Source organism: Electrona antarctica, assembly GCF_951216825.1.
Source record: "Electrona antarctica genome assembly, chromosome: 17".
NCBI classification, from domain to species: Eukaryota; Metazoa; Chordata; class Actinopteri; order Myctophiformes; family Myctophidae; genus Electrona; species Electrona antarctica.
Window position 1 is genome coordinate 16,980,864 of NC_136798.1, and position 220,000 is coordinate 17,200,863.

At 43.5% G+C, this 220,000-nt stretch overlaps 3 protein-coding genes across 8 annotated transcripts in view; 1 reads left to right on the top strand and 2 right to left on the bottom strand.

The window, feature by feature from the left end:
- The window catches only part of mfsd2b (MFSD2 lysolipid transporter B, sphingolipid), a 31,721-nt gene extending 27,617 nt beyond the window's left edge, over positions 1-4,104 (bottom strand). Inside the window, exons 1-2 of the mRNA XM_079525475.1 lie at positions 4,053-4,104; positions 2,829-3,249 (exon numbers count right to left, since the gene is read on the bottom strand). Coding sequence (XP_079381601.1) covers positions 2,829-3,194 — 366 coding nt within the window. The 5' untranslated portion in view covers positions 3,195-3,249; positions 4,053-4,104. The remainder of the gene's footprint in view (positions 1-2,828; positions 3,250-4,052) is intronic.
- A 9,030-nt stretch (positions 4,105-13,134) lies between these two features.
- Positions 13,135-32,393, bottom strand: ubxn2a (UBX domain protein 2A). 6 transcript variants are annotated; one of them, XM_079526219.1, is made up of 7 exons: positions 32,326-32,393; positions 21,391-21,451; positions 19,473-19,570; positions 18,594-18,703; positions 17,929-18,066; positions 15,917-16,078; positions 13,135-15,124 (listed from the first exon to the last, which is right to left on the bottom strand). In XM_079526219.1, the coding sequence occupies exons 2-7, from the start codon at positions 21,407-21,409 to the stop codon at positions 14,941-14,943; spliced, it is 711 nt and encodes a 236-aa protein (XP_079382345.1). In that variant the 5' UTR covers positions 21,410-21,451; positions 32,326-32,393; the 3' UTR covers positions 13,135-14,940. The 6 variants fall into 6 exon arrangements, with proteins under 6 accessions (XP_079382345.1, XP_079382344.1, XP_079382342.1 ...); XM_079526218.1 differs by having other exon boundaries at positions 19,473-19,576; positions 32,326-32,388; XM_079526216.1 differs by having other exon boundaries at positions 19,473-19,584; positions 32,326-32,373.
- On the top strand, positions 24,564-173,460 carry atad2b (ATPase family AAA domain containing 2B). The gene is made up of 28 exons (XM_079526214.1): positions 24,564-24,829; positions 32,138-32,295; positions 33,953-33,984; positions 35,098-35,248; positions 37,826-37,925; positions 38,563-38,695; positions 39,145-39,285; positions 39,441-39,516; positions 42,377-42,478; positions 43,033-43,144; positions 43,590-43,705; positions 44,386-44,560; positions 45,521-45,609; positions 47,395-47,554; positions 51,168-51,258; positions 52,568-52,882; positions 54,113-54,263; positions 56,154-56,340; positions 60,506-60,691; positions 81,282-81,417; positions 84,673-84,866; positions 86,535-86,694; positions 92,029-92,151; positions 97,653-97,784; positions 127,754-128,680; positions 130,818-130,948; positions 155,846-155,974; positions 168,806-173,460. Exons 1-28 carry the CDS (start codon positions 24,725-24,727, stop codon positions 168,845-168,847), a joined length of 4,554 nt encoding a protein of 1,517 aa, XP_079382340.1. The 5' UTR covers positions 24,564-24,724; the 3' UTR covers positions 168,848-173,460.
- The last annotated feature ends 46,540 nt before the right edge of the window (positions 173,461-220,000 follow it).

Here is a 220,000-nt window from a genome sequence, read left to right on the forward strand (position 1 = left end):
CCAAGGAGTCTCATTTATTCTGCTACTGTTCATCATCATCTATATGACAATTACAGAGGAAGAATACAACAGCAGAACCACACTCTGACGCAGCAACTGCCAGGATGTTTTTGATCAAACACACAAAAGACATCTCAAGGTTTTCTTTTCCGGCTTAATAGCATCATTTAGAGAATGGTTTGACTTTAAATTCGGTTCATCACAAAGATAAGCCCTTCATCCTTGTGATAAGCCCTTCTTATCCTCTTGAGGGAAGCTGGCTGTTGATTCATCTTAATTTGTTCCAGTTTTTAACAGCCTATAGCAGTTCCCAGAGTTGTATTCAAGTTAAATACATGCTAAACTGTTGTAGGAACTGTGGTGCAAGATATGATGCAGCACAACTCCTTCACTGCACTGTATTTGCTTGTACCATACAGTAATATATACTGTACATATTCAGTGTTCTCATGATTTATTTTTGAGGGGCGCAAGCCCCTACTATAATCAGCTATTAGTGTAGATTTTCATCTTGCACAAACTAATATTCCCATTGACAATGAATGGAGAATTTACGTCATATTTGTCTGAGCAAAACGGTATTTTTGTCTTCTTGTTCACATCTCTCTTGCTATTTGAATAAAACTGATAATGAGGATTTCCACTTTTCTTTAAAAACTCCATCGCATCAATGTTGAATTTATGTCAGTCATATTTGTCTGAGCAAAACGGTGAGCAAACGGTTTTCTTTAAAAACTCCATCGCATCCATCAAACATCTGCTCAGGATTGATACTTGTATGGTGAACAAAATTCTTTTTTTTAAGATTTGTTTTTGGCTTTTTGCTTTTTGCTTTTATTGATAGGGAACAGTATACAGACAGGAAAGGGGGAGAGAGATGGGGAGTGACACGCGGCAAAGGCCGTCGGGCTCGGGAGTCGAACCCGCGGCACGCCGTCCAGCTGGCTCGGCAGCCTGGGTTCCCAGACGGTTGAGCTTATCTTCCGGGCCGGTGAACAAAATTCTTGTAAGATTTCTTTCGTTTAAGTTTGACATCAATAAGAGTTATACCAGCTTCAGAAGGGGCCCTGGCCCTAATTAAGTGTTAATTACATCATCATCTATAGGGAATATTAATAATTTTGTCTTTCAGAGATGGCATAAATGAACCTGGAAGTCTAAATATCTTCTGAAACAATATTTTCTTGGAAATTAAATAATTGTACGTCATGATGTACGATGATAAGAGCGCCCCTCACTTCACACCCCTCACTTATATATATATATATATATATATATATATATATATATATATGTGTCTTGATAAAGGGACAATAGTACACAGCATGTACCGACAACCGTAGCATTGTCTCTTTCCTCTGCTATATATGCCCTTGAGCCATGTGTGCTCAGGAACGACATCAATAAGTAAGCATTCCATTTATTCATCTTAGCACCGGGCTTCACATTCCTCCTCGCGCACAGCTCGCTGACACACTGACACGCACAGTCACCTACTTCCACAGACCTTGCTGCTGCTACTGTACTGTACTGTATGTGCCTTATGGCACAATGGCAGTCATCCTCTATACAGCAGTGGTTTTCAATGTGGTGTTCCCAAGGACCCCCAGGGGTCCTTGAGTTAGATCCAGGGGGTCCGTGTGCAGCAAAATGGACAGTTTAACCATTAAGCCCTATTTTATAATGACTATTCAGATCATAGCATAGGGTGAGGATAAGTCTCCACAGAATTCAGTTGTAGAATAGAATTATCTAACAACAAATTACATGAAAATCTTTGCAGAACCTCTGCTTTAAAATTATACATTGATGAGGTTTTTCAGAAAACTTACTTCAGGATTTAGAAGGTATTTTTAGAATGGGCTTCAGGTCTAATTGGTTAAACCTAAATCTTCTAAAATAGTGAAAAAACTGCAGACTCATCTGTCATTCTGATTCTGCAAACATAAAGTGAGCCAGTTTCCCTTCACTGTATCTCCCCTATTACTCATGATTACAAAGGACTTTGTTTTGTTTAAAGAAACATTCAATGATGTCAGACAAAGAAAGCAATCCTCGTCATCATCAAGGAAATAATCCCATCAGTGGTTCCTCAACAGTGCAATTCACTTCCAGTCATTCAAAAAGATTATTTGGGAGTTTACACCTCCAAGGGAAACAATGAACCTGATTAATGACATCGTTAGATAAGCATCAGGTCACTTTTCCCATCTCTCAACCACCTATTCCGCCATGCCTCAAATCACTCGTAGATTGAGTTATACATCCAAACTGCTCAATGACAAACGCCAAAGGCTGGTTAGACTGATATACTGGAGGATTTCACAACGTGGGCTGATCTACGTAGAATGCCATGCATGTCCTTTAATTCAAACTCCCTGTCAAATGACTCTCCCTAGTCTAAGCAAAGCAATGGCATATAGCTCTACAGTCTACATAGAGAACTCCACACATCTATAATAAAAATGCTCTAAGAGGGGTGTAAAAAATGAAAACCACCGGTATGTGACCACATACAGCACTTGTAACAAACATCACCGGTTCAAGAGACCTGTGTCCTTCCCTCTTTTTGCCCAGAGTTTCCAATATCTATATTGTCCAATTTGTCCTAGTATCTACTGTTCTGTAACTACAGCAAAAACAGACACATAATATTAGTACTGTATATATACACATCACACACACACACACACACACACACACACACACACACACACACACACACACACACACACACACACACATTGTGTATAACTCCATTTGGTTCCGTTTGCACACTCTAGAAGTTATAATGATTATAAAATTAAATTAAATAAAAGCACACTTACCTCTTGCGGGGGTTTGGTGAACAGTGGATCGGGTGGTTTGATGAGCTGCTTGCTCGCTGAGCTGAGTGCTCCTCTCTCTCCCTTCATGGCTGACATGCTGTGTGTGAGCCGGGGCCCGGTGATGTGTTTCTGAGACGCCGTGCCGTTGAACTGAGTGTGACTGTGACTCCGCGTGGGAGCTGGAGGTCGAGGGGCGAGCCTCTGGGCGTGCGGCGGAGGCTGAAACTGGCTGTGGCTCTGGCTGCGCGGCGTGTGCGCGTGTCTGTGTGCGTGCGTGGTGGTGTGAGCGTCGACGGGCCCCAGGGCAGAGGCTGGGAAATCCGCCTGCTCGTCTGCAGTGACAGCTCTGCTGCTTTCTGATGCCATTTACACCACACTGTTCTGGAACCAGGCCAGGAGGACAGGCGGAGTCACACAGATGCTATAGAGACCCAGTATAGACAAACACACAGAAAGACAGACGTGCACACACGTGCGTGCGCACACACACACGCACACATGCGCACGTGACACACACACACACACACAGACACACAGACAGACAGACAGACAGACAGACAGACAGACAGACAGACAGACAGACAGACATCATTTGATTTAAAAATTCCCATATAGGCTAACTTAAACCTAGGATAAAATATTAAAGCGTAATAAAATACTTGTTTCCAGTGTGTACACTGTGTGTGTGTGTGTGTGTGTGTGTGTGTGTGTGTGTGTGTGTGTGTGTGTGTGTGTGTGTGTGTGTGTGTGTGTGGCTGCACACACACACACACACACACACACACACGCACACACACACACACTAACACAATAACACAAACACAAACACATGCAGACTTGATACATGCACATAGCCTATAGCCACATTATTGGACAGGCTCACACAAACACACGTAGGCTTGAGTGAGCCGCTCAAACAATTAATAGCCATCTGTAATGGCATTTAAGGTTAGGCTATCATACAATAATCACTGATTAATTTAAAGTTAGCCTTTAAAATGTAGGTGTTGGGCTTGGGCAGCGGGCTGTATACGGCTAGTGCGGTCCCTTCTGCATCGACTAGAGATACAGAGACGGGAGTCCAGATGTTTGTCCCGTATCGGAATTGTTTTGGTTGAACGCTCCGTTAAAGTGCATCAACGTGCACAATACTCTGCACGACACGTGTGTGATGTAAATAATATGCACCGAAAAGGAATGAATAGAAGCCGATCCATAGCCTACCTTACCCCGTTGTGGATGGAGAAAAAACAAACAGTCGGCGCCAGGACAGACGGTCAACCAGATTACCAGTCACTAGTCAGTCAGACGGAGAGGTTCTCATACTGTGGGATGATGATGAGGAGACTGCGGAGGATGCAGGCTGTCTGCATGTCTTCACTCAGCTGTTTGAAACTGCAGATAAGGAACTGCGCCCCTCGGCGGCGACGGTCGCACACAACACAACGGATTAGGCCTACTGACGGTAATTATGCTTGTGTGGCCTCTAATGGCATGCTCTAACATCAAAGGCTCCGTTTCTGCACTACCCAGGCCAGGACACTGGACTGGACTGGTACTGGTAGTGCATGGTAGAACAAAACCACAGAACAGAAAATACTGACAATTTAGGACTCTTCAATGGTACAGTGTCTGCTGCCTTTAATGTATTATCGGGACATAAATCAAATAATGATCAGAATGTCAGAAATTAGGACTGGATGGTTGTTCACAGTTATAGGCCTTTTGCCCTATATTCCATGTAATAAAGAAAATATGTTTTATTTAATCTATATGTTGGTCCTTATTTGAAATGTATATTATACAGTAGGACATTGAATAGGAAATTAAGGAAAATAAAGATCCAAAAGGTATGCATACAGACAGTAATGTTATTTTATGTCCAATGTATTTGTATTTTGTTCATAAAGTTAACATAACTATAACTATGCATAAAAAGGTCACTTCCAATTCCAATTCAAAAATAGCAAAAAATACGTTTTGAGCTTGTAGATCGCCTATACACAATGTGGCCCTCTGGAGTGAGTGTGGAAATATAGTGGCCCTCTCCATTGTCAAAGTTGTCCATCCCTACTGTACATGATGACTCCATGACTCCTGCCAACCACGTCTCCCCACAGGATTCCAAAGTAGCCTATATTGTTTTCGTTATGGCTATGGCACCAAACAGCTGTTTAGTACATCATGGTACATGCTGCAAACAAATCTTCATGTTGGGGACAATTGAATTCCAGGCATGCATGTCTGAGGTGGTTACCAGTACAGTACCTCCACTCATCCAGAGTGGCACAATCAATGAACTCCTTTCTCATTCCTCTACTGACCATAAACAAGTCTCAAGAATTGCTGTCAAACAAAGTGACTTATAGGTCCTTTATTAGCCTTTCAGTTTCTCCAACTTAAGTGCTTCTGAAATTTTGTGAAAGCAGTTGTTTTTCCAATTTAAACAAAAACTGCTTGTATAGTATCACAGCCAGTCACAAGGCTTTCCCCAGTTTTTCACAGATTGTATTGATTGGCACAACCTTCTCTTTCCATATACAGTATGGCCTTTGTGCATTAGGGCAGAAGCTGAGCCATGCTGCAACTTGCATAATACAAGATCAACACAAGGACGTCAGTGACACCACACTTGATGATGCCTCTTGTGTGTCTCTTGGCAAGGAGGATGGCATGTAGCACTATTCTGTGTCCGGTGTCCGCGTCTCTTCTTGATCACACATCAAATTCGCCAAGATCATCATTTGTTCCTCAATGAGACAACATGGACCTGATCTGCATGGTAATGTAATTGCAAATGACAAAAGCAGAAAACACAGCCTTGTTTCCACTGCTTGGTGTGTATCGTACCTCCTGTAATTTGGCACTTTTGTGTGCCCAGAGATCTGCCTTTTTACGTCTTTGTCTCTCTTGTTGCTTGATGGAGTTGGGGTGGTGATATTGGTCAAAAACCATGGCAACACAATTGATTTTTGCTCCTCTGCCAATAGAAACACATTTCCCCAAGGTAATTGAAAGTTTGAACCCCTGATTCCTTCAGACTGATGTAATGCCATCATTCTATTATGTATGCAGATGGTCCTGTTAGATTCTGTAACTCACTTGTGACAACTGACTAAACCTTCATCTCTGTCAGGTTTGTGTCACGGTTTGCATAAAGTTGAACCCAAAAGCAGAGCCAAACACAGGAAGCGAGTTAAAGGTATTTATTCACAATAAGTGAATTGTAGAATGTGAAGGTGGCATGAAACAACAGGGGAGCAGTCAGGGCAGGCAGCAGGCAGGCAACGCAAAGCAGGCAGTGGAACACGTGAGCTGGGTTCTGGAGGAGAAGAGAAGAGCTGGGTTCTGGAGGAGAAGAGAAGAGCTGGGTTCTGGAGGAGAAGAAGCAGGCAGTGGAACACGTGAGCTGGGTTCTGGAGGAGAAGAAGCATGCAGGCAGTGGAACACGTGAGCTGGGTTCTGGAGGAGAAGAGAAGAGCTGGGTTCTGGAGGAGAAGAGAAGAGCTGGGTTCTGGAGGAGAAGAAGCAGGCAGTGGAACACGTGAGCTGGGTTCTGGAGGAGAAGAAGCAGGCAGTGGAACACGTGAGCTGGGTTCTGGAGGAGAACACGTGAGCTGGGTTCTGGAGGAGAACACGTGAGCTGGGTTCTGGAGGAGAACACGTGAGCTGGGTTCTGGAGGAGAAGAAAAGAGCTTGAGTTGCAGGAAACACACGGGAGCAAAACAATAGGAATACTAGGAAATAACAGATAACTAAACTATAACTTCACTAGAAAGTAAACACTGGCTTAGAGTCATTAAGCTACACCATGAGAGGTTGTGCAATGATCTGGTAATGAGTGGAGAGGGTTTAAATACTGTGAGGGTTGATGAGTTCATGGCCGGCAGGTTATTGAGAGCGATGAGGTGACCTAGCCTGAGCAGCATTCCTTTTCGGGTTATAGTCAATGTGTTGTAGTCATCAGGCAGGATTCAGGAACCATCAATCTGGAACTTATTTTTTAACTCAAACCGATTTTTCTCAATAAAAGCTGCAGGCTACGAGAGCTTTTATTGTTATTCTTCCGGTTTAAGGGAAAGGAAGTTCCAGATGATGGTTCCTGCCTGATGACTACAAAACAATGGCTACAACATGACGTAACGATCCGCTACAGACCGGTCCACACGGTAACACAGACCAGGCTTTCCTCCGAGGTGGAAAGCCTGGTGACGCGAGGTTAGGTGACCACAGACAGGTGTGCCAAGGCTGGAAGCTGGGAGGCAAGCCCACGCCCACACAGATCCACCTACAGTTTGAGGGATTTTTATCATCATCATCATCATCATCATCATCATCATCATCATCATCATCATCATCATCATCATCATCATCATCATAATCTTCAACAACAACAACAACAACAACAACAACAACAACAACATCATAGAACAAAGCAAGTGGTACATCTGAGACAACAACACATTCTCCATGGAGACATGTCCATTGCTTGAAACTCCTAGCAAAGAACCGAGTCCCATCTGATGCTGTCCAGACTTGATTTTCAATGCAGGCGCTTTCATGTCTACAAAGTAACTGTTGTTTTCTCTGCTTCCAATTATTTTATTTATTATTTTTTTATTTTTTTTATTTCATGTGCTTCGCAAGGTGCTGTGAACAATATTTGTTTTATGGTGTTAAGCACCTTTAAGGAAAAAGAACAAACATTTTTTCCACCTTTTAAGTGGCAAGATGACTAGTGACAATATTTACAAGATCTTCAAGAAGACTATAGATCAAACATATGTAAAGTCAAAGAGAATGTATTGTCTCATGAGCTATCAAGCATTGGCAACAAGGCTGTGCTTTCTGCTTTTGTTTGCAATTACATAATCAGCTCAGGTCCATGTAGACTTACCGAGGAACAAATTATCATATTGGCCAGATGTTTTGAAGATGTGAAAGAAACCAAAACCATCAAAAAGGACAGCATGGAGACTAGTCTATAGTTGATTTGATGGGTGCAGGTGGGCCTTGGACACAGGATAGTGCAACATGCCATCCTTCTCGCCAAGACACACACAAGTTTCATCATCAAGTGTGGCGTCACTGACATCCTTGTATTGCTCTTGTGTTATTATGAAAGTCGCAGCATGGCTCAGCTTCCTCCATAATACACAAAGGCTACACTATACAGGTAAAGAGAGGTTTGTGCCAATCCATACAACCTGTAAAACTCTGGGGAAAGCCTTGTGATCAGCTGTGATAGCAATTGTCTTTGGCGCCCCTCCTGTGCCCAGCTTTCCGGGTTTGTGTGAACACAAACATTGGCTTGTGATTGGCTGATCACCCCATAGTGATGATTTGATTGGCTGAGCAAAGTACATATTGAAGATAAAGGTGCGGACAGAGAATTGAATAGGCCAAAAGTGATTGGCCGGAATGACTTTTGTGATGATTTGATTGGCTGAGCACGGAATGTGATGTATGATGATGTATGATGATAAGAGCGCCCCTCACTTCACACGAGTGTGATTTTGATATATAGTAAAGAACTAGGATTTCCGAACTTTGGTTTGACAAGAAATCTTAAGGAGTCATTGCTTGTAGCAGACATTATATTAGAACAATAGAGGGGTTCATTGTACCACTATGGATGAATTGAGGTATACTGTACATCTCAGACATGCCTTCCTCTCAACTGAAGATTTGTTTAGAATGTAGTAAGAGCCATGTACTTAGCTTAGCTGTTTGCTGCCACAGCCCTAAAAAAAACTATATCCATTAAATGTATAATGTGAATAGAATGTGCAGTATATCCACCCATAAGGTATACACTTGTAGACAACCAATAGATGTACATTCATACCGTATTTATATATACGTAGATTGTATTGTGACTGCCGGCCTCTGGTGTGTGTGTGCGTGTGTGCGTGTGTGCGTGCGTGCGTGCGTGCATGCGTGCGTGCGTGTGTGCTCGTAATCCTGTATTTCAGTGTGTGGAGGCAGCTCCAATCACCATAAGACCGGCATGGCTTCGTCTTCCACCTGGGCCACAACCAGTCATGGCCACACACATTGTTTTTTTGTTTGCTTTAGTATAATTCATATCAGTATGTTTGGCAGTTTAGTTTCCCTGCCAGGTTTTTGTTGGAGACATCTTCTTAAATTCATTATTTTATTTTTAATCAAATTATACATTTTTGCACTTATCCCTTAGCCTGGGTTCCAGCTGATTCGCTGTGTTCCGTGGATTTGTATTGTCACTTCGCTACTCAAGTGACAAAACAAATTCACGGAACACAGCGATTCAGGTTGGAACCCAGGCTACTTATCTCTTATATATATTTTTTCACTTTTTTCTTGTGGCCTTGTAGCCTGGCCATAATAATATGTTCACTCATTCTCTCATTCACTCATTGAGATCTACTGAAAATATTTACAGTAGGTCAGCAGCTCAGTATGTTGTTTTATCTTTATTTTTTATTTGGTTTGCTCCTTGACTTTTACTCTTGGCTGTACCTCTCTTGTTTTTCATTCTCACTTATGCTATGACACATGCATTTACAGGGATCAAGAATGCATCTAGTCTACATGTATTAAAGTTCTCAGTCGCCACGACTGATTTCAGTCATTTGGATTCCATAGAAGTCAGCAGTCTTCTAACATGCAGCCATGTATCGAAAATAGGCTTATCTACAAGTCTACTGTAGGCTTGTAGATAGCGTAATTGTTATAATATTTAGTATTTGAAGTGGTCAAACTACCAATAGAATACATGTTCAATCTTCTAGAAACCCCTAATGATCTCAGATATTTCATGAGAGCCTTGACCTTGAACTGGACCAAAACATAATTTTACATAATGTTAATTGTTTATGAAACACAGTGCTAGTGTGTGGAGGAGTCCTTTCAGCATCGCTGTTTCATTAATCACACATTAGGACTTGGCCTAGTTTGTGTCTAGTCTTTGGCTTATTCTATGATTTGTGTCCTTCACACATTTTTATACCAGTAGGGCTGCATTGTATTTGTCTGTTTGAAGTACTGGCAGCACTAGTTATCTGTTAGGGAATGGTGGATGCCCATATAGACAAATAACCTACTTTTATGATGGGATGTATTTGATACATTTTCCTGCTAATTTAATTTTACAATTTCTGCACATTGCTAAAGTGTCCAGTTCTCTTGTGTGTTAGACTTTATTAGATTACAGAAGCAACTTCACTTCAGATAATTGTTTGATACGAATGTTCACACGCACCAGTCAATGTATGATGTGGTAAGAATGGAATCTGGAAAATGCGGCTTGGTTTCAGTTGTTGATGATATGTTGAAGTAATTAGCTGTACCGATGTTTTGGAACAGGATAAAGGACAGGTATCCGCTGTGCGTGACAGTGACGGCATTATCAAACATTGGTAAATAGTTCCCAGGTGTGTATGTACTGTACAAGTGAGGCGTCAGCCTTCTTGAGATGTCTGATCACACCACCATCCCAATCATCATCATCCATTCCGTCTCATGCAATCACTGTACCTATCTCAACTATCTGTTGAGATAGCAATAGCCAAGCCACAAGTTTCAGTTATAATCTACAGTACACATATGGAAATGGCATAGTACTTGCCAATATACATTTGAAACTACAGGGTCCAGTTGTACCGAGGCCCACCACATCACATTTAGCCCAGTTCACTTGCATTACCAGCATCCCAATTCTAAACTAAAGCATCTTTTTATTGTTCTTGACAATTTTTCAGTTATTTGTTGGGGGACTTGCTGTCTCACTATTAGTAGAGATTTCCCCTCTTCAATGCATTTCTGCGCACGATAAGAGTATGCAGTGTATACTTTAGTACTGCAGATCTTAGCCCATTAAATACAGTACATGACATGTTGAAACAGTGTGGAGAAAACATTTGCAGTGAAGCTGACTATAGCTGATCAGGCAGCCTACATTTAGTAGGGTTTTTTGAAAAAGGTCAAAATATAAACAAATACAATATCTTAAATGTAAAGCAATTTGGGGGGAAATGGTCAAAGTTTATATAAACTATGTGGCTGCTGTTAACAATGGACAATAACATGTACCTGTATTAGTGACACTGGTTATACTGTAGGTATGGTCCTTTTAAAACTGGCCTTGTTTTCATTATAGTACTGGTACACCCATAAGCCGCCATGCTCGCACCCATGCACATAATCTAATTTCAGCATGCTAAAACAGAGAACTTGGTCTTTGGACGTTCAGCGCTTGTCCTCCATTCCCCACAAAAGAGTGTTATATTCTCAGCACCAGGGAGCACCCTAATTTTAAGAAAGGTTTATTATCCACAATAAATCTATGTTCCAGGGCATGGCAACAAATATTTCATGGAGAACCAGACTTCTCCACAGATTCCATCATTCCAAACATTCAAATCACTATGCCCCTCCAAAACACACACATTTATTATCAATAATAGTAAAGAGAACTCAGGCATATGACCTGCATTAGCACAAGGTATGTTTCCGATAATGCGTGAAGAGGAATGCACGAAATGAAAGGCTAGCAGAGTTATAGGTAAAATGCTTTGAGGAAAAGGAAATGTAGGGCTTTGAGGAAATGTAATTCCATGCGTGCTTACTCTAATTAAATATGCAACAGAGAGGAAATGTGTCCTCTTTTACTCTATAATCTGGAGAAAAAAATAAAAAATAACAATGCTTTTGCGTTTACTGTACCGTATGTACTATACCACACCCACGTGCGAATTGCAGAGGGCTAGAGCATAGATTTGTTTTTGTCATGTACAGTATGACAATGGTTCTCAAACATTTTCACGTCAAGGACCCCCAAATTGACACTCATTAGCCTGCGGACCCCCATTAGAAAATATATGCCAAGGATCCCCCATAAGAGAATTTTTACGGTTCTAGCAGTGATTCTCAACCATTTTCATTTCAAGGACCCCAGGTTTGACCTGAATTACGCTACGGCTCCCCATTTAATGGCATTTCTATCTCTGGGACCCCAATGTATATTGTAAAATCAAAGTTCATTTAACTCAGAGATTGTACAAATAGACCCTAACGGGAAGGACAGTCATTGTGCAGAGGTTATTAGGCAAAATACATTTGTGCTGATTCTTTCCCAGCCTGGAGTCCTCAGCTTGGAGTGTGTTCATGCTTCATCATGCTCTGTTATGTCCATGTTGCTTTAAATATTGAAGATGGGTAATGGTGTTCAACTACTTCCCCAGGCCATGGAGAGACTATGAGGAAAGATAATTGCAAGTATGCATGCACGCACACACACGCACGCACGCACGCACGCACGCACGCACACACACACACACACACACACACACACACACACACACACACACACACACACACACACACACACACACACACACACACACACACACACAATGTGGCACAAATCTAATCACAAGTATAAGGGAGAAGAAAATAAATGGCTAATTACATTGGAAATGAACACTGTAATTTCATCTTGAACTTTATTTGTCCCTAGAGGGCAATTGATGGGATTAAACTCCTTTCACTGTATCCACTCATTGTTTCCTTCTTAGATGTGACAAGTGCAACTGGCAACAAAGGAGTCCAATTCTATGTTCCATTAACAGGGAGGCACCATTAATGTCAAGTGTTGAGACACAACTATGTCAGTGTGGTGAGAACTAACATCAGCTACCAGTTCAATGGTTTTGATACCGTCCACACAGGTGTGGTAATTCTGGAAGTCCCAGTTTTGCTGCTTGCTTATTGAACTCCTGCTGTGATTTGGCTCCATCCCAAAGCAGATTCCTTCACTCTGATGATGACACCTCCCTTTAAAAATCCCTGATGACAATGCAGATGGGATGCTACGTGAAGCTGATAACATATGCAGGGATTTTCATAGGATATTTATTTTAGATTAGTGAGTAAAAGCGGGTTAAAGAAGTCAATGTGGTTTTCAAAATAAACCCTCAACCAAATGAATGAAAACATTCAAGAAACCGCTGGCAAACAACTATACATATCACAGATTCACAGCCCTAAATAGTTGGGCAAAGTTGTCATCTCGTATACAGATCATTTTGAAACATACTGTAAATATTACATAATGTGACATTTTAATAAACCCTTTGCTTTCACTGTATTTAGTGCATAAAAGTTATAAATCACAGTTTAGGAAGACTCAAAGTTTGATACGTTAGGAGGATATACAGGCACATCTGTCAAAATAAAGGAAACACCAGCAGTGTTGGTGGAATAGCTTTAGAATGCTCTAAACACCAGCAGTGTTGGTGGAATAGCTTTAGAATGCTCTAAACACCAGCAGTGTTGGTGGAATAGCTTTAGAATGCTCTACACACCTTGGTATATATTCTACAAGAACTAATGTTGTTTTGTCTGTGTATTTATACCATGCTTTATGTGACCAAAACTCCAGGACAAGTTCCTAAAATGTGTAAATTGGCTGGAACACCATTTATAATACCAGTCTTTCACTACAAATTCAGTTATTTATAGTTTTGATGGTGGTGCTGGAAAATGGTAATTTAATTTATGGTTTCCGGGACAGCTGAAGGTGTTGTCCACTGCATGCTACTGGCTCAACGTTTTTGGTTTTCCATTAGGTTAAACTACCTAGTGCTTTTTTACGGCATGGCACCTAGGGGGCGAGCCGTCTAGAAGAAATTCTGTCTGTGTGTGTCTGTCTGAGACTAATCTCGCAAACCACTCGACTGATCAGAGCCAAATGTCTTGTGTATGCTGAGGCCAAGGAAGTAAATCACCGAAATATGTTTTTATGCTGTGGCTCCTACTGGAAGAGGGTCTTTGTGTCCGTGGTCTAGTCTCGCAAATCACATGAACTGATCTTATGCATGCATCCAAGGATGTAAATCTCTGATATTGTGATTTCTTTTGTGTGCGTGTGAATATGTTTCACATTTTGATCACGTCCTGCTTTCCCTCTATATTTTGGCCATGACTGACGTAACCAATATGCTGTCAGAGATCCACAGGGGAGCAATGCCATTATTGGGCCTGTCTTGTTTTTTGTGTGAATGCAGAGGCACGCACGCGCGCACGCACGCACGCACACACACACACACACACACACACACACACACACACACACACACACACACACACACACACACACAAATGTCAGATTCACGGTCCCGCCTTCCCTCCCTATTTGGGTAAGACTAACATTAAGACATACACAGACATGTGTCCATGGCTAATCTTGCAAAAGCACTTAATTGATCAGCACCACACTTTGCATGCTGCCAGCAAGCCAAGAAAATCACTGTCCACTGTCCCACATTCCAAATGAGTTGAGTCAATCATCAAAAGGTGATGTGAAAACACTGCAGACTATTGATTGGTCAGAGAGAATTGTCACAACCATGGTGTCATTACATCATGACAGACTCCAATATACTGCATGAAAGTTCTTGAATAAATACTGTGAAATGAATTAAAATTAAGCAACTGCATGGTCTATTTTACACCTAAAATGTTATCAGAAACGTTTTTTGTTGGAAAGTAAAATGGATATCATTCCCAGACAGTACATTAACTTATTTAGCACTGTCCTAGCAAGAGGGTTGGAAAGCGTCCTACCTGCAGTGCAAAAGTAAGTACAAGTACAGTAAAGCAAGTAGTCAAGTTGAACCGGTATATTGGAGTGGAAAAGCACAATGACAAGGTGGCCATGGTTAAGCTGCTTTTCTTTGTTCCTTGGATAAAACCAATGAGTGTGGTCAGGTTTTAAAATACCTTGTGTCTAAAATGTCCTTTATTTTGGCAGTTATCTAGTACTTCTGTGCAGTAGGTTAACATCGTCCCAAGTGGAGGAATGCAAAGTCTATAAGTAACATCAGGGCATTGGTAATGTCTGTGAATATGGAGATGTGTGTTATTAACCGAGGCAGTTTCCAACTGGCTGGTGGCAGGGCAGGTAACCCAGGCCAGACGTGAACGCAGAGAGGTATTTACGATGCTACAGCCTCAACACAGCATCCATTGTTGGACGAGGCAGGCAAGGGGGAGTAGTTGCAGTTGGAAGAGGGGGACGGGTTCAGCAGGCTGAATGGGCATGCCGTGGTGTGTTATGGGGCCCTGTTGGTCATGAGTGTCCGAAGGGAGACTGTGTGTTCAGGGGTCTCTGGACGATGACTGCGTTGCCCAAGTCTGCCTCTTCCAGACTGAGTTCTACCTCGTTGAGCTCTCGGAAGGGAAGGGATGTTGTGAGGATGAAAGGCGGGCAAGTCCTCTGGCAGCGCGCCACGAAATCCTGAACATCACTGATCCTATAGACAGACAGACAGAAAATAAAGAATGAATGAATGATACATGGGGTGGTCATTTTTAATACTATGCTTAGTATGCTATGCTATATTGAGTTTCATTTTGACTCCTCAATGGCTAAGCGTTCCCAGACAAGACACGCCACTCTCCATCAGCAATACACAATTTCTCTTTAAACCACCATGTTAGCAACATCATTTATAATTAACAACAGCCCCACATATGCAAGCTGCCATATGGAGACACACGAGCCCTTGCACTAGCTTTGGGTTAAGGTCTCTGCACTAAACCCGTTATATAAACTCTGCATCTCAGTTATGCAATCCCTCTCTGGGGATTTTATAGATCCACCCCATTGCTCCCTCTCAGATTATGTTTTCTGCAGGCCCATGCACTATGGCAGATGATAACATGCACCATGCAGCACTAACATGCATGGAACTCACTACCTATAGTCTACAACGCTAGGATCAGGTATTACATCATCTCCAACGGCTGACTCCTTAACATCCCCCCTTGCACGCACGCGCACACATGCACACGCACACACACGATAATTGTGTATGCTTGTAATTTGCCAGCCTCAACCTTTTATAATCTTGCATTTATTCTTTAAATGAAAGATCCAGTTAATTATTTCCCTACTGAGTGTCTATCTATGGCCTACGGCTGTATACAGAAATACAGGGATTCACATACAAATTAAGCAACCCAGTCTTCAGTTTAGTCATTCCTACTAGCTCTTGTATCAGATGTATATTAAACAGCTTTAGCCAAGAAAGAGTTGAACGCACCGATGCGATAGGTTGAACCTCTGCACTAGCCTCCTGCCGTCGGCCAACCAAATCTGCAGGGAGGTGACAGGGAGGGCGTGGTCCAGTGTTACCATGGGGATAGGAGGAGATTCTCCATCCTCGTGCACAGATGTTGACCTGGCCACCACTCTGGGTGCAACGCTGGGGCAATGGACAGACAATTAGAGATCAGACAGTCAGAGGTCAATGATCACCCTGTACTCCAGACCTTACTTACTCAGTTGGCACGATTCAAGTTGGGAAATGCCAAGGCTCTCAATGCCACACACACACACACACACACACACACACACACACACACACACACACACACACAGTACACACACACACACACACACACACACACACACACACACACACACACACACACACACACACACACACACACACACACACACACACACAGAGTGTCTGTCTCTAACGCTCAGTTTATGAATTAGATGCCTGAAGCAAGACGGCCACCTTGTGGTGTTGAATGGTATGACATGCCATTCAACACCACTGCTGCTGTACAGTATATAATATTCTACATTATATACAGCAGCTATTGTACAGTAGAATATTACAATAATATGCAAGTTTTGCTACTACTGTATTACTATGCTTGCACTACTTGCTCCATGATGTATTTGTAAACAGATTTTTCCAACATATTGCAATAACACTGGAGGTTGTATAAAACAAATATCTTATCTCAAAATAAATACAATGTATGTGAATAATTGCTTTGAAAATACTATGTTGTAAAGAAAAATCAATAAACATATGTTTAAAATACATACATAAATGAATGACTGAATGAATGTGACGAGAGGTACTGCAAGACATTTATGCTAAAAGGATAACACATACTGTATACTGTAAGCCCTGGGGACTTATTTACATTGTGTACGTCCTATTCAATTCATCAACATAGCAAGGGCGAGGTCGCATGCATGCATCTGCCTGGGTGACGGCAGACTGCTGGGCGAGCGATGGTGCTTTGGCATGGGAGGTCAGATCAACATATGGAATGAATTCTGTAATGGCCATATATGGAGCGTGTCTTGAGTGTACAGGGTTTGATGAGGTCAGATCAACATATGGAATGTCCTAACAGGTCAGCTCCATATATGGAGATCTAAGGGTGCCAGCGGGGGCAGTGTCTTGACTGGACAGGGTTTGATAAGGTCTGGCCATATATGGAGTGTGTCTTGAGTGTACAGGGTTTGATGAGGTCAGATCAACATATGGAATGTCCTAACAGGTCAGCTCCATATATGGAGATCTAAAGGTGCCAGCGGGGGCAGTGTCTTGACTGTACAGGGTTTGATGAGGTCTGGCCATATATGGAGTGTGTCTTGAGTGTACAGGGTTTGATGAGGTCAGATCAACATATGGAATGTCAGAACAGGTCAGCTCCATTTATGGTAATGGAGATCTAAGGGTGGCAGCGGGGGCAGTGTCTTGAGTGTACAGGGTTTGATGAGGGCCCAGGTAGGGCCGGGCCTTAATTTTTGGGCCTGTTGAGAACTTGCCGGCTGCCGGCATTAATAACTTTGGGTGGGGCCATAAAAGAGCCACTAAAGAGTCATATTCTAACAGTATATGACTTAAATACCACTTTTTTTCCTATCTACTCAATAGGGCTGTTGGCAGTTCAGAAACTCGTCCACCAGTGACATCATCGTAGATTTCATCATCGCAGATTCCTTTTAAACAAGATTTGTAAAAGATATTTAAAAAGCCACCGTGATAACGATGATTTTCGCATTGCAACTTTTCAGGAATATAAAGCCTGCAGTTTCTATTAGCTTGGATTCCCCATCGATGATGTCACTGGTGGACGGAAATGCCCTATGAGACACAGACTGAGTAGGAAAAGAATTGTGCTATTTTATCATGAACATTAGTGAGGACCAATTATATGAAGATACGTTGAAACGTGGTGAAGTGGTCCTTTAAGAGAAGCAGCCTGGGTGACTTCAATCTGTAGCAGGTGTGTATTTTACCTGCCAAGCCGGTACCCTCGCCCACTGAAGGGATGGAAGACTTTCTTTCTGGGGACGTACGTTTCCTCTGTCAGATCTTCCACGTTGATCTCCAGCTCCTGCTCCTCCGCTCGGCTTTCCCATTCAGTCGGGAGCTCCCTGAATCATACCAAATCAAAGACCAGGCAAGCTGTCATGACTTTTACAGATAGATCAATATGACAAATGAGACCTTTAGTGTATGCTTTGTCTGGGGCTGTGATCTCTTGGTGTGACTTTTTCACCGTAGGGGACTGATGGGTTTAATTGATTAATTGACTCCATGGAGACAATTAATTATAATAGATTGCTGCTCAAGTATTGTGCTTAAGTCATAGTCGATACCTAGCAGCTTAGACACAAGGAGGCCCTCATGCTCTAGGCCCCATTTATTAAATCAGTTTGTTAAAGCTGGTTTGAGAACTTTAATAATATTGGGCATTTCACTCACATAGCCTACTTATTACTGACTGACTGAGACATTGATTTACTTAAATCGGTGCGTGCACAGCAAAATAGATATGTTTTGTGAAAGCACAGTTTAACTGCATGTGACATACTGTGCTGAAAAAACAAAATAGAAAGTTGGCAAACCTTTCCTTCAAGGTCAAACCTGTGCATGTGTGTGTCAAAAACAATGAACCCACCCACGTTTGATGGCCTCCAGGAAAACCTGGTTCTCTGGTACTGAGTAGCTGCGAAACTCCTCGTCGTTCACAGTGAAGCCATCCTTCCACAGCCTCACGACCAACTCTACCTGGAACACAAAGAGAGCCATAACCAGCCGGTCAGTGACTCAGTTTGCAGGCATTGCCCTGCATCACAACCGTCCAGAAATCTGATCAACACACTACAGTGGTGGATGTATGCTGCAAATCTGCTGAGGTCATCAAACTCCATACTCAAGAAAATCATGAAGATGTGAGTTATGCTGCCCTAACAGGTAGACTACATGTACATAGGCTTGACCAGGGTCCCCGATGTCCCTGGATAAATGGAACTACTGCAGTAGTTAACCACATGAAGCTAGTGTCCCTATTCTAGGAGCATCATACTAGACAAACATTCTGCATAAAGTGGCAAACATTCGTCACAAATAGGTGGACATGCAGCGAAATTAGCAAACTCACAATGAGTTAAATGTTATGACTTGTAGGTCTGTCCCTTTTGCTATTTGGCATACAACACAGTATATACGGTTTAAGTGTTTAAGACATTCCCTTGTTTACGTTCACGAGGGAAACATGAAAGAATGAAAATATATGAAAAAGGATAGAAAAATCCAAAATCCAAGGATAAACTAATTTCACTTTCTCTTTCAACATAAGAAAAGAAATGGCAAAAATGGTCGATCTACATTACAACCTCACAAAAATAGCTATACATTGCATGGATTAAAAGCTTGACTTCCTGGAAAGCTCACACATGACAAGGAATTATGTTTTTGTGTGATTGCACCAAAATGTGACATGTAAAGAAGTGAGTGGAAAGATTAAATAACGGTGGATGTTCTACTCCCCCCTGACCTTTGAACTCCCTGAGGCGTCATTGTGGATCTTCTCCACCTCTTCTAGAAGGTCCTCTACGGAGAACGTACGCCTCATCGAATCCTCCTCCTCTTCCTCTGCACCTTCAACCCTTCAGGGAAGAGCTGAAGTCATTATTCTAATTTACGTAGTCCATTATTTAATTCAGAGAGTCAATGGGAGATCAATTTGGTTGAACCACAATTTGACAATAGGCTACAGGCAGAATTGGAATGTGACATTTACCCAGGGGCGGCAGTGACTCAGGGGTAGAGTGACCGGATGGGAACCGCAAGGTTTCCAGTTCGAACCTGGGCTCCCCAAGAGTTAGTGTCGAAGTGTTCTTGAGCAAAACTCTGAACCCCTAATTGCTTCCGATGTGCAGATTGGTGCCTTGCATGGTTTCCTCCGGCATCGGTGTGTGAATGTGTGTGTGAATGGGTGAATGTAATGCACATCTCTGTAAAGCGCCTTGGATAAAGGCGCTATATAAATGCACCATTTCCCTTGACTGAATGTTCCATGTTCCAAGTTTAGAAAATAACAATAATAACAATAATGACAGTATCTCAAAATGAGAAACTCAAAATAATGTGACGCATTCTCAAAATATTGACTGGTATGACTTAGCCTAACCTATCTCAAAATTAAACACTTTAGAACTCATTATTATTATAATGAATGCGGCCAAAGGACGCAGTTAACTATGGAATCGTGCAATTCCCGTCAGCATGTCGGTCGGGTGAGAGAGCATGTGAGAGCATGTGAAATCACGTGACATCATCAGGGATGGAGCATGTGACATCACGTGACATCATCAGGGATGGAGATCCCGATGTCATCAATATTAAGCCCATATATGGAGATCCCTGATGTCATCGATATTGGCCAACAACTCTACATCTGACCTCAAACCTCAAACCCTTAGATCTCCATATGGAGCTGACCTGTTCTGACATTCCATATGTTGATCCTTCCCCATCCATCCTTCCTCTTCGATGTTTCCCTTTTGACTGATACCTGTCCATTTAAACTCTAGACGGGCCTGCCCCAAAGTTATTAGTGCAGCTGCGCCCGGCAGCCGGAGAAAACTACAGTTCTCAACAGGCTCTCAAATTAAGATCTTACCCCCCATGCCAAAGCGCCAGCGCTCGCCCAACAGTCTGCTGTGTACACGTGACCTCGCTTCTCGCCCTCAGGTGTCTTAGGCCTCATTCACACCAAAACAACACCTGTCTTGTGTCTTGTCCGTGTTTAATGGCCGCCCCAATGCATTTCCAATGGAAGTCACATGGTTTGACCAAACAATTTTGTTTGATGGCTGTTTGGTCAAACCATGTGACTGCCATTGGAAATGCATCAGCAAACATTAAACACAAACAAGACACAAGACACAGACATTTACCCTAGCCGGCTTATATAGAACTTTATGTAGACTTAGAGAGCATTTTATACAGACTTATAGCATGTTATGTAGACAGCACTAGAATAGCACATAGCACTTTATAGTAGGTATAGTATAGTATAGTATAGTATGTATAGTTTATATGTATAGTTTCATTCCACTGTTACGTTCTTAGCTTACGCATGTTTCATGAAACTACTTTTTATGTATGTGATCTATTGCCATGCTTTTTGTTTTTGCTTATTGTAAATCGCTCTGGATTAAGAGCGTCTGCTAAATGCTTAAAAGACAGGTGTATTTTAGGTGTGAATGAGGCCTTACTGGTTATTATTATTAGCCTTTTATTGTTGTTGTTATTATTTGGGGCTTATAGCATTATAGCAGAAAACAACATGGAAAATGAGTCAGAAGAAGTCCTACTGGGAAAACTAGATATTAAGGACAATTCTTATGTCCAAATGTAGCCAGAATTACAATCTAGTCGTAGTGAGTCAACCGAGCAGAAATACTCACCAGTTTTCATCTTTCTCATTGCCTATTGTGCCTACGTCTTTCATGATGTTGTGTTTCCCATCTAAAAGAGGAAACATGGGACAAATGTGCAAAGCAAACAATGTGAGAGAAGCCAATCATCTAATCAGCCCGATCATTGATGATCATGATGATGATTGATCGCTCTGTCATGCCTGATAGCGCAGAATCATTTCGCTGATGTTGTTGTTTCACATTCACATTTCACACAACGGCAGCCATATGCTATAGGCCTACTGATAAAAGCGATGCTTTCTCATCTTAAAACACCATTTTAACGCCATGCATTTTAACGCCATGCGTTAAAATCATCACCCATCGAGAAACAAGCATGTTTATTACATAAGGGGCGAGACGAGCATGCATGCAGTGGCTGCATGCTGGCGTAACGCGTTCGCGTTGCATAATATCGGCGACAGAAATGAAGGCGATCATAACGCAAACGGAAAGAAATACATATATACGAACAAACACATTCCTGTATCTAAAGTTCAATTAGCATTCTTATTTTTTTTTTTACCAGATCGTATTTTCTCATAAATCCGACCTCTGGGTTGTGGTGGGTGTACACAGATGTGCAGTACTGCAGTCGTAAGTTTAGGGCAGCAGTCTTCTGCTGAGCAATATCTGTGACGTATGCAACACGCAGTGCCGTACGTCTGCGTTCTGCAACTGTGTTGGCAACTGCCGTGATAAAGCTGCCTGAAACACTTACTGCTCAGCAAGTTTTTTCCACGAAATCTGAATATATATTTGTCTTCCTAAGCAGTAAGCACTAAGCTATTACAGCCTATAAGTAAAGTATTTGTCTGTCTGTCTGTCCCCCTTCTGGTCATTTATTTTTATTGCAGGTGAGGTAGTCATGGGATAACAGTCTGGGCTATAATGCTTGCATGGCTCAGAGATTGACTTGAGTCTAAACCTATGGTCTAAACTGAAGACTATAATGTGATTCTCATCAAGACGTCACCTTGACCAATGGGCATGAGTATAGGCTATTTGATGAGTTGGTGTGTGTGTGTGTGTGTGTGTGTGTGCGTGTGTGTGTGTGTGTGTGTGTGTGTGTGCATGCTGACTGACAGCATGCATGCTGTCAGTCAGAAGCTGCAGGCTTGAGCCCAAACGAGTGAGGTGCATGCATAGTTATTATTGATAGCAGAGCGGTAAGGAGCCGGCTCATGTTGTCTCAGCAGCACCATATAGGCTATACAGTATGACAAGCACAGAATTATGGTTGTTCTCCCTGTGTCAGCATCGGAGGTAAAGGTATCTTAACCAACCAACCCTATACTGTATGTTTGTTCCTTTATAATATATGATGATGATTTCCTGATTTATTTTTTTATATAGAAGTGTATATTTCAATACATCTCTAAATATTCTGATGAATTGAAAATGGTTGTATAAGTGTAATGCTTTATAGTGTCGTCCACAGTTTTTGTATTGAGTTGTGCTTTCGTTTGAAATGTAGCTATACCCATTCTGCATCAACACATAAAAGGGAACACCTTTGGGAAGTACAAAATAAATAAACAAATAGAAAGAAAAGCATGCCACCCTATCCTATAGCTATAGTATTAGGCTACTACAATATTAATTTGTAGGCCTATACTTGATTGGATTTTAGACTATAGTGTAAACATATTTTAGAAAAGTCTCCTGTGGACAGGTGTTGAAAACTACCACTCGTCGACGTCGTGCTGCTAATACATGCACTGCAAGCATCGCATCTACAAATTGTGCAATCTCCATGGCAAATAAACATAACATCATTTAATACATGTTTAATAGTCAACGACTTTGTCTTAAACTCCAAACAGCCCCCTAACATAGGCTACAATTTCTGCAAGCATTTTCGAATTTATAATTGTAGCCTGTTTTTTGTGTGTGGAATTATTGCAGTGTCGCTGTCTATGGTGCTGAAGGGAGCATTTTTTTCCGGACGCGCAACCCATGTCAAAAGTAGGCTACTCCACTTTGCCTCTTATGACAGCACGGCAGACGGCATTGTACTTGTCTTTAAGTTTAAACTCCACTCACAGAAAAGTGAAAACTAGGCTATATTTCGTTTGCAAAATTAAAATTTATTCCGTTTGCAGCATACACTAACAGAAGCACTTACATTCACAATGAAAAATAACCACATTTTTCAATTTGATTAGAAAGGATATATACTGTCGTTTAGCCTACTATTATGGTAGACGTGCTGCTATGCAATAATGTCCGCTTTATTTTACAAATTTAAAACTAAACGGTAATTGTAAGACTAGTAGGCGGCAGTCCTATTCTATTTTCTCATCCAAATAATCATGTATGTAGTAGCCACTGTTTTACGAACGCTGAAAAAAATAGTCTAGCCCACGTCTAGCCGGCAAAATGCACCTGCCGGGTGTTATACCGACATTGGTCATCTATTGAATTCTGTGACAGCTTAAGCCTCTGTTTTGCAATTTCAGCAAATTCATTGGTGGTCAGATGATCATACCATGACCGAGGACGAGGTCCGACATTGAAGAACGATTAACATGTGTCATACTACATCCATGTTCAAAATACATCTCAGGACAAATAATCGGTATTTCTATTTCATGGCTTCCAGTTTCTATATCTAAATTTGTAAATGCATTGCAATAATACAAGTGGCGTTTTCAACCTTTCCCCTCACTTTTACAACAAACAATTTCAAATACCGGACACCACAAATTTTCACATTGCCATTCCGTAAAGGCAGATCCGTGATAATGGTGCTCAAGGAAAGGCTGAAATGTAAAAAAGAAAAAAAGAAAGAAAAAAAAAGAAAAGAAATGTTGTTTTAAATGTTCCCTATTTAGCCAGATCCGGTCTAGACGTATCCGGTAATTTGCACATACATTATAAATAACAAAATAAGATACATAAACGTTCCCGCATCCGCTGTAGACCGGATCTGCAACCATGCAAAGCCAATCGATCGATCCAAGTCCAATTTTCACAGCAAAGAGCCGCAAAGAGCCTTTGTATTGAGTTTGTGCTTGAAATGTACTGTAATTCTGCAAACTGTTAATAAATTCTTCAATCAATCAATCAATCGTTCTGTAGTCGCAGAATTATGATAGAGTCACCAATGTTGGCATAACACCACCTCTACTGGCGAACCCTGCTGGCTGACAGCAGACAGCAGCAGAGCGACAAGAGAAAGAGAAATGGCGGCGCCCCGATGCTACTACTACTGAGCCCACTAAAGGAAAGGAAGGCAGTGTTTTGGAAGGCAGTGTTTTGGAAGAAGCGGTTTTTAGTCAGAGACTGAATAAAGGGAAAAAGGAATAAAAGACAAAACATGGTGAACACAAGAAAGAGGTCGCGACCGACCACCAGTCCCTTCATCTCATCGAGGACCCGGTCCTCTGCGAGAATAAACGAGCCAAACTCTGAGGAACATCATGTAAGATAAGAAAGAAGCAGCTTCGAATTATACTTAAGAGGCGCGCGAACGTTTCGCTCGACAAAAATAAGTGTCAGGATATTTTTCTTCCAGTTAAAATAAACACGTTGTTTAATTTATTTTTTGTCGAGCGACATGCAGACGCTCGCGCGACGAAGTATAATAATAAATGAGCCGGTGGGCTCCCTTTTCTTTTAACACCGGGGCTACAGCTAGCTGGCTGTGGCCTTCAGGTGTTTCATAGTGAAATATTAACAACAAACACTATTTTTCTGTGCGTGACACCGACTGAACCTGGTAGACGGGCGATAGATGTGTTGAATGCATTGTCATAAGCTTGGGTTTTGCATTAAAATACGTTAACACTGGTCCATTTTCGCAGACTGGTAGCCACCGTCAACTCGTGGCTACTAGCTGCAAGTTGAGCTTCCTTTGTGTGTGTTTGGGTAATTTTTGCCCCGCCTTGGTGTCTTATTTGTCTATAAAAGAATGACTGCTCCACGGGGGAGGAGGACACGGTGCGTGTTCCCTGCGGGAAGCACCTTAGAAATGGGAACGTTATTATTTTTAGCAGATATGTGCTAAAAAGGCAACGTTAAGGCAGCATTGGGAGCTAGCTGACCAAGCTAGGTTGTTGTGGGGGAAGGGAGTCCAGGTTCACACAGTTCTTGGCTGACCCACGTCATTTATGTAGCATTAGGAGGAGGTTGAACTCTGTGAACTTATATTGTGTTGTTAATGCCTTACGTCCCCCGAAGCCCACTACCGCACCGGTGTGTTATTTGACACATAGGTCGAAAGGTACAGCTACAAAAGCCTTTTAGATATTGCAGTATTTATGTTGTGATCCTCTGACCTGGGCTCAGTGACAGTCTTTGTCTGCACACTGTGTGCACACAGGGTCTGAAAATGTAAACAAACATTGAACTTGTTGAGGACAGGAAGCCGTCTTTGCTGCGAGACACAACGATGCCTGACATCTTTCATTGCCCTATTAAGATTATTTATTTTAATCGACTGTCGGAGTCTTTAGCTTTAATGGGCTGTTTGGCAAAGTTTTGTGCATTGAGGTTTGAACTGGGGTCTAGATGCTTCAGAACTTTGAGTCTTGCCATGGCTTGCGTCCAGTTGAGTGGAGCGTAAGCCAGGTTGCTGATAACAAATCAAATATAGCCTTTGTATTATATGGAAAATGTATTATTATTATTTAGACTACATACTTTCTACACAATAGATGTGATCTTTTCTCCGTATGGTTTTAAAGGTGGTTGTTTTTTGAGGTGCGCTATATACAGCTTTTGTCCCCACACGTCTCATATTTGCCATTGACGATGAAAGGAGAAATTAGGTCATATGTGCCTCAAATATGACGTAAATTTGTGGCAACACAAACATTAAATGCCATTGACAATGAAGGGAAAATTTACATCATATGTAGACGAGCAAATCGGCTAACCAATCACATTAATTCAGTTGTTCATGAGATGATGTATAATGATAAGAACACAGGTATGATTTATATATATATATATATATATATATATATATATATACACATCAATACATCAAGCAACTGGCTCATTTTTAACATGTTTTATTTTATGTTGCCACGATCACTAATTCACTATCTAGGCTAATCACATCTATAAAAGAGAAAAAAGATGGATGCAAGAATTAAATGACTAAACCGCACCTTAATAAAATTCCCCTGTGTGCTTGTCTATCGATGTGTAATGCACCTGATGTTCTTTTTGTCCTGTGTTGCATGGAAACAGACAAACCCCTCCCCAGACATTGCAGACAGGTGTCTGCGTTACAGCAGTGTGGAGAGGCTGTCATGTCAGTGGGGAAGTTAAAGAGTGTGAAGGACATGTAGCATCAAGGATAGGTTGCTCACTGTTATGATTCATCTTATCTCAGGCTTCCTCTGTTCCTACTCCCTTGTCCCTTCCTTGGAATTGTCAAAAAAACACTTGCTTCCCCCCTCCTCAACCTTGAAGTATGAGCCTCTTTATGTTTGGCTTGATATCCCCATTCACAATTTTGGTGAAGGTTGAATACCGACAAACCTGCCCTTTTAAACTCGTAGAAATGTAACTAAGTGATTGCTTTGTATGTTCTTTTGAGATGCTATGTTGTATTTGTTTCAACAGAACTAGTCTGGCCTAGTGGAAACTGGTATAGTGCTCTGAGCCTCTGATTGATTCGGACCAAATATTGTTGGACATATCTCGCCCCTTGTGCTCTGAGCCCTGCATGTTATCAAAGGCGAGTTGCATGAGAAAGGCACGATTTTCGTACATCCATCATGTAGGGTCAAGTGAGGTTGTTGCAAGGCAGAAGACTAGATGGGCTGGTACGCTGGTTGCCAATGGTTACGAAACCAGAGACATGCTGTCATCTTGCTGTCATCTTGAAGTATATAGATAGACTATGTTCATTGTAAGCTTTTCTGACTGATCACTAAATAAATACCTCCAGGTTGTGGAAACAATATGTCTCTTTTAATTTCTCACACTTGCCTAACCAAGCACAAGACCCCCATGCCATTTGCCCCGGCCTAAGACATAATTAGATAAGTCCTGCATGATTTATGCTTCTACCATGAGGTACCAATGGGATAGCGAGAGAGTGATTTATATTTCTACCTAGGTTTTACCCATTGACTCGTATAACTGCCACAGAGCTACATAACAGTGTTGTGCATCACAGTGATGAATATGCAAATATCCTGCATCCTTAGACTCACTAAATTGAGAAGGACGCAATCATGTCACCCTCTGGGGGTCCTGGGATGCAATACTGTACTCGGTACTATACTGACATTGTTGAAGTAGGATTCATAAAATGTCCCTGGGACCCTATGAGTCCTACCTACTTCAACTAAAAGACCACCCCTGGGTCCTGGGACCCATTACATTGAAAACATATTTACATCACTTTTTGTTTTTGTTTTTATGAAACCCCAAAGAGATCATGTTATGTATAAGTTTTCTCGACTCATATTCACTTTGTGGTACATACATAATCAGATTGTTATGACGCTGGTGAATTGAAGCTTTGTACAATTATTTGAACCGCCTGCAAGCAATAGTACAATACATGATGGCTCGATTTTTACCTTACAGGAATCACTAAGGGAAATAAAGTACCTTGTGCACACAGCTGTTAGCTTGAACTTTAGCTTAGGTAATCATTGGCCACACACACTCACTGTACAATATCAGGCATCTTGGTGCTGTCACAGACACATTTCCACATTGCTGCAAAAATGTTTATAAGAGTCTTGCCCTGGGTCGTTCAGTCAAACGGGGTTAAAAAAAATCACACCCATGTGAACTGAGTGGTGCAAGGTCTTATATAGCCTGATCAGCTGTGGTCTGACGTAATGTTAGTGACCATAGTAACCATGCTCATTCTTTTGGGCCCCACGTACAGGTACACACAAACACGGATACAAACAAAGCTGGTTGTTGGAGTGGTTTGCACCACTCAAAAAAAAGGTGATTCACACCGTTGTAGCTGGCTATGACTGAGTTCTGGCAGTGTCAGAAAGTTTGGGCCATCACTGGAGTGTGGCTGGTCAAGGCAAAGCTGTTGCTTTGCTTATGCTTAAAATAAAAGAATGACCATTGTTTGTGTACTGTTAACAGCAAGTAACTTTACTGGGCAAATTCTGTCAATTTAACAGGTTTCATGTTTTCAAGCACAGGAAATCAGTTGCCATCTGCTAGAGCTCAATCTGAGAATCCTATCGTCAAATATTCGGGAAAACAGCGGCCCCTGTTTTCTGTCTTGAGAGACTAGCTAGAGCTAGACTACAATATACAGACAGTTGTTTATTGATAAATGGTTGGAGAGTGGCATCCGGATGGTAAATGAGTAAAGTAGGCTACCTGCCCACCACTGTGGACACTGGGGTTCGATTACTCTGCGGTGCCTCCAACAAACATAATTTCACTATGTTCACCGACTCCTACAAGTTCGACAGGGTGCTTATTCAGCAGGGAGTGGAACTCCCTAAGTGAAAGGAGTCACTTAAAATGGCCTGTGCTCTAGGGATGTCACTGACTCAGTATTGTCATAGACAGTCGAATAGAGGGTATGCATGTGACATCATCATCATACCCGGAAGTAATGCGGGAATGCCTACTGAGTGGCAAATAACTACTTTCTGGCCTTGACAGCCCATACATCCAAACAGAAAGGTCCTATTTTATTGTATTAAATTACTTTAAACAACATTAAATTCACTTTGTCACTCACTTTGCCACTCGATCTGCCATTCACTTTATGCATGCGCACACCCTCTATTGGATTCGTCCGTTCAGTATGACAATTAAATGGTATGTCACAGTCTGACTCGCAGATAAAGCAAATTAAAAGAAAAATCCATGGCAATATGAGAGTATGACATGAATGATTTGAAGGTCCACATTTTTAGAAATGCCCAGACCACCAAAAAACAAAAGGACTCTGTATTAAAATGTCATGAATGTTTTGATAGAAGGAAATCACAGAACCCAAATGTGACAAGTCATGTTATTGACCCTTTAAATTAATTTGATGCTATTGAGAAGAAAGCTCAACTATTCCTTGAAAATAAAAAGGAATCATTTGAATTGTGCTTGAAAATAATTTGGTCATGGCTTTTGGCAGTGGTGAAAAAAGTGTATTTTTAACACTGATTGTCAGGGTGCAGTGCTACTCCATTTTTTGGTTAGTTTGAGAATGTAATGCTTCATCAGGTTTGAATAATAATTCAACTTCAAATTTCAAATGGAAAGTGACAGCCGTTTTAGCTCGCTAGTGCACTGCTTATTGCAAAAGGCTAATGCTGAGTAGGGATTTACTGATGTCAGCAATCTCTGTATTTGCCGGTCACATTCAGTAACAGAAAAGACTATTAGAATATTTGCTTCCTCCTGCTAAGTTAAGTGGGAACTTGGGAGTTTCAGACTGGAACTTACCACCAGAGTGTTTAACGAAGTCGGCTTACTTTCATAAAAATATTATTTCTATGAATGTTGCCATATTGTTCTTGTGTTTACATAGTCAGAGTAGAGCGTATATATCGGAGATATTGGAGCTCTCTTGAAGAAGTCCTAAACCTGGCTTTATGGGTTGGAGCACATTGATTGTGGATCTATATTATGATATAACCACTTAAACCTTATAAACTTTGTTTTCTTTTCCCCCTACACCAAATCTCTGCCCTAACCCTTTGTCTATTTTTGTCGAATGTTAGCCTATTATAGCATGCCCAGAATACTTAGAATAGGCATGCTAAGCTAGATTCCATGTGGTTAATACTTGAAAGTCAGGAACTTCAGTTTGTGTGAAGGCACCATTAGATGAATATATTTAATCAGGAGTGAGTGAAACCAGTTAATACTTATTATACATGTCCTTAAGACCCCAAAATCTTGTTAGGAAGGCCTGTCACAATTATTAGATAATCGCCCAATCACAATGATTTAGATAAAAACAATTGTTTCATAATCGGTCAACTCAAACATTTTCCATAAATGAGTACCACAGACGAATAACAGTCTAAGTCCACACTATTGATCCATAATATATAAATGATAGATAAGGGTTCAGGACAACAAGGCCTTTTCGTGGAGGGGTCAGTCTGAAATTTGGACTTAGACTGTTTTTCGTCTGTGGTACTCAAGCAGATATACCAGCTCACAACACATCATGATGTGACATGTTTGCGACATGTTTGTACATCTGTAAATGTTGATGAATTGAAAAAGGTGGACCCTGTTGTAAACAAGCGTAATGCTTTATCAGTGTGTCGTCCACAGTCTTTGTATTGAGTTGTGCTTTCTTGTGAAATGTACCCATTCTGCAAACTGTTAATAAATACTTCAATCAATCAATTGTGAGATTGTAGATTGGCTATTTCCCCTTTTGGTATTGCATATGCCAGTCAGTTCATTGTATTTTTTAAGTAATTTGTAATTGCCCTGCGATTCTTTTGTTTATGAAGCCTAAAAGCCAAACATAAATGTAATTTCTCTTTATATGTTCCAATGTTCAATGCCCCAAAACATATGTTAGTACATACAATCACAATTAGCTTTATGACAATTTATGACAGCCCTACAGTGAGCTTACTACACTACTTTAAAGCAGCAAGGCTGTGTCAGCAGGTGCTTAGAATAGCTAGTTAAAATTATGTGGTTTCTTATCTTCATTGTCTCTTGACTGTTACAATTTACATTCTAATAATTGAAATCAAAACAATGTATCACGTTATGAATTCTTTGAATCTTTAGGCAATTATTGCCTCGCGATTGGATAGGAGAATGTAGAGAGACAGTAACTGAGGATAGAGAGGCGGCAGTGGCTCAGGGGTAGAGTGGCCGGTAGAACAGCCGGATGAGAGCTGTGAGGTTCCCAGTTCGATCCTGGGCTCCCCCCAGAGTTTGTGTCGAAGTGTCCTTGAGCAAGACTGAACGACTCTGAACCCGAATTGCTCCCGGTGTGCATGGTTTCCTCCGCCATCAGTGTATGAATGTGTGTGACTGGGTGAATGTAATGCACAATATGTGAAGCTCTTTGGATAAAAGCGTTATATAAATGCACCATTTACCATTTTATAGAGAGAGGAAAGACGTGTAACACATGGATCCAGCCTGGAATCATTGCAGCCATATGGTTGGCCGGCGCAGGCGTACTATCCACTCACCAATGCCAAGTGTGTGTCAATAATCATATATGCTATATTTTTTTCCTAAAATGTCTATTTGGTATTTTCTGCTGATGTGTTGGATTCAACCCTCATGTTCACTAGGAGTAGATGTCTGGCTGAGCCACCAGGTGCCCCCGACAGGTGCCCCTGACAGGTGCCCCCTGTATTCAAAGGAAAACCAAAGCAATGGTCATGCTTTATCTGGATTTTAATCTCAAATAATGCATTCCCAGATGGTCTGGATTCATGGATTGTAAAAAAATAAACATTGCATAAGGCATGGCGGTTATGCCACTGGCAACTGAATTTCTAAAGTTAGTAATGTTAAGTCTGCACTCTGTAACCGAGCATGTGCTGAAATGTTTACCACTGATACAATAAAGTAGCACATCTGTTTGCGCAGGGAGACATTGAATTTGTATCCTGTGGCAGTGGTCAGACTCTACCACAGGATCTACAAGCTCTAAATGCCATCATTGGCGAGACACCAGCATGCAACTAAAGGCTTTACTGGCTCACTCAAACCGTTCCTTTTTAAAGTTGCGTCGTTCTGCTCATCTGACTCTCTTGCTCTTCTGACTTTGTGGTATCCCTCTGTTCTACAGAAGGAACCTAGCAGCGATGTGAGCAGTCCCAGCAGTCCACGGTTAACCCCAGCCACCAAGAAGACCCGTAGACAGATTTCCAGCTCTAGTGACACTTCCCCCTCTCCTCAGACCAAGGGTCAGAGGGTCAGCTGGGACCTTCCCACATACCGTACCAGGTAAGACAGCACAGCATTGCATTCACATACCTTTTGTTCCCCCCAGATAATTTGCTCCGGTGTGCTACATACAGTGGTGTCATGCTCGTAGAATGCAGTACCACACCGTGGTACCAAAAATGGTGACGTGCAGGAATGGAACGGTGCACGCATGCCCGCTAGAACGCGTCTAGAATTTAGACTCTAAATTCGGAACATACCCTGATGGCAGTCTGACAGGGCTCAGCATGAATATGAGTGCAGTCTGTTTCTATAAGTCCTGCTGTGGAAAACAACCTCTCCTTGTTTGTTTGATGCCGCTTTAGGTGCGTTACTGCCCCCTTTTGGTGGCAGTACCATGTTACTACTACTACTAACATGTTTCACTAGGCGATAGTGAAAACAAAGTGAAATATATTTTTTGAGGCAACAAAATCTTTCTTTAGATTTCTTTGATTATTAATAATTGAATGCCTTTTTGATTGACTGTGATTAGATACATGCATGCCATGTAAGCATTTTCCACCACAGTTGAGCTCAGGATTGCACGCTGCATATGTGCAAGGTTATGCATCAAATGCATGACTTTTTGAATCACTTGACAGCAATGCAGGTGTGCCAACAGCGAGGCTCGTTGTGAGGAACGCCCGAGTGAGCTACCGGGCCAGCCATTGCCCAAAATGCCCACCTATCTTGGTTTCATCTAGGGAAGACAAAATAAATATCACATACCAAATGTGGGTCACTCACTGTCACCCAAAAATCACATCCGCTTTGTCCGGTGGTGGACTGAGGATTGTCCTGCACTACTTTACCATGCATCTTGGTTGTTGTTGTATTCAACTATTTCATTTATCAGTGATGCTGTAAAATTAATACTTAACCTTATCTTGGTCTAGTCTAGTCTTCCTATTGCCTTCCTGTGGATTACACTCATTCTCTCTCATGCAGAATTACCTTGAGTTTTTTGTTAATACCTGATGTGAATTATACCTGTGAACATGTGGTTAGCATCTTCCCTTTCTGCACAAATTGGCTATAGGGTTAGGGTTGCACATGCATGATTTTCCCATCAGGACACGCCCCCCTCATCTAGACTGAGTGGCAAAACATTGAGCAGCATGGAGTGTTAGAGTTTGGAAGCGCTCGTTGAAAATCACTCAACCGTCCTGCGTACCACCTGTTTCTAAATGTCACATAATGCAGGAGGCAGCAAAATGTTATGTTATTGAAAACAAGCACTTCCAAACTCTGACACTTAGAAAAATAATCAATGCAGGGCATTTCTTGTTCATAACGTTTCTATGGTGGATTTTTATGAAACAAAGAGTTTGCAGATAGAGGATAATTCAAGCTTTTCGTACAGCTGCAATGTTGGTGAGTTTAACATTGTTTAATGCAAACAGACAGGACTTTTCTGTTTGGATGTATGGGCTGTCAAGGCCAGAAAGTAGTTATTTGCCACTCAGTGGGCGTTCCCGCATAACTTCCAGGTACGATGATGTCACGCTCATACCCTCTATTGAACTGCAACACCTGATGCTGCTTCCTTAAATTTCACACCTGTATAATATATTATGTACCTGCATATGCTAATGTTCTCGCTCTGCTAATGACTCGCACTGTGTCCACACTTGATGTTGACTGTTTACATCATGTCTGTCTGTTTTCTCTACAGGTTGTCTTCTCGCACAATGCAAAATGGCCACGGTAATGAGTGACACTTTTTCTTTACACGTTTCCATGTACTGTATTCATAAGGGCTGGGCGATATGGACAAAGTCAAATTTCACAATGCTTTGTTTTGACCAAATACCTCTATCGATATTATGACAATAATATTGAATTGTGACAATGGGGGGGGGGGGGGGGGGGGGGGGGGGAGAGACGACTCCAGACTCCATCATGGCCCGTAGCACTTACCCTACCCCCTTAGATAGCACTTTTTGTAGACTTAGATAGCATTTGATACATACTTATAGCATGTTATGTAGACAGCACTAGAATTGCATTGTATGTAATCTTACCTTAGCACTTCATAGTACATATGTATAGCATAGTATAGTATATATGTATAGTTTATATGTATAGTTTCATTATATAGATATTCCACTGTTACGTTCTCAGCTTATACATGTTTCATGATAACTACTTTGTATGTACTGTATGTGATGTATTGCCATGCTTTTTTGTTCTTGCTTAATGTAAATCGCTCTGGATTAAGAGCGTCTGCTAAATGCCGAAATTGTAAATTGTCACGCAACAGACCAACAGCAAACACACACCAAGGCCCGCCCCCGCTCGATCATGATTGGCGGAAGGCCCCTCTCCCAGCCCTAGTATTCATGCAGTGAATTCATTTGGTGACTATTTAGATACTTCTAAATTTATAGAAAATCTATTTCGTGAACGGAAATGACGAAAAGCTGACGGCTTTCTTTTTTTGGCTTTTGGGAGGTGCAGTTCTAGACTATATATAGCATTTGCAGATTGTGGAATAGTTACGCGAGACTACACGTTACCAAACCCTCCTCGTCTCTTGTCAGTGCTGTCTGGTATAGACAATTTACAATTTTGGCATTTAGCAGACGCTCTTAATCCAGAACGATTTACAGCAAACAAGAACAAAAATGTGGTAATACATCACATACATAAGAATCGTATCATGAATCATACGTAAGCTAAGAACCTAATAGCAGACATGCCTTCAAAAATAATCCTTAATAATAAAATAGTACATGGTGTGCTAAATTAGAGCAGCATTGGGAGAGATGTCTGTGCCCTGTTCTGAGATTCTGATCTGAAATTCTGTTGATGCTGCAGCCCACATGAGTCACCGGGATGAAACGTCAGGGAGAAGCGATCACTCTCACATGAATGGGCATGTGGAACCCAGGAGGAGGGGCGTCCGAGTGAGGAAGAGCCAGTTTGAACACCTCAACCAGAGCCTGCTGTTTGACCAGCTGGTCAACAGGTAGGTTGAAACGAGGGCTGCGCAACACAGGGAATCGAGGATAAAAGCAATGTTATAAATATTTGTATTATAAGCAAGCTAAAGCATCTTCTTGGAGCTGTCCTCATGGGCACAGTACTATATATTACAGCTTAGTTTGGATATTTCTTTGCAGCAGCTTCATATACAGGGATTGGTTTGCACGTTGCAGTGCACTTGTTTTGTTACTATTACGGGACTTTTGCCTTGTGCCTTGTGTGACGTGTTTTGGTCAATTTTATGTGTCCATGTCAAAGCTCAACAAGTAAGTTAGTTTGGCCTCGGGGCCAATTTCTTTTCTAAACCATTCGATGTTGGCCCAAAACACAATCAATGGCTAATTTAGGACCTGGAACTTGCAACAAACCTTATATACAATATATATTGTTTTAAATTCGACGTGCACGCAATGTGCACGTGGTATAACAATTGATAAAAATGCCTGTGGAATCAAATGTTGCAGGCACATTAAGAAATGCTTATGTATTAATTTTGTGCAGGCTTCATCCTTGAATGTGGCATTTGGGATATTTAGTTAATCAAAACATTTCATAAGAACATCTTATCTGGAGACACTCGTCTCCTTTTTGAACAAGAGCTCTTTCATGGTTCAAGGTCTTTTAGAACAGAGAGAAACAATGTGTAATTTCAGGCATGTGGAACACAGTTTTGGTTTGTTTTTTGAATGCGAGACAAGTTTTTCCACCCATACAGTAAGTCTCAAAAGGGAAGTTGACAGGGAAAAAATAACATTCAAACTATTTGTTCATCCTACCCGATTTCATCAGTGCAAAGCTGTTGCTGGCCATATCCTATTGCAAATCCTATATCTTATATTACAAATTATTTACAAAATAATTTGCCAGGACAGATGTTATCGCTGGCGGGCCAGTTCTAGCCCACGGGCCGCCTGTTGCCTACCACTGCCCTATGTTGCCGCTACAACTGCAATATTTGCATGTATAATTATTACCAAGCCATTTCTGTTATTTGTAAGAACAAATTTCTTCCCAAAAGAACCAATTTGCCCCTCTTGCTTTTGCACTCTGTCCGACTGTTACCCCTAAAGATTGGCTTTTGATTTGCCATGGTGACATCAACTCTGAGATTATTTGATTCTCTATCACTGATGCTGCTGCATAGCTTTCTCGCATCTGTGTGCCATTCATTGTTAGGAATAGGAAAGGAGAAATAAAGGATAGAATTAGAATGCATGTTCAAATCACTCAACACATCAATTTTGTAATTTCAATGCAGCCCTTAGCAGCCACAATGCTATCCCTCCAGAGGCAAAAAAAATACATTTAATCGTGTCCTCTAACAGAGAAAAACAGAAAGAGTAAGTGGAACAAAATACACCAGCTTAACTCCATGTTCACTTGATTTCTTTTGGCAGACATAAATTGCCTTAGATTTGGACACAACAAATGAGAGGAGAAAAACCAGGCGCTCGCCCTCCAGATGTATTTGTTCCCCAAAGTATTTATATTTGGCTTCTAATTCGGCACGTCCTGTTCCCTTTCTCTCTAAAACAAGGTTGTCAAACTCATTTTAGGTTTTATGCACAAACCTGCTCCCACAGCATTCAGTGCCATACAGTAGTTTCCCATCACAAAGATTGTTTCTTATTACAGGTTATGTAGCAAGCATTACTTTTAATTGTGCTCACTATTAACCACTTAAACCTTCTATAGTGAGTGACCTGAGTTGGCTCTAGTCTTTACTTGATTTTCCCCTCTACACCAATCTCTTTGCCAAAAACAGCTAATTTTCAAGCTTAGAACATGAGATGCATTGTGAGCTTGTAGACGGTGTTTTCGGCAAATGATCCACCAAGAGTAGGGATGCTAGGGTTCACGTCAAAGGCTACAAGATGATGTGAGATTTTAATTTTGCCTGATTTGTTTTGGTAGTCCAAGCAAACTGTAGTGTTGATAGAATGGGTCCACTCCCCACACTCACAATTGCAGGATATTTCAAAGCTGAGTTACACTGAACTTCTGTTGGTTTTATTTGGATCTGATGTGTGAATTCCTTCTCGAGCTGAGTATACCTATCTTATGTTGTAATTGTAATTATTCCCATGAGCGACATGCACAGACGGGAAAATTAGCAGGGTTGCTTTGGGATATTTGCATGTCCCACAGGCCCAATTTAATTTAACAGTCCAATTTCCACACGAAAGCAAACATTTGAAATCAGCCCCTCTCAACCAGCAGACATCAATGTGGTATGCTATGTTCAATTTGACTCTGACAAAAGAGTGTTAAATTGCCGATGGTTGAGTCCCATTGCTCTAGGGTGCAGGGTGCTTATGTACAGCGGGTGGTTAAATGCAGTCTATTGTTTTGTGAGTACACACAACACGCTGCACAGCCGGCGGCACAGCCATGCAACAAGGGAGAGAGAGCGGCAAAAGTCATACTACACAGATATAAATTGTAATAAATCAATCACGTGTACAAGTTAAGGAAGGTGATTATGCAGAGTAGGTGCCCTATGCTTGTCCCAGTTGTGAGACTGATTGTGTCTTGTGTTTTTTTGTTGCGTTGTGTGTAGCACGGCAGAGGCAGTCCTCCAGGAGATGGACAACATCAGCAGCATCAGACAGAACCGGGAGGTGGAGAGGCTTCGGATGTGGACTGGAGATACAGAGGAGGTGAGTGCCTTATACAGGGGCAACTGGCGGCCCGGGGGCCACATGCGGCCCCCACCTTCACTTAACGTGGCCCGCAGGTTAATTTACGAATACTGATGTATTATTCAGTTCATAAAGTTCACATAAGTATAATTAAATGCATTTGAATTAAAATTAATAAATGTTACTTTTCAGGATTCCAATTCAGAAACGGCAAAAAAGAATCCAGGACTCCAATTCATATATAGCACAAATAGCCGTTCTACAAGCTCAAAATGCGTCGCAGTGCTACACGTTTTGAGCTTGTATAGCAGCTATTTTTGCTACTTTTGTGTGACATACTGTAGAATGACGAAGTAGGGCATTAATTTATGAAAAAAGTTAAAATACTGAGATAGAGGTTTCTGCCCGACAGCATATGCAATGTGGCCCTCTGGAGTGAGTGTGGAAATGATGGTGGCCCTCTCTATCCTCAAAGTTACCCGCCCTTGTTCTACCACTATGATAGGCTGCACACCAGGCAGTACCCCCACTTTACTCTTACATAATACAAAGAACCTTGTCCCTGCAAACTGTGGGTGTTTGGTCTCAGATGGGGGAAATGGGGAAAGGTGCGAACAATGAGTGTGACCCTAAAGCTGTTCTCCTCCATTTTCAGGAAAACATGGACATGTATTCCCGGGTGAAACGCAGGAAGTCCTTGCGGCGGAACACGTTCACCATGAACGCGGCGCACCACAAAGCCATGAGCAAGCCGGAGCAGGAGCCAGAGGAAGAGGAGGGCACGGAAGGTAAAATCACCTTCCGTGTTGTGCTGCTTGGAACTGGAACAATTTGTTTAAAATAAATAAACACATTTCATATGCAGCCTGCTTATGAAATGTGTTTATTTATTTTAAACAAATTGTTCCAGTCCCAATTTCAATCCAATTATTTTCCAAATGGTCTTTTGTTACTTTGTTTGCATTTGTTCCATTCCATTGCACTTTTGTAAATGGAAAAGGGGGGGGTATAATAATCACATTTTCCCAAACTAATTTCTTTATTTGAGATTACTCAAAAAACCTTCCACCTGTATTAGAAAATGTAAACCGCAAATAGAATAGAACAGAACCATCCCAATGCTGAGCTATTCAAAATAAAGTTGAACACTAGGTTCAACTTTATTTTGAATAGCTCAGCATTGGCATGGTCCTATTCCTGCCTCATCGATGCTCTGTCTGTCGTGTCTGTTGTTCAGAATCCCACGGTGAGGAGGAGGGAGAGGAGGATGATGAGGAAGATGAAGGAGATGAAGCGGAAGAGGCAGGAGAGGAGGATGACCGTCCGTACAACCTGAGGCAACGCAAGACCGTGCAGAGATATGAGGCGCCCCCTATTGGTACAATCCCGCTTAACAGCATCCCACTCTTTAACTTGCTTTTGGGTTTGGTTGTGACTGGCCTGTGTTTATGTATTTCACCTCCTGAACCACATTTATTTAGTTTTGGAGACTTTGTGTCCGATGCTCTTCCTCCTCTGTGTTTTCCCTCTCAGAGCCTGTAAACAGAAAACAGAGCAATCCATCACTGTTTGACACCCACAGATCCCCGGCAAGGAGAAGCCATATAAGGTCAGTAGAAGGACTTTTGTGAAATTTCGTAGTCATATATTATATACTAAACAAAGTTCTGTATCCAACCATGCAACGCTTTACAACATCTACCAGGGCTTCAGACTGCAGTGCTGTTAGTGCTCACATAAGCAACCATTGTTTTAATTGTGTGAGTTCAAATACATGGGATTCACGCTTTCCAAAGTCGAGGACACAACTCATTATCTGTGCACCGCACCTTATGCATAACAACCATCAATCATCCTTTTTGTGGTCAAGATAGTTGCAGACTACCTTACTCTCACCAAGCCTACTGCCCAACCAGCAGTCTCACAATCTCACATGCACTTTATAAGTGACAGACAATAAGCAAAACATGTATGTTTTGACTGCATTTGACTGACTATGATGGCAGCTGATGATTTTTTTTTGTGCCAAATAATTTCCCTCCTAGGTAAAGACGTTTCAATGGCGACTGTGTTTTGTGCCAGTGGTGGTAGCCAGGCATTTGTGAGGCCCGGTCACTTGATGCAATATGTTTAATTGGCGGCGGGATGTGTTGAGCATTTCACTTGCATTTGCCCAGTGCAAACTGGAAAAAATAATTTGCATGGCATGCTTAGAGAGAGACAGAAAGATGTATTGAAGCACAGAAGCAGAGACTGTGTGTCACGTGTGTGAGAGGGAGAGAGAGAGAGAGAGTGAGACTTGCCAGCACTTCACGGATGCAATTATTTTATGGAAAGTACTCTTTTCTGGCAAAAGAATGTCGCAATTGATAAGATGACAGACATATTTTTATGTGTAATGGTTGATATAGCTCCTGCAGCGAGTTTTGTGCGATGGAAAGAGAGCAAGATGGTACGTTAACTGAAACACCTCCACTTTATAGTTGCAATTATTTTATGGAACATTCTCATTTCTGGCAAAAGAATGTCACATTTAATGTCAAATGTTGCAGACGAACAAAACTCACTTGTAAAACCCTGCGAGTTGCAGAAGTATGTTCTACAACTCAAAGAGCTGCATTCGTTACAGCATCAGTCACATTTTTAGGCTATAATGTTATAACGTTATTCATTCCAGTACGGCAGTTTTATTTCCTCATGCAGACGCGGAACAGTGTCACGAGCTAATGTTTCTGTGCAGTGTGTTTGGAGAAACTTTAAACATGAGACGTCACGTCACCTGACCTCACCCGATCTGAGCCAGACACTGTCAGATGTCAGGACAAGACTGCTTGGTCTATTAGAGACCTTTTAGACTCTTTAACATAATATTATCACTGAACAATGTTCAGGGTGTTTCCCTTTTCACCTGTAGTAGTATGCAACCGGAGGGTGTTTCCCTTTTCACCTGTAGTAGTATTGCAACCGGAGGCTGTCCAATGTCGGACGTGTTTACACATTACTGGAATAGTCCGTTTGAGGGGCGTGGTATCTGAGTAGACGCACGCATTGGCTGTTCCCCATTGGCTGTTCCCCTCACAGAGTGAGGGAGAGATGCGAGGTTGAAATGTGATTCAAAAATAAATAAATATGCATAGGATTTGAACTGTTTGACATGCAGACTCTTATTGATGCATTCACAACAAACCCCCATAAGGACGGTATAAGTAAATAGCACTCAAACCATTATTGAATTTGTAAGTGTATTTTATATCCTTGAATGTTACTTTATAATTAGGCTGCAGGGGGGGGAATACAGAAGAACAGGGACTGTCTGAAATGAGAATGAGGTTGTATCTCATCGTCTACATTTCTATGGTTGGTAAGAGGCGTTGTTTGTGTTTTAACAATGTTTCACTTATGAACTGGTACGGTTCATTTATATAGCACCATCATCCAAAGCAATTTACAATGTGCATTATATTCACCCATTCACACAAACATTCACACACGGGCGACAGGGAAACCATTCGAGGCACCATCCTGCTAATCGGGAGCAGTTATAGGGTTCAGTGTCTTTCTCAAGGACACTTCGACAGTAACCCTGGGGCAGCCGGGAATCAAACTGAGAACCTTCCAATTCCCAAGTGACTGCTCTAACTCCTGAGCCACTGCTCAGGAGTCTCTTCGAATCGGTTCAAATCTGTGAATATTTCCAGCTGCTTAGACCACTGTTGGTATATATATATATCGCTTCAAGCTCCTTGGGGAGGCTCCTCTCCTGACAATAACAATTTACAATTTAGGCATTTAGCAGACGCTTTTAATCCAGAGAAATTTACATTAAGCAAGAACAAAAAGCATGGCAATACATCACATACATAAAAAGTAGTTATCATGAAACATGCTAAGAACGTAACAGTGGAATACCGGTATCTATATAATGATAATGATAGAAACGTCTTCAATATGCCTATTCGCTCAATCATGTAAATTAGCCGGAAAATGACTGGGTCCATTCACACATTGAGCTGTTTTATGCCGAATCGGACATGACACTGACTTAACTCAAGGGAGCTGGAAGCATCAAGTCTGGGAGCAGCGCATGTCCCGCATGTCGGACTAATGCTGCGTCGGAATTACGTGCGGATCCCGTCTGTTGCATGTCATCATGTCCTACCTAAGTCGATCCAAGTCGGACATTTGCATTCTCAATGTATAATGTCTAGATCACAGTCTATTGTGAGACTATTTTCAGCATGCAACCAAGTGTAAAATTACTTACTGGATCTCTTGTCCTAACATTTTAGTCTAGTTTTTTATTTGTTGACGAAATTGCCAATATATTTAGTCTTCATAGCTTCATAGCTTAGTTTTCATTTAGTTTCCATTTAGTTTTCGTCAGTGAAAAAAGGTAGTCGACGAACATTTTTCGTCATAGTATTAGTCGACGAAATCAACACATTTCTCACACCTCTCCTCCTGTCCAGGGTGAAGAAACACGCCATCCACAGCAGCGACACCACCTCATCTTCTGATGAAGAGCGCTTCGAGAGGAGAAAGGGCAAGAGCATGACCCGGGCTAGGAACAGGTGACAGCATCTGTCTTCTTCTTCTCTCTACTCTCTGTTCTCTTTAGCTCACTGAAAGTGTCTGTTGCTGTTATTTAATAGCTTTATCTGGATAGGACTTGTTGGGATGTTGGGAATATGTGGTCAGCGATTCGGTCACCTAGCAACACACCACCATTATAGACAGTGAGAAACTAGCTTACTAACATGACTACATACAGCTGTACACTCAAGTCAACTAAATGATGTGCCTCTTGACTTTACGCATGTATTTGTTTAATTGTAGTAATTTAAGTTAAGTGCCTTTTAGTTTTTTGCACATCATTTAAATATCCTTTTCAGAGTGTAGAAGTAGGGGGTGACGGGGGCAAAGTAGTTGTTTATGAACAACTACTTTGTACAAGTAGTTGGTTTATGAAATTCCACTTTTTATTCATAGAAAGAAATGGAGAACAGGCACAGAGGGGGGAAGACATGCAGCAGAGGCTTCACGCTGGATTTGAACTGGGGACATTCATATGTGGTTGACTGATTATCCCCTACAGCCTGCATAACAACATTCTGTTATTGATCAGGTGTTTGCCCATGAACCTGTGTGCAGAGGACCTGGCGAGCGGCATACCGCGCGATCGAGCCAAAGTTGGCGCCAGTTTGGCCGACGTGGACCCCATGAGCCTTGATAGTTCAGTGAGTGCATGTATAAAGCAATAACAGATCACAGAGATCATGTACAGCAGCGGTCACACGGCACAGATTAATTCAATGTAGTGTAACATACAAATTCATATGATAGCTTAACAAAAAAGTTATAGTAAGTATATAAATAAATAAGCCTGTATATGGCGATATTACTGAACCTTTAAGAATTCATACAATTTACAATATAGGCAGCGATTTACAGTAAGCAAGAACAATATGGTAATACATCAAATTCATCACAATAGTCATCATGAATCATATGTTAGCTAAGAACCTAACTGTGGAATATCTATATAATGAAACTATACTTGCTATGTCTACATAAAATGCTATCTATAGCCTTTGCATACGCCTGTAAGGTCACTGAGGCTAGGGCAAGTGCTACGGCAAGCGCTATAGGATTCATGACTACTGTGTGTGTGTGTCCGTCTAGGTGCGGTTTGACAGTGTGGGAGGTCTCAGTAACCACATCCAGTCCCTGAAGGAAATGGTCGTGTTCCCTTTGCTTTACCCAGAAGTCTTTGAGAAGTTCAAGATCCAGCCTCCCAGGTGAGAAGAGTTAACATGAGACGCTAGTTGCTGTTGCTGTCAAATGTTTGACTTTAAATACCTTTTCATGTTTTCGGACAAAAGTCTACCCTTTTTGACATGGTGTCGTGATCAGAGCCTGTGTCTCAGGGTCACTTCCGTTCTGTGGTTGCTTGAATTGGAGAGTCAGAATGGAATGTTAAAGGCCAAGAACATTTAGACATAAAATGATTTTGACTTCAAAGACAAGAAACAGAACTGTAATTCCAATACAGAACTACAACATCTGGTATACAATATGCGTCAGGATTGCCGCATACATCAACCTCTGTGCTATAATGATGATGAGAGTACAGAGTTTGCTGTAGCCTCAGCTATCTTCCTCAGAGGCAGTTACAACTGCTCTGAATGCATCCCATCAACAATACCCAAGCTATTACTTTCGAGCCTGGAGCAAATTGGTTTTCCTTTGTGATGATTTAATTTCAAACTCCATTTTGGTTTGGGAACGACATCAGGCTTAATATTCGGCTATACTCAACCACGAGCCAAGTACCATGGCCATTAAACGGTCTATAATCCTAATTTAGAAGACGTTTCCTTATTTGAAGTACAGCTGGCTTTGTCATCATCCGAAAACGGACAAAGGTGAGAGGAGTGCAGACATCTCCATTTTTCCCCTCTTTCTCTCTCCCTCCCAGAGGATGCTTGTTCTTTGGCCCCCCGGGGACAGGAAAGACCCTGGTAGCGCGGGCGCTAGCCAATGAGTGCAGCCAAGGAGACAGGAAGGTGTCCTTCTTCATGAGGAAAGGAGCCGACTGTCTCAGCAAGTGGGTTGGTGAATCAGAACGCCAGCTACGCCTCCTCTTTGACCAGGTGAGTCGGTGGAGGTCAGAGCTACAATGGATACTGCAGCCTGCCCAGATTTCAGTGCACAATTATTATTTTGTCTTTAAAATATCTACTGTAACTAATTCATGGCATTCATTTTCAGTGAGAAAATCCAATAATAAATAATAATAATAATAATAATAAACTACTGGGAGCTAAACAACGGTGTGCGGACATCCAACCTTCTTTCTGAAAGCTATTTGTAACACAGTTACTCTTGGGTGGGAGTAACTTGAGATTTAAATAGCTGCCCTAGTGTAGTGGTCGTTAGAGCATATGCCTTTCATGCAGAAGGTTGTGGGTTTGAACCCTGCCTGGGGTCGACATCAGCAAGGGCATGCGGTCGGCTACATCCGAGATGGCGCCTGATTTGTCGCTAAATGTGCTCCGTTGCTGCACATCACTGGGTGCTCTGATTTAAGATATTACATGTATGCTATTGCATTGTTGTTTTTATTTGACAACCCTAACAGCTGTCCCATTTTCATCCTGGTGCTTTGAAGTCTGATACTATAATACCCAGAATGTACTGCAAAGGCCTGGTTCTCATGCAGTTCCTGAGGCCATTGCCCCTATGTAATATTAATATAATAATAATAATGATAAACTTAATTTATGTATCAATAGTCTTCTTAACAATGTTACAAAGTGCTTCACAGAAAACGAAAAAACACTAATTATTGTGGCCCCTAGTGGAAGAGAAGAGAAAGGTTGCACTTTTGAATATTCTATTGCAGTATGTCATCTTGTGGACAATCTGGGGTGTTATTGATTTTCTGACTTGGTTATACAGAGACCGTTGGCGGATTTATCAATATATATTGATCATTGCTCCCACTGATAAAGAGATGGAGAGAAGGTTGAAAAACAGAGTGAAGTGTGCTATTAACAATATGAAGTGTGGTGAGACTGGTTTGAGCTTTTTTGTTTTTTTTGTTTCATCAGGCGTATCTGATGAGGCCATCCATTATTTTCTTTGATGAGATTGATGGTTTGGCTCCGGTTCGCTCCAGCAGACAGGACCAGATACACAGGTATGGCTGATCTCACCGTAACTATTCACCCAGCCAAAACTCTCACTCTCAATTTTCTATATCTCACTTTTCCGGTAAAAAGAGGAAGCAGAAGAAAGCTTCTCATCTCTTTACTCATTACACAAACTGTTACATATTGTAACAGTATTTGCACGCACGCACGCACGCACGCACGCACGCACGCACGCACGCACGCACGCACGCACGCACGCACGCACGCACGCACGGACACACACACACACACACACGCACACGCACACACATATATATATATATATATACTGTATATATATACTGTATATATTATATATGGTGGTAAATCAGTAGTCGATTCTTTGAAAAAATCTACACTTCTTGATTGTTCGATTAATAAAACAAAATTCTATATAACACCTACTGTAATAAATTGATCGTCCTATATGGGACAGGACAGTGTAGAGCAGACAGACTATTGAGAGAGTTAGAAAAGCCATGTCTTCAGCCAGAATTGAACAGAGGACGTTGCAATTATGTGGTGGAAGCACTATCTGGTCTGTTTGCCACCAGCATGCCTGGGTATATGTCATGACTGAAGTTGGCCCTTTATTTTCTTCCAGTTCCACAAAAGTTTGTTCCAACCGTTCGGTATCTGTAGATTTACTTTTCAGGGGCCTACTAGAGTTTCCCATAGGGAGAGTCAAGTAGCAGGGAATGGAATAGTGCATATCTATGAGTCTTCATGCATATTCAGTCATTACCCAACAAACTGTACGGTGAATTTTTATAAGTTTGCAGTGGCACAGAGTAGACTGCTACTTAGAATTGGAAATTCTCACCAACAAAAAAACATAACTGGATGAAATATAACATAAATGAAAGAAAGAAATGCAGATTGTGTTTGTTGATCAAAGAGCAGCAGTTGCACGTTAACATTTAGTTTGGACTCATTCGACTGAACTACATCCAGAAGAATACCCTGTGATTGGGAAACATTGCATTGTTTACCCTACCCCCAAGGAAACCCACACAGTTGAGGAAAGGGGAGGTTTAAAGTGTAAAATATAATATTGAAACTTTTTAAACAATAGAGAGAAATATCAAATATGCATACATACATATATATATATATATATATATATATATATATATATATATATATATGGTACATACTAGATACCAGCATGCATATTTCCTGGGAGGTCCTGTACACAGTACTGTTAGTGAGTCTACCAGTATTTTTCATATACATACATACAGTATTTCATACTATTATAATCCCTTTTTTGTTCTGTCTGGTAGGATTCGTAAGTGCTGGCCAATATATCAAATTCTGAAATATGATGTAAACCTTTTAATACAACCAATATAACCAGTATTATTTTTTAATTTGGTGAAGATAACACCTCCAGTAATGGGAATAAAATGAACAATTCAAGTGCCAATGAATGCCAAATGACAACATTCAGGATGAAATCATGCCGCCAATCCAGGCCAACAGGGTGTTTTATACATCGTCGTTGCATTGGCGAATCCTGGTTGGTCAGGGTGGCCGGTTCAGCAGGGAGTGGTGCTGGGAGAGATATAGATTCCTTAGCATGTGCTACACTCTCCAGCAGCGGAGAAACTCCTCACTGTCTGTCCGGTGGAAATAAGCGGCTCGTGACACCATGTGTATCAGAGGAGATATGGCTGTTCACATCCTCCCCAGGCCAGCTGTGTCGGGTTAGCAGTTTGATCTATTTGCTGAATTGTATGTGTTCAGTCATATACATATGATCTGTTCTGTGTTTCCTCTCCCCTTTCCAGTTCTATCGTGTCCACTCTGCTGGCTTTGATGGATGGCTTGGACAGTAGAGGGGAGATAGTGGTCATCGGTGCTACGAACAGGCTTGACTCTATCGACCCGGCACTTAGGAGGCCTGGACGCTTCGACCGGGAGTTTCTGTTCAGCCTGCCCGATAAGAAGGTGGGAAATTCAGTACAATATTTTCATTCTGTATGTTCGTGACGCACGCACGCACGCACGCACGCACGCACGCACGCACGCACGCACGCACGCACGCACGCACGAACGCAGGCACACACGCGCCACATGTTCAAGGAGTGTACCAAACTGCTTTTCCCCCATGGGGATTTTTAATAAAACATGTTTGCCAATGTAATAATATTCGCTCCAACTTGCTTTGACAATGGGATGATTTCAGCATATTACAAAAAGGGAGTTCTTCCTTTGCAGATCACACAAGCACTTCAACACAGGAAGGCACCGTTGCATTGTGTGTACCGCATAGAAAAACCCACAACTCTCAGGCCTCTTCCACAGCACAGCATGCTATTTTACAAACGAACACATGCCCCACTGTGTGCACATACTCGTTCACTCAGTTGGAGATGGAATTGTGTAATGCAGAAGTAATTGGTGCGTGTCATATACTGTAGGCTTCCACCAGCATCCAGCTAAGAACACAGTAATGTACCCTGCGGTTTTCTTACTCACAGCTGGTGTTGTTTTTTTGCAGATCCTCATAAGACCTTTTTATAACTAATTTCTATAATTTCTGCTAACATTTAGAGGTAGCAGTGAGGGATATTTATCTCATCATTAGTTCTTCTGCCAGATGTGATGTCTATAGTGTACACTGAATGTACTGTATATCTGACTCGGAGCAAATCACCGTGGACTTCTGTCTAATTGGTCACCTTGTTGCATAGTTTTCCACACAGCAGGATCACAGGTAATCAAAGCTTAATCTGCAGGCTGTCACAGACTTAACCTCTCCCGCAGTGAGCTCTCACTGATAAAACACCATGATGATGTGGAAACTAGGCTACTTCAGAATCCCTGCACACCCCAACTTCAAAATCACTCCTACCTGTCTCTGATGTTTGGTATTGAAGTGCACATGTTTTTACTTTACTTTACTTTTACTCAAACTCTGCTAGGATCCATGTTGCATCATGAAACACCTCCAACCATGGAACCTGGAAAGACTGTGAAATTTGGGTTGTAATTCTACGCAATACAAATAAATACATTTTGGATGAATAATACAGCAAATTATTGTTCACACACATACCGGTAGTAACTTACAGACAAGTGCAATCGATAGCTAAAGACTGGACAGTGAGGTCACACAGTTATGACACTTCATGTCAGGGGTGTCCGACTTCTTCTCCGCAAGCCAGATCTGTGCCAAAGGGATCCAATCCGGCCCATGGAATAACTTAGGTAAAAAGAAAAATCTTAAAGGAGAATTCCATGCTAGAATGCTTTCTTACCTTTCTTACCTTTCTTTGTAGTCGTTACGTCCCCACCAAAGAGGTCCAGGTGTTTTTTTGTGCAAAAACTCCTTATTGGCTATTTCACCTACCATAAGCCCTCAATGAATTGCATTGAATTAAATGGGAATTGAATGGGGCTATGGGATGTTGTGCTAATTCACTTATTTCCATGAAATAAGTCGTAAAATGTGCCGCTTGGGATATTATTTACATTATGAAGAGAGGATATATACAAAGCAAATATAATTTTGAGCCATGGAAATAAGTGAATTAGCACAACATCCCATAGCCCCATTCAATTCCCATTCCATTCAATGCAATTCATTTAGGGCTTATGATAGGGGAAATAGCCAATAAGGAGCTTTTGCACAAAATAACACCTGGACCTCTTTGGTGGGGACGTAACGACTACAAAGAAAGGTAAGAAAGCCTTCTAGTATGGAATTCTCCTTTAAGTTGCCACTTGCCATACATTTAAAACTATGGAGATAGCAGGCAAGTACCTTCCCCAAGGGCTCCATTCTCCCCCCTGTGCACCAGCCCTGCAGATATATTGGCAGAGCATCTGTAACACTAAAGTGAACATTTACAGTCAATTGAACTAACAGACAAAGTGACATCATTTATTGCCTTCTCTTTTGAAAATTGATGAGAGCAGTGCTCTCGGTGCACTGAGGTGACTGATGTAGCTCATTTGGCAATATTTATTTGTGCTGATGCATCCTTGACCTTCAGCAAATAGTTTGTAGAGCTGGTGCCGAGGCATTTTGTATCAAAAGCCTGAAAATGTACAATTTGAGTAATTAAACGGTTACTTTTATTAGAGCCGAGGGACTCAACCTATCTGCAATTGGTCACTCCTTTGTCCAAAAATAATATAACCATATTTACTCTGAGGTTCACTATATAATACGATTTTTCATAATCTTTTAAACAAAATTATTTGTTGACGATTATTTTAAAAGTATTTCTCTTACACAAATCAAGTATTTTCTTTCTCTTTTAATGTTCTTCATTCATCCTATTTTCAATAAAGTAGCAAATGAAAACTTTTTTTTTTAATCAATTCTCTTACAATGATTTTCTTCTTTTTTTACGCGCTCTCTGCTGTTTGCATCGTGATTCAAATTGCGATTTAATCAGTATTTCAAATAAATTGTCACCAGTTTGAATAGATTGTAATCGATTTAAGATATCATTACATGCCTACGCGTAATATCATATAATGCTCATAGACAAATCCGCGGAGCGGTGCCCTGTAGGCCAGCTGCAGGCAATCATAGCTGCGGCGTCAAGCAAACAGCACCATCTAGTGGCGGCAGGCAAGGAGTAAAGCCCTAACCACACCAAAGGGTCACCATGCAACTCCTTGGGTCCAAACGGTTGCAAGGAGTTAACGCTAAAACTGCCTTGACCCTTTGGTGTGGTTTGGGCCATTGAATTCCATGCGTTGAATCACTAGGGTCAACGTGGGTCAACGTGCAACAAGACATATCACACCGCAGGGACAACGCTAAAACTGTCTTGACCCTTTGTATTGGTGTGGTTAGGGCTTTAGGCTGCCGCTGTGGCTTGTACTTGGAATGCTCATATTCTAGGTGCAAAATCAAGGGTGTAAAGAGCCAAACTTTACTGTTATATTATTAACAACAAAATGTTTCAGCACATGTGTAGACGATCAGGCTTATGATTATAACCATGCAGTCACTCGCCTCCCGTGCATACTCTACACTTTTTGGATGCTTTTGGTGGAAAGTTGTTGTTCACACCTGACAATGTATGAAATGTAAACAAAACGTAATACTATAAGTAAACATTCCCATAATCCCATTTAGTCCTATACATCAGGGGTTCTCAACGTTTTTGGCCGGGGACCCCCGAAAATGCTTTGGCAACGTCTCGGGACCCCCGCCCCGCCCCCTCCCGACCCCCAATATAAATTGACTGCTACAATAACCTTAAACCATTTTGGGCGGGAACCCCTTTTGGTGTTTTAAGCATTGTTATAATTTAACTATTGAAAAATAGCAGATCTACAAGCTCATAGCGCGCCACCGAGTGGCACGCTACGAGCTTGTAGGTCTGCTATTTTTGAAAAATCGTGATTTTTTTTTTTTTTTTTAAATAATAATTTGGGGACCCCCTAAAATATTTTGCGACCCCCCGAGGGGTCGCGACCCACGGGTTGAGAACCCCTGCTATACATGAAATAAAAACGAATGGCTTATTTTGCTGTATGATACATTTCTATTGTGCTCTCTCTCCCTCCCACTGCTTGTGTCTCTGACCCCCTGCAGGCAAGAAAGCACATCTTAGAAATCCACACACGGGACTGGAACCCAAAACTAGTTGAGCCGTTTGTGGATGAACTCGCAGAAAAATGTGTCGGTAAGAGACGAATACAGTGCAATAACTGCTTGCCAGTGTAATTTACAGTTAGCCAGTGGGGAGCGCTAAAGGAGAAATTATGATGCCGTTCGCCAACAATTTTTACATCAATAGTAACTCGGTTTCATGGAGGCTCCATTATGATTTAACACCCTGTTTGTTTGTTTCTCTGCTGCCAAGAGCTGCTCCCCGAACGCAGTCCTTAACAAACACAAACATTCAGGGGGAAAAACAAACAAATCACAGCCACATTCTTCTGGGAATTGATTTAATGTTTTACGGTATTCATCGTGTAAAAGAAAATTTAGGTCACTATAATCTAACACAACATACCTTGCACCCATCCTCCATCACTTCCATCCCATCCATCTCTAAATGCGCACCATACAAATGTTATGCAATTAGTTACATCACAGGTTGACATGGTTCATACGAAGAAGAATTTCAATGGTGAATACATGAAAATCTAGAGGATATACTGTATAATTTTATACTGTATAATAAGTATTCATAAAAGAGGGGGAATGATAATTCAGGGGAGAAATATCAAACAAAATATCTACATGGACTTCGAGGCAAGTCTGTGCTAGATCTGTCCCATTTATGGGCCTTTATTGATCCCGAGGGGGGAAATTCAGTGAAGTAGTTCGGTTGTAAATTATTCTCCAGTTTCTCAAACATCCCTGGCTGAAATCGAACCTCAACCTAATCTATAGCACTATTGAGAAGGTACTCAAGTATTGATTCCTCTGGAATCTTGTCTTGTAACCAGCAGTGTCTTATCTGGAGGTATTTAAAGTATCTTACCATTAAAGGAGAATTCCATAGTAGTAGGCTTTCTTACCTTTATTTGTAGTTGTTACATCCCCATCAAAGAGGTCCAGGTGTTATTTTGTACAAAAGCGCATTATTGGCTATTTCCCATACCATAAGCCCCCAATGAATTGCATTGAATTGAATGGGGCTATGGGGTGTTGTGCTAATTCGCGTATTCCCATCGTTCAAAAATATTTTTTTGTATATATCCTCTCATTATAATGTAAACAGTATCCCAAGCGGCACACTTTACTACTTATTTCGATGGAAATAAGCGAATTAGCACAAAAACCCAACCCCCATTGAGGGCATAGGGGAAATAGCCAATAATGCACTTTTGCACAAAATAATACCTGGACCTCTTTGGTGGGGACGTAACAACTACAAATAAAAGTAAGAAAGCCTTCTAGTATGGAATTCTCCTTTAAGTGAGGCAGTGAGCATGTATTGGGCCAGGACCCCACATTTTAACTTCTCCTCTTCCTCCTCCAAGGCTACTGTGGCGCTGACATCAAAGCACTTTGCACTGAGGCGGCCTTGGCAGCGCTGAGGCGCCGCTACCCTCAGATCTACGGCAGCAGCGTCAAACTGCAGCTCGACGTCGCTTCCATCGTCCTGGGGCCCGGAGACTTCAGCCGGGCCCTGAGCACCATCGTCCCAGCCTCCCAGAGGGCCCTGGCCCCCCCGGGGCGAGCCCTGGCCCCTGCCCTCAGACCCCTGCTATCGAACTCTTTCTCCCTGGTTCTAAAGGCCCTGCTCCGAGTCTTCCCCCACGCTCAGCAGCACACGGACAGGGACAACACACAAGGTGAGGATCGGACCAGATCAGTGGTTTTCAACCTTTTTCATAACAAGGCACATTACTTATTCGGAATTTGAGCCACGGTCCACCATTTAATGAGATTTAGCCTCTCAGACCCAAAACTAAAGAATATTTTGTTGGATAAGATTCTTTCCACAATTCCATGCTGTATTGACGACGTGGTACCATAAGAGAGATAACAGGCAAACATTGATCTAAATTACAAAACTTCTATATTCTATAATTATGTAGACGTCTTGTAAATTAAATAAATGTTTTAACAATTATTTAAAGTTAAAGATCTATAAGGATCCATTTGGTTACCAACATTTCATTTAGCTGGGGACCACCTGGAACCACCTCAAGGACCACTGGTGGTCCCCGGACCACTGGTTGAAAACAGCTGGACCAGACTTATTATAATGCTATCCGTCATGTGGTCGCCTGGTGCTCACACTCCTGTGGTGTGCAACATCTCCTGCCTGATGCGCTTGTGCGCTCTCACACTCTTATCTTTTTGCTACTGGGTAGGAACATTTGTCACAGCTTTGGGCCTTTTCTCTGTGTCTTGCGCTCTCTTTGCTCTCTCCTTCCATCCATTATCAGGGTTCTCCCATACCATTTTAAATGTACGGCAGAACACATATTCCCCCCCCAGCCAGCTGGGAATATGGAGGTGATATAACAGAGAGCTGATAACCAAGCTAGCTCCTCTGGTAGGACTTTTTGCTAACCGAATTCCCACAGCAGTCAATGGGGGAGTCGTTACGCTAAATTAGCTACAGCATGAGGGCTGACCAGAGGGAGATGTCTACCAGGAGATCTATCTCCTTGCACCCATTAATGACTTCAATTTCCTACAGAGCCTTATCTCTCTAATAACCCGTTACAGTTCTACTAATAGACCAGCTCTCCTTTGATTCCTTTTTCCAGTTTTTTTTTCTTTGGGGGGGAGGGGGCAGCTCTGTGCCAAGTGAGTTTTTCTTTTGTTAACGCAGATTCTGCTGCTTTGAGGTTTTTGTTGTTGTTTTTTATGGAAATGAGCCTTGAAATGTGTTCTGAGGATTGAATTAGAAATAATAACAGAAATAATAACAGTGATAACAACAATAAATCACATCCATTACACATGGAGGCGTTTAAGGAAATGACTTCCTTTGTACTCCTACGTGGACATCTGTGTGCACTGTGTGCATGCACATGCAGTGTTAACTCTAAGCAACTCTCCCCATCCAGGCGGTGACAATCAGCTGCTTGAGGAGGATTTGTACAGCGATGAAGACAATGAGGAAGGCTGTGCCTCCATCTACGACGTCCAGCCTGCCACATCTCCAAAGAATCAGCTATCCTCCCGTGCAACACACAAACCCTTCCTCCTCTCCTCCACGTAAGTCCACAGAACAGCCCTTTACAACTTCATACGACTCAAGAGATATTACAATACTTCCTAAACTTATTCGATTAGTGAGGGGAATTCAACAACAAAAATGCATTTATTTCCCTTTTTTTTGAGAGAGAGAGAGAGAGCTAAAGTATGGTGTGTGCCATATGAAGTGTGAGATTATCATAATGATAGTAATCCTTTATCATATTCTATCATAGGGCTTAAAGTTCTCCGTCCTGGGGATCGATTTCCATCCTGGGGATTTCATACTTAGGGACCATTAATGAGATCAGTGTAGATCCGCAAAAAATATTATGAAGGAGGGGGGGGGGGGTGCATGTGTACAGTGTAGAGATGGCTGTGGTGTGAATGACATGACCGAAGCAGTCACAACGCAGCAGACTTGCTATGCTAGTGAAGTGATATGAGGGGCTCAGGGCAATGCCAATTATGTTTATGCACTGTCAAATATGTCTACATCTATTCTAAGGTAGCATATACTTGTATAGACATATATCACCCTGTGCTCATACTGTGCACAAATGTATTTCATAAATGTTTGAACACAAAATGCATTTTGAGAACCCACACATTTCCGCACTTCGGGTGCACGCTGCGCGGCCCCCTACACACAATCATTCTACAGTTGTGCCCCCCGGCCTAATCTAGTTGAATACCTCAAAACAAACCGCAACCATCACATTGTGCATTGCCTTGTCAGACAATTTACAATTTAGGCATTTAGCAGACGCCCTTAATCCAGAGCAATTTACAGTGAGCAAGAACAAAACATGGTAATACATGAAATACATCAAAATAGTCATCAATAATCATATGTTAAGAACAGTGGAATATCTATATAATGGATCTACGCGTATACACTATAGAGTGTAATGTCTGCATAAAATGCTATCCAAGTTACATAAGTTGAGCCTTTGCATACGGCTGTATGGTCATCGAGGCTAGGGCAAGTGCTACGGCAAGTGCTACGGGCTAAGATGGAGTCTGAAGAGGTGGGTTTTCAGTCTACGGCGGAGGATTGGGAGTGAGTCGGCAGTTCTGATTGCAATGGGAAGTGCATTCCATAGTTTTGGAGCCAGAAGGGAGAAGAGTTTGGGATGTGTGGAATAGTACTGCACGATTCTTGCTCAAATGTGAAGAATTGAAATTCAAATTTTTTCCATGAAAAATATATATAAAAAACAAACAAACATAAGAGTAACAAACTAATATGAATTGGACAGCCAACTAGTGCTGCACGATCCTATACACGATACAAAATGAGATTGCATAGGTGTCTGAATCTAGATCTCGATCTTTTTCCATTCATTGTGCAGCACTAGTGTGGAGCGTTGTCCTGGCGTTTTTAGTGAATGTACTTCCAGTTTCCCTGCGTTGGCTGATCTGAGCGGGCAGGACAATCTGGCTTTCTGGCAATCTGGCTTTTCAGCGAATGCATCCCGGTTGCGCTCCGGCACTCTCACAATGTATTTATGAATGCACCGGTAGTCTCATATCACAATATCATTACAATATAAATAGTGCCCTGCTGTTAACGAATCCTGTGACTTTGCTGTTTGTTTTTCAGTCTAGATTACCTAGATGACGTACTTGAAATAAGTGAAACATTTTATAACACAGGAGGGCTTCTTAAACGTTCAGATAGATTTAATGTGGTCATCCTATCAAACAGAGGCTTGCTAAAACATCTTTCTGTGCTCAATAAGCCTAAACCCACAGGGGAGAAAATAAATGGGCCTTGCGTATGTGTCGGTCCTGACCTATAGTTGTAAGTATCAGCATTCTCAGACTGAGCTCTTGGGATGCAGAGTTAATGATTAATCCCCAACCTCCATATATCCCCCCCCCCCCTCCCCTCCCTCCTGGTCACAGCTCAGCCCTCCAACAGCCCACAGCGTACCGGCCCCGGTTGCTGCTGGCCGGGCCCCCAGGCTCAGGGCAGACCTCCCACCTCGGACCTGCCTTGCTGCACCACCTGGACAAGCTGCCTGTTCACCGGTTGGACCTGCCCACACTCTACTCTGTCAGTGCCAAGACACCGGAGGAGTCATGTGCTCAGGTAACGCCCACACTCTACTCTGTCAGTGCCAAGACACCGGAGGAGTCATGTGCTCAGGTAACGCACGCACTCTACTCTGTCAGTGCCAAGACACCGGAGGAGTCATGTGCTCAGGTAACGCACGCACTCTACTCTGTCAGTGCCAAGACACCGGAGGAGTCATGTGCTCAGGTAACGCCCACACTCTACTCTGTCAGTGCCAAGACACCGGAGGAGTCATGTGCTCAGGTAACGCCCACACTCTACTCTGTCAGTGCCATGACACCGGAGGAGTCATGTGCTCAGGTAACGCACGCACGTGTGGCAAACTAATAGACATTTTTGATGTCATTTTGACATTTGGTTTTAAGTGTAGTGTTGAAGTGAAAAGCTTGTGTGATCTAAGATAACTTAGGGATGGAATATTGACTACCTTCACACATGCATTCTTCCTGTGGCATGTATACAAATGCTGAGTGTGCCCAGTTGACCTCGTTTTAGGATCAAGATGGCACTGGAAAAGATCTAAGGCCCCATTTACACTGCCAGCCTAAATCTAGCCTGAATCAGATCTGTGCCACATGTTTAAATAAGTCTAAATGCAGACAGGTCACATACAAGTCACATGGAATCTGATTTTTTCCAATGTGACTTGAGCCACATTCAGAAGTGGTTTCAAATCTGATTCAAATCTGATTTGAGGAGATCTGTCTCAGTCTGAATGCAACGGCCTGATATAAATCAGATTCCATGTGACTTGTTTGTGTTTAGACTTATTTAAACAAATCAGATTCCAATCTGGATGTGGTACAGATCTGATTCAGGCTGGATTTGGCTGCCAATCTGAACACAAAGATCGGATCTGGTAACTTGCAAACGGCAGTGTGAACGGTCGGGCCAAAAGATTGGATTCGAGACAAAAATGAAATGTTCTATGAAAGGGGATTCATTATTGGGGCATCATGGGATGGCAGGATATTCAGTCAAGACCGCTCAGCTGGCTGGTGTTTCAATATGAACAGTGGCTAAAGTGAAGTCTGCATTCCACATTGGCACTGGTCTACAGAGATGTGGGAAAAAAGTGATATGGTCAAATGAGTCAACCTTCACAATATTTCAACACAAGTGGAAACTGAGTGCTTATAACACTTGCCAAATGATGTGTGAATAATAAGCGTTGCCCCTTGCAGTCACCAGATCTAAAACCAGTTTAACACCTATGGGAGATTTTATACAGATGTGTCAAAACATTAATGTATAATATATTGTGGTAGACGGTGTCCAATCCCTCCAGTAAAGTTCCTGAGACTGGTACAATCTATGCCAATGTGTGTTGAAACTGTTGGTGGCCCAACCCTTCACGTTGTTTTCCCCTTTAATTAGTATTTTTGAGGGGCGCCAGCCCCTCCTAAGCCCAGCTTTGTGTGTTTGTGTGTACCCCATAGCGATGATTTGATTGGCTGAGCACGGAATGTGAGTATAAAAATCACACCCGTGTGAACTGAGTGGTGTAAGGTCTTATATAGCCTGTCTGACGTAATGAAATCATGTCTGACGTAATGAAATCACACCCGGGTGAACATAGCAACCATGCTCATTTTTTCTGCACAGAAAAAAACCCCTGTTCACCCGGGTGAACAGGGTGAACATAGCAACCATGCTCATTTTTTCTGCACAGACTAACAAAGCCAGTTGTAGGAGTGGTTTACACCACTCAAAAAGTGAGGACAGAAAAGTGAGGACGCCAAAAGTGATTGGCCGGAATTTGATGATGTATGATGATGATAAGAGTGTTCCTCAACTCCCCACGAGTGTGATTTTTAAAAATACAGTATACCAGTAAGACGCCTGAGGGCGAGAAGCCCATAATGGCGATAATGGAGAATGTCTTGAGTGTACCGGGTTTGTTGAGGTCAGATCAACATGGAATGTCAGAACAGGTCAACTCTGTATATGGAGATCTAAGGGTGGCATGTGTCTTGTGTACAGGGTTTGATGAGGGCCCAGGTAGGGCCGGGACTTCATTTTCGGTCCTGTTGAGAACTCTAGTTTTCGCCAGCTGCCGGGTGTGGCTGCACAAATAACTTTGGGACAGGCCCGTATAGAGTTTGAATGGACAGGTATCAGTCAAAAGGGAGACATCGAAGAGGAAGGATGGATGGATGGATGGGGAATTTCAGAACAGATTCTGACATATGTCCATATACTAATATTGATGACATCAGGGATCGGTCGCATTTACTATGATCCCTGATTTACTATTGTCACAGCCCCCTGTAGTTTGGCCTACTGGGGCCTGTGTATTCCTGTAGACCTATGCATTTTGCTTCCCACAGGTTCTGCGTTGCCGATCAGGTGCATTGGGAGCACCTGGCCAGTGTTCCCAAGGTGCACTATAAATGGCTGGGCGTTGGCCACGCTCAGTCTCTCTCTCCTTCCATGAGAGCAGCAGCATTTGTTTGCACCATTCAACACCCCACACTACACTCACCACACATCCACTCACTTACACTACTGATCTACTGATTAACACACCCCACTTAGTATGTTAGTATTGTTTGATGCATATTAAGTTGTTTAAGTTGTAAATAAATATTGGTTTGTGCACTTTTAAACAGCCGTGTGTCTTCCTCCTTTGTTATGGCCCAAGAGCCAGGTCATAACACTATCATCCCTGATGATGTCATAGTGATGTCATAAGACCTGGGCACAATATATGGGGGCTTTCCCCATGTATGGGGATTTTAACTTAAGTGACGAAAAACGCCCCATGTATGGGAATTTTGAGTGAAGAAAAACGCACGATTCCATAGTTGGACCTTCGGTCGCAATAATGACTGTACACACAAACACATGCCTCTTGTCAAAGATACAACCAAATGGTATGAGGATGTACTGTAGCCGTTCTGCTCGCACCTCCAAATGTTTTTCAAATCTGCAATTTTGTGCGTCAAAGACATTCTGATTGGTTGAGTTGGGGAAGCTAGGGTTGGGCCGACAACAGAAACAGAAAACGAACCAACTGAAACCGTGGAGCGATATCATTCTTAACCCATTTCAACCTGAGACCAGATTCTACAAAATGTCTTCTATGTCAGTGGTGCTCAAACTATTTCATGTCAAGAACCCCTATTTGGCCGCCGACCCCCATCTCAAAATTTGTTGTTCTAGGGATCTCCCAGAAGCAAAGATTTGAGTTAAAAACGTTCACTCTGAAAGAATATATATTCAAAGACATTTTCACGATTTAAAAAAAAATAGCAGATCTACAAGCTCGTATCGTGGCACTCGGTGCCGCACTATGAACTTGTAGATCTGCTATTTTTCAATAGCTGAACTATAACATAATGGTAACACATCCTGAATGGGTGAAGATGACGGAACACAGACATGAGATGGAGATGTTTGAAGAGCAACTGGCGTGAGGTGTTCGACAAAAAAGAAAAGAAAAAAAGGCAGTTGTTTAACCAGTCTTCAAAACATGTGAGGTTTGGAGGCTTAATCTCTCCATGAAGGCTTCTTGAGAGAGATTTTTGGGGAAATCCTTTGGTATTGGAACAATGCCCAATGATAATTATGATAAATATGATTTCAGTTTAGTTTATTTTGGTCATAGAATGTACATTAAATATATTAATTTTATCATTTCTTAACAACTTTTGTTATTTTGCCTAGCCTTTTAACACCAAGCAGAATTACATGATGCATGCAATGAACGCATCTATTTTATTTTACTGGGTCGAAACCGGGCTTCCACTCCTGGTTTTCAGTACATTATTCTGGATGGCTGAATGCAACACTGCCCCCTAGTGCACACATGTTTTAGGATGATAAGACAACAATACAACACAAAACAGTGTGTAGTGTGTACTGTATATGGCATTTCCTGGAATCCTTTACATCAGTGATACAACTAGTGAAAATAGCAGATCTACAAGCACACAGCGCGTCCCTTTTAATTATTCTTTTTAATTCATGGAATTTCTTAGATTTGTTTGTTTCAACATTTATCTTTTATTTGTTATTGTTGAAATATATAGATATATTCTTTTTAAATGTAGATAAAATAAATTGGATTTTTACTCTAGTCGTGACCCATAATAATTTGTCTGTGACCCACAACCAATCCCCTCCCCCCCTCTCTCTCTCTCTCTCTCTCTCTCTCTCCTCCCTCTCCCCCCCCCAGGTGTTCAGGGAGGCTCGTCGCAGTGTGCCCAGTGTGGTGTTCATGCCTCACGTGTCAGAGTGGTGGGAGGCGGTGAGCGACACGGTGCGGACCACCTTCCTCACGCTGCTGCACGACGTGCCGTCCTTCTGCCCCATCCTGGTCCTCGCCACGGCCGAGACGCACTACACACAGCTGTCCCACGAGGTAGAGCATACACACACACACACACACACACACAGCAGCGCCTCATGGGGCGTGGCGTTCCAAGGATTCCAGTGCGATCCCAAATCACGTGTCCATGACATCACTGGCACTTCTAAAATATCAGCAGCAGCTTCTAGCAGCTTCTAGCAGCAGCTTCTAGCTTCTAGCTGCTGCTGATTGGCCAGGCCGTTTTGTGGCCGGGCATCAAGTCTGCCTGAGAGTTCCCAGATGGGAGCAGGAGGGGGGAACCCAGTGTACTCTCTGCTGCCCCATCTGGCGGAGTCAGGTTAGGGTGAAGTAGCCCTTTAATCGAAATCACCCGTCCTTGGTTCTGGTGGCTCATACTGCCCTCCTAATATACACGAGAGGGCCTTGTTTTTTTCAATTATTTTTTTATTTTAATTCCCCCCCCAAAGAATTATGAAAATAAATATTTAAAAAACACTTCCCTCTCACACATTAGAAGGACAATATCAATCACCACAATGTTTAATGTAGACAAGAAGAAATTTAAAGAAACAGAGAGAGAGAGCGTGTCGCTATCAAGGTCGTTTTCATGTGTTTTGGCTGGATCTCCCTTTCCTGGTTATCTGTCCCTGCTGTCCTCCTCCATCCCTTCACCCCTCTGCTCCTGGATTTATCATTCTCTTTGTCCAAGCGGAGGACTGCTGGGACGGGGTTAAAGCCAGGGGGGAGCGAGGGGGGGAGCGAGGGGGGGAGAGAAATAGACAGAAAGAAGTACACTCCAGTCAGGCAACAGAAGGGCTTTAATTACATCTGGGGGTTGGAAGCCCACTATCTTCACTGCAGGGCACGCACGCACGCACGCACGTGCGCACGCCCGCGCACGCACGCACGCACGCACACACGTGCGCACGCCCGCGCACGCACGCACGCACGCACGCACGCACGCACGCACGCACGCACACACGCACGCACACACGCACGCACGCGCAGAAACAACCCATGCACACACCAACTAGTATTCCGGCCAACTATTCCCTGTGTATTTTGTGCGTGTGTTGTGTGGTGTCCGTGCTGCAGGGAGACTGTGGTCGAATCATTTCTCTTTTCCCTCCCTGTTTCTTTTGTCTTTTCTAAAGCTTTGTTTTTGTGCGCGCACACACACACACACACACACACACACACACACACACACACACACACACACACAGACACAGACACAGACACACACAGACTGCTGCTCTTCCGTGTTGTTTTAAGGTCTCAGAAGCCAGCATATTAGTTGATTTCCCTGCCTGCAGCCTTGTATCGACACATCATTCTTTTTGAAGGGATTAAGAAAGAATAAAAAAGAAGTGGTCGCGTCCCTCACAGCCCTCCAGCCTCGCATGACGGATCTCCATCCTGGGCTGCCGCCCCGTGGCCCAATGACTTGGTCTGTGAAAATGCCTCACGTGTGGCCTTTGGCACTATGACCGCTGACTCCCTGCGTGTTTGATGCTGCAAATCCAATCAGCTCACCTTCAGTAGACCAGCCTCCCATTTGAAATTGATTGAAGATTGATTCCTTTGAAATGCGTCCGCCCGCAATCTCCTCGCCATGTTTTGGTGCAGGGTTCAAACGCACAGGCTTAGAGGTCGGTGGGTTAAAGTCGTGTAGCGGTGTTGGATATTGAGTGAGTGGATGGGGAGTCAACTCCCAGTGGCGTTCTGGCTGGTCTGTCTCTGAGCCTGGCTATGGCTATATAAGGGTAATGAGCAGAACACACACACACACACACACACACACACACACACACACACACACACACACACACACACACACACACACACACACACAGTTAGCGGTTAGCACACAACTCAACAGACACATTAAGCAGTTATCTCTGTTCATATGGCTGGGAGAGAGCTTATTGACCAGACAGTACCCTGATTGCCAATATACACTATGGAGAAATTGTCTCAGCATACCCAAAGTGAGAAGGAGTGGTGGATAACGTTTAGAGACTGACCAATATCCAAAGTACTTACTTAAAACATTCTATAATGACTTATAAGGTCACGTTGTAATGAAATGTAATCTTCTGTAACATTTTTATGAATACAAAATATTAGTTTTCTGTTTATTTATTTGCTTAGTTAAATGTTCAGATTGATTTCATTTTCACAAGGCCCTCACAACCTTTTAAAGTTTAACAATGTAGGTTTTGCTTAGTTTTTAAACCCTTTTTAACTATTTATTTTGGTAAGTAGTTTTGTTTTGTTTTGTAAAGTGACTTTGGGTATTTAGAAAAGGGTATTTTGCACATCGGTCAAAAGAAAAACATTGGTATTCAGTGGGCTAGTACTCTCCAAAATTGGGATCTGCATCGGACCCAAAACTCAAGCATTGTTCGTGCTCTAGTAACATTGGTCCAGTGCCATTGCTGATTCAGAGAGGGGGAGCGATAGGTGTTTGCAGGCTGTTGGACCGGACGAAAAAGGATTTCTGCTCAGGCTGCCCAAAAAATGATGCCAAATGAGACTAGTGTCTCATTTGGCTTCATTTCTAAAGGCAACATGAGTGTTTTTCTTTTGAAGGAGTTTGTTCAAGCCCACCTCAAGGTCAAGATTGATCTGACATCCTGGGTCTGTATGGATGAGGTCTAGGGAGAGAGGCGTTTTGGACCTGATTTGCAGGCACATATAGGCGGCGCGGTCCAGGGTGCTTTAAGCGATCTGGCCATGTCCGCAAGTGTTGTTTGGCTCTCTGGCACAAACAACTCGGTGACAGCTGTTGCCTCAGCTCCAAACCTCAGCAGGGAAGGGCTGTGTCCCTCCCCAGCCAAAGGGAGTCTGGGCTCAATTACAAAGTCTCCCTCCCTCAACATCCTCTCCCTGTCTCCTTAGAACAGCTTCCTTTTTAGTGGAATAGAGATTGAAATTGAAAAACCTGCGCGGTAATGGTGTACACCAGAGAGTGAAAAGGTGCTATAGAGAGAGAGTGGCATGTCGGTCTTGACTTTCTGATGCTTTGTCTTTACAATAAATGTGTATAATGCATCTTAATGTAAGTGCATAAGCATAGTTGAATTATGTATGACAGCACTATGGATCAGAAGGACATGATGCATACATACGATGCATCATCACAATACATTAGTAGTCTGTTGGCACTGTGTTTTTCATCTACTGTACTATGAAGCTTCCACGGAAGCTTTGACTCATGTTTTGTGTGCAAATTTAATATGCATATGCAAGTCCTCATTTGTATCTGAGATTAATGTAAATGCTGATTCATGCTTCTAATTGTGCTTCAACACAAGTGCTGTCCTTCATATCATTTGGGGTGCAGAAAGGTGTGAACATTTTCTGCAGGAATTAGCCCTCATACTAGAAACCTCTGTAATACTGAAATGGTTCTAAAACGAGGCTATTATAGTGATATGCCACTGTCATTAGTTAGTAAAGGGATAGAGAATCAGCATGAGACTGATTTATACTTTGTCGTACCATACAATACCAACAGTGTTGCTTGGAAAAAACATTCTGCATTGTTTGTTTGACTTTTATCTATTTTCTTTTCATCAATTTTATATCTGTGCACGACCTCTAAAGTTACCAGTTTCAGAGGCGTCAGTTAAATGTGGATGAAGTTTGATTGCACTCCAGAAGAACTTACTTACTGCAGGTTCTTTGATGTCATTCAACCTACACATTATCTCTGAAGACTGAGGGTCTCAAAAGATAAGAATAGTCCCCCCCCCCCTTATGAGACAGCTTGTCTTCTGCCAGGAACCACAGAGGTGAACTGTGGTTATTATAAACTCCTTCACTCAGTGAATCGCCCTATGGGGAGTGCCATCTCTGGCACGAACACACAGAATTAAACCATATACTTCACGAACAATTCATTGGTCGGGACTTCTGCCCGCCCTGGCATGATGATCACCCCTCCCCCCGAGGTGATAAGAGATCCCATCATGCCCTGCGGGTCATTCCGATTGTCTTCTGCTTGCTGAACGCACGTTAAGCCACGCTACCTGTGTTTGTTATTGTACCTGTTGAACTTGTATCTCACCAAGACGGGCCCTCGGCTTGTACTCAGAGATTTCACAGCGTCTGCAAACTCTCTGGTAGCCCTCTTCACGTCTCTTGCAAAAGATCACGTAAGTGTTTACCGGTTGCTGAAAAGCGTCAAGGTTTTTGTGCAAGTGTAAAGTTTGTTAGCCCGCTAAGCTAGCTTCTTCCCTCCGGTTATTAGCTCTAGCTAGCGGTCCTCTTCGTCTAGCTTTAGCTCGCTGGTGCCGCGCCGAGAGACGCCACTTAGCCTCGCTAACATACAACGTTAGCCTCCTCCCGCGCCGTAAGACCGGGTTGCTGCTAGCTAGCGCTCGCTTACACAACAAGCCTTAGACGCGGCCTTGCCTCGTTAGCTTGACGCCGAAAGACGCTAGCTAACTCGCCGCTGACGCTCCGCGCCGCTAACACACACACCGCTGACGCGGCCTGCCTTGTTAACTCGACGCCGAAAGACGCTAGCTAACTCGCCGCTGACGCTACTCTCCACCTCCGGTCTTTTTACACGTTCCCGCGGTAAAAAACCGGAGCGCATTTTGACAGGCCGTCGCCGAAAGACGAGGCCTCATCACGGGGCTTATTAGTGTAAACAATAACCCCACAACACGACGACCCGCGGCTAGTAACTACTAGAACCTTGGTTACAGTACTTTCTCTAACTACTAGAACCTTGGTTACAGTACTTTCTCTGTTAATTCGAGTGCTCTGTGAAAACTCCACTCTAGATAACAAGAGCCTGTTGCTGGTTTGTTTTTGTTTTTCTGCTATCTTGAGTGTTCTGTGAGAACTCCACTCTAGTTAGCATGGCTACTAACAAGAACCCAGCACCCACTAGCGCCAAGGCTAGTAGCCTTGTAGCTACTCCACAGAGGGTCTGTCTCCACAGGTCATGCTCCAACCTTCTGGCTGTAGATGACCTCCACACAAGCTGTGCTTTCTGCCTGGGCCCCGAACATCTTCGCCAGGCCATCCTTGCTCCAGGCTTCTGTCCATGCTGTCTTCCCCTTTCCTTCCGGCGGAAGCAACGGCGTCTTCAGCGGGTTGAGGCCCGCATCGCCGACGGCGATGCCAACTTGGACGACCCGGGTTTTGATCTGAGAACACAATTCTCCGCTTTGACCCAGCGCCCCCAGCCAGGGGCTCGTCCTAAGCCTTCATCCACCGCTACCAGACCGACCGCAGCCTGCACCTGGAGCCAGGGGGATGGGCACAACTACGCTCCTCCTAAGAAGGTTCCTAAGCCCGCTGAAAAACGGGCTCCAGCCTCCTTCTTCAACCCCTTCGGTGCGGCGCCGCAGCCTGCCGCAAGACAGGCCCGGCCTGCCTATTCAGCTGCCCGCTACAACGAAGCCCCACCGGCAGCAGGCCAGCGACCCCCTCCGAGGCTCCGCCAGCCTGCCGCACCTTACACCGCAGCCAGGGCCAGCAGGACCGACTGCTACCCTGACTATGAGGCTTCCTTGGAACGGCAGCACGACGCTTGGGCCGATGACATGGACGACGCGGACCCGCTGGACTTCAATCTCCAGGGCTCCCCTTCGGACTACATGGTCCTCGATGAAGTCGTCTATGAGGAGGCCGTCTACGAGTGCGACGACGACTCCCCGGAGCTGGACTGCGAGGGCGACTGCCGTGTGGACAACCTGTCCGCCCGCCTTGCGTCCTCCCCCCTCCGTGTGACCTTCACGGATGGAGATCAGGCTGCCCCAGGGGGCAACCCGGATCAGGCCAGAGCAGCCGATGCTCCTCCCCTGCAGATGGATGAAACCTCCCTCCTCACCATCTACAAGCTGGCATGCATCAGGTGCGACCGCGCCTGGCCGGCAGAGCAACAGCTCACCGTGGACGAGGACGAGAAGTGGCAGGGTCTGGTGGACACCACCCCAGAACCTACTCCTCGTACCATCCTCCCCCTAGCTAAAGGCTTTAAATCCTTCCTTACAGCCCAGTGGGAAGATCCGCTGAAGCCCGTTCCGATGCCTCGGAGCCGTGAGGGCCTGTCCCTCGAGACGGAGGACATGGCCTCGGTGGCTTTGTCCGGGATGCCGGTCATAGACAAAACCCTGGCCGCTTTCCTGCTCAACCCGAACGCGCCCCGCATCACTCCGCTGACCAAGACCCCTGCTCTACCCCTCAAGATCGACAGGGAGGCCTCCCTGCTCGACGAGAAGGCGTTTGCCAACCTTGCTTGCGCTGGCAAGCACCTTAACGCAGGGTCGCTGCTGCAGGGGTCCATGACGGCACTGCTCCTACAGGTGGGAAATGCTCCCGACGCAGAGCAGATGGCGGAGATTCGCCGCCTACATAATGAATCTGTGCTCCTCAACCGTGCTGTCACACAGCAGGTGGGGAGGGCCATGACGTCCGCCATCTTACAGGAGCGCGAAAGATGGCTCAACGCTTCACCTGACCTACAAGACGAGGTGAGAGGCAAGCTCCGGAAGCTGGCCATCCTGCCGGGGGGCCTCTTCGAAGGCTACATGGAGGTGCTGGCTCTCCTGGCGGACAGCCAGAAGAAGGTTGACGCCTTCAGGGACATCCAGCAGCCGCCTACACGTCAGCCTCCGCCACGCCAACCTCCACGCCAGCCTCCACGCCAGCCTCAGCGTCCGCCCGGGAAACCGAGCGAGCGCCCCGGCTTCAAACCACGTCAGGTCAGGGACGCCCCACAGGACTCTTCCAAGCCCTCCTCAGGCCGCAACAAGACACGTCCCCACAAGCGCGAGGATCGCCGCCGTGACGACCCTCCAGCGGCTACCAACCGCGGGCGCGGGCGTGGCCGCGGCTCTGGGCAGCGCAAGTGACCGACGCCTGGCCTCGGGGAGACGCGGCCAGCCGTCTCCTCAGCCCCCCTTATGCTCCGGGCTCCCGCCAGGATGTAGTGGTCTCGGACCTCACACCCGGGCCGCCCCCGAAGCGGATGAGGCTCTACATGCCTCAAAATGTTGTTCGCACAAATGCACTTTGTTTTTACAATGCACAATGTTCTGTTTTTGCAATAAAGGCTTTGCCCAAAAAAGACAAACAAAAACAACATCAATATCGGGGGGGCATGAGCTCGTTGTGGAAGAAGACCCCCGGGTCTTCCAACGCAACGAGACAGGACCTGTTTCCGGTGCCGATTGCGCCCGTCTCGACGGGCACACTCGTCACAAGCCGGACGGGTCATGCCCGTTTTGTCTCTCGTCCAGGGAGCTCCACCGCCACAGTGGAGGCCCCCATGGCCGCGGAGAACCCTCTAGCTCGATGCCGACTGCAGTGGGAACTGTGCGGAGCGTCCCCTTGGGTTCTACGCACCATAGCGAAGGGCTACAGGCTCCAGTTTGCTATGAGACCCCCCGCTTTCGCAGAAGTCCTCTTCTCCGAAGCTCGTGGGCCAGCAGCGGAAGTGCTCCAGACCGAGGTTCAGTCCCTGCTGGAGAAGAAGGCCATCAGAGAGGTACCATTGACTCAGAGTCGCAGCGGTTTTTACTCCCGCTACTTCCTGGTCAAGAAAAAGGGGGGGGGGCTACGTCCGATCCTGGACCTACGGGCTCTCAATCGGTACCTCAAAACCTTCAACTTCAAAATGCTGACGGCCAAGTCCCTCGTACGTTCCATACGTCCGAACGACTGGTTCACGTCGATAGACCTGAAAGACGCCTATTTTCACATCCCCATTTACCCACCTCACAGGAAATTCCTGAGGTTCGGTTTCACTGTCCTTCCCTTTGGGATGTCCCTGAGCCCCAGGGTTTTTGTGAAATGCACCGAGGCGGCGATTGCCCCGCTGCGGCGTCTGGGTCTCCGCGTAGCGAGCTACATCGACGACTGGCTGCTGAGCGCAGACTCTGCACAGGAGGCAGCGCGGAACACCACTCAAGTGGTGCTCCACATGACCTCCTTTGGGTTCACCATCAATCACGAGAAGAGTGTTCTGGTCCCCGCAAGGTCGATAGACTTCATAGGCATAGCACTGGATTCAGTCTCCTACACGGCTCGACTGAGCCAAGCGAGGATGGACGCTTTCCTACAGTGCGTGGCGCTGTTCAGGACGGGACAGAGAGTCCCCTTCCGAACCTGCCTAAGGATGGCCGGGCTCATGGCATCGGCCATCTCCCTAGTACGGCTGGGCAGGCTACACATGAGACCTTTCCAGAGATGGATAAGGTCCCTAGGTGTGCCCACCAGGTGCCTATCACGGCGAGTGACAGTGTCTGCAGGCTGTGTACTCGCCCTGAAGTGGTGGTCGAACAGATACGTCCTGATGGAGGGCGTTCCCCTGGGACTGACCCTTACCAGGAAGATCGTCACCACGGATGCCAGCATGTCGGGGTGGGGGGCCACCCACGACGGCAGGACGGCCAGAGGTGTGTGGCACGGAGCCATGAGACGTGCACACATCAACTATCTGGAGCTCCTGGCGGTCTTCCTTGCCCTGCGGCACTTCAAACCGTTTATCCAGGGGTGCCACGTTCTGGTTCGAACCGACAACACCACGACAATGTGCTATATCAACAAGCAGGGAGGGCTCAAATCCCTACGCCTGCATACGTTGGCACACAGGCTCCTGACATGGTGCCACGAGCATCTGCTGTCAGTCACAGCCTGTCATGTCCCGGGACTCCTGAACGCAGGAGCCGACCTGCTGTCCAGAGGCCCACTCCGCTACCACGAATGGTCACTGCACACGGAAGTAGCAGCTCAGATATGGGCCAGGTACGGCGTGCCGGTGGCGGACCTGTTCGCGTCAGAAGAGAACACGAAGTGTCGGTACTTCTTCTCCCTGACAGGGTCCCCGACCCTGGGCATGGATGCGTTAGCTCACCCTTGGCCGAGGGGCCTACTTTACGCGTTCCCTCCCCTGCCCCTGATCCCCCCCGCCCTAGCCAGGGTAAGGACTCAGGGCCTATGCATGCTACTGGTGGCCCCCGCTTGGGGGTCTTGGAGGTCGGACATAGTCCCACTCTTGTACGACCAGCCCTGGCAGCTCCCGCTACGGAGGGACCTGCTCACTCAAGCGGGGCAGGAGATCTTCCATCCACGTCCACAGGACCTAGACCTCTGGGTCTGGCCCGTGAGGGGCTGAACCTGGACGCCGAAGGCCTGCCCCCGAACGTCATCACGACGATTCTAGGGGCGAGAGCCCCGTCGACTAGACAACGATACAACACGGCCTGGACCGTGTTCGAACGTTGGTGTGCGGCCAGACCTGTACGGGCTATCCCGTTTCAGGCTTCGGTGCGGCACATTCTGACCTTCTTGCAGGAATTCCTGGACAGAGGCCTAGGCCAATCCTCAGTGAAGGTCAACCTGGCGGCCATTTCGGCGTACCATGTGGGTATAGACGGTAAGACTGTAGGTGAACACCTACTAGTCCGTCGTTTCATGGCGGGCGTTAGGCGGGCCTGTCCAGTTTCCAGGTCTCTGGTCCCGTCCTGGGACCTGACTCTGGTACTAGACGCCCTTTCAAAGGGCCCCTTCGAGCCACTAGGGACAGTGGACTTGAAGTTCCTCACGCTAAAGACTGCTCTGCTGGTCGCCTTGACGACTGCAAAGCGGGCCAGCGACATACATGCACTTTCGGTCAACCCGAGCTGCATGAGATTCAGCGGGAACGACTCTAGAGTCTCTATTAGGCCGAGCCTCGCGTTCTTGCCTAAGAATTTTCCCTCTGGCTGCGCCCCGGTCGATCTGGCGGCATTTCACCCGCCACCTTTCTCCTCGGTGGAGGATAGGAGGCTGAATTGCCTTTGCCCGGTCAGGGCGTTGAGACACTATGTGGACAGAACTGCTCCTTTCAGGAATGGGGATCAGCTGTTCGTGTCATGGGCTTCCCAAAGTAAAGGGAAACCGATAACGAAGGTGAGACTTTCACAGTGGATTGTGGAAGCCATTCGTTTGGCATACGCCGAGAGAGGAGTGGAGCCCCCAGAGGGCTTGAGGGCCCACTCTACTAGGGGTATGTCTGCATCCTGGGCGCTCGCTAAGGGTGTCCCCATTCAGGATGTCTGTACAGCGGCGAGCTGGTCGTCCCCTTCGACCTTCGCCACGTACTATAACTTGGATGTGGTGCCGTCTGCAATGGCTCATGCCGTTTTAGACGTCGCTTCCAGGTAAGAGGTGGGTTGGGTTGGCCGTCACAGGTGAAAACCTGTGACGTTGGTTGGGACTTGTTCAACTGGTAGGTAGCTATACGGGAGTTTATATTTCCCCATAGGGCGATTCACTGAGTGAAGGAGTTTATAATAACTATAGGTTACTTTAGTAACCCCAGTTATTAAAACGACTGAGCGAGGTGAATCGCCCGAAAGACTACCCTTCTGACTTAACTAAGCAGAAGCCAATCTGGTTGACATGGAATGACCCGCAGGGCATGATGGGATCTCTTATCACCTCGGGGGGAGGGGTGATCATCATGCCAGGGCGGGCAGAAGTCCCGACCAATGAATTGTTCGTGAAGTATATGGTTTAATTCTGTGTGTTCGTGCCAGAGATGGCACTCCCCATAGGGCGATTCACCTCGCTCAGTCGTTTTAATAACTGGGGTTACTAAAGTAACCTATAGTTTTGTGTGCGTGCATGTCTGAGTGCATGCCAGCTGCGTGTGTGTGTGTGTGTGTGTGTGTGTGTGCGTGTGCGTGTGCGTGTGTGCGCGCGCGCGCGCGCGTGCGTGCGTGCGTCATTTATAAGCATGAACATTTATCAAAAATAATTACTTGCTCTTGAATGAGAACACTCTACAAGTGATATTTTCAATGTTTCTCTTGGTTTCTTTGTCGCTGACTTGGTGAAATGTTAAGTCTCTCCATTCTGGCATTTGACACTGCAATAATATTATGCAACAATATTTATGTATATTATACTATTTTCATTTTGACAACTGTGATGCTAGTGCGTTCTCTAAAACATTTGTAGAGGCCGTAAATGTTTTTTAAGCCAGGCAGGATCGTAAATCATTTGTGAGTTTGTATCGCATCGCTGCGCACATGTAACTGTTTGTAACGAGAGCTAAGGGGTATGAGCTTACGGCTAACGATCAATGTCCTCACAACAACAGCCCCCACCTCACTGAATAACCCGGAAATGAAACGAGGATCGTAGAGTGAGAGCGGACGGGTGGCTCAGGTTAGGTGTGCTTATGCTGCCACCTAGTGGCAATAATGGAGTTAAGGGGTAAGGGGTGGCGCAACGAGGTGTTGTTCAACTGAATAACTTGAATAGCTTTCCTGAAAGACGAGGTGGAAAGAAAAGAGGTTGAGAGAGGCAGATGGAGAAAGACACATACTGTACGTAAACACGGACAACTTTATTTCCCTGCTTCGTTCCAGCAAAGGAGATTTGTTACTTTAGCAAAGCAGGGCTCAGAATCAAACTTTATTGTCACATCACATTACAAGTAACATGGGTGAAATTCTTGTTTGTGCAGGCTCATCATTGCAGTTAAAAGAAAGAAAGTGCAGGGCTCCAGTGTGGCTTAGATGTTGTGCTTCTGTGCTCCACTGACCTCAGGCCAGACAGACAGGACACACACCTGCTTCCTTCATCTTTATGAATTTATCTTTCTGTTTGCCACTACCTTCTTCAATCCATCCATCTGCCCACCTCCACCCATCCCTCTCTGCCATACTCTTCTTCCCAGCCTTCTCTTTATCAGCCTCCCTCCCACTCCCTCAGTTTCAGTCTGGAAGGAATAAAATCATTATTTATACCTGGTGTTCACGACCAGACACTTGGACAATTTCTTTCACTCCCCTGTCCTACTGAGGGGAGCCAGAGGACTCAACTAGGAGAGGGCCCGGGGAAAATGAAACGTCTGGAAAAGAGGGGGAGAGAGAGGGAGAACGAACTTGTCAAGGAGAAGAGGAGTTGATCAATGTGAACTGCACAGTGGGATATGGGTGGGTAGAAACGGGAGAGTGGGAGCCCAGTCAGCATCCCTGCCTCCCTCTGGACAAGCCTTTGAACCTATGCTATTTGCCCCGGTGCAGACAGCAGTCACAGCACTCTGGAAATCAACCTTCATAACTTACGCCAGGGGTTCTCAACCCGTGGGTCGCGACCCCTCGGGGGGTCGTCAAATTATTTTAGGGGGTCCCCAAATTATTTTCCAAAAAAAAAAAATATATAGATTTTATTTTTTATTTTATTTTTCACGATTTTTCAAAAATAGCAGACCTACAAGCTCGTAGCGCGCCACTCGGTGGCGTGCTATGAGCTTGTAGATCTGCTATTTTTAAATAGCTAAATTATAACAATGCTTAAAACACGTTATAAAAAATAAGCAGATAAGCAGATACGCAGGGAAGATGGAGGGGAAAAGGTTCATTGTCAATGGTGTTTGTATGAGGAATGCATGGTAATACATTTGTTTGGTATGAAATGGAATCTTCTGATATTGAGATGTTTAAAGGGATATGTTTGTAACTTCAAACTCTATTTTACCATGATAGATTCATTGAAAACACACGTCTTGTCCTAATGTGTGAGGGGGCCGTGATCTTTCAGTGATATTTTTTTTGAGGGGCGCTAGCCCCTCCTATGCCCAGCTTTCCGGGTCTGTGTGAACACAAACATTGGCTTGTGATTGGCTGATCACCCCATAGCGATGCTTTGATTGGCTGGGCAAAGTACATATGGAAGATATAAGTGAGGGTACAAAAGTAAAAACGCCAAAAGTGATTGGCCGGAATGACATTTGTGATGATTTGATTGGCTGAGCACCGAATGATAAGAGCGCCGCTCACTTCACACAAGTGTGATTTAAAAAAAAATATATATATATATATTATTAACCACTTTACTAAGTTTACTTTGTTCTTTCTTGGAATAGTGAAAATCGCCAAACTACAAGCTTGCAATGCTTTTGTTTTTTGAAAATCGCTGCGGTTAACAGGGTTAAGCTTCTAAAGCAAGGCAGGCGAGCTTATTTTTCTATGTTTTTCAGAAACCTGAAGTTAAATATGTTGCCAAATATGTTGCCATAATAAGATTATGGCAACAACCTCAATTCGTCTCCATCATTATTTTGTTTCCAGAAATAAATACAGATGCATAATACTGAGGTATACTATTGCATTTTATAATGAAGGAAGGTTGGAGCATATGTTCCACAGTATTGAGATGCATTGAACGTCAACACTCTCAGTCTATAAATACATATTGTGATATGATTTATGTATCACAACTACTTTGGACCTCCATCCTGTACTAGCGCCAGCACCACAAAACATCCTGTTCAGTTATGCAAATGATGTGCTCAGCCAGGGAGAGAACAGAAGGATATTTTTTCCTGAGCCTGATGAATGAATGATTATGTCGGAAAAAGCATTGAAATATTTTCAAATCCAGAGCCATGAAAAAAAATCAGATGGGACATAGTGTATAGAGACAAGACATGTATGTCTGTCTGTCTGTCTGTCTTAGGCCCATTTATGGAGGTCTTGGCCTCCAAATACATGTGATAAAGTACATACAATACTGTGATAATGGGTACCGCACTAATTACTGTCTGTCTGACAAGGAGTACAATGGGAATTGAGATGCAGTAATCTAAACATTTCAATAAGTCGTCGTAAAAATGCATTTCAGGGCGTTAAAAAACCACTCCATTATATCACCCCTCTGGTCATGGATCAAATCCCACTTTCTTCTCATATCTGTCCTGCGCCGTGTCCCTCTCAGCTACCCACCATGTGTCTCATTACAGAAACACAGTATGGGGGTTTGGGCTAACCAATCTCCTTCTGGGGGTAAATGTGTTGCATGTTGTGTGCAATATGTTCCTGTAGCATTCAAATGGTATCTATTAACGTAGCCTGCTGTATGACTACACAATTTGTTGGTGCAGCTGTGCAAATAAAGGCTAAACTCTTTGAATGTTAAGCAAATGGGCCGTGGACGCAGATACGTCCTGTGATTAGATGGGTAATTTTTAATAATGATTCTCGTGTTCTTTTTTTTTTTTTTTAAGATATTTTTTTGCGGCTTACGCCTTTTATTGGTTTTTGAAGGGACAGACAGTAGGCTGACAGGAAACGGGAGAGAGATGGGGGAAGACATGCAGTAAAGGCCGTGTCGGGCTCGGGAGTCGAACCCGCGGCACACTGCGACTGGATTACCAGTCGGGTGCCCAGACGGTTACGCCACCGCCTGGGCCATTCTCGTGTTCTTAACCCTAGAACACTATATATTCCTAAAAATAAAAAGTGAAGAGAGCTGGTCCACCCTACTGGAATGGTCCAGTGGAAAAAAAAAAAGACATTCACTCGAACACCTGCCTGTAGAAAAAAACAAGGATGTGGGCAGGGGAACAAACCCACCTTCTATGATGTCACTGAGCATCGTGAAGGTACTGAAAGACCCACCCACCTCAGACATCAGCAACATTATGAAAATTACAAAAATGTAATTGCCCGGGTAAAACTCACCCGTATTTAGTGTTCTAGGGTTAAGATTATGTTAATTTATGTCACCTATCTATCAAAACCCTTGATGTCTAGCCCATTTAGACCTGTACGTCTTTATGCCTTTCAATCCAGGACAGCAACTATTTCATTTTAGATACTGCATATAACAACATGATTATTGTTATTATTAATTTCTTTCAGAAAGCTGTTAGGATTTGGAAGTTTTTAGAATCAGCCTTGGGTCTAAATGGGCTGGCCAGGGCTTTAGATCCCTGTGCACTGAAATCCTCATGCGTTTCCCTCAGAGAGGCAGTGAGTCAGTCTGTAAATCAAGATGAGACTGATTAGTGGTTATAGCTCTTATATTGGTCATTTGGTCTTAATTCTCCCATTGACACCATTATTTGTGGAGACCCTATATTTTAAATATAATAATCAGTGAAATATTTTTTTTAATAATTCATGATTTTATTATTTTGTATGATCAATCAAATCAATTAGTTAGATGAAATGTTGCACCCCTAAGATCTCTGATAGCAGATTATTCTCCGCATGTCTATTCATTCGTCCCTGCATGTCTGACTGTTTTCCTCCACAAGGAAATCAAGTTCAAGCCTCGACTTCTTCCAAATGGGTGCTTCGGGCAGCAAGGCATGAAACAAACAATGCAAGCTCACAATAGATGAGAGAAAAAAGGGCATTAAAGCCATTAGATGAAGTTCTAGCACTTGGCTCCTACTTGTCCCTCCTGAGAGACAGTCTGTTCCTCCTAGAGAGAAACGTCTTCCTTGGCCTTAATGCGATTCAGTATGCTGACGCGTGTGTTTGTGTGAGTGACTGAGATACATGGAGAGATGCATAGACCAGTGAGAGGAAGATAAAAAGAAGGAATCAAAGAGGGGAACAGAGAGGGAGAGAGAAAGACATTATCTTTCGTTTGTGCTGGTTTCACAGTAGATTTTAATAGAGATGTATTATCATTGGTCACATTACTCCTAGTAAATAACCGCGGAATGTAAATGGGAGCGCTTGATTTGACACAGTGGGCGCTCTAAATCAGATGAGATTAGATCAGATTACATTTTCAGTATCGCTGAATTAGACCATTATTTCTCCCGGAAACCAAAATGAGACGTGCCGTTACGTACGGTTAATTGTTTAATCGGCACCACCTGAACAGCTTTCCTTGGGAGTTTTCCTTTTTTCTTTTCTTTTCTTGTTAGCTGAGGTTCAACCTCAGGTCATGTCAGTTCTGCTAACAATCCTGTTGAATTACTGGAAACAATACTAATATCTATGCTTTTGATGTGGAGAAAAGCTCTCTCTATCGCTCATTCTCTCTTTCACTCACACTCGCTTCCCTTTTTTCTGGCACGCATGCACGCACGCACGCACGCACGCACGCACGCACGCACGCACGCACGCACGCACGCACGCACGCACGCACGCACGTGCAGAGTACATCAACACATGAGTATCGTGGCAGACTCTCTCTCTACACTACTTTATATATCCTGGAGGCAACAACTGCAGAATGTAAAGCCCATCCATCCAGAACACAGATACTTGTATAGTCCTGGGTGTCTATGTGTTGGATTATTCATCATTAACAACAACAACAACCGGCAGCCACAGACTTCACTGAGAAGAAAGAAACTGAAATGTCTGCCTGTCCAAAAAGTTCCCAAAAAGTTTAACCAGAAACAAGTAACTTAAAGCTCTACTAACTTCAGAGAGAGAGAGAGAGAGAGAGAGAGAGAGAGGCAAACAATGCTCCAGCAAAGCTAGCAGACAGGAACCACCGTCCACCCCATGAGTCCAGCTCAGCTGCTGTTTGTCTTTGTGTGTACACACAGGCATACCAACAAGTCTTAAGAGGTCAATATCAAACATTGTCTAGCTTTGCTGCACAGCACTTTGTTGTGTTGCTCTCCAATCTATCTGTCTGAAGCTCTGAAATGTAGCATTTTTCACCGCATCAGGATGTTGAGCAATGGATCTGTATACCGTACTATCAATCTGACATTTTTTTATCACACAACGCAACCAATAAAAATCACACCGGTGTGAAGTGAGCGGTGCAACTGTACCGTGTGGGGGTCCCCGCAACATCCAGACGCGGGGCAGATCGCCGGAACCGGCCCGCCACCCTGGGCGCGTTCCTGGGGGTACAGTTGCACCGCTCACTTCACACCGGTGTGATTTTTATTGGTTGTGTTGTGTGATAAAAACAATGTCAGATTGATAGTACGGTATACAGATCCATTGCTCAACATCCTGATGCGGTGAAAAATGCTACATTTCAGAGCTTCAGACAGATAGATTGGAGAGCAACACAACAAAGTGCTGTGCAGCAAAGCTAGACAATGTTTGATATTGACCTCTTAAGACTTGTTGGTATGCCTGTGTGTGTACACACAAAGACAAACAGCAGCTGAGCTGGACTCATGGGGTGGACGGTGGTTCCTGTCTGCTAGCTTTGCTGGAGCATTGTTTGCCTGTCTCTCTTTCTCGAACCCTCCCTCCCCATAACCTCTCTCTCTCTCTCTCTCTCTCTCTCTCTCTCCCCCCCCCCCCCCCCCCCCCCAACCCCTGGAAGGGCTTTCACTCTGAATAATGAATGAGTGTCAACACTTTTTAGCACAACTAATAGAATTAGGGTTAACATTGTCATGCTTTGATTGGGAGAAGAGGCTTGAGAAATAAACGAGTAATGAAGCATCGACTTCACCTCGAGATCACCGTCCTGACACTTTCAAACTTTCAAATACTCAAATGCCTCTTAACCCTTGAACTACCATTGACGGTTTTGACGTAGTGAATTAATTAATCCAGATATGACTTAGATATAAAAATAAACAACGATCGCATGGGATCGGGGACAGATCACTGTGACACACAGTGCAGAAAGCTAGCGGAAGTTTACGTCCGTTTAACCGGAAATGACGACAGCCAGATTCGGTCAATTCGGTCAAAATCAGCATAATGGTGAATTTACCGCCACCATCAGGACTGGATGTCTAATACTATATACTCGCCCCATTAAAATGAGATATATTGTGTATATCACAGATTTTTCTATTGACATTCAAATGATGAATTAAAATCATGAATAGAGCTGGAAGAAGGCACTGAAAAGCTGCTATTGGGGTGGCAGTCCAATGGTTAAAATAGTGTGAGCGACGACTGAGACGCCGGTATCAATCATGCTGCTGGCTAGACGGTCCTCAACATGACAGGCTGGCTACGCCTTAGCAAGTACAGAAAACAAATATATAACCCACTTTTTCTTTTTCAAATTCAGGAGGTCATTCAATATAGCTTCACACGTTTTACAGACATACACTCGCACCACTACATAAACTACAGTACGGTTTTAACTATAACTCGATAGTTGGCTGTTCTTCTCAGTTGTGGCCCATGCAGCAGGTTGATCCATTGTCAGGTTACTGTTGACTAATTACTCTCATTGAGTGGTGTAACCCGTCGCTGAACTTCACTGCTGTTTTTGACTAGAGTGGTGTTACTATTGATGGCTGTTTTCCAGGCTGGTGTTTGGGTTTTACTGATTGACAACGTTGCAGACTGCTGTTTTTCCCCACTTACTTTCTGTTCTTAACCCATTTAGGACGGAAACGCATGTGTATCACTTTAGCGTTTAACCACTTTAACCATTATTTTTAAACTTTAGCTGTTGAAAAATAGCAGATCTACAAGCTCATAGCGCGGCACCGAGTGCAGCGCTACGAGCTTGTAGATCTGCTATTTTTTTTTAATCTTGAAAATGTGCCGCAAATGTTTGCATATATATTCTTTCAGAGCGAACGTTTTTTTTGTTTTTTTTTTTTAAGATATTTTTTTGCGGCTTACGCCTTTTATTGGTTTTTGAAGGGACAGACAGTAGGCTGACAGGAAACGGGAGAGAGATGGGGGAAGACATGCAGTAAAGGCCGTGTCGGGCTCGGGAGTCGAACCCGCGGCACACTGCGACTGGATTACCAGTCGGGTGCCCAGACGGTTACGCCACCGCCTGGGCAGAGCGAACGTTTTTAACTCAAATCTTTGCTTATGGGGGGAGGTCCCTGGAACAACATATTTTCAGATGGAGGTCGGCGGCCAATTACATATAATGTTTGGGGTCCGTGACGTGAAATAGTTTGAGAACCACTGATATAGAAACATCGGCCTCAGTCCTAAATGGGTTAATGGCTGTTGTTGTGATTGACTTTGGCTGTCTGATGTTATTGACCGTGGCCACCTGCCGTTGGTATCGACTTGCTGTTATAGCATGGTGTTTTTCTTTCTTCATTGACTGATGACGTTATTGACTTGCCATTGCCATTCAAAACACTTTCATTAAGAGGTTTCTCACTGGAGTAGGACTTACTTTATGCTTAAATTATAAAGCATAATATAATGATGTCATGTGATATTAAGCCATTATGCACAAGAGGCCATATAGTGTATTTTGTGGTTATATTGTGGCTGAGCAGGCTCGCCTTAAATGGCTGTCGCCTTGATATATACAGTACCGGTACAACAGGGATATTAGGGTCTTGTCCTTGTACAACACTTATACAACAATGTTAATGTGTTACAATTGGGAGTTGCCGTGTTTTATCATGTGGGCGTGCTCGACAATACTTTCTTCTTTGTATCACATACTTATTCCCACACAAGAAAATAGTTAAAGGACCACTTCACCACTTTTCAACCTGTCCTCACTAATGATCATGAAAAAATGGCGCAATTTCTTTCGACTCGGTCTGTGTCTCATAGGAGGGCTGTGGGCAGTTAAGAAACCGTCTTCCAGTGACATCATCGATGGGGAATCCAAGCTAATAGAAACTGCAGGCTTTCTAGTCCTGAAAAGTTGCAATGCGAAAATGGAAGCCATCGTTCTCACGATAATGAAAATCTAAACATTTTTGTAAAATAATCTTGTTTAAAAAAACATCTGCCTAATGATGATGTCACTGGAAGACGGTTTCTAAACTGCCCACAGCCCTCCAATGAGACACAGACTGAGTAGAAAAAGATCGTGCCATTTTATCATGATTATTAGTGAGGACCTATTATATGAAGATAGGTTGAAAAGTGGTGAAGTTGGCCTTTAAATCTCAAATGTAATAAATAGATTACCATTACAGTTAAGTAGTCCCGATGGGATTTCCCAATAGCGTGGGGAGGGAGCTAACTGAAAATAATGCAGCCGTTATGTGAATAGTCAAAGGTTTCAGTTTTCAGCTCTGTTTTGTTTCCTTTACGACCATAAACTCGAGTGTTTCTCGTTCTCAGCTATGAATTGTATCAAACCATCCACAACAGGGCATCTGTTGATGCCAATGTCCTTGGTTCAAACCTGACCCGAGGCCCTTTGGTGCTGGTGCATGTCATCACCTCTAACTCTCTCTCTCCTGCCTCTCCTGCCCCCAAATCATAGAATCTACACAAACTTACTATCTAAAATACATGTGCATTAGCTGTGTTTAGTGGCCATGTGGGTTCATTCAGCAGTGAGGTCGATTGTGGTGACACTTTCAGCACATAACACTTGATTGGTTAGCTACTGTATTATTATTATTATCCCTAGGGAAGATATGGCTTTAGCTTGCCGTTCAACAAGGAATGTTCTCTCTTTGATTGTGCCTTTGTTCATAGCAGTGTTGTTCAAATTTCTATTTTAGTTTGGTCATAGTTTTTGGAATGACACTTTGTTTAGTTTTAGTCATATTTTAGTCACCTGGAATGTTTTAGTTTAGTTAGTCTACTAAGTAGTTTCAGTCGACTAAATCTGTAGTTCATTTTGTCGACTACAATGTATTTTGGCGGGCCTTGATGCCGTTGTAATGGCTGATTTTACACTTGCTGAAAATAGCCGATCTACAAGCTCACAACGCGTCGCGAGCTTGTAGATTTTTCAGCATGCAGCCAAGTGTAAAATGAGTTATACTGGATCTCTTCTCCACTAGTCCCTTCCTAACATTTTAGTCTAGTTTTTATTTGTTGACGAAATTGTCAATATAGTCGATTTAGTCTTAGTCATCATAGCTTAGTTTTCATTTCGTTTCCATTGAGTTTTTGTCAGTGAAAAAAGGTAGTCGACGAACATTTTTCGTCATAGTATTAGTCGACGAAATCAACAGTGGTTCATAGTGGTGGTTATTGTGTCCGTGCAGGTACGGAGCATCTTCCAGAGGAGCTACGGGGAGGTGCTCACACTGACTCCTCCAGGAGAGGACGACAGGAGGAGCTTCTTCTCCCAACTGCTGCTGGTGCAGGCTGCCAGGGCACCACCGCACATGAGGAGCACTGGTACGGAGAATGAGCGCACGCACGCACGCACGCACGCACGCACGCACGCACGCACGCACGCACGCACGCACGCACGTACACGCATACATACACACAGAGAGACCCACTGACAGACAGAATGGGTGAGAGATGCACAGAAGCTTAAACACGCATAAAATAAGATGCACGTACACACACACATGCACACACAAAAACGTACAGGCACACACTCGTGCACTCGCACGCATGCATGCACACACACACACACACAAAAAGACCCAAAGTCAACTTAATTTGATTTGAAAGTTACTGTAGTGTACAGCATGTGAATGAAACAGAAGGTTAAAAACGTGAGTTAATACGGAATAAAATATACAATAACAGAAATAAAGGGGCCATGGAGAATGCTCTAAAAAAGGTTCAAAGGCCAGGGGGAAGAAAAAGCTTGTAGATATGCTATTTTCGGTCCACAATTTCGGATTTGGCATCACAATGAGTAACTCGGAGACATACATGTACAGACAAGCACCTTGAATCCTGTCCTGTTTGCCTGCCGGTCCTAGAGGGCAGTGTTGTCTGTATGTTGACCTTCACCTTCATCTTCTGCTCTCACCTGTAGGTAGACATTTTTACCTTCCAAATAAAGTGCAAGTGACATCGATAAATTCCAAATATTATCAAAGTATTCTGAGGCTCCCCTGGACTTTCATCATTAACCCATTCTGGGCGGGAACCCCTTTTGGTGTTAGCATTATGTTATGCTTTAGCTATTGGAAAATAGCAGATCTACAAGCTCATAGCGCGCCACCGAGTGGCGCGCTACGAGCTTGTAGGTCTGCTATTTTTGAAAAATCGAAGAACGACTGACATAGAAACATAGCTTTTTCAGAAAACTGGCAGGATGTAGAAGACATTTTTAGAATATGATCTCAGGTCAAAATGGGTTAAGGCACCCTAGGGGTGTCACGGCACCCACTTTTGAGAAACCCTGTTCTAGAAGTGCAGAAGTTAACAGAGGACAAGGTTCTCACCTCCTGTGTCCTTATCTCCATTTTGACTCCTAGAGGAAAGGGAGTGTTTTATTTTTTAGTACCACCTTAAGTAGGTTTCTTTTTATCCCATTTGATTTTCTGTTCTGTATTAGCCAGGCTTTACAGCCTACACGCCGACACAATCCCTGAGGCATGTCGGGGAGGGAAGAGAGGAAATTTCCATCTTTATTCCATTTAATGTGGAACCCTGTCTGGCTGTCACAAACGCACACTCTTGTGCACGCACACGCGCAGGCAGACACACACACACACACACACACACACACACACACACACACACACACACACACACACCCTGAGCCACAAAACTCCACTGCTTCTCAGTTCAACTGTGGCGTTAAGTGCACACAAGTTACTTCTATTCACTGTGGGTTTAATATCTCAGACCTCTCTCGGGTCCATTTCTAGTCTTTAAAGTCCCGGGCAGAGGGGCGTAGAGCCGGCCCAGTGTGAGTCCTGCGGCCTCCTGGAGCTCTTGACCCGTTGCCCTCCTCAGAATAAGCCCCCCACCTCCCCCAGCAGGGAACGAGTCCAGTCCTCAGAGCCGCCGCCCCGGGCTGTCCGTTTCAGCTCAGTCAGAATTCTCCACCCTGACCTCAAATGAAGGCAGACCAGCTTTCAAATGTAAATGGCGCCCATCGTCATTACCCTCCAACATTCCACTTCCTCCATTGATGCCTGGCAGGGGGTCCCTTGCAGTCGTTGCTCCCTGCTGTGCTCATCAGGGGTGGGGGGGGTTTCCGGCCGTGAGTAAGACCGTAGCATCCACGGCTTCCAGCAGAGACACCAGGGTCGAAAGCGGGTAGAGGAATCGCCAGAAGAGAGGAGGAGAGGAGCTGAATGCTATTAGCCGTAATTAGAGTCGGGGGTTTGGAAGGCCCTTGGTTAGCTAGCTATAGCGCACCTTAGCTCAGCGACTGATGATGCCGTAGAGCCTGGTTAACGATGCTGGCAGCTGCCTGCGGCGAGGACCGGAGCTGAGGGAGACTGAAGGAGAGTAATATCTGCTTGGCTAGCTTGTGTCCCTCTGTCATTGGCCAGAGGCTAGTCCCTTGGTGTATTTCAAAATAATATCTGAAGTGTGTTCTTGGCTCACCAAGTAAGAGCACATAACAAACATTATAAATAAGGCTATAGTCCTTCCTGCAGCTGACCCCAGTTCGACTAGGACCCGAGGCACTTTACTGCATGTCATCCCATTATGTCTCCCATCATTTCCTGTCCTTCAGTTCACTCTCAAAATAAAGCAAATATATAATATTTATAATAATAACACCTAATTTATTTATGGTGGTGTGTCAATGTTCATGTACTTTGGAGGCCCTCAGAGCATTGAGCTCATGCTCATGCAGTTCTTATTTTTCTTTTCTTTTTATCAAAACTACATTTGAAACACAAACTGCTTATCTTTGTACTATACACTTGATTGAATTTGTGTTTGGGATTCCTCTTACTTCATACGAGTTCACAAATTTCAACAAAATAGCGACAACAAAATGAATCCCAAGCGATGGAGAAGGCCCAGAAAGAAGCCTTGGGCACAACCGGATTGGACAGACCCTGAGGAGAAGTACCTTCAGAGTACGGTTGACCAGGAAGCTTTGACCGCCGTCCATGTCCAAGCTGCTGTTAATGCTCTCCCAGGGGCTTAGAGGTCGACATGGGTGGCAGACCCCGTGGAGAGACTCTGGGGCATGGGCTACTTACTCCGTAAAGTTAGAGCTACATTTAGTTTATTCTGAGCTCTCTCTCTCTCTCTTTAACCCATTTTGACCTGAGATCAGATTCTAAAAATGTCTTCTACATCCTGACAGTTTCTGATAAAGCTATGTTTCTATGTCAGTGGTTCTTCGATTTTTCAAAAATAGCAGACCTACAAGCTTGTAGATCTGCTATTTTTCAATAGCTAAAGCATAACATAATGCTAACACCAAAAGGGGTTCCCGCCCAAAATGGGTTAAGACGAGAAATGTGTAATAGGACTGACAAGGACATCACTGCCGTGACTGAGACATTGAATACTCTGTAATGTAATGTCTAAGCTCAAAGCAAGAAGATAAATGGCCCGTAGCACTCACTGGCAAAAAAAATACTTTGAAGAGTTCAGGGTTTGACTTGACTCGTCTAAAGGCTCATACATACTGCCGTTTTAGGTGATAAGCTGTCACCTTCATAATGAGTCGAGGCCATCATAATCGCCTCAAACTGTTTTCTTGGTCCCCAGAGAGGAGAGAGGAGGTGCTGCCGGTGGCGGAGGCTCCAGGTCCCAGAGTGTTGTCTGTGGAGGAGCAGCGGCGGCTGGCCGACCAGGAGGAGAACACACTGCGCGAGCTGCGGCTCTTTCTCAGGGATGTGACCAAGCGTCTGGCCACCGACAAGCGCTTCAGCATCTTCAGCAAGCCCGTCGACATCGAGGAGGTAAGAGGCGGAGTGGGCTTAGCGAATCAATCTGTGTGCATACATACATGCATTAATTCATGCATATGTGTGTCTATACATGCTGTGCAGTATACACAGTATAAATATAATTCGTATATACAGTATAATTATGTGTACATACCTGTGTGTATTATATATGTATGTATAATATATTGGGAGTGTGTGAGAGTTTGTTTTGTTTGTGCTGTCCCATGCCAATCCATAATCCAGGTATAAACCTTCCATTTAATACACTAGAGCTGTGCCCGTTGGGCACTGGCCTACTTGGAACGATGCAAGTTGGAAATGTCTGACACGAACTAACTCCCAGTTAGTTCGTGTCCCTTTTATGCCCATATATGGAGTTCTTTGTCAGGCATGCCCAAATATGGAGTCTATGCAGATGTCAGAACATCATTGTGATGTTAGAACAGGCCAGCTCTGCTCCCTATATGGAGCCTGGGCACGTAGGTGCCCTGTCCAGAGCCTGGGCAGAGGCCTTTTGTGGTGGTTCTGGACAACCGTGGGTCCGACCGACTCAAGGCCGGGCACTGCACTCCCTGTGGTGGTGTGGAACGCGTGTGTCGAATTTGAGTCGGTGGGGCGAACGGTTCTTGAGTTACATGGATTACAGACATACAGAGACATGGTGAAATTATAGATGGATTCGCTCTCGTTTTGTTTACAGTTAGCTTTGACATTTCTTTTTTTTTTAATGCATTTTTTTGCGGCTTTCTCCTTTATTTTATATATATATTTTTGTATAGAGCGACAGACAGTAGGCTGACAGGAAATGGGTGAGAGAGATGGGGGAGTGACATGCAGTAAAAGCCGTCGGGATCGGGAGTCGAACCCGTGGCACACTGCCAGACTTGGACTACCGGCCAAGGTGCCTGGACCGCTGAGCCACGGCCCAGGCCAGCTTTGACATTTCTGAGAAGCAGAATTGGATTTAGAGGATACGTCACCAGGTTATCATGGATGGCTTCCCTGGCACGGCTTTTCGGCCACGCAGCAGCACATTTGCTCGCATCTCTCTTGGCGTGCATAGCAATATAAGCATTTAATCCTTTATATGCATTGTTATGGTCAAATCTACATAAATTATTGCTATGGACGTAACAGTGCACATTCTGTGTTGGGGAATAAGTGCCTATGGTTAAGGTGGGGGGGGCACACACACTTTGTAAGCAGATTCTGATCCAGGCGGAACGGAAATGCATAAACTAACACATGCAAACGCATGCAACACACTGCGCTTTGGCAGTCAAATAGGTTCTGGGTCATATGTTAGAAGACTTTCTCAGCCCCAGGATGCTGATGGGAAATGTATTCTCTCACCCTGGGTCCTCGGCTCATTAAATGGAATTAACCGTTCTGTCATGTGGGGTGGCCCCACCAGTGAGATGCGCACCACGACCCACTTTGGTTCCCAACGCTTAATCCTACGAAACCAGAATCTTGGCCCTTTTTTATATAAATAAAAGTGAATTCATCAACTTGACAGTTATCGATATTGTGGTGTGTGTGCTGTTTTGCCCGCTGTGCAGAATGTGAAGAAGATCTAGTTCATTTATATTCTTCCCGCTGTGTGTGTGTGTGTGTGTGTGTGTGTGTGTGTGTGTGTGCGTGTGTGCGTGCGTGCGTGTGCGTGTGCGTGCACGTCAGGTGTCAGACTACCTGGAGGTGATCAGACAGCCCATGGACCTGTCCACAGTCATATCCAAGATCGATACCCACCAGTACCTGATGGCCAAGGACTTCCTGCTGGATGTCGACCTCATCGCCAGCAACGCACTGGAGTACAACCCGGATAAAGACCCTGGAGGTATGAAGATGTTAAAATGCGTGGAAATACGCACACACGCACACACACTTGCCTTAACCACAACCAGTGATGTCATGCTCGTAGAACACAGTGCCACGGCATGGTACACAAATAAATCATGCGCACTCGCAGGTACGGTACGGCAGACAATTGCACGAGTCTCTCCGATCCGAGTCGAGTAGCAAGTCATTTGGTCCAAGTCTCAAGCAAGTCTCAAGTTTTTCTGTTGTGGGCAAGTCAAGTCAAGTCGAGTCTCAAGTTTTTACCCTCAAGTCCAAGTCGAGTTGCAAGTCGTCAAATCAATGACTCGAGTCGGACTCGAGTCGAGTCATCGAGTCTCGAGTCCAATACTCTGCCGGACAGGCCGGTTACTTAAGTTGTCCGAGTCAGCTTGTCTCAAGTCGAGTCGAGTCTGGAGTCATTGTCTTCCAAGTCAAGTCGAGTCTCAAGTTTTTACCCTCAAGTCCAAGTCGAGTTGCAAGTCGTCAAATCAATGACTCGAGTCGGACTCGAGTCGAGTCATCGAGTCTCGAGTCCAATACTCTGCGGTATGGTGCACGCTAGAACGCATTCGATCCCCGAGCAGCCCAGTCAGTCATGGAGCTGAAAGACGGAGGTGAGAAAAACAAGAAATGATGACATAGTCATATTTGTCAGGTGAAACAAGCGCTGTCTCCGTTGTGCATATCTGTCCCCCCTTTATTTTCTTTTACATAACGTTTTCTTTTTGTGTATGTTTCTCTGTCACAATCTTGCGGCCGTTGTTTTCGTCCATTTGCACACAATTTCCCTAACACACGCACGCTATTGTAGCCTTCCATTACACTGTTATTGTTAGACTACATTTTATTATCCGTCTGGGCACCTAGGCTGCCAAGCCAGCCGGACGGCGTGCCACGGGTTCGACTCCTGAGCCCGATGGCCTTTGCCACGTGTCATTCCCCATCTCTCTCCTCCTTTCCTGTCTGTATACTGTTCCCTATCAATAAAGGCGTAAAAATCCCCAAAAACAAATCTTTAAAAAAAATACTTTTTATTATATTTAACACTTAGGCTAGTGACAGATGACTTAAGGCCTATTCATACTCCAGTTTTAGGTGATAAGGTGACCTAGGTGACTGAAAACTACAACACAACGTGACACCGCTGTGGTAAGCGCTTCACCGCTCACCCAAATACATCACCTTATCACCTAAAACTCGAGTATGAATAGACCTTAAATGGCTCCTGGGCAGTGGAATTGACTTCAAATTGGTTCCTTTCTTCTGAAATTCATTCAGTGCCACTGAAAGCAGCATCTCCACTGCCTAATTCGTGTGCTGTAGCTCTGGACGGCTGCGTATGCATGAGATTCTATTCCCTCTCTTGTCTCGCAAATTTTCTACCGATACCGAAGAGAAGCGGAGGAGATAAAAACGTCCTCCGCTTAGTCTTCAGCACCTCTTCTGCAGTCAAATTTCGGGCTGATAAGCAATGCCGCCACACCTGTGCACAGCAAGCGTGCACAAACAAACAAATGCACATGCACACATATATACACAGACACACAAACACAGAAATGATTATGAATTATGAGAGAGGCTTATAAAGCAATTAGAACAACATGCATTATTTACATAGAGCCTATGTTCTTGTTTGCATGACAATCAAGAGACCGTGTGACGGGGGTACATGCATGCATGTACATTGTACACGTTCAGTGTTCATGAATGATTCAATGCTGGTGAAAATTAACACGAAACCATGGGACCAAATGGGCTCAACATGTTGACGCGGTAGCTGAGGGCGAAACATAACATTTCCAATTGCTAAATAGGAACGCTGCAGCGTTTGACACGGAACGCCCGGATAGTTGTTGCTTCCGACCATTCATCTGAAACCTCTGTTCTATTCCTTGCTGTGCATCTTTAACCCCCCTTCACCTCCCTCCCCAGGACACCAGCTTGGCTGGTGGGCATATAGAAGCTCTTCTTCCTCTGCTCCGATGAATAAATCATATCTGTGGCTTTGCAGGCGGAGGCAGGGGTCATTTATTTGAATGCAGGGTCCGCAAATGATGCACTAAAGGCGAAAAATGCAATTAGGAGGTTTAACCCATTTAGGACTGAGACCAGATTCTTCAAAATGTCTTCTAAATCATGACAGTTTTCAGAAAAAACCTCTGTTTCAGCTTTCTATGTCAGTGGTTCTCAAACTATTTCATGTCAAGGCCCCCTAATATTTTATGTAATTGGCCGACCTCCAAGAAGCAAAGCTTTGAGTTAAAAATGTTCACTGTGAAAGAATGATATGTTTTCACGATTTTTCGAAAATAGCAGATCTATAAGCTCGTAGCTATGAACTTGTAGATCTGCTATTTTTCAACAGCTAACGTTTAAAATCATGGCTAATCGACACAGATGCGCTCCCGTCCTAAAGGGGTTAATAAAGGAGGCTAACAAAGCCCCTCGCCAGCTCTTCCGATGCCTGGCCCGGTGGAATTTCGCCCAGGCTTTCCAGCACAATTACGCTGCTGGGGGAAGTTCTGTACCAGCTGACAAAGTGCTGTGAAATAACCTCATTATTCCTCAATGGGCTATTTTCCCCCTGTCTTTGTTGCAATCCCTTTCATTCCCTCTTTCATGGAAGATTTATGTCGCCCCCACCCCTAATAATCACTATATTATTATGTTAAAAAGTGCCTTTTCTCTGTTACATGTGGTTACCCTACTGTCCCAAACAAATACCTCCCCTATCGCTTGAGTAAAATGGCGGGCGACAGCCCTCTAACTATGGGGGAACAAGCAGCAAACATTGCTGTGTGTCAGGTTGTCCTTCTTTGCAGTGCATGTAAGCGCAGGAGGGGTTAGGCAGGGTTCATAAGGCTGCCGACGAGCGTTGGATGCGTTTGACCCCTGTCACCCCTTCACACTGACAGACGCTCACGCAGCTAAAATGCACCAGCTTGTATGAGAGAGGCAGAGAGTACACACGCGCACACACACACACACACGCGCGCAAACACAAAAATAACATGGCTCCATCGCAATTAGGCGCCTGTCCTCCAATTAGGTGGATGGAAGTGGGCAGATTGTGACCCCCGTGCCCCCTCTCTGACTGAACCTCTCTTCTCTGCCTGCTGCAGTATAATAATGAGATGGCCTGTTTACTGTGTCTTCAGCATACAGTACCTCTTCAGCTGTTTTCATTTTCCTTCGTTCCTGGGAGGAAGAGAGATTTAATGATGCTTTGGTAGAAAGTGAGGATAGAGGTGTGATATCGTGAGACTTTCTTGTGTTCTTCCTCGTAACAAATACCCCCCAAAGACAGCGCTATCCTTTATCCAAAGAGTGAGAAAACGCAGTAATCCCCTTTCTCACACGTAACAGTGGAACCAGGTGAGCTTGTTTGTTTCCTAAAGCCTTCCCTTCTCCCCCCCCCCTTCTCCCACAACCGTGACGGAGCTTTGAGTAACCCATCACCAGTGGCCTTGCTTCTGCAAATCGAACAAAGTGAATGTGAACTGCGTGTGAACCGTGCGTTAATGCAAGCTAGCGCAAGCCAAGGGCTGAAACAGATCCTACTGTTCTGACATTGGAGATGTTAGGATTTGAATGTGGGAAAACGTAGACCGTTGTTTCTACAAGTTACTGCATGGTTCTTCAGGTCACAGAGACATATTTACTAGAATCGACTATAAAAGGATGAATGGTGAAGCTACCGGGCCATCCTGGTGATTCAAACAGTAAGCCGACAATCTAACCACAGAAAGCAATGGGTATTTGATCATTTAATACTTCTGGTGCCGCCAAATCTTTCAAAAGAAAGGCGCTGGGCGGGGGCAAGCAGATGAGGGTGATTTTATTCTTAATACATCACACTAGTTAAGTCTGATCTCTCTTCAGAAGCGTTAATATTGCAAGATGCATCATGAAGTCAGAAATTAGAAAAGAACATCGACGTTATGATCAATCTGCGCGGAAGCAGCGTAGATTCAGAGAAACTAGGTTTTTTTTTGTCGGGCCGTAAACAAGGAAGGTTGTGAGGGACTGAGCAAGGCGCTGCCTAGCAACGGCTGATTAAAAAAAAAAATATTTTAGTGCTCCCGTTTTCTATCGATAAAAAAGACATTAAGACGACACTTAACACGTCCTTAGCACGTGTTAAGTGTTAAAATCACCTGTTTTATACTTGTAGTGGCGAAAATACCCAATCTACAAGGTCACAGCGCATTACATTGAGACACGTTGTGAACTTGTAGATTGGTTTAAATTTTGGTAAAACATGCCAGGTTGAAAGTGGTTACACACTTCTGTCAGCCTTGTCCTGTCATCTTTATTTCAGTTAGGTGAGGTCAGTATAGATAGACAGACGGAGCCCAAGGGCACAGAGAGAGAGAGCATAGAGAAGAGATAAGACAGGCATGGTTTGGAACTCGGGTCCTCGGGTCCTCGTACTCACAAGGACCATATGGTCTGTGCACTAATTGGCTGAGCCGCCAGGCACCCCGGCTGACTCTGAGGGAGATGCACTCTGTGTTGAAATGTCAGTCAGTGTTGTTTGTAACAATAAATATTGCTAGATTCATTGGGTGTGTTTGCTCACTGCAGTACTCATCTGCAGTACTTCATCACATTTAGCTTTGTCCCGTTTCTTTGAGACACTGCAGTCGTGATGCGTTGTGGGTTCGAACACGGCTCGGGATCTGTGTCACATGGCATCCACTCTATCCACTCCCCTGTACTCTGATTGAATACAAAAACATCCTACTATAGGGCACCCGCTGGCCTAGTGGTCCAGGCGCATGCCACATATAGGCTCTGGCCTGACAGCGTGTCGCGTGTTCGAGTCCCGTTCATGACGACCTTTGCTGCATGTCTCTCCCTCCCACTCTCCTGTGTGTCTTCACTAATAACTATCAATAAAGGCAAAAAGCCAAAAACAAATCTTTAAAAAAAAAAAGAAAAAAACATCCTATTATAAATGCACAATGTCTCTGTACGCGTGTACATCTGTAATGCACGTAACTCGAGAACCGTTCGCCCCACCGACTTCAAATTTTACACAGACGTTCCACACCACCACAGGGAGTGCAGTGCCCGGTGTCAAGTCCGTCGGATCGCCGGTTGTCCAGAACCAGCACGAAAGCCTCTGCCCAGGCTCCGGACAGGGCCCAACTCCAGATCACCCCTAGATCTCCCGCTGGCCTGTTGTGACATCACAATTATGTTTGCGCCCTTTATTAGCCAATTGAATACACCTGATCACCCCCCAACGGGCACTGTTCTAGTTTAATAAAAGACAGAATGCAATGCCAGCCGGTTCAGTCTCTGTCTCTTTGTCCTTTGTTTCCAGACAAGGTGATCAGACACCGGGCGTGCAGTCTGAAGGACACGGCCCACGCTATGTTCGCCTCGGAACTCGACCCCGAGTTTGATCGCATGTGTGAAGAGATCAAAGAGGCGCGCAGGAAGAGGGGTAAGGAATGCACATGACACCACAGGTTGAATAAAACACATACAAACTAAATGGAACGAGTATCGGTTAAATAGAATTGGGATCATCAATTGGGACACTCGTGTGTGTGTGTGTGTGTGTGTGTGTGTGTGTGTGTGTGTGTGTGTGTGTGTGTGTGTGTGTGTGTGTGTGTGTGTGTGTGTGTGTGTGTGTGTGTGTGTGTGTGTGTGTGTGTGTGTGTGTGTGTGTGTGTGTGTGTGTGTGTGTGTGCGCGGCGCGCGCAGGGGGTGGGGGCGACTTGGGAGCTATACCCCGCCCTCTGTGAAACCAAGAGCAGTGGAGAGAAACATTGCAACTGAATTAAACATAACGGTGCACATAAATTAGATAATTAACATAAATACATGTTTCAATTCTTTAATTACAGAGAATGGTCTCTAGACTTTAGACCGGCTGCTATATACTGTATGAAAAGCATACATTAGATAACGTATGTGGTTATTTGCCACTATATGAAATAAAATGGGAGGGGGGGGGGCATAAGAATACATGACAAAAACACATAAGGAAATGGGGCTATTAAAGTGGAACAGGATAGTCTAGTGTTACAAACATTACCATCACTGTAGTGAGCACATTGCAAGGAAATATTTGGTTGTTGTTATTGAGAATATACTAAATTAATTAATACACCAATTATTATTACCTATACAATTGTATCCACAGGCTACTCCTCGTGAGTTTTGTGAACGTGCACAAATAGTACAATTAAAAGGCTAGCTATCATGCATCATGCACACAACCACCCAAAAGGCTGATGAACCAGCTTGTGTCGCTAGGCTTGATTGGCTGAAGGACTGTATGCAATGTTCTTTTTCTCCCCTTCCTTGCTCCTCTCTGACAGCAGCTTATGCCAGCCTTTGAGCTTGGCATTGTTACAGAGCTGAAACGAAATGGAAAAACCAACGTGTGAAGACAAGTCTGACCATGTGAGACTAGTAATACGGCACTGACAGAATCATTTGTTTATTTTATATAAAAACAGCTTTTGAGGAGAACGTGGCACATGTCCCTGTAGTGAGTTTAACGTCAATCATTTTCAGCGTCCTCCTCTCAGTCTCAGAAAGCCTTTCATAGATCACATCAAACCACAGAATCCCCCTATTTTCACTCCTTCCCTTTGCATAATGTGTTTTTCACGAAACTGAGGATGGATGACGGAAACGGAAACTTCTCATTTGTGAAGGAAAACAAACTTTTGCCGCGACTCCCCAACAGGACTTAATGAGGCGGACAGTTGGCTTTTTTAAGTAAATGCCGCCTAAGGCACTATCCTCCCTCCAGACAGCCCCTTCTGTTCTTGTTGTCTGGCTGTTGCTCTGCTGCAGCTGTAGGCTCAGCAAACAGCCCCGAGCAGCATGAGGTGGACCTTCGGAGATGGGGGGGAGGGGAGGGGAGGGGCAGGGGGGCCAGGACATAATGAGGTGGACCTTCAGAGTAGTCATCCTTGCACTCGCGGCACTCCGCTGACGCAACGTGGCGCAGCGGCTTGCACGCGGCCAAGCCCGCTGCATCCGCCGTGTTGCATCAGCGGACTCTTCCTTTAAGTGCCGGGCGTGATTATTATGTATGCAGTCAGTCAAGCGCATACGTAGAATCATTTGCAAACACCCCGTGTGGCAATACAAGACGATAAATGAACACACACACACACACACACACACACACACACACACACACACACACACACACACACACACACACACACACACACACACACACACACACACCTCTTCCCTTGGTCAAATACTGTGACATGGCATTTACACTTTAATGGGGCCTCTTATGAAACGTGTAAGCCCATGTGGTAAGTAGAGTCGTTATTATGTAGATGCACATGCATACATGTATAGTAAGGGCACTGGTCATTACCTTCTTCCTGGGGAAACGGGCTGCTCGGCAAAGTCGACGTGTGTTTGACTGTACATGTGTTTACCATATTATGTAAGAGCAGAAGCAGGTAAAATCATGCACTCCCCACACACTCATATAATGTGTTATTAACACCCTGAGTGGCATAAACGGAGTTCTCCGTCCTATCAAATGGTAACGCCCAGCGCTCAGGACGGAGATTAATAAAAGGACGGAGATTTATTGATATCAAAACCGATCGCATCGCTCCACAGGCTGGGAGCGTCTGTTGAGCAACATTCGATGTAATTTTCCGGTTGGGACGTCATCGAATGTTCCCCCCCATTTTAGCGGATGAGACCAAAAATCTTAAAACGTGATTAACTCCTGATCTAAATCATTCCGTCATGGCCTGGGCCGTGGCTCAGCGGTCCAGGCACCTTGGCCGGTAGCCCAGTCTGGCAGTGTGCCTTGGGTTCGATTCCCGATCCCGACGGCCTTTACTGCATGTCACTCCCCCATCTCTCTCCCCCATTTCCTGTCAGCCTACTGTCTGTCCCTCTATAAAAACAATATATAAAATAAAGGCGAAAGCCACAAAAAAACTTTAAAAAAATAAATCATTCCGTCCAATTCTAAGCAAAGATTATGTTTTAAACGTCCCATCGCGGTTCTGTCGCTAGTCGCATTAGAATTAATCATACCTCCCGTTGTTGTCGATCGCCTCGGGAGTGTTTTGGCTACATCAAGCTACTTCAGCTACATCCGGGATAGCGCCTGGTGCGTCGCTAAATGTGCTCCGTTGCTGTAAATCGCTGGGCACTCTGATTTAATGGTACTAAATACCCCCGGGCGTTCGTGGTGTTAATGCACTGCAGTGTTTTCCAGAGGCGTGCACTGCCACAGTCCATCACAGTGAATGTTATGAATCATAATGACTTTGCCATGGTACGTACAGGGATTTGTTTTGGTAGTGACGGTGCTTGCTGCTGACACTACTTGGGAACCTGACGCACAGTACAAAGTAAACGGAACCTCGGAATTATAAATCAAAGTGCAAGAACAGATACTCGATTATTTCACTCAATATTATGCATTTAAGGCCCAATTAGTGATGCAGACAAATAAATGGGTAGCCCCACAACCAAAAATAAATCAAATATAGCATGAATGTATTTATTTTTCTCTAGGTGATTGGATGAGCTCTTACAATTACAATTTACAATTTAGGCACTTAATCCAGAGCAATTTACATTAAGCAAGAACAAAAAGCCTGGCAATACATCACATACATAGTAAAGTAGTTATCCTGAATCATACGTAAACTAAGAATGTAACAGTGGAATATCTATAAATATGAAACTATCCATATATATATACTATATAGTGCTATGTTTACATAAAATGCTATACGTCTACATAAACTGGAATCTAAGTCTACATAAAATGCTGTCTAAGTTACATAGCTCTTGATATGAGGACTAACGCAACAGAATGATACATCATTTTTAAACTGATTTATGCTTTTTGGGCAGTTATACTGTTGGTTTATTTATGCTGGTAATGTTGGTAGATTGAAGGTACAGAAAATTAATCCCACTCCAGCCTCAATTGAAAGATACAATCATTAATAATTTGGCTTGTCTTACCCAGGGGAGAAAAATAAGTTTGCAAACAGACCAGAATTTTGGTTAATGATGAGGTAGGATTAGGAAAGATAACATTTGTATTTGTATTATTATTATTTTTAATCATCTGGATTTGACACATGTTGTTCATGAACAACATAGTTCACTTATTAACCTTTTGACTACACATACACAGTTTGTCTTCACCTGCAAGTTGAAACGTATTTGTAGTGTTGCATTTCACATGAATGATTGTAAAATCACGCTAAAACACGAACATTTGACTGTGTCAGAGCCACCCACCATCTACAGTACATCTAAAAATATATACTGTTAAAACGCTAAGATCTTATTAAAATTGGTTTATATATATATATATATATATATATATATATATATATATATATATATATATGTATTAATTATATGCACTCCCACCAGTATACCTCCCCCTTATTCTATTACTTGGTTTTGCCCTTTCGGTTTCATTCGAGGTAGGAGTTGATGCTGCAAGAGGCATCACATTGAGAGAGATACAACATGTGTTTTATCCCCTAGGACTGAGGTACAAGTACAAACCCAGCAAAACAAGGGTTGTTGTTGAATACTCAACCCAGTGACATAAACATCACTGTGGCAGTGGCCGACCCCCCATCTGAAAATTATGTTGTTCCAGGGACCCCCCAGAAGCAAAGATTTGCGTTAATGAATTGCATTTTTATAGCACTTTTCCAAGTGCTCAAAGCGCTTTACAATGGTTCATTCATTCATACATTGGGAGGTGAAGCGGCGAACAGTCGACGCCAGCGTCCTCACTTCCCACATTCACACACCAATGGTGGCAAGCTAACACTGACCAACTCATTGGAGGCAATGTAGGGTTCAGTGTCTTGCCCAAGGACACTTCGACATGTGGACAAGAGGAGCCGGGATTCGAACCGCCGACCATCATTGGACGACCTGCTCTACCTCCTGAGCCACAGCCGCCCTAAATGTTAAAACGTTTGCTGTGAAAGAATATATCCAAAGATTTGCACCAGATTTTCACAATTTAAAAATAATAGCAGATCTACAAGCTCATAGCGCGGCACTAAGGTATAACATAATGCTTAAAACACCAAAAGGGTTTCCCGTCCTGAAAGGGTTAAATATACGTGTAATTTAAAGTCTGATTTTAAAATCTCTGCTTCACAGCAGCACTGCTCATGGTATCCACTCTAAAGCACGCAGACACTCTCAGCCATTGAGTCTCAGACACAAGGACACAGAATTACATCCTGCTTTAGCAGAACAAGCGCTTGCATTCTGCAAGGTCCTCTCTGGCAGATGGTGAATAATAATAGCCTTGAAATGCGCTATACAAATAACTCGCCTTGCCTTGTATTCCTGCATTAATATTTCTTTTTTATTCGTCGTCCCAGCACCACCACCACCACTGTGTCTCTCCACTCTCTTGGCCAATGTCTGTTTGTCTACTTACATTTGCATCCTATTATCTGTCTGCTGTCTTTGTCTGGTCTTCTTTTGATGCATGCCCTCAAAGGTGTGTACGTGTGTGTGTGTGTGTGCACAAACACAAAATCAGCCGCTCTTAGTGTGGTTTTACACAGTCCGTTTCATACTAACGAGCTATTTGATGAGGTATTTTTCATACACATTCTTGCTCTCATAGTGGGACTCACAACAATGATAAGGTGTGTGTGTGTGTGTGTGTGTGTGTGTGTGTGTGTGTGTGTGTGTGTGTGTGTGTGTGTGTGTGTGTGTGTGTGTGTGTGTGTGTGTGTGTGTGTGTGTGTGTGCGCGTGCATGCTTGCACACAAACAACAGCCTCTCTTAGTGTGGTTTTAGACAGCCAGTTTCATATTAACGATCTAATTGATAAGGTGTTTATATACACATTCTTTCTCTCATAGTAGTGGGACACACAACAACAGTGTGTTTGTTGTTGGTAACTGTATCTGTGTGGCGTCCGTCCGTCGGCAGATCTCCAGACGCCAGCTCAGCCCGTTGCAGCTCCAGGCGCCGTGGCAGCCAGAAAGCAGCCCGCCAGCCAGCCAGAGGAACAGGCAGGGAGCAGCACTCAGGGAGAGGCCTCCGACAAACACTGCAGCAGTAGTGAGTACACACGCACACACACACACACACACACACACGCGCGCACACACACACACACACACGATGCACACCTGATACACAATATGATATTGCACGCAGAGCATCGTATCATACACACAGTGATACATAGTTACGCACACTCATTTGCACACATGCACGCGTAGTCCTTAATTATACAAAACACACTGTCTGGCTTTGCACAGTTAGACATGTATCACAATTACTATGGTTGGAAATCACCAGATACCTCATGTTTAGGCCAAGATCCTTTGATATATTGTGATTCATTACTATATATATATATATATATATATATATATATATCGATTTAGGGTGTCTGTTGAAAGTTGCAGTCTTTATTCAAAAACACCAGCCATAACCCAAGTAGAAAAAGGTATAATACATCAAAGCATCAAAGAATCGATACAGAATACAGCTTGTGGCAAAAAGAATTGCGATCTTGTACTGAATATATTTCCCCTCCACCCCTAATATATACACACTAATGCATGCTGTACAGTCAGGTGTGCATGCCATACGTACACCCATCATTAGGGATGGAGCCTCGTTCATTTGTATTGATAACGAGCACCTTATCGAGCCGGGTTCTTATCGAGCCCACTATCGAGCATTTTCTATTATTTTGTGGAAAGACGGGAGACAGTGATTTCTAAACAGAACCAGTATCTAGTGAATACAGTTATTTTCTTTTTTTTAAAGATTTTTTTAAAAGATTTTTCTGCCTTTATTTATATTGAAAGTAATCTGACAGGAAATGGGGAGAGAGATGGGGGGGAAAGACACGCGGCAAAGGCCGTCAGGATCGGGAGTCGAACCCGCGACACGCCGTCAGGCTGGCTCAGCAGCCTAGGTGACCAGACGGTTGAGCTAACCGTCAGGCTGGCTCAGCAGCCTAGGTGCCCAGACAGTTGAGCTAACCGTCAGGCTGGCTCAGCAGCCTAGGTGCCCAGACAGTTGAGCTAACCGTCACGCTGGCTCAGCAGCCTGGGTGCCCAGACGGTTGAGCTAACCGTCAGGCTGGCTCAGCAGCCTAGGTGCCCAGACAGTTGAGCTAACCGTCAGGCTGGCTCAGCAGCCTAGGTGCCCAGACGGTTGAGCTAACCGTCAGGCTGGCTCAGCAGCCTAGGTGCCCAGACGGTTGAGCTAACCGTCAGGCTGGCTCAGCAGCCTAGGTGTCCAGACAGTTGAGCTAACCGTCAGGCTGGCTCAGCAGCCTAGGTGCCCAGACGGTTGAGCTAACCGTCAGGCTGGCTCAGCAGCCTAGGTGTCCAGACGGTTGAGCTAACCGTCAGCCTGGCTCAGCAGCCTAGGTGCCCAGACGGTTGAGCTAACCGTCAGGCTGGCTCAGCAGCCTAGGTGCCCAGACGGTTGAGCTAACCGTCAGGCTGGCTCAGCAGCCTAGGTGCCCAGACAGTTGAGCTAACCGTCAGGCTGGCTCAGCAGCCTAGGTGCCCAGACAGTTGAGCTAACCGTCAGGCTAGCTCAGCAGCCTACTGTAGGTGCCCAGACAGTTGAGCTAACCGTCAGGCTGGCTCAGCAGCCTAGGTGCCCAGACAGTTGAGCTAACCGTCAGGCTGGCTCAGCAGCCTAGGTGCCCAGACGGTTGAGCTAACCGTCAGGCTGGCCCAGCAGCCTAGGTGCCCAGACAGTTGAGCTAACCGTCAGGCTGGCTCAGCAGCCTAGGTGCCCAGACAGTTGAGCTAACCGTCAGGCTGGCTCAGCAGCCTAGGTGCCCAGACGGTTGAGCTAACCGTCAGGCTGGCTCAGCAGCCTAGGTGCCCAGACGGTTGAGCTAACCGTCAGGCTGGCTCAGCAGCCTGGGTGCCCAGACGGTTGAGCTAACCGTCAGGCTGGCTCAGCAGCCTAGGTGCCCAGACGGTTGAGCTAACCGTCAGGCTGGCTCAGCAGCCTAGGTGCCCAGACGGTTGAGCTAACCGTCAGGCTGGCTCAGCAGCCTGGGTGCCCAGACGGTTGAGCTAACCGTCAGGCTGGCTCAGCAGCCTGGGTGCCCAGACGGTTGAGCTAACCGTCAGGCTGGCTCAGCAGCCTGGGTGCCCAGACGGTTGAGCTAACCGTCAGGCTGGCTCAGCAGCCTGGGTGCCCAGACGGTTGAGCTAACCGTCAGGCTGGCTCAGCAGCCTGGGTGCCCAGACAGTTGAGCTAACCGTCAGGCTGGCTCAGCAGCCTGGGTGCCCAGACAGTTGAGCTAACCGTCAGGCTGGCTCAGCAGCCTGGGTGCCCAGACAGTTGAGCTAACCGTCAGGCTGGCTCAGCAGCCTAGGTGCCCAGACGGTTGAGCTAACCGTCAGGCTGGCTCAGCAGCCTAGGTGCCCAGACAGTTGAGCTAACCGTCAGGCTGGCTCAGCAGCCTAGGTGCCCAGACGGTTGAGCTAACCGTCAGGCTGGCTCAGCAGCCTAGGTGCCCAGACAGTTGAGCTAACCGTCAGGCTGGCTCAGCAGCCTAGGTGCCCAGACAGTTGAGCTAACCGTCAGGCTGGCTCAGCAGCCTAGGTGCCCAGACGGTTGAGCTAACCGTCAGGCTGGCTCAGCAGCCTAGGTGTCCAGACAGTTGAGCTAACCGTCAGGCTGGCTCAGCAGCCTAGGTGCCCAGACGGTTGAGCTAACCGTCAGGCTGGCTCAGCAGCCTAGGTGTCCAGACAGTTGAGCTAACCGTCAGGCTGGCTCAGCAGCCTAGGTGCCCAGACGGTTGAGCTAACCGTCAGGCTGGCTCAGCAGCCTAGGTGTCCAGACAGTTGAGCTAACCGTCAGGCTGGCTCAGCAGCCTAGGTGCCCAGACGGTTGAGCTAACCGTCAGGCTGGCTCAGCAGCCTAGGTGCCCAGACGGTTGAGCTAACCGTCAGGCTGGCTCAGCAGCCTAGGTGTCCAGACAGTTGAGCTAACCGTCAGGGCCATACAGTTATTTTCTAACAGACGGAAGGCAATTGACCTTTTTACCAATAAAATAGTATTAAAGAAACTGTTAACTGGTTAATGTGTGTACCGTCACTTTAAAAGCATAATTGTGTTTCCCCGGACAGCTTTGGTTGGCAGGTATCTTTCTTGATCGCCTCTTGTCTTGATTGTTTAAACATGACATCATGGGCCGCTATCATGCTATGCTCGATAACAGGCTTGATTGATAACGGGTACTCAATAAGCTTGTTATCGGGTTTTCTCGGGTATCGATTATCGAGCTCCATCCCTACCCACCCATCATACTGTATTCATACTGTATTTCATACACAGATGCCATAGTCAACTAGGTCACTGCCAATTACTAGCAGCAGTGAGTTCAAACCACCAAGGCAGGCAATAGAAAACACTTCGCTGTAACAGTGAAGTGGTTGGAGCGTTTGCCCGCTCCATCTCACTTTTGGTGGTGTGGAAGTGGCCCATAGGGATGAGGATCTGCCAGGAGACCAACATTGATTTTTCCCACTTTTGCACACCATTGATACATGCTCATGCACACACACACACACACACACACACACACACACACACACACACACACACACACACACACACACACACACACACACACACACACACACACACACACACACACACACACTATTAATGTCTTTGCCTAATTTGCTTCTCTCTGTCTCTCGTAATTACTTGCATCTTGCAAGTAACACATGTCTTATGCACGACCGATGTTTAGATTTATGGGAAAAGGATAATGCCCTGGAAATCTAACCATTTATTTAGCAAGGGAGGAACCAACCCCTCTGTTTCTGGGGCTTTTCAAACCACCCGTTTGACATTTTTGTGTGCATGAGATGGAAATGACTTTGCTTTAAAATGGAAATGCCGTTCTCAGAGTCGGGCCTTATTTAGACAGCCGCCCAAAAGGCCTGACTTCACAGTATTTAGAGCTGGCCACCGTAAGCTGATTAAAGGTTTCCCATCCGCCCCGACCCCCCTCTGAGACGCGCTCTCTTCCCGTTAAACTCTTCTCTAGTGCTCGCTGAGTTTGTCTCTGTGCCAAGCAGCTGCAGTATATTACAGAAACAAACCAGATGTATGTGATGCCCACACAGCCATTGGCTCACACGCACGCGCGTGTACACACGCAGCGCAGTGGGCAGCCTCATTAGAGAGGCCGGTCTCTCCTCCCTGCTCGCAGCGTGATCACACTACGCAGCGTCCCTACCATACCACCTACGGCAAGCGACAGGTGGACAGGGGAAGAGGGGGGGCGGGGGGGACGGGACGGGGGGGACAAATGAGGTCATTACCTGAACGAGACATGTGTAAGCAGGTTGCGTGTGTGTGTGTAAGCAGAGCGGTCCCCCGAAGCTTCCACCTGGACGACAGGGAATGTAAGGATGGAGGAGGATGGGGCTACGCTCTGACACGGCTGTGAATGAATGAAGCATGGATGACTGCAACATCCTAACACCACATTACAACAGAGCAGCAGAAAGTCAAAGCCGTACGATTTGTCACATGTGATTTTTCTTTTGACCCATCTCTTGGAGCGGTGAGCCGCAGCCGTACCGTGCTCGGGAATCCTTTGATTAGTTGATTTGACCCCTCAATCCAACCCATCGATGCTGAGTGCCAAGCAGGGAGGCATTGGGTCCCATTTTTGTCTTTGGTATGACCCGGCCCGGGGATCGAACCCGGACCTTCCAGTTTCAGGGCAGACACGCTAACCACAAGGCCACTGTCTGGTCAAAACATGATGTAGAATGATGTACTCTTATGTACATCATTTAAATACTGAAGTGAACACATTTCGCGATTTAGATGTTACCATTTTTTTAAGGGTGAGAAGGACCATACCGGTAGTCTGGCATGTTTAACCCATTGACTACAACGTGCGGTATACTTGTCAGGGCATATTGTACTGTATAGTTTATTACATATTTAAGGATTTTGTTGTTGGTTTGTTTTTAAGTCTGTAAATGGGTTGGCACTAGTCTACATATCGGAACTTGTAGCTCCCAAATAATTGACAAGGGCCCTGAGGTCACTTCTTAAGATCCCTAAATCAAAGATGAAACCCCGGGGGGATAGATCGTTTTCCGTTGTAGCGCCCTCACTGTGGAATTAACTTCCACCTCATGTTAGAGCTTCTCAAACCTTGCTTGTGTTTAAATCACATCTGAAAACTCACTTGTACTCCCTGGGGTTCGAACATGCTGATTAAGAGTTGCTGCTTCCACTGCATTATGTCTTTATGTTGCCCTGTTTTTTGTATTGTTGTTTTTTGCCCTTGATATTTTAGTATTTTTTTTTGTGTACAGCACTTTGTTTCAACTCTGTTGTGTTAAATGTGCTTTGTAAATAAAGTGGATTGGATTGGATTGTAGTTTGGGAGCAGTTACTTGTTTTGCAGTGCAATACCATAGTCCAACACCGGGTGGCGCTTGCCTCTCATGAGAACATCCCTAATAGGGCCCCCTACTGTGTGAGTAAACCATTTTCTCCTGCTAGGGGAGGAGGGAGGCACCACCTCCTTGAGAGATGAGAGTCTCTGTCGGCCGCCCATAAATAATGTAAGATACTGGTTACGTCTGGGCCTCTGCTGCCTCACCACTATTTATCTTTCTGGTCCAGGCCCGAGAAAAAAGCACTTCTGTGGTCGGAAGGGGATCTTCTGGCTTTATGCCACCACTTTTGTCCCATCTTAATACAATCCGAGGAACTGTGTTGGGGGGGGGCTCAGAATGATCGACAGGCAACGGAGCTCAGGCTTAATGCTGTCATTTTTTTTTAAAGCTTGCTACTTGAGGCTCTGTGGTGTTAGTCACAACCACCAGCAAGACTCATTTGACCTACAGTATGTTTGACCGTCACGCATTTTATGACTACATCAATAACTGCTGGACTGTGTGTGGGTTTATGGCACGTTTCATCATCAGTAGGAGTTGGCACCCCTCGCTGCTCTGCCAAGCCCGAGGGCCACTTTACACCAACACAACTACTAGGCTTCTCACATTGTGCTTCAAAACAGCTTAATCTGAAGATCTTTTCGTCTGTACACTACACGGGCAGAAAATACACTGTGTGAGCCCAGAGGTCTTTAACCTCTTTTAATAACCTGGCATCCCCAATTTGGGGGAATGTTATGTTTTGCTACTAAAATAAATAAAAAAGTCTAAATTGTCTAAAATGTTCAAATATATTGGCTATTTACTTTCTGCTATTTGTCGTATGATGAAGTAATCTGGCTTAAGTGGTACGTTGAATACCACTTTTAACACCCCTACACACACACACACACACACACACACACACACACACACACACACGTCTGATGGGTTACCGTGACACTGAGCAGTAAGACTATATTCTGCCATTATCCACAGTCTTTATCTGGCGGAGCAAAGTGTCACAGATGCGGTCCACTAATTCAGAGTCTCAGGGAGGGAGAGCCGTTATCGGGGCCCCTCCAGAGGCCTAATTAATTAGGCTAACTCCGTTTTAATTCATTCGTGACATCGGCAACCGATTCTCACCTGGATCACCACAGTGAGGCAAACTACCGTATACGTAGGTCCAATTAGCTTAATTGACCACAGGGTGACAATCATGTAAGTGTTGAGATATGATGCAACCTTGCGTGGCCGAGGAGCACTGCGTTGACTTGCTGATGTGTGTACAGTAGTGTTGATTTTGGCCGCAAATCTTTATTTTAGTTTAGTCATAGTCTTTGGAATAAAACTTCATACTTCTTACTTTTAGTCACCTGACATGTTTCAATGTTAGTCTAGGTTTGGTCGACTAAATATCATGATTTAGTCTACTAAATCTACATTTGATTTAGTCGACTAAATGGTATTTTGGCGAGCCATGCCCATGACCAGTGTCATAATGGCTGATTTTACACTTTCTGAAAATACAACGCATCACAGCGTGACATGTTGTGAGCTCATAGATCTGCTATCTTCAGCATGCAACCAAGCATACAATGACTTGTCTTGTAGTTCTACTGGATCTCTTGTCCACTAGTCCGTCCCTAACATTTTAATCTAGTTTTGATTTTGTTTTTAATTGTCAATATATTTAGTCTTAGTTTTAGTCATCATAGCTTAGTTTTTATTTTGTTTTTATTCAGGTAGTCGGCAAACATTTTTCGTCATAGTTTTAGTCTACAGTACACTACAGTGCGTTAACAATGCAATGGACCCGTACGGATGAACTTCCACCCCCGACTGCACTCGGGGTTGGAAGTAAAGGCACTTAAGGCAGTAAAGGTTAGGACATGTGGAGGTCAAACTGATCCCACATCATCCCCCCTTGGGGAGGTTAAAGCCTATCTGGGTCCATTCAGGTGTCTCAGTCTGCACAGTTCTATAGGGTTGTTATCTGGGTTCAACCCTCACTCTTTAACTTCTCCTCTGCTCCATCTCCTCTGCGCGGCTTGGCCTAGAGCTCAGACTGTCTTCTGACATTCAGAGATAATAATGGAGGTTAGTGCCAGCCAGGGCTGAGATGCCATTTTGGTTTCGAATTAAATGGAACTCATCCTCTCCCACCCACTCCCCCATCCCCCCCCCCAACTCTTTTTAGACAAATACATTGTGAAATGTGAATACAGTACAGTGACTTGTATAAAGGTCAGAAATAAACTGTAGTACAGACAGTGTTGAACAGGTTGTTTTGGGGTGTGAATACAAGGAAGTCCTGAAGCGGCCAGGAGAGGTAACGGATCTGAGAGAAAGAGGAAGAAATGTTCCAGTCAAATGGGGCTTTGTAGTGGAATGACTAGCCCTGGTCCAGTGCTTATAGCGAGTCTCTCACTAACGCCTCCACTGCTCTCTAGCAGTTTTCTCACTGCTGTGTGAGGGTTTTAATTCCCTGAAAATAAACACAACGACGTAGCTACTCACCGAAACAAAGCCTGCTAGACCTTGGTAAAAGTCTATTCTCAAAGCTGGGAAGTGTCTCAGGTCCCCAGCTTCTCTCTTAAATGCACTTTGTGCCATTTTAATGAAGTCATGTACCGGATAGAGTCATTTTTTCTACTACTACATTTCCGGGTTGCGCCTGCGCCGATCCAGTGGGATGCATTTTTTTTTCATGACAAAAATAGTGCATTTTAGAAAGAACCTGGGGAACTGAGACTTTTTGATTTGTATCATTGTGAAAGAGGGAGATTAATGGGAGGAAATGCCACAATCGAGAGCTCAGCATCAGAAAACGTTCAAAATAGGGAGACTCCTGTGGAATTGGGTGTTGGCAGCTATGCATGTTAAAGTGGCAACTGAAACTGAAATTCATGTATGGATGGATTGTTGTTATTATTGACTTTGAACTGAATGTTTCTGCCTACAGGTGAATTTACCTCAGCTGCTTGTCTGTAATGTTGGCTAGCTAGTGTAGTGTATCTAATCCTGGTGAGTTAATTTCTGTGTTGAGGTTTCCAAACCTGATTGATGTCTGTTACACTAAACTGGTTGGTTGACTACTGTTGTAGTCTGTTGGTTTTCTTAGCCTGTTGGTGAAGAAAGGGACGAAGGAAGCCATTTCCATTAGCCTGCACAGATGGCTTTATTCATGTTTCTCTACTACCCGGGGTGGGCCTCACAAGCCGAAAGGCCTCGCTGTGCCTGCCTTGATGTCAAGTGAAAAATCATAGGGATGGGGGTGTGGCATGCATAATTTGTCAGTGCAAATAGCATGCACGCCTCTCTCTCACCCCTTTTCTCTCTAGCCTCACCCCCCTACACAGACACACATGCATACACTCTCAGTGATAGGAGGAAACCCAGGACCCATTTCTTGGGTCATGGCCCTCAGTTCATTCTTAGCACACTGCCACGAAGATCCAGTTCATTTGCAGTGCCTTGCCTTCATCCATAATTAATTCATCTCAGTCTTACATGTTCTCTCACGGCTGTTTTTAAACCAACTCTGCCAGCTGACTACTTCTATTCTTCTAAATGTTCGGCAGAGTGCATGTGAAACCTTGAATTCCTTATCCTTTATTTATTGTAAACATGTTTATAATTCACATAGTCAGTTGCCTATAGTGTTTGTCTCTTTTCATATGTTCAAGATCACAATGTCCTCACTAAAGTGTTTTCTTGTGCAACTCAACAAGACTGCTCTTATTCAACAGTCGAACTGTGTTTACGGTATGTGGGAGAAAAATTGAGGGGCCGCATCATGTGTCCTCGACATCAATCAATCAATCAATACTCTCCCTGCCTTGCAACACATAGACTGTATCTAACTAACAGAAGGTGAAAGGCGAGGTCTTAGAGCACCGTGCTCATTGTGAACAGTCCTTTAGAAAAGAGCCTGCTCAAATCATGTCTGTTGTTGTGGTGAAGGATTCACACAATATACAGGCTCCTCCATGTTCTATCCACGTTCATGCAGTTCATTTGTGCTCAAGGCCGTACATCTCGAGAAACACAGAAAGCTAGAAGTTTAACCTGGCAGGCAATGCATTTGACATGCTAGTGGAATTTTTCCAACATGCATGTCTGCCACTTGGCCAGCTCTTTATCCTATTGCGATAGCTGGTAATTGGAGCATCGGTGCAGACCAGTTGTTGCGCTGCCTCAACCTGTGCTCTGGAAGAGGCTGCAGGGGCTTCAGCTCTTGACATAATTGTTTGAGTGAATGGAGTGCATGCTGGGCTCAGACTGAACACATGGACCTCACAGCTAGCTAGCTTCTTATAGCCAGGCACCGGACCGCTACCTCAGCCCCGCTGACCTGCCAAAACGTCAAGAATCCAGACGGACAAAGAGCGTGCTTCTTCTTTGACACCTCCCTCTTCTCTTCTGTCTCTCTGTATTTCATTTCCATGTCTTCCCTTCCCTTCCTCCCCCATGCTTGCTCCTTACCTCTGTAAGATCCTTCCTACCTCTGTTCTTGGGTCTTCCGATTCCGTCCATGAAATGAAAGTTTGATGAGCGAGTCTGATGATTGGCCGTGCTTGATGCCATGCTCGACTGAACAGGAGTTATTTTGGCGTGTTCACTCAGGGACTGTGTAACAAGACCTCAAATTGAAAGCCCTTTGCCTTAATGAGGTGCTGATATCCAATCTATACAGACATCATTAGGAATGAATGTCCTGCCTTTTAATAACTGAACTGCAGGTTCAGCTTTCCACTGAATTAAATGGAAAGAGAACCGACTACGGCCCTCGTATTAAAGAAGGTCGGCCGTTTGCAAGTCGCAGCTGTTAAATTGCACAGAAACACCTCGTCATAACATCCTCGACTCCTAAATGGCCCAACCCCTAGCCAGAATATGCCAGTGGCCGACGGCAAGAATGAGGAAACATCTGGCCCAGAATGGAAAGGCAGCATTATTATTAGTTATTATGACTGGACACAGAGCATCTCCCACAGCTGCGTCCAGGCAGCCATGCAAAAACAATCTGAGATGCACACTTTGACGCCCCGCGGTGCTCGCTAATGAAATCCCTGCGAAGCCTTGAGCCAGTGCGCTCCGGCGTAAGCTGCCATTTTGTGGGCACAGATGCCTGCTGGAACGTTGTGGCACCAAGCGTGAAATGAATGTAAAATCAGCCATGATGCCTTTCACTTCCGTTTATTGTTTTTGGGGGCAGATGAGCCAGCATCAGCATTGAGCATCTCCCTCTGTCTCTACGGGTCCATAATAATATACTCTTCGGGGCGTCACAAGAAACAGTGGTTGGTCTTGTGGACATGTGTTAACCCATTTAGACCTGAGACCCATTCTAAAATAATGGCTTCTAAATTCAGTTTCTATGTCAGTGGTTCTCATGTCAAGGAGCCCCATCTCAAAATATGTTGTTCCAGGGACCCCCCCAGAAGCAAAGATTTTAGTTAAAAACGTTCGCTCTGAAAGAATATATATTCAAAGATTTGCGCCACATTTTCACGATTTTTCAAAAATAGCAGATCTACAAGCTCGTAGCACGGTGCCGCGCTATGAGCTTGTAAATCTGCTATTTTTCAATAGTTAAATGTACACCGTCGCACCATTCAAAGTTGGGTGTCTGTCCTCCTCGCAGGTTTTAATATCGGTTGTTTATTGCCGTGCAATTCAGATGCGGATATCATTGTAAATGGCTCATATGTCTCCCTGATAGAAATAGGCCCAGAGAGGTGCATTTGAAATGATTGAGCATCTCTCTTCATTGCCGCCTTGCATGCCCAATGAAGGTAAGCTGTGCCGCTCGAGGATGTCACAGAGAAAGGGAGAGAAAGAATATGGGGTGTCTTTGCTAGACTGAGAGAGAGTTACAGTGCTGACTGGGCCCAATTATGATTAATGGTTATTGCCTTTTCAATGGTTAGGCCAGGTATTTTACTAAAGATACCAAGACAGGAGCGAGGGTGAACATACTGTATAAAATACAGAGACGTTGTTGATACTGTTTTCTTCCCCCTCTGTGATGTCGAGGTTTTTTTCCATTATGTTGACACTTGATTGTGACTGAGGCAGCCCAAGCAGCATTTCAACTCTTGTTTTGAAACTTCCACTCATGGACTCTGCTTAATGAGGTGGGCAGCTAGAAAAGAATGACATATTTGTTGTTCTTGGTTTGATTATTATTATTTTTTTAAGATAACGTCGGCCGTCTCAAATGATATTCTGAGGCCGTCTGTGGACAAGTCTTGGTTTTACAATAAGGCTTGGCTCGGCTTCCATCCTAATTAAAGTGGATCTGAAGCTGAGCGGTCAATGATAAACAGGTTCTCTCTCTTCATCTACACTTCTCTCCCACAGACCCACACTAACGAGCAGCCCTGGACCTGAGCATTTAGCCTACACTTATTTCAACTTAAAAAACAAAATAAATAAAAACATTTTCAGCATAGTGCAGTCAATTGGGCAATTTCAGTAAACATCATAAACTAGCAAACACAAAACGGCCTAATAGGAAAGTCTCTCTTTCTGCTTGAATTCTGTTCTAATTGATTTGAATCATTGATTCACATGATGCAATTATTTGGAATGACTTATGGATCTGTTGTCATCTTTGCTTCACCCCATGTCCCATTAGGCAGCAAATTATACAGTTTAGTCTCTAAACCAAGGGTTGATACAGCAATCAGTGATTACACTGCAGTTTACACCCAGCTTCAATATTACTTTGTCTTATTGCTTATGGCAATTGATAAAGGCCAACTAATTTTAATTATTTGACTCCAGTCCACGTTCTATTAAGAAGGCCATGGATATGAAGAAGAAACTCGGGCTGAGACAGCTAACATCAGGGCGACAAAATGCTGCTCATCAGCAAATAGCAATGGGCCTCTGTTGTCTGGGGCTGAATTGTAATGTTTCTTGCAACTGAATAGTGTGCATATTAACTTTTACCAAACACACACACACACACACACACACACACACACACACACACACACACACACACACACACACATGCACACACACACACACACACACACACACACACACACACACACACACACACAGCACTCACTTGCATCACCATTGGACCGTTGCAGAGCAGGAGGCACATTAAGCGACATGAGTCACATTAGGATGCTATAAGAACACGCACAAGACTGACTTTTCAATTATATATCAAATTACTCCTGGAGTTGCTCTTATCCAACCTAAACACCACATCTCCATTAAGCCAAGGAGACGAGATGCATTTTCTCTCTCTCTCTCTCTCTCTCTCTCTCTCTCTCTCTCTCTCTCTCTCTGCACAACTGCCTCTATTTCGTCTAGCTAACGAGTCATTATAGCCATGCCACCTGAGAGTGAAGGGCAGCCGTATGTAATAAAATGGCACACTGGGGTTAAAGTGGATCCTCTGAACATTATTTTGCACAGCCATCTCCTCACATAGCGTTGCATGACTGACGGTCCCTTGTTAACCTGGAGTTCCTGTGAGAAATATGGCAGATGGCTTATTAATAGTGTGATGAGACAGGTCTGTTCTTTGTTCCCAGAATGACTTCACGCCACTCCAATCTGCAAATAGATGCAGATTGCTGTGTTTCACACATGTCTCTCGCTGGCCCTATTCAGACCTGGGTTTTCTTTTTATGGGGCGCTAGCCCCTCCTATGTCCAGCTTTTAGTCAAGGAAGCTCTGAGAAGGAAGTGAAGTGGTCACGTGACTGGCGCCATGACACTTTCATGGACACTTTCATGGGAGCCAAACTACCCGGAAGTTTGGCAGAATGCACTCGAGTCAATGAGAGCTCAGTGACTAGCTCATGAACAAACATTATTTATGAACAATTGAGACCTTTTGTAAAGTAATCACTTCTGGAAAATACCAGAAGACATGTAACACATTATTGTCTGCTGTGTTGTTATTCGATGTGTACACTGTAATTTGTATAGAGGTATGGTATCTAAAGAGCACAAAGTACCTTTCTGAACGCACCAAGTATCTCGAGACTTCCCACCGTTTCCTGTCTGGCAGCCAAATATCGCGATACTTCGGAGCCAGAAACGATACCTGCTGCTGTTTAGATCCTCAGATAAAATTATATACTGTGCACTCTGTGCACATCGAAAAGTAAGTGATTAGAAAACAACCTGTGATATGTATTCTGTTATTTTCCAGAAGTTATTACTTTACAAAAGGTCTCAATTGTTCATAAATAATGTTTGTTATGAGCTGGTTCAGCCGGCTCCATTCACTGCCATGTATTCATTGCACTTCCGGTGTGAGTTTGGCTCCCATGAAAGTGTCCATGAAAGTGTCATGGCGCAGCCCAGTCACAAGACCACTTCCCTTCCTTCTCAGAGCTTCCTTGCTTTTAGTGTATGTGCTCAAACCTTTGTCTTACACAAACATTAAATTCCCATTGCCAATGAATGGACAATTTTACGTCATAGTGTCTGATGAGGTCATAATGTACTTCGTGATGATGTACGATGATAATAGCGCCCCTCACTTCACGCGGGTGTGATTTTATTTAGATAATATCCTGTTTATGTCTGGATCAGGCTGAGACTGGTTACTGTGCACACCTTGCATTAGAAATGTCGATTAAAATATCTAGTGAAAACACACACTGGATACTGTATCGGTATCGGAAAAGTATCTGTATCGGCCCTTATTTGTCATATCTGGTCATATCGGCGAATATGCCAGTCTAACCACCGAACACTGGTATCTGCATTCGGTATCGACACACATGCACACGCACACACTCACAAAAATAAAACCCCTTGAAATTACTTAATCGGTTTTGTTTTTGTCCGCAGCAGACCGAAGCATACATTTCTGTTTCTTCACTAAGGCGTATTGTTGGCTGTATCATCTCAGTGCTTCATTACATCTCATACCTTAGCCTCCAGAGTTCTCCCTGTCCTTTCACTGCCCCCCTAAACTCCTCCTGACCTGGCCGAACGCAACTCAAGCGAGCAGCTTTTAGTCTCACAAATTAACTGGGAAAAGCTTAGGAGTCCCTTGGAGTCACCAGAATGTTGCCAACCGAGAGGTTATAGAAGCTTCATTTCCCATCTGGGGAAATATCTAAATGGAGTGAGTGAATAGAGAGATGCTTCCTCTCACTCACACCTCCCACCGAGGTGCCCTTTTGCAAGGCACTTTCACCCTAGTTGCTCCAGTGGAGCCGTTCATTGGCCAGCAGAAGACGGTGGAAGGCTGCGGTCGCGCTGGGCAGCTCCCAGGTGTGGAGGTGTGCGAGCGTACAAGCGTGAAGCAAGGCGTTGCTATAAATAAAAGAACATCAGTGTGTCTGAGTGAATGTTCCCCTGGTTAAATAACGGCTTACAAAAGGGTGAGCTGGAGGAGAGAGAGACCTTTGCTATGGTAACACCATCAGAGGTTGAATGGACATTCCAATTGAGCCTACTTTCTTGAATGGTAATTTGGCTCACACTTTTTGAAGGAAATGAGCATCAATTAGACAAGCTTGTTTTTGAGTGCTTGTTGCCATGGCATATTTTTGTTTGCATGAACAAAAACCCTTACCTTACATGTCGATTTGTACCCTCTCAGAGTTACATTAACACTCAAGAATTTGCAGTATGCAATAATCCTGGTCTCTAAACTGTCCCCCCTGGCCAGCCTGATGGAGGGGAAAGGAACTGGTTGGAATAACGTGTTCGTTCCACGTGCTACGTCCAACCAGAGAAACTCCATCCCTGTCCGGTGAAAAGAAGCAGCTTGGACTCCTCATGCACTGACGGAAGCATGAGGTCGGTCCGTTACTCTCCCCAGGATGGCAGAGGGAGTGTAGCGCCCAGGATTACATAGACAATTGACCCTGAGTGACAAAAGGAAGGACAAAAAAGTGTGTGGCATTTCTTGAATTGTATTGATATTATTGATCGTCACACTTGAGTCTTTCTCCAGCCAATATGGTCCAAGTTAAATGCTTTTATTATGTACATGTTGTTGGGTTCTCAAAGGGAACACATTGTACTGGCCAGCGCAGCTTCACCATTGCCGTAATGGAAAGTTCCACTCGGCCTAGAGTAGACATACGTCACGCCTGATTTCGACAGTTCCAGTCCTGCTGGTGATCAAATTGTAATCATGTGGAATTGTGCACCAAAAAGGGCAGATACTAGCTGGCCTTGAGCGAGTCAGGCTGTTATTAATAATGTGGCGATGGTGACAAATAGGCGAACTCTGGGGGCTGAAAGTGACTTTCATTTTGGACGGTCCCCCGGCGTTAACGTGCACTGCACGCCCAATTTCACTCTACAGGGGATGTGATAAACTTGCACTCCAGACAAGACTAAACATGGCCATTCAGGCTCTAATCTATTTTCTTCAACCCCCCCCCTCCCCCCTCTCCACCCCCACTACTGTGTGAGGGGTGTACAGGCTGACCTTTCCCTTGACGCGCCTCCACACCTTGCTATTGGACGTGTGCGTGCGTGCGTGTTGCGCACGCATGCGTGCATGCAGGCTGACATCTTCAGCAGTGCTGCAGCTTCTGGTACATCAGGGTACATGTGTCCTTTGAGAGGAGCTTACCCCAGGCGCTGTCATCCCCACCGGCTATTTGCTGAGCAACAGAGCACACACACACACACACACACACACACACACACACACACACACACACACACACACACACACACACACACACACACACAGCAGAGGAGTGGAGTGTTTACCTGATTTTATGTTGTCTTCACTTTCTGTTGCTTTTGTTCTTAACCGTCTCTGTGGTTTAAATCCTTTGTTCTTTTATGTTAGATTCTCTTTTCTTCTTAATCTGTCCTTCCTTTCCCCCTCTCTCTGTCTCTCTCTCTCTCTCTCTCTCTCTCTCTCTCTCTCTCTCTCTCTCTCTGTCTCTCTCGCTCTCTCTCTCTCTCTCTCTCTGTCTCTCTCGCTCTCTCTCTCTCTCTCTGTCTCTCTCTCTCTCTGTCTCTGTCTCTGTCTCTGTCTCTGTCTCTGTCTCTGTCTCTGTCTCTCTCTCTCTCTCTCTCTCTCTCTCTCTCTCTGTCTCTGTCTCTCTCTCTCTCTGTCTCTGTCTCTGTCTCTCTCTCTCTCTCTCTCTCTCTCTCTCTCTCTCTCTCTCTCTCTCTCTCTCTCTCTCTCTCTCCTTCCCTCCCTGTATGCAGACTGACTGACATGCAGGTGCAGTTTATATGATATGCAGAAGCAATCTTCTGTTACAATGTGTGTGACACCATTAAAGCTGGGCAGGCTAATGTGGCTGTCTAGGAGGGTGTGCATGCATGGGCGTGTGTGTTGAGTTGTGGTGACTGATCTCTTTCATTTCCATCAGCAAGGATGGGATCGTTTATTGATCTGGACGTTTCATTAAGTGTCAGGCCGCTGTGACACGCCAGGTGACAAACGGCTGGCTTCCTGTCATCACCCAGAGACCCTGAGGCCCTGAATGTCTCTCTCTCTATCTCTCCCTCTCTCTCTGTCTCTTCCTCTCTCTCTTTTGAAATTAGTCAAAAGGCTCCATAAAAGGCAGTGGCGATGGGACAGAGAGACAATGCTGCACAGAGATGGAGGTCAAGCCTTGGAAATTGCTGCCGTGTTCATGAATAGCTCAGTTTTTGCACCACTGTAAATACAACTGGTATGCTTTCAGATGGATGGACATTCAGATGGGCTTGACCCAAACCCTGACCCCAGGCTCGTGTTCACATTCTGAGATGTTGGTCTATTCTTCTGCCCCATGTCCTTGACCCCAGGCTCGTGTTCACATTCTGAGATGTTGGTCTATTCTCCTGCCCCATGTCCTTGACATTGTTGGCCTTGGTTTATTATGCATAAGGAATAAGATGTGAACTTTTTGTGCTGATATAAAGCTCAAAGTGGTATGTTTTCTAGATGGAGGAAACATGGTCCAATGGCTTCAGGGAGCTCGTATGCCTCTGCTAAAGGTCTATAAATAGTAAATACTAATGATTCCTTCAAATGCCTGAGAAATTGATGGTTGTAACTGCAGTTACCTTTGAAGCCCCCCCCCCCCCGCCAATCTATGCTCTGGAATACATTGCAGATAGAGTGCAGATTGGCTGTAATTGTTTTTTTTTATGTTTGACAAGACAATAAAGAAGGCTGTTATTGATTGAGTTTTAATTCAGCAATTTAGCAATTTCTCTAAGGGTGGTAAATCCTTGATGTGGTAGCTGGTAGCCCACCACTACTTAATAGAAGGTCTACGTTATTGATTAGACCATGTTTACGATTGGAATTCCAATGCCCACATAGTGGGGCTTCAAGTCTGTATGTCTACAAGGTTGTCACGTTTTCTGGCTGTTAAATTGGAAACCAATATGCATACTGTGAAGTATGTCTTGTATGTGTGTGCGATTAACCCACCGGCTTTGAGTCTTCCTATGTACCTGTGGTGATATGTGGGTACGTACACAGGCAGAAAGATGGGGTAAAAGGTAAATGAGAAAGAGGATTGATTGATTAATGAAGAATGGCGTAGAATAAATGTAGACATTTAGATGTGTCTGACATTGGTATTCAAGTGCACCATTTTGTGTTGTTGGATTGCAACGTCCTCTGAACCAGTACACCGATCGAACGTAAAAAGAATCCATCCCAATCCCAGCCTGTGTTTTCTTCCAGTTACTTAAAACCAACAAGCAAAGGGTTAGCTTTCAAGATGGCAGCTCCAGAGTTAGCCCGACCCCTGACACCAAGCCACTCCCCGTTCAGCCATGACGATAGGAGCAGACCCAGATCAATACTTCATTAATGTAACAAGATGGAGGCAGTAACCCCAGTCGATTCCAATGAACCACGATGTCTGGAACGTGCCGAGAATACAGCGTCGAGCACAACTGGACATCGTGTTCAGCCTGTGCTGCTTTGTGCTTTGTGTGTGCGTGCATGTGCATGCGCACCCAACACTGGGCAGTCAAACGGTGGGCAGACAAAAGGCTGGTCATTGGGTTCTGCTTGTGTGTGTGTGTGTGTGTGTTCAAGTGGTGCGCTGGCAAATGTGTGCGAGAGCACGCACTCAGCCTAGCACTTAGGAAGACAGACTTGGCAGGGTAAAAGAAATCAACAAGGTGTTTCCACCGTGCTGAATACACAAGCTTGTTTCATTGCGTGTTCAACAGCACTATGTTCAACAGCTCGATGACTGCCACAAGCCTGCTTTAAGGGGCATGCAGTGAGCGGTCGTCCGGGGATCGGAAAGTTCCCTGTGCGATCCCAACTCCTCGCAGTGTCGTATTTTGAGGTGCCCTTTTAGCATGGACATTTCCACTCATGCCAACCCTGTGCTTCCGTACCACACATGGAAGAAGCAATAATCAATCCAGGGGAGTCTCCGTGATGCGTTTGTTTAATGGCAGAATCATTCTGCACGCCACAGATTGAATGGTATCCAAAGCAATATGGGGTCCCTCAGCCAAGTAGGTGACTGCGAACAAGGACCTCTGGCAAGCAGGCCGCTTATGTCTTATCTATTTCATATCTACGGCAGCGACACGACTTCACCTTTTTCCTCTCTGCTCCTAGTCTTGGCAAAGGTCTCTTAACCCCGGCATGTCGAGTGACCTGAATCTGAAATCAAACGCGCTCAGCCGTGACGGTCCGCCCTGCTCTCCACTGCCCAACACTCTCACTTAGCTCCGTCCCATATGGCCACTTAATGGGATACACACACACACACCAAGCTTTGATTCCCTCACTCCCGACTCCCTTCCTCCTGTTTTAATATACTTCACTGCATGGAGCCCGTACTGTTCACTGACCAGCGCCCTGAATGTGGAACCACAGTGGGGAATTGGACAGGAAGCCTTCTGTGGAGGGCAGAAGAGCATCGTTCACTTCCAACGAAAAAGACATGCGTGTGCGTGGGCACATGCACGCGTGCGCACACACACACACACACACACACACACACACACACACACACACACACACACACACACACACACACACAACACACGCTTTATTAAACAGGTCTAAGGACTATGTGCAATAGTAGGGAGGTAAGTAGGTTAGTAAGCAATAGGGGGTCTCCTAGGTCAATAGAGTGTGTGTGCGTGTGCGTGTGTGCTCGCTTGTGTAATGTAGGCAGGTTGACTGGTGTTCTAGCCACTGCCAGTGAATGTCACAGACAATATAACATGCAGAGTTTAAGTAGCATCATTACATTGTGCACAAAACAACTAGTGGTGGAATAACTCAAATAACAGCTTATATTTGTCCTCAGAGACGGGCCAGAAACAGAAAGTGGTGCAGCAGCATAAAGTATGTGGGTGGTGTTGTCCTTTTTCATGTGTTCTCTAATCCATGAGCTGCCAAGGGATGTGTGCATTTTCCTCTAATTAGTTTGTCCACGCCGGAGACACAGTAACGCTGGTGAGATGTTTCTATGAGTCAGTGGTTTTATTTTTTTTAACGTCACTCTCGGGCAGAAACATTGTGTCTTTTTATGATTTTTCATAAATGAATGCCCTTTTTTATACTTGCCCAAAGTAATGAAAATGGTGTGATTCATTGTGAGCTTGTCGAGCTGTCGCTTTGGCATACTAGAGGTTCTGGTGGCCCTCACAAATATTTCCCCTTATGTGCTGGTATATGGAGATCCCTCTTAATAACATCTAAACCCTTATCATCAGTATATGCCTAAATATGTGCATCCCCCTTGTGCCCATATGGAGCTGACTGATTTGTTTGCGCCTTGTATAGTCTTTAAAATATCAAGCTGAATCTTAATGATTTATTTTCATTCTGTGACCATTCTTACTAAGTCTAATTTATACTCTGTAGTCAATTAAAATTCTAATGTATTCCACTCCAGTCGTGCTGCTTACCCGCAAGCCCGTTTCATTTAAAATAGTGCAGTCTCTGAAGAAATGGGAAGAGATTGGGCATCACATTTCAAGGATGTAAATGGTCAATGTGTTTATCAATAGATAGGAGAGAGGGGGTCAGAACAAGCTGATTTGCCTTCAGATACCACCAGCCCCTCGCCTTCCCCTCGCTCTCTTTGCCACTGTGAATCTGATTGACTGCACACAAGGACTGGATTCAAGTGAGTAGTACAACTCACTTGTACTCCTTGGCATTCGAAAACTCAAGACTGAGAGTTACTGTTTCCACCAGGCATTGTGCCTATATCATGTTGTCCCGTTTAGTGATTATCATTATTTTATATATTTTTCTTGCTATAGGTATTTTACTATTTTTGCCAGCTGCTTGAAAAGCGGCTGGACAACATTTACACATACCTCTAGTAGCGACCATAGTGGACACTTTTCCATGATTGGCTGCCTCTAAGCCAATGGGAGACTTACCCATAAAACCCATAGTGTGAACAGCATAAAACCCATACTCTGAACACCGCAACGTGAAGCCGTGATGTTCATAAACGAGAGCTTGCTGCAGCCTGCAATTATGACTGGGTTGATTGTTATCAAGTGTACAGCACTTTGGCTCAAAACTGTTGTTTTAAATGTGCTTTATAAATAAAGTGGATTGTATTGAATTTAGAACAGTGGTTCTAAACCGTTACTGGATCGGGACCCACTTGAAAATCATGGAAGCGCTTGCAGCCCACCCATATGACCGCCTAACGCCGCATCGTTACCATGATTATTTTTTACATAATTTATTTTAAATATCAGTGTTAAGTTATCTTTAGAATCTTTGTGTTTTGCCAATTATTTGGGGGCCCTCCCGCAATATCCTCACGGGCCACGGCCCACAAGTACATGCTGGGTCTGTGTTGGTCCCATTTTCTCCACCCTTATAAAACATCCAGGTTATTAAATCCATTATACTGTGCTGCTCTGGTCTGTCCTTGGAGCAGCATGTGCTTCACATAAAGGAGAGATTTAAGAATGAAGCATAGATACATGAACAGATCAATAACGTAGATCTGACTTTATTAACTTGGCTTTGGGGGAGGATGAGGCCGAGTTATGGCTGATGGAGTCGAGAGAACAAAGCATTATCACGCTGGTTAATCAAACTAGACTACATCTAGATTTATGTAGTTATGTACTCATGTGTGTGTGTGTGCATGGATACACGTGTGTGTACTGCACTAACTAAAGAAACAAACTCACCTTTTTTTGGATACATCTCACAATATCAACAAAAGATTTATAGAGCAATGGTAGCTAATAACTATGGTCACTGTTAATTAAGCTGCCTGCTTTTCACTGGCAATGGTGTGAATGGCCCAGTTCTGGTGATGTATACAGCAGAGTGTTTCCCCTTACTATTGTACAGGGCTGGCAGGTGGCACTGTTAAGGTGCACTCCCCCCACCAAACAGACCACCACTAATGAAGCCGGGAGATGAGTCTGTTGAAAGGTGTGAAGAGTTGCTGCATGCACCTCTCTCCAGAGTCCACACCGCACTGGCAGACAGGCGGCTACTAAAGTGCTAAAAGTAGCTGAGGATGTTGTTTTTCAATAACAAACATGTGGATGCTTAAACCATTTGAGAAAATATAAAGATGATAACTACTGCACTGCAGTGTGCTTAAGGTTATCTGGATTTAGACTATTTTTGGTATATCTTTTGTATTTAATATTAATAAAAACACTCAAGTGAAACCTATGGAATACCACCGGTTGATTCTGTAATTTTACAAACATTTTTCCCCTTAAAGAAACGCAGGAGTAAGTGCTAACTGCTAACTAAGGGTATTGATAAGTTAAGTATATGGCATATAAGCTTAGTTTTATTTCAGAGAAAAGCTGACGGCTGGTGTCTGAATGAGATGAGCCACATGCACGTGTGCACGGCACGCACACCGTCCCACGGTTTGTGTATGCATTTGAGCATTTTGAGTACAAAATAAATGTACGACAAGCACTAACTCCGTAATCCGTATTGGATTTTAGAAAGGGTCCTCGCTACTGCTCCTAGCAGCCAACCAGAGAGCTCTACCTCCTCTCCGCCAGGCCATTTGTAAAACCGACCAAGCTTGCTAACCGACCGAGCCTAACCCATTCAACAGCAGATTTTCAGAGGGTGCAGGCATGTGTTCCGACATAACAAGACACTAACCTAACCCTAACCTAACCCTAACCACACGCGGACCGCACACTCCTCACAGGGGTTGTTGCACTCAGATTATTAAAAGGATCCCTGGCTAATAAGACAAATATACCTTAAAGGAGCATTCAGTGATTTGGGTGATTTGGAAAAAACCATGGTCCACCCCGCTAACAAGATGTGCACATGCACACGCTCTACAGTGGGGGAAGTACAACAGACCAACAGCACGTGCACCAAGGCCCGCCCCACTCGATCATGATTGGAGGAAGGCCCCTCTCATCCTGATTGGATGAAGGCTTTGCCACCCAAAGCCCAAACCGAAACTAGGGTTTTTTGACCCCAGGGGCTCACTGGGGACAGGGAGGAACTCCTTATATGGTCAGCACACTTTATAGTAGGGAGGATTATCCAAAAAATAAGTGATATTTGAATTAAGTGAAATCACTGAATATACCTTTAAAATATTATACTTGCCTTCTAAAACAAAAAACAAAACAAAAAAACACATTAAATATTTTATTTCTTTCATAAATAAAGAATCTTTCAGTCAATAGGGAATGCTCCCGTCGTACGTTGATGATGTCATACGCCCATGTGTGGTCTAGCCCTATGGAATTATGGAATGCATATGCTAATAAAAACAACGTAATACTTAATATGAGCATCAAAGCAATATTTAAAATATTTTTAATTAGCACGTGCATTCCATAATTCCATAGGGCTGGACCACACATGAACATATGACATCATCAACTTGCGACAGGAGCAGTCCCTATAGAGTGAAAGATTCTCTATTTATAAATATAAATATAGAAATAAAATATTTAAGGTGTTTTTATTTTATTTTTTTAGTAATATAGGGCAAGTATAATGTTTTAAGACATATTTGTCTCATTAGCCAGGGATCCTTAAACAGCAGGCAGCCACAGTTTTCACTTTGATACACATCAAAGTGGTTATTTTTTTTTAAAGCAAGTACTTAAGTACTTTAACTCAAGTACAAATTCAATAGAGCAACTTTCATTTGTAGTTGAGTAATATTTGACCACGTGTCCACCACTGCACATACGTGGGAATTGTCGTCTGCATTGAGCTACTATTATGAGCTATTACAAGCCATGAGTGCCATTAATTGGGCGCCTGGGGAGCTGTTAGGGGTTTAGTGTCTTGTTCAGGGACACATGTATAGCGTTTGGCGGGGGGAACCGGCGACCTTCCAGTTCCCAGGCGACCACTCTGCTACAGCCGCCCCTGTCGATGTGTGTGCTCATGTTTGTAGAATTAATTTGGGTTCTATTTTTATGTATATTGTAATACTGCATATATGTAAAATATAGCCTTAATTTAAAGATGGAATGCCGTCCCCCGTCCCCCCCTAAAACATGATCATCAGGTACTATGATTATACTAGGAGGAAGTTTAAAAAAAGTGTACAGAAAGTGTTAAAATTATGTTTTTTATGTGGCCAACCCCACCAGTTCATTAAGTATGCTTGGATTTCAGGTGGGTGGTGATCCACCTGAACTGAAGCCGCACCCACAGCTGTTGTTTATGCTGTTGTTGTTTTATAAAGGGGGAGTGGTTAGGGGAGGGGATGATATTGTGATGTCACTAACGTGGTGTATTTCGATTGGGCCTTTTGACTCAAAGGCTTTCAGCTTTCAGGAAGAAACCAAAAATACACAGGGAAGGCATTTATCAATATTCTAACAACACCTGGGGGTTTAATAAGAGTAATGTTAACTCCATAGACACATACAAAACAGATAAAGTACAAAAATCACGGCACTCCATCTTTAAGAAGATTGGGAAGAGAGAATGAGAACATTTGGGATTTGAAGAAATGTGTTTTCAAGGGAGACCCAGCATAGCAGCATCAGCAACGCATTTGGAAGTCGCTCAAAATTCCACCTGTTCCCAATCACATTTAGTGGAGAGAAACAGCCTGTGTGCTCCAGATGCTGTACTGTACAGTTACAGTATATATATGACTGCAGTTTACAGACTTTATAACCAACAACAGACAACTACAGTACAATTTACAAACCAGACATATAGGATGAGCTGAAGGGCACAGGAACTTCATGGTGCTGAATTGTTGATCAGTGTCGTTGCATTGCGGCTGATTTGTTTATTTAATACTTGCTGGTATGGCACTTTGGATGCTCCTCTCCTGGGGCCATTTTGCTGTCAGTGTGTGTGTGTGTACCGCTTTATATTCTTCCGTCACGGAGGAGCTGGATAGCAGCAGCCCTAAACATTTGTGCTGCTGCATGAATCATGCATGCATTAGGCGCTTTTTAATTATTACAAAGTGCTCTGGCTCTTCCCACTTTCCCTTCCCTCCGTCTTCCCCCTCCACCGTATCTTCCGTCTGTGGTCGGCCGTTCATGCTCCAACAATTTCCATGCATTATTAAAGAGCCTGAGGATGACGAGCCATTTGCTGCCACTCTGTCTCACCTCTCTCTGTCCCTGAGGGGGAGCCTTCATAGCTGCACAGGAGAGACCGGACCCTGGCAGGACCGTCTGCACGCTGAGGGTCACACGTGTGTGTGATGTGTGTGTGGTGTGTGTGATGTGTGTGCGTGTGCGTGTGCGTGTGCGCGTGCGTGTGTGTGTGTGATGTATTTGACTAGGAAAGAGGGGGTCAGTAGAAAATGGAGCGATGTGCTACTTTTTGGATACTTTTCCTTGCATAGCGGTCATCTCTCCGCATCCTAATTCTCTCACTGCGTTTAATGAAATATAAGAACTTGTATCTATCTATATGTTCTCCTCAGTCTCAGAACTGAAGTTCAAGCTCTGTATTTGGAACTTTACAGAGGTGAACTATTCACCTGGACAGAGGGACATGGCATTTAAATGGCATTTAAATTAATATTTTCTGAAGGACAAATACAACACCAATGGCCAAAAAAAGAATGCTATCCTCGCTGTATGATAAAAGCGTACAGTCCACAGGCTCACAGACAACCGTTGAGCAGATGCCAGCCAAAAAAAAAAAGGAAGATAACTGGCTGTGCCTGGCAGGATTTCTTCTTCTTTTGTTCTCTCTCTTCCATCCCCCTCTCTGCATCCTGTCCACTACCACTGCCGCCCCCCTGCTCAGGCTCTAATCAGCCAACGTTGCACCCCCACCAAAAAGCTCACCATTCTGCCAGCATCCTCCCCCCCCCCCCCACCCACCACCTCCACTGCCCCATCTGAACAACAGGCCAGTGCGTGCCACAAAGGTCAGCGTGCACCAAGGCGGTAACCGGTTTGTCCTGGCAATGTGAGGACACCTCTGTCGTCACCTGTCCGTTTCGGAGCTGGTGTAGATACTCCAAGCCAGCCTGGTGGTGTTCTATCTAGCTCCAGCGCTGGCGCAACGAGATAAGTGGTTATAGGCTTAGTTTGTAGCAGATGAAAGAGCCCCCCTTAGACCGTGTCCCTGTACCAAACCCTGGGAGGGATATTGGAGCCAGCCAGACGGCAGGACGACAGGGCGAAGCCAAACCACCACCTCCTCCTCTCCCCTCCTTTGCTATGCCTGCCTTGCCCGCTCTCTGGAGAGATGTCGATTTTTTTTAGAAGCCTCGCTCGTGCTTACCTTATGGTGTTCTGTCATTTTCTGTTGGACGGACGCACATACAGGCACACCGTTTTCGACCGGCTTTAATTATCAAGGCTGAATAACTATAGACTTGATGCATCAAATCACGGCTGCCAACAATTCACCTGTGCAGTAGTCCCCTAGGGCTTGGACACTGAATGTGCCGGGAGAGTCAATTTTCTGCAAAGTGAAGTCGCTGTTCCGTATATATGCAAATTGGAGAGTGTAAATGCCCCGGATAGACTCTACGTCTCAAGTGGAGACTGTATTATGTGAGAGATTGTGTCTTTTATCTGTCTGTTTGTTTGACAGCTGAAAGACAACCGAAGACAAGTGGAGAAACAAAGGATGTCTAGAGATTTTACAGAGCTGGATGCCCAGTTAAACTTGGCAGCTACTTGACAGGAAGGGTACAGAGGAAAATAAATTTGCACATTCTCCTATTGGCTCGTGTGTGTGTGTGTGTGTGTGTGTGTGTGTGTGTGTGTGTGTGTGTGTGTGTGTGTGTGTGTGTGTGTGTGTGTGTGTGTGTGTGTGTGTGTGTGTGTGTGTGTGTGTGTGTGTGTGTGTGTGTGTGTGTGTGTGTGTGTGTGTGTGTGTGTGTGTTGTGGTGTGGTGTGGTGTGGTGTGTGTGGCGGTGTATTGTTGTTTATGGCACTATTTGCGTAGCATTAGCCAGCAGCAGTACTGTCTGCAGTCCTCTGCATGGGGTCATGTGGTGGGCTGTTGTGACTGACATGAAGCATCTGACTGGTTGCCAAGAGGCTCACTAAGGAGATGGATGAAGGATTGTGAGATGCTACTATCTCTCGCTTTGTCCTTTCAATTTTCACTCTGCCTGGTGGCGGTCAAGGTGGTGCCTCTGCCTCACTCTGTCGACTTCCGATCCGGTCAGACACGGCTGACCGGGGGGAGTCATGATCGAGCTCCCTGCACGAAGCACAACATCTTTTGAATAGAAAGATGAGAATGATGAGCAAGCGGGGAAGGAGGCGGGAGAGGCACTAAAGGCTGCATTCCGCTGGCGTTATGATTTCTCATTGGGGATCGCCTAGCCATGCCTCGGTAGGTAATAATGGCATGGATGAAGACAAATGGAACAAACCACTGTTCTAGCATGGAATACAAAAGCTGTGCTCACAGAGTACTCGAGTATAAGCGATCTACAGTAAATAACATAACACAGCCCTAATCATCTGGTCCAGTGGGGACTAGACTGCCATGCTGTATCGATTCTGCATATTATTCCACAGCAACAGAATCACTTTGATGGGCCGTGGCAGTAATATAATGGCCAGGATTGTATTGATTATATTGAGTCTAATGTGATGCCATGTGCTCATCTGAAACCCCTTCTGAGCATGCTGCTCTTTGGCAAGGCCTAGACTACAGGGGTGTGTGCCCTCATGCGTAGGAGCATTAGAGACGCTTATGTGTTAAAACATGTTTTTAGTGATTTGGTGGCGATTAGAGATGAAGAATTCCAGGAATATTCACGTGGGAACTTTTCACCAGAATTAAGATGGGAAATAACGGGAAATAATGTGTCATTTCATCACGCTGTAGTTACTATGGCATATGCGGATATAAACGAGTCCATTAATTTGTAAAAAGAAATCCATTGCTTTGTCAAATAGATACAATGTGCGATGTGATGAGTTGGCTAACTATGTAGCAAGTTTGGAGAAAAGTTTAAATTTGTTTCTTTACAATAAAGAAGGAAAGGAAACCGATTAGAAATCCTCAGTTAGCATGCACAATCAAGCTGTCCGATTCCCACATGGTACACACAACTATCTAGCAAAGACTTGCAGAATGTGTTAACAAGTTATAAAATGTGTACGTGCGTTAGGTGTACTTTGCGTTATCTGCTGGTTAACTAACTATGCCTCAGCTTCAACTTGATCATTGGCTCACAGTTACCATTTTGTCTGTCCTTTTTTTGTTTCATCATCACTTACTCACTTTCCCCTGATGGGATAAATTGGTATCCCAGACTGAGACCCTCGTTACTGAACAAACACTATAGCAATGATGACTTGATCAGAATATACAGCGATTCAACACTTATTTTAACAAAAAAGATATCACTTACTGCACCTTTAACTTCCCTTTGCCACCCTTGTGGGGACGGAGAAATCTATGGATGTGTGTGGTCTATTTCTATCCTCGCAGCATCCAAAATTATCATGCCGTGTCAAATGCTGCCTGATGTGAACCAATGGCTGGTGTTAAGCTTTGAAGCTCCTTTTTCAAGCCAAGACCAAAGGTTCTCTGTGGGGTTACGGTGGGCTCACTGACAGGTCAGAGCAATTCCACTTATTGTCAGGTTCAAACGCCCGCCTGTCCAGGAAGCTGACATGTTGCGCTCTATATATCTCTATCACTCCTTGTCTGCCTGCCTCTGTCTCTTTTTCCCAATCTTACCGTGTCTCTCTCTCTCTCACTCACACACACACACACACACACACACACACACACACACACACACACACACACACACACACACACACACACACACACACACACACACACACACACACACTCACTTAGTTGCCCTGGTTCACACCCCTGTGGCTTGGGGGGAAAACAGTGAATGGAATCGACCACATTGGAGATTCACAGCATTGAGCTTTCTCGCCAGCTTGCTGTGACACTTTTACTGCACTTTCTCAGAAGCAGGCTCTGCTGCTCTCCTTCCAAACAACCCGCCTCCCTCCCAGCTCTCACCGCAACATCCTCTGTGGCTGGCGTTAGTGTGCTTGGATACCACCACCTAAGCTCTACCTGCTTTCTGCCCCGCACTCCCACTTTCTCTGAATCATCCCTCTTCAATGTGCCCTCTGAATATGTCCAAAAGGGCCCAAGTGAAATGCAATCAACAATTCACAAACCCCCTCCCTCCTCCCTCCTCCCTTGATAAGCCAAGCTGGGAGAACAGTAGCCTAAGAAGAAAAGAGGAGATGGCAGTTTCAGTGATCGGGGGGGTTTGTTGTTTTACACACACACACACACACACACACACACACACACACACACACACACACACGTGCCTTTGGGAGAGAGAAAAGCGAGAAAATCAATTTTTGAAGCTGTGATTTATGGCTTGAATCTGGGGAAGCTTCCAATTGTTTGAAATTAAAGGTTTGAGTACTTTCTCAATGCTCTCTCTCTCTCTCTCTCTCTTTCTCTCTCTCTCTCTCTCTCCCACCCTTGTGCCTGCCTCGCCTCCACTTGGCAATTACACACAACCTGTCCTCAGAAAATTGTTTTAATTTGATTGGGAAGTTTGGATGTTTGCACTCCAGGAAGAGTAGACTGATGGGGATCCGTAATCGTAATAAACAATAAACTAAACAGTAGACCATCAGCCCTCCGTGACACACAAGCACACAATTCACAATCAGGAATTCAAAAGATACAATAATCACAATGAAGTAGACATTAGACTTTTGCCCTATGGTTGGGGTGGGGGGTGGTGTGTGTGTGTGTGTGTGTGTGTGTGTGTGTGTGTGTGTGTGTGTGTGTGTGTGTGTGTGTGTGTGTGTGTGTGTGTGTGTGTGTGTGTGTGTGTGTGTGTGTGTGTGTGTGTGTGTGTGTGTGTGTGTGTGTGTGTGTGAGAGAGAACAAGAGGGGGAGGAAGCGGTTGTTGTTATGCAACTCAATTGCTAGTTTCCTCTGTCAAGTATATACAGTTAATTTATGGTTACCGGAGGACCACGCGGACTGCAAATTGTTATGTTTGAAAAGTGTTTGATGGACTTGAATTCTATTGGCTTTGTTATGATGCTATTATTAACAACCCGCTGTCTTTTGGAAATGGAAATCATCGTCCGGAACACCCTAATTAGTGTAATCTCACTGCATTATTCAGTCTGTGTTTTTGGAATATTTTGTGCATATCTGTGAATTAATCTCTCCCTCTCTCGCTCTCCCTGCCCACGTACCCCCACCCGATTCCAGGTCAGCTGAAGCGCAAGGTTCGTCGAAGGCCGTCTTGGGGGCGGGGCATCATCAGGAAGAAGAAGACCTACTACAAGAAGGGGGCGGGGACCGAGGAGGAAGAGGAGGAGCCAACCGAGGAGGGGGCGGAGCCTGCCGGCCCCAGTGACTCGTGTCTCACGCAGGACGAGGAGTCCAGCTGCGACACCCCGGGACCCCATCAGGCCAACGGCCACCTCCACCGGCATCATCCACCCGTCCTCTCTACCACGGAGGAGGAGGAGAGCTCCAACGAGCCCCCGGTGGTCGTGGTCGTCCCGCTGAGGACCAAGAAGGACCGGGAGGACGTAGCCACACCGAAGGACGAGGAGGAGCCCCCCGACATCCGTCAGCCCGCGCCCGACGACACCGATCAATCCACGTCCGAGTCCTGCGAACCCGACACCGATCCACCCACGCTTAAAGCCGAAGAGCCCACTACGCCCAACAACACCCATCAACAACCCAAATCCAAAACCGATCTACCCACCCCTAACCTCAAAGCATCCGCCCCTAACACCGATCCACCTGCGCCCAACTCTCATCGATCCGCGCCCGACATCGATCGGTGCACGTCCAAGGAAGAAGAGGTCGAGGGTAAAGAGAAGCAGACGTATCCTCGGTCAAAGACTGAAGAGAGCACCGGGCCCCAGCAGGCTGACTGCGGGGCGGTGGCAGAGGTGCCGCAGCCCAAGGCCACAGAGGACCAGCAGGCCTCCGAGGTGCTGTGTGTGAACGGTGATGAGTCCATGGACAGCCTGGACTCCCAGAGCCCCAGGAAGAGCTGTGAATCTGGGACGAGGCAGGAAGAGCATACGGACGAACAGGAGAGTGGAGCATCTCAGGAGGGCCCTCCCCGGAACAGGAGCACTGGAGCAGAGACATTAGAGGAAGAGCAAGAAAAAGAAGGTATTAGTTTAGATTTATATATATATTTGTGTGGCGTGCAATCTGCACATAGTTTGTGGAGACACTAGACAGGAGTCAGGACATTATTGTTTTACTCTTAACCCTCTCTCTTAACCCCTGCTTAAGAGTAAAACCCCTGGCCACACACGAACACAGCCAGTTGTATTTGTTGGAGCACCCGGTAGAGCCACAGGCATCGTAGTGAAATTGAACAACAGTCTCTCTCCTCAGTCCCACTATTCTTCACGGTGGTGGGTCACTACTTGACCCCTGCAGCCCCTGAACACCCCAATCAAATATCATTTTAAATGAACTGCCACTAGCAACCTTTCATGTCGAAAACTTTGTCCGGAAAACAATGCAAAACAAATTGTGGACGTGGCCATAACCTTTGAGTCTCTGAAGCCTAGGGCGACCACAACACTCTGCATGCAGATCCATTTGATTATGCATAAATCGACCTTTGCACCACACTACTATAAAACATTGGATCTGGAAGTCACAGTACATTAGTTCAACATGAGCATTGAAATGCTCCCCCGAAGCTTTTTGTAACACAAAAGATTCCAGACAACAGTGCTGAAACACCCCCAGGATGAGATATTTGTCTTCATGTGCAAATCTGCTCTGCCAATGACAGATTTGTATGGAGAAAGAAAACTATATTCATGAATATCCAATGACAACAGATTGAAAATCAGGAAACGGCTGCTCTCTTCTCTAATATAACCGTTGCATTTTTCATAGGACTTAATAGCGAATTCACATGATGATCTTGTTCAGCTTTGTATCCATAAAAGGCATGGCTCATAAAGAGCATTTATTTTATACTGTATAGTCTGAAAGTGTAATAACATGCCTGGTTTCTTTGACGTTTTGTCCAGCTACATATATTGCGACTTCCGTTCTCATACAACGTTGTGGGATACTGTCATTGTGTGAGTTGACTTGACAAGGCTATCCATCGACTTGGGAAACTTTAGAAAATGGCTGGACGCTCCGGTGTGTGAGTCGCAGGGGAGGACAGTTTGTAAAGGAGAAGGTGGGCTGCAAAGCCATTCCTCTGGGATGCTGTGATTTTCCATCGCCTGTGGTCATCACTCACGCTGGAGAAATGTAATCAAAGCCTGATTTAACAAAATCACTCGCAGAGTGTTTCCAATAACCGGGGATATCTCAAAACGAAAATTGTACTCATAAAGAAAATAATAAATACCGGAGCCCACCCTTTGCCGATTGTCATGCTTCGCTCATACTTTAGATTTAGACGCGTGCAGCATTTAAAATAGAGATGAGCTCGTGAATAATGCAACGCACGCAGTAGCTTACAGAATAGGAAATTATATCCCACGGCTTACCAGTCACTAGCGATGCTCCCAAAAGCTTCGAATTTGTGTGTACCTTTGTAAAATACTTAAATCCTCTGAAATGTAAAAAGAAAAAGTTTGTTACGCCTTCTGTAAAACACTGGCTTGGTTTGGATGACTTCTTTGTTTGTGACTGGCCATACCCCCCGCCCCCCACTCTCTGATTGCATCCAACCGTTTTTCTCTTGATTTAGAGGTGTGCACTCGTAGAGTCTCTGGGACAACAACCCTTGTGGGTTTGTTTTTTGATTAAGGGTCTGTGGTCCCGCTGGAGATTAACAGAGGCCAGCTGGTGGCCTCCTAAGGTACAAATGCTGTTAGAATAAGGAGTAGCTATATCACATAACAGAGAGAACAAACAGTAAGTAACAGGCTGCTCAAACAACAGGCGTCTGACTCTGGGCTTTCTTTTATTCCCCCCTCTAATTACAATCTGGGCCAGGCCTTTAGTTCCCGTCCAATCTTTTGTTCTGCAGTACAATTATGAATGATGGGAAAGATGCCAATGCCAATGGGATGCAGTACCGTCGGTAGCTTCAAAAAGACCTTTGTCGATAGGTGCGTTCATCTCAGAAACATGGCAGGTGCACTGATAGAGATATAGGAGATATAGTCAGTTTTGATAGTTATAACAATAATAAGTATTATTATTTGATTTATATAGCACTTATCAAAACACAGGTGAGAGATATTTGTTCTACTTTTGTTATAGTTGTTTTCTTCATCTTTATTTCCATCTGTCCTTTATTTCCATCCACTTCTACCTATAGGAGGGTCCAAAGCGAGGAAATGCAGGAGGAGCCAATCAGAGCAGACGGTGGGGTCAGCTGACAAGACTGATGAGGAGCCACAACAAGCCACTCCCCCTCCCCCGCACATTGTCGACCACCAGCGTCTCTCGGTAAAGTATTGTGGGCCTGTCATACAGTATATGGTCACACCATTGAGTATTAAAAGGATAGAGACTGAACCGGAGTGATTCCTAGTCATAACTCCATGGGTCCGCCTGCAGTCCCACCCCCCTCCCAAAAACCTGGAGGCATAATTTTCCATTCTTACCTCGCGCTGATCACGCTAAAGTCTCTCTAGAAGCGTTTATCTTCCAAACGAGAGGCATGCTGAAGTCAGAAATGAAGACAGAACATTGCCCATCTGGTCAAAACCATGGATAGTCCGTAAACAGTGTTTAGCATCCTGTGGTTTTGATATAAAAGACATGTATACGTGGTGAGAATAGCCGAGGTGGTTTTGCTAGTTTGGGTCCTGGGGAGACATCACATTTCTCTATTGGGTCTCGAGAGAAAAGGTTTGGGCACCACTGAGCAGTCGCCAATCCAAATGAAAATGACCAGATCCCTAGTTTCCCCATTGGAATGTTAGTCCTTTGTGAACCAAATAGGTTGAATAGGCTATAATCAACCATTATGATAACATTCAACTGAGCGTCTGTGGGATGTGAAAAGGTATCGTCTCTGTAGTAAACTCAGGCATGCATTTGGTGCAGCCTTCTGTTGTTGACATTATTAGAGTTTTCCCTCTGCACGGCCTAAAACAAATCTTCAAATAGCTACGTTATTAATCTCTCCCACAGGCACACTTCGACAGACTTGAGTACAGTTAAAGAAACCATGCCAACAATCCAGGAATAGGCACGGTTAAAACGGAAAAATAGAAACGCAATCGGAAGAGCCCTAGACGACACTTTTCTCTACCAAATTCAAATGTCACAGTGAAATCAGTCAATACTGAGTGAATTATGGGGCTTAATGGTAGAAACAGAAGCAGCTACTGTAGTTACTACATTGACTATGGAAAGGGTAGCTGTAATCTCAAGTGATTTAATATCTGTTTTCTTACTGTTGGTTACGGAATAGGTTGAAGGATTTTTTCTTCTGAATAGGTTGAAGTTTTTAAGGATTTTTTCTTCTTTAATTTCTTATAGATATTTGGTACTGTAGGCTGATTCTACACATTTTCTGTGGAATAGTCGGATGCCCCTGTTTTACTACTGCCCCTGTTTTTACTACCTATTTTCTACTGGGGAAAATTCCGGGAGGAAAAACGGGTCGCGGGGCGTCCGTATAACATGACAAATGACTACCAGGTACCAGTAGGTAGTAATAAGTAGGTAGTCTAGGTACTATAATAAGGTACCTAGACTACACAAGTGTCTGACAACACTTGTGTGTTTATTTATGTCCTGACTCAGAGGGGACATAAATAAGGCGCAGACTGAAACGACAGTCCGCACTCTAAATTGTTCCTCCTGAAACGGAATCGGTGTAAATGGTTCCTACTGAAACTGAATCCATGTCCTGACAATGACAAATTGACAATGCTAAAGCAGAAAAGAATAAATATTGCACCCACATTAAGTATCCTCTAGTCAAAACTGTAGTTACTGTGGGCAGGGTTTGAATGACAACCTTTGCAACCAAAACAAATAAAAACATGAATAATAATAATCAATCCCCAAAAACGATTATTGGAATATTTGATTATTATGACTCATCCATAATTACAATTAATTGTATCTATTTCATGAAAGATTTTACTTATTATTTAAAAAATAGCTTTATAACTGGTAATTTTAGGTTAAATAAATTAATGTCCGTGGAATATTAACTAAGCCGCGGAATCAAGGATTGTTCTCCGCTGAATTAGGAATGTTCTCCGCGGAATCAATACTTTTTCTCTGCGGATTCCTGTGGGGACAAACTAGTAGGTATTAGGTAACAAGAACTTTTTCTCATTTTCGTCCCAGCAAACATCCCCCTCTTAATTCCAATCACAGGTGTCGTGTACACTGCAATGCTAATCTCGGAGGCCCTCTGGAGCTCCACATTAATCCAGCTCTTTCTCTGCCACCGATTCCACAGCCTCCTGAGCCCAGGAGCACAGACAAGTTCTGTAGAATTAGTCAGTTTGGCAACTGGACTGTGAGAAACTCGGGCTTCATTTTTGAATGGGCCCTGGCAGACAGCAGATGAGGGATGTGGGGGAGTTTAAGGTATGGAGACTCAATCATGGGCGACTGGCCTTAAGCCTTCCCCGGCTCAATATGGCAGCTCTGGGACTGATGGTGTCACACTGCCCTTCGCAGATGGATAACTCTGGCTTTCCAGGCTTTATCCCTCGGCAGCATGCACCCTATGGTTATGGCCCTTCCCTCCTCCCCGTTCCATCTCGCACACACCAACGTACCGCATGCCTCCCTCTCTGAGCAAAGATTGGGGAGCCAATTAAAGTGGCAGAGCCTTCCCACATCTCTCAATCAACAGGTGTTGTGTGTGTCCTCCTCCGAACATCTTAGGGACACGAGGACATGACTCAAACATGAGCTCTTCTCTCCGCCCCACTAGGTCCACCAACTTGTCCTGAGATTGATTGACGGGTTCAAGGCGAAGAGGGTATATACATGTGAAGAAGCGCAGAGGCACTTGGCACAGTCACGCTAGGGTCCCACCTAATACCCCGAGTGTAAATTGGAGCCTTCGCCTCGATGCGCTCCCCTGACGCCGCCACCCGTCCACCCATGAGGATTGTGCATGCGTTTTGGTTTGAGGTCCGCTCTCTGTAATGTAATTGGTGTAAAAAAGAAAGAAAGAAAGAAAAAGTGCTCTTGCTCCAAAGTGACATCCTGCCATCAAGTCATTATCTGGTGGCTTTTGCTCCCATCCCGGGAGGGTGATGGGGTTGGTCTTGTCTTTCCCCCGTGGTGACTGCATCCCTCTATATTGATTGACAGGCCTCGTTGTGGGCCTGATGCCAGGCGAGGCGCACTGTGCCGGTCCCACCGCCGCTCCACCCGGCTGCCCCAGCGGACTGCCACACACAGTGCTAATCTGAGGACTTATGTGTTAGTAGGGGAGGAAGGGGAGATATCTTAGCCCACTGATACCTGAGACCAGATTCTACAAAATGTCTTCTAAATCATGACAGTTTTCTGAAAAACAAAACATGTTTCTAAATCAGAGAAAAGATTTGAGTTAAAAACTTTTACTGTCAAAGAATATATATTCAAAGATTTGCACACGTTTTCACGATTTTTCAAAAATAGCAGATCTAAGCCTGTATATCTGTTATTTTTCAACAGCTAGTATGAAATAATGGTTAAAAGTGGTTAAAAGTTAAGCGACACAGATGCGTTCCAGGTCTTAATGGTTTAAAGAAACAGATCGTGAAAAGAGGAGACTGTGAATAATTGCTTTTTCATCCCTGGCTTATGGAGCAAATTGAATTTCCGACGAACAGTATGAGAGTCTCCGTTTAAGCATACATTTTCTGGCTCGGTTGGGGCTGGCGTGCTGCCCTGGTGGGTAATAGGTTGCCCAGGGTGAGTGGTGTGCAACCCCCCCCCCTCTCGCTCTTCACTCTCACTATTCATTGATTTTAGAGGGCCCATTATTTTTTGCTATAAACTTGATCGAAGGTGCTCCAAAAAGTCCCTTTTGGGAATTAATACCTGTCGGGACACTCAGTTTGTTAGCAGACTCTAAATTGGAACGGAGGTGGTGTCATGTCAGTCTTCACATCCCATATTTCAGGGCTACGTTAGTTATTTGCCCTGATTCACTTAGTTAAATCAAGTTCTGTTATTGCGGGGGCTGACTAAATGCCGCCCGGCGCTGTCTGGAACAAAATGAAAATCCTCAGCGTGAATAAACAGGTTTGAGGCTTGTTTGCTTTCGCTGCTCTGTAAAACCTCTCCGATTCTCAGCTGCCTCCTTTCATAAATAATCAGACACTTGTTCACAGATGGACTGGAAGAAGCAGGGCTGAAGATTGTGACGAGAATCCGGTAACAAGGAATCCAATCTGGTCCAGCAAATTATTTTTCTTCCCCACCATCTCGCCATGAACACACAGATTACCGTCTGCTGTGTGGTTTGCTTGCATGATTTCTTTCAGCCTGCAGACAAACACAGGCTTCCTTCAGTCGCTGGCACCCTAGTAAGGAGTCCTTCGATTGATTTGGCTATTATAGCATGTCAAGATTTCCTCTTTTGGAGACTCATGTCAACAGAAATTGCCCCATTTCAGTTTTGTCATCTCCCCTCGTTTGGAGCACTAATAACATTCGGGAGGGGGGCGGCCCTCTGGTGAAGTATCCATTCCGCACGTCTCTGTTGGGGGAATGGAACGGTTTAATGGCAGTGCTGGACCGGTGTTTGATTTGTCAATAAAAATACACAACTTTTGAAGTGCTTCTTGGACTTTCATTCATCCCTGCTGATGGCCCTGACAGTGCAGCCATTTGCATGTAATTGCAGCCATGAGCTGCTCCGCTGTCTTTCTGCCTGAAAGGCATCCATCCTCACTAGAGCCACATGTGTCAACACGGATGGCACAGCAGAGGCACGCCAGACGCTCCTCATTTCTTCCTCAACGCCACGCAGCACGGGTGACTCCCACACTGTGCATGTCAAAGCCTCTTTACCTTCAATGTTCATTTGAGTGGCAACATGTGATGGTTCATGTTTAATTATTTAAGCTCATTATGTCTGTCGTTATATGGCTAATAGCTAAAAGAATCAATCTACATTCTACAAGCAATTTGCACTATTTTTGAATATGTATTCCATTTTCGCCTATAATGACATGGTCAAATTCGGTGCACCAGGTGGTTAAGCCATCTTTATTGGACACAGACAGTGTTTTCTTTTTATTTAAATGTTATGGCATGTATGGCTCCTCAGAGGCAAGCCGTCTAGTTGGTCTGTCTGTCTCTGTATCCATAGCTGCTCACACAACCCACTGAACCAATCAATGTGTGTGTGCTTGTGCACACACTGCCATTAGAACACAGATCTCTATTTAATCTTTCTATGAATACACCAAATCTTTGCATGTCCAAACCGTTGGCTTCACGCCGGATTGGCGTCGCAGTCAAACTCACATGCCGCTAAGCCAGTGTAAATCTCTGATTGGCCAACCCAACACGTCGGCTTAACTGATTGGCCGAATTTCGCGTAGCTTTTGTCAGTGTAAGTGGCAGAGTAAAGCAATGGAACAGAACAGCCATAATATGGAAGAATGTCAGTCATGTTGGGATAGCGGAGTAGAAGGACGGCATCTATCGTGTGTGTGTGTGTGTGTGTGTGTGTGTGTGTGTGTGTGTGTGTGTGTGTGTGTGTGTGTGTGTGTGTGTGTGTGTGTGTGTGTGTGTGTGTGTGTGTGTGTGTGTGTGTGTGTGTGTGTGTGTGTGTGTGTGTGTGTGTGTGTGTGTAAAATTTTTGACACAGTCAATGTATATAGAGAATTAGTTTATTTATTATATTGAAAATGTTTGACACAGTAATTGTATATGGAGAATTAGTTTATTTATTGATTTGGCTTTATGAAAACTCAAAGGTGCTCTGTCTGTGTCCGTCGGTCTGATCTCCTGGGATTCATGACGGATGGTTTCCTAAACCTGTTAGGAGTCTGTTTTTTTTTTTGCTGGTGTGGAGGAACTCTGGGAACAAGGCGGTCATTTGTTCTGTTACCACACAGCCAGCCAGGGCAACCTATCACACTTCAGTGTTTATCTCCGGACACCTGGAGTGCATCGGAGGTATTAGATGTAGAAATAATGAGACAGACCGGTGCCTGTACAGCAGTTTTCTAGGCTTTAGTTAGGATTTACACTGGTTCCTTTGTGCTGTTTGTATACAGTATATCTCTGGATTTGTCTACCCTCTCGCCTCCTACTACACTTCTTGGAGCTATTGCAGTTGTCCGTAAGTTCGAAAAGCTGCAATGTTATGTTGCAGGTTTATCTCTTAGGGAGGTTTACCTTTTTGGGCGGGGGGTGTAATGATCATCATCATCCGAGGGGTAACATTCATCTGCCCCAACACAGATAAGTCTCTATGGTTGTTGTCAGTAGTCATGGGAACGGTAAGCTTGGTATTTCGAGCTCAAAGTCTTCCTCTTCCTCGTGTTGTGTTGAGCTACTTAAAGTGCAACTGGCACACGCATGCACACACACGCACACACACACACACACACACACACACACACACACACACACATCTGCACTGACTGAACCCAAAAATCCAGTATTGACTTCCCCAGATGTGAGACTAACATTAAAATGGATATACTGTAGAAAATAGGGCCTCCTAATGTTCCATACCACACAAACACCAATTCCCCGCTAAGATTGCATGTATGATATTAATGACGTACTTCAGGAATCATTAAAAGAAAAAAACACTCTCTAAGGCACATTGTCCGTTTCAAGAATTCCGGGCCATGCAATAACATATATATTTTTTCAAATTGTACGTTTAGATTGAGCTGGAGAGCACGTGCCCGCTCTGTCCGCTCTCTAAATGATGTTCATGTTTCATCATCTTCATACCATTCCTGTTTTCCCTTCTATTCACACGAGGCATCATCACATCCATTCCCGGCAGACAGACAGTGTCTGTAACATCTACCACCTGTTTTATCATCTACCAAACGCAATCCGCAGCCACATGCCGCCGCCTTCCTGCTGCGGCCGCTGTATATAGATAACTGACAGCTATCACATGGCTCAGCGGGGATTCAGACACACGCACACACTAGCTGCCTCACCCCACCCATGATCCCAGACACGGTTTCCACCTGCCCGGCCAAAAGAGACGACAGAGGCATTTTAATTCGGCGCGACTCGGTGGTGGCTTCCTCGGCACGGCAGAATTTGATTCCCCCTCAGTCACGTTTGTCATGATTGACCCCCAATTGCTCCGGTATGTCGACGTTGGAACAGTTCATCTGTGTCATATTACACAGCCATGTGCGTTAGCTTTCTATAATTGCCTTTGGTCCAAGTCTTGATGTAGTATTTATTGCAAATTCTATTAGTTCTTATACCATTTCAGAGATGGAAACTTGTTTTAGCGACGTTGTTCAAATCAAATTATGTCATACCTTTTTCCATGCTTCCACCTCATTAGATCCATTCAATGAGTCTTTGCTCATGAAGCAGAGCTCATTTATAATTAATCTGTTCTCCAGTCTTGTATACTGTTGGAGAGAAAGATAGCTATAGATATAATTAACTTTAATAACATCCCTTGCGACATTGTGGGTCCTACCCCGTTTGTCCTTCGCTAGAAGGATTAATGATCCTCACAACCACAAATCAACATTCTTTAATCTTCAAGAGCTGTTGATGTGCGCGACAAACAGTGTTGATTTTGTCTACTAAAACAGTTCGACTGCCTTTTTTCACTGATGAAAACTGAATGGAAACTAAGCTACGATTACTAAGACTAAATATATTGACAATTTCGTCAACATATAAAATATTAGGGAGGGACTAGTGGAGAAGTGATCCAAAAGACAAGACATTTTATGTTTGGTTGCACCCGGGTGCTGCGCTCTGAAAATAGCTGATCTACAAGCTCACAAAGCGCTGCACTGCGATGCGTTGTGAGCTTGTAGATCGGCTATTTTCAACATGCAGCAAAGTGTAAAATCAGGCATTACGACGCCATCAAGGTCTAACAAAATAAATTTTTGTTGACAAACTGTAGATTTTTTTTGTTTATGATATTTAGTCCACTAAAACTAGACTAAAGTATGACTAAAACTAAATTCAATTTTATTCAAAAGACTGTGAATAAACTAAATAAAACAATTATGTCAATTACTGTATAATTATATGCACAAGTTCTAGTAGGCCACACATACAAACAAAGCAGGCACACTTCTTATCTACAGTTGGAGGCCATCGATATTGTCCTTTTCTTTTTGCTGAGGTTTGCGTGATCTGCGCAAAAGGACAGTTAACCCATTTTGGGCGGGAACCCCTTTTGGTGTTTTAAACATTATGTTATAATTTAGCTATTGAAAAATAGCAGATCTACAAGCTCATAGCGCGCCACCGAGTGGCGCGCCATGAGCTTGTAGGTCTGCTATTTTTGAAAAATCGTGAAAATATTTATTTCAGAAAACTGGAGGATTTAGAAGGATTTTTTTTTAATTTTGAGGTCAGGCCTAAATGGGTCAAATGATAAGGGACAATATCGGTGGCACCCAACTGTAGCTGTGTGCAAGCAATGGCCATTCCCTCTGCGGGGAGAATTAAAAACCATTGCAAAGTTTATTTTTACCCCCCCCCCCCCCCCCCCCCATCTCCAAATGCCATTTCCCCGTAATGTATTTAGCGCTCACATAAATAATGTCAACACATGACTTGATGACTTTCTCGGAGCAGCGGAGGAACGCCACGTGACGCCACCACCACCATGTCGGTGTAGCATTTCACTTGAAAGGCGGATTCCTGCTATGCAATCGACACCCCGCTCCGGGTCAGCAGAGGATATCAGCGCTAATATTCATACGGCTATAAAGCCTCAGCACGTCGGATACATGGCGTGCCGAGGAGGCGAGGTACACGCTGATACGGCTGTTAATATGATTTTAACTCAACATCGCTGGAGTTCAAAGCTGACACAAAAAACCCAGCACGCCTTCTATTTCTGTTCCCTATGGCCGCCCAGGGTCTCTGGTCGTTTCAGAAGCCCAGTGCAGGTAGAATGTGCATTGAAGATGTCAGCGGGTTGTGCCCGGCCACACAGGGTTCAGTCTCTTGAACTTCTTCACATGAACGGCAGATGAACGTGCAGTCGTTCGCAGGCCCAGATTAACAATCGATCTTAGTGGAGCTTAAGCTCCAGGGCCCCGCAGCCTGCAGGGCCCTGTGCGAGACTATAGGTACAGCTGTTGCTTCCCTCGAAACCGTATTCATAGTCACTGATTTCAATATAACGCAACACAGGAACCCCCACTAGTGTTTTTGGTCGTCCAACAGTTTCTTTACCACTCGGTGGAAGGAGACTCAAAAATAGCAGATCCAGCGTCTGGGAGCAGCCTTATAACTCTATGGGAGCAGCCTTATAACTCTAAGGGAGCAGCCTTATAACTCTATGGAAGCAGCCTTATAACTCTATGGAAGCAGCCTTATAACTCTATGGGAGCAGCCTTATAACTCTATGGGAGCAGCCTTATAACTCTATGGGAGCAGCCTTATTACTCTATGGGAGCAGCCTTATAACTCTATGGGAGCAGCCTTATAACTCTATGGGAGCAGCCTTATAACTCTATGGGAGCAGCCTTATAACTTTATGGGAGCAGCCATATAACTCTATGGGAGCAGCCTTATTACTCTATGGGAGCAGCCTTATAACTATGGGAGCAGCCTTATAACTCTATGGGAGCAGCCTTATAACTCTATGGGAGCAGCCTTATAACTATGGGAGCAGCCTTATAACTCTTAGTCCAGAGGCTTAGTGAAAGGATAGTGCAATTGCGGATAAAAGCGTAATTTTTTGCATGATGGTTCGTTAGGGTCAGTTATTGAATTTTAGCCTAGGAGCCCTTGTCAAATATCTATTTTAAATATCAAATTGCAAGACATTATTATCAATGCAATATGTGAAATATGTGAAAATCCGCCTAGTATTTTTCAGACTATATACATCATAAAATGATCAGATTATTTCCAAATGTGATAAAGTTGACTTATTTTGACATTATTAAAGTCACAGAACATGAAATATCATCAATAACACCTTTATTGCAATGAAGAATACATACAAATGAACTATAACTCGACCGGCCATCGGACGGTCTCGCGCCACACCATCCAGGTGGCCAGTTGTCCGGGTGGCCACTTGTGCAGGGTGCCCACTTGTTCAGTCAGACTACATTTTGGGTGCGGTACTGAACCATACTGTAGCGTACTGTACTGTACTGTACCATACTGTACCGTACTGTACAATACTGTACCATACTGTACTGTACTGTACTGTACTGTACTGTACTGTACTGTACTGTACTGTACCGTACTGTACTGTACTGCAATGTACCATACTGTATGTTACTGTACCATACGTTATGTTACCATACCGTACCATACTGTACTGTACCATACCGTGCTGCTGTGTGTGTGCGTGTGCGTGTGTGTGTGTGTGTGTGAAGTGAAAAAGGGAGGGGTCGGTGAATGTGGAAATTGTGATATAATTTGCGTCACAGCAAAATGTTGCACAATAACAGTATGGCACACAAAAGCAATATTTGTACAATACATATGACAGGTGAGCGGAGGCAATGTAGTGCAGATGGATTCCTGTGGCATGTAGAATTTGTTTGTGCTTCTTCTGTCGTATATGTCCTTAGACCTTCAGCTCCATTGCAGCAAGCCAGTCCAGTGTGTCATTGTCTAGGTCAATTAAGCCTTGATCACTATTTGGTGGCCGGTATGTGGGGCAGCTGGTCAGCACGTGTTCCACAGTCTGTAATGGATCCCCACATTCTCAGTGGGCACTGTCTGTGAGACCCCACTTCTGCATGGATGCACCAAAGCGTCCCACACCCGTCCTCAGGCGGTTGAGGGTTGTCCACTCCCTGCGGGGGAAGCGCTGGCCAGGAACATCTGTGAGATCCTCGATGTAGTAGTGAAGCCTGGAAGGATCTGCTGCCTTCCACTGGTCCCTCCATCTTGCCTTCACCCAGGAAGCCTTGGAGGTGTCGGCTGGTGTTGTGCCGAGCAGTTCCTGGGCCTGTGTGGCAAAGGGCCGCCGGGACTTGAGATGCGCAGCGTACGCTGTGGTGTCTCCGTGACGACCTTGTGGAGGAGGTGAGATTTGCTCAACTGTGCCTTCCGAGTGAGGGCCAGTGTGGCTGCTTCTTGCCTGACCTCTGCTGGGGCGATTCCAGGCTGAGGCACAGTATTCAGCGGCAGGGAAAACTAGGGCCTCGGTGGAGATGCGCAGTGTCTTTGTGGTGACTCCCCACGTGGTGCCAGCTAGATGCTGTATCAGTGCGGCACGGGCTTTCCCTTAACACTGTCCAGGTGTTGTTTAAAGGACAGTGTTCTGTCGAGCTTCACTCCATGTATGTCGGTGAGGACTGGGAGTCTGGGACTGTAGTCGGGCACCGTCGACCATGATGTTGATTTGGCGAGTTGCTTCCCTTTTGTAGAGGTGGAACATTGTTGCTACAGTCTTCTCAACACTGAGCTTGAGGCGGCAGTCCTTCAGGTATGAAGAAAGGGTGTTCATGTCCTCCGAGAGGCTTTCCCCTATACTGCTTCCCAGGATGGCTTGCTGAGCAGAATTGCCAAGTTTCGTAGGAGAAGCCGGACGGATAAATATATTGGTTTGCTCCCCCTTTCCATTATAGTACAAGGATATGCATCATAGTGTGAAACATGTTATAGAGCTGTGCTTTCTGCCTAGCTGTCACAATTGCATTTGCAAAGTGGGGAACAGTCCAAATTTGTATTACTGCATTTTCAGGTACTACACTACAGTCACCTTTACAGGTGCATCTGATCAGCTCTCTGCAAGCTCTGGAAACCTCTGGAATGGTCAGCCAAACTGGCACCCATGACCCTTCTTCCTTAACCCACCCATAGTTCTGTGGAGAAGGAATCACTTGGTGGCTTCGTGTGCTGGTGGCCCAGATGCCCGCTTGGTAGACTGCAATAGCCTAGGGGAACCCAAATCTCGAGCCCTGCCTATGTGTCACGCATATTCCGGTTGTGACACAACATATGCCTTAATAGCCGGGGGGCCAGTCACCCAAAATTTGAGAGGACCTGTGATGTCATAACATACTTTTTATTTGTGTTTTTTTTCTATTAATTTGGTCAGAGCAGACCTCTCATTCTGTGTTCCATAATGACCAAGTTAATAGAAAAAACACAAATAAAAAGTATGTCATGACATCACAGGTTCATCTCTATTCCCGCTCCCCGGCTATTAATGGAAAGGGTAAGAAGTCAGCTTGGCGGACCTGGCAAGCCTATGATGCTGCCTGCGACAGAAACATTCGTCAATCTGGCAAAGCATCCCTTCCAGCAACTAGATGTTGACTGCCAGCACTTCCGGGAGCTTGAAAGACTGACAGTAATTTTGTATGACAAATCCAGTCCTTTGAGCTCCATCAACGAAAAAAGAAAATAACTATTCTGTGAACAAAATCGAACGATAGAGAAATTACCTCCCACCCAGGGTGCACTCACATGTGAAACGGGCAGTCTACCAAGCAGGCATCTGGGCCACCAGCACACAAAGCCATCAAATGATTCCTTCTCCACAAAACTATGGGCCAAGGAAGAAGGGTCATGGGTGCTAGTTTACTGACCATTCCAAAGGTTTCCAGAGCTTGCAGAGAGCTGATCAGATGCACCTGTAAAGGTGATGTATACCTGCCAATGCAGCAATGCAAATTTTGACTGATCCCCACTTTGCAAATGCAATTGTGACAGCTAGGCAGAATGCGCACAGCTCTATAACATGTTTCGCACTATGATGCATATTAATTTGTATTCTTCATTGCAATAAAGGTGTTATTGATGATATTTCATGTTCTGTGACTTTAATAATGTCAAAATAAGTCAACTTTATCACATTTGGAAGTAATCTGATCATTTTATGATGTATATAGTCTGAAAAATACTAGGCGGATTTTCACATATTTCACATATTTCATTGATATTGATAGTCTTGCAATTTGATATTTAAAATAGATATTTGACAAGGGCTCCTAGGCTAAAATCCTTTAGCATGACATAAAGAAGCCTCATACAAAATGTGGCGCTTTTATCCGCAAGTGCACTATTCTCCTAAAAAAGTGCACTAAGCCTCTGGACTATCTATGGGAGCAGCCTTATAACTCTATGGGAGCAGCCTTATAACTCTAAGGGAGCAGCCTTATAACTCTATGGGAGCAGCCTTATAACTCTATGGGAGCAGCCTTATAACTCTATGGGAGCAGCCTTATAACTCTAAGGGAGCAGCCTTATAACTCTATGGGAGCAGCCTTATAACTCTATGGGAGCAGCCTTATAACTCTATGGGAGCAGCCTTATAACTCTATGGGAGCAGCCTTATAACCAGGAGCAGCCTTATAACTATGGGAGCAGCCTTATAACTCTATGGGAGCAGCCTTATAACTCTAAGGGAGCAGCCTTATAACTCTAAGGGAGCAGCCTTATAACTCTATGGGAGCAGCCTTATAACTCTATGGGAGCAGCCTTATAACTCTATGGGAGCAGCCTTATAACTCTATGGGAGCAGCCTTATAACTCTATGGGAGCAGCCTTATAACTCTAAGGGAGCAGCCTTATTACTCTATGGGAGCAGCCTTATAACTCTATGGGAGCAGCATTAGTGCTGGTGGTGTGCTGAACGCATGCACGTTCATTCCCCGGGTGCGCAAACCCAAAAAGTGTTGTTCTTGATTGTGTTACGCGCACGCGAATCACATGCATGGGGCCTTTTGATTTGGTGTAGCAACAGGGCCCTCGGAGGGGTTGATTCGGCACTGGGCGTGCGCGTGTGCCTGTCCTCCATTGAAGGAGTCGCAGAGCGTATATGGGGAAGTAGTCGTGGAGTGTATACTAGGATTGGCCTCTATAACCGGAGTCGTCTGCTGCATAATATGTCAGAGGTTAAACGTCCGACCCGTGACAACCTCATGATGAAGTGTCTTTCCTGTCGCGTGCTAGTGTGCATCCAGGCTCATTTGCAGCTCCTGTCATGCATGCTTGTTACCCCGCGTGTTAACATTTCAGCTGTGCGGTTCATGGAGCTCGCACATGTATGCAGCCTCGTTGGAGGAGCTTGCTGCTCTCCTGAAGTCCTTGTCACTCGGCTCAGTTGGTATTTCCGTCCTCAGCTGTGTCCCGGTTCCTGACCGATCACACGGTACCAAAGTTGATTTATTCATGCGGGAACATGCACTTAATGCCCTCCGTACAACAGCCCATTTCACTCGCTACTTTCCTCACGTTGTGTAGGGGTCCATACGTTGGTTAGACATACTAACAGTCTGACAGGCATTAGTCCGACAACACCGTCGCTCCTGACATGTGTGGCCCGTTAAACTAACCTGTGGTCGGGTTAAAACTCACCCGTGGCTCCCGACATGCGTGGCAGGTTAAAACTCACCCGTGGCTCCCGGCATGCGTGGCAGGTTAAAAACTAACCTGTGGAAGTTTAAAACGAACCCGTGGCTTCCTGTGAGGGGGGTTTTAGGTAGGGTGTCGGACTAACGCCTGTCGGACTGTTAGTACGTCGGACCAAACACATGCACCTGTTGTGTAGCAGTTGTTGGAGTTGTAGGTTGACTCTGTGCTTCATGCTGCTATGGCAAACGGGGACAGTAGGTCAGTTCTAACAAAGGCCATATATATTTTTAGACCAGTCAGAGGGTTGCCGTCCCTCCATACAATGGAGCCAAGATAAATCATCTACTTTGTGTTGAACTTTGCACTCAAAACAATTGCAATTACAATGTTAGGCATTTAGCAGAGGCTTATTCAGAGTAGCCTGGGGTCCACCTATGCTTTCTATGGCATAGGCAGCTCCCGGCAGGATCCGCCGGGAGAATCTAGACGCAGCTGCGCGACATGAGACTAATTAATTGGAGCGACAGAGAGAGAGCGGAGTGTGTATGTGTACGGGTGTGTGTGTGTGCGTCAATTTAACAAAGGTGCAGATGATCAGAAATCAGCAGAGAGTGATTGACGTTTGCACTACTCTATGCCGAATTGAAGTGTACTCGGTCCCAGACCTTTTTTTTTTCCTCCCTGGAAATAAAAACGTCTGGGTTTCCGAGGCTATATTCAGAGTGACTTGAAAAATGCCAAGATAATCATCTACTTTTTGCCAAATCCTTTTAATAGGATCTTAAAATGTTTGCACTCAAAACAATTTCAATTACAATGCTAGGCATTTAGCAGAGGCTTATTTGGAGTGACTTAAAATATGTTGAAAAAAACCACACACAAACCACACACAAAAATATGAAAAATACAGGTGGAGAGCTTTAAGTGGTGCTAATGGCATCCACCCTTCACATCGCTGAGCCCAGGCAGTGACATTGCCATTGACATTGTACAATTTTGAGGTATTTGTACTTGAGTATTTCCAATTTCCAATACTTTTACTTTTACTCCACCACATCTCAGAGCCAACATTTTTACTTTTACTCCACTACAATTATTTTAAAATTTTAGTAACTAAAGTTTTCAAATAAATGTAGTTGAGTAAAAAGTACAATATTTGCCTCTGAGATGTAGTGGAGTAGAAGTTAGAGGAAATGAGAAATACTCAAGTAAAGTAGAAATACCTCAAAAGCTTATACTTAAGTAAATGTACTTAGTTACTTTTCACCACTGGTTAGGGACGCGTGCAGAGATGGAGATGTGAGGGTTGCTAGTAGGAGAGAGACGTGCTGCGGGGATGTTTAGCACCGAGGGAAGGTTAAATGACCCGTGTCGGTAGCACCCTTTAACTCCTGGGATTACTGCGCCATTGTGTGCCACAAGCTCAGTCACTCACTGTTCTGTTAACACGCACGCACGTCGCTCACACGCACTACATACCATTTACCACATGCTGTCACAGTCATTGTGATCAAGCAAGGGGTTGGAAGTACACTGCTGCAATCAGACAGCTAGCGGTGAGAGAATAGCTTGAGGCGACGGGAAGAGAGGGAGCCGAGTAGATAAGAGGAGGTAGAGAAACAGAAGGAAAGAATGAGAGAGAGTTGGGGCAAAGGAAGGTAAAGTGTCCTACACAGGGGGGGAAATGGGGGTTGACAAAGTGGTGCTGAGGGGAGAGGCTCCATAAAAAATTAAGATAGGCTGGAGTTGGAGAGAAGGAGAAACACAATAAAAAAAAAGAGTGGAAATGCATTGGATGCGATAAAACGGAAGAGCACGGTGAAAAATGAGAGTAAAATACTGCGACAGTTGGATAAAGGGAAGGTTGGTGCAGTGACTCATTAAAACAGATGGTTTCACCAATCTGTTCCAGACTTTAAACATTCATCATCAACCGTTTCTGTATCACCTATGGCTGTTAAAGATGGTATGCAGAGGGCATCCTCATTAATACATCACCATGAGGTTAGCTGTAATGACACTAATAATAATGAATTCGCCTCCTTTGCCGTTTAAAAAACAACGTGGGTCGTTTTTGCTACTATTTGGCCCAAACTGGGAGTATTTTTTTCTTGTATTTACCATTAAACCTGAGAAAATCCTTCACGTAACCTGGCGGGTTGTAATGTATAAGGAGCAGAGAAGGAGACATAATTAAATGAAAGCAACACTCCTTGATTGTAGACCTACTTCTAGCTAGTTGTGAAGAAAACCGCTTGCAGGTTGCCTGTAGGCCCAGAATTCAGTTTTTCGGCAGTTTTGAGTTTAAGCAAGCACCTTCCACTATATTGAGTGAACAACACTTAATGAGATTGGGTTGGTGAAAAAAGAATTAAACAACTTTTTATGGGTTTATGCCCGAGGCCCATAGATGAATCGTCCTCCATCGCCAGATTGAGCTTTGAACACATCAAAGGTATTATTCAGTCCAAGAAGGTGTGTTTTTCACACTATTGAAGTGTGATGAACGTCATTTTAAAGCAGAACTGACAAAAGTACCAAAAAATAAATAAAAAATCAGTGAGCGTGGAGTTAAAGCATTATCTGGGTGGATGGGTGTTTAGATGGTTTGTTGTCTTCAGCGAGGAAATTATTTTTAATTTGGTACAAAATGGGGAACAGAGAGATGTTACTGTATAGTCAATCATACACCATAAGCTGTAATATTCTGAATGAGGTATCACAAGAATAGCGGTGTCGTGGTGAGGCTTGTCTGGGAATCAGATCGTTCTTGCTTCGATCCCCAGCACCTATTGAAAATGTTATGCTGTGTTCACACTGGCAGCTGCAAAAGATACAAAGCCATACAGCATATGGCAAGTCACTGTTGAATGTTGATCAACGTGCTTGTTGTTGACGTCAAGCATGCGTCCGCTGTGTTAAAAAGAACACATTTGTTTCCCCCATTACAAGCAGGAATTGTGTGAAGAGGGAACGTGATTGGAAATGGTTAAAACACACTTGGTCGTTTTGTAGCTGCAGTAGAAGCGAGCTCAACGTAAAGCTACAAGCGTCACTTGTTATCTTCTTGTCGCTGGCTTCCATCGGAAATGAATGGATGGTAGCCTGTAGCTTTGTAGCTGCCAGTGTGAACGCAGCATAACGTGCTCCCAATGAGCTGGTTAGTGCCTTGAATGGCGGCCTCCGCCATCAGTGTGTTTATGCTGTGGCGAGAATGATAGTAGAATGGTTGTGCTTTTTTCTACCTTAACCCATTTTGACCTGAGATCAGATTCTAAAAATGTCTTCTACATCCTGACAGTTTTCTGAAAAAGCTATGTTTCTATGTCAGTGGTTCTTCGATTTTTCAAAAATAGCAGACCTACAAGCTCGTAGCGCGCCACTCGGTGGCGCGCTATGAGCTTGTAGATCTGCTATTTTTCAATAGCTAAAGCATAACATAATGCTAACACCAAAAGGGGTTCCCGCCCAAAATGGGTCAACCCTTGCACCGGCCCTCTTTCTCTCCTTTCTCTTGACTCGGGATACAGAGTTCACTTCAAACGCATCAAGCGTTTTCCAATAAACAAGAATGTTTATCTGAGACAGTCTTGCAACCTTCATTTAGGTCGCTTTTTCCATTTGGGTGGTATTTGAATTCACTTCATCTTCTTTCTTTCAGTCCTTGAAAGGAGCACGCTGTCGGTCAATATCCGGGAAAAGACAATTTGGAGCTTTAAAATACAACAAAGAATGTGTTAAAGAAAATATCAATACAAAAAAGAGGCGCACACATTACAGTGTGACTCGTGCTAAAATTGCCATCAACAACAAGTGCTCACAGTGCACATGTGAAAAAGGGGACAGGTGCGCAGAGGACCCACCAAACACGTCCATAACATTAAAGGAGCATTCAGTGATTTGGATGATTTGGAAAACCACCCAGTCCGCCCCGGTAACAAAATGTGCACATGCACGCTCTACAGTGGGGGGAAGTGCAACAGGCCAACAGCATGTGCACCAAGGCCCGCCCCCACTCGATCATGATTGGAGGAAGGCCCCACTCATCCTGATTGGATGAAGGTTTTGCCACCCGCCACCAAAACTGAAACTAGGGTTTTTTGACCCCAGGGGCTCACTGGGGACAGGGAGGAACTTTTTATATGGTCAGCACACTCTATAGTAGGGAGGATTATCCAGAAAAAAAGAAAAAATAAGTGATATTTGAATTAAGTCAAATCACTGAATATACCTTTAACATTATGTTGCAATTAGCTACCTGTAAAGGCCTCTACCTGTAAAGGTAGCCATGCAGGAGGTAGTGCTTATCATATTTTTCATACAGTACGGGACATAGTTAATTTGCTTAAAAAAATAAAATAAATCACAGGCTGCTGCTGTGCTTTTCTTCTCTTTACGAGGAACTTTTAATTTGTCACGTTCTCACTATAGGCTGAAATAAATATGCAATTTTACTTCCACTACATTGAATGAAGTAAAAGAGACAATCTTTAATTTGCCATTATTCTAATTGATTAAACACAGTATGAATTAATGTAATATGATTTGCCTATTGTTTTTTCTTTTACATTATGCTTAATGACATCACAGTGTTAGCAGTTATTTCCACTTTAGTCAGCCCATTTGCAGTGTGGCTACAGTAAGTAAGTAGCCTTGCCGAGCCATGAGGCCCATAGGGCAGGAGCCTATCTCCTGTTTCTGTAGCGTGAGGCAGCTTGATGTACAGTACACCCCCTGGACATGACGCTAGTATGTCGCAGGGACTTACCCCCAATCCAACCCTTGATGCTGAGTGTCTTTTTGTCTATTTGTGTCTATTTTTTAGAGTCTTTGGTATGACCCAGCCGGGGATTGAACCCCGACCTCCCAGTCACAGGGCGGACACTCTAACCACAAGGCCACTGAGCTGGTGGCTACAGTGGGTGTTTCTCAATAGAAGAGCAGGGAGACCAAATACAACCACCCCAATTGTATTAGTTGTATTGTATTATTACACGGCTTGGTTGAAAGCTCGATTCTGATTGGTCAATCAGATTGGTCAATTATTTCTGAATATTGGCGATGCGCTCTATAACAGACCGCTGCCTGATCACAGCCTCAGAGCACCTGCTGCGCTGCTTGAATTGTATGATGTATCCAACATGACAGCCATGTAAACAAACACAATGTCACAACAAGCGAGAACTAGACGTTGCAGTAACTCTGAGGGCAACCTAGAGAGAATAAAGAAGCACAACACAAAGCATTACCGTAAGCAAGGAAATACTTTGTTTTGTTGATACTTGTGGGTCAATTAATTAATTAATTTAATAAGTAGCCGTGTAATAAGTGGGATAATTGATGGATCGCCGGTCATCATTGAGAAATAGCCTAAATTCCTTCGGGGTGATTATGGCACCTACTGTATGCTATGCGTTGGTGCCTTTTTATTTCTCAATAACGACCGGCGGCCCATCAATTATCCTATACTGTATCATAGATATTGGACAAAAAACATTTTATTCACAAAATAAATTACATAATAGAGCTTCCAGCATTGTCCTTACCAACAAATCAAATTCAGTCAACTCACTGTCTTGATGTTCTGTTAAGTCTGCAGAGAAAACTAAATCGGAGTGCTGCTGACAGATCTTTACAAGCATTTGTGCAAACTGAGAAATGTTTCACTACAGTTGGAAAAATGACTCTTAACAAAGTTTTACACTCACTGTAAAGTTGTGTTGTTTTGTGTCTGGCCTGTGTTGTGCAGGTTAACCGTATGTGGCATTTAAACAGGAATCACAGTCTGTGTGCACTGTATGCAGTGATTCATGCTCTACATAGCGTGCTAGCCTTGTTGCTTCTCTAAGTTTTGCAAAGGCATGTCTGCCGAGGGTAAATATCTCATTATTCATTCCCCTGAAAGATTTTGACAATTATTCATATTTTGTGTAATCCTGGCTTTGCCTGGCTTTACCATTAATTCTCTTTTTTAGCAGTGCACCCAAACACAAGCGCACACACATTAGACACAGACACGTCGTGCATGTCGGTGTATAAGTGTGTGTGTACACAAGCGCACTCTCAATCTGCACACTTTATGCCAATTTAGGCATTCTATTCATTCCTTTTGATGATCCTCTGTTTGCATAGCATCTAATGACTAACTTTAATCATTTGTGAGTGCAGTTACACTTCATGCATTTTGATGAGTCCTAGGTCTAAAACACACACGCACAACGCACGCACACACACACACCCACACACAAAGACAGACATTGGCTTGGGTAACGTATGAGGCACAGGTCAATTGAAAAGGCCTCTGACTGTCTAGAACGTTTTAATTAAAGTAGCAGTGAAATGTAAACTTGGCGCTAAATATGATTAGCTGTAATTAGCTGTCACTCTGATCTTAATTGCTTTTGAATACCGCTGACCCCCAATTGCTTCATTTATTTGCACGAGTGGCAATGCACTTATAAACTCATCTGTGGTGTCAGGGATTCACCCTGTGTGTGTGTGTGTGTGTGTGTGTGTGTGTGTGTGTGTGTGTGTGTGTGTGTGTGTGTGTGTGTGTGTGTGTGTGTGTGTGTGTGTGTGTGTGTGTGTGTGTGTGTGTGTGTGTGTGTGTGTGTGTGTGTGTGTGTGTGTGTGTGCGCACGCGTGCGTGCGCTTTGTGGACATACACACACTTGAATGAGTGTTTTCATATCGTAAGTGTACAGTATGTGCGTGTCAGTGTGTCTTTGTCAAGTTGAATTTAGATAAGAGAGTAAATGATTATTTTAGATTTATATAGACCATTTCAAACGGAAAACAATAACAAACATTCCAACTAATAGACCTTGGTATCGTGTTGCTAGGGAACAGCGTGGGTTTATTTCCTGTCAGCTACTGATAATCACCAAGCTCACTGCAACAGGAAATAAACTTAGACAGTAATAGACACTTTTAGATTGTTTATGGTGTGGAAAGGCCTGCATGTTCAGCGTTGTGCTTTATTGTTACATCTTGTGTACAGGTACATAATAATACATAATAATAACAATAATAAAACCGTGAGAGAGAGAGAGAGAGAGAGAGAGAGAGAGAGAGAGAGAGAGTAAAAACTAGAAATAGTGCCCTTCTGGGCACAGGTCTCTACCAGTGTGTGTGATGTTTGGCAAAATGTTTAGGAGTAGTGTGTGTGTGTGTGTGTGTGTGTGTGTGTGTGTGTGTGTGTGTGTGTGTGTGTGTGTGTGTGTGTGTGTGTGTGTGTGTGTGTGTGTGTGTGTGTGTGTGTGTGTGTGTGTGTGTGTGTGTGTGTGTGTGTGTGTGTGTGTGTGTGTGTGTGTGTGTGTGAGACGCGGCTTGGCCTGTTGTAGCGCCACCATGAGGCTGATTTGAAAACTGTCAAGTGGCATTTCTTCCTCAGCCTAGTGGGAATATGCATGCACAGTTTCACCGCAATCGGACGCTGCGTTGAGTAGTTGTGGCGATTTGTACAAAACGGGTACAAAGCGGGCTACTCCTGAAAAGTTTAGAAGCCAATCGTAGCCAATAAGGGTGGATTATGAGAAATCAAACAAACCCGACTTGATCACATGACTATGGAGAGCATGTGTACCGATTTGCGTGAAATTTGGATAAAATCTGAAGGAGTAATATTAGAAAATGTGTTTTACATATGTCGGCCTCCTGGTGGCGCTATAAAGAGCAGATGTGAAAAATTCCAGGCAAAGGTTTTTCCTTGGCCTCTAGGGAGTTGGCATACAAAGTTATCCACAGATCCATGCAGTTAGAGGTAAAAACACTTTTCGGCCAGTTTTAGCGCCACCATGAGGCTGAGTTGAAAATGTTCACGTGGCATTTCTTCCTCGGCCTAGTGGGAATGTGCGTGCACAATTTCACGGAAATCACACGATGTGTTCATGATTTGCAGCATTTTTTTAAACTGAGTTTGAAACTGAGCACTCCTGCGGACTTTGGAAGCCAATCTTAGCCAATCAGGATGGAGTCGGATGAAATCTGAAAGACCTGTTTCGTTGAATGGCTCTAGAAAGACTGTGTACCAATTTGTGTGATGTTTGGACGAAATCTGTAGGTGTACTGTCCAAAAACTTGTTTTGCACAAAGCGGCCTCCTGGTGGCGCTATAACAGGCCGTTCTGGAAATTCTGGGGCAGAGGTTCATCGTTGGCATCCAGGGAGTTAAAATTTGGCATCGACCGGGTTAACGGTGCCAGAGATTAGCTGTTCACAGACGGACGGACGGACACACGGACACACGGACGGACGGAGTGCAAAACATACTCTCTCCCCATTCCTTCGGCCTGGTGGAGACAAAGAGAAAACAACATCAGCGTCAGAATGTACACGACACGTGCATATGATCTTGGTACATTATATACAGCTGTGGTTTTCAACCAGTGGTCCGGGGACCACCAGTGGTCCTTGGGAGGGTTCCAGGTAGTCCCCAGCTAAATGATGGAGAGTTGGTCACCAAATGGACCCTTCTAGATCTTTAACTTTTGAGAGCGTAAAATGAAACTATAGTTACATTATTGTTAAACATCTGCATCACTTAATTTACAAGAAAATTAGAGAACAATTAGAGAATGCAGAATAATTGTTATTTTAATCAACGTTTGCCTGTTATCTCTCCTATCACACCAACATCAACACAGCATGGAATTGAGGACAAAATCGTATGCAACAATAACAAAATATTCTTTAGTTTTTTGGTCTGAGAGGCTAAATGTCGTTAAATGGTGGTCTGTGGCTCAAATGCAGAATAAATAATGGACCTTGATGTGAAAAGGGTTGAAAACCACTGATATACATCAACATAAGGCAGTAAGATAATCCAAAATGTCATAATCATCAGCCGAGGCGTATACATATGGTGAGAGACAGCATTATTTCAAGGTAAATAAATGGCATATTTACTGGCATTTATTTGCTGATTGAGCAATCCCATCGGCAAAGCACCGTGGAGTGGACAGTATAAATCAAGTTGAGCACAGCTGCTCCTCCCCACCCTTCTCAACTGAACGTTTTCTGTTTATATCAAGTACTTCCCAGCAGCCCCTCATGAAACTCGAGCAACAGCATTGTTTCAGCAGTTGCCACCATACTGTATGTAAACAACTTCACAGTATCTTCTATGTACAGCAGATTAGGTAGGAATAGTTCAGGCATATTTAGAGTGCAAGCAAAGGACAGGAGAAGGGATAGGTTTGAGGGATTGGGGGGGGTCGCGGGGCGGAGGTTAGCGCTTCCCTTTGTCCTGGTTCATTCTAGTTAAATAAATGGTGCATTTATATAGCGCTTTTATCCGAAGTGCTTTACATAGATAGTGCACTACACTACAGTATATTCACCCATTCACGCACCAATGGCAGAGGAAACCTGGCAGCGGTGGCCGAACGGATTGCGGAGCGGTCTTGATACCGGAAGGTCGCCAGTTCGAATCAGCGGTCCGACACGTTACAATTACCACCGCTGAAGTGCCCTTGAGCAAGGCATTGAACCACTACCATGAAATGTTCTATGAGCAGGGCCTGGCTGGAAACAAGTTCTTGAGCTTAGCCCAGATACCCTGGGTAAATATAGTAACTTTGCTTTGCTTTGCAAGCAAGGGGGGGGGATTTTGTTTTTTAAATGATGAAATGTTAAAGTATTGCAATCCAATTCAAGTGAGATTTGTGTTTAGTTATTTTATATTTAGTTGTATTATGGTTAAAACATTGAGAGCTTCTGCTCTCCTGTCTACACTGCAGACAGTGCCTGCTGTGTTGTGGGGTAGCTGTGGAAAGCCTTATTCAGTCTAAAGCCTGCCATGCACAGCAACTAGTGTCTGTCTGTCTGTCTGTCTGTCTGTCTGTCTGTCTGTTTGTCTGTCTCTCTCTCTATCTCTCTCTCTCTCTCTTTTTGGGGGCTGGGTACCCCAAAATTAAACCAAAATACCCCTGGGGTAAATGTCCCACCGCGTGGCAGATGGAGGAAATTCTGTCTAGCCCGGGGGCCCCTATTACTGTAAATCCGGCTCTGCGGGCAAGGCACCAACCTGCACATCGGGAGCAATTAGGGGTTCAGAGTCTTGCTCAAGGACACTTCGGGCTAACTCTGGGGGAGCCTGGGATCGAACTGGGAACCTCGTGGCTCCCATCTGGCCACACTACCGGCCGCTCTACCCCTGAGCCCCAGTAGTTCTTGTCAGTTCGTTCATGTGTCTGATTGTACGGGGAAACAAGCTTCTGTAATGTCTCTATTTTTGCAAAATCTTGAAAATGTGTGCACATTCTTTCACAGCCAACATTCTTAACTCAAACCTTTGCTTCTGGAGGACGGGGTCCCTGGTATAAAACATTTCGAGATGGGGGTCGGTGGCCAAATACATGTCGTTCCGGGAGTCCTTGACATGAAATAGTTTGAGAAACCACTGATATATCAGTCAACTGTTAGGATTTAGAAGACATTTTGTAGAATCTGGTCTCAGGTCTTAATAATAAATAATAATAATAAACTTTATTTGTATAGCACCTTTCATACATAAATGCAACTCAAAGTGCTTCACAGGGCAGTACATAAAAATAGCAATAAAACACAGGCAAGCAGTTAGACGGATAAAACAATGGTAAAGAGCAAACAAAAAAGCATAAAAACATAGATGGACGAGAAACAAAGCACACCGCAAAAGGTCAGAATAGAGAACTCAACTAAAACTAAAACTAAAACTTAATTAAAAGCAAGAGTAAAAAGGTGAGTCTTGAGTTGAGCTTTAAAAATGTCTACAGAGGGTGCGTGTCTAAGTTGAAATGGAAGTCGATTCCAGGCTGTAGGCCCATAGAAGCAGAAGGCTGCCTCACCATATTTTTTTGTAGACATTTTGGGCTAATTAATAGAACTGTGTGTACTGTATGTGACCTTCCTTCCCGTGCAGGCTCTCCTAGACGTGGTGGTAGAGAGGAGTGAGGGCCACAGCGTGGAGCAGCTGGAGCGTCTCTACTCTCTCCTCAGCCAGTGTATCTACCAGCACCGCCTAGAGTACGACAAGACCCGGCTACTGGAGGTTAGAGACGCACAACTCTCTCTCACACACACACGGACACACACACACGAAGAACACACACACACACACACACACACACACACGAAGAACACACACACACACACACATCCATACAACACAAACACAGCTTTATTTGAAAGGTCGAGCAGAACATATTCCCCAGAAACATTATATATTAACAAAATGTAATTGTCCTTGTAACTTGTGTTGGCTATAACAATAATATTTAGCCAACATTGACTCACTTATTCAGGGTGGTTTGCTCATTTTGCATTGGCTTTAGACAAAATGTAAACAAACACTAAGTGTAAAAATAAGTGGGTTGTTTATGAACAATATATAGGTAAATATGTTAATACATGTGATAAGGTCCTTTTGATGGTATGGTCCTTTTAAAACATTATGTTCTGCTGCTGTTATGATAGAGTGGAGAATGACAGGGTAGAGAGAGAGAGAGATGTTATACGATGCCAGTCACGGGTCGGATTTGGACCCGTAACATTATGGTCAGGTTTCTGTGTCCTCATGTGAGCCATCATTTAAGGATTATGACATGTAAGCACCGCACTGACGCTTGGCTTCATTAAGGCTGTTTGATTCAAACAGCTGTTGTGTTATTGAACAAGAGAACAACGTGCCAGACGTGATGGAGAAGCCGACAGACTGCCTGCATCTGTCTGTGGTTGGCCTGATGATATCTCAGACACGGCCGTTAGCTATGCCCATTTCTGCTCTATTATTAGTTCAGTCACTTAAACCTGTTGATGTTTGTTAAAGGTCAGTGTAATTGGTTTAAGTACACACACACACACACACACACACACACCAGTGGTCCGGGGACCACCAGTGGTCCTTGGGGGCGTTCCAGGTGGTCCCCAGCTAAATGATGGAGCGTTGGTAACCAAGTGGACCCTTTAACTCTTGAGAGCGTAAAATTAGGTTTCATTTTACGCTCAAGAGTTACATTATTGTTAAACATCTGCATTACTTAATTTACAAGAAGTCTACACAATTGTTATTTTTGAGCAACGACAACTAAATATTCTTTAGTTTTGGGTCTGAGAAGCTAAATGCAGTGGCGCAACTCCCACCGAACACTGGGGGGGGATAGAGAGGGCCCCCGCCGAAAAATCCGTCCCCCCACATCCCCCTAGGGGAGGGGGGGATGGAGGGGTCAAACCACCAAAACGTGGGGTTATGGTTAGGGTTTGGGGTCGGACTACAGAGAGGTTCCAGTGCATCCACGATACCCAAAACCCCCGAAATGCACATACAAAACTGCGTTTTGGCACAGTTATTATTATTATTATTATGAATTACCTGGCTGTGATTCCTCCTCCTCCCATGTGTCTCAAAACGTAAAAGTTTAACCACATCATCAGCAGCTCGAGCATGGTCAAAACTCACTGACCATCTGTAAGTAGCCTATTCTATATAAAATGTACAACACCATCATCTCCTGGGCAGCTTTCAGGAGAGGAGAGGGTTCGCATGTTTTAAACATGTAGTTAGTGTTGGGCTGAAAAACTCATGCACCTCAAGAGAAAAAAAAGGAAGAAAAAAACAACTGCAGCTTACCGGTGTTGACAGTTGTGGAGCTTTCATTATAGCGACGCGTCGATCTCCTCCTTTCCCCATAAATCCAAAAATAGTGTAATAATAATAATATACAAAAATACTTCCACAGCCTTACTAGAGCATGGTTCCCAAAGTGGGGTCCAGGGACCCCCAGGGGTCCTTGAGCGAGTTCCTTCCAGAGGGTACCCAGCTACATGATAGTTAATTGGACGACATGTGACATTGCAGGGGACCCCCCAACTCAATTTGGAGGGGACAAATGTGACGTTGGCAGGGGACTTGACTTGTCCCCCGCGTCCCCTACCCAGTTGCGCCTATGGCTAAATGTCATGAAATGGTGTTCGGTGGCTCAAATGGTGAATAAACAATGGGACTGACATCATGATGCACACACAGTGCAAATTGTCAGCTGCTTTTTGAGGTTTAGATGCATGTCGTTTGGCAGATTAGCTGCTCCGACCCACCCAGCGTTGTGTCAGTCCCTGCCTGCTACCTTGGACTGAAGGCTTGGCTCCGACTCTGTAAGACAAACCGGCAGACAGCCTTACTCTGAACACAGCAAGCACATCATAGCAATTGATCTTTGTCTGTCCATAGCTGTGTGAACGATGGCCCTGTTTGATTATTCTGTCCCGCTGAGTGAGAATGTCCTGCTTGCGTTCAGGTGGCCCTTCATCCCCAGAATAGGCTGCATCTAATGATAACGCGCAGTGAGGCGGGTGGGTGTGTGCGCGCTACAGAAGACAAGTGTAACATACGCTGTAGAGTGAGATCTGAACATGATGATGATTGCACACAATGTCTCGAGTATGATAGAGTCAGAATAGAGAGAGTAAACAACTTTGACATATGAGAGTGACTAATAAGACTGGGCTTTGTGTCGCACATTGTCCGTTTACAATTCACTGTGACATTTCCACAGAGTTTGCTCATTTAACTCCCGTAAGAACATGGTGAGAAGAAGTCCGCTGTCGAACCCCCCTTTCCTCCGGCTTGTCAATGATGTTACCTTGACATTTAGTGTTTTGTCTGTTGTTCGTCAGACGTGTGTCACAGTGTCAAAAGGTTATTTAGACAGGTTCAGTTGAGTTAGGAAATGGAATGCTAGCAAAGTAAATGGTAAATGGCCTGCCTTTATCCAAGGTGCAACGTGCATTTCATTCCCCCATTCACATCGACGGCACAAGCAACCATGCAAGGTACCAACCTGCTCATAGTTAGTCACAGTTAGGGCTTCAGTGTCTTGCTCAAGGATATTTTGACATAAAGGTTCCCAGATGGCCGCTCTACCCCCTGAGCCACTGCAGCACATTAGATTTGTTGTCTCAAAGCCTCGGCACTGGATCCCTCCACCTCGTGGCTCAACAAGTCAGATGCACTTAACCATATTATGTTACTCGCGAGTTGTGAGGATGCATGTTTGAGTTTGGTTCCCGGCCTCAGTTTCCTGAACCCCTCTGCAGTCTCCTGAACCCCCCTCTGCAGTCTCATCCCTGAACCCCCCTCTGCAGTCCCTAATGCAGTTTCCTGAACCCCTCTGCAGTCTCATCCCTAATGCAATTTTCTACGGCGTACAACTTAGTCGATGCATAAAATGAAAAGTAACACATTTCAAGATGTCTTTTGGGTTCAGTAACTTGTGATTGATGAGTATTTAGTTAAAGTGCCTTATTTTACTGCCATTTTATGGTCTACCCTAATTGAATAGATAAATTGGATAATCAAAACATTATCAGATTAAACGAATAAGTCAATTATGAAAATAATTGTTGTTTGCAGCCCTACTGTGAGCCACCTGTTAGCTTTGCAGTAGCATTGAAAACCTAGCTTCCGTTGTCCCACTTATACAGACATTACAACAGCTATATAGTGTAACTCACATTGACTATTATGACTACAAAGTTATATATGATGAGGGAGAAAACAAGAGAGTTACGGCAGCAGCTGGTTATTAATTCATACATTATGAATTAATAACCAGCTGCTGCCGTATCTTATCTGTATTTAATGTAAGGGGAGTCCCCACCGGAGGTCGGCGCGGTGGTCGGCGGCAATATTCCCTCAAATTTTTGTTCGGTCTGCGCAAACACTCAACCCTCCTGAGCAGACATCAGCAACTGCTGTGCAAACATACGTCACCTTGACAACAAATTATCCAAACGTTAGATAAGTGAGCTCACTTCACACAGGTGTGATTATTATTATTTATTTTTTCCAAATGGATTTTGGGAGTGAATCAATGACTAGTTACATAAGGTTACGCAATACAAGTTACAACATTGTTTTTTTATATCAAGCTGGTAGGCTAACAATTTTAGGAATATTCAGGTAGTCTATATCAGTGGTTCTCAACCTTTTGTGAGGCTGTGACCTGACCCCCCAAACTAAGTAATCATATTTAAACTGGGGACCCCCCACCCAGACAAGCAACAGAATGGTTCCACAGATAAATATAGTGAAAATAGCAGATCTACAAGCTCGTTGTGAACTTGTAGATTGGCTCTTTCTTATATTATTTAACAATCTGGCCAATGTGTGACCAGTTTTTATTGCTTTTGATGCAGTAATGGTCTTTTTCTTTTTGAGCCTTTGAGGTATTATGCAAGTCTTAAAAGTCCTTAAATTGATGGGGGGCATGAGAAAACATGAACATTTTATTATTAAGAACAGTGGAATGAGCTATCTGGGGACTGGGGAGTGCCTTCCACAGGGCTGGGTCTGTGTCTTTGAACTCGTAGTTTATCGAAACTAGTCTCTCGAGACAGACTGTTGAGTTGACTCCGTCAATAAAGGAAAAGAGGGAACTGTTTTTCCTTTACTTTTGACGATGGGTTCTCAGGTTGTCGAACGTCAGCCCCAGTCCCTACGCCGGCTATGGGCTATATAGCTCCACATAGCAGAGGGAGAGGTTCCAGTCCCGCCCCCTCGAGAGACCCGGAAAATAAATCCCCGTTCATTTTCCTCATAGACTTTTCAGAAAGTATTTATTTAAAGACGTTTACGCCGCGGACAAAGCCAACTCTTGTTGTGACAAATCATGACAACAAACAAAATTTTTCGGGCTGAACAAATAATTAGAAAGAAGAAGAAGACGACAGGTTACAGCACTTTTTTTGTTGTGTTTGTTGTCATGATTTGTCACGACAAGAGTTGGCGTTGTACGACGCTTATAAGGTCTTTCAATAAATACGTTTTGAAATGTCTATGGGAAAAATGCATTGGGAACTATTTTCTGGGCCTGGCGTCGTCATGAAAGGGGGTGGGACTCTCTATAGGGCTAGTAGACCACTGGAGATTAACATTAGCTTCCACATGTTTCATTCACAAGTTCACCGGAGGCTTGTTCTGCTGTAGTGATATGCAAACGCTAACGTAACCACGTTAGCTAACCACCTAACGCGAAGCTAATGTTGGTCATTCCCATTATGGAACGGTTTTGGAACCCCTATCGTTGTTGTAGTGCACAACCGTGCTTTGATCCACACTTCCATCCGTTCGCCTTTTAAATCTCCCATCAACGGGTCCAAGCGACGCGATGTCATCTGGTTCTTCATGTTTGCGTGCAGGGTTTCTTGTTACTGCTGCCTGCCGCTGCTGCGTCTCTCCTCCCCTCCCCTCCCCTCCTCTCCTCTCCTCTCCTCTCCTGTGTGTCATTCTTGACAACATCTTCTTGACTCGCCTGTGTAATCTAAATAAAGTGTGGGCAATAATGTCGGGATAGGTATTACTGTAGTAGATGAGACTTGGAGTTGGGTACACAAAACCTTTTTAAGAAATCTTTTTTTTTTAACACCAGCTGCTCTGTGGCTGCGCGCGACAGATTTCAGATGTGCGTGAGTGGCTAGTATTATGTTGTGAGTGACTCCTCTTCATGGCATGCAGACTATGGGATGATCATGTTATAGACTGACACCACGCTAGACAGGAACGCCCAAAAACGTCACATCCGGTTTTAGCCTGGGGTAAGAATTTTCTATGGCTGCCAATGCAACTTGGTCCAATCCTTAATCACATACGGACAAACATCTATGCCGATGCTATCTAACTTGCGGAGGTAGCGTGCCTTGTCCACGGGCAACAGATCTTTCAACGTATGGCATTGCAAATACGTTTGATAATCGTTACTCTGCTCAATATTGTTTTGAAAATGGCGCAAATTGCATTGCAGTGAACGAGCGCAAATCACAACTTCCCCAGGGGGTGGGCGGAGTCACAGTTTGAGACGAGGCAGCCAATCAGCAACGTCAGTATGGTTGCCAGTGTTGGCAACTGTCGTGACAGAAATAAGCTAACCAACCTCTAAAAACCAGCCATGCATCTGTGTGGGCCAAAACAAGCCAAGTTTGTCTGGAAATAAGTGGCCTTGGCAACCCACTACTACCCGCAGACTACCGGTGTCGTTCTGGTCGTGAGAGTTTCATAGTCATTCAAAGACCAGCAGCTATTGCATAGCAGCTGGTAAAAACTAGGGGTGCACGATTATGAAATTATGACCGATATCCGATTTCCGATTATTTGCAGGGTCATATCTGCCGATACCGATTCTGACCGATTCCGATATTATACAGATGACCAAAATGGAAACAATCCTAGGCTCTATAGGGGCTTGGCCAAAAGCCTGTTAATAAAGTATTCAATCAATCAATGAATAGCCTATACTCTTTTCCAAGTGTCTGTTTTCACAACTGAATGACTACTGAATGAGATGAGTACACAAAGTAAATGTAGAAATGTTTTAAATAAAAATAAAAAATGCTGGTGAAAACCGATTTAAATAATCTGTATTATTTTGAGACCGTTCCGATATGGCATTTTTATGGCCGATATGGCTGATTCCGATTATGCTACCAATTAATTGTGCATCCCTAGTAAAAACTACTAAAGAGATAGCTCCCAATACAGTCTCACTTAAGACCTCCAAAGACCGCCATTCACTGCAGGGTCTCCGTGGGAATCGTGGGATACATAGCAGCATCAGTTCAAAGGCTTCATCCTTGTATTGGAATGAGACCTGTTTTTTTAAAGAAGTGTTCTAGCCAACTCGATCCTGCGGGAACCATTGGAAGTACTTCTGAAGTACTACTGCGCTGTCAGAAAGAGGAGAGAAGAGCAGTGTTGATTTTGACAGCAAAATTTGATTTTAGTTTTACTCATAGTCTCTTTTTTATTTAGTTTTAGTCACATTTCAGTCACTTGGAATGTTTTAGTGTTAGTCTTGTTTTAGTCGACTAAATATACGATTTTAAATCTACAGTTGATTTAGTCGACTAAAATTGTATGATATTTAGTCGTCAAAATGTATTTTGCCGTCGTAATGGCTGACTTGCTGAAAATAGCCGATCTACAAGCTCACAACGTGATGCGCTGCGACGCATTTTTTCAGCATGCAACCAAGTGTAAAATGATTTATACCGGATCTCTTGTCCACTAGTCCCTCCCTAACATTTTTTATTTGTTGACAAAATTGTGACCACACGCGATATAGAGCCTGCCATCGCGGGGGTGGCAATTGTTGAGGACAGCTGAAAGACTATTTTCTTTGTCCTTTTTTATTTTTCTGTCTAAAATAATCTGAAGCTATATTATTATTCATGTCATGTTAGAGCAGGTCTGTAATAAATGTCAGAGCTGATATCGACATATAAATATGAAATAAATGCTTAAACATGTCACTATGTCTAATGTTATAACCATTGGGTTAACCAATGCTAACTAGACATACGGCTTCCCTGCTATAGTATGCAAATTCCGCTAAAATCCGCCTTTTTGTACACAATCGTTTTGGAAGATAATACTAGTCTTTTACTGGCTAACAGAAATAGCACAGAAATAAGTATTAACAACGATATTTTGTAAAAAGTGTGTTTATTTTGGTCCGCCTAAAGCTAATTCATGCTAATGTTCCAGCTGGGGGCACTGTTGACCACAACAATGGAAAATGCGGAAATGGCTTCCTATTTCCAATAGCAGAAGAAGAAGACTCGAATGAATGTATTGTAAACATTGTAACATTATGTCACCATAACGTGGTTATTATTAGTTGCTTTGGAATGTACCTGCCATGAAAATTAAGGTCATAATAACGCAGATCGCATCGATATGTAATATAGCGCGATAATGTACTTGTTTTAGCTTACAGGATTGATATCAATATATTAGCTAAATGTAGCTAACGGCTATCATTGTGGGGTTGCCAGTTTCTGCGAGAGAAATAAGCAACCCGGTATATGAAAACAAGCCCAAAATAAGCGAAAATAGCGGATCTACATGCATACAAACAACACAAATCTTGTGTCTGGCATAAATTATTTTCAGATGGGGGTCTGCAGACAAATAATAATAATAACAGGCTAATGAAACAGAGGAATTAAGAGAAGAGCCAAGAGGTCACAATTTGTGCTGGGAGGGTTTGAGAGCAAACTGTCCTGTTGTCTGTTGGTTACTGTTTTTTTATTTTTTTATTTATTGCATTCATATAGCTCTTTTATTTGTACTCATCTGGAACATTTACATAGGCCTAATTTATCTGCCACTGTTATTTTCCCTTTTTCATACTACAAAAGGCCAAATAAATACAGTAGCCTATTTTAAAAAGGAGAGATAACAGGCAAACGATCAAGATAACAACATTCTCTAATTGTGTAGACTTATTGTAAATTAAGTAATGCAGATGTTTAACAATTATGTATATCTTGAGAGTGTAAAATGAAACAAAATGGACCTTTTTAAGGTTTCTTTTTACACTTGATAGTTAAAGATCTAATAAGGGTCCACTTGGTTACCAACTCTCCATAATCAACTACACTTTAAAAACAAGCCCAAATAATCAACTACACTTTATTTTTGTCAAATACATTTTTATTAACAGGTTATAAATTATTATAAAATTGGTACAGTAGGCCTATGCATTATTTTTCTTTAGAAACAAGGCCAACTAATTATAATAAGCAGACATGGCAACACTGCTGGTTGACTAATGGAGAAATGAAGGGAAAACAGCGCCCCCTAAAGTCACAGATCACTGAACTAAAGCTTAGAAGTCCATTTTCTCTGCTTGGTCTTTTTTCCACTACTCCTGCAAGACATTTTTCTATAAGCCATATCTCCAAACCTGGTGGGTCAAACTGAACAACCAATATGTCAATTTGAAGCTATGATTCCCTGCTTTCACATGACATGAAAAAACGGAAATTCAAAAAAATCCAATGGCAGCCCCTCGGTCAAATCTGGTCACAATTGTCAATATATATTTATCGTAGCTTAGTTTTCATTTAGTTTCCATTTAGTTTTCGTCAGTGAAAAACGGTAGGCGACGAAAGTTATTTTGTCATAGTATTAGTGGATGAAATCAACACTGGTGAAGAGGATAGTCCTCGTGGTTCAACAGGTGGTCCCATGCATGCATGGAGTGTGTCCGTCTGGGCTGCTTTCATATGGCCAAGCAGTGTCTGCCGCTGTTTTAGAGGACAGGAATGGGGGCTCGTCGTCAGACGTGCCGGTCACTCATCTCTCTTTTGTAGGACAAACGTCTCTTCTCCACAGCAGGTCAGCTTATAGTGGTACCACTACCCATCAGAGAGAACACACACACACACACAAGTGAGTGTGTGTGTGTGTGTGTGCGTGCGCGCGCGGTTGTGGTGTGTCGCGCGCGTGCGCACTGTATGTGAGGTTGTGGGAAATGGAGCGTGCCCATACATTTGTCTCCCACTCTCTTTTTTTCGTTCCCCAGGGTCTGACACACATGCATGCACACACACACACACACAAACACAGCTCGTCTGTCTCTCCTAACCTTTCGGCAGATGGAGTGGACAGCAACCTGCTCTCTGTTGAAGCCACAGGGTCCCTCACTGCCCAGTGCATAATAACTCACCAGCCATCAACAAATTCTCGTTTCACTTCAGGCCCATAGTTTTGACAGTGGCTCAGAATGCAGTAAAAGCATTTCAAGCTGCTCATTATGCAGACGTGTTTGACCTATGACCCTAAATGCCCAGGCCACGAAGAGCTAGTTATTTTGTCTCTGAACTGCACAAGAACATGAATTCCATATCAGTCTGGCGTACAATCATATCCAAAGAGGCTTGCAGAATCATGAGTGGATTCGATGTTTATGTACAGTAATAGAGCTCCGCTGGGAATCCTATGCCTACACTGGTAATGTTATACGGTGCACTAGTCTCTGACCCAAACGGGACTTGGCCCTCTTTTTGCTGTGTTTTTCTGCTAAACATCTTCTTTAGGGCCGGTCTGAAGGAGAGAGGAAGTGTAAGTGAGGTTGCTGTGCAGCCTCACACTTCCTTGTTAGTCAGACAGGAGAGAAACATCAGATGTCAGCTGTATTTTGGGGGTTGACAAGGTGATAGGCCTTCAGGCTATCAGGCTACAGAGAAACAAGACAGCTTGTGTGTGTGTGTGTGTGTGTGCGTGCGTGCGTGCGTGCGTGCGTGCGTGTGTGCGCGAGTGCGTGCGCATGTGCACGCTTACAGTTGTGCACAGCAAATAGATGATAGCTGCCCAACCAGTAGTTAGGTGTCAAAAGCTTTTACCGGGCTGACAAAGCCCAAAGCCTTTAGGGAATCGACACAATTAGTGCATATTTAATGAGCTGTGTTTTAACCACTTTCAACCTCCGTGTCCCTGTTTTGGGCATGCCATTATAGGCTAAAATAATATTTAAACATTTTCAAATGTCCTCCCCCACCCCCACGATTATTTTTCATGAAATATCAGATCTGTAGGCTGCCGTGAATATTTCCGACATTGCTGCCTATTTTTTAGAAACAAAGTCTAAGGCTTAACTGATTAACAACCCTCACATGTGTACCTGTCATAAGAGTGCGACGTGGAAGGAAAAGCAAACGGAACCTGGTGTAAATGGACTCATGCGGAGCACTGCCATCACCACTTTAACACTTGAGATTTGCGGTTCCATTCAGTGCAGGCTGCAGTGGCTTTAATTTGCATCGTTACCACGGTGTCACTTAATTAATGCACTTAAAGTGACACTTTACAAGGCGGGGAGTCGCCTGTTCCTTCCAGCCAGCTGGCCATTATATTCTCCTCATGAATGACCTGCATCCTATTACCTGAGACTAAATCAAAGTCGGTGTAAAAAACACTCTGTGTGTCTGGACTGGAGCCCTGCTTTGAAAGTTGACCATATCCTCTCGCCCATGAATGATAGTTTAGTGGACATTATATGAACTCCACTACAAATGCCACTGTTGGTGGTGGTAGATTATGCAAAGCTTACAGTATGTTGCTAGGGGACGAGCCAGAACACATCCGGTTTGCTTGTTGTGGGTTAAAGACGTAGTGAAAAGGGTTTTTTGGGAGTTTCAGTCTGAAGCGGTAGCCTGTGTGTTTCTGAACCAATCAGTGTCGCATCCCTTCAGGCTATGAGACGTATAGCTCCGGTACATCTGCGACACGGGGAGTCTGAGTTTGTTTACAAGTGAGAGGTAGACGGCCAGCTCAACATGTTTGCTACTACGTGGTTTATTTCTAACCTCGTAGTTCTGTAATCAAAATCAGCTGTGTTTGGAGGAACGTGCAGGGAATCAAACGGGTGAATGAAATCAAGATTCTTCGGGCCGCGTTACATCATCACACAGCACGTTTTTGTTCAAAGGAAGTAATTACATTTTTGATATAAAGATACAAAAGATGGAAAATGTTCCATTGTTTTGGCAACTATTTTTAGGTATGCCTATATGATGACCACGGATATGCACTAAAAGTGTGAAAGACATATTTTTCATTTCACTACGTCTTTAATCATATCTTGGTAGCTAAGGACGTTATCTGTCATCAACCAGTTTATTGTAACACTAGCTAACAATGAAAGTAATCGGGGGGAGAGAAGCTCAAGAAATAATTTCTCCCAGTATAATTATTTTGGCCCGTTTTGAACAAAAAGCCTGAAATCATGAACGCAGTGTGCAATTTACGTGAACATTTTCACACACTTTTCTACTAGGCTGAGGAATAAATCCCACCCTTTTCACATTGGCCTGTTATAGCGCCACCAACAGGTGGATTTTTGCAAAACACATTTTTGGAACAAAATGCCTCAAATCCCCCTCGGGGCACAGGTCTCCACCAGGACAGGTGGAGACCTGTGCCCCGAGGGGCACCTTTTCTAGTTTTATTATTATTTTGAATCCAGGAAACTGCAAGGTCATGTGGAATGGAACATCCACTGTTAGTGACATCAGTTTGAGACATCTATGTATACGTCAAGCCTAGTCATTTTATTATAGCTCAATATCACAAATCATGTCCCAAAGGGCTGCACTTAAAAAGATGAATACGAACAATTTAATACGAACTAGTTCATTGCACATACATAAGCGCACATACAGAGTTACAGACACACACCCACACACACACACACACCCTCTCACAATCACAACACACAAATGAGGTGGAAGTGGAAATAGAGCGGATTTCCATAATTTAGTGCTTGGTTCATGTCAAAGGCTGATGTGTTTATATATTATATATAAATATATTTAACTGTGTAAGTATGTGGCAGATCTTTTTCAACTGTGCTTACAAATATTTAGGGCTTAACCATATTTATGATGAATAGTGAAAGAGATTTGTTTTTTATTTTTTTATTATTATATTTAATCATTTTTGACCATTTCTGCCATTAATGACAATAGGGGCGCCAGTGTGAAAGTGGCTTTGTACTACAGAACTAATAGTTGTAACTGTACTTCCAGAATTTGAAGTAAATTGATTTCTTATAGCAAGGCCTATTGCACTGACTCAGACATTCAAGTAAGAACTTGTGCGCACGCACACACACACACACACACAAAGGCACACAGTCCGCAAAATCTTCAAAACATTAATCACGGTCTATTGCAGGCTAACATCCATCTCTCTTTCCTCGGCTCCATTCAGATTGAGTCTGTGTCAAATTCTGCTGTTTTCATGCTGAGACAAATCGGCCGCATCATTCTGCCATAGCTTTGGTTCATTTTACATCATTTATCACACTGAAAGTTGTTATTCGCTGGGGCAAATTCCAAGTAATATTGGAATAGTGATGCACACAGACTCTGTGTGTGTGTGTGTGTGTGTGTGTGTGTGTGTGTGTGTGTGTGTGTGTGTGTGTGTGTGTGTGTGCGCGTGCGCGTGCACATGCGCACATTTGTATACTCTGTTCATAATGTGTGCATAATCTACATAGATTCTTTAAATTAACCTGTAGTTTTGTCTGTGTGTGGTTTACAGGAGATGGAACGGCAAGTTCAGCATTTCGATACATTCCTGTGAGACAGAGTGCCTGTCAGGTAGATCCTGAACAGACTGGGACCACAAAGACATACACGGAGAGAGAGAGAGAGAGCAACGTTCGGAGTCCAGCCCGTACAGATACACAGAAATGCAAATCAAGCGCAGACGGGAGAGGAGGCATTCAATGGTGCTATTGTCTCAGGAAGCAGTTCTACACAACCAAACTCCTGGAGGTGTCTACAGACACACATAACACACAAACGGTGACCCTGGTGCTACTTGGGTGCTATACACATTTTTCTACCCATGCTGCTCTTGGAACCTATTATCAACTCGAACAACTAGCGAACCAACAGAAGGATTGGGTGATGTCATATCGCAACTGGCTGCCTATCCCAGGAGAAGGCCACACACACACACACACATGGACACACACGGACACACACACATGCAGACACACACATGGACACACGCAGACACACACACAGAGACACACGCGGACACACACACACGCGGACACACATACACTCATATAAATATATACGTACAGGCACAGATCCTCACCAGCAGAAGTGTGAATGTGGTGTGCAGCTAAAGCCAGATTTATACTTGGTTGCGTGTTGTGTCTCGCACTGAAATTAGCTGATCTACAAGCTCTCTATGTGGGTTTGTTGATCCGTTTCCATTTTGGTGCAAGACAGTGGGTGCACATCCAGGCATAAATCGAGCATAAGGAGTCGAGGCCCAGACAATGTTGGGAATCATTGGACTATATTGTCGGAAACCACCTCGCCCCTCCAGTGCAATGTTTCATCAGCGCCCACTTGTCTCATCATCACCATGCCAATACGTGGCTGTTTATTATTTTTTACTTCTTCTTTTTTTCAACTACTTGATTTGCCCGATATGTGTGAGCTGCCCTGGAGCACATTCGCACGCAAAACAATAGTTTACAGAGAATGTTTCAGTGCAGCGGCATAAAGCTCGATGCAGTCAGTCAGTCAGCACAGGAGAGCAGAGAAAGCCATTGCATTACTGACCGTCCGGTTTGGAGACGGGAATCGTCGAACGGCGCGCACGCCGGTTTCTGAACAAAGATGAGTGTATTGTTTGCTCACAGTCAGCCATAAAACCTCTTCTCCTCTCTCAACCCCACCCGGACATGGTCTTCTTCATTCTCCCCATGAGCCTGGTCAGGCCACCATGTGCTAAATACTGGTGGTAGCAGAGTCCCTTCACCAACACTTGGCAGTGTAAATGTCTATTCCACACAAGTCATGCCCATGATTGAGATCATTCAGATTTTGACGTTTTCCCTGCTAGTGATGCTCTAGCTGAGTAACTGGAAAGCACTGCAGTACACACACACACAGTGGAACACGTCTGTAGTTTGCACTGCCTAGCGTGTGCCTTAATTTAAACCTCGAGTTGAAGAAACTCTTTGATATATTTTAGCAGGTTTTTAGACTCCTCCTTGTGATACATTTTGGAATCGATGGGATAGGATCTAATTTTGGGGGATAAGGACCTAGTAACCACTGACCTCACATTGACCTTATTAACCTAAACTACCGTAATGTAATACATAGATAGACTTAAACTAAACTCATTTAACACATAGATTGTATTGCATTTAAAGGACCATACCGGTTTTAGCCCGTTTTAGACTATGACTCACAGTATACATTACTGCCAACTATGGTTGGTGTTCGAGGATTGCATTCATTTGAGTAGGATATGATGGGGTCCCCTCTTTTTTTCTTCTTTTTTGTCCAATTTACATATATTATGTTTTATTGCATTTAAAAGTGCAGGTTGATTTGAAATGTCCCTGGAAACAGATTGATTTCCAAATATAATTCAAACATTATATATACATATATATAGCATCCAGTGCTATTTAGCAAGCAACGGTATGGTCCTTTAAGCTGTTTCACAAGTTGCTATGCTCACTAAAAATTTAAAACAGCACCCTGAGCATTTTCAGAACTAAATTGAAATCTTCAGTATATATCTGTCCCACTCTGACCTGACTCGGCTCTCCACTTGGACACTTACTTGAGCAGCGGTAGGGAGAGGTTGACACCAGCATTGTTTTCTTCTGCTCTCATAAGGACAAAATAATGCGAGTCCAAAGCATTCATGGTGCCAAGTCTTCTGCACACTCCTTTGGAAAATTTTAAACCTAACGGAGCAGAGCTTAGATGCACCTGTGCTTTACTCACAGGGCAGGCTGTATTAGGTCCAATAACCTATGTATTATGTTGTGCATTTGTTTGATTTTTTTGGGTTTGTTTTTGTACATTTTTCTTTTTACATGTATGTTTTGGAAATGTTAGGATTGCAACCTATTTGTTTTTGTTGTTGCATGGATTGTGAGTCTGATAATAAACAAGGCCATTCTAGGCAGTGCCCATCGCTAAGCTGTAAAAAGCATTATATTGGATTTTTTTGTTTGTTTCTTTTTTTTAATTATTGTTAAATAATGTATGTACGCTGGTGTCTTTTGTTTCCACTTAATTCTATTTCCTTCGGTCAAAGAGACGAGCGGGGACTCTCGTATGTGGCTGTCTGCCTGCAGTAAATCAACACATTCACTAAAACTTGACATTTCTATAAACCCCCTTTTTTACTCTAGAGTAGACAACATTTAAATGGTTCCAGGTTTATCTCCTGTTGCAGCGTTTGTGAATATCAGTAGCTGACAGGAAATAGGATATCCATTTCCAAGCTATTCCCTACCAACACAAAAACCCACCGACAAGATCATTTCTATAGCATGTCCGTGGAAGAGGCCATATTTTGACCAGATGCAATCCCGGAGAAAGCCCTCCTGTCTCTCACACAACACGCTCTTTAAGAAACAAAATAGAATCCCTGATTCCAACCCTAACCTCTGGTGCATCTCTCACTGAACCTCTGCCTTCTCTTGAATTGTACTGTAGCTGTAAGTCTTGACAAAAACAATGCAACACCACCAACAACAATAAGACCATATGCAAACTAGCATGGACAGGTTAGCACTCGGATTACTGCAGAGAGAAACCTGCGCTACCTCAGCTTAATTTATTTCCGATGCTAATGGCGAAAACAAACGTTTACTGGGTACACGGGCAGTATTCTGTAGTGCTTTAGCCCAAGATACTGTGGCAACACCAGCCAGCTAAGGTACAGGTCAGGATCACCAGAGATCACAGCTGCTACAGTAATCCAAGAGAGCTATCATTGGTTTTTGGATGGAACTTGTTACTCTCCCTTTTCTGATTTATATAAGTTTGCATTATCTTTGAGCCAGATAAAATTACTGCATTACTTCTATCGTGTTTTCTTGAGAGGTTCTTTTCAAATTTCTCAACATTCTTTCTTGATCCAGCACACATGTTTTCAACGTTATCTCATGTTATGGTTTAGTTATAAGCTGTGGACAGTTAGGTTGCTGTTTTTTTTCCTGACTCAACAAAACACTCGATCATCTTTTACTTTCAAGGTGATTCTCATCTTTATTGTGCGTCTCTAAATGTTGTTTTCTTTTTTATTTATTAATATAATTGTTAAACATGTTCTATTCATGAAAAGTCTTTTTGTACATTTGAAATTACAAATAGAGTAAATGTTTGATTTGTTTGGGACGTTTGTTTTGCTGATGGTGCGTATAGCGTTATGTGTAGCAGGTTCATTTGGCGTGTGAGGGGTTGGGAATAAAAGGGGTTTTACAGGTCTCTCAGGTTCAACACGCAACACAAGCCCTTTGAATTTTTGTATTTATTTCATTGTGCTGAAGTTTTATCTTTTACTGAAGTGGTCGGACTGTGGCATACTGGATGAGGTCAACGTCAGCTGGGCCCAATTTCATATCCTTAAAGGACGACTTGACCACTTTTTAACAATCTTCATATAATTTGTCCTCACTAATGTTCATGATAAAATAGCACCATTTCTGTCTACTCACTTTGTGTCTCAGGAGGGCTGTGGGTAGTTCAGAAACCCGTCTACCAGTGACATCAGCGATGGGGAATCCAGGCTACAGTAATAGAAACTTGTTTGTTTGTTTTTTGCTATTTTATCATGAACATTAGTGAGGACCAATTATATGAAGATAGGTTGAAGTTGTCCTTTAAGCTGATCTAGTAGCCTCCGTGGAACAGAAAGCAGATTGGTTTACCTTAATACTTTGCTTTTTGTTATTTTTGGTTCACCCTCTGCCAAAAGATTGATGCTTTAGGATTCTAACTACATTTGGAGTAAAGAGAAATGGGTGGTGGTGGTAAAATGTCATACATTGTGGGTCTTCCTTTTGTTAATAATTATGGCTTACATTTTTAGACGGTTTGGACTAACAACCAATTTTTGTCTGGTAGTTCAGGCTTAGTCCTATAGTCCAGTATGCAGAAAGCTTTTTCAACCTTCCATCCTTCTCCTGTTTGTCACCTCTTTATTTTTTTATTTGACAGATTAACATACTAGTCTGTGGTTATTCATAGCTTTGTCATAGTTCTGTTCTTTTTTTTTTTAGGTTAATGTGTGCATTTAACACAACCCCTTCACATTTAACTGTTGATTTAGTGTAAGTTATATTTGAAAAGAACCATTTACTGTATTTCTAAAATAAACTGCTGTGATAAACTTGAATAAAGGTTCAAATTGTATTTGTATGTCATTTTCCCCCCATTTTGTTGCTTCCTCTTGCCCCCCATGTAAAGCGTCTTTGGGTACTCAGAATAGCACTATATATAAAGTTTGAGATATTATTATTAGTATTTATAAACTCTTCAGCTGTGTTTTTAGGATTGGTGTGGGGACAAATTATTTCACAATAATAATTTAAAAAAATATTCAATAAATATAAGAACATATGGAATCAAGGCTACGTTATCAATCCAAATGGCAAGGTGTATTGTTTAGTGTTGTTCCTTTAGTGTCTACAGCATGTACTATACTATATACTGTAAAATGTATATTTATTGATTAATAGTATACATTAATTCATACATTCCATTAATAGAATATAGCATGTACTTTACTTTTACTTTATTTGGACAGGACAATGCATATTAATGGACGTCACATGGACGTAAATACACCGGATATAGCACAGTTGCTAATTTTCATCCGCAGTCCTCACAAGAAAAACAAAACGGAAAACAGACAGGCAAACAGTGGAATACATTTAGATAACATTACATAGGGAACACAGCATCAAAAATAAATACACCTAAAATAATCATGAATGGTTGCAGCTTTGGTTTTCAAGCAACCATTTTTTCAGTTTGTATTTAAAAGAGGAAAATGTAGCACATTCCCTTATACGCAGAGGAAGTCCATTCCATTTTACACAACCCTGTACTGAGAGGACATTTTGGCTGAATGTTGTTTGCCGGTGTGGCACTTCGCAGTCTCCTCACCCTCTGCCATAAAATATGTAGTCACATCTGTAATGAAAGTGTTCTATATGATGACAGCTTTACATAGCGAACAGGATAAGGAAAGCAACCATCAAACAGAAGCCTATCTGTTTCCGTTTTAAGGAGAAATAGGTGCCAATGTTAAAAAAGGTTGCTCTGGCTTTGACTACACAATAAAGTGGGGTGGTTATAGCAAAAACAATCCATGTACAGATGAAATCTAAGAGTTTGAGAGAGGAAGGGGAGTAATTAGAAAAAGGAATGTTTTGTCGTTTTGGAGTTATTTAACTTAAACGGCCAATGCATTAATATTGTCAATGGCAATAGCATAAACTTTGGACTGCTACTAGTCCTATACTTACACCTAGAAACCCCATTCAAACCTGTTTAGGTTCATCTTACGGAAGTTACGGTGGACATGTTTGCCTGAAATGGAATCTTTGAAATGTTTCATAGTAGAAATATAGTGCTTTCAAATTTGAGACATTTATAATGGGGCTCAATGGCAGCTCTATGGCACCTCAAAAAGTTACTTTCACCTAGAAACTCCATTCACACTTTTTATAATTCAGCTTACTGTGGGCACACATGCTGGAACTTTTTACTTTGAAATGTTTTGTAGTTTTTTAACTTAAACGCCCAATGCATTCTCAATGGCAATAGCACAAACTTTGGCATGCTACTAGTCCTACATACTTACACCTAGAATCCCCATTCAAACCTATTTAGGTTCATCTTACGGTGGACATGTTTGCCTGAAAAGGAATCTTTGAAATCTTTCATAGTTTTAGAAATATAGTGCTTTTAAATTTGAGAAATACAGAATGGGGGTCAATGGCAGATTTTGGCACGTCAAAAAATCACTTTCACCTAGAAACTCCATTCACACTTTTTATAATTCAGCTTACTGTGGAGACACATGCTGGAACTTTTTACTTTGAAATGTTTTGTAGTTTCTGAGTTATTTAACTTAAACGCCCAATGTATTCTCAATGGCAATAGCACAAACTTTGGCATGCTACTAGTCCTACATACTTACACCTAGAATCCCCATTCAAACCTATTTAGGTTCATCTTACGGTGGACATGTTTGCCTGAAAAGGAATCTTTGAAATCTTTCATAGTTTTAGAAATATAGTGCTTTTAAATTTGAGAAATACAGAATGGGGGTCAATGGCAGATTTTGGCACGTCAAAAAATCACTTTCACCTAGAAACTCCATTCACACTTTTTATAATTCAGCTTACTGTGGAGACACATGCTGGAACTTTTTACTTTGAAATGTTTTGTAGTTTCTGAGTTATTTAACTTAAACGCCCAATGTATTCTCAATGGCAATAGCACAAACTTTGGCATGCTACTAGTCCTACATACTTACACCTAGAAACTCCATTCAAACCAATTTAGGTTCATCTTACGGTGGACATGTTTGCCTGAAAAGGAATCTTTGAAATGTTTCATAGTTTTAGAAATATAGTGCTTTTAAATTTGAGAAATACAGAATGGGGGTCAATGGCAGATTTTGGCACATCAAAAAAATCACTTTCACCTAGAAACTCCATTCACACTTTTTATAATTCAGCTTACTGTGGAGACACATGCTGGAACTTTTTACTTTGAAATGTTTTGAAGTTTCTGAGTTATTTAACTTAAACGCCCAATGTATTCTCAATGGCAATAGCACAAACTTTGGCATGCTACTGTCCTACATACTTACACCTAGAAACCCCATTCAAACCTATTTAGGTTCATCTTACGGTGGACATGTTTGCCTGAAAAGGAATCTTTGAAATGTTTCATAGTTTTAGAAATATAGTGCTTTTAAATTTGAGAAATACAGAATGGGGGTCAATGGCAGATTTTGGCACGTCAAAAAATCACTTTCACCTAGAAACTCCATTCACACTTTTTATAATTCAGCTTACTGTGGAGACACATGCTGGAACTTTTTACTTTGAAATGTTTTGTAGTTTCTGAGTTATTTAACTTAAACGCCCAATGTATTCTCAATGGCAATAGCACAAACTTTGGCATGCTACTAGTCCTACATACTTACACCTAGAAACTCCATTCAAACCAATTTAGGTTCATCTTACGGTGGACATGTTTGCCTGAAAAGGAATCTTTGAAATGTTTCATAGTTTTAGAAATATAGTGCTTTTAAATTTGAGAAATACAGAATGGGGGTCAATGGCAGATTTTGGCACGTCAAAAAAATCACTTTCACCTAGAAACTCCATTCACACTTTTTATAATTCAGCTTACTGTGGAGACACATGCTGGAACTTTTTACTTTGAAATGTTTTGTAGTTTCTGAGTTATTTAACTTAAACGCCCAATGTATTCTCAATGGCAATAGCACAAACTTTGGCATGCTACTGTCCTACATACTTACACCTAGAAACCCCATTCAAACCTATTTAGGTTCATCTTACGGTGGGCATGTTTGCCTGAAAAGGAATCTTTTAAATGTTTCATAGTTTTAGCATGCCGTTTTTCATCATTTTTGAGGATTTGAAAAAAAGACGAAAATCACTCCGAGACGATGGGCTATAGCCCATGGTCTCGAACGGCATACTATAGCATGCCGTTTTCCATCATTTTTGAGGATTTGAAAAAAAGACGAAAATCACTCCGAGACCATGGGCTATAGCCCATCGTCTTGGAGTCATTTTCGTCTTTTTTTCAAATCCTCGTTTTTCATCATTTATGACCATGGGCTATAGCCCATATCGGATGGCACACTATAGCATGCCGTTTTGCCACATTTTTGAGGATTTGAAAAAAAGACGAAAATCACTCCGAGACGATGGGCTATAGCCCATGGTCTCGGAGTCATTTTCGTCTTTTTTTCAAAACCTCGTTTTTCATAATTTACGACCATGGGCCGTTTTCCATTATTTTTGAGGATTTGAAAAAAAGACGAAAATCACTCTGACACGATGGGCTATAGCCCATGGTCTCGAACGGCATACTATAGCATGCCGTTTTGCCACATTTTTGAGGATTTGAAAAAAAGACGAAAATCACTCCGAGACGATGGGCTATAGCCCATGGTCTCGGAGTCATTTTCGTCTTTTTTTCAAAACCTCGTTTTTCATAATTTACGACCATGGGCCGTTTTCCATCATTTTTGAGGATTTGAAAAAAAGACGAAAATTACTCCGAGACCATGGGCTATAGCCCATGGTCTCGGAGTCATTTTCGTCTTTTTTTCAAAGCCTCGTTTTTCATAATTTATGACCATGGGCTATAGCCCATGGTCTCGAACGGCATACTATAGCATGCCGTTTTTCATCATTTTTGAGGATTTGAAAAAAAGACGAAAATCACTCTGACACAATGGGCTATAGCCCATGGTCTCGAACGGCATACTATAGCATGCCGTTTTGCATCATTTTTGAGGATTTGAAAAAAAGACGAAAATCACTCTGACACCATGGGCTATAGCCCATCGTCTTGGAGTCATTTTCGTCTTTTTTTCAAATCCTCGTTTTTCATCATTTATGACCATGGGCTATAGCCCATATCGGATGGCACACTATAGCATGCCGTTTTGCCACATTTTTGAGGATTTGAAAAAAAGACGAAAATCACTCCGAGACGATGGGCTATAGCCCATGGTCTCGGAGTCATTTTCGTCTTTTTTTCAAAACCTCGTTTTTCATAATTTACGACCATGGGCCGTTTTCCATCATTTTTGAGGATTTGAAAAAAAGACGAAAATCACTCCGAGACCATGGGCTATAGCCCATGGTCTCGGAGTCATTTTCGTCTTTTTTTCAAAGCCTCGTTTTTCATAATTTATGACCATGGGCTATAGCCCATGGTCTCGAACGGCATACTATAGCATGCCGTTTTTCATCATTTTTGAGGATTTGAAAAAAAGACGAAAATCACTCTGACACAATGGGCTATAGCCCATGGTCTCGAACGGCATACTATAGCATGCCGTTTTGCATCATTTTTGAGGATTTGAAAAAAAGACGAAAATCACTCTGACACGATGGGCTATAGCCCATGGTCTCGAACGGCATACTATAGCATGCCGTTTTCCATCATTTTTGAAGATTTGAAAAAAAGACGAAAATCACTCCGAGACCATGGGCTATAGCCCATCGTCTCGGAGTCATTTTCGTCTTTTTTTCAAAGCCTCGTTTTTCATCATTTATGACCATGGGCTATAGCCCATATCGGACGGCATACTATAGAATGCCGTTTTTCATCATTTTTGAGGATTTGAAAAAAATAAGAAAATCACTCCGAGACGATGGGCTATAGCCCATGGTCTCGGACGGCATACTATAGCATGCCGTTTTCCATCATTTTTGAGGATTTGAAAAAAAGACGAAAATCACTCCGAGACCATGGGCTATAGCCCATGGTCTCGGAGTCATTTTCGTCTTTTTTTCAAAACCTCGTTTTTCATAATTTACGACCATGGGCCGTTTTCCATCATTTTTGAGGATTTGAAAAAAAGACGAAAATCACTCCGAGACCATGGGCTATAGCCCATGGTCTCGGAGTCATTTTCGTCTTTTTTTCAAAGCCTCGTTTTTCATAATTTATGACCATGGGCTATAGCCCATGGTCTCGAACGGCATACTATAGCATGCCGTTTTTCATCATTTTTGAGGATTTGAAAAAAAGACGAAAATCACTCTGACACAATGGGCTATAGCCCATGGTCTCGAACGGCATACTATAGCATGCCGTTTTGCATCATTTTTGAGGATTTGAAAAAAAGACGAAAATCACTCTGACACGATGGGCTATAGCCCATGGTCTCGAACGGCATACTATAGCATGCCGTTTTGCATCATTTTTGAGGATTTGAAAAAAAGACGAAAATCACTCTGACACGATGGGCTATAGCCCATGGTCTCGAACGGCATACTATAGCATGCCGTTTTCCATCATTTTTGAAGATTTGAAAAAAAGACGAAAATCACTCCGAGACCATGGGCTATAGCCCATCGTCTCGGAGTCATTTTCGTCTTTTTTTCAAAGCCTCGTTTTTCATCATTTATGACCATGGGCTATAGCCCATATCGGACGGCATACTATAGAATGCCGTTTTTCATCATTTTTGAGGATTTGAAAAAAATAAGAAAATCACTCCGAGACGATGGGCTATAGCCCATGGTCTCGGACGGCATACTATAGCATGCCGTTTTCCATCATTTTTGAGGATTTGAAAAAAAGACGAAAATCACTCCGAGACCATGGGCTATAGCCCATCGTCTTGGAGTCATTTTCGTCTTTTTTTCAAATCCTCGTTTTTCATCATTTATGACCATGGGCTATAGCCCATATCGGATGGCATACTATAGCATGCCGTTTTGCCACATTTTTGAGGATTTGAAAAAAAGACGAAAATTACTCCAAGACGATGGGCTATAGCCCATGGTCTCGGAGTCATTTTCGTCTTTTTTTCAAAGCCTCGTTTTTCATAATTTATGACCATGGGCTATAGCCCATGGTCTCGAACGGCATACTATAGCATGCCGTTTTCCATCATTTTTGAGGATTTGAAAAAAAGACGAAAATCACTCTGACACGATGGGCTATAGCCCATGGTCTCGAACGGCATACTATAGCATGCCGTTTTGCATCATTTTTGAGGATTTGAAAAAAAGACGAAAATCACTCTGACACGATGGGCTATAGCCCATGGTCTCGAACGGCATACTATAGCATGCCGTTTTGCATCATTTTTGAGGATTTGAAAAAAAGACGAAAATCACTCTGACACGATGGGCTATAGCCCATGGTCTCGAACGGCATACTATAGCATGCCGTTTTCCATCATTTTTGAAGATTTGAAAAAAAGACGAAAATCACTCCGAGACCATGGGCTATAGCCCATCGTCTCGGAGTCATTTTCGTCTTTTTTTCAAAGCCTCGTTTTTCATCATTTATGACCATGGGCTATAGCCCATATCGGACGGCATACTATAGCATGCCGTTTTTCATCATTTTTGAGGATTTGAAAAAAAGAAGAAAATCACTCCGAGACGATGGGCTATAGCCCATGGTCTCGGACCGCATACTATAGCATGCCGTTTTCCATCATTTTTGAGGATTTGAAAAAAAGACGAAAATCACTCCGAGACCATGGGCTATAGCCCATGGTCTCGGAGTCATTTTCGTCTTTTTTTCAAAGCCTCGTTTTTCATAATTTATGACCATGGGCTATAGCCCATGGTCTCGAACGGCATACTATAGCATGCCGTTTTGCATCATTTTTGAGGATTTGAAAAAAAGACGAAAATCACTCTGACACGATGGGCTATAGCCCATGGTCTCGAACGGCATACTATAGCATGCCGTTTTGCATCATTTTTGAGGATTTGAAAAAAGACGAAAATCACTCTGACACGATGGGCTATAGCCCATGGTCTCGAACGGCATACTATAGCATGCCGTTTTGCATCATTTTTGAGGATTTGAAAAAAAAGACGAAAATCACTCCGAGACGATGGGCTATAGCCCATGGTCTCGAACGGCATACTATAGCATGCCGTTTTCCATCATTTTTGAAGATTTGAAAAAAAGACGAAAATCACTCCGAGACCATGGGCTATATAGCCCATCGTCTTGGAGTCATTTTCGTCTTTTTTTCAAATCCTCGTTTTTCATCATTTATGACCATGGGCTATAGCCCATATCGGACGGCATACTATAGCATGCCGTTTTTCATAATTTTTGAGGATTTGAAAAAAAGACGAAAATCACTCCGAGACCATGGGCTATAGCCCATCGTCTTGGAGTCATTTTCGTCTTTTTTTCAAAGCCTCGTTTTTCATAATTTATGACCATGGGCTATAGCCCATGGTCTCGAACGGCATACTATAGCATGCCGTTTTTCATAATTTTTGAGGATTTGAAAAAAAGACGAAAATCACTCCGAGACCATGGGCTATAGCCCATCGTCTTGGAGTCATTTTCGTCTTTTTTTCAAATCCTCGTTTTTCATCATTTATGACCATGGGCTATAGCCCATATCGGACGGCATACTATAGCATGCCGTTTTTCATCATTTTTGAGGATTTGAAAAAAAGAAGAAAATCACTCCGAGACGATGGGCTATAGCCCATGTTCTCGAACGGCATACTATAGCATGCCGTTTTCCATCATTTTTGAGGATTTGAAAAAAATACGAAAATCACTCCGAGACCATGGGCTATAGCCCATCGTCTTGGAGTCATTTTCGTCTTTTTTTCAAATCCTCGTTTTTCATCATTTATGACCATGGGCTATAGCCCATATCGGACGGCATACTATAGCATGCCGTTTTTCATCATTTTTGAGGATTTGAAAAATTGACGAAAATCACTCACGTCTAGAGATAAACAACAGCAAAAGAAACAATAGACAAATCTCCTGTTATTTTATTTTTTGTATTTTATTTTTGTATCAATGTTGTACTCAAAGGGAACAGCAGACTGCATTGTGGCAGGTAGCAAGTAGACCAGTGACTTAGCACACTGGCTGCATGATCTGGAGGTTGTGGGTTCAAACCCCACTCAAATATTTACTTGCCAAAATCTGCCATTGACCCCCATTCTGAATTTCTCAAATTTAAAAGCACTATTCTAAAACTATGAAACATTTCAAAGATTCCTTTTCAGGCAAACATGTCCACCGTAAGATTAACCTAAATACGTTTGAATGGGGTTTCTAGGTGTAAGTATGTAGGACTAGTAGCATGCCAAAGTTTGTGCTATTGCCATTGAGAATGCATTGGGCGTTTAAGTTAAATAACTCAGAAACTACAAAACATTTCAAAGTAAAAAGTTCCAGCATGTGTCTCCACAGTAAGCTGAATTATAAAAAGTGTGAATGGAGTTTCTAGGTGAAAGTGAAAGTGACGTGCCACTATCTGCCATTATAAATTTCTCAAATTAAAAGCACTATATTTCTAAAACTATGAAACATTTCAAAGATTCCTTTTCAGGCAAACATGTCCACCATTAGATGAACCTACATAGGTTTGAATGGGGATTCTAGGTGTAAGTATGTAGGAATAGTAGCATGCCAAAGTTATAATTTTTTTCGGACGGCATGCTATAGCAAGTCGTTTTTCGTGATTTTGGACTATTTGAAAAAGAGATGAAAATCAGGAAAAACGATATACTATAGTTCATGGTTTCGGACAGCATACTATAGCATGTCGTTTTTCGTGATTTTGGAGGATTTGAAATAAAGATGAAAATCATGAAAAAATTACATACTATAGTCCATGGTTTGGGACGGCATACTATAGTATGTCATATTTTCATGATTTTGGGACACTATGTCAGAGCCAGGACTTGAACCTGCAGCCTCCAGATTCCCAGGCAGGATCTGTACCCAGTGAGCTACTGTGCATGCTTTTCTTAAAAGGCCGAATAGATAATGACAGAAGAGCCAGAGACTTGTTTCCATTGTGGTTCATAAACATTCGAACGTCTAGAGATAAACAACAGCAAAAGAAACAATAGACAAATCTCCTGTTATTTTATTTTTTGTATTTTATTTTTGTATCAATGTTGTACTCAAAGGGAACAGCAGACTCTGTTGTGGCAGGTAGCAAGTAGACCAGTGACTTAGCACACTGGCTGCATGATCTGGAGGTTGTGGGTGCAAACCCCACTCAAATCTTTACTTGCCAAAATCTGCCATTGACCCCCATTCTGAATTTCTCAAATTTAAAAGCCCAATATTTCTAAAACTATGAAACATTTAAAAGATTCCTTTTCAGGCAAACATGTCCACCGTAAGATGAACCTAAATACGTTTGAATGGGGTTTCTAGGTGTAAGTATGTAGGACTAGTAGCATGCCAAAGTTTGTGCTATTGCCATTGAGAATGCATTGGGCGTTTAAGTTAAATAACTCAGAAACTACAAAACATTTCAAAGTAAAAAGTTCCAGCATGTGTCTCCACAGTAAGCTGAATTATAAAAAGTGTGAATGGAGTTTCTAGGTGAAAGTGAAAGTGACGTGCCACTATCTGCCATTATACATTTCTCAAATTAAAAGCACTATATTTCTAAAACTATGAAACATTTCAAAGATTCCTTTTCAGGCAAACATGTCCACCATTAGATGAACCTAAATAGGTTTGAATGGGGATTTTAGGTGTAAGTATGTAGGAATAGTAGCATGCCAAAGTTATAATTTTTTTCGGACGGCATACTATAGCAAGTCGTTTTTCGTGATTTTGGACTATTTGAAAAAGAGATGAAAATCAGGAAAAACGACATACTATAGTTCATGGTTTCGGACAGCATACTATAGCATGTCGTTTTTCGTGATTTTGGAGGATTTGAAATAAAGATGAAAATCATGAAAAAACGACATACTATAGTCCATGGTTTTTGGATGGCATACTATAGTATGTCATATTTTCATGATTTTGGGACACTATGTCAGAGCCAGGACTTGAACCTGCAGCCTCCAGATTCCCAGGCAGGATCTGTACCCAGTGAGCTACTGTGCATGCTGTTCTTAAAAGGCCGAATAGATAATGACAGAAGAGCCAGAGACTTGTTTCCATTGTGGTTCATAAACATTCGAACGTCTAGAGATAAACAACAGCAAAAGAAACAATAGACAAATCTCCTGTTATTTTATTTTTTGTATTTTATTTTTGTATCAATGTTGTACTCAAAGGGAACAGCAGACTCTGTTGTGGCAGGTAGCAAGTAGACCAGTGACTTAGCACACTGGCTGCATGATCTGGAGGTTGTGGGTTCAAACCCCACTCAAATCTTTACTTGCCAAAATCTGCCATTGACCCCCATTCTGAATTTCTCAAATTTAAAAGCACTATTCTAAAACTATGAAACATTTCAAAGATTCCTTTTCAGGCAAACATGTCCACCGTAAGATTAACCTAAATACGTTTGAATGGGGTTTCTAGGTGTAAGTATGTAGGACTAGTAGCATGCCAAAGTTTGTGCTATTGCCATTGAGAATGCATTGGCCGTTTAAGTTAAATAACTCAGAAACTACAAAACATTTCAAAGTAAAAAGTTCCAGCATGTGTCTCCACAGTAAGCTGAATTATAAAAAGTGTGAATGGAGTTTCTAGGTGAAAGTGAAAGTGACGTGCCACTATCTGCCATTATAAATTTCTCAAATTAAAAGCACTATATTTCTAAAACTATGAAACATTTCAAAGATTCCTTTTCAGGCAAACATGTCCACCATTAGATGAACCTAAATAGGTTTGAATGGGGATTCTAGGTGTAAGTATGTAGGAATAGTAGCATGCCAAAGTTATAATTTTTTTCGGACGGCATACTATAGCAAGTCGTTTTTCGTGATTTTGGACTATTTGAAAAAGAGATGAAAATCAGGAAAAACGACATACTATAGTTCATGGTTTCGGACAGCATACTATAGCATGTCGTTTTTCGTGATTTTGGAGGATTTGAAATAAAGATGAAAATCATGAAAAGACGACATACTATAGTCCATGGTTTGGGACGGCATACTATACTATGTCATATTTTCATGATTTTGGGACACTATGTCAGAGCCAGGACTTGAACCTGCAGCCTCCAGATTCCCAGGCAGGATCTGTACCCAGTGAGCTACTGTGCATGCTGTTCTTAAAAGGCTGAATAGATAATGACAGAAGAGCCAGAGACTTGTTTCCATTGTGGTTCATAAACATTCGAACGTCTAGAGATAAACAACAGCAAAAGAAACAATAGACAAATCTCCTGTTATTTTATTTTTTGTATTTTATTTTTGTATCAATGTTGTACTCAAAGGGAACAGCAGACTGCATTGTGGCAGGTAGCAAGTAGACCAGTGACTTAGCACACTGGCTGCATGATCTGATCTGGAGGTTGTGGGTTCAAACCCCACTCAAATCTTTACTTGCCAAAATCTGCCATTGACCCCCATTCTGAATTTCTCAAATTTAAAAGCACTATTCTAAAACTATGAAACATTTCAAAGATTCCTTTTCAGGCAAACATGTCCACCGTAAGATTAACCTAAATACGTTTGAATGGGGTTTCTAGGTGTAAGTATGTAGGACTAGTAGCATGCCAAAGTTTGTGCTATTGCCATTGAGAATGCATTGGGCGTTTAAGTTAAATAACTCAGAAACTACAAAACATTTCAAAGTAAAAAGTTCCAGCATGTGTCTCCACAGTAAGCTGAATTATAAAAAGTGTGAATGGAGTTTCTAGGTGAAAGTGAAAGTGACGTGCCACTATCTGCCATTATAAATTTCTCAAATTAAAAGCACTATATTTCTAAAACTATGAAACATTTCAAAGATTCCTTTTCAGGCAAACATGTCCACTATTAGATGAACCTAAATAGGTTTGAATGGGGATTCTAGGTGTAAGTATGTAGGAATAGTAGCATGCCAAAGTTATAATTCTTTTCGGACGGCATACTATAGCAAGTCGTTTTTCGTGATTTTGGACTATTTGAAAAAGAGATGAAAATCAGGAAAAACGACATACTATAGTTCATGGTTTCGGACAGCATACTATAGCATGTCGTTTTTCGTGATTTTGGAGGATTTGAAATAAATCCTTGGTGTTAACGCGGCTTAAGTCTGATCAGGCTTTGGGTTTTTTGCACTACTGATTGTTACCCGTTTCCTTTCTTGTCAGTTAAAATTATCATTCATCATCACTTCCATCTTGTCCATCACCTAACCCTAACCCTAACCCTAACCCTAACCCTAACCCTAGTTGTCTGGTACCAGATTGGTTACCATATGGTACCAGGTCAAAACAAACAAAAAAGCTGTGTGAATTCTCTGGAACCAGTGGCGCAGTGTGTTAGAACGCTGCCACATGATCGGGAGATAGTGAGTTCAAACCCCACTTAAGTCTTTACTTTCAAGACCGATTTCAGAAGAAGAAAAGTAACAAAAAAGCAGTGTGAATTGTCTGGAACCAGTGGCGCAGTGTGATAGAACGCTCCCACATGATCGGGAGATGGTGAGTTCAAACCCCATTCAAGTCTTTACTTTCAAGACCGATTTCAGAAGAAGAAAACCACCAACAAAGCAGTGTGAATTGTCTGGAACCAGTGCCGCAGTGTGATAGAACGCTCCCACATCATCGGGAGATGGTGAGTTCAAACCCCACTCAAGTCTTTACTTTCAAGACTGATTTCAGAAGAAGAAAACAGACAAAAAAGCAATTGAGTTGTCTGGAACCAGTGGTGCAGTGTGTTAGGACGTTGCCACATGATCGGGAGATGGTGAGTTCAAACCCCACTCAAGTCTTTACTTTCAAGACCGATTTCAGAATAAGAAAACCAACAAAAAAGCAGTTGAATTGTCTGGAACCAGTGGCGCAGTGTGTTAGGACGCTGCCACATGATCGGGAGACGGTGAGTTCAAACCCCACTCAAGACTGTACTTTCAACACCGATTTCAGAAGAAGAAAACCAACAAAAAAGCAGTTGAATTGTCTGGAACCAGTGGCGCAGTGTGTTAGGACGCTGCCACATCATCGGGAGATGGTGAGTTCAAACCCCACGCAAGTATTTACTTTCAAGACCGATTTCAGAAGAAGAAAACCAACAAAAAAGCACTTGAATTGTCTGGGACCAGTGGCGCAGTGTGTTAGGACGCTGCCACATGATCGGGAGATGGTGAGTTCAAACCCCACTCAAGTCTTTACTTTCAAGACCGATTTCAGAAGAAGAAAACCAACAAAAAAGCAGTGCGAATTGTCTTGACCCAGTGGCACAGTGTGTTAGGACGCTGCCACATGATCTGGAGATGGTGAGTTCAAACCCCACTCAAGTCTTTACTTTCAAGACCGATTTCAGAAGAAGAAAACCAACAAAAAAGCAGTGCGAATTGTCTTGACCCAGTGGCACAGTGTGTTAGGACGCTGCCACATGATCGGGAGATGGTGAGTTCAAACCCCACTCAAGTCTTTACTTTCAAGACCGATTTCAGAAGAAGAAAACCAACAAAAAAGCAATTGAGTTGTCTGTAACCCGTGGTGCAGTGTGTTAGGACGCTGCCACTTGATCGGGAGATGGTGAGTTCAAACCCCACTCAAGTCATTACTTTCAAGACCGATTTCAGAAGAAGAAAACCAACAAAAAAGCAGTGTGAATTGTCTGGACCCAGTGGCTCAGTGTGTTAGGACGCTGCCACATGATCAGGAGATGGTGGGTTCCAACCCCACTCAAGTTCAAACAAAAAAATAAAGGTCCAGGGTGCAATCCCACCCAGTCTTTACTGTGACACTTTGCTTTCCACAATGACATCAAGTAGCACAGAAAAGCTGTGTTGTAGTAACCATCAGTTAGCTCAGTGTGATGAGAGGCTGTCCTTGGGAGCCACAGGTCCAGGGTTCAAATCCCACATTAGGCATGACTGTGACACTTTGCTTTGCACACTGATTTCCTGAAGGACAACTTTAAAGCAGCCCAGAAATTCACCATGATTGTGTGCAGATAAGTGGCCCAGCGGATAAGTCAGATGATATCCGTAGTATACCTAGTAGAAGTGTGCCGGTTCAAACCCGACATACTCCTAGTAGGCGGTGATGGTTCAAATCACTGACACCTAGAGTAGGAGTGGCCCATGGGATAAATCTGATGATATCCGTAGAATACCTAGTAGAAGTATGCCGGCCGACATACTCCTAGTAGGATGGTGCTAGTTCAAATCACCAACACCTAGTGTGTGCAGTTAAGTGGCCTGGTGGATAAATCAGATAATATCCATAGAATACCTAGTAGAAGTCTGCCGGTTAAAACCCGTCATAGGATGGTGCTGGTTCAAATCACCATCACCTAGAGTAGGTAGGACTGTGTGCTGTTAATTGGCCCGGTGGATAAATCAGATAATATCCGTAGAATACCTAGTGGGATGGTGCTGGTTCAAATCACCATCACCTAGAGTAGGTAGGACCGTGTGCCGTTAATTGGCCCGGTGGATAAATCCGATAATATCCGTAGAATACCTAGTGGGATGGTGCTGGGTCAAATCACCATCACCTAGAGTAGATAGGACCGTGTGCCGTTAATTGGCCCGGTGGATAAATCAGATAATATCTGTAGAATACCTAGTAGGATGGTGCTGGTTCAAATCACCATCACCTAGAGTAGGTAGGGGGTCAGGTAAGAGTATGTAGGGGCAGAGTAGGTTGAGGTGTTGATAGGGGGAGTAGTAGGCGAGGGTTGGTCAGTTAGGGGGAGGAGTAGGTGAGGGGGGTAAGGTAGGGGGAGATTAGGCGAGGGGGGCAGGCGAGGTGGAGAGTAGCCGAGGCCGGCCAGGCAGGGAGAGTAGGAGAGGAGGGAGGCCAGGCAGGGGGAGAGTAGGCGAGGACGGAGGCCAGGTAGGGGGAGAGTAGGAGAGGAGGGAGGCCAGGCAGGGGGAGAGGACGGAGGCCAGGTAGGGGGAGAGTAGGAGAGGAGGGAGGCCAGGCAGCGGGAGAGTAGGAGAGGGGGGAGGCCAGGCAGGGGGAGAGTAGGCGAGGGGGGCCAGGCAGGGGGAGAGTATAGGAGAGGAGGGAGGCCAGGCACGGGGAGAGTAGGCGAGGGGGGAGGCCAGGCAGGGGGAGAGTAGGCGAGGGGGGGCAGGCAGGGGGAGAGTAGGAGAGGAGGGAGGCCAGGCAGGGCGAGAGTAGGCGAGGTTGGCCAGTCAGGGGGAGAGTAGGAGAGGAGGGTGCAGGCAGGTGCGTTCTTCCTGATTTTTTTTTAATAATTACTAAATATATATAAATACTTTTTTTATAAAAAATATTATTTTATTATAATTGTTTTATTTTTTCTAAAATGATTTAAAAAATAATAGGAAGACCCACCCTGCCTACTCTCCCCCTGCCTGGCCTCTCCCCTCTCCTACTCTCCCCCTGCCTGGCCTCCCTCCTCTCCTACTCTCCCCCTGCCTGGCCTCCCCCTCACCTACTCTCCCCCTGCCTGGCCTCCCTCCTCTCCTACTCTCCCCCTGCCTGGCCTCCCACCTCTCCCCCTGCCTGGCCTCCCCCTCGCCTACTCTCCCCCTGCCTGGCCTCCCCCTCGCCTACTCTCCCCCTGCCTGGCCTCCCCCTCGCCTACTCTTCCCCCTGCCTGGCCTCCCCCCTCTCCACCTCTCCCCCTGCCTGGCCTCCCCCTCGCCTAATCTCCCCCTGCCTGGCCTCCCTCCTCTCCTACTCTCCCCCTGCCTGGCCCCCCTTGCCTACTCTCCCCCTGCCTGCCACCCCCTCACCTACTCTTCCCCTGCCTGGCCCCCCCCTCACCTACTCTCCACCTCGCCTGGAACTTTTTACTTTGAAATGTTTTGTAGTTTCTGAGTTATTTAACTTAAACGCCCAATGTATTCTCAATGGCAATAGCACAAACTTTGGCATGCTACTAGTCCTACATACTTACACCTAGAAACTCCATTCAAACCAATTTAGGTTCATCTTACGGTGGACATGTTTGCCTGAAAAGGAATCTTTGAAATGTTTCATAGTTTTAGAAATATAGTGCTTTTAAATTTGAGAAATACAGAATGGGGGTCAATGGCAGATTTTGGCACGTCAAAAAAATCACTTTCACCTAGAAACTCCATTCACACTTTTTATAATTCAGCTTACTGTGGAGACACATGCTGGAACTTTTTACTTTGAAATGTTTTGTAGTTTCTGAGTTATTTAACTTAAACGCCCAATGTATTCTCAATGGCAATAGCACAAACTTTGGCATGCTACTGTCCTACATACTTACACCTAGAAACCCCATTCAAACCTATTTAGGTTCATCTTACGGTGGACATGTTTGCCTGAAAAGGAATCTTTGAAATGTTTCATAGTTTTAGAAATATAGTGCTTTTAAATTTGAGAAATACAGAATGGGGGTCAATGGCAGATTTTGGCACGTCAAAAAATCACTTTCACCTAGAAACTCCATTCACACTTTTTATAATTCAGCTTACTGTGGAGACACATGCTGGAACTTTTTACTTTGAAATGTTTTGTAGTTTCTGAGTTATTTAACTTAAATGCCCAATGTATTCTCAATGGCAATAGCACAAACTTTGGCATGCTACTAGTCCTACATACTTACACCTAGAAACTCCATTCAAACCAATTTAGGTTCATCTTACGGTGGACATGTTTGCCTGAAAAGGAATCTTTGAAATGTTTCATAGTTTTAGAAATATAGTGCTTTTAAATTTGAGAAATACAGAATGGGGGTCAATGGCAGATTTTGGCACGTCAAGAAAATCACTTTCACCTAGAAACTCCATTCACACTTTTTATAATTCAGCTTACTGTGGAGACACATGCTGGAACTTTTTACTTTGAAATGTTTTGTAGTTTCTGAGTTATTTAACTTAAACGCCCAATGTATTCTCAATGGCAATAGCACAAACTTTGGCATGCTACTGTCCTACATACTTACACCTAGAAACCCCATTCAAACCTATTTAGGTTCATCTTACGGTGGGCATGTTTGCCTGAAAAGGAATCTTTTAAATGTTTCATAGTTTTAGCATGCCGTTTTTCATCATTTTTGAGGATTTGAAAAAAAGACGAAAATCACTCCGAGACGATGGGCTATAGCCCATGGTCTCGAACGGCATACTATAGCATGCCGTTTTCCATCATTTTTGAGGATTTGAAAAAAAGACGAAAATCACTCCGAGACCATGGGCTATAGCCCATCGTCTTGGAGTCATTTTCGTCTTTTTTTCAAATCCTCGTTTTTCATCATTTATGACCATGGGCTATAGCCCATATCGGATGGCACACTATAGCATGCCGTTTTGCCGAATTTTTGAGGATTTGAAAAAAAGACGAAAATCACTCCGAGACGATGGGCTATAGCCCATGGTCTCGGAGTCATTTTCGTCTTTTTTTCAAAACCTCGTTTTTCATAAATTATGACCATGGGCTATAGCCCATGGTCTCGAACGGCATACTATAGCATGCCGTTTTGCATCATTTTTGAGGATTTGAAAAAAAGACGAAAATCACTCTGACACGATGGGCTATAGCCCATGGTCTCGAACGGCATACTATAGCATGCCGTTTTGCATCATTTTTGAGGATTTGAAAAAAGACGAAAATCACTCTGACACGATGGGCTATAGCCCATGGTCTCAAACGGCATACTATAGCATGCCGTTTTGCATCATTTTTGAGGATTTGAAAAAAAGACGAAAATCACTCCGAGACGATGGGCTATAGCCCATGGTCTCGAACGGCATACTATAGCATGCCGTTTTCCATCATTTTTGAAGATTTGAAAAAAAGACGAAAATCACTCCGAGACCATGGGCTATAGCCCATCGTCTTGGAGTCATTTTCGTCTTTTTTTCAAAGCCTCGTTTTTCATAATTTATGACCATGGGCTATAGCCCATGGTCTCGAACGGCATACTATAGCATGCCGTTTTTCATAATTTTTGAGGATTTGAAAAAAAGACGAAAATCACTCTGAGACCATGGGCTATAGCCCATCGTCTTGGAGTCATTTTCGTCTTTTTTTCAAAGCCTCGTTTTTCATAATTTATGACCATGGGCTATAGCCCATGGTCTCGAACGGCATACTATAGCATGCCGTTTTTCATCATTTTTGAGGATTTGAAAAAAAGACGAAAATCACTCTGACACGATGGGCTATAGTCCATGGTCTCGAACGGCATACTATAGCATGCCGTTTTGCATCATTTTTGAGGATTTGAAAAAAAGACGAAAATCACTCTGACACGATGGGCTATAGCCCATGGTCTCGAACGGCATACTATAGCATGCCGTTTTGCATCATTTTTGAGGATTTGAAAAAAGACGAAAATCACTCTGACACGATGGGCTATAGCCCATGGTCTCGAACGGCATACTATAGCATGCCGTTTTGCATCATTTTTGAGGATTTGAAAAAAAGACGAAAATCACTCCGAGACGATGGGCTATAGCCCATGGTCTCGAACGGCATACTATAGCATGCCGTTTTCCATCATTTTTGAAGATTTGAAAAAAAGACGAAAATCACTCCGAGACCATGGGCTATAGCCCATCGTCTTGGAGTCATTTTCGTCTTTTTTTCAAAGCCTCGTTTTTCATAATTTATGACCATGGGCTATAGCCCATGGTCTCGAACGGCATACTATAGCATGCCGTTTTTCATAATTTTTGAGGATTTGAAAAAAAGACGAAAATCACTCCGAGACCATGGGCTATAGCCCATCGTCTTGGAGTCATTTTCGTCTTTTTTTCAAAGCCTCGTTTTTCATAATTTATGACCATGGGCTATAGCCCATGGTCTCGAACGGCATACTATAGCATGCCGTTTTTCATCATTTTTGAGGATTTGAAAAAAAGACGAAAATCACTCTGACACGATGGGCTATAGTCCATGGTCTCGAACGGCATACTATAGCATGCCGTTTTGCATCATTTTTGAGGATTTGAAAAAAAGACGAAAATCACTCTGACACGATCTTGGGCTATAGCCCATGGTCTCGAACGGCATACTATAGCATGCCGTTTTGCATCATTTTTGAGGATTTGAAAAAAAGACGAAAATCACTCTGACACGATGGGCTATAGCCCATGGTCTCGAACGGCATACTATAGCATGCCGTTTTCCATCATTTTTGAGGATTTGAAAAAAAGACGAAAATCACTCTGACACGATGGGCTATAGCCCATGGTCTCGAACGGCATACTATAGCATGCCGTTTTGCATCATTTTTGAGGATTTGAAAAAAGACGAAAATCACTCTGACACGATGGGCTATAGCCCATGGTCTCGAACGGCATACTATAGCATGCCGTTTTGCATCATTTTTGAGGATTTGAAAAAAAGACGAAAATCACTCCGAGACGATGGGCTATAGCCCATGGTCTCGAACGGCATACTATAGCATGCCGTTTTCCATCATTTTTGAGGATTTGAAAAAAAGACGAAAATCACTCTGACACGATGGGCTATAGCCCATGGTCTCGAACGGCATACTATAGCATGCCGTTTTGCATCATTTTTGAGGATTTGAAAAAAGACGAAAATCACTCTGACACGATGGGCTATAGCCCATGGTCTCGAACGGCATACTATAGCATGCCGTTTTGCATCATTTTTGAGGATTTGAAAAAAAGACGAAAATCACTCCGAGACCATGGGCTATAGCCCATCGTCTTGGAGTCATTTTCGTCTTTTTTTCAAAGCCTCGTTTTTCATAATTTATGACCATGGGCTATAGCCCATGGTCTCGAACGGCATACTATAGCATGCCGTTTTTCATCATTTTTGAGGATTTGAAAAAAAGACGAAAATCACTCTGACACGATGGGCTATAGTCCATGGTCTCGAACGGCATACTATAGCATGCCGTTTTGCATCATTTTTGAGGATTTGAAAAAAAGACGAAAATCACTCTGACACGATGGGCTATAGCCCATGGTCTCGAACGGCATACTATAGCATGCCGTTTTGCATCATTTTTGAGGATTTGAAAAAAGACGAAAATCACTCTGACACGATGGGCTATAGCCCATGGTCTCGAACGGCATACTATAGCATGCCGTTTTGCATCATTTTTGAGGATTTGAAAAAAAGACGAAAATCACTCCGAGACGATGGGCTATAGCCCATGGTCTCGAACGGCATACTATAGCATGCCGTTTTCCATCATTTTTGAAGATTTGAAAAAAAGACGAAAATCACTCCGAGACCATGGGCTATAGCCCATCGTCTTGGAGTCATTTTCGTCTTTTTTTCAAAGCCTCGTTTTTCATAATTTATGACCATGGGCTATAGCCCATGGTCTCGAACGGCATACTATAGCATGCCGTTTTTCATAATTTTTGAGGATTTGAAAAAAAGACGAAAATCACTCCGAGACCATGGGCTATAGCCCATCGTCTTGGAGTCATTTTCGTCTTTTTTTCAAAGCCTCGTTTTTCATAATTTATGACCATGGGCTATAGCCCATGGTCTCGAACGGCATACTATAGCATGCCGTTTTTCATCATTTTTGAGGATTTGAAAAAAAGACGAAAATCACTCTGACACGATGGGCTATAGTCCATGGTCTCGAACGGCATACTATAGCATGCCGTTTTGCATCATTTTTGAGGATTTGAAAAAAAGACGAAAATCACTCTGACACGATCTTGGGCTATAGCCCATGGTCTCGAACGGCATACTATAGCATGCCGTTTTGCATCATTTTTGAGGATTTGAAAAAAAGACGAAAATCACTCTGACACGATGGGCTATAGCCCATGGTCTCGAACGGCATACTATAGCATGCCGTTTTCCATCATTTTTGAGGATTTGAAAAAAAGACGAAAATCACTCTGACACGATGGGCTATAGCCCATGGTCTCGAACGGCATACTATAGCATGCCGTTTTGCATCATTTTTGAGGATTTGAAAAAAGACGAAAATCACTCTGACACGATGGGCTATAGCCCATGGTCTCGAACGGCATACTATAGCATGCCGTTTTGCATCATTTTTGAGGATTTGAAAAAAAGACGAAAATCACTCCGAGACGATGGGCTATAGCCCATGGTCTCGAACGGCATACTATAGCATGCCGTTTTCCATCATTTTTGAAGATTTGAAAAAAAGACGAAAATCACTCCGAGACCATGGGCTATAGCCCATCGTCTTGGAGACATTTTCGTCTTTTTTTCAAATCCTCGTTTTTCATCATTTATGACCATGGGCTATAGCCCATATCGGATGGCATACTATAGCATGCCGTTTTGCCACATTTTTGAGGATTTGAAAAAAAGACGAAAATCACTCCGAGACAATGGGCTATAGCCCATGGTCTCGGAGTCATTTTCATCTTTTTTTCAAAGCCTCGTTTTTCATAATTTATGACCATGGGCTATAGCCCATGGTCTCGAACGGCATACTATAGCATGCCGTTTTTCATAATTTTTGAGGATTTGAAAAAAAGACGAAAATCACTCCGAGACCATGGGCTATAGCCCATCGTCTTGGAGTCATTTTCGTCTTTTTTTCAAATCCTCGTTTTTCATCATTTATGACCATGGGCTATAGCCCATATCGGACGGCATACTATAGCATGCCGTTTTTCATCATTTTTGAGGATTTGAAAAATTGACGAAAATCACTCACGTCTAGAGATAAACAACAGCAAAAGAAACAATAGACAAATCTCCTGTTATTTTATTTTTTGTATTTTATTTTTGTATCAATGTTGTACTCAAAGGGAACAGCAGACTGCATTGTGGCAGGTAGCAAGTAGACCAGTGACTTAGCACACTGGCTGCATGATCTGGAGGTTGTGGGTTCAAACCCCACTCAAATATTTACTTGCCAAAATCTGCCATTGACCCCCATTCTGAATTTCTCAAATTTAAAAGCACTTTTCTAAAACTATGAAACATTTCAAAGATTCCTTTTCAGGCAAACATGTCCACCGTAAGATTAACCTAAATACGTTTGAATGGGGTTTCTAGGTGTAAGTATGTAGGACTAGTAGCATGCCAAAGTTTGTGCTATTGCCATTGAGAATGCATTGGGCGTTTAAGTTAAATAACTCAGAAACTACAAAACATTTCAAAGTAAAAAGTTCCAGCATGTGTCTCCACAGTAAGCTGAATTATAAAAAGTGTGAATGGAGTTTCTAGGTGAAAGTGAAAGTGACGTGCCACTATCTGCCATTATACATTTCTCAAATTAAAAGCACTATATTTCTAAAACTATGAAACATTTCAAAGATTCCTTTTCAGGCAAACATGTCCACTATTAGATGAACCTAAATAGGTTTGAATGGGGATTCTAGGTGTAAGTATGTAGGAATAGTAGCATGCCAAAGTTACAATTCTTTTCGGACGGCATACTATAGCAAGTCGTTTTTCGTGATTTTGGACTATTTGAAAAAGAGATGAAAATCAGGAAAAACGACATACTATAGTTCATGGTTTCGGACAGCATACTATAGCATGTCGTTTTTCGTGATTTTGGAGGATTTGAAATAAATCCTTGGTGTTAACGCGGCTTAAGTCTGATCAGGCTTTGGGTTTTTTGCACTACTGATTGTTACCCGTTTCCTTTCTTGTCAGTTAAAATTATCATTCATCATCACTTCCATCTTGTCCATCACCTAACCCTAACCCTAACCCTAACCCTAACCCTAACCCTAACCCTAGTTGTCTGGTACCAGATTGGTTACCATATGGTACCAGGTCAAAACAAACAAAAAAGCTGTGTGAATTCTCTGGAACCAGTGGCGCAGTGTGTTAGAACGCTGCCACATGATCGGGAGATAGTGAGTTCAAACCCCACTTAAGTCTTTACTTTCAAGACCGATTTCAGAAGAAGAAAAGTAACAAAAAAGCAGTGTGAATTGTCTGGAACCAGTGGCGCAGTGTGATAGAACGCTCCCACATGATCGGGAGATGGTGAGTTCAAACCCCACTCAAGTCTTTACTTTCAAGACTGATTTCAGAAGAAGAAAACAGACAAAAAAGCAATTGAGTTGTCTGGAACCAGTGGTGCAGTGTGTTAGGACGTTGCCACATGATCGGGAGATGGTGAGTTCAAACCCCACTCAAGTCTTTACTTTCAAGACCGATTTCAGAAGAAGAAAACCAACAAAAAAGCAGTTGAATTGTCTGGAACCAGTGGCGCAGTGTGTTAGGACGCTGCCACATGATCGGGAGACGGTGAGTTCAAACCCCACTCAAGACTGTACTTTCAAGACCGATTTCAGAAGAAGAAAACCAACAAAAAAGCAGTTGAATTGTCTGGAACCAGTGGCGCAGTGTGTTAGGACGCTGCCACATCATCGGGAGATGGTGAGTTCAAACCCCACGCAAGTATTTACTTTCAAGACCGATTTCAGAAGAAGAAAACCAACAAAAAAGCACTTGAATTGTCTGGGACCAGTGGCGCAGTGTGTTAGGACGCTGCCACATGATCGGGAGATGGTGAGTTATTTAACTTAAACGCCCAATGTATTCTCAATGGCAATAGCACAAACTTTGGCATGCTACTAGTCCTACATACTTACACCTAGAAACTCCATTCAAACCAATTTAGGTTCATCTTACGGTGGACATGTTTGCCTGAAAAGGAATCTTTGAAATGTTTCATAGTTTTAGAAATATAGTGCTTTTAAATTTGAGAAATACAGAATGGGGGTCAATGGCAGATTTTGGCACGTCAAAAAAATCACTTTCACCTAGAAACTCCATTCACACTTTTTATAATTCAGCTTACTGTGGAGACACATGCTGGAACTTTTTACTTTGAAATGTTTTGTAGTTTCTGAGTTATTTAACTTAAACGCCCAATGTATTCTCAATGGCAATAGCACAAACTTTGGCATGCTACTGTCCTACATACTTACACCTAGAAACCCCATTCAAACCTATTTAGGTTCATCTTACGGTGGACATGTTTGCCTGAAAAGGAATCTTTGAAATGTTTCATAGTTTTAGAAATATAGTGCTTTTAAATTTGAGAAATACAGAATGGGGGTCAATGGCAGATTTTGGCACGTCAAAAAATCACTTTCACCTAGAAACTCCATTCACACTTTTTATAATTCAGCTTACTGTGGAGACACATGCTGGAACTTTTTACTTTGAAATGTTTTGTAGTTTCTGAGTTATTTAACTTAAATGCCCAATGTATTCTCAATGGCAATAGCACAAACTTTGGCATGCTACTAGTCCTACATACTTACACCTAGAAACTCCATTCAAACCAATTTAGGTTCATCTTACGGTGGACATGTTTGCCTGAAAAGGAATCTTTGAAATGTTTCATAGTTTTAGAAATATAGTGCTTTTAAATTTGAGAAATACAGAATGGGGGTCAATGGCAGATTTTGGCACGTCAAGAAAATCACTTTCACCTAGAAACTCCATTCACACTTTTTATAATTCAGCTTACTGTGGAGACACATGCTGGAACTTTTTACTTTGAAATGTTTTGTAGTTTCTGAGTTATTTAACTTAAACGCCCAATGTATTCTCAATGGCAATAGCACAAACTTTGGCATGCTACTGTCCTACATACTTACACCTAGAAACCCCATTCAAACCTATTTAGGTTCATCTTACGGTGGGCATGTTTGCCTGAAAAGGAATCTTTTAAATGTTTCATAGTTTTAGCATGCCGTTTTTCATCATTTTTGAGGATTTGAAAAAAAGACGAAAATCACTCCGAGACGATGGGCTATAGCCCATGGTCTCGAACGGCATACTATAGCATGCCGTTTTCCATCATTTTTGAGGATTTGAAAAAAAGACGAAAATCACTCCGAGACCATGGGCTATAGCCCATCGTCTTGGAGTCATTTTCGTCTTTTTTTCAAATCCTCGTTTTTCATCATTTATGACCATGGGCTATAGCCCATATCGGATGGCACACTATAGCATGCCGTTTTGCCGAATTTTTGAGGATTTGAAAAAAAGACGAAAATCACTCCGAGACGATGGGCTATAGCCCATGGTCTCGGAGTCATTTTCGTCTTTTTTTCAAAACCTCGTTTTTCATAAATTATGACCATGGGCTATAGCCCATGGTCTCGAACGGCATACTATAGCATGCCGTTTTGCATCATTTTTGAGGATTTGAAAAAAAGACGAAAATCACTCTGACACGATGGGCTATAGCCCATGGTCTCGAACGGCATACTATAGCATGCCGTTTTGCATCATTTTTGAGGATTTGAAAAAAGACGAAAATCACTCTGACACGATGGGCTATAGCCCATGGTCTCAAACGGCATACTATAGCATGCCGTTTTGCATCATTTTTGAGGATTTGAAAAAAAGACGAAAATCACTCCGAGACGATGGGCTATAGCCCATGGTCTCGAACGGCATACTATAGCATGCCGTTTTCCATCATTTTTGAAGATTTGAAAAAAAGACGAAAATCACTCCGAGACCATGGGCTATAGCCCATCGTCTTGGAGTCATTTTCGTCTTTTTTTCAAAGCCTCGTTTTTCATAATTTATGACCATGGGCTATAGCCCATGGTCTCGAACGGCATACTATAGCATGCCGTTTTTCATAATTTTTGAGGATTTGAAAAAAAGACGAAAATCACTCTGAGACCATGGGCTATAGCCCATCGTCTTGGAGTCATTTTCGTCTTTTTTTCAAAGCCTCGTTTTTCATAATTTATGACCATGGGCTATAGCCCATGGTCTCGAACGGCATACTATAGCATGCCGTTTTTCATCATTTTTGAGGATTTGAAAAAAAGACGAAAATCACTCTGACACGATGGGCTATAGTCCATGGTCTCGAACGGCATACTATAGCATGCCGTTTTGCATCATTTTTGAGGATTTGAAAAAAAGACGAAAATCACTCTGACACGATGGGCTATAGCCCATGGTCTCGAACGGCATACTATAGCATGCCGTTTTGCATCATTTTTGAGGATTTGAAAAAAGACGAAAATCACTCTGACACGATGGGCTATAGCCCATGGTCTCGAACGGCATACTATAGCATGCCGTTTTGCATCATTTTTGAGGATTTGAAAAAAAGACGAAAATCACTCCGAGACGATGGGCTATAGCCCATGGTCTCGAACGGCATACTATAGCATGCCGTTTTCCATCATTTTTGAAGATTTGAAAAAAAGACGAAAATCACTCCGAGACCATGGGCTATAGCCCATCGTCTTGGAGTCATTTTCGTCTTTTTTTCAAAGCCTCGTTTTTCATAATTTATGACCATGGGCTATAGCCCATGGTCTCGAACGGCATACTATAGCATGCCGTTTTTCATAATTTTTGAGGATTTGAAAAAAAGACGAAAATCACTCCGAGACCATGGGCTATAGCCCATCGTCTTGGAGTCATTTTCGTCTTTTTTTCAAAGCCTCGTTTTTCATAATTTATGACCATGGGCTATAGCCCATGGTCTCGAACGGCATACTATAGCATGCCGTTTTTCATCATTTTTGAGGATTTGAAAAAAAGACGAAAATCACTCTGACACGATGGGCTATAGTCCATGGTCTCGAACGGCATACTATAGCATGCCGTTTTGCATCATTTTTGAGGATTTGAAAAAAAGACGAAAATCACTCTGACACGATCTTGGGCTATAGCCCATGGTCTCGAACGGCATACTATAGCATGCCGTTTTGCATCATTTTTGAGGATTTGAAAAAAAGACGAAAATCACTCTGACACGATGGGCTATAGCCCATGGTCTCGAACGGCATACTATAGCATGCCGTTTTCCATCATTTTTGAGGATTTGAAAAAAAGACGAAAATCACTCTGACACGATGGGCTATAGCCCATGGTCTCGAACGGCATACTATAGCATGCCGTTTTGCATCATTTTTGAGGATTTGAAAAAAGACGAAAATCACTCTGACACGATGGGCTATAGCCCATGGTCTCGAACGGCATACTATAGCATGCCGTTTTGCATCATTTTTGAGGATTTGAAAAAAAGACGAAAATCACTCCGAGACGATGGGCTATAGCCCATGGTCTCGAACGGCATACTATAGCATGCCGTTTTCCATCATTTTTGAAGATTTGAAAAAAAGACGAAAATCACTCCGAGACCATGGGCTATAGCCCATCGTCTTGGAGACATTTTCGTCTTTTTTTCAAATCCTCGTTTTTCATCATTTATGACCATGGGCTATAGCCCATATCGGATGGCATACTATAGCATGCCGTTTTGCCACATTTTTGAGGATTTGAAAAAAAGACGAAAATCACTCCGAGACAATGGGCTATAGCCCATGGTCTCGGAGTCATTTTCATCTTTTTTTCAAAGCCTCGTTTTTCATAATTTATGACCATGGGCTATAGCCCATGGTCTCGAACGGCATACTATAGCATGCCGTTTTTCATAATTTTTGAGGATTTGAAAAAAAGACGAAAATCACTCCGAGACCATGGGCTATAGCCCATCGTCTTGGAGTCATTTTCGTCTTTTTTTCAAATCCTCGTTTTTCATCATTTATGACCATGGGCTATAGCCCATATCGGACGGCATACTATAGCATGCCGTTTTTCATCATTTTTGAGGATTTGAAAAATTGACGAAAATCACTCACGTCTAGAGATAAACAACAGCAAAAGAAACAATAGACAAATCTCCTGTTATTTTATTTTTTGTATTTTATTTTTGTATCAATGTTGTACTCAAAGGGAACAGCAGACTGCATTGTGGCAGGTAGCAAGTAGACCAGTGACTTAGCACACTGGCTGCATGATCTGGAGGTTGTGGGTTCAAACCCCACTCAAATATTTACTTGCCAAAATCTGCCATTGACCCCCATTCTGAATTTCTCAAATTTAAAAGCACTTTTCTAAAACTATGAAACATTTCAAAGATTCCTTTTCAGGCAAACATGTCCACCGTAAGATTAACCTAAATACGTTTGAATGGGGTTTCTAGGTGTAAGTATGTAGGACTAGTAGCATGCCAAAGTTTGTGCTATTGCCATTGAGAATGCATTGGGCGTTTAAGTTAAATAACTCAGAAACTACAAAACATTTCAAAGTAAAAAGTTCCAGCATGTGTCTCCACAGTAAGCTGAATTATAAAAAGTGTGAATGGAGTTTCTAGGTGAAAGTGAAAGTGACGTGCCACTATCTGCCATTATACATTTCTCAAATTAAAAGCACTATATTTCTAAAACTATGAAACATTTCAAAGATTCCTTTTCAGGCAAACATGTCCACTATTAGATGAACCTAAATAGGTTTGAATGGGGATTCTAGGTGTAAGTATGTAGGAATAGTAGCATGCCAAAGTTACAATTCTTTTCGGACGGCATACTATAGCAAGTCGTTTTTCGTGATTTTGGACTATTTGAAAAAGAGATGAAAATCAGGAAAAACGACATACTATAGTTCATGGTTTCGGACAGCATACTATAGCATGTCGTTTTTCGTGATTTTGGAGGATTTGAAATAAATCCTTGGTGTTAACGCGGCTTAAGTCTGATCAGGCTTTGGGTTTTTTGCACTACTGATTGTTACCCGTTTCCTTTCTTGTCAGTTAAAATTATCATTCATCATCACTTCCATCTTGTCCATCACCTAACCCTAACCCTAACCCTAACCCTAACCCTAACCCTAACCCTAGTTGTCTGGTACCAGATTGGTTACCATATGGTACCAGGTCAAAACAAACAAAAAAGCTGTGTGAATTCTCTGGAACCAGTGGCGCAGTGTGTTAGAACGCTGCCACATAATCGGGAGATAGTGAGTTCAAACCCCACTTAAGTCTTTACTTTCAAGACCGATTTCAGAAGAAGAAAAGTAACAAAAAAGCAGTGTGAATTGTCTGGAACCAGTGGCGCAGTGTGATAGAACGCTCCCACATGATCGGGAGATGGTGAGTTCAAACCCCACTCAAGTCTTTACTTTCAAGACTGATTTCAGAAGAAGAAAACAGACAAAAAAGCAATTGAGTTGTCTGGAACCAGTGGTGCAGTGTGTTAGGACGTTGCCACATGATCGGGAGATGGTGAGTTCAAACCCCACTCAAGTCTTTACTTTCAAGACCGATTTCAGAAGAAGAAAACCAACAAAAAAGCAGTTGAATTGTCTGGAACCAGTGGCGCAGTGTGTTAGGACGCTGCCACATGATCGGGAGACGGTGAGTTCAAACCCCACTCAAGACTGTACTTTCAAGACCGATTTCAGAAGAAGAAAACCAACAAAAAAGCAGTTGAATTGTCTGGAACCAGTGGCGCAGTGTGTTAGGACGCTGCCACATCATCGGGAGATGGTGAGTTCAAACCCCACGCAAGTATTTACTTTCAAGACCGATTTCAGAAGAAGAAAACCAACAAAAAAGCACTTGAATTGTCTGGGACCAGTGGCGCAGTGTGTTAGGACGCTGCCACATGATCGGGAGATGGTGAGTTCAAACCCCACTCAAGTCTTTACTTTCAAGACCGATTTCAGAAGAAGAAAACCAACAAAAAAGCAGTGCGAATTGTCTTGACCCAGTGGCACAGTGTGTTAGGACGCTGCCACATGATCGGGAGATGGTGAGTTCAAACCCCACTCAAGTCTTTACTTTCAAGACCGATTTCAGAAGAAGAAAACCAACAAAAAAGCAGTGTGAATTGTCTGGACCCAGTGGCTCAGTGTGTTAGGACGCTGCCACATGATCAGGAGATGGTGGGTTCCAACCCCACTCAAGTTCAAACAAAAAAATAAAGGTCCAGGGTGCAATCCCACCCAGTCTTTACTGTGACACTTTGCTTTCCACAATGACATCAAGTAGCACAGAAAAGCTGTGTTGTAGTAACCATCAGTTAGCTCAGTGTGATGAGAGGCTGTCCTTGGGAGCCACAGGTCCAGGGTTCAAATCCCACATTAGGCATGACTGTGACACTTTGCTTTGCACACTGATTTCCTGAAGGACAACTTTAAAGCAGCCCAGAAATTCACCATGATTGTGTGCAGATAAGTGGCCCAGCGGATAAGTCAGATGATATCCGTAGTATACCTAGTAGAAGTGTGCCGGTTCAAACCCGACATACTCCTAGTAGGTGGTGATGGTTCAAATCACTGACACCTAGACTAGGAGTGGCCCATGGGATAAATCTGATGATATCCGTAGAATACCTAGTAGAAGTATGCCGGCCGACATACTCCTAGTAGGATGGTGCTAGTTCAAATCACCAACACCTAGTGTGTGCAGTTAAGTGGCCTGGTGGATAAATCAGATAATATCCATAGAATATCTAGTAGAAGTCTGCCGGTTCAAACCCGTCATAGGATGGTGCTGGTTCAAATCACCATCACCTAGAGTAGGTAGGACCGTGTGCCGTTAATTGGCCCGGTGGATAAATCAGATAATATCCGTAGAATACCTAGTGGGATGGTGCTGGTTCAAATCACCATCACCTAGAGTAGGTAGGACCGTGTGCCGTTAATTGGCCCGGTGGATAAATCCGATAATATCCGTAGAATACCTAGTGGGATGGTGCTGGGTCAAATCACCATCACCTAGAGTAGATAGGACCGTGTGCCGTTAATTGGCCCGGTGGATAAATCAGATAATATCTGTAGAATACCTAGTAGGATGGTGCTGGTTCAAATCACCATCACCTAGAGTAGGTAGGGGGTCAGGTAAGAGTATGTAGGGGCAGAGTAGGTTGAGGTGTTGATAGGGGGAGGAGTAGGCGAGGGTTGGTCAGTTAGGGGGAGGAGTAGGTGAGGGGGGTAAGGTAGGGGGAGATTAGGCGAGGGGGGCAGGCGAGGTGGAGAGTAGCCGAGGCCGGCCAGGCAGGGAGAGTAGGAGAGGAGGGAGGCCAGGCAGGGGGAGAGTAGGTGAGGACGGAGGCCAGGTAGGGGGAGAGTAGGAGAGGAGGGAGGCCAGGCAGGGGGAGAGGACGGAGGCCAGGTAGGGGGAGAGTAGGAGAGGAGGGAGGCCAGGCAGCGGGAGAGTAGGAGAGGGGGGAGGCCAGGCAGGGGGAGAGTAGGCGAGGGGGGCCAGGCAGGGGGAGAGTATAGGAGAGGAGGGAGGCCAGGCACGGGGAGAGTAGGCGAGGGGGGAGGCCAGGCAGGGGGAGAGTAGGCGAGGGGGGGCAGGCAGGGGGAGAGTAGGAGAGGAGGGAGGCCAGGCAGGGCGAGAGTAGGCGAGGTTGGCCAGTCAGGGGGAGAGTAGGAGAGGAGGGTGCAGGCTGGTGCGTTCTTCCTGATTTTTTTTTTATAATTACTAAATATATATAAATACTTTTTTTATAAAAAATATTATTTTATTATAATTGTTTTATTTTTTCTAAAATGATTTAAAAAATAATAGGAAGACCCACCCTGCCTACTCTCCCCCTGCCTGGACTCTCCCCTCTCCTACTCTCCCCCTGCCTGGCCTCCCCCTCACCTACTCTCCCCCTGCCTGGCCTCCCTCCTCTCCTACTGCCTGGCCTCCCACCTCTCCCCCTGCCTGGCCTCCCCCTCGCCTACTCTCCCCCTGCCTGGCCTCCCCCTCGCCTACTCTCCCCCTGCCTGGCCTCCCCCTCGTCTACTCTTCCCCCTGCCTGGCCTCCCTCCTCTCCTACTCTCCCCCTGCCTGGCCCCCCTTGCCTACTCTCCCCCTGCCTGCCAACCCCTCACCTACTCTTCCCCTGCCTGGCCCCCCCCTCACCTACTCTCCACCTCGCCTGCCCCCCCTCGCCTAATCTCCCCCTACCTGACCGCCCTCACCTACTCCTCCACCTAACTGACCAACCCTCACCTACTCTCACCCTATCTACACCTCAACCTACTGTGCCCCTACATACTCTTACCTGACCCCCTACCTACTCTAGGTGATGGTGATTTGAACCAGCACCATCCTACTAGGTATTCTACAGATATTATGTGATTTATCCACCGGGCCAATTAACGGCACACGGTCCTACCTACTCTAGGTGATGGTGATTTGAACCAGCACCATCCCACTAGGTATTCTACGGATATTATCTGATTTATCCACCGGGCCAATTAACGGCACACGGTCCTACCTACACTAGGTGATGATGATTTGAACAAGCACCATCTTATGTCCGGTTTCAACCGGCAGACTTCTACTAGGTATTCTATGGATATTATCTGATTTATCCACCAGGCCACTTAACACACTCCTACTTACTGTAGGTGTTGGTGATTTGAACTAGCACCATCCTACTAGGAGTATGTCGGCCGGCATACTTCTACTAGGTATTCTACGGATATCATCTGATTTATCCACTGGGCCACTCTTACTCTAGGTGTCAGTGATTTGAACCATCACCGCCTACTAGGAGTATGTCAGGTTTGAACCGGCACACTTCTACTAGGTATACTACAGATATCATCTGACTTATCCGCTGGGCCACTTATCGGCACACAATCATGGTGAATTTCTGGGCTGCTTTAAAGTTGTCCTTCAGGAAATCAGTGTGCAAAGCAAAGTGTCACAGTCATGCCTAATGTGGGATTTGAACCCTGGACCTGTGGCTCCCAAGGACAGCCTCTCATCACACTGAGCTAACTGATGGTTATTACAACACAGCTTTTCTGTGCTACTTGATGTCATTGTGGAAAGCAAAGTGTCACAGTAAAGACTGGGGTGGGATTGCACCCTGGACCTTTATTTTTTTGTTTGAACTTGAGTGGGGTTTGAACCCACCATCTCCTGATCATGTGGCAGCGTCCTAACACACTGAGCCACTGGGTCCAGACAATTCACACTGCTTTTTTGTTGGTTTTCTTCTTCTGAAATCGGTCTTGAAAGTAAAGACCTGAGTGGGGTTTGAAGTCACCATCTCCCGATCATGTGGCAGCATCCTAACACACTGCGCCACTGGTTCCAGACAATTCAACTGCTTTTTTGTTGGTTTTCTTCTTCTGAAATCGGTCTTGAAAGTAAAGACTTGAGTGGGGTTTGAACTCACCATCGCCCGATCATGTGGGAGGGTTCTATCACACTGCGCCACTGGTTCCGGACAATTCACACTGCTTTTTTGTTGGTTATCTTCTTCTGAAATCGGTCAAGAAAGTAAAGACTTGATTGGGGTTTGAACTCACCATCTCCTGATCAAGTGGCAGCGTCCTAACACACTGTGCCACTGGGTCCAGACAACTCAATTGCTTTTTTGTTGGTTTTCTTCTTCTGAAATCGGTCTTGAAAGTAAAGACTTGAGTGGGGTTACTTTGAACTCACCATCTCCCGATCATGTGGGAGCGTTCTATCACACTGCGCCACTGGTTCCAGACAATTCAACTGCTTTTTTGTTGGTTTTCTTCTTCTGAAATCGGTCTTGAAAGTAAAGTCTTGAGTGGGGTTTGAACTCACCATCTCCCGATCATGTGGCAGCGTCCTAACACACTGTGCCACTGGTTCCAGACAATTCACACTGTTTTTTTTTGGTTTTCTTCTTCTGAAATCGGTCTTTAAAGTAAAGACTTGAGTGGGGTTTTAACTCACCATCTCCCGATCATGTTGGAGCGTTCTAACACACTGCGCCACTGGTTACAGACACACTGTTTTTTTGTTGCTTTTCTTCTTCTGAAATCAGTCTTGAAAGTAAAGACTTGAGTGGGGTTTGAACCCACCATCTCCCGATCATGTGGCAGCGTTCTAACACACTGCGCCACTGGTTCCAGACAATTCACACTGCTTTCTTGTTTGTTTTGTTCTGGTACAATATGGTAACCAATCTGGTACCAGACAACTAGGGTTAGGGTTAGGGTTAGGGTTAGGGTTAGGGCTAGTGTCCGTTGGGGGGTAATTGGGTGATTTAACATGGAGTTGATGAGAAACCGTGAAACACCCAACCCACCCTCAACAAAATCCGGGATGTCTTCAACTTGACGGATTAATGGGATTGATATGCCATTGAATGTGTTGGTTGAAGGTCGTTGGTTTTCTTCTTCTGAAATCGGTCTTCAAAAGTAAAGACTTGAGTGGGGTTTGAACTCACCATCTCCCGATCATTTGGCAGCGTCCTAACACACTGCGCCACTGGTTCCAGACAATTCAACTGCTTTTTTGTTGGTTTTCTTCTTCTGAAATCGGTCTTGAAAGTAAAGACTTGAGTGGGGTTTGAACTCACCATCTCCCGATCATGTGGCAGCATCGTAACACACTGCGCCACTGGTTACAGACAACTAAATTGCTTTTTTGTTGGTTTTCTTCTTCTGAAATCCGTCTTGAAAGTAAAGACTTGAGTGGGGTTTGAACTCACCATCTCCCGATCATGTGGGAGGGTTCTATCACACTGCGCCACTGGTTCCAGACAATTAAACTGCTTCTTTGTTGGTTTTCCTCTTCTGAAATTGGTCTTGAAAGTAAAGACTTGATTGGGGTTTGAACTCACCATCTCCCGATCATGTGGGAGCGTTCCAACACGCTGTGCCACTGGGTCCAGACAATTCACACTGCTTTTTTGTTGGTTTTCTTCTTCTGAAATCGGTCTTGAAAGTAAAGACTAAAGTGGGGTTTGAACTCACCATCTCCCGATCATGTGGCAGCGTCCTAACACACTGCACCACTGGTTCCAGACAACTCAATTGCTTTTTTGTTGGTTTTCTTCTTCTGAAATCGGTCTTGAAAGTAAAGACTTGAGTGGGGTTACTTTGAACTCACCATCTCCCGATCATGTGGGAGCGTTCTATCACACTGCGCCACTGGTTCCAGACAATTCACACTGCTTTTTTGTTGGTTTTCTTCTTCTGAAATCGGTCTTTAAAGTAAAGACTTGAGTGGGGTTTTAACTCACCATCTCCCGATCATGTTGGAGCATTCTAACACACTGCGCCACTGGTTACAGACAAACTGTTTTTTTGTTGCTTTTCTTCTTCTGAAATCAGTCTTGAAAGTAAAGACTTGAGTGGGGTTTGAACCCACCTTCTCCCGATCATGTGGCAGCGTTCTAACACACTGCGCCACTGGTTCCAGACAATTCACACTGCTTTCTTGTTTGTTTTGTTCTGGTACCATATGGTAACCAATCTGGTACCAGACAACTAGGGTTAGGGTTAGGGTTAGGGTTAGGGTTAGGGTTAGGGTTAGAGCTAGTGTCCGTTGGGGGGTAATTGGGTGATTTAACATGGAGTTGATTAGAAACCGTGAAACACCCAACCCACCCTCAACAAAATCCGGGATGCCTTCAACTTGATATAAAACTGATTAATGGGATTGATATGCCATTGAATGTGTTGGTTTTCTTCTTCTGAAATCGGTCTTGAAAGTAAAGACTTGAGTGGGGTTTGAACTAACCATCTCCCGATCATGTGGCAGCTTCCTAACACACTGCGCCACTGGTTCCAGACAATTCACAGTGCTTTATTGTTTGTTTTGTTCTGGTATCATATGGTAACCAATCTGGTACCAGACAACTAGGGTTAGGGTTAGGGTTAGGGTTAGGGTTAGGGTTAGGGTTAGGGTTAGGGTTAGGTGATGGACAAGATGGAAGTGATGATGAATGATGATTTTAACTGACAAGAAAGGAAACGGGTAACAATCAGTAGTGCAAAAAAACCAAAGGCATAATCAGACATAAGCCGCGTTAACACCAAGGAAGCTAGAAGCAGCTTCTTGCTTCGTGCTCCCATGTTATCTCTCAACTTTTTCGTTTTGAAGCTTGGAATGAACAGCTTTTTTTTTGCGTGCTTTTTTTCTCCTGAAAACTCAACTTTGACGCAGCTTTTAAAAGCTGGGTTTTGGCTTCGAGTTTTCACATTTTTCAATTCTGAACAAAAAAAAGGAAAAAAATAGCAAATTTCTGTTTGCTGGATTAAATTGAACAAACATACTTGGTCCCTTGACCAGTTTTTGTGATTTTTCGTTTAGCGTTTTCCCATTTTTCAATTCTGAAGAAAAAAAGGAAAAAATTGAATTTTTTTATTTGCTGGACTCAAACAGAATTATACTAAGGCACCACCATTTTTGTGATTTTTCGGTTACGTTTTCCCATTTTTCAATTCTGAACAAAAAAAGGAAAAACTAGCAAATTTCTTTGCTGGAATCAAATTAAACAATCATCACAAATATGTTTTTTATATGTTGGATTCAGATTCAAATAAGGCAATTATACTAAGGTCCCCTGACCGCATACTATAGTATGTCATATTTTCATGATTTTGGGACACTATGTCAGAGCCAGGACTTGAACCTGCAGCCTCCAGATTCCCAGGCAGGATCTGTACCCAGTGAGCTACTGTGCATGCTGTTCTTAAAAGGCCGAATAGATAATGACAGAAGAGCCAGAGACTTGTTTCCATTGTGGTTCACAAACATTCAAACGTCTAGAGATAAACAACAGCAAAAGAAACAATAGACAAATCTCCTGTTATTTTATTTTTTGTATTTTATTTTTGTATCAATGTTGTACTCAAAGGGAACAGCAGACTGCATTGTGGCAGGTAGCAAGTAGACCAGTGACTTAGCACACTGGCTGCATGATCTGGAGGTTGTGGGTTCAAACCCCACTCAAATCTTTACTTGCCAAAATCTGCCATTGACCCCCATTCTGAATTTCTCAAATTTAAAAGCACTATATTTCTAAAACTATGAAACATTTCAAAGATTCCTTTTCAGGCAAACATGTCCACCGTAAGATGAACCTAAATACGTTTGAATGGGGTTTCTAGGTGTAAGTATGTAGGAGTAGTAGCATGCCAAAGTTTGTGCTATTGCCATTGAGAATGCATTGGGCGTTTAAGTTAAATAACTCAGAAACTACAAAACATTTCAAAGTAAAAAGTTCCAGCATGTGTCTCCACAGTAAGCTGAATTATAAAAAGTGTGAATGGAGTTTCTAGGTGAAAGTGAAAGTGACGTGCCACTATCTGCCATTATAAATTTCTCAAATTAAAAGCACTATATTTCTAAAACTATGAAACATTTCAAAGATTCCTTTTCAGGCAAACATGTCCACCATAAGATGAACCTAAATAGGTTTGAATGGGGATTCTAGGTGTAAGTATGTAGGAATAGTAGTTCTTTTTTTCGGACGGCATACTATAGCATGTCGTTTTTCGTGATTTTGGACTATTTGAAAAAGAGATGAAAATCATGAAAATGACATACTATAGTTCATGGTTTCGGACGGCATACTATAGCATGTCGTTTTTCGTGATTTTGGAGGATTTGAAATAAAGATGAAAATCATGAAAAAACAACATAGGCCTACTATAGTCCATGGTTTGGGACGGCATACTATAGTATGTCATATTTTCATGATTTTGGGACACTATGTCAGAGCGGGGACTTGAACCTGCAGCCTCCAGATTCCCAGGCAGGATCTGTACCCAGTGAGCTACTGTGCATGATGTTCTTAAAAGGCCGAATAGATAATGACAGAAGAGCCAGAGACTTGTTTCCATTGTGGTTCATAAACATTCGAACGTCTAGAGATAAACAACAGCAAAAGAAACAATAGACGTTATGTTATTCTCCAAAACATTCTGCAGAGTGAAAGTATGAGGAACTCAGCTGGATTTGAACTCACAACCTCTGGCTCACATGGACATCATCTTAACAAGGGTGCCACTGAGCTCTCAGTGATTTTTAGGTTGTAAGTTGTTCTTCTTGGTGTCACTTTTCAAATGGGGCCTTGGGATCATGTGCAGAGCATTTGAATGGTGCTGTGCTTCAAAGGTGTCTTTAGTGCTTTTAAAGTGTTATCGTGGATGTTAATCAGATAATACAGAGGAGAAACTATGACAGGACACAGACAGCCTCCCCATTGGTGGATGTGATCCTGGCAGCCAGCCCAGGTGTGTTCTGGTCCTGTTGATTGAGCTGAGAAGGACCTATAAACCTTCAAGGTTTATAGGTCCTGCTCTGCTCAATCAACAGGACCAGAACACACACTTGTTACTTTTCTTCCAGTTTATTATACTCGTCGTCACGTTACTAGTCCTACATACTTACACCTAGAAACCCCATTTAAACCTACTTAGGTTCATCTTATGGTGGACATGTTTGCCTGAAAAGGAATCTTTGAAATGTTTCATAGTTTTAGAATTATAGTGCTTTAAAATTTGAGAAATCTACAATGGGGATCAATGGCAGATATTGGCACGTCAAAAAAGCACTTTCACCTAGAAACTGCATTCACACTGTTTCAAAATCAGCTTACAGTGGAGACACATGCTGGAACTTTTTACTTTGAAATGTTTTGTAGTTTCTGAGTTATTTAACTTAAACACCCAATGCATTCTCAATGGCAATAGCACAAACTTTGGCATGCTACTAGTCCTACATACTTACACCTAGAAACCCCATTCAAACCTATTTAGGTTCATCGTACGGTGGACATGTTTGCCTGAAAAGGAATCTTTGAAATGTTTCATAGTTTTAGCATGCCGTTTTTCATCATTTTTGAGGATTTGAAAAAAAGACGAAAATCACTCCGAGACGATGGGCTATAGCCCATGGTCTCGAACGACATACTATAGCATGCCGTTTTCCATCATTTTTGAGGATTTGAAAAAAATACCAAAATCACTCCGAGACCATGGGCTATAGCCCATCGTCTTGGAGTCATTTTCGTCTTTTTTTCAAATCCTCGTTTTTCATCATTTATGACCATGGGCTATAGCCCATGGTCTCGAACGGCATACTATAGCATGCCATTTTTCATCATTTTTGAGGATTTGAAAAAAAGACAAAAATCACTCCGAGACCATGGGCTATAGCCCATGGTCTATAGCCCATGGTCTCGGAGTGATTTTTGTCTTTTTTTCAAATCCTCAAAAATGATGAAAAATGGCATGCTATAGTATGCCATCTGAGGCCTTGGGCTGAACTTGAACCCACGACCTGTGGCTCACATAGACAGCAGCTTATCACAGAGTGCCACCATGCTCTCTGAGAATCTCCTCAGCTTTCCAGTTCTCTTCTGGATGTTATTCTCCAAAACATGCTGCAGAGTGAAAGTAGGAGGAACTCAGCTGGACTTGAACTCACAACCTCTGGCTCACATGGACGTCATCTTAACAAGGGTGCCACTGAGCTCTCAGTGATTTTTAGGTTGTAAGTTGTTCTTCTTGGTGTCACTTTTCAAATGGGGCCTTGGGATCATGTGCAGAGCATTTGAATGGTGCTGTGCATCAAAGGTGTCTTTAGTGCTTTTAAGTGTTATCGTAGATGTTAATCAGATAATACAGAGGAGAAACCATGACAGGACACAGACAGCCTCCCCATTGGTGGATGTGATCCTGGCAGCCAGCCCAGGTGTGTTCTGGTCCTGTTGATTGAGCTGAGAAGGACCTATAAACCTTCAAGGTTTATAGGTCCTGCTCTGCTCAATCAACAGGACCAGAACACACACTCGTTACTTTTCTTCCAGTTTATTATACTCGTCGTCACGTTACTAGTCCTACATACTTACACCTAGAAACCCCATTCAAACCTACTTAGGTTCATCTTACGGTGGACATGTTTGCCTGAAAAGGAATCTTTTAAATGTTTCATAGTTTTAGAATTATAGTGCTTTCAAATTTGAGAAATCTACAATGGGGATCAATGGCAGATATTGGCACGTCAAAAAAGCACTTTCACCTAGAAACTGCATTCACACTGTTTCAAAATCAGCTTACAGTGGAGACACATGCTGGAACTTTTTACTTTGAAATGTTTTGTAGTTTCTGAGTTATTTAACTTAAACACCCAATGCATTCTCAATGGCAATAGCACAAACTTTGGCATGCTACTAGTCCTACATACTTACACCTAGAAACCCCATTCAAACCTATTTAGGTTCATCTTACGGTGGACATGTTTGCCTGAAAAGGAATCTTTGAAATGTTTCATAGTTTTAGCATGCCGTTTTTCATCATTTTTGAGGATTTGAAAAAAAGACGAAAATCACTCCGAGACGATGGGCTATAGCCCATGGTCTCGAACGACATACTATAGCATGCCGTTTTCCATCATTTTTGAGGATTTGAAAAAAATACCAAAATCACTCCGAGACCATGGGCTATAGCCCATCGTCTTGGAGTCATTTTCGTCTTTTTTTCAAATCCTCGTTTTTCATCATTTATGACCATGGGCTATAGCCCATATCGGACGGCATACTATAGCATGCCGTTTTTCATCATTTTTGAGGATTTGAAAAAAAGACGAAAATCACTCCGAGACGATGGGCTATAGCCCATGGTCTCGAACGCCATACTATAGCATGCCGTTTTGCATCATTTTTGAGGATTTGAAAAAAAAGACGAAAATGACTCCGAGACCATGGGCTATAGCCCATGGGCTATAGCCCATGGTCTCGGAGTGATTTTTGTCTTTTTTTCAAATCCTCAAAAATGATGAAAAATGGCATGCTATAGTATGCCATCTGAGGCCTTGGGCTGAACTTGAACCCACGACCTGTGGCTCACATAGACAGCAGCTTATCACAGAGTGCCACCATGCTCTCTGAGAATCTCCTCAGCTTTCCAGTTCTCTTCTGGATGTTATTCTCCAAAACATGCTGCAGAGTGAAAGTAGGAGGAACTCAGCTGGACTTGAACTCACAACCTCTGGCTCACATGGACGTCATCTTAACAAGGGTGCCACTGAGCTCTCAGTGATTTTTAGGTTGTAAGTTGTTCTTCTTGGTGTCACTTTTCAAATGGGGCCTTGGGATCATGTGCAGAGCATTTGAATGGTGCTGTGCATCAAAGGTGTCTTTAGTGCTTTTAAGTGTTATCGTAGATGTTAATCAGATAATACAGAGGAGAAACCATGACAGGACACAGACAGCCTCCCCATTGGTGGATGTGATCCTGGCAGCCAGCCCAGGTGTGTTCTGGTCCTGTTGATTGAGCTGAGAAGGACCTATAAACCTTCAAGGTTTATAGGTCCTGCTCTGCTCAATCAACAGGACCAGAACACACACTCGTTACTTTTCTTCCAGTTTATTATACTCGTCGTCACGTTACTAGTCCTACATACTTACACCTAGAAACCCCATTCAAACCTACTTAGGTTCATCTTACGGTGGACATGTTTGCCTGAAAAGGAATCTTTTAAATGTTTCATAGTTTTAGAATTATAGTGCTTTCAAATTTGAGAAATCTACAATGGGGATCAATGGCAGATATTGGCACGTCAAAAAAGCACTTTCACCTAGAAACTGCATTCACACTGTTTCAAAATCAGCTTACAGTGGAGACACATGCTGGAACTTTTTACTTTGAAATGTTTTGTAGTTTCTGAGTTATTTAACTTAAACACCCAATGCATTCTCAATGGCAATAGCACAAACTTTGGCATGCTACTAGTCCTACATACTTACACCTAGAAACCCCATTCAAACCTATTTAGGTTCATCTTACGGTGGACATGTTTGCCTGAAAAGGAATCTTTGAAATGTTTCATAGTTTTAGCATGCCGTTTTTCATCATTTTTGAGGATTTGAAAAAAAGACGAAAATCACTCCGAGACGATGGGCTATAGCCCATGGTCTCGAACGGCATACTATAGCATGCCGTTTTCCATCATTTTTGAGGATTTGAAAAAAATACCAAAATCCCTCCGAGACCATGGGCTATAGCCCATCGTCTTGGAGTCATTTTCGTCTTTTTTTCAAATCCTCGTTTTTCATCATTTATGACCATGGGCTATAGCCCATATCGGACGGCATACTATAGCATGCCGTTTTTCATCATTTTTGAGGATTTGAAAAAAAGACAAAAATCACTCCGAGACCATGGGCTATAGCCCATGGTCTCGGAGTCATTTTCGTCTTTTTTTTCAAATCCTCAAAAATGATGAAAAATGGCATGCTATAGTATGCCATCTGAGGCCTTGGGCTGAACTTGAACCCACGACCTGTGGCTCACATAGACAGCAGCTTATCACAGAGTGCCACCATGCTCTCTGAGAATCTCCTCAGCTTTCCATCTCTTTCCAGTTCTCTTCTTGATGTTATTCTCCAAAACATGCTGCAGACTGAAAGTAGGAGGAACTCAGCTGGATTTGAACTCACAACCTCTGGCTCACAAGGACGTCATCTTAACAAGGGTGCCACTGAGCTCTCAGTGATTTTTAGGTTGTAAGTTGTTCTTCTTGGTGTCACTTTTCAAATGGGGCCTTGGGATCATGTGCAGAGCATTTGAATGGTGCTGTGCATCAAAGGTGTCTTTAGTGCTTTTAAGTGTTATCGTGGATGTTAATCAGATAATACAGAGGAGAAACCATGACAGGACACAGACAGCCTCCCCATTGGTGGATGTGATCCTGGCAGCCAGCCCAGGTGTGTTCTGGGTCCTGTTGATTGAGCTGAGAAGGACCTATAAACCTTCAAGGTTTATGGGTCCTGCTCTGCTCAATCAACAGGACCAGAACACACACTCGTTACTTTTCTTCCAGTTTATTATACTCGTCGTCACGTTACTAGTCCTACATACTTACACCTAGAAACCCCATTCAAACCTACTTAGGTTCATCTTACGGTGGACATGTTTGCCTGAAAAGGAATCTTTGAAATGTTTCATAGTTTTAGAAATATAGTGCTTTAAAATTTGAGAAATCTACAATGGGGCTCAATGGCAGATATTGGCACCAAAAAAGCACTTTCACCTAGAAACTGCATTCACACTGTTTCAAAATCAGCTTACTGTGGAGACACATGCTGGAACTTTTTACTTTGAAATGTTTTGTAGTTTCTGAGTTATTTAACTTAAACACCCAATGCATTCTCAATGGCAATAGCACAAACTTTGGCATGCTACTAGTCCTACATACTTACACCTAGAAACCCCATTCAAACCTATTTAGGTTCATCTTACGGTGGACATGTTTGCCTGAAAAGGAATCTTTGAAATGTTTCATAGTTTTAGCATGCCGTTTTTCATCATTTTTGAGGATTTGAAAAAAAAGACGAAAATCACTCCGAGACGATGGGCTATAGCCCATGGTCTCGAACGACATACTATAGCATGCCGTTTTCCATCATTTTTGAGGATTTGAAAAAAATACCAAAATCACTCCGAGACCATGGGCTATAGCCCATCGTCTTGGAGTCATTTTCGTCTTTTTTTCAAATCCTCGTTTTTCATCATTTATGACCATGGGCTATAGCCCATATCGGACGGCATACTATAGCATGCCGTTTTTCATCATTTTTGAGGATTTGAAAAAAAGACGAAAATCACTCCGAGACGATGGGCTATAGCCCATGGTCTCGAACGGCATACTATAGCATGCCGTTTTGCATCATTTTTGAGGATTTGAAAAAAAAGACGAAAATGACTCCGAGACCATGGGCTATAGCCCATGGGCTATAGCCCATGGTCTCGGAGTGATTTTTGTCTTTTTTTCAAATCCTCAAAAATGATGAAAAATGGCATGCTATAGTATGCCATCTGAGGCCTTGGGCTGAACTTGAACCCACGACCTGTGGCTCACATAGACAGCAGCTTATCACAGAGTGCCACCATGCTCTCTGAGAATCTCCTCAGCTTTCCAGTTCTCTTCTGGATGTTATTCTCCAAAACATGCTGCAGAGTGAAAGTAGGAGGAACTCAGCTGGACTTGAACTCACAACCTCTGGCTCACATGGACGTCATCTTAACAAGGGTGCCACTGAGCTCTCAGTGATTTTTAGGTTGTAAGTTGTTCTTCTTGGTGTCACTTTTCAAATGGGGCCTTGGGATCATGTGCAGAGCATTTGAATGGTGCTGTGCATAAAAGGTGTCTTTAGTGCTTTTAAGTGTTATCGTGGATGTTAATCAGATAATACAGAGGAGAAACCATGACAGGACACAGACAGCCTCCCCATTGGTGGATGTGATCCTGGCAGCCAGCCCAGGTGTGTTCTGGTCCTGTTGATTGAGCTGAGAAGGACCTATAAACCTTCAAGGTTTATAGGTCCTGCTCTGCTCAATCAACAGGACCAGAACACACACTCGTTACTTTTCTTCCAGTTTATTATACACGTCGTCACGTTACTAGTCCTACATACTTACACCTAGAAACCCCATTCAAACCTACTTAGGTTCATCTTACGGTGGACATGTTTGCCTGAAAAGGAATCTTTTAAATGTTTCATAGTTTTAGAATTATAGTGCTTTCAAATTTGAGAAATCTACAATGGGGATCAATGGCAGATATTGGCACGTCAAAAAAGCACTTTCACCTAGAAACTGCATTCACACTGTTTCAAAATCAGCTTACAGTGGAGACACATGCTGGAACTTTTTACTTTGAAATGTTTTGTAGTTTCTGAGTTATTTAACTTAAACACCCAATGCATTCTCAATGGCAATAGCACAAACTTTGGCATGCTACTAGTCCTACATACTTACACCTAGAAACCCCATTCAAACCTATTTAGGTTCATCTTACGGTGGACATGTTTGCCTGAAAAGGAATCTTTGAAATGTTTCATAGTTTTAGAAATATAGTGCTTTCAAATTTGAGACATTTAGAATGGGGCTCAATGGCAGCTCTATGGCACGTCAAAAAGTCACTTTCACCTAGAAACTCCATTCACACTTTTTATAATTCAGCTTACTGTGTGCACACATGCTGGAACTTTTTACTTTGAAATGTTTTGTAGTTTCTGAGTTATTTAATTTAAACGCCCAATGCATTCTCAATGGCAATAGCACAAACTTTGGCATGCTACTAGTCCTACATACCTACTTGTGTATACTTACACCCAGAAACCCCATTAAAACCTTTTTAGGTTCATCTTACGGTGGACATTAATTTGCCTGAAAATTAATCTTTGAAATGTTTCATAGTAGAAACTAGAGCGGTGCCATGGGGCCTATACAGCGGTGCCCGTTGGGCACTGGCCTACTTGGAACGATGCAAGTTGGAAATGCATGCGCCACCCAGATATTATGTCTGTGTCCCTTTTATGCCCATATATGGAGTTCCTTGTCAGGCATGCCCAAATATGGAGTCTATGCAGACGTCAGAACAGGCCAGCTCTATATATGGACCCTGGGTAGGTGCCCTGTCCAGAGCCCGGGCAGAGGCTTTTTGTGGCGGTTCTGGACAACCGTGGGTCCGACCTACTCGGCACCGGGCACTGCATCCCATGTGGCGACTTGGAACGTGTGTGTCGAATTTGAAGTCGGTGGGGCGAACGGTTCTCGAGTTGCGTGGATTACACACAGACAGACAGACGTACAGTGTACATACGTACAGTACAGAGACTTGGTGCATTTATAGATAGATATAGTGCTTTCAAATTTGAGACATTTATAATGGGGGTCAATGGAAGATTTTTGCATGTCAAAAAATCACTTTCACCTAGAAACCCATGCACACTTTTCATAATTCTTACTTTTTATAAAGCTTACTGTGGACACACATGCTGGAACTATAAAAATAATTATAACTACTGTACTGTACGGTACCCTGTAAACCCAGGGTAACAGAGTACATCAATGAGTATTGGCTTTGGTGCCTGCCTGGTTACACTTCGGTACTCGGCTGTCCTTGAACCTGCTTTGTCCATGTACAGTCCACTCATTTCCGACTGCATATACATTTGTCGGCCAAAGAAAATAGCAGATTTACAAGCTCACAATGCATCGCGATGCAACGCATTGTGAGCTTATAGATCTGCTATTTTCAAAAGATTTTTATACATTTGAAAACTTGAAATGAGACATTCCGCATACAGAGTACCGAGTACTTTCTACTTTTGGTACCTTAAGTACATTTTCATACCAATACTTTTGAACTTTTATTCAAGTACATTTTGAATTCCAGACTTTTACTTGTAACCAAGTAGTTCTATATTGCAGTATTACTTGTAATACTTACAGTATTACTTTTTCCACCACTGTCCAGAACAACACTTGAAGAGCACTAGGATAATTCCTGCTTAAGATGTGAAGATACCGTTATTTGGTTGAGTGATGAGGTCTTCAAGTCCCACACCAGTCCAACGTACAGGATCAGAAAGCCAGACGAGAGGCCCCATTGAGGTCCCCAAGAGGTTAAGTTAGGGTCTATCTATCTTGTTTTTATGTCCGGATACTCCGTCCAGGACAGGCTTCAGACGCGCCTCCTCAGGAGACTTGGCTCAGATCTGAACCCATTTGATTTGGCCTTAGGAACCCGTTGCGGTCGCATGCCCTTGCTGACGTCGACCCCAGGTAGGGTTCACCCACAACCTTACAAAACACAGATAATATGCAGATATACAAGGTCACAGTGCATCACTTGGTGCCATGCTGCGAGCTTGTAGATCTGTTATTTTTGAAGAAACCGTGTGTGCTAATCTTTGGATATATATATATTTTTTATAGCGAATATCTTTCATTCAAATATTTGTTTCTGTAGGTCCCTGGAACTAAATATTTTTAGATATTGGGGGGCGGGCGGTCTGCGGCCAAGTGCATTATGTTTGGGGTCCTTGACATGAAAAC

Bases quoted from the DNA above. Each gene is read 5' to 3' on its own strand.
- ubxn2a (XM_079526216.1), bottom strand. From the start codon at position 21,434: ATGAAAGACGTAGGCACAATAGGCAATGAGAAAGATGAAAACTG. The intron at 18,704-19,472 runs GTCAGGGGGGAG...TTTGTGTTCCAG, and splicing joins ACGCCTCAGGGAGTTCAAAG to GTAGAGTTGGTCGTGAGGCT. The intron at 15,125-15,916 runs GTGCGTTCAACT...GTCTGTCTATAG, and splicing joins AGGTTCAACCTATCGCATCG to GATCAGTGATGTTCAGGATT.
- atad2b (XM_079526214.1), top strand. From the start codon at position 24,725: ATGGTGAACACAAGAAAGAGGTCGCGACCGACCACCAGTCCCTTCATC. The intron at 33,985-35,097 runs GTAATGAGTGAC...TTGATGCTGCAG, and splicing joins CACAATGCAAAATGGCCACG to CCCACATGAGTCACCGGGAT. The intron at 39,286-39,440 runs GTACAATCCCGC...TTTCCCTCTCAG, and splicing joins ATATGAGGCGCCCCCTATTG to AGCCTGTAAACAGAAAACAG.